The sequence below is a fragment of the Rana temporaria genome, chromosome 2, assembly GCF_905171775.1.
Source record: "Rana temporaria chromosome 2, aRanTem1.1, whole genome shotgun sequence".
NCBI lineage: Eukaryota > Metazoa > Chordata > Amphibia > Anura > Ranidae > Rana > Rana temporaria.
The window spans coordinates 210,248,636-210,536,993 of NC_053490.1; the positions used below are offsets into that span (position 1 = coordinate 210,248,636).

General features: G+C 42.9%; 2 protein-coding genes across 3 annotated transcripts; both read right to left on the reverse strand.

The window, feature by feature from the left end:
- Positions 1 to 363: 363 nt before the first annotated feature.
- Positions 364 to 134,824, reverse strand: MGAT4A (alpha-1,3-mannosyl-glycoprotein 4-beta-N-acetylglucosaminyltransferase A). Its single transcript, XM_040336338.1, has 16 exons — positions 134,655 to 134,824; positions 111,351 to 111,674; positions 77,452 to 77,619; positions 62,571 to 62,711; positions 60,085 to 60,218; positions 50,786 to 50,832; positions 35,156 to 35,269; positions 32,170 to 32,245; positions 27,294 to 27,408; positions 22,605 to 22,735; positions 17,377 to 17,484; positions 13,197 to 13,390; positions 8,998 to 9,076; positions 4,115 to 4,181; positions 1,597 to 1,709; positions 364 to 1,510 (listed from the first exon to the last, which is right to left on the reverse strand). Exons 2-16 carry the CDS (start codon positions 111,442 to 111,444, stop codon positions 1,481 to 1,483), a joined length of 1,611 nt encoding a protein of 536 aa, XP_040192272.1. The 5' UTR covers positions 111,445 to 111,674; positions 134,655 to 134,824; the 3' UTR covers positions 364 to 1,480.
- Positions 134,825 to 173,952: 39,128 nt separating this feature from the next.
- Positions 173,953 to 282,217, reverse strand: CRACDL (CRACD like). 2 transcript variants are annotated; one of them, XM_040336341.1, is made up of 12 exons: positions 281,915 to 282,217; positions 278,282 to 278,415; positions 221,740 to 221,811; positions 210,263 to 210,428; positions 204,895 to 205,030; positions 201,952 to 202,101; positions 199,549 to 199,617; positions 196,580 to 196,804; positions 193,670 to 195,095; positions 187,307 to 187,488; positions 176,260 to 176,395; positions 173,953 to 174,580 (listed from the first exon to the last, which is right to left on the reverse strand). In XM_040336341.1, the coding sequence occupies exons 3-12, from the start codon at positions 221,786 to 221,788 to the stop codon at positions 174,435 to 174,437; spliced, it is 2,685 nt and encodes an 894-aa protein (XP_040192275.1). In that variant the 5' UTR covers positions 221,789 to 221,811; positions 278,282 to 278,415; positions 281,915 to 282,217; the 3' UTR covers positions 173,953 to 174,434. The 2 variants fall into 2 exon arrangements, with proteins under 2 accessions (XP_040192275.1, XP_040192274.1); XM_040336340.1 differs by lacking the exon at positions 278,282 to 278,415.
- Between the last annotated feature and the right edge of the window lie 6,141 nt (positions 282,218 to 288,358).

The window sequence follows — 288,358 nt, forward strand, 5'->3', positions numbered from 1 at the left end:
GACCAGCAGCCTTGGAGCTTGCTATATACATACTGACATAAAGTAGGTCTATAGAAACCAGCAGCCATGACGCTTGATGCATTTCCAATGGCAAAAAGCATCTCTATCGAGGCCATCAGCCTTGGATCATGCTGATCGTGTACTGGCAGTACATTACGTCTTTACCGCCCCCTGCCCTTTTTTGTTTTTGAAGCAGAAGGGCCATAATTCAACTCACTATTGCAATGATGTCCAAACACTTTTTTTTTTTAATTAGGTAAATGTTTTACTTGTTTTTCTGGTTCTGTGACAAGACAATGGCTTGGGATAAAAATGTAAAAGTTAATTCTGATCTAATACTGCTAGAAAGTACTAAATTTTCCATTAGAATTATGAATTGGCATTGATTTGTATTTTCTCCCCAAAATAAGAAAATACAAAATAAAATGAGTAGCATCAATTGGCGTTAAAAAAGATGACTGTAAATAACATATTTCCCCCTATAGAATCAATGCTTACATCATATATACAAACAGATGTGACAACAGAATACATATGAAATCTATAATTAATAATTAAAACATTTTACAACACACAAATATGTTCTCTTAAATCTTAAATATATTAGCTCACTGTGTGTATTTATATAACTTTATAGATTTATTTCCCTGATTATCTACAAAATACAAATTAGTAAAACAAAAAATAGATTTTTTTTTCATTACATCCCACACATAATGCATCTTAGATGTTTCAGCTATGATATGTCTAGAGCACATCTTGCTAATTCATTCAGTAATTATTTATAATATACTACACCTGCTTATATAATGCCATGAGAGTGTATTGCAGGAAGGCGACCTGTGGCCTATCAGCTGTGGCCTTTGGCTGAGAAAGCATGCTGGGAAATGTAATAATGCCACAGCTGGAGGTCCCCAGATTACCTAGTGATTGACTGTGTCAGAGAGAAGGCCTTCCACCCACTTTGGTTACCATACATGAATGAACAGGTCAATGCCACTTGTGTCAGCACGGTGACGTTATACCACACATATACTAAGACTCTTTTGTCAAAGTTGACTACAGCAACCAATCAGGTCCACCCATTTATTCTATTATATAGAGAACAAAAGGGGAATCACGTCGGTTACATGAGCAACACAGACTTTGTCTAGCCATTAGACACATTGATAAACAAGGCCTACTGACTACCGATGGAATGTATATGAACTTATCTGTACTTTAACTGATTTAATGGCAATTGAAAAGCGTGGTGAAGACTATGGCTGCTACTGGTAGGTAAGTGTTGAGTGGATTTTTTTTTAAACGGATAGATACAATCTTTCAGCTACAGCAGGTTCCACAGAGGTAGAGTTGAAAAGAAACACACAAGAATGGAATTAAGGTGCATGCACGTGTCTCTATCAGGCAGTGATGATGAAGGGGTGGGAGGCCACCCATGACACTTCTTTGAATAAAGTCCTCTTCTGACATACAAGCATCAGTCAGTCTGAATCTTCTTTATGTGGATCTAGTATAAACAAAGAACATAGGCATTAACCACAAACAAATAGAAGGAGCTTGACAGTAAGTGGTAAACTTCATCTTGCCACTGACCTCATTGAGAATAATCCACACAGCTGAATTCTGCAGGACTGAAAGTCGGAATGCTGCAATTGGGTTTAGACTGGGATCCAATGGTCCTTCTGCAACTCCATCTTCAAATTTACCTAGTAATTACAGCAAACAGTGAGAAAAGGGTGTTTTGACATTTACACAAAACATTAGAAAAAAATTCTACCACATACAGTATATCTAAAGACAGTTATGATTTGAATCCTTGTCTATCTGTCTGTCATCTATCCGATTGGGCAGATTTCCCTTCGCTTCCTGTCCTGCAGACTAAAAAAGTAAACGTGAGGAAGTCTCCCCAAAGTGAGGTAAAATAGACTCTTATGCCGCGTACACACGACCGTTTTTCCTGTCATGCAAAAAAACAATGTTTTTCGCGACGTGATTCGTCGCGATTCCTCTCAAGCCTGCCTTGCATACACACGTTCATGAAAAAAAAAACATTCAAGCAAAGCGCGGTAACGTACAACACGTATGACGGCACTATAAAGGGGACGTTCCATTCAAATGGCACCACCCTTTGGGCTGCTTTTGCTGATCCTCGTGTTAGTAAAAGTTTGATGAAAGACGATCCGCCTTTTTTTTTTTAGCCTCATGCTTTTCAGTCCGTTACAGCGTGACGCATTTGCTATCCCCATTACGAACGCTATGTCTCATACTTGATTCTGAGCATGCATGTTATTTTTCCCCTCGGAAAAGCAAACACATCAGCGGTTTTCGTGACGACAAAAAATAGAGCAGGTTCTAATTTTTTTTGCAGGAAGTTTACTCGTCGAGAAAACTGCTATGGAGCATACACACGACTGGTTTTCACGACCAATCTAAAAAATGGCAGTTTTCTCGTCATGAAAAAACAGTCGTGTGTACGCGGCATTAGGCCCCTTTCACACATACGGACCAATTGTCAGTTTTTCATCCATCCTTTGATGGATGAAAAATGGACATCAATGAATGTAAACAGATGATCATCAATTTACATCAGTTTACATCTGCATCCATCAACATCCATTATTTTTTAACGGATCAAAGCGCTATTTCCGGACACCAACATGGCAGCAAACTAGTGATAGAGCTCCGCCTATTGACCACTCCCTCGGGACCACTAAATAGCATAAAAAAAGGCGTATTTAGTCACCTTCCAATTCTTCTTTTTTTCCCTCATACTTCAACGCACCAGTAAAGAGTAAGCAGTATTATGTCCCCACCTCTGCCTCAATGCAGTATCCGTCTGGGTTTAGCTTCTCCTAGAATGCAGTCACAGCACTCAGGCTGCTAAATGTGCTAATTAGCCTGGGAGCCCCTTCTGTGGGTATTGATGGGGCCTGCAGTGTTTCCTCACTGGGAACAAAATTGTCATCATGTGTTTGCAGTTTGGGGGGCCAGCTATTTCATTCCTTCTCTCTTTTGGTCCCTTGTACCACACAGGGTTGCCTTTCCCTTTATTTCTGTCTCCCCATATATGTGTTTTCCTTTTACCTTGTCCTTCATTCATTCGTTCATTCTTTCTTGGCTCCTTTTGTCTCCATTTTTAGATTTTTGTTTTGTCACCCTTTTGCTTGCATGGGCAGGGATCCTTCCTGCACGGTCTGGGGCATCCATGGCTTCGCTATAGGGAGAGAGCGGCCACCCAGTGCTTCTTTTATTTACCAAGGCTGCACATGTGTGTTGGAAGGCTGGGCACCATCTTGGTTTGCCATGCTTTTTTTGCCATCAGTGGATGGGGGAGTCCTGAGGTGTCTCTCGCTATCCCTGGACAATTCAAAAGGCTCAGACTGCCTTTGTTTTTTGGGCAATGTACAGCCTCCTTGATTTGGACCCTGGCTGTGACTACTTCCTGGTCTGAATCAGCAGGCTTCCCTCCACTGTTTTTTTCAAATATAGAACCCAAAAAAAAGTTTCCTTTTTTTGTCTAAAACCCACTCTCTGTTACTGTTTTCCCTTCAACTAGCTGTACTATTTTCCTCAACCATGAGTGAAGCTGGGTTCACTCTGGGTTTCCCCGCATCCAATTTGCATGTCAGAAAATTGTGAAAGGCTCTCTATGGAGCCGGTTCACACATCTCCGTTGCTCGCTGATCAGATCCAATGATCCGTGAGCTTTAGATCTGATTTTTTTTCTCAGGGGTTCCCTGAGATCTCAAACTTTTTGCCAATGGTTCCCCGAAGGCAAAAAGGTTGAGAAACACTGTTGTATACTATAATAATATATGACCATCCAGCTGTGCTTGGAGCTTACTACTTCCTTCTGCTGGTCAATAGTTTCTAGTAAACCTAATCAACATTTCCTTGACCACTGTTTTTATAAATGTATTTATCAAACGTATCTGCTATTTTGTGACAGGCTGTATTCAATACCAGAAGCCACATCCAAAAAGCTGACCATGCACAATTCGTTTTTTTTTTGTTTTTTTTCAGCCAGCGGGCTGGGAATGTGAATTGCAGCATTTCATTTTTTTATTTTCGTTGACAACAGAATTCTGTGTCAATGCATAACAAAACTCACCTATTCTGAGGAAACCATCTGACAGAAGCTTGTCTTTGGCATTCTTTCTTAAATCCAAAATTTCTTTCTAAAAACAATCATAAGCATCCATTAAACACTTTAACAACTTGACTATTGTTGAACTATGAGTTAGTTACTGAGATCCCTTTTCCATTCTGACAGGCGGTTCACGCAGGATTTGCACTGGAACGTGCTGCGTGTTCCTGCGCGATTCACATATGGTTCAGTGTGGTGTGTTTTGAGCCAATTCAGTTTAAATGGGATCAAAACACACTGTAACGAACCAAAAGTGGTTCATGCACTACTTTTGGAAGCTCACTGCAACCAGATCACATGGAAGTTCGATCCAGTGCAGGCAAATGCACTATGTTTGTGACCTGCTTTTGATGCGTCATTAACTTAACAGTGACATCCACTGCAGATTCCACCTTGAAAAATTATTTCATTAATTTAGCTTTATAACAGACTATTCATTTCAAATTTCTCCATACTATACTTTAGGTTGCGACTTTGAAACGCTCAGCAAAGTCAGGTTTAGAAATAGTGTAAATGTCAGCTTTGGCCAGTTGCTCATGTCCAGTGTTTATTGCTTAAAGCGGAGGTTCATACTGCTGACATCTGCAGTATGCTGTTTTTTTTTTTGTACTTATCGTTTTATCAGCCGTTGTTATCCGGCTCCGAGCGGGGATTCCTTCCGGGTATAGGCATTCCTAAGCCAAGCGGAGTTGATTGACGGGCTGCTAAAAGCGTCACGCCTTCCGAAAATACCCGAAGTGACACTCGGGTGTTTACGGCGCCTGCGCAGTCAGCTCTACACGGCAGGCGCAGGCGCCATAAAACACCCGAGTGTCACTTCGGTATTTTCGGAAGGCGTGACGGGCTTTAGCAGCCCGTCAATCAAATCCGCTTGGCTTAGGAACGCCTATTCCCCGCAGAAATCCCCGCTCGGAGCCGGATAACAACGGCTGATAAAACGATAAGTACACAAAAAAAAAAAAAACAGCATACTGCAGATGTCAGCAGTATGCTGGATCTAATGGCAGAAAGTTGATTTTTGGGTGAACCTCCGCTTTAAGATCAGTGGGTCAGTAGTTTCTCAGACTAAAATAATTACTGTGGTATGTGCAACAAAGAGTTGAATAAGTTATATAAAAAAATCTTTATTAAAGAGAATTAATTGGTAATCTTTAATACAGTTAGTTAGTTAATTAGTTAGCTAGTTAGGAATAGAGTGTAATAGTAAATTCTCAATTATAGTTGATTATGTCTATGCAGTTGTGTGTTTTTTTGCTGTATTCCTTGACCAAAGGGTTCATCTATTACAAAGAATGCAGGTCTGTGACCCTTTAGCTTGAAAAGGTCACTTCACAGTCTTTTTTAGCATACTATTTTATGTTTCTGTCAAAGTATTTTTCAGGTAATGTCAGCTAAAAACCATACATACAGTGGGTATGGAAAACAATCACCCCCCTTTAAAAAAATAAAATAAAATGTTGTTGCTTTGTAGCTTGAAATTAAGACAGACATAGTTTTTGTTTTATCCAGCTGTCTTTACTAGTGTAACTTACAACATCCAAGTGAAAGATATAACACCAACTTGTTAGAAAAACAAACAAACAGAATCACTGAATTGGAAAAAGGATCACCCCCTTGTCAGTATTTTGTTGAACCACCTTTTGCATTAGAATGTAAATAATATGAAGTGGAGTGGAATTTTAAATGTGCCTCAATGGAGTTAAAGAAAATGAATACATTTCACAGTAGCTTATTTAGAAAACATAGAAAAAGTTTTATTCGCTATCCTTGGATGGAGTTATTTAAAACAATAGATTGATCACAGTTGATTACAAATTACAATTTGTTACTGTTTCTTTGGTCCAGGGTGTGTGGATCCTGGGAGTATATCATAGATGAATGAGGCCTACGTGTTTCGCGGGTAACCCCGCTTCATCAGGGCCTTTAAACTGTCACACAAAGAGATTGATAAATGAGTAAATGGGTCAGTGTTTTAGAGAACATAGGAAAATGAAACCCCTATTTTAGGGGTTTCATTTTCCTGTGTTCTCCGGTTCGGACTGGAGAGGTTGTCCCCATGAGCTCCCCAGGCTCTTGTGTTCCTCCTGGATCGTCATACCAATTGCACAGTTTACAAGGTAAAACCGATATACATTTCATTCTTTAAATCAATACAGATACGGAATTATACCGCTTATTCTTTAAATGAGTCTTGAAATTATGAAACACAGCTGAGCACTATGTAAAACCTCCTGTAGTAATGCATGCGTTACTGTAATAAGTGATTGAATGTGCTTGCACTATTGTATATGCTTTATGCTAATTTCATTGTGCATTTTTATGCTGTAAAAGATGCAGCCTTTATTGGTATTGTATCCCCTGGTATTTTCTTTGTTTCAGGAACAAAATTGTTAATGTATGTTTAAAAATTGTTCTCTAAAACACTGACCCATTTACTCATTTATCAATCTCTTTGTGTGACAGTTTAAAGGCCCTGATGAAGCGGGGTTACCCGAGAAACACGTAGGCCTCATCTATGATATACTCCCAGGATCCACACACTCTGGACCAAAAAAACAGTAACAAATTGTAATTTGTAATCCACTGTGATCAATCTATTGTTTTAAATAACTCCATCCAAGGATAGCGCATACAACTTTTTCTATGTGTTTTAAATAAGCTACTGTGAAATGTATTAATTCATTCATTTAAATGTACCTCCATTATGGTACATTTAAAATCCCACTCCACTTTATATTATTTACATTCTTATATTTTGCATGGACGGTGCCTCCATGGAGTAATAGTTATCTCATGTGTGCCCCCATATATGACACCTTTTGCATTAATTACAGACTTTAGTCTGTTGGGATATGTCTCTACTAATTTTGCACATCTAGGACTTTGCAATATTTGCAGAAATGCTCAAGTTCAGTTAAATTTGATGGTGACTGTTTGTGGACTGCAGTCTTCAAGTAATTCCACAGATTTTCAATGGGGTCTAAATCTGGGTTCTGACTAGGTCATGCAAAGACATTCACCTTTTTCTCATTCAACCACTGTGTGGTAATTTTTGCTGTGTGCTTTGGGTCATTGTCATGTTGGAAAGGAAACCTTCCCACTGACAACTTTCTGGCAGAGGGCAGCAGATTTTCCTCAATAATTTAATGATATTTTGCCCCATCCATTTTTCCTTCTATCCTGACAAGTGCTTCAGTCCCTGCTGCAGGGAAACACCCCCATAACGGGATAATACCACTCCAAGCTTTACTGTAGGAATGGTGTTCTATGGATAGTGAGCTGTATTGGATTTCTGCCAGATCGTTTGGTGTTCATGCCAAATAATTACATTTTATCCTCATCTGACAACCTTAAACGCACCTTCTGAGACCACATGGAAAAGGGTGTTATGGTCAGATCACATCATAGCATATCATGAATGCATGCATATCCACCTTATTTTGCCACGTATAACTTTCACTACCAGCAACAAACGCAGCAAAAAAAATAAAAAATCATGCACCCTTTTAAGTTTTCAGCCTTTTTTAACTGCAAGCTTTTCCACACGGTTTTCCACATTTGGGGTGCCATTAACAATTTATTAACTGCTTGCCGACCAGCCGCCGGTTATACGGCGGCAGGTCGGCTCCCCTGCGCGAGAGCCCGTAGCTATATGCTGGCTCTCGCGCAGGCCACTACAGTTAAAACACACCCAGGGAACATACTTAACCCCTTCCCCGCCCCTACTGTTAACCCCTTCACTGCCAGTGGCATTTTTATAGTAATCCAATGTATTTTTATAGCACTGATCGCTATAAAAATGCCAATGGTCCCAAAACATTTTCAAAAGTGTCCGAAGTGTCTGCCATAATGTTGCAGTACCGAAAAAAAATCGCCATTACTAGTAAAAAAAACAATACTAATAAAAATGCCATAAAAATACCCCCTATTTTGTAAACGCTATAAGTTTTGCGCAAACTAATCAAACGCTTATTGCGATTTTTTTTAACGAAAAACATGTAGAAGAATGCGTATCGGCCTAAACTGAGGGAAACAATTTTTTTTTTATATATTTTTGGGGGATATTTATTATAGCAAAAAGTAAAAAATATTCATTTTTTTCAAAATTGTCGCTCTATTTTTGTTTATAGCGCAAAAACTAACAACCGCAGAGGTGATAAAATACCACCAAAAGAAAGCTCTATTTGTGGGGAAAAAAGGACTCCAATTTTGTTTGGGAGCTACGTCGCACGACCGTGCAATTGACTTGTTAAAGCAACGCTGTGCCGAATTGCAAAAAAGTGCTCTGGTCTTTGACCAGCAATATGGTCCAGGAGTTAAGTGGTTAATAATGAAAAATGCAGCAATAAAAAGGTTGACCGATGTTCTAACCCTTCCCCACACTATCAAAAAATTGTTCCATTAAAGCTGACGTTTAGGCATGAAGTTTATTGCATAGTTACATTGGTGCAGTTTGGAAAATGATAAATATGTATGTCTCATACCTGAGTGATCCCTGTGAAAGCTGCAAACCACAATAGTAGTCATTGATGCTAGTTGTCTTCCAAGCTCAGTGCCAAGTGGCTGCCCTTCTGCATAGTAACCACAAGGGGTTGCTTGCCCAGCACTGTCACCATTCACAGAACGCATTGTATTTTTAAAATCAATACAAAAAACATTCTCGGATTGGATGAGGTGCAGATCAAGATATCACAGCCCCGCATATACATACTTACACTGATCCAATGTACAGTAATAAAAATCATATCTAAACTTCAGCTTAAAAAGGGAAATAAAATAGTGGGTAGCCAAAATGATTTGCGCATCATTTAATGCCCACAATCAGCTGTACTTCAATATCATTCTACCTGGTAAGGTAGCACATCCACTGTTGTGTTCATCAGCAAGTCTCCAGGATGTTCAGGATTGCCACTCCGAAAAAGATACCTACAATCAAAAATAAAGGAACAGTCTGAAACACTGAAAGTAGATAAATGCAAACCTGTCTAATCAATTTACCGTTATATACAGTAAGTCCCCTACATACGAGCATTCAACTTGCGAACTTTCAAAGATGCAACACAAGTTTGCATGTCCAATAATGTAAAGCTGAGTCCACATACACACACACACACACACACACAGTTTTTCTTTTAGTTTAACACAGCGGGCTATACAGAAAAAAAAAAAAGCAATGTTGGTGCAGCAATCTCCCCTGCTGTGCTATTGTGTTTTGATAGGGGGACTCTCCCTTACAGAACACACTGATCAGCTCTCGCAGCCAATGTCTGTAATCGTTGATCTTTATTGGACTTGCAAACAAGTTGGACTTACACACAAGCTCCCGGAACAGAACTTGTTCGTAAGTAGGGTACTTACTGTATTCTGTACATCTACTGTATTGGACACTTCGTAGGAATAGATCTATAAAAACTTTGCATAGCTGTTCATGCATCGAAACTGCATGTAAAATTCTTATGTGGGACTGGGGCAAAATCAAATATTCCGAGGCTATACACTGATCAGTCATAACATTATGACGACAACCTACCTAATAATAATTCAAGGGGTTGTAAAGAGCCGAGAAGCTAGCGCGGGCTCAGATAAGTAAATGGGGGGCTGGGGGGGCCTGTAAGCATCGGATGTTTTTTCACCTTAATGCATAGGATGCATTAAGGTGAAAAAACGCGAAGCTTTACAACCACCTTTAAGTCCCCTTTCTGGTGACAGAACAGTCTTGACCCATCGAGGCGTGGACTTCACTAGACCTCTGAAGGTATGCTGTGGTATCTTCTGCCAACTTGCCTTTTTCCAGTGCATCCTGATGGCATCTCTTCCCCAGGTTAGCGACGCACATGCACCTGGCCATCCACATGCGGAATAAAAACGAATTCTTCCGACCAAGCCACCTTCCTCTTCCTCCATTGCTCCGTGGTCCAGTTCTGATGCCCACTGTAGGAGCTTTTAGCTGCGGACACGGGTCAGCACTGGCACCCTGACTGTTCTGCTGCCACACAGCCACATATGCAACAAACTGCGATTCACTATGTGTTCGGACACCTTTCTATTGGAATCCTTTTTCAGCAATTTGAGCTTCAGTAGCTCTTCTGTTGGATCGGACTACACATGCCAACCTTCGCTCCCCACATGCATTAATGAGCCTGGGCCATCCAAGACCCTACCACACCGGTTTTCCTTCTTTGGACCACTTTTGGTAGGTCCTGACCACTGCAGACCTGGAACATCCCACAAGAGCGGCAATTTTGGAGATGCTTTAAACCAGACATCTAGCCATTACCATTCGGCCCTTGTCAAAGTCTTAAATCCTTACATTTAGCCATTTTGTCTGTTTTCAATACATCAAGTTCAAGGACAACATATTCATTTGCTGCCTATTTCACACCCACTTTTGGGTGCCACTGTAACAAGATAATCAATGTTATTCACTTCACCTGTCAGTGGTCATAATGTTATGGGTGATTGGTGTATTCTCTGCAGTTCCAATATGTGAATGCAGCCACAGATAGAGCTGAAAAGCATACTTCTTTCCTATAATAGTCAGCGCCATAAATGTACATAGAAGAACCAGCACCACTGGAAATTTAGTCTTCAAATTTTATTGTTGTCGTATGACCATGATACAAAAGGCACACAGGCTCTTCTATGTACATTTGTGGTTTGTTTCTGGATGTGGGTGGGACATCCTGAGCCAGAGCACCTAGACTAGGTGTGCTACCGTCCATATCATTTGGCTTTTCTGTCCAGAGCGGTGTCATTTTGTGTTGCATCTAGTGGCCATAATTAGGTATTTTTTTCCTACTTGCACATTTGAACAGCAGAGAATATAGCCTGGGAATATTCACTTTTGCCCCATTTGCACAGACCAAATTTATATGTTGTTTTTGAAGGACAGACAGCTTTTTCATTTTTTATAATCGCACTCCACTTACTGTCCAGGTAAACATTGAGTACACGAGCCTAATAAAAAAAAGCATCATCAATTCCAACATCAGAAGAAGGCTAGGAGCTTCAACTTAGAAGAAAATATCAGATTCCTATGGTAAATTACATTGCAATGTGCACTCTCTTTATGAAATTACATTTGTTCTAACAATAAATACACATGATTAATTGCAGCTCTTTAAAAAAGGACCAACAATTCCATCATCAGAAGAGGGCTAGCCACTCCCACCAAAAAAACAAAAGTGCCTATGCTAATATACACAGCAATGTGAGCCATCTTTACGAAATTGAATTACATTTCTCTTCAATACTCTGTAGCTGATATTATTTCTACTCAGTATTAAACTAATGACAGTTGGTTTGTTTCAGAAAAAGAAATAAATAATCTGTGAGTGCTGTGTATTCTTCTGATCCGTGCAGCTGCTGGAGTAATTGCATATTTTAATCATATGAAATTATAGAGGGATCCATCTTGCTCTTTAATTTATATAAGCAGTCCAGATTGCATCACCCTGAACGTTAGCTATACTAAGCCACTTCAATTTATAATCCTGCATAACATTTGGTTTATGCAAACAAAGAATTTGTCTTTCACAGGAAGGAGAAACAAAAATATTAGATTACACATGGCCAGTCGGTGGGCCTTTAATCAATCTTCCTGGACTGTAGTATTGCCAATACATACTATGCACTTGTATATACGGGTTGTCAAGTAGACAAATAATATGCATGGAAAAAAAAAAACAAGCAATAATTCCAAGCAGTCCCTATTTTTCCATGATAACCCTATTAGGTAATGGAGAGTAATGATGGATTAAAGGTGTAACCCAATCAGACAGTGTGTATGTCCAACTGGCACAGGACCTATTTTGTCAGTGTCAGTCCACTCACAATTGATATAGCATTTTAGGATATATTGGCTAAAGCAATTGGGCAGAAATGAGATGCAGAGATCTTACCATTACAACCCAAAAGATATAAAAATATAGAAAGCGATTTTCTTTGTCAGCATTTATCCAAAACTGAAATATCCATTTTGGCTGGACTATGACCCTTAATCCAAAAATAATAGCAAGTAATGCCCCTAATACTTTGCTATACTATAGTATGAATCACAGATTTCATCATTTGGATGTTTTTCTCTGCATTTATAACAAATTAGGCACATCAACTTTTTTTTTTGGACCCCACATCTTAAAAAAAGAAATGCAGTACTACATACCTTAAATTCTGCGGTTTTCAGTCTGGTCATATATCAACACAGGCCACTTTCATCCTCTGGCAGTAGGCAGCTTCAGAATGCTGCAGAAAACATCACTAGATAATGACGTGACACTGCTCTCTGCAGCATTCTCCTGTGAGTTCAGAATGGTTTAACGATACACCTCCAGGTGTCAGGTCCTTGACACCTTGGGCTCACAGGAAGCGAGTTAAATGATGCTGGGCATCATTCAACTCAGAAGAGGACCAGTGCTATAGAGTGAGTATTTATTATTTTACCATGTGCCTGGTATTTCTTTATTTTATTTTTATTCAGAAAGCCGGAGTTAGACTATTTAAAATATAAGCCGACCAAAAACGCCTCCTGTGAAGTGACTCTTTATCTGTGCCATTATATGCTGCCTGATCTTTCTATACGCACACACTTGTTTGTGCTACTATAAGAGCACTTGGCTTTCCCTACACAATACATTTATACTGCAATTATACAGCTTCCATAGCTATTATGATCACATTATTTTCTACAAGATTATTTTTTCCATACACTGTATGTTAAAGAATTTACCATTTGCCAGCTAAGTGGATAATACCTACACTGACCACAAGGAGCCATCCCATTCAGACTCACACCAGTCATTTGTTTTCAGTCCTGTACAAAATGTCTCCAAAACTTAAACTCTTTATATAGTGGCTCTGGAACCTATTTAAGCAAGTAAATTTTTTTGTTGCAGAGGGGAGTTCCAACACGTTTACAAGTGTTAGCCCCTAGGTACAACGAGTGAATTTGTTTTGCTCAAACCTCCTTTATCTGAACTGGTAGGAGCAGTTCCCCTTGGTAATGTCAGCATTGGTATCCACTATAACACGTAGTAAAAGTACTAACCTTTCTACATGGACTGGTTTATCAAACTTGAACAAGACGTAGTCTCCAGCCATAGGAGTGATCGCCCAGAAGAAGTCCTCTCCCAAGTAGGTCTTTTCTAGAGTGTGGCCTTGGTACACTTTCAAAGAAGTGGAGACTTCAGCTGGTGGATTCACATGGATTTTATGAAGCAATGGTTTTAAGAAATCTTTATCCTAAGGAAGAGGCATAAAAAAAATGTTTTGGTATTAATAATAGTATTATTGCTGGACATCTCTGTAGCTGGAAAATGCCCCTCCGCCTTCCAATGATCTGAATAGTGTCCAAATTTATCCAAAGCCCAAATTTCACTTTATTGAACCCATAATAAGCAAAGAGACTCTAGTAGTGAGGCTTCCATCCAGCCTATCACACATGCATATGGATTAGTCAATTATTTATTTACATTTGACTGTGTGACCCCAACATCATTTGGATTTAATAATGGCCCTTCATGGTAATTTGTCAAAACTGGGAATTCTGGTGGGCATAAATTACCACTATAGCCATTAAGAAATATAGGCACTGTGACCTGCTAATGCTTGTAGTGCTGCTCTAGGCAAAGAAGGAGAGGGTATATAGTGCCACTGGTACTTAGGAATGGGGTGCTGGATGCAAATATCACCATTCTGTAGTGTGTAGCATACTTAGAAAAATTGCCACTCTACCCTATCCAGTCTATGCGGTTAACATGTGTACATGTTTCGCCCCTCCCACCGTTGCTTAGTTATAGAGGTCTATGACTAAGCCCTGGTGGGTGGGGTGAAATATGTCAGAGGGCGTGGCTTGTGGAGTGATGCAAAGCTGAGGCCATCTTACACATATTAACCACATAGACTAGATAGGGTTGAGTGGCAATTTTTCAAATTAAGAAGTATAGGAGACAAAATGTGTTCAGTAAAGTTGGCTTTAAAAGTAGGGATGAGCTAGGTTCAGATTTAAACTGGGTCTGAATCCTGTTCTCCTGAACCTGTGGGAAGCTGAAACACCATAGCATCCCTGATGGTCCAATGATGTGTAGATGGGAGAATCCCCACCCCCATTTGGTCAATGATGTTACGTGAATCTCAGCCCCATTGTATACAGCAGGCATGTCCAAAGTCAGGCCCGGGGGCCAGTTGCGGCCCCCGTTCCAGTTAAATGTGGTACCCCTGGTAATTTGGATATATACTGTATTTATCGGCGCTGCCTCGGACGGGACAGGAGAATCTCCTGTTTACTCGGTGGCATCTGTAATATGAAGTCCTGTCTCCTGGGCTGCCATTGGACGACTGGTCTGTCTATCATAGGAGGCAGTACATTGTATTAAAGAGGCTGCTGTGTAAACAGGAGATTCTCCTTCATGTAATCTGTTGGCGCTTGTCCAGCCCTCCAAGGCTGCAGATGGGCATCGATCAGGCTGCATTCATGGCATTGATTAGGCTGCATTCATGGGCAATGACCCTTATTTTGCTTCACAGTTCTTAATTTACTTTTTTTTCCCCCCTGAAACTTCCTTTCTAAAGTGAAGGTGCATGTTATACGCCGATAAATACGGTATATTCAAATAACACACCTGAGCTTCACCACAAACAGCCACATAGGCAAGAGAATTATTTTCGGGTGGTGCATTAGTGCTCGGACAAAGACACTAATTCCGCGTACAGTAAAAGACGATTCGCGCTTTTCTGTCTGTTACAGCGTGATGAATGTGCTTACTCCATTATGAACAGAAGTTTTACCAGAACGAGCGCTCCCGTCTCATAACTTGCTTCTGAGCATGCGCGGGTTTTTAACGTAGTTTTAGCCCAGACACGATCATTTTCTACAACCCGAAAAACGACATTGTTTAAAACGTCGTTAAAAAATGCAGCATGTTCGAATTTTTTTTCCCGGCGTTTTTCAGAACCTGAAAAATCATGTGAAGCCCACAAACGATCATTTTAAATGACATTTTTTAAAAACAAAGGCCCAGATTCTCAAAGGGCTTACGACGGCGCCACGCCATGTACGCCGTCGTAAGTCCTAATCTGGGCCGTCATATCTATGCGACCGATTCTTAGAATCAGTTACGCATAGATATCCATTAGATCCGACAGGCGTAAGGCTCTTACGCTGTCGGATCTAAAATGCATTTTTTTTTGCCGCTAGGTGTCGCCTCCGTCGTTTTCCCCGTCGAGTATGTAAATTAGCTAGATACGCAAATTCCCGAACGTACGCGCGGTCGATGCAGTGAAGTTACGACGTTTACGTAAGGTTTGCGCGGCATAAGGTTGCCCCTGCTATATGAGGGGAAACCAATGTTAAGTATGGCCGTCGTTCATGCGTCGAAATTAAAAAATTTACGTGGTTTGCGTAAGTCGTCCGTGAATGGGGCTGGACGCCATTTACGTTCACGTCGAAACCAATGACGTCCTTGTGACGTCATTTGGAGCAATGCACCCTGGGATATTTTCCGGACGGCGCATGCGCAGTACGTTCGGCGTGGGAACGCGCTTAATTTAAATGCTTCACGCCCCCTACCCGGCTAATTTGTATTAGGCGGGCTTGCGCCGGGTGATTTACGATACGCCGCCGCAACTTTACAGGTAAGTTCTTTGTGAATCAAGCACTTGCCTGTAAAACTTGCGGCGGCGTAACGTAAATGAAATACGTTACGCCGCCCATAGTTTTTTTCATGCAGAAAAATGATCATGTGTACGCGGCATTAAACCAAATTTTAATGGTTCAAAGAATGTCAGGCAAAATGGTCGGCCCTTACGCATGTTCACTTCATGAAATCTGGCCCTCTTTGAAAAAAGTTTGGGCACCCCCTGGTATACGGGCAGCTGCAGGGCAGGGAATCTCCCTCCCAAAACGTATTGGCCCAGCAATACAGCCAACTTCAGGTTTTGGACTAAAGCTCTTCCCTGCTTAAAAGTGTCAGTCTATGCTAAACTTGTATTTCAGCTTGTTGCCGACATTGTGAATTACTCACAAATTTGTTATGGTTCTGGATTTTAAAGCTGCCATAGATGCAGATTATACTTCCTGGAGCATAAGAAATCTCACTCCTCAAGCTGCATTCTTCATAATGTTTAATGAAAATACTAAGCAAATGAGTGACCCCCCCGCAACTCCTAATGCATTGACTGTGGCAGGTATGCCCACCTGGAACTGCAGAAATCATGCATTTAGTCTCTTGGATACAGAAAAACCAATGGGTGATTGAACTTAGCTAACCCATTAAACTAGTACCAGACAATTTCCACAACAATCATTAAAAATACTGGAAAGTATCTGTTGGATGTTGTGTTTATTGTCAAATGTAGGGCTTTTTTCTCAGAATAGGGGAAGAAACTCCTCCCTTCTGAGACACCCCTTGACTCTGTCCCCTACCTACCTCCGAGCACTGTTCCTTGTTTCCACCCCTTACCTACCTCCCAGTACCACCCATTTTAGAGAATACAGAACCAAGTATAAATTTTGTGGTACCAAGTATTTGGTAAGGAACTGGTTTCCAAAAAAGGCAGTAAAATAGATTTAGCAATCCCAGCTACAAGAGATCCACCCCAGCAACAATGGACTCCTAAAAGCCAGCATCAATAGACCCTCCAGCAGCCAGAAACATTAGACCCCCCCCTCAATAGTAGATCCCTCCCAGCAACGATTGGCCCCCTTCAACATAAGACTCACCCCCAGCAACAATAAAACACCCACCAGCAACAATAGACCTCCCCAGCAACATAAGACCCCAGCCAACGATAGAACCCCCCCACGTGCAACAGAAAACCACGTGCATAGACCTCCCCAGCAACAATAAACCCCCCCCTTCCGCCACAAAAATAGATCTTCTCCAGCAACAATAGATTCCCAAGTAGCCAGCAATGACCCTTCCTGCAACAGTAGATCCTTCACAACAACGATTGACCCCCCAGCAACACAACACTCAACCGCAGCACCCCTTGCCATTTAATACATTCAGTTCTGGAGGTGCCGAAACTGTGTTTCCCTGTGTTCCTGCTGAAAAAAAGCCCTGGTCAAATGTATGTCTAAACAGCATTTTCAGGAGCAATCTTTAATCTCCATGTGTGTTGCAATCAATTTACTTCCCTAATGTAATGTTAAACAAATAAATATATCTACAAGTATGTCCAGTTATAAGACTGTAAAGACTGTGTGTAAAATCCAAGCTACAACTTACTGTGAGTTTTTGTAGTTTCCCTGCCAAAGAAGAGTGCAGGCCGACATGCTGGAACAAAGATGGCCGGAAGCGGATTCGAAGATTTGATTTTTGCCTGTCACAATGTTTCTTAGGGGAAAAAGCAAAATACTTCAATTAATACAATTGAATTAACCCGTATACGTACAGAATACAAAAGTTAATTTACAACAACAAATAGCAGCACAAAGTTCTGGCACAAAACAACTTCTATCGAAGGACCAAGGTTCCAAAGGAAGATCAGATGATAAGCTTTTGTTGCCAGAGCAACAACAAATGTGGTGCCACAGAGTGGTGCCAGCAACAGGAAAGAAGAGATCTTCAGGTCAGTGTGAAGTAATACACTGGGCATAATAGTATAAGGCTTTTACATTGATGCGCTGTGGTTTACACACACTGTGGGTGCAGTGCAGTGTTACTGCAGTTTTCCTACAGGTTGTGTGCACTTTCCAAATGAAAGGAAAACCGCAGCACATCAGTGTAAAAGCAGCCTTATAGGGGGCTCTGAACAGTGAGCCCCTGTTCACACCAGTGCGACATGCAACTTACAAAACACACCTGAAGTCGCATCTAATGCCTTTCTTTCTACGGCACCATCTTAATAGGTGTGATTTCCAATAGCTCAATTTGAAAAATAGTTCCTACACTATTTTTCGCAATTTCATATGCGACTTGCATTGACATCTGTACTGAAAATCGTGCAGATGTCAGCAGGCCGCAGATGAAATTGCACTGTCATGTGGCTTTGAAAATCGCGCTGATTTCAAAGCCACATTCAGTGGTTGGAACAGGGGGCAAGGGTTCATTTACATATACAGTTTGGGGGTGGTAAAATAAAAAATAAAATGTTACAATGTCTTTATTACCCCCACCCATGTCACATGCGCAGCAGGAGTGATATGCCCTGTCATGGTTTGTGGGTGTAGCACCTGCCAAGCATGACCCATTCAAGTGAATGAGGTCACTCTGCAAGTGCCCTGCAACCTTGTGAAGTACAGCAAACAAGGAGTTAAAGCAGGTAGTGTTGTGTTGCTTTCTCAACACCTGCTTTAACCCTGCAGAAGCATGCAGTTGTGGGGCACTTGCAGAGTGACCCTATTTACTTGAATGGGCCGTGATTGGCAGGCAGTAGCACCCAGGGGGCTTAATTCCTGATGCGGTATCATGTGCACACCATTGGCTGCTGTCTTAGCAGCTAAAGGGGGTAGGAATTTTACCACCCCTCAACTTTACATGTGAGCAAGCCGTAAGGGCTCACTCACAAGTGCAGCAGGCACCTGTTTGACAGGTGGTAAGGAGGCAATATTTTGCCTCCTCACCACTAGATTTAAACCCATGATTGCCGTGAAATGCACATGATTGTAACACAAAGGGACGGATTTACCAAGCCTTTGCTCCATGATTCATGGAGCAAAGGCTGGAGCAACAGCCGTTTTGGCATTTACTAAAGGAATGCACTGCCAAAGCAGCACAATTCCTTATTTACTATAATGCCGAGTGCGCCCAGGAGGGGGCGCATGGTGCGCCCCTATGGACCTGGCGCACGGCATTTGGAAATGTAACGTGAAAGTGTTTGGGAGTGAGTTTATTAGAGGGGGGATGTGGGATGATGTGGGGAAGTGTAGTGACATGTGTTTGTTTAACATTTACGGGCCAAATTGAAAGTGAAAGTGACTTTTGTGAAAGCGAGTGGCTGCTAGTACATTTAAACCTGCGGGAGGTTTTATTTGCGTACTGCGCATGTGCGAGCGGCAAATTCAGACAATCACGCACGCCGGTAAAATATTGGTAAATATCAAGCGGCGTAGCGGCCTTTGCGTGGCTTGAAGCGGCGCACGTGAATGCCCAAATCGGTTTTAGCTTACGCTGATTATGAAGGGGAACTCCGCACCAAATAAAAAAAAAAAAACGACGTGGGTTCCCCTTCGGGAGCATATCAGGCCCTTAGGTTTGGTATGGAATGTAAGGGGGAACTCCTACGCCGAAAATCCATACCAAACCCTTATCCGAGCACGCCGCCTGGCCGGACAGGAATGGGGGTGGGGACGAGCGAGTGCCCCCCCCTCCTGAGCCACACCAGACCGCATGCTCTCAACATGGGGGGGTGGGTGCTTTGCACTGCACCCCCCACCCCAAAGCACTCTTGTCCCCCATGTCGATGGAGACAAGGGCCTCTTCCCGACTACCCTGGCCATTGGTTGTCGGGGTCTGCGGGCAGGGGCTTATCGGAATCTGGGAGCCCACTTTAATAAGGTGGCCCCCAGATGCTGGCCCCCCATCCTATGTGAATGAGTATGGGGTACATCGTACCCCTACCCATTCACCTGGGGGAAAAATGTTAAGTTAAAAAAACACACTACACACATTTTTTAAGTAATTTATTAGTCAGCTGGGGGGTCTTCTGCCGGACCCTCCCTTTCTTCTTTAAGCTCTTTTACAGGGGGGGGTAGGCCCAGACTTCACTGCCGCCTTCTGCCAGGGGGGGGAGTCGGTCTTCTCTGTTCTCTCTTCTGCCGGGCTCCACCGCGGGGGCCCGGTCTTCTCCTCCGTTGTCTTCTCTGTTCCCTCTTCTGCCGAGCTCCACTGCGTGGGCCCGGTCTTCTCTTCTAGCGATGTTGACACAACGAGCTCTCCCGCTGTAATGCCGTGTGAGCATTGCGCAAATACTTATATAGGCATGGGGCGCGGTCACCAGGTGATGCCACCCTTTGTTACATCAGATTCCCGGGGCATGATGGGAATGTGATGTAACAAGGGGTGGGGTCGCCGGGTGGCATCACCCGGTGACCACGCCCAATGCCTAAGTCGTTGCGTAACGCTCACACGGCATTACAGCGAGAGAGCTTGTTGTGTCAACATCGCTAGAAGATGGAACAAGACAGCGGAGAAGACCGGGCCCCCGTGGTGGAGCCCGGCAGAAGAGGGAAGAGAGAAGACAGCGGAGGAGAAGACCAGGCCCCCACGGTGGAGCCCGGCAGAAGAGGGAACAGAGAAGACAGCGGAGGAGAAGACCGGCTCCCCTCCGGCAGAAAACGACCAAGAAGACCGAGCGCAGCGCACCCCCCCCCCCCCATGTAAAAGAGCTTAAAGGGGAGGGGGCCGCGGCAGAAGGTGGCTGTGAAGTCCGGCTCCCCCCCCCCCGGCAGAAAACAACTGAGAAGATCGGGCGCACCCCCCCCCCCATGTAAAGGAGCTTAAAGGGGGAAGGGGGGTCCGGCAGAAGACCCCCCAGCTGACTAATAAATTACTTCAAAAATCAGTGTAGTGTGTTTTTTTAACTTAAAGGAGTTGTAAAGGAATTTTTTTTTTGCTGAAATGACAGGGTATAGAGACATAATAGTTAACTGATTTCTTTTAAAAATGATTAAAACTAGATAAAAATCAAATCATATAATGTACCTAGAGTTTCAGTTTCGTTTTTGTAAAACGAAACTGATTGGCGCTAAGGGGTTTTAGACACACAGTAATCACACCTCCTTGATTAGTGACCACAGAGAGAAAGCTCCCAGTACTGTGGTTATCAGGAAACAGACAACCAGGAAGTGTGGAGATCAGAGAAGAATTACAGCAACTTGAGATCAAAAACTAACAATGAGGACATGAAAACAGCACTGCATTAAGGTAAAGGAAGCTATTAGGATAAAAAAAAATCCTTTTTTCCTTTACAAACCCTTTAACATTTTCCCCCCAGGTGAATGGGTTGGGGTACGGATGTACCCCATACTTATTCACATAGGGTGGGGGACGGTATCTTATGGCTTTCCCCGTGGCGTCAGAGGGGGCGGGGTCACCGATGACGTTGCGTTCTCAGTAATAAAAGAACTGTCAGAAGAACAGGAGCATCACACGGCGGGAACTTCAATTGGAAGCAGGTCGTCCGGGGAAGAAGAAGCCGTGCAAGATGCGGACGAGAAGACCGAAGGAAGGAGAAGAAGACGGAGGAAGAAGCCGGTGCAAGATGCGGACGAGAAGACCCAAGAAAGAAGCAGAGGAAGAAGAAGATGGAGGAAGAAACCCGAATGAATGCAGAAAAGAAGAAGATGGGAGAAGAAGAAGCGCGGAAAGAAGACATTAATAAAGGAATTGTCAAAAACCGGCTATTGTCATTTTTTACACTTTTTTTGGGTGAAATGGTAGAGGTACAATGTATCCCATTACCATTTCACACAGGGGGAGGCCGGGATCTGGGGGCCCCTTTGTTAAAGGGGTCTTCCAGTATCCGATAAGCCCCCCGCCCGCAGACCCCCACAACCACCGGCCAGGGTTGTGGGGATGAGGCCCTTGTCGCCATCAACATGGGGACAAGGTGCTTTGGGGGGGGCCCAAAGCATCCTCCCCATGTTGAGGGCATGTGGCCTGGTACGGTTCAGGAGAGGGGGGGGGCGCCCTCTCGTCCCCCCCTCTTTTCTGCGGCCGGCCAGGTTGTGTGCTCGGATAAGGGATCTGGTGTGGATTTTTGGGGGAACTCCACGCCATTTATTTTTCAAAAATTTGGGGTGGAGTTCCCCTTTAAAATCCATACCAGACCTGAAGGGCCTTGTATGGATATTTGGGGGAACACCACGTTTTGTTTTTTATGAATGAATTTGTTCTGAATTGCTGGGAGCCGACAATCCATAATAGCCGCGAGTGATTTTAAATGACTTTTTTCCCTTCAGAATGTCATTTTGTGCAGAGACCGTTCTAACCACTGGAAACGCGCGCTCATTTACATGCATATTATACACCCCCCTAGGTACGAAGTTAAAAGGAATATTTCACTTTTATTGTTGCACTTTAAGCATTATTAAATTCACTGCTTCCAAAAAAACAGCCGTTTAAAAAAAAAAAAAATGCATTGATACATGTCCCCTGGGGCAGGACTCGGGTCCCCAAACACCTTTTAGGACAAAAACTAGCATATTAACCTTTAAAATGAACACTTGATTTCTCCAATAGACTTCTAAAGGGAGTTTGGCGGCTTTACATATTTATTATTGCATTGCGCCCTCTGCTGCACCGGTTTATGCGCCTAATTAAGGATTCATCTGGCGCACTAATTAAGCCATGAACCGGCGCAGCGCATTGTTAATAGTAAATCAGCCCCAATGTTTTAATCAGGTGTGAGAAGGCGACATTGTGCCCAGTGATATTTGACTTCTCCCATGTTTTGCAGGTAGATCTCCACCTCTTTAAGGTTGCCTACCCCTGACATAAAGAAATCAACTTACTGCATCTTTTTCTGGGTTGCAGACCTTGACCCATAAAATATGATCCAGGAGCCAATCAATGGGCTTCTCCTTATAGAACATAAAAATGAACTCAACAATGAGTGTCATATCAGGTGCTTGAAACATTTTCCCTGAAATGGAAACAGACAATGCAATGTCACAGAGCTAGAACACGTAATGCAAGTCAAATCTTATAGTGTGCTGTACCATTGTTTTACCCATGATTTGGGCAACATTTAACAGATAACCTCTGAACACCGAACTTGTTCATTCAGATTGCAATTTTTTAATTTCATTCCCCCACTGACTGCATTTTCAGAAAGCAGAGATAAATCAGCAACACTAGTTCTCAGCCTATTGCTACCTACATTTAGAAGATTTACTGCTATATGGCCTGCTAAATAACCACTAATCCTACCGCCTAGCATTACTGGTTTCTAGGTTACATGTAGTCCCTGCCACTTAGCATCCTTGGTTACTAGGACACAGGTGACTTCTGTCGCCTAGCACGCTTGGTTGCCAAGACACAATAGACCACTGCTGCCTTTTTGCTAGGATGCAGACAGACCATGTTGCCTAGCTTTCTTGGGATACAGGTGGTCTACAGCTCTCACACAACATTGTTTCAATGTTTACATGCATACAGTATCCAGCATACATGTACCCTATTGGTTGCTGAGACACAGGCAGCGCCTACCACCTAGCATGCTTAGTTGCTAGGATACAGGCAGTCGCTGCCATTTAGCATCTTTGCATCCTAAAATGCAGGCGGCCAACATTCATGATGTGGTGGCACATACACAAAATTACTTCTGCAGTCAGCCTCTGCCACCTAGCAGTCTAATGCCCTGTACACACGTTTGGTTCATCCGATGAAAACGGTCTGATGAATTTTTTCATCAGATATCCGATGAAGCTGACTTTCATCAGTCTTGCCTACACACCATCAGTTAAAAAAATGATCGTGTCAGAACGCGGTGACGTAAAACACAACGACGTGCTGAAAAAAATTAAGTTCAATGCTTCCGAGCATGCGTCAACTTGATTCGGAGCATGCGTTGATTTTTAACTGATGGATTTCCCCACAGACGATCGTTTTTTTTCTATCAGTTTTTTAACCATCAGATCATTTTAAAACAGGTTCTACAATCAGTGGTCCTCCCTATCAAAATACCTAAGTCCCTGGCAGATAGACTACAGTCAGCTTTCCCTTTTACATGGGCCAGTTCCTCCTTTAGATATTTGGGCATACAATTGACAGACCGTTTTGACACTCTATACACGGCCAATTACCCTCCCTTACTGGCCGCGATTAAAAAAAGATTTGGCCCAATGGACTAAGACTGCCTTCACCTGGCTAGGCCGCATCAACATCGTCAAAATGAACATATTACCGCGAATACTCTTCTTTCTCCAGATGCTGCCCATCCCCCTACCAAAAGTTTTCTTTACCCGAATTTCTAGCATGATCTCGGGGTTCGTGTGGAATGCATGTAAACCCCGCATTGCACTACGGATTCTGAAACGCCCTAAACAGGCTGGGGGCTTAGGGGTCCCAGATGTGGTCAGGTACTATAGGGCGATAGCCTTGCAGAGGATCCTCAACTGGCGCTTCCACACCCAATCCAAATTGTGGGTTTCTTTAGAAAAATGCTTAGCCGGGAGAAACTTATCATACGCACCTTGGCTGTCCCGGGAGTATAGAGGACTGTCTGATACTACTTCCCCGCTGACGGTACACGCCCTCTCAGTTTGGGACAAAATTAACAGGTCCCTGGGTCTTTCCCCTCCTGTGTCTCCACTGGCTCCACTGGGAGGGTTTCTCTGGTTCCCCCCGGGAGAGCAGATGGCCTTCTTTGGCTCGTGGGTAGACGATGGTGACGCCAGTTGCGGGAAGCTCATGAGTAACGGCAAACTCCTTAGCTATGAGTCCCTACAGGCCAGACAGACCGGTTCACAGTTGTCCTTTTGGAGATATAGGCAGCTTCACCATTTTTTCGAAGCACATGGGCATTCTATTAGAGATATTACCTCCCTCACACCTTTTGAACGCCTCTTCATAGAAACTGACCCCCCTCCCCATCTGGTGTCCGAAATGTACCGCTTACTTGGATCAGCCACACTCGACCCCAAACCGGCGTACGTGCGGGGTTGGGAGAGGGACTTACAGACCCAGTTCTCTGAAGCTCAGCTGGCTCACCTGTACCGGCTCACTCATTCCAGCTCGATGGAATCTAGAACCCAAGAAACGAATTACAAAGTTTTGACGCGCTGGTACAGGGTGCCAGCTGACTTGGCGCGAATTTATCCCTCCATTTCGGACCAATGTTGGCGAGCGTGCGGACACAGGGGTACACTCCTGCACATATGGTGGGACTGTCCCCGAATTCGTCCTTTCTGGGAGGACATTAGGAGCCAAATAAAAGAGGCCCTGGACCTTGACACCCCCCTCGACCCGACACATTTCCTCCTTCATGTACCTCAAATTCCAATCAGTAAGTATAAAAAAAGTGCACTGCCGCATCTCCTTAACGCGGCTAAACGTGTAATCCCCATCTATTGGAAACGTCCGCAGATTCCGACAAGGGAGGAATGGGTGGCCAAGGTAAACGACATCAGGGAAGCTGAACATTGGATAGCGACTTGTAGGGATACTCTAGACCGCTTTGAAGTAGTGTGGGCACTGTGGGTGGCACACTTAGCACGTACGAACGACCAAAGGGAACTGTCCTCGAGTTTAGACCTAGCCATACTAGAATTAGCTGAACCATCCCTTAGATCGCGGTTAGAGGGGAAACCCTGAAGCCTTGGGTTGGGGGAGAGACCCGGCCTCGGAATCGGCTCGCTCGATGCAGACCCGCAATATATCACCTGAACAACAGGTATGCTCCGATATCTCTCTCTTCTCCTCTTTCCCCCTCTTTTTTCTCTTCTTCTCTTTCCTTTTCCATCACTACTCTTTTTTCTGTTGCTCACTTCTAGTCTCTGCCCTCCACGAATTTTCTTGTTTTTTTGCATAAATGTATGGAGGTTGGGTTTAAGACAACGATATAGTTGCTGGTTTGCTCACTTCGGACCCATTACTGTAGTGTCCAGAGACTGTTGAGAGGGCTAGCACGGCTGTGCTGGCATCTCGGCCCCGCCCTGGCGTGACCTTTGCGCTGGGGTATGTTGCTCGCCGGAGGAGGAGCGGGTGGAGGTTAGTTGGAGGCTTACTTGGCCCCCCTCTGCTAGTTCCGGTGTCGGCGAGTGACAGGGTGAGGGGAATATCCAGTCGTGTTTGCTAATGATGGGCCCATGGGAGCACTTTTTTGTACACCATACAAGGATGCCAAGTTCTCAACTGTTCACGTGGAGTACAGATTCACTCTCTGTTTCTTTTGATTGATGTCCTGTGATTACTTTTATTGTCTTAATAAAAATATATTTTGCAAAAAAAAAACAGGTTCTACGTTTTTTCACCGATGGGGAAAAAAAACGATGGGGCCCACACAGGATCGGTTCTTCTGATTAAAACGGTCCATCAGACCGTTTTCATCAGACGAACCGATCGTGTGTACGTGGCATTAGTTGTTAAGAAGCAGTTAGCCAATGGCATCTACAGTAGTTTAAGCTAGGACACAGATGGCCCATTCATGAATGACTGAAGGCCAATCATTCTCTCTGCTCAGGGTGGCACACAACAAGGCTCAACTTTTAAACACAGGACTGAAAGGAGCTTATAGAAGTGAATGCTTCTAGATCACAGTTGAGGTGACTGTAGCTGTATTAGTGCAATTGTGACAGAGAAAATTGAGTACTGTCCGTGATATTTTTTTTATTTGCACTAATATATACCGTAATTATTGATGGACGAGCTTTCGGGGTGTGTTCCCTTCTTTAAGGTCCAAGCAGTACTGAGTACCAAGTCCTGTAATCCCTTTACTGCCTAAGGCCTCGTACACACGATCGGTTAAACAGAGGACAACGGTCTGATGGACAGTTTTCATCGGTCAAAACCGATCGTGTGTGGGCCCCATAGGTTATTTAACCATTGGTTAAAAAAAAGCCAACTTGCTTTAAATTTAACCGATGGATTCCTAACAGATAGGTCAAAACCAATCGTTAGTAGGCACAACCATCGGTTAAAAATCGAAGTGTCTGTAAAGCCTGAAGGATTTTTACCTAGATACATTTTATGCATTAAGATAAAAATAACCTTCTGTTTGCAGCTTCCCCTCCAGCCCCTCCTTATACTTACCTGAGCCCCATCTGGATCCAGCAATGTGCACAAGGGCAGCGGCTCTCCCGGGTCTCTCCATCCTCATTGGGTAAGGCTCAGCCAGTGAGGAAGTAGCGGCGGGCTGGGCCGAGCCATGCTCTGTGTGTGTTATGTGGCTTAGAGCAGCTTGCTATGGGGGCATTCTGAAAAACTGAGGGGCCAGGAGTGCTGGCAGGAGACCCGAGAAGAGGAGGATCGGGGCTGCTATGTGCAAGACTAAGGTAAGTGTGACATGTTTGTTATTTAGGAAAAAAAAAAAAAACATGATCCTTTAATATCACTTTAAGGTCAAGATCATGCAATGTCATGCAGATGTACAAAAATGAATTCCACAGAAACTATACATCTCTAACATGTTTGGCTATACTCAATGCTTAACTATTAACTACAGGTTAAATGCAGAAGTCTGCAAATCTCAACTTTCTTACCAATGAATCCTAACTGAGAAAATTCCAAAATCATCCAGTCTTCTGAAGATAACTGAAGTGCAAAATTCTTGATCGTACTGAAGTAATTCTGTTTGGCAACAATGTCATCTTCAAGCTGTAACAATAAAGAATAAAATATAATGAACTTTTTACCAAATCAATAACAGAGATGCTAATATACAGTATATAGATAGATAGATAGATAGATAGATAGATAGATAGATAGATAGATAGATAGATAGATAGATAGATAGATAGATAGATAGATAGATAGATACACACAGTGCCTTCATGAAGTATTCAGACCCCTTGAAATGTTCCACATTTTGTCATATTACAAACAAAAATGTAAATGTATTTTATTGGGATTGTATGTGATAGACCAACACAAAGTGGCACATAACTATGTAGTGGAAGGAAAATGATGAATGGTTTTCAAAATTCTTTACAAATAAATATATGAAAAGTGTGGCGTGCATTTGTATTCAGCCCCCCAAGTCAATACCTTTGTAGAACCAACTTTCACTGCAATTACAGCTGCAAGTCTTTTTATGGCTGTATCTACCTACTTTACACATCTAGAGAGTGAAATGTTTGCCCATTCTTCTTTCCAAAATAGCTCAAGCTCTGTCAGATTAGATGGAGAGCGTCTGTGAACAGCAAGTCTTGCCACAGATTCTCAGTTGGATTTAGGTCTGTACTTTGACTGGGCCATTCTAACACATGAATATGCTTTGATCTAAACCATTCCATTGTAGCTCTGGCTGTATTTTTAGGGGTGGTTGTCCTGCTGGAAGGTGAACCTCCACCCCAGTCTCAAGTCTTCTTCAGACTCTAACAGGTTTTCTTATGCCGCGTACACATGATCGTTTTTAATGTCATGGAAAAAAATTACGTTTTTCTCGACATGATTAGGCACACTGGTGTGTTTTTTGATGCGTTTAGTTGCACTCTGGTATGTTTTTGATGTCTTTAGATGCACTCTGGTGTGTTTCTAATGCATTTAGAGGCACTCTGGTGTGTTTTTGATGCGTTTGTACTACTGAGGGGGGGGGCTCTGTCTTTACTACTGGGGGGGTGTCTGCACTGAGGGAGGGTTACTGTCTGTAATACTGGGGGGTGTCTGCACTGAGGAGGGGGGTTACGGTCTGTAATACTGGGGGGTGTCTGCACTGAGGGGGGGGGGGCTTCTGTCTTTACTACTGGGGGGGGTGTCTGCACTGAGGGAGGGTTACTGTCTGTAATACTGGGGGGTGTCTGCACTGAGGGGGGGGGGGGGATTCTGTCTTTACTACTGGGGGGTGTCTGCACTAAGGCGTGTATGCACTGAGGGGGGGGGCAGGAGAAGCAAGCAGCATCTTTGGAGCGGTGAGAGAAGCGGTGTGTATACCACTCCTTCACCGCTCCTTCCCATTGAAAACAATGGGGCTCCGCGGTAATACCGCCGGAAATGCGCCTCTGCAGAGGCGCATTGCGGGCGGTATTAACTTTTTTTCGGCCGCTAGCGGGGGTTAATACCGCACCGCTAGTGGCCGACTACCGCAGCGATTCCGACGGAATAAAAATAGCAGCGCTATATAGAGGTAGACGGATATGGGTTTTTCTCTGGCCGATGCCGATATTTAGAAATTTGGAGCGGCCAATTGCCGATATATGATGCCGACTTTTGTGGCCGATTTAAAAAAACAAAAACAAAAACAAAAAAAAAACCTCACCCACTCCACTCCTTTTTGCTTACTCCTGTCACTCTAGCACACACTTTATGTCCTCAGTACAGATGGCACTGGCAGGTGGCACTGGTTTGGAACTGGCAGGTGGCACTGGTTTGGAACTGACAGATGGCACTGGTTTGGAACTGACAGATGGCACTGGTTTGGAACTGACAGATGGCACTGGTTTGGAACTGCCAGATGGCACTAGTTTGGGACAGATGGCACTGACAAGTGGCATTCACTGGCGGGTGCCACTGGCTGGCAGTGACAGGTGGCACTGATTGGCGGCACTGGCAGGTTTCACACTAAGCCGAGTGCAACTGTGTGAAACTAACAGAGAGGAGCTGTCAGCTTGATGTTAGGGGTGGGCTAAATTACACCAGCCAATGATTCAGCTGCTTTAGAAAGAAATACACATAGCGGCCTGCCCAGATACCATCCCATTGGCGGGTGTAATATAGCTGCTGGGTCCCACCCCCGACATCGAGCTGACAGTTCCTCTCTCTCTCCACTCTGTTACTTGTCAGTTTCACACTCAGCGCGGCCGATATATCGGTCTACCTCTATATACCAGCGTGCATCTAAATGCATCAAGTATACACCACAGTGCATCTAAACGCATCAAATATTCGCCACAGTGCATCTAAACGCATCACAAATAACCAGAGAGCATCTAAACGCATCAGAAATACACCAGAGAGCATATAAAAGCAGGGTTTGACAAATTTGTTCGGAATCTAGGAGCCAGCTAAAAATTTAGGAACCAGAAAACGCGCCCCGTCCCGCCAAGCATGCGCGCAGAAGCTAACGTATACGTGAGTAGCGCCGGCATATGAAAACGGTGTTTAAACCACACATGTGAGGTATTGCCGCGATCACGTAGAGAAAAATGCTCTGGAGCCTACACACAATCGTTTTTAATGACCAATTTAAAAAATTGCATTTTTCTCGTCATGAAAAGCGGTTGTGTGTACATTTCCCTGTATTTGACACCATCCATATTTCCATCTTCGCATCAACACTGACCAGCTTCCCTGTCCCTGCTGAAAAAAAGCATCCACACAACATGATTCTGCCACCACCGTGTTTCACAGTGGGGATGGTGTGTTCAGAGTGATGTGCACTGTTAGTGTTTTGCCACACGTAGCGTTTTGCCATTAGGCCAAAAAGTAAAATTTTGGTCACATCTGACCAGAGCACCTTCTTCGACAATGTTTGCTGTGTCCCCCACATGGCCTCTCACGAACCGCAAATGGGACTTCTTATGACTTTCTATCAGCGATGACTTTCTTCTTGCCACTCTTCCATAAAGCTCAGATTTGTGGAGTGCACGACTAATAGTTGTCCTGTGGACAGATTCTCCCACCTGAGCTGTGGATCTCTGCAGCTCCTCCAGAGTTACCATGGGCCTCTTGGCTGCCTCTCCGATTAATGCTTTCCTTGCCCGGCCTGTCAGTTTAGGTGGACGGCCATGTCTTGGTAGGTTTGCAGTTGTGCCATACTCTTTCCATAGTCGGATGATGGATAGAACAGTGCTCTGTGAGATTTTCAAAGCTTGGGATATTTTTAATAACCTAACTCTGCTTTAAACTTCTCCAAAACGTTATCCTTGTCCTGTCTAGCATGTTCTTTGGCCTTCATTATGTTGTTTGTTCACCAAGGTTCTCTAACAAACCTTTGAAGGAGAACGGCTGTATTTATAATGAGATTAAATTACATACAGGTGGACTCCATTTACTAAGTAGGTGACTTCTGAAGGCAATTGGGTTCACTAGAATTTAGTTAGTGATGGCTGTTACATGTCTGGAATTAAATGCTGGAGTATTGTGTGACACTCATTAAAAACTGAAGAAATGACTTCAATAAGCAATGAAACATTTTCAATATTACAGAACAAATCCAGTTGTATGTGACTAATTACTACTAGATATACTCTGGCCCAGATAGACAAGAACCTTCACAAACATCTAGATAATGTTATTTTTGGTGTTGACTGGGATTCCCACCAACAGAAAGTCCAGGCAGTTTCAGATTCTATATGTAAGGCCAAAAAATAAAATACATAAATAAATAAAATGTGCCAAGGGGCTAGAAAAGCCAGGTATTTGGGCTACAGCATTGGGTAGGGGGGGCATCATAAAACCTCCAATGGACAAGATTGAAGCAAATAAAGTTGGACCAAGGCAGTTGAGACAGCCTTGTTGAGAGCCTTTATAAGGCTTGTAGGATGCTACTAGGGTTTGAGCCTAACTTTGCAACTGTAGCAGCACCACTTACTGATCTCACCAAAGGGAGCATGTCCAGCATGGTGAAATGAAATGAACGAGAGAGAGCTTTACAAGAGCTGAAGCCAGTCTTGTCCTTTGGAAATTACCAGGAAGAACATCCAGTATTATACTTCAGCCAGACACTACCCCTGCAGAGAGGAACTCTCTCGGAGTATCTGGCCATAAACTGGAGTCTTTGTAGAACTTTGGCTGGGTGTGTTGACTTCCAGGTCCACTTTTTACCTGGCTGGTAGCCAGACTTTGTTATTAGTCTCTGCTGCACACTGGCCTTATTATATGTCAGCTCACTGTTGTTTTTTTTTCTTCTTCTTCTCTCTCTCTCTCTCCTTTGAAACTTTGCTGCCTGCTAAAAAGGCTGACTAAAACTAAAAGGCTGACAACTAAAAAGATAGAGCTGCCTGCTTCGGGGTACACTCTAATGCTTTGGGGAGGGGGTACCCTGTTAGTCAAGAATTGACCTGAGTTTAGTTAGATGCTCCAACAAGCATGTTTTTTTTTAATGCTATGGGACAAGCCGTCCTGCAACAAAACCAGGTTTGTTCACTGCCTTCATAAGAAAAAAAGTACTGGACAAACTTGCTTGGACTGTTCTTGGCTGTCCCTGTCTTGTGCAAGATTTACTACTACCACCATTACCAGGTGAACCCATCCCACTTACAAAATACACATTTATACACACACACACACAAACATATATACATATATAAACAGGTTTTAAATGTGGCTGCCAAAGTGACCTCAGCAAGAAGCTGAGCATTTCAGAATATTTACATGTGCTGCACACATACATACATAGTAAGATCAAAAGGCTACTTTTTGCACACTAAATTGCAGTTGTTACCAGTACATCGAATTATCTAAACAGAAAATAATTACCTGAATGTAATAAATACCCTTCCGCTGAGCATACATCATAAGAAAGCAATAGTCTAAATTCTGTTTGGTTCTCCATCTGTAAGAAGACAAAGAAACATTAGAAGACATTTTTATAATTCATTTTTTAAGTCCACATAAAATGTATACTTCAGTGCAAATACAAATTGACAAATGCCTAAACCTGAAACCAATTACAAAATATGGAAAAAAAACAAGCATGAAAGGAACATCAAACATTTATTTAAAGCGGAATTCCAGGCAAAGTAACAAAATAAAAACATATGGAATACATGCAAAGGAGAGGATTCACATGATAAAGAGTTTGTATTTCTGTCAATCCAGTCCTTAATTTACACAGCGCTGCCACACTGAACAGGCTTGTATGGCAATGCAGGAGACTTTGTTTCTCTGCTGCTCTTAACACCTACTGACTTTGTCCCACCCCCAGCCTGTGACTGGACAGTAAAGGGAAAGCAGAAGACTGATGAGTTCATCTCTCTCACTCTCTTCTTCCTTGCTATCAGCATGTTCTTGCACTTCAGCATAACTGTGCAGCTTCTCCCTCTTAAACTCTGAGCTTGGCTGTACAGGTACTGCACATCAAACTCATGTACTTACACTACATGTATTAAAAAAAAAAAAAAGAAATGTGTACCTTCTAAAATGCAGCCAGAAAGTATTCACAGCTCTTCACCTTTTCCACATTTTGTTTATAGCCTTATTCCAAAATTGATTAAATTCATTATTCTCCTCAAAATTCTACAAACAATTCCCCATAATGACAATGTGAAAGAAGTTTGTTTGCAATCTTTGCAAATTTATTAAAAAATAATAAAAAAATAAAATAAAAATCACATGTGCATAAGTATTCACAGCCTTTGCCTTGACCATCAGGGTACAATAATAAAAAATAAAATAAAAAATCACATGTACATAAGTATTCACAGCCTTTGCCTTGACTATCAGGGTGTATCCTGTTTCCACTGATCATCCTTGATATGTTTCTTCAACTTGATTGGAGTCCACCTGTGGCAAATTCAGTTGATTGGACAGGATTTGGAAAGGCACATAGTTCACAGTGCATGCACAGTTAACAGTGCATGTCAGGGCACAAACCAAGCCTTGAAGTCCAAGGAATTGTCTGTAGACCTCCAAGATAGGATTGTATTGAGGCACAGATCCAGGGAAGGATACAGAATTTTTTTTGCAGCATTGAAGGTCCCAAAGAGCACAGTGGCCTCCATCATCCATAAATGCAAGAAGTTTGTAAAGATCAGGACTCTTCCTAAAGTGGGCCGTCCGGGCAAACTAAGCAATTGGGGTAGAAGAGCCTTAGTCATGGAGGTGACAAAGAACCCAATGGTCACTCTGACAGAGCTCAGGGGTTCAAAAGAACAACCATCTCTGCAGCACTCCACCAATCAGGCCTGTACGGTCTGTAGTGGCCAGACGGAAGTCCCTCCTCAGTAAAAAGGCACATGACAGCCCACCTGGAGTTTGCCAAAGGGCACCTGAAGGACTCTCAGACCATGACCTGGTCTGATAAAACAAAGGTTAACTCTTTGACAAGAATTGCAAGTGTCATGTCTGAATGAAACCAGGCACCACTCATCACCTGGCCAATACCATCCCTACAGTGAAACATGGTGGTGGCAGCATCATGCTTTGGGGTTGTTTTTCAGCGACAGGGACTGGGAGACTAGTCAGGGACAAGGGAAAGATGAATGCAGCAATGTACAGAGACATCCTTGATGAAAATCTGCTTCAGAGCTTTCTGAACAATGATCCTAAGCACCCAGCCAAGATATCAAAAGAGGTGACTACGGGACAACTCTGAATGTCCTAGGGTCTGAAAATGGCTGCGCCCTGATGCTCCCCATCCAATCTGATGGAGCTTAAGAGGTCCTGCAAAGAAGAATGGGAGAAACTGCCCAAAAATAGGTGTGTCAAACTTGTAGCATCATACTCAAAAAGACTTGAGGCTGTAATTGGTGACAAAGGTGCAAATTGGTGACAAAGGCTGTGAATACTTATGTAAATGTGATTTTTTTTGTTTTTCATTTTTAATAAATTTGCAAAGATTTCAAACAATTTTCTTTCACGTTGTCATTATGGGGTATTGTTTGTAGAGTTTTGAGGAAAATAATTAACTTAATATATTTTGGAATAAGGCTGCAACATAACATAATGTGGAAAAAGTGAAGTTCTGTGAATACTTTTCAGGTGCACTGTATATCTATCTGGAGTTTGGTTTCAAAAGTAAGCACTGTACTTCTAACTCAAATATGTGCTGACTGGAAACACACCATACTTATCCATTTGCACTAAACAAAACGCCTTTATAATTTTTACAGATAGGAAGAACAAAAAAAAAAAAAAATGTAATGCAACAAACTTATTTTTTTCACATCTAAACTACAGTATACCGTGTAGGTCAAGGGTTTCCAAACCTTCTAATCAAAGGGCCAGTTTTTTTGTCCTTAAGACTCAAACTATGGGAATTGGGAGTTAAGCCTCGTACACACGACCGAGGAACTCGACGGGCAAAACACACCGTTTTCCTCGTCGAGCTCCTTGTTAGGCTGTCGAGGAACTCGACAAGGCAAGTTTCTCCATTCCCGTCGAGAAAAAAGAAGACATGCTCTCTTTTTGTCTCGACGGGATCCTCGACAGTTTCCTCGTCGAAAAATGTACATACGACCGGTTTCCTCGGCAAAAAAAAAAACCCAGCAAGTTTTTTGCCGAGAAACTCGGTCGTGTGTACGAGGCCTGAGAGTAAACCTTTGATATTAGGGTCAGCAATGGTGCCCCATTGTTGTTGCCAGTGGGAGAAATGGCATCCCAATGTTGATATCAGTTGCCAGAGTAGTGTCTAGTATCAGTGGGAGGAATAGTGCCCCAAGGGCCAAATAAAGGCAAGCAACGGGCCACATCTGGCCCCCCGGGACACAGTTTGGAGACCACTGGTGTATTTTCTTTGACATACCTGACTCTCTCCTTTGAATCTCCAAAGGTTTCCTTTAAATTTGTCAGATCTGGATAATAGGCAGCAGGAGGAGAGATTACTTCAATTAAACCAGAGCCGATTTCTTCGGAGAATCTAATTAAAAAGATAAAATCAAGTCAGCGACACAAAATATGGTGCAATAGGATCTAAATGCATAAACTCAATAGCAAAGAAAGAGGTAAACCCACAAAGCAAAGATCTCAGTTACACATGAAATCTATAATAGGATAATACTATTACCATTCAGCACTTCTTATTTGGAAAGATCAATTCTGCAATGGTTTATAAAGATTTACCTGGGTAGTCACAATTAGCATAGGGCATTTTAGAGGGTAACAGTCTGCAAACAATAAAGCTGGTCAAACACAGAGTGAATTTTGCTGGATCCCAATGAACCAACCGAAATTAGATGATGTTTACACCACTTCACCCAACATCCTTCAATTAAAAAAAAATAAAAATCAAAGGACACAGTCGGCTGAACATCCAATTAAATGTAGGCACTGTTTGGTTATTTTGAATGAATGAATGAATGAAAACTTATATAGCGCAGCACATGCGAACTTAATCGCCTCTGGGCGCTTTTGACAGCTGGTGGTGCATCTGCACTATTTAGCAAGGAGGGAGGAATCTGTTACATTTCTTTTGTTCAGCCTACAGCCCACATGGCCTGCTTAAAGCCCGACCACGGGCATTTTGTTTTCTTCTTCATGCAGTGTGGCCGTGCATGCACTGGATCAACCACTTGTTTTTTTCTAGGGGTGAGCACAAAGCTCATACTTCTGATCCTCCGATCCTCCAGAAAACCGCGCTCCCCCACGGTCCAGCAGTGAGTGCTGAACCGGTCTTGCTCAGGGAGGATCGGCAATCACAAGTATATTTCCACTGTCCTCTCCCCTAGAACAAAAACGAGCAGTTAACCCATACAGTGCGGGCACAGTCCCACTGAACAGGGGAAAAAAATTGGCTGAAGTACCGCTTTAAGTAATACAGATACTTCAAATGGAACGTTAGTCAGAAAATGAAGTCCTGCTAGATCACTTCAGGATGGCCCCTTTTGCTGGTATAACTATGTAAAACATTTAAAATAAGTGCCTATACTGTGCAACTACTGCCTAATCCAGTAATACATGGTCTCACCCTGCTCTGCTCATGCTCAGTTGCTCTTCATGTTTGGCATTGTGCTGAAAATCAGAGCCACTAGAGGCAGATCTGCTGACAGCCTAAAGATTTACTGCTGCTCAGGGGCTCTTGGCTTCAGAAAAATGGCAACCTCCAGCAAGCTGAAACAAGAGCAATGCTGTAGGCAATTTACAGCACACACTAATTTTAGTTGCATAAATTATTAATGTGCAACGTATGTTCTTGCTATGTATGTTTTTATCAAATTGTTATGCGTAAAGTTCTGCCTTAAAAGAGAATAAAACACAAAAAAAAAAGAGGACTTTGAGGAATATTTATTAAAGTGTGTAAGTTAAGAACTTTTCAGCATAAATTCAGGTGCAAGTATTCATTCTACTGAGATCTAAATCGAATTGGTTGCAATTAGGTCATTGGCAGCAGTGACACGATATCTGATATACAGTATATAACCCTATAAGACGATTGAAGTTCTCATTGGAATCACTTTAATCACAGGTACAAAACACATTAGAGGAGTATGGAAGGATGAATTGGCTGCAGTGGACAACAGGTCTTATTAGACATGTTAGCCGCACACACTTTGATAAATAATCAATTTATTTTCCAATCAATCTCTTCCGATTACGAATAATCAAGCAATATGCCACATACAGAGAAGTGGTGGAAATCCAGGCTATAACTATAATATTCGGGATGTAACATGTTACGGTTGCAGCAGCCCCCACAACCCCCCAATCCCCCACTGCGCACCCACTGTCACAATTAAAAAAAAATGTGGCCTTGCGGGGCTCCACCCACCCAGCCGCTTCATTTATTCACAGAGTTCTGTGAATGGAAGAACTACAAGTACCGACAGCCTTTGCATCTGATAGCTTGTAGTTCTCAATGAACTACAATAGCGTATGAGGTAAGAGCAGACAGATCCAGTCTGCAGGGGCCTGAGATTGCACCCATGATCTGCTGATTGTGGGTGCAATGCTCTGCAGGCTCCTAATAATAAATAATAATAATAAATGCACAGATTTACCTGCAAAAAGATGTGAATAATTTTTTTTACAAAGGTAAACCTATCCTTTAAATTTGCTCCCACCCCCTTCTAACCTCTATTCTAACTACCTTGTAGAAAGAAGATTCTTATACTTGCCTATTCTCAAGGCCGGTCCAGTTACGGGATCTCCCCAGGAGCCAGCTTCAGGGGAGAGGAAAGAGCGCCGACAACGGCTGGAATTATAGCCTGGAATTCCACTTTAGGATATGTTCATAACCTATGATAGTAAGTTAGCGACTGCATCTCTGTTTACATCATGTAACCTCATAAACTGATTGAACAAAATACAATTCAATTCCTGAACAGAGTATCACAGTGCTGCCAACTGATGAAAAATGCTTGATAATTTTCCTTTCTCAAATACGAGCTAAACTGAGACTAAAACAATCATTAGGGACATTGTGTATATTCTATAGTTTGTAAATTTGATTGTTTAAAGAGTAACTCCACTTTTGGCAAGAAAAAAACATTCCCTTCTAGGTGATCTATGTACATTGCAAGGATTTTAATAAACTTTGTTGCAGATTCCTACGTTTTAATATTCTGAAGGAATACCTGTGTGTTTGTCTGTGTCCATGTGGGAAGTGAGTCTAATGAGAGTGTTTTCATAATTACCAATCACCTGTGGGCACTAATGAGGAAAACTGCAGGGTCTGCATGCCTTTAGATGTGATTTCCCATTGAAAGTTTCTCAACAAAAATGTTTTTTTTTTTGCAGGGAATGTCTGAAATCTGACTTGTATCTTAGGGAAAATTGGTGAGCCAATCACACAAGCAGGAAATTTTGTTTCTGGGCAGCATCCTGTATACATTCTGTACACAGGTAGCCATATTGCATTGCATTTTCAGAAAATTACAGAGCTGCAGATTGAAAGGAAAGATCATTTTTCATAACATTCAATTCAAATATGGCTTGTGTCGCAGTTGTATAATCTATTTTATTTTTACTTTATTTTCAATTTTTTCCCCCCTGACAAAAGTGGAGTTACCCTTTAACCTCTTGCCGACCGCTCCCCGTACATATACTACTGTGCACAGAATCATGTACCCGATTCTGCTTTTGCGGGTTTAGGATGTGCGCGTGCGCCGCTGGCGACTTGCTTTCGACTGTAATTGGACACAGCGGGAGCCAATAAGAGGGCCTCGATGTCCGCTGGCACCCATCGATCATTCAGTACACAGGCAGAACAACAATCTGCCTATGTAAACAAGGCGTTCTGTGACAAGGGAAGGCAGTGATCTTGTGTTTCTGCTAAGCAGATACACGGATCTCTGCCTTCCCACAGTACAAGCACCCCTCACAGTTAGGAAGCACTCCCTAGGAACACATTTAACCCTTTGATCGGCCTTGATGTTAACCCCTTCCCTGCCAGTGTCATTTATACAGTGATAGTGCATTCTTTTAGCACTGATCACTGTAATAATGTCACTGGTCCCCAAAAAGTGTCACTTAATGTCCGATTTGTCCGTCGCAATGTTGCAGTCTTGCTATAATTTGCTGATCGCCGCTTAGTAAACTAGTTACTAGTAAAGACTAAAACAAAAAAAAAGAATAAAAACTCCATGAAGCTATCCTATAATTTGTAGACGTTCTAACTTTTGCACAAACCAAAATAAATATACGCTTATTGGGATTTTTTTTTACCAAAAATACTGGTATTTAGCAGAATACATATTGGCCTAACTCGATTAAGAGATTACATTTTTTTATTGGATATGTTTTATAGCATAATTGTTTTTTTTTCATTTATAGCAGGGGTGGCCAACCAGTGGCCCGAGGGCCACATGTGGCCCGCGGAGCCCTCTGATGTGGCCCGCGACCTCCTTCTCTGGAATGGTGGGTTGGCAAGCCCAGATCGCAGGTTTCCGACTCGCCATACCACAGAATCAGTGTTGTGAATGAAGCTGGTGGTAGAGGAAGAAAGTGGCTGCAAAACAGAGCCCCATAAGCCGATGCTTCCACTACAGCGCCGGCTTTTGCCACAGGTAGAGTCTATGGCAAATTCCTGCTAACCGGCAGGATAGACACAGGTGCATTAAGTTGCACCCGCGGTGTGGGTAAACCGCAGCACATCAGTGTGAAAGGAGTCTTGGGCCCTTTTCACACGATCAACCCAACCAAATGGGACCCTCAATTCGCCTCTATAGAGTGACAGAGGTCTGTTTACGCCCGCCTACCTCCAATCCAAAAAACAGAAAGGAGTTTGGCCCCTTTTATCTAGGCGAATCGGAGGGCCTATAGAGTATCCGTGACCTGTCATTCGCTCGCTCCGTTCATTGTGGCCCTCGACTGGTTACAAAGTTGCTTAAGTGGCCCTCGCTCTTCAAAAGGTTGGGCACCCCTGGTTTATAGCACATAAAAAATAAAAATAAACTGCAGAGGTGGTCAAATACCATCAAAAGAAAACTACTTGTGGGGAAAAAAAAGGAACATAAGTTTAATTTGGGTACAGCGTCACACGATCGCGCAATTGTCAGTTAAAGTAACATAGTATCACAAAAAATGGCCTGGTCATGGAGGGGGGGTAAACCTTCAGGAGCTGAAGTGGTTAAAAAGTAAAATAAAAAAATTGAGCGTGTGCTGCCGCTATTATACCAGAAGCACATAGGCCCACCTGACTACCCAAAACCGTCGCTGGCTAAATACATTTTGTATCTGTGTTAAGAAAGCAAGCAGCAAATGTCAGCGACTTAATTTGAGCTAGTTGGTGGTTACAGAGGGCATAGATTTTCCAGCAACAATATAAATGTCACAGCACACGAAGGAGGACTAGAAGCAATGCGATCGCATAGATGACTTCTTTCCCGTAAGCAACACTGTAACAAAGCTACTATAGCTACCAGCCAACTAAGACATAAGCACTGTGAAATACAGCCGTCTAAAAATAACCACAGAGGCTTCCAATGAGCTGAATGGCAACAATATATCTGCCATTTCCAGAAAGCACAATGGGGCAGAGCTGTGTTCCCCCGAGGACCATGAATTCTTCAGCAAGGCAACACAGAGTCTTAATATCCCTCAAATGACCTTTCACCTCAGGCCTATGTGAGGTACTCAGAATGAACACTCCAACAAAAGAGCACATTGATGTGGCCTGGAGCTGCTCTTTCCCTCTACCCATCTGAAGTCTGTCTCTCGGTCATGTCTTGAACACACAACAGTGGATGTGTTGTATTTTTCTCAAGATGACATTTCAGTAGATAAAAGGGGAAAAAGTCATTATGGGAGAGACATTAGTATTAGGCGGAGGTCTCCAGCCCGTTTTATCCTGTGAGCCACATTTAAATGCAGCACAGTGCTTGAGCCTGTTAGTAAAAAATAAACAAAAATCTGGTTTAGTAACAAGATACAAGTCTTAAAGTGGAATTAAACCTCTACAAAATAAATAAAAAATGGGCCCTGGGGGCTTTTAGCTATAGTGCACCACATAGTAGCACATTATGGCAGACTTATCTGGCAAGCAACACCCTTCAGCACTGCAATGTCAACGTTTTAGTCTGTCAGAATGCTTCCATCTTCTCTCGTCTTCAGACTCATGGGTAACTTGATTGGTCGGGACGCAATGACGTCACGCTACACCAGGGGTAGGCAACCTGGGGCTCTCCAGCTGTTGCAGAACTTCAAGTCCCATCATGCCTCTGGGAGTAATTGTAACTGGCAGCTTTGCAATTCCTCATGGGAAATGTAGTTCCACAACAGCTGGTGTCCCCCAGGTTGCCTCCCCCCGCGCTACACCTTTGCGGCATAGAAGAAGTGCAGTAAATGTACACCGAGTTGCACATGCCCAGCTCAGTATACACAAATGCTGACAAGCAGGGAGAAGAATTTATGACAGAAGGCACCAATAGGATCAGAACAATCCTACCCATCAGCAGTTTTTTACTTGTATGTTTAATTCCACTACAAGAAAGCTGTTGCAAGAATTTGAATATTAATTTTGAAAGGATATCTAAACTATTATATTGCAGCTTACAATCCTTAATCTGAGTACACACTAGTTTTTTTTTTTTTTAAATACAAGCAAGCAATGTTAGTGCAGTGATCTCCCCCGCTGTGCTATGGGGAACTACCCCTTCGCCAGGACACACTGATCAATGCTTGGCTGTCAGCGCTGATCGGATATCGGCATGTAGCGTAGACAGCTGTACACATGGGCCAAGGGTCAGATGGTTCCTGCCAAACTGACCGTTTTTGGGGATTGTCTTCAGTCATGGAACTGGGTGGTCTCCCTGTAAAACGAAGGAAGTCTCATTCTTTCTCCTTCCCCAGGGTTTTCCTCCTCCACTACTAGAAGTAGTCAGTTCGCCAGCAGAAGCAGGGGGGGCGTGGCTTCGGGCAGAAGTCTCGGAAGGGGTCAGAACCGGACAACCAGAGGGTCCCCTGGTGGTAGTTTCTCTGGCTCCAGGTCCTCTCGGTTTCAGAACACTGCAGCTGCAGGGACAGGATCAGCACACATCCACCCACAAGAACTCGGTCGGCAGTCTGCCAATGGAAGCAGCTCAAGCCAGCGCAGCAGCAGCTCTGGATCCAGGGAAATCGTTCCTGCTCCCAGCATCTCTACACCTTTAGAGGCACAGCATATTCCTGTTGTGTTCTCTCAGGTACCTGCTAACTCCGGTCCAGGTAATAATGAACTCTCTCAATTGCAAGTACTAACCTCTTTAACTGCTTCATTGTCTTCTTTAATAGATGGTATTAGATCCAACACTCGGGTTACCCAGAATGTTGTTAATTCTGCTACTGCATTGTGGGCTCCCCCTGCAGTGGCTCCTGACAATGCTAGGGTTAATACTCTATCCCAGGCGGTTCCCGGGCAGGTGCTTTCTTCACCTTCTGATTGTTTACCCAAAGACAGCCTGGCTAAGGTTCCGAAAATATGTGCCAGGGAGGCGTTGCCTTGTACATTATACCCTCTGGGTTTCCACTTGCCCTCATCCACAAAGGAGAAAATTATAAAAGGGGAGTTTGTGGATCGGTCATGTCTCCTTCCTTCAAGGAATTTTTGTTTAAAGACAAAAAAGAGGATAAAGGGGATTGGGAGGAGAATAGGCGCAGGCCGGTGGTTAGGAGTTTTAATAATTGGCTGCAGGCATTCTGCATATATTCCAGCATTATTTGCAAGAAATACCCAGGAAAGAGTGTGGGTTTATTGCAACATCTGGACATCATTCTGGAAGCGTACAAACATTTTGGTGGAATATCCTGGTTTGTATACGATGAGTCATTTCGCCAGAAACTATCTGTACATCCCAGTTTAAAGTGGGGGACTAAGGACATTGGACTGTGGCTGAATCTTTTTCTGCCCCAGCGGTCATTTAATGTCAAACCTCAGCCTTCTGTCTCGGCACCTGCCAGTGCTTACAGGAAGGGTATATGTTTCTCATTCAATGCAAATGGCCTGGATCATGCAGGTATCGGCACGAATGTGCATTTTGCAGGGGTACACACCCCGTTGCAAAATGCTTAAAAAAAATGTAAATTTCCACCCAACCACAGAATAGAGACTCTTTTTCAAAAGTCCCCATCTCCAGTGAAGTTTCAAAAAATGCTCACTTGGCTGCAATGTTACACAGACAAGCGGACGGCCCTTTTGCTGTTTGAAGGGTTTAACAAAGGTTTCTTACTTCCCCCCTTTTCAGGTCAGGGTTGTATGCGAACGAGAAACTTAAAATCAGCCTTGGAATTTCCTGACGTGGTTAGGAATTTTTTTTTAAAGAAATTAAGGAAGGGAGGGTTTCGGGCCCCCTTTTGCACCCCCCTTTCGTTAATTTTAGAATATCACCTTTAGGGGTCGTCCCAAAGAGGGAACATGGGTCCTTTAGGCTAATCTATCACTTGTCTTATCCGAAGGGAGAGTCCTTGAATGATCAGATTTGTGATGAGTAGCCTTGGTTCATTACTCTACGTTTGAGGATGCCTTGGCCAAGATATGCAAGTTGGGCCGAGGGGCACTTATGGCCAAGGCCGATGTTCAGTCGGCCTTTTGTTTGCTGCCCATCAATCCTTTGTCATTTAATTCATTAGGCTTTACATTTGATGACTGCTTCTTTTTCGATCGATGCCTCCCAATGGGATGCTTGCTCTCTTGCAATTATTTTGAAGCCTTTGTAACATTCCTTGAATGGGTGGTAAAGGTGCAATCTGGCTCGTCCTTTGTTTTACACTATTTGGACGATTTCCTTTTTTTGGGTAATTCCATTCCAGATTGTGCTATTGTCCTGAATGCATTTCTAAAGATTTGTGAGTTAACATTCCATTAGCTCATGAAAAGACTATTGGGCCAGATTCACATAGAACTGCGGCGGCGTAACGTATCGTAGATACGTTACACCGCCGCAAGTTTTCATCGCAAGTGCCTGGTCCACAAAGCACTTGCGATGAAAACTACACCAAGGCGGGCCAATTCAAATGGGCGTGTGCCATTTAAATTAGGCGCGCTCCCACGCCGGACCTACTGCGCATGCTCCGTTTCCTAACTCCCGCCGTGCTTTGCGCGCCGTGACATCATTTTTTCGAACGGCGACGCGCGTAGCGTACTTCCGTATTCCCCGACGTGTTATGCAAACGACGTTAAATTTTAAATTTCGACGCGGGAACGACGGCCATACTTTAGACAGCAATACGATTGCTGACTAAAGTTAGGGCAGGTCAAATAACGACTAAAATTGCGACGGGAAACTTGACTACGGACGACGTAGTGAACGCGAAAATCCATCTGGGATCCGCCGTAACTGCTAATTTGCATACCCGACGCTGGTTTACGACGCAAACTCCACCCAGCGGCGGCCGCGGTATTGCATCCTAAGATCCGACAGTGGAAAACAATTACACCTGTCGGATCTTATGGATATCTATGCGTAACATTCTATGAATCAGTCGCATAGAAACAGAGATACGACGGCGTATCAGGAGAAACGCCGTCGTATCTCTTTGGTGAATCTGGCCCATTATGCCAACATCTCGGTTAATTTTCCTGGGGATCACTATTGATACCGCAGCCATGGAATTTGAACTGCCGGCAGATAAGATTGAGCAATTGGCGGTTAATATTCATACAATAATTAGTAATTCTGATGGATGTGCAAAAATTACTTGGTCTTCTGGCTTTTGCAACTAGAGACCTTCCGGTAGGCCGGATATTTTCAAGACGTCTTTATCTAGCTATTTCTGGGTATAAATCGCCCACCTCCCATATCAGGATTACTTCAGAAATTAGAGAGGATCTGTTGGTTTGGGCCCAGTTTTTGGAAAAGTTCAATGGTAGAGCCAATTTTCAATCAGAATTTGTGACTGATCAGGATTTCTGCTTGTTCACAGATGCGGCAAGATCGGTGGGTTTTTCAGCTTTATGGAAAACCCACTGGTGCACTTCATTGTGGCATCCAGATTGGCGCAGGAAAGACCACCTTAAAAACATAGTGATTCTGGAACTATTTCCCATTTTAGTTGCATTGGAGATTTGGGAGTATTTTGTGAATAGACGCCTCCTTTTCAGTACCGACAATAAAGGGGTCCTCTTCGCAATAAATTGTCTGTCATCCAAATCACAGCCTGTCATTTCTTTAATTCGTTACCTTGTTTTTAAATGCCTAAGTCTGAATGTGTGGATCAAGGCTCGTTATTTACCTGGTAAATGAAATGACATTGCAGACTCTCTTTCACGTTTGCAGATGAAGAGATTCAGGTTGCTGTTTCCAGATGCAGACGAGGGAGGGATCCAGTGCCCTGCTCATCTTTGGGACTTGATTTAGATTTAGTTAGCCCAAATATAATAAGATCCATTGCTCCCTCTACTTTTGCAGAGTACTCATCAGCTTGGTTGCAGTGGCTGTCCCATTTACGTCTGTTGGGTGAACATCATTTGTCCTTTTCTAAAAAATGTAAGTTTGTCTTTTTTGAACAGCTTAATGTCCAAGGCCTTATCCTGGTCCCAGGTAAACAAAACTCTAGCGGGTATTTCCTTTTTTAGCAAGCTACACAATCACCCATCATGCTCTTCCTTCTTTTCAGTAAAACAGGCCCTTAAGGGTTATAGGAAAGGTTCAACCCATCCTGACACCAGAATGGTGATTACTCCAAACATTCTTACCAAATTGTGTTCGGCAGTAGAGCAGGTATGTATTTCACGTTATGAGGCTACTCTTTTTAAGGCTTTGTTTTGTTGTTATATTTTTCCCAGGGCATTCAGGATCTCTGAAGTAATTTCCCCTACTAAACATTCCAAGGCTGGTCTTCGATTGTCACAGGTTTTAGTAGATGACAATGGCATTAAACAATTTTTGTCAAAATCAAAATCGGATCAGTTCGACAAGGGTACCAGTCTCCAGTTGAATTCATTCCCAAATTCCCCCCATTTGCCCAGTTCAGTTGTTGAGCGATTTTTTACAGGTTAGAGGTTCGGGTGAGGAATTGCTGTTCATCCACGTTAATGGCCTTCCACTATCCATGTATCAGTTTAAGGCGGTCTTCCGCAAATGTCTAAAATTGTTGAACTTTGATGAACTATCACTGTCGTCTCATTCATTTCGCATAGGGGCCGCCAGGCTGGGGTTGGATGCGGGTAGTATTAAACGTATTGGTAGATGGCAGTCAGATGCATACAAATTATACATTCGTCCTAATTGTTTATTTTGATTTACAGGTCAGGCTCTGTCAGTCTGGATCTTATATTCTGGGCTGAAAGGAGAGCTTTGTGAAGAGTATATTCTGGAAGTTTGAATTTTAACCCTGCAATATTGTTTGGCATGGAAGGAGGGGTATGCTCTGGCATGCTTTGTTTGACGAGTTGGGTTTCATTTTCCAGAAGTTACCAATTCCTGATATATTAGTTTTACACATTGGAGGAAATGACATAGGGCGCATAAAGACCCTTATTTAATTTTCCAGATTAAATATGATCTCCTTCAGTTTCACTTGTCATTTCCTGGGATTATTCTGGTATTCTCAGAGATTGTGCCAAGGTTGGTGTGGTCTAACTCCCCTTTAGACAAGGTTAGAAAGAGGATCAATAGAACAATGGCAAAGTTCATGCCCACTATTGTTTTTTTTTCCTTTAGACACGTAGACCTAGAGGGAGGAGTATCGGGTCTCTTTAGAGTAGATGGAGTACACCTGTCAGTCATTGGTCTTGACATATTCAACAATGACCTGCAGAATGTAGTAGAGTTGGCCGCGAGGCGGGGTGGTTGGGCCAGTCTTGTTTTGTAAAAAAAACAAGTCTGGCTTGTGGGGTTATTTAATAAATAGTAGAAGTGTACCGACAGAGTCGTAGTGGCTGGGTTGGTTACTGTGTGTGGTTTTTAATTGTTTAAGTTATTTGTGTTTACAATTGGTGACTATGAATGGTATAAGTTGATGAAATAAAGTTGTTATATGGTAAATACCAATAATAAAGGCCTGCGGCCAAGTTTACCCCACCATATTGTGTTTGGTCATTCTTTATAAGTTGGCAATTTCTGTATACAATCCCATGGGAGTGAGGGGGGGCCATTTTGAGGCTCCTGAGCGCATGGGAACGTTACAGAAGGCAGGTTTCAAGGCCCCCTCCACACACCTGTTAGTTAATGAGGTTAAGTTAGCATGGGGGCGGGTACTTTATCCCTCACCTGTAAGGTTAATAGGGTCGTGAGGTAAGCCAGGGAACCAATGGTAGGTCAGAGGTTAGGTCACATGTCAGCAGGGAACATTCTAGAAAGGAGAAAGGTTATTTAGGTCAGTAAAAACAAGCCCGCTCTGACCAGTTTCCTCAAGACCCTACCTTGTGAGCTTCCCCTCCCCCCTCTCTTGTCGCGGCCTTATTTATTATGTGGTTACCAACCCCTTTGTGTTTTCTCTTCTAACAAAAGGGGGTCATTTAATAAATAGTATAAGTGTACCAACCTGAGTCGTAGTGGCTGGGTTGGTTACTGTGTGTGGTTTTTAAGTGATTAAGTTATTTGTGTTTACAATTGGTGACAAAGAATGTTATATGTTGATGAAATAAAGTTGTTATATGGAAAATACCAATAATAAAGGCCTGCAGCCAAGTTTACCCCACTATATTGTGTTTGGTCATTTTTATAAGTTGCCAATTTCTGTATACAGTTCCATAGGTTGCTGGCAGGATCACCAAATGAAAAAAAAAAAAAAAAAAAAAAAGACAACAAATGCAGCCAACACATCTAAGGATCGATAAGCTACAATGTATTACATTTTTGTACTTCTGTTTAAAAACACTTTAACCACTTCAGGACTGCAGCCTTATTGCAAATATATCATGCATCAAAAGGGAAATAATGTATAACTGCACGTTATTTTTATATATTTTTTTAAACACCCCCTGTCCCCAGTCTCATACTTACCTGTACTCAGACCAGCAAGATTTGAGCCATGTGGGTTTCTTGATGTCACAAAGCCATCTGCCAACATATCTTCTCTGCCAGGCCCACACACGTTTTGCAATTTCTATTTAATCCCATGGTGAGCTCATATTCTGTAACTTTGTCTGGAGTATGAGCTCTTTGTAGGATTAAATACAGATTCCAGATTCCATGCAAGGGCCAAGAGGGGAAGGTACTGACAAGTGGCTGCCAAGGAGACTGTATGCCCAAGATCTCGCTGGATTGGAGACAGATGATTATAATACTGAGGAGGGGGGCATGCGATAAGAGAAATAACTGTAAGGAGTTCTTCACACGCACAGCCAGGGGGCAGTTAAACCAGGCAGGCAATTAAGTCATGGCTTTACCGCCCCCCCAATGCCCCACGCTTGAACACTGACCAGCGGCCACTAAAAACTGTACACACGCCGCAGACACAGCGGCCATTCAACAACATCTCGGGTTCGGCAGACATTGCCACAGCCAAAGGAAACCCATGCAAGCCTCTGAGGGCATGGCAGAGTGCCATTTACAGGGTTAAATCAGATGGTGAGGAGGCAACACCTCAGCACTGCATGAAGAGCAATCTGAACATGGATCACTCATTAGAGGGACATAAGTGTGCTAAAATGCAGTTACATATTAAACAAACATGGAGGATTTTAAAATAATGCACCAATAGATTTTATTTTTTTATTTTTACATGGTACACATTATACAAAAGAGCACTTTGGGGGGTCGCCGTGTGTTCAAATATTGGCTGATAAAAAAGGTGAGAATGGACAGTCACAGAGCTGTATGAGAATGGGAAAGCATAGCTCCCACTGCTGCACCCAGGAAGGAAAGTAAGGAAAAGACAGAGTAAGAAGGGTGAAGGGGGGAGGAAGTAGAAAAAGATGTTGGAGGGAATCCAGTCAGGCGAGTCCCACTGCATCAGAATGCGCCCTCTTGAATCAAATCTGACAAAGGAGCAGGCTCCATGTTGCAACAAGTTTCTGATAGCAATCATGTAAATGAGCGCTTCGTTCCTCCATTAAATGATATGCAGAACAGTGGCCAATTTCCAGGGAAGCTGAGCAACTTTTAGTGCAACATATTCTAACTCAACACTCTGAAAAATGGCCATGTACACAGGGCAGAACTGGCTATCATTGTCACAAGACTCCCAAAGGGCATCAGAATCAATATGATGCCTGTGTGTCTGAGGCCCTCTTCTGCCTGCTAGCAATGTGTCTCCTAAAAGAACACTGAAATGCACATGTGCAACTCAGTCTACATTCCTGATGAACATGCAAGGGATTTACATCATCTTCGGCTGGCCAAACAAGACAGCGAAAGATGCCAAACTTTAACCAAGACAAATTGACAAGAGGAGGTGAGGAAAGTAGGTATAGCCGACTTTATTTTCATAGGTCATTTCATGTGGCCCTCGCACCTCTCCAGCCCTCCTCTGGTCCTCCTACAGACCCTGAATCCATCATCTTCCCAGCAGCAGCATAAGGTAAGGGGGGTGCACTGTCATTGTGATGCGGCCCACAATGAAATTGAGTTTGACATCCCTGCCATAGGTGAAGTACCTGGTCCCTAGGGCAGGAAATTACCACCCCTATAGAGGAAACTACCAGAGAGTATATACCACAGGATGCGCTATAAAGGCGTAAGCAGGCCTGTCGCTACAAGGCAGGCAAACCAAGCCATTGCTTGGGGCCCCGAGCTGGCCTGGGGCCCCAAGCAGTTCCCTTGCCATGCTTCCTATATGCTGCAGCTGCCTGAGCGCTCTATAGAGAGCCTGCAGCACTGCTGCCTCGAGTCGTCACTTCCCCTTCTCTGTAGCGTGGCCGAACTCCTCGTCCTTCCTCCTGTCAGTTTGGACTCGGGCCGGGTACCGCGCGGTACAGGAGATTCAGTTTCCTGTTCCCAGCCGGACTGACAGAAATGATGCAAAATGAAGGAAAAACGTTCTGGACAGCCGCACTCCAAAAATAAATTGCTTTTATTGTAAAATCAAAAAAACACACAAAAAGCATGCCACAGAAGACAGGGTAAAAAGATGACGCGTTTCACACCAAACTTTAGTGCTTTAGTGCTATTCATTTTTGTGTTTTTTTTTTTTTTTTTTTTTTACAATAAAAGCAATTTATTTTTGGAGTGCGGCTGTCCAGAATGTTTTTCCTTAATTTTGCATCATTCCATGCATTGCCAGCACCCTTGGCTTTGGATCAGGTGAGGAGACTTTCTGATTAGTATCTTAAGCGGTGCGGTGATTCCTCTTTTTCATTTCGGACTGAAAGGAAGTGTACACCGAGTGCTGACTTCCTGTCAGTTCGGCTGGGAACAGGAAACTGAATCTCCTGCCGCACAGTACGGACCCGGTAGGGAGGGGGGGGGGCGTAAAAAAAACATAGGAAGGGGGGGGAGGCCCGGGGGGGAGTAAAAAGAACATGGGGGGGGGGCTTTGCGTGCATGCATGTGGGGGGGGCCTCCATGTCCATTTTGCTTGGGGCCCCCAAATTCCTTCAAACGGCCCTGGGCGTAAGTAAGGTCCAACATTTAGAATGATCTCTTAAAATTTGATTTTTTGCCAAGGGTTAGGCTTTACATCTGTACACAGAGCAAGGATGCCATACAATAATGTGTAACCCATAGTAATGAAGACAAACTAGTGAAAAATGAATTCCTACCAATATGAAAAAAAGTCAATATAAAAAAAAAAAGTTTTGTTCATAACTGCGATATGATTGTCCTTGACAGATGTCATGCTTATGAGACATTTATAAAGCAGCAGGGGAAAGGATAGACAGGTATTTCATTGCTGAATAGCTGCTGTAAGCAACATCAGGAGGAAGCCAAAAGCCACATGTGGCCTTCACATTAAGTGGCTCAGATTCAGATAATGAACCATTACCACTGCAATGAAAAAATATTCTAAAAGTAGGAATAATTATGTCGGTAAGCATTACAAGGACTGTCATTAACATTCACTTACAATAATCACTGCACAAGTACAGAAAACAATAGTCTGGTTGACAATTCTCAAAGAAAAAAAAACACACACTTACTCTTTTTGCAAGCTTGCAACCACGCTGTGCACATAATCAAGGTCTGTCTGGGGAAATAAAATATACAGTACCAATAAATAAAATAGGTAATGTACTAAAACTGTGATTAACAAAAAAACAAGTGCATACTGTGTAACAGGCATCTCCTCTAAAAGCTTTCGGTCTACTAAAAATGAATAGGTCCACTTTTACTCTTTCCTACCTATGTCACGTAGTTCTATATATTCCCACGTAACCTTATTTTCGGAAAAAGTGTATGTAACCCCTAACAACGAACTTCTCCTTATTTCTCCTTATTTGCTCCCTTTTTTTCTCGTAAAGCCTAAGTTTACCAAAAAAAAAAAAACAAAAGGACACAAGGGACATTACTTGCAATCCATGCCATGCGTCCCTTGTGCTGCTGTCTTCTCCTCCGCCATCTTCCATTCATAGACTTTAAATATAAAATTAAAACATTTGCTATACGTGTTCAATAAGCACCAAAAATACATGCCGATCCTGCCATAAACCTTGCTAGCTCATAACCTTCTGTGCAGCACTTTTATCAGTTACATTGTTCTGAGGAGTACAGGACCCTTCCCATCTATGTTATAGACAAGAGGATAGGGGTAGGTTCCAGTAGTCCTGTCCTGTTTCTAACTTTAAGATATAAAAGGATGTGTGTGCATCATGATACTGTAGCATGTTACTGGTATCACTGAGTGAAAATAACGGGGAAGAAAACCCTCCCTATAACCTAGCTAACGTATGTAGTATGTTTCATGGAAGGAAAAAAAAAAAAAAAAAAGAGGACCCCCTTTCATTGGCAACAACCACACAGGCGTATATTAGAAAATATATTTATTGTTATACATATTGGGCCGGATTCTTAAAGCACTTACGCCGACGTATCTTTATATACGCCGCGTAAGTGCACTGATGCACCGTCGTATCTATGCGCCTGATTCCTAAAGCTAGATACGCCTGAATTGTGGCTTCATCCGACCGACGTAAGTTTCCTACGCCGTCGGAGCCTGGGCGCATATTTACGCTGGCCGCAAGGGGCACTTCCATTGATTTACGCGTCGAATATACAAATGACCGAGATACGCTGATTCACGAACGTACTTGCGCCCGTCGCTGTAATCTACGCCGTTTACGTAAGGCGTACGTCCGGCGTAAAGTTATTCCACATAAAGCAGGTGTAAGTCATGTTAGGGTATGGACCAGGGAACAGCCGTCGTATTTTACGTCGTTTACGTAAGTCGTACGTGAATGGGGCTGGGCGTAGGTTACGTTCACGCTGTAGGCATTGAGCCGTCGTATCTTAGGGAGTAAATTCAACGTGATTGTGAGCATGCGCGCACATGCGCCATTCGTTCGGCCCCTCATTTGCATGGGGTCAAGCTTCATTTAAATGGATCACGCCCACTTCCTTCCTACTTTGAAATAGGCGGGCTTACGCAAGACAATTTACATTACGCCGGCGCAACGTTGGGAGCGAGTGCTTTGTGAATACTGTTCTTGTCTCTCAATGTTACGTCGGCGTAGCGCATATGAGATGCGCTACGCCTGCACAAATATACACCGATCTACTTGAATCCGGGCCAAAATTTTGATCATTCAAGCATGAAATGATCATTAAAAAGACATATAAAAAAATAGACAAAAATAAATAAAAAAATGACTAGTAAGTATGAAGTAATATAAAAATACTCTCCGGTATTTGAGTAATATTTCCATAACCCAGCACGTTTCTGGTGAAAGCACCTTCATCAGGGGTATTAGACAAGAGTATGTGCAGTTGTAAATTTGTCTACATGTAATATGTTCTACTATGCAACGTGAAAAAAAGATGAAGCACTACCAACAGTGGTGTCGATGGGTGCCCAGCAACATCTCATATCATAGAATGATTTAAACAATAGAGAAAGCTTTTTGTTTGACGGGTGATCACAGGGGATCGTATGCAACAAAGAAGTTGTAGTCTACAATATTTATAGGTTGAGGAGTGAAGCTATCCGAAGCCTCATTATGGCTTCTTATCCATGTATAGCGCACTCTAGGTCACTTGTCAATATCTCTTCCGTTTTGAGATACATTTTATGTGTAAAGCCTCGTATACACGACCGAGGAACTCGACGGGCGAAACACATCGAGTTCCTCGTCGAGTTCCTTGTTAGGCTTGTCAAGGAACTCGACAAGCTTGCTTTGCGTACACACAGTCAAGACAAAATCTCCTCGTTCTCAAACGTGGTGACATACAACACATACAATGGCAGGGGAAGTTCGACTCCACTGGCTAAACTCTTGGGGCTGGTTTTGCTAATCTCATGTGTTTGCGTGTTAAGTAAAAGTTTGTTAAGAGACGATTTGCACTTTTCAGTCTGTTACAGCTTGAAAAATGTGTTATCTCCATTACAAACGCTACTTTTACTCCCGTCACATACTTTATTCTGAGCAAGCGCGGTTTCTTAGCACACAGACGCTCGAGTTTCTCGTCGGAAACCAGCCGACCAGGAACTCGACGAGCCAATTTGAGACTCCCGTCGAGGAAATAGAGAACTTTCTCTCTTTTTGGCTCGTCGAGTTTCTCGACAGTTTCCTCGACTAAAATGTACACACGACCAAAAACATTATCTCCCAGCAAGTTTCTTGCTGGTTTTTGCCGAGAAACTCGGTCGCTGGTACGAGGCCCAACAATAAATATATTTTCTAATCTACTCATATGTGGTTGTTGCCTATATAGTCCCAATGAAGAGGGGTCCTCTTTTTTCCTACACGATAGGGATGTGGCAAAAACACACTGTTCGGACATGGTGAAATCACATTTTGCTATATGTTTAATGGAAGGACAATTTCCAAGAGTTTTATCGCCATGCACCATTTGATATTATAGTGGATGAAACAAATTTTTAAGAAAACTATGCCTAGGTCCTTTATAGATACAGACTGCATACCAGTAGAGAAAGTATATAAAAAAAAAAAACAACACCATGAAAATGATAGAATACGATCAGTGCATAAAATTAATTTAAACAACTATCAGAATCCATTACACAGAGCCTTTAATCTCTGAACATTTCAACTGTACAGTACTGAAGTGCAGCCATACACCATGGTGGCTGCACTCTCACGTAAGAATATATTATCCAGGTTTTAATATTGGACTCATTAATCACTACACTAAAGGGTTGCCAACTGTCAGCACATATACCAACAGTTTGTAAAATCTGTCATTTTTGCATCTGTCCATGAATGTCCGTTACGCACATGCAGTCTGCAAAAATGACGGATTTGTAATTGTACTGACCATTGGCAACCCTGAAGGGTTGTATGGATTAGTAGAGTGACCGGTTCCTCATGTATAGATAAAAAGCCTTATTCAACAAAGTGCTTGAATACTGTGACAACTCCTAGATGCAGAAACTAATAGCACTCAATGAGAATTCAATAACAGATCTTCCAGGGTTTAGTGCCCTCAAGAGTAATGCCGCGTACACACGATCATTTTTCAGCATGTCGAAAAAAACGTAGTTTTCCCAACTTCATCATTAAAACGATGTTGCCTACACACCAACCTTTTAAAAAAAATGATCTAGCAAAGCGCGGTGACGTACAACACGTATGACGGCACTATAAAGGGGAAGTTCCATTCGCCTTTGGGCTGCTTTAGCCGATTCCGTGTTAGTAAAAGACGATTTGCGCTTTTTTGTTTGTTACAGCGTGATGAATGTGCTTACTCCATTATGAACGGTAGTTTTACCAGAACGAGCGCTCCCGTCTCATAGCTTGCTTCTGAGCATGCGCAGGTTTTTTACGTCGTTTTAGCCCACACACGATAATTTTTTACAACCCAAAAAACGACAGTTTAAAACAACGTTAAAAAATGCAGCATGTTCGAATTTTTTTTTTTGTCGTTTTTCAGAACCTGAAAAATTGTGTGAAGCCCACACACGATCATTTTAAATTACATTTTCGAAAAACAACGTTTTTTTCATGCTGAAAAATTATCGTGTGTACGCGGCATCACTCCTCTTTATTGAGTATGGCTCTTTACGTTGCTTCAAATTAAATCTGGCCTAAGAGATAAAACTGTTTGTCTATACATTTATTAGCCAGATAACCCTCCTGCATGGCAAAGCCTCTTTAACAGTCATGCCCCTTGCCCAATGTAAATGTCCTTAGGTCACCAAGGTTCTCTCATTGCACAGGGGAATGGTCTCAGCCCCTGGGAACTAGACACTAGCGTTAGAGAGGCACACAGGGGATTTTCTTCTGGCTAACATAGTAAATAGCGTTCATGTTGTACTGTACTTGTTCTTTGGCAAGACTTTCACTAACAGTGCAGAATGGCTGACAAATCAAGTTTTAGGCATTCCGAACAAGCTATTTCTAGAGATTATAATAAAAACAAAGTTGCAATATGTAACATCTTCCCGAATGAAAAAAAAAACCATACAAGAATAATCAGCATTCATTTCATTTTTGTGAAGGGCTTTAGGGTTACTTTTGGTTCCTTCACCATAACCTTACTGGTCATCCTGTATCATCACTCTCTAAACCCGGATACACAGAAAGCATGGTTTTACAGCTTTCTCTATTAAGAACAAACTCCAGGCCGCAGATGGATAAAAGTAGGATTTGCATGGCACTGTCCAAAATCCTTAAAGTGTAAGCGAGTTCTAATGCCGCGTACACACGGATGGAATTTCCGATGAAAAAAGTCAGACGGAATTTTTTCATCAGATATTCCGACGGTGTGAATGCCCCATCAGACTTTTTCCGTCGGAAATTCAGACGGATTTAGAAAAAGAGAACATGTTCAGAAATTCCGTTTGTCTGTATGGAATTCCGACGGAGAAAAAAACATGCAAGCTCGGAAGCAATTTGACGCATGCTCGGAAGCATTGAACTTTTTCTAGGCTTGTCGTAGTGTTCGTCACCGCGTTTTTGACGGTCGGAATTTGGTGTGTCCATGTGTATGCAAGACAGCTTGAGCGGAATTTCGTCGGAAAAACCTGGAGTTGATTCCGACGGAAAACCCGATCATATGTACGAGCAGGGCTGTGGAGTCGGTAGATAAATGTTTCGACAATCTAAATTTAGCAGGAGTCGGAGTTGGAGTCGGTGCATTGTTTGCCGACTCCGACTCCAGGTACCCAAAATTTCCTCCAACTCCGACTCCACAGCCCTGTGCACGAGGCATAAAAATTAAGCCCTCCATTTGCTCTCTTTTGATTTGTTTACTATACCATTGGAAGCATTTTGTTGTAACCATATTATAAGTGCAAAAAAACAAACAATAAAAAAAAAACTTGTTGATCTTGTCAGAAATTGTTAGTCCTCTGCACATTTACTCAATTATCTTAAAAAGCTCTTCCAGTAATTATCTTGAACTACAGAATAATAAGCCTTTATGTTTAAGACATCCGAGAGTGGGTGTAATTGAGTAGTTTAGCAAAAAGACACTGGACAGGGCTGACACCACCCAGTCCACAAAAATTCGGTGTTTTGTCAGTCCACAACAGGGGTTAAAGCCACCGTCTCATCTTTATATCATCCCCTCTGTCAGATAAAAAGCTGCATCCTAGTGCCTGTGCTTTAGATATATATATATATATAAATTAAAAAACACGAGTTCTACCTGTTTTAACAGCATCTCCCAGCGATAAAAGGACTCCAGGCTCTCAGCTCTCCCAATGTGATATCTGCAGTAGGCTGGGCCGAGATTTCCATGCGGACGTTAGCCAGAGAGGAGGGTAGGAGAAGAGCAGAGAGCCTGGAGTCATGTGATCGCTGGGAGACACTGTTAAAACAGGTAGAAATCTTTTTTTTTTTTTATAAAGCATAGACACTAGGACACAGCTTGTTATCCAACAGAGGGGATGATATACAGGATTAGTTAGTTTTGAAGCAGTGGGAAGAGGAGCAGATCATCAATAGTGAGAAATGACAGGCAGGGAGGGGAGGGGGAGGACAGAGGGAGGACAGAGGGAGACACAGGGAGAGCTGCAGATAGCAGCATATGACGGAAGCGGTGTCAGGGCTCAACAGCCAAGGGTAGAAACTGGCAGGATCAGACAGGTATTTCAGGTGATACAGGGGGTAAAAATACACAGCACAAGCACTGTGCTGTATAACATGCTTTAAAGGAACAGGTTCTTTATGCTTTATTTTTTGGGGTTAACAAACACTTTAAGAGCTGAATGCATTACACTTTAAAAGAAAAGTATGGACTTTAAAAAAAAAAAAAAACACATTTATACTCACCTAGGTGGATGCAGTTTTGATCTGATACTGCATCATTCCGTTGCCAGCCCTGCAGTGAGAACTGAGCGATCAAACACTGCTGATTGCTTATTTCTCCCCCCCCCCCCCCCTCCTCTGAGTAGAAAGCCATGATTGTCAGTCAGCGGCTCTCTGCTATGCCCGCTCCAGCGCTCCCTGAAGGGCCGGGCTGTGCAGGGGGTGGGAAGGGCTGGCTCAGGCTCTCAGCGGCCTTCTGAGAGGCTGAGCCAGGTGCTGATCCAGGCACCTGGGTGGAGCCCAACCATATGGTCAGGATCTTTTCAGAGCCTGGACCGGCTGAGTGATGTCAGCCGACAGCAGAACTAACTGTACTTCTGCGACCTACAGGAGACGTATAGCCAAAATAGCACTGGCAATACTTCTCCTTTAAATGAGACATAAATTATTCTTTGCCACCATTAGGAAACTCTCTCAGGGAAATGCCATGCAGCTATATCTAGAGTACATGTACAGTATATAGACAGGAAATGGTTGCAAACAGAATGCAGGTGATCATCACCATCCAGAAGCAACACAGGATGAATTGGAGAGGTGAAAACAAAAATTATATTTAAAAAAAATAAACAGTTTATGATACAGTGTTTTGCAAAGCAAATTTCTTTAACCTTATTACAAAATATAACTTTGCAATGTGTTGACATGCGGTGGTGGGTCCTGCAATGTGTAACAATGCATACATGCTGCATTTTCATGCTCCACACACCACTACTGTGTGAACGGGGAACATAGAGAACAATTTTATACTACAGTGCCTTGCTAAAGTATTCACCCCCCTTGGCATTTTTCATGTTTTGTTGCCACACAACCTAGAATGAACATGGATTGTTTGAGGATTTGCATCATTTTATTTACAGAACATGCCCACAACTTTGAAGATTTTTTTTTTTTATTAAGAAGCAAACAAATAGGACAACATAACAAACAGTCAATGTGCGCAACTTTTCACCCCCCTAAAGTCAATACTTTGTAGAGCCAACTTTTTCAGCCATCACAGCTCCAAGTCGCTTTGGATAAGTCTCTATTGCCGTGTACACATGATCGGTCCGTCTGAAAACGGTCCATCGGTCCGTTTTCATCGGACGAACCGATCGTGTGTGGGTCGCATCGTTTTTTTTCCCCCCATCGGTGAAAAAACTTAGAACCTGTTTTAAAATTATCTGATGGTTAAAAAAAACGATCATCTGTGGGCAAGTCCATCGGTTAAAAATCCAGGCATGTTCAGAATCAAGTTGACGCATGCTCGGAAGCACTGAACTTCATTTTTCTCAGCACGTCGTAGTGTTTTACATCACCGCATTCTGACACAAACTGATTTTTAACTGATAGTGTGTAGGCAAGACTGGTGAAAGTCAGCTTCATCGGATATCTGATGAAAAAATCCATCGGTCCATGTTCATCGGAAGAACCGATCGTGTGTACAGGGCAAATGAGCTTGCCACATCTTACCCCTGGGATTTTTGCCCATTCCTCCTTGCAAAACTGCTCCAGCTCTTTCAAGTGGGATGGTTTGTGCTTGTGAACAGCAATTTTTAAGTCTGACCACAGATTTTCTATTGGATTGAGGTCTGGGCTTTGACTAGGCCATTCCAACACAGTTACATGTTTCCACTTAAGTGTTGTTTTAGCAGTGTGTTTGGGGTCATTGTCCTGCTGGAAGGTGAACCTCCATTCTGGCCTCAAATCACACACAGAGTGGTACAGGTTCTGCTCAAGAATATCCCTGTATTTAGCACCATGCATCTTTCCCTCAACTCTGACCAGTTTCCCAATCCCGACTGCTGAAAAACATCCCCACAGCATGATGCTGCCACCACCATGTTTCACTATGGGGATGGGGTTCTTTGGGTGATTTGATGTTTTGGGTTTGCGATCAGACATAGAATTTTCTTTAAAGGCCAAAAAGTTAAATTTTAGTCTCAGACCAGAGCACCTTCCTCCATACATTTTGAGAGTCTCCCACATGCCTTTTCGCCTACTCAAAACGTGCCATTTTGTTTTTTGCTGAAAGTAATGGCTTTCTTCTGGTCATTCTGCCATAAAGCCCAACTCTATGGAGCGTACGGCTTATTGTCGTCCTATGTACAGAAACTCCAGTCTGCTGTTGAACTCTAAAGCTCCTCCAGGGTTACCTTAGGTCTCTGTACTGCCTCTCTGATTAATACCCTCCTTGCCCGGTCCATGAGTTTTGGCGTGAGACCATCTCTTGGCATGTTTGCTGTTGTGCCATGTTCTTTCCATTTGGTTATGATAGATTTGATAGTGCTCCTAGAGATCATCAAATATTTGAATATTTTTTTTATAACTTAACCCTGACTTTTACTTCTCAACAACATTGTCCCTTACTTGTTTGGAGAGTTCCTTGGTCTTCATGGCAGTGTTTGGTTAGTGGTGCCTCTTGCTTAGGTGTTGCAGCCTCTGGGGCCTTTCAAAAAAGGTGTGTATATGTAATGCCAGATCATGTGACACTTAGATTGCACACAGGTGGATCATTTCACCAATTAGGTGACTTCTGAAGGTAATTGGTTCACCAGAGCTTTTTATGGGCTTCATAACAAAGGGGGTGAACACATACGCACATGCCAATTATCAGTTTTTTTTTTTTTTTAACTGTTTTATCTATGTATTTTCCTAAATTTACTTCACCAACTTAGACTATTGTGTTCTTATCCATCACATATAATTCAGATAAAAAAAAAATTTAACTAAAAGGCTGTAATGTAACAAAATAGGCAAAAAGCCAAGGGGGTGAAAACTTTTGAAAGGTACTGTATATGCTTTTGTGTTGAGCCTGCAGATCAACACAGCTCAACGCCCCTCACGTGAACGGCGCCTAAGGGTTTGCATCTAAATGCTAATTCTACTATTACTTCTACTTAACCAAGCATGAATGTAATCATTTCTACACTATTTCAGAGAGTTCTAAAAAAGGGTTATTTAGCGACATATGCATCTTTTAATGCACCTTTTAGCTTCTGTTAAACAACACACATTAAACAACAAGTTCTTACCTCTCCAATGAAGACTATTATAACACAGTCAAGTTTTTCCTCTGGAGACAATTTATCAATCAGGGAATGTAGCGTCTCAGTCAAGTAAGACTTAACTTCCCTCTTTACAGTAGGGATGCCCATTACTATTGACACTAAAGCAAAACAAAAAATAGACATAGCTAAATATCAAACAGGTATAAAAAAAACATGCATTAATGAAGCCATGTATTCATTTGTGAATCATTTCATTTTTTTTTTTAATTAAATTAAATAAAATGGTGTAACCTGAATTTAACTTATCAGCTTTTGGTATGCCCTGAACAGCAGTAAACACACTGGGAGAGGGACTAGCAGCCAATCAGGTATTCTGCATGCAAATGTCCTGTATGACAGCAAGAGAGAACAGAGAGGTGAGCTCATCAGACTCCTGTTGCTCTTTCACTGTCCAGTCTGCAGGCTGTATTCCTTAAAGCGGAAATTTACCCATAGCAACTTGATAAAAAAAAATAGTGTGTTGTAGCAAGGAACATACATTCCACATTAATAGTTGTGCTACCAAAATTGGTGTGTGCTGTAATTGCCTCCAGCATTGCTCCCGTTTCTTCTTGCCGGAGGCTGCCATTTTGGTGAAGCCCAGAGCACCTGAAAAGCAGTAAATCATAAAGCGGAAACTAAACCCATCAATTTAACAGGTTTCAAAAACCTAATATCTCTAATAAATGAGATAATGCTGTGCAGACTCCAATCATCACTTTTAGCTTTCACTCATTCACTAAGTTTGGTCAAAACTCACTTTGCAAAGTAACATGCTCTACTCCTATAGTAAATCAACCCCGTTGTATTTTCTAATCGAGAAAACATTTTATTCAGATACATTTTTGATGCACGGGTTACACCCAGTTTACACAGAATGTGGCTTTAAAATCGTGCTATGTCGCGATTTCAAAGCCACCGATCAGTACGATTTTATGTGCGGCTTGCTGACATCTGTGCGACTTGTGCAAGCACCTTTTCAAAATCAGTGCAAGTCAGAGTCGCACCGATAAGAATGGTTCCATACCCATAAATAGAATGCGGCTTGTCATGCAACTTGTCATGCAAGGTACACTTTAAAATAACAAATGTGTTATACTTACCTGCACTGTGTAATGCTTTCTCACAGAGCAGCCCAGACCCTCCTCTTCCCGGGTCCTACGCCAGCGCTCAAGGCTTCTCCCTCCTGCTGGGTGCCCCCACAGCAAGCAGGTGCGCACCCGAGCCGCAGCTCTGTGTGTCCATTTACACATGTAGCCACGGCTCGGTGCCACCCCCTCTATCTCCTGGTTGGCTCACTTGCTATGACTGACAGCAGCCGGAACTGTTGCCAAAAGCCCATCAGGAGTGCGAGTCCCTGAATGTTCTCGTGGACATCGCTGGATCAAGAGGGGGCTCAGGTAAGAATTAAGGAGGGCTGAACATAAAATGTTTTTTACCTTTATGTATAGAATGCATAAAGGTAAAAAGCCATGTGCCTTTACAACCACTTGAAAGCTAAGCTCCCTAAAAGGGGAAGTTCTGCTTCATGCCCTCTTCCCTTCCTCCTCCTACATAAAAAATTGTTTATGGGAATTGAGTGTTACAAACTACCAACATCCTCCTCCTATACTACATTTGACACATTCAAATTCTTTTTGGGGAGAAGGTACCTAGTTTTAATATGTACCCGCTCCCATCTTTCTTTGCCTTCGCACATGTGCAGTGTAAAGCAGCCAGCTTCCCACAGTAAACATGTCGGGGACCCAAAGACTGGCGAAGAATCGGCCTGGGTAAGGACAGCGATGGATCCCTGGACAGGTAAGTATCCTTTTATTAAAAGTCAGAGTTCAGGCTCTCACACTGGGGCTGCAGAAGAGGCAGCTTACAGACGCTTTTCAGGCGCTATTTTTAGCACAAAAACGCCTGTAAAATTACTCAGTGTGAAAGTGGCCTAAGTGAAGAAGCCCAGGCATCAAAAGAGAGAAGAAAACACTGGCTGCCGGGGTGAGCAAGGGATACAGCAAGTAAAACTTTTTTTTTTTTTTTTATTTCACCTATAGACAACAAAAAAATTTAACCCTTGAAGTGGAGGTGGGACCCCAGTGCAAGGGTAGCTTTTATATTTTCCTGGAGTTGAGCTTTGAGTAAACCAAAACATTAACCTACATGGGTTAAAGGGCGATTCACCCAACAAGCATCTAGCTAAATCTAAAATATCTTTTCCGGACATACATTTTAAATTCATTGTTAAGGATGCCAGTAGGATGAGCACCATCATTTCTAAGCCTGACATTCATAATTACGGTTTATACTCTCAGCTGTTTCAAAAGTGAAAAATCACGGTAAAATAGTAAAAGTATGAAAAATATGACATAACAGATTTGAACGTACCAAGATTCAATCCATCACTTCCCCCATTATGGCAGGCTTGTAACTCACAGATGGATAGTGCTAGCAATGAGTTGTACATTTTATTTGGAAGTACCTACCTCCTGTTCTTCCAAGGCCAACCTGCACAGCAGGCTGAAGGCTTCCTTCATGGTTTAATAAATGAGGCATATGGTAGTAAATATTTGGCACTTGTAGTGATTTTCTATTAGTTAAATCTTTGAACAGTTTCTGAGCTTCATCTGAAATGAGAGAAAAAAAAGAAAAGAAAAAGAAAAAATTATTTATGCAATATATAGTATAACAAAAAAAAAATGGATGTTGCTATTGCCGACCCCTGTTTGAAAATGCTGGCTGCCTGGCAGTCAAAACAAATGTTCAGAAAAATAAGTAAGATCCCCTGATTTACAATTATTCCAGCTCCATGGATCAAAGTATTGAAGTCCCTGGATCAGGACAGCCAGGCCATAAGAAATTTCAGGACAGGTCAGTCAGAGCATTCTGTATATTTCCATTAGCACAATTCCCTTAGGTTTCGACTCCTTTCACACGGGGCGGATCCGTGTACGGAGCAATCTCCGCTGAGCAGACAGGTGACAGGTCTGTCTCTGCACACTGTGCAGGGACCGACCTGTCAGAGTGCCGCTCTCCCCTATGGGGGATCAGATAACGACAGACCGTAGAGTCCGTCGTCATCCGATCCGATAGGAGGATGGAAAAGTAGGGTTTTCCTCTGTCACACTTTGGAGGATCGGACCGGGTCGGATGTCAGCGGGCAGATCACCGCTGACATCCGTGGCTCCATAGAGGTGCACAGAGCGCCCGTTCTGACAGGTGGACCTAAACGGTCCACCCGTGTCAAAGGATCCTAAATCTGAATAGTGACAATGTTACCAGAAGTTCAAAATATGGCAGTAAGTATAAGTCATGATTCATATATATGAATCATGACTTATATGTTTTCTCAGGAGGATCAAATGGGCTAGACATAATGAGATTCAACTTTGATCACTTATGTATAGCCACACCTAGGCCTCATCAAAATAGCAGGAGGATCGGGCTTTGGGTAGCTCCCAACTCTAAAATGAATCTCAGATAACAACTAGTATGTATTCTATAGTGCTCGTTCTGCAGTAAGAGCAGCCAAGAAAACAGTGTAAATTGTAAGCGGAATTCTTTCCACCAGCCACCAATATAAAGGGGCATTCCTCACAATGGCCACCAATGTAAGATAGGAAATCATCATACTGGCCACCAATCTCAGGGGACATTTCTTACACTGGCCACCAATGTAAGATAGGAATTCCTCATACTGGCCACCAACCTATCTTACATTGGTGGCCAGTGTAAGAAATGTCCCCTTAGTTTGGTGGCCAGTATGAGGAATTCCTATCTTACATTGGTGGCCAGTGTAAGAAATGTCCCCTTAGATTGGTGGCCAGTATGAGGAATTCCTATCTTAACATTGGTGGCCAGTGTAAGAAATGTCCCCTTAGATTGGTGGCCAGTATGAGGAATTCCTAAGGGGACATTTCTTACACTGGCCACCAATGTAAGATAGGAATTCCTCATACTGGCCACCAATCTAAGGGGGCATTTCTTACACTGGCCACCAAAGTAAGAGAGCATTCCCCATACCAGTCACCACTGAAAGAGTACAGTCGAACAGGCATTTTGCCATGATGCGAATTCCAATGGCAGCAATTCAGCAATTGATGGCTGCAAGCTGCTAGCTGTGGCCACTGAGCACATTCAATGTAATGGCAGGCTATCGATGTCTGCAGCTATTCGTGGCTTTTTGCACGGCCAAGGGTAACGGGTCATGATCACAGCTGCATACACACAAAGTGCATCCACTGCAGGAAATCGCTGGCTCTGCAAACCGTCAATAATAGCTACAGCTGCCGACAGCAAGTTAATATAGTATAGGGGCTCGGCGGCCACAGCTAGCAGCTTAAAGCCAATTTGTACTGTGGCAATACACTCATGGGAATGTACCTTAAGTTAGCATTTTTTACACCAGCCACCAATCTAAGAGGGCATTCCTCACACCAGCTATCAATGTAGGAGAGAATTCTTCCCACCAACCACCAATGTAAGAGAGGTGGCCAATATATACGGTACTTGCTGAACTGCAGTTGAGAAAATCAGGTCACTGTTCTGGAAAGTGCTTTTTCAACATATATTTTGATAATATATAATTGTGTGTATGAGGTTAATTAAAAGAGGATTCCTCAAAATGTTGAAAAGAGTAAAGTTTTGTATTTGTCCTCAGTGGGGAGATTTCTCCTCACTTCCTATATGGTCCCATGGATAGTAAAAAGCAGAATGCCATCAAGTGCACTGCAGAAGAGTATGAGCCTTTAAGTGTTACTAAACCCACACAAGTAAAATAAGTCTGTATATGCAGTAAAGCATGCTTGTTATACTCAATGTGGAACCTGAGGGGGGTAATCCTCCACAATGTGTAATAAGGCTATTTGATCCTGTCTTCTCTGATCCTCCCCTTCTTCCACAGTCCATAATCCATCTCCTGATAGAACAAAGTCATGGGGGGCACTCTGCACATGCTCAATTTGGTGTGTATTACTAGAGAGTTTTTTTTTTTTTTGGGAGGATGCATGTGATGAGCAGAACAGAATGAAATATTTTCCTACAAGCTTAAACCAGACACTGATAGAAGTCACAAGACTGCTATATACTGCTGATGAGAAAAGGTATTTAGCAGTTTATATTTACTAAAATGATTGCATTTCCATGTACTGTGGGAGACCAAATATAGTGAATGCAGGGTCCTGGGTTCAGTAACACTTTAATGCTGCTTGGAGATTTCCCACACATTTTGTCAGCACATGGGAAAGGAAGCAAGATGAACTTTCCTCAGTGGGGACCCCAATACCAAATAAGAAAAAAATATGACTAGTGTTCTAAACCTTCCACATTCTATCCAAAAAGCAAAAAACACATGTAGCTGGAACTTTGAAAAACGGTAATATTTAAATAAAAAATGCGATTACCAGTGTGTGTCTTCTGAACTCATTTTATTTGTAGCAATAGCAAAAACATAAAGAGTGCATTGAACAGTCTACAGCAGGGGTAGGCAACCTTGGCACTCCAGATGTGGTAAAACTACAAATCCCATCGTGCTTCTGCCTCTAGGAGTCATATCTGTGATTGTCAGGGTCTTGCAATGTCTCATGGGACTTTTAGTGTCACCACAGCTGGAGGGCTGAAGTTGCCTACCCCTGGTCTACAGGGAGCCTCTCCTATATGTCACAACAAAATCGGTGGCCTGTATATAACATGACATCTGCAGAGACGTGCAGTCTCCAGCCAGCATACTCTACGGAGTCTGCAGGCACATAGCAGCCCAATTCTCTTTATCATGTCTAAACATCTCTCTTTCCCATTAACATACACAATAAAAACGTATAACACTGAAAGCAATACAAGACTGCACTGTACACTGGAAAGTAATGTATTCACTATATAAAAATGAGAAGTATGTATCTCTACAACATTTTGTTTCATTTTGTTTAAAAGGATGTATACTCTCTTCATCATTTATTTAGATATAACATAGAAATACAATTTCCCTTAAAGCGATTCTTCAGCCTTTGTACAAAAAATAAATAAAAGTCAGCAGCTACAAATACTGTAGCTGCTGAATTTTAATAAAAGGACCCCGCTCTGTGCTCACCCGAACCACTTCTTCCCTGGTCTTCGGAACCCTGACATGTTTACTGTTGGCAGCCGGCTGCGACTCCTTGCAGCTTCGTAGTCAGCTGTTCGCGCCCTGGCGCCCCCCACCTCAGGCCAAACGCGGCACTGCATACCGCTTTGGCCTGAATCCTGCTCGTTTTGCGAGACAACACTAGCAAACCGAGCTAGGATTTTTTTTAAATACACTGCTCGTATTGTGAAACGCTCATTAACCGTGTTACTCGCAATCCGAGGTTCCACTGTATGTTGCCTTTTCACAGTATTAAATAGACCCATATTAATGCTTGAATTAAAAAAAATATTTTAGCTGTCATATTAAAGCGGGAGTTCACCCGAAATTTTTTTTTAAGATTAGATTCATGCTCATTTTGTCAAGGGGAATCGGGTAGATTTTTTTAAAATGAAGCAGTACTTACCGTTTTAGAGAGCGATCTTCTCCGCCGCTTCCGGGTATGGTCTTCGACAGGCTTCGGTCGCATACATCGCGTCACGAGTAGCCGAAAGAAGTCGAACGTCGATGCGGCTCTATACGGCGCCTGCGCACCGACATTCGGCTACTTTCGGAAAATCGTGACGAGATAGATGCGACCGTCGGAAACCTGTCGAAAGACTGTCAATCAAATAGGAACGCCCAGTCCCGCAGCCCATACCCGGAAGCGGCGGAGAAGATCGCTTTCTAAAACGGTAAGTACTGCTTCGTTTTTAAAAAAACTACCCGATTCCCCTTGACAAAATGAGCCTCAATCTAATGTTCAAAAATTAACATTTCCGGGTGAACCTCCACTTTAATAACCCTAAAGAATTTTAGATTTGGTTTTCCTTTTTGATCAAAACACTTCACAATAAACTACAGCCAAGCTTAATGATTATTATTTATACCAACAAAACAGTGTATATCCATAGAGCTACAAGGCAGTGTTTTTCTGTCCTTCATCATTACTTGCCAAAATAATAAAATCCGTGGCCAAAATTCTGGGAGCATCCTACCTTATGCCGCATACACACCATCACTTTATGTGATAAAAAAAAACGACATTTTCTGTGAAGTAAAAAACGACGTTTTTGAAACTTCAATTTTCAAAGACGAAGTTGCCTACACACCATCGTTTTTTCACAATGCTCTAGCAAAGCGAGGTTACGTTCACCACGTTTTTCCATTGAAGCTTGCTTCATAACTAGCTTCTGGGCATGCGCGGGTGTAAAAACGTCGTTTTAAACGTCGTTTTTTGCTACACACGGTCAATTTCTGTGAAGTAAAAGTTGACGTTTTGAAAAACGACACATAAAATTGAAGCATGCTTCAATTTTTTTTTGTCGTTTTTTACAAGACATAAAACGATGTTTTCCCCCACACACGGTCAATGAAATTGACGTTTTTAAAAACGTCGTTTTTTTACATCGCATAAAACGACCGCCTGTACGCGGCATTAGAGAAAGCTTTAAAAGTAACAGAATAGAAGAACGGTGTCATTGTAGGAAGATGGCATGTTGATTTATCTAGCTTATCCCTTACAATCCCTTGGAAATACCCAATGTATTATTCAAGATTTGATGTGTACTCAGGTTCCAAAGTCAACTGAACAAAATATCTCCCATTTCTGCTGGAGATGGAATTCCTGAACTACTTTCCAGTATGCTTTCCATTGAAAATTGATTCTGAACCTAAAAAATTGGGCGTCGCAAGCCAGTACCAATTATTCCCATGTCTTGAATAAAAAAAAAAAAAAGTTACGTTTTGCATAGCGTGTGAACAGATTAGAGCCCCTATCAAATTGTTTTGCTATCTGTGTCCCTGCTAGATAGAATTACCTTTTCTATTTGTCCCGTTGACCACTTACAATTTTAGAGTTGTTACCAGAACAAGAGGGAAGGCTAAATGTTCTAATGTGGACGCCTGTTCAAGTGGCAGTTGTCTAAAAGGATACATTTTCTTCACTTTTAAAGATTTCCTTTCACTCCCTAATGTATCTTTGGGACACAGACAGCAAAAAACAAAAAAAATTGACTGTATTAACAACTAACAAAAAATTAAAATGTTGAGCTATGTATACACAATGATAGATTGTTATTCCACCCAAAAACATTTTCCTATTAAGATGTGGATAACAATATACAGAGGTTTTGTAATATACAAAAAAAGAATAGTAATCAAACGAATATCCCTCTTACTTTCCAAAGTGATACAAAACTTTTAGAAGATAACTTGTGTCCAAACAATCCGCCTTGGGAAATCCTACTTCAGCTGAGATCTTATAACATTCCAGAGGGAAAAATATGTGTGGAATGTGGCGTTCAATACATTCACTTGTTTTTTTAGTGCTACTAATTTTAAATCCTCTATTATTTTCTTGTGGGTATAAGTGGCATCCCACTTTGGTCAATTTAGAAAATAACAGACTCACTACAGGTCATGTGGTTTACTCATTGATTATATGAAAGTTCACTTTGTCTTTAATCCCCGGAATCCCTGTAGTAAAGCAGAAGGAATAATCTGGTTTAATACACTGTGGCAGTGTTGTGCCCTGTCACGGTGTAAAAAAAGTATATGGCCTAGGATTCCCATCTATGCCGATTAATGGGCTCCCGAGGGCTTGTGTCATTCATAAGAAACTGATTTTTCAGTTTCCTCATTGGTTGGTAAAACCGGGTTTGGGACCTGGAGCACAGAGATTTTGTAAAGATTTGGGAGTGATGAAATCTCAAATTCAGGGTCCGTGTTTTGTGAACAACTGGCACATTGATTGTGCAGGTGTGTGCTGGGCTTGGTTCTGGGCTACACCCCGGCAGACAGAGGAGATCTCTGAACAGAAGTAAGGAGGGCTCCCCCCTAAGAGACGGGTGGGAGGCAGAGAGCATCAAGGGGTTGCAGGTTGTGTGCAGAGAGCTCTCAAGAAGATTGTCTGGAGGACACAGGTAAAGGTCCTGAAGGGTAAGGCCAGAGTAGCAGCACTGCCATGTGTAAGCCAGAAGGCTGAATGTGTATTTTCTTTGCAAGAGACAGAGAAATGCTGAACGGAGAGGTAAAGCCCTAAATTGTGATTTCGGGAACTCTTTTAGCATAATATAGGGCAAGAAAAGCCCACAAAAGAAGAAAAGCGAGTTATTGTGTCCTTAAAAGCTCTAGCTTTGATGCTAGTTCCCACAATAGGTAAATTGATAGTATGACCCAATCTAAACGTTTAGCACTAGCACTGATACCTTTTACCACTCAGGCCACAGATTATAACCCAAAGGCATTACTGTAGATCAGATACGTTAAAACTCAAACCACACAGTGAGGTTGATTTACTAAAGACAAATAGACAGTGCACTTTGAAAATGTAGTTGCACTCATTTTCCCCAGAGGTTAGTAAATGTGGTAAAGCTCTTCTGATTTAGAGCATCCAATTGTGTGCAAGGAAAAATATGATTTTCTATTTTCCTTAACAAATAGGTCATACTTACCTTCACCGTGCAGTTTGTTTTGCACAGAGTGGCCCCGATCGTCCTCTTCTGGGGTCCCAATGCGGCTCACTCGGCTCCTCCCCGCAATAGATAACCCCTTCTAGGAAGCTCTCTCCAGAGGGGGTTACCTTGCGAGCGCGCTCCTGTGTCATACACTCAGCGTACATAGCGTCATTGGATTTGATTGACAGCAGCGGGAGCCAATGGCTGCGCTGCTATCAATCTATCCAATGAAGAGCCGAGAAGCCACGGGGAGAATGACGTGGGATCGCACCTACGGAAGTTCAGGGCTCAGGTAAGTAAAACAGGGGCTGGGGGCGGCCGGACAGAGCAAGGTGTTTTTTCACCTTAGTGCATAGGATGCATTAAAGGGGTTGTAAAGGAATTTTTTTCCCCCCCTAAATAGCTTCCTTTACCTTATAGGGCAGTCCTCCTTCACTTACCTCATCCTTCTATTTTGCTTTTAAATGTCCTTATTTCTTCTGAGAAATGCCCACTTCCTGTTCTTCTGTCTGTAACTCACCACCGTAATGCAAGGCTTTCTTCCTGGTGTGGAGAAAGCCTCTTGAGGGGGGAGGGGGCGAGCAGGCAAGTCAGGACACTCTCTACTTTGCAGATAAAGAAAGGAGCTGCGTGTTAGTGGGCGTCCTGACACTCCTGCTCGCCCCCTCAAGAGGCTTTCTCCACACCAGGAAAAAAGCCTCGCATTACGGTGGTGAGTTGCAGACAGAAGAACAATAAGTGAGCATTTCTCAGAAGAAATAAGGACATTAAAAAGCAAAATCGAAGGATGAGGTAAGTGAAGGAGGACTACACTAAGGTAAAGGAAGCTATTTAGGGGAAAAAAAAAAAAAAATTTCCTTTACAACCCCTTTAACCACTTAAGACCTGGACCAAAATGCAGCTAAAGGACGCGGCCAGGTTTTGCGATTCGGCACTGCGTCGCTTTAACAGACAATTGCGTGTCGTGCGATGTGGCTCCCAAACAAAATTGGCGTCCTTTTTTTCCCACAAATAGAGCTTTCTTTTGGTGGTATTTGATCACCTCTGCAGTTTTTATTTTTTGCGCTATAAACAAAAATAGAGCAACAATTAAAAAAAAAAATGCAATATTTTTTTACTTTTTGCTATAATAAATATCCCCCAAAAATATATAAAAAAACATTTTTTTCCTCAGTTTAGGCCGATACGTATTCTTCTACCTATTTTTGGTAAAAAAACAAAAAAAAGCAATAAGCGTTTATCGGTTGGTTTGCGCAAAATTTATAGCGTTTACAAAATAGGGCATAGTTTTATTGCATTTTTATAATTTTTTTTTTTTTTTTTACTACTAATGGCGGCGATCAGCGTTTTTTTTCGTGATTGCGACATTATGACGGACACTTCGGACAATTTTCACACATTTTTGGGACCATTGTCATTTTCACAGCAAAAAATGCATTTAAAATGCATTGTTTACTGTGAAAATGACAGTTGCAGTTTGGGAGTTAACCACAGGGGGCGCTGATGGGGTTATGTGTGACCTCATGTGTGTTTACAACTGTAGGGGGGTGTGGCTGTAGGTGTGACGTCATCGATTGTGTATCCCTATAAAAGGCATCACACGATCGATGCCACTGCCACCACAGTGAAGAACGGGGAAGCTGTGTTTACACACAGCTCTCCCCGTTCTTCAGCTCCGGGGACCGATCGCCGGACTCCAGCGGCGATCGGGTCCGCGGGTCTCGCTGCCCCGGAGCTTCGGACCGGGGCGCGCGCGACCAACGGCTGGGTACTAGCACAGGACGTACCTGTACGTGCATGTGCCCAGCCCTGCCATTCTGCTGATGTAAATGTGCAGGAGGCGGTCCTTAAGTGGTTAAGGTGAAAAAAAAACCTTTAACCTCCCTGGCGGTATTAATTAATTCAGATTTTAAGTGCTGAAAGCGGTACCATTATATTATAAAGCGGAGGTTCACCCATACCTTACACATTTTCCCCTTCGCTTTATGCTCGTTTTGTCTAGGGGAATCGGCTATTTGTTTTAAAATATGATCCGTACTTACCCGTTTACGAGATGCATCCTCTCCGCCACTTCCGGGTATGGGCTGCGGGAATGGGCGTTCCTTCTTGATTGACAGTCTTCCGAGAGGCTTCCGACGGTCGCATCCATCGCGTCACGATTTTCCGAAAGAAGCCGAACGTCGGTGCGCAGGCGCAGTATAGAGCCGCACCGACGTTCGGCTACGAGTGACGCGATGGATGCGACCGTCGGAAGCCTCTCGGAAGACTGTCAATCAAGAAGGAACGCCTGCTCCCGAAGACCCATACCCGGAAGCGACGGAAGAAGATGCATCTCGAAAACGGGTAAGTACGGATCATATTTTAAAACAAATAGCCAATTCCCCTAGACAAAACGAGCAGGAAGCTAAGGGGAAAAAAAAAAAAAAAGGAATTGGTTGAACTCCCGCTTTAAATCTGTCCAAACAAGAGTCTAGTAGACATCTCGGGTATGATAAAGTTTGAAACACAAAATTATAAATTATAATAAATATAAAATAATTATAACAAATAATAATGTAATTATAATAAAAATTATCCAATAATGTAATCAAAAACACTGAAATTTGCTAAGTTGCAGAATTGTCGCTGTTATTACTTTTATTTTTTTATGACGAATTTCCCCACAAATCGCTATCGCTCAATTCTGTAAGTGATTCTAATTAATTATCGCTGTTTTCTAGCAGCTCTAAAACCACTTTTGACATAAAGGGACACTTTTTGGTTGCTATGCTCCAGTTTCCAGGCAGAAGGAACAGTTTTTATTATATAAAAGTGCATGCAGGACACTGGGCAGACCACTAGGGACAAAGGGGGTGTGTGTTTTTTACATACAGTACTGTAATCTATAAGATTACAGTATACTGTATGTATTGTGTGTATTTACTTTTTTGAATTTGGTGCAGATCTCCGCCCCCGTGCATCGTAACGTCGCAGGGAACGGAGCTCGGCGGCACACAGGCACTGTGTGAATCGAGCGAAGAGGACACAGCTCGATCACACAGCGGGGAGGCATCGCAGGATCCAGGGACAAGGTAAGTAATTCCCTGCCTGCATACTGCAATGCGATCCTGAGTCTGGCTCTGGGTTACCGCATTTGGTTCTGAAATTCCACCCCGAGCCCGACTCGAGAATACCGATGAGTGGGTTAAAAGTGGTTGTAAAGGCAGTTTTTTAGTTTTTTTTTATCTTAGTGAATTCTATACATTAAAGAGGAAGTAAACCCTGATGGGCTTTGCTTCCTCTTTTTCCCCTGCAAAATAAAAGCTTACCCAATAGGTACAACTTCAGCATTGGGGGTATACAACCTCTTTAAAGAGGTTTTTAAACTCGAAAAAAAAACCTGGACGACAAAAGGCATAATGACCTTGTATGCATCGCATACAAGCTCATTATGAAATACTTACCTTAGGACGAAGCTCTCTCAGCAGTGTCTGCACACCGCTGAGACAGCTGACATTTTCCCCAGAGTTTCTTCTGGGTTCACGGACTCCAGTGCTGTGATTGGCCGGAGTCGTGATCATGTCACTACCATGTATGCGCGGGAGCCGCCGATTACAGCACATGGCCCTAAAGAAACGGCACGAGCGCCCGTTTCTTCAGAGCGCATGCACCAATGACGTCAGCGTATATATAGTAAATATCTCCTATACGGTGCAAGTTTAGGAGATATTTATAGTACCTACCGGTAAGCCCTTATTATAGGCTTACCGGGAGGTAGAATTAAAAAGGAAGACTTTAGTTCCTCTTTAAGATAAAAAACCTTCCATTCCCCCTAATACTTACCTAGGCCCCATCTCAATCCAGCAATGTTGCAGGTGTTTCTTCCTCATTGGCTGAGACAGCAGCGCAGCGCCATTGGCTCCTGCTGCTGTCAAAGTCAGTCAGTCAGTCAATGGAGGAGAGAAAGGGGTCGGGCCGGCTCTGTTCTGTATGGACACAGGGAGCCGTGGCTCTGCTCGGGTGCCCCCATAGCTAGCTGCTTGCTGTGGGGGCACGCAACAGGAGGGAGGGGCCAGGAGCACCGAAGAGGGACCCAAGAAGAGGAGGATCTGGGCTGCTCTGTGCAAAACCATTACACAGAGCAGGTAAGACCCGGTTCACACTGGGGCGACTCGTCAGCCGCCTGACAAGTCGCGTCCCATTCTAGTGAATAGAACCGTTCTAATAGAAGCGACGCAAGTCGCTCCGACATAGAAAAAGGTTCTTGTACTACTTCGGGGGCGACTCGGGGCGACCTGCATTGACTTTTATACAGAAGTCATTTTGCAAGTCGCCTTAGATGTCATCTTCATGTCGCCTGGCCGAGTCGCCCCCGAAGTCGTGCCGCCCCTGTGTGAACCAGCTCTAAGCATAACATGTTTGTTATTTTTAACTAAAAAACAAAACAAAACAAAAAACAAGACTTTACTATCACTTTAAAGAGGGAGTTCAACCAATTCCTTTTTTTTTCCCTTAGCTTCCTGCTCGTTTTGTCTAGGGGAATTGGCTATTTGTTTTAAAATATGATCCGTACTTACCCGTTTTCGAGATGCATCTTCTTCCGTCGCTTCCGGGTATGGGTCTTCGGGACCGGGAGTTCCTTCTTGATTGACAGTCTTCCGAGAGGCTTCCGACGGTCGCATCCATCGCGTCACTCGTAGCCGAAAGAAGCCGAACGTCGGTGCGGCTCTATACTGCGCCTGCGCACCGACGTTCGGCTTCTTTCGGAAAATCGTGACGCGATGGATGCGACCGTCGGAAGCCTTTCGGAAGACTGTCAATCAAGAAGGAACGCCCATTCCCGCATCCCATACCCGGAAGTGGCGGAGAGGATGCAACTCGTAAACGGGTAAGTACGGATCATATTTTAAAACAAATAGCCGATTCCCCTAGACAAAACGAGCATTCATCTAAGGGTAAAAAGTGTAAGGTATGGGTGAACCTCCGCTTTAAGTAAATCCAGTGAGTCGAAGTGAATGAATCTTCAGCTGCAAAATGATGTAAGAGTTTTATAGCATGCATATCAACTGGAGAACAGCTGGGTCATCATTCCATTTAAAGGACATCTTCAAAAAATGTATAAATAAATAACAAACAGTCCACCTTCCCTAGCCTCTAACCTATGAAACCCCCATCACTAAAAAGCTTGCTTTCCTCTCCATAAAGTTTACAGCCTTGGAGCAGAAATCTTCTGTGCTGCCTATGCCTGCTTAGAAACTCCCTATTGGCTAAAATGGCTCCATAATCCTAGTACCTTTACTTTTTTACTTTTTTAGAGGGTATCTGCACAAAAACTGAGATTTGTTACATAAATTATTTTGTTTCATATTTGTATGGGTTTTGTTGGCTTGCGCCAAATTTCTCTAAAAGTAAAAAAAAAATATTAAGTAGAGTCACGTGTTTCTACATACCATGGGTGTAATGTGTTTTTCTAAGACCAATGTGGGAACATCACACTCTATGCAACGTCATTAAGGACAGTGCAGGATCATTACTTCACAGTGACAGATGTCTCCCAAAAGGCTCTAGACGTTACATAGAGAATTCTCTAGGCGTTACATAGAGAATTCTCTAGGCACCGTCTATCCAAAACTCTGTTAGCATTTCTTTATAGATAAACACTGCTTTACAAAAATGATTTAGGTGCACCTGTAATCCTGGCCAATGGACAGTAAACTAATTCAATTTTTAAATTTCAGGGCCTGTTGCATTAGAAAACAGCCGCTGGTGTGCACTGCAGTGAGAGCAATGCTGCAGACTGACTCCAAGGTTTGGTTCCATCAGCAGATAGATTGGGGGCAGTAAAAGAAGGGCGGGATCAGAGAAGACAGGATCAAACATCCTTTTTACACAATGCAGAGGATTAATCCCTTAATGTGGAGTTCCACCCAAAAGTGGAACTTCCGCTCATTTGTCTCCTCTCCCCCCTCCGGTGCCACAATTGGCACCTTTCAGGGGGAGGGGGGGGGGGGGACAGGATACCTGTCTTTGACAGGTAGCCTGTTCCCACTTCTGGGAGTCTGCGCCGCAGCCCATGAGGTCACCACGGGGCTCCCTCCTCCTACTCCTGGCGCTGGGTCAGTAGGAGAGAGGAGCGGGGCATCACGCATGCGCGGTAGGGTTCCCATCGTAAAGCCATAAGGCTACACTGTCGGGTTCCCTCACCCGCAATGGCAGCGGCAGCACCCAACAAGCTGATGGAAACATCAACTGCGGTGCCGACATCGCTGGACTCCAGGACAGATAAGTGTCCCATTATTAAAACCCAGCAGCTGCAGTATGTGTAGCTGCTGGCTTTTAATTTTATTTTTGGGCGGACCTCCACTTTAACTTAGATTAACCCCTCCAGCTGTTGCAGAACTACAAGTCCCATGAGGCATTGCAAGGCTGACAGTTACAAGCATGACTCCCACAGGCAGAGATGGGACTTGTAGTTCCACAACAGCAGGAGGGCCATCAGTTTGACACCCCTGCTTTAATGTGTAGTTATTCCTTCTCTCTAAAGAAATTTCAATTGGTTTCTAACAGCTTAGAAACACCTGTTGGTTACTTACATTAGAAGGCCAGCAGCCTGCCAAGATCTCCTCACAGATTTTAACGACTGTGCTGTGAACTTTGAAAATGTATTTCTCTACAATGCTAATAGATACATAGATACATGAGGGCTTGATGTAAAGTGCCTTTATTGCTTGTTCAGAATATGTAAATGCTGTGGTGTACATGACCTGGGCACTTGTTTGCTTTAACTTAACAAAATGTAGGAATAGTTGAAAAAATATAATGCCTTCGAAATGTTTGGTCTTTTAGCCTGGTAAGATCATCATGGCTCCTCTTGTGCAGATAAATAGCTTGCAGCAATTAGACCCCATACACACTATCCAACTTTTGATGTTCGATTTCCTTTAGATTTACCAAAAAAGTGCAAGGGTCTGCCTGATTGCATACGAATTGAAACTCTAATGCCCTGTACACACGATCGGTCCATCCGATGAAAACGGTCTGATGGATTTTTTAAATCGGTTAACCGATGAAGCTGACTGATGATCAGTCGTGCCTACACACCATCAGTTAAAAAACTGATCGTGTCAGAACGCGGTGACGTAAAACACGATGTGCTGAAAAAAACCCAAAGTTCAATGCTTCCATGCATGAGTCGACTTGATTCTGAGCATGCGTGGATTTTTAAACGATGGACGTGCCTACAAACGATTGTTTTTTTCTATCGGTTAGGTATCCATCGGTTAAATTTAAAACAAGATTGCTTTTTTTTAACCTATGGATAAATAACCGATGGGGCCCACACACGATTGGTTTGGTCCGATGAAAACGGTCCATGAGACCGTTCTCATCGGTTTGACCGATCGTGTGTACGCGGCATTAAGGTTTGACTTCATATAATATTGTTTGGGTACATCTGAAGTAGAAAATTGTATAGTGTGTACCCAGCTTTATATAGATACTTAGGCCCCGTACACACGACCGAGTTTCTCGGCAGAATTCAGCCAGAAACTCGATCGGAGCTGAATTCTGCCGAGAAACCCGGCGTGTGTACACTTTCGGCCGAGGAAGCCGACGAGCCAAATAGAGAACATGTTCTCTATTTCCTCATTATTCAATGAGGAAAGTTGGCTCGCCGAGATCCTCGGCGGCTTCACGCAGAACTCGACGAGCAAAACGATGAGTTTTGCACGTCGAGTTCCTCGGACGTGTGTACGGGGCCTGACAGATATCATGGGACTTACAGGGACACTCTGAAAGCAGTGTAAAAATCCCCAAAATTTTTTTTTCTTTTACCTGAAAAGTGACTTAATGCATCTCTGCTTCCATTTGCCTCAGAAACTGCTTTCCGGAACTGTTCTAATATTGCATGTAGCTCAGATGAGCGTTGTAATGTTCGATGTTCAGCAATGCGCAGGCGTTCTTTTAAAGCATGAAATTCCCGCTGATAAGCAATCAATTTCTCTGCAAAAATAAAAATAAAAAATCAGCTGTGGAATATAGAGAGCCATTTAGTCATACATAACCAAAGCCTGGAATCAAAGTTATTAAACGCAATTCTTGAAGACAAAATGAAAGGCCCACTCATTAGGTCAGCTCTCTTTTCCTCAGGTAAAGAAATCACTGCATGGTGGTAGTGTGTACAAACTGAGACAAACACTGACAGGGCTGCTTAAAATGATCAGCTTTTATTCATTTGTGTAAAACATTTATCCCAAAAGGAAAAACATAAATAAAAAAAAAAACAGTTGTAACTGGAGTTCGGCTCGAATTTGTTTATCAAGTTTATCTAAATCTAGTACATATAACTTTAACCTCTCTCAAAATTGACAATGCTGCTCTCCAAATGTGTCTCTGTTGCTCATATATCCAGGAGACACCACAGGACAGGAAGTTTGTTACTAGCCAGATCACCAGGTAAAAAAAAAAAAAAAAAAAGCAAAAAACAAAACAAGATTCAGCCACTACAATTTAGCTCATCACACAGCTACTTTTTTGTGTTGTGCAAACTTTGAAGTGTACAAAACATACACTTCATTCATGGCGCTGTACAGCAGAGTGATGCGTTATGCTGTACAATGTCTGTCACCGCACGTTTGAATTGGCCCTTAATCTGAATTGAAGGGACTGGCTCATAATAACCAATTGCCAACCACAATATGTATATATACGTTGCAAGATATCATTGAATTGTATTGCAACTCTACTGTCTGTCCTCATGTTGTAAAGCGCTGTGCAAAATGTTGGCGCTATATAAATCCTGTATAACAACAATAACAACCCCCGGTATTGTTTTTTTCAGGCGGTTGAATTATTTCAGAAGCGGCAGAAGGGGGATGTTCGTTTGGCTCGCCCCAAGAAATGATCTGACTGTGCGGCCAGCTGGTCACAGAGGAGTTAAAAGACTAGATCGTCTCTATGGCCTTGGAGGACCAGAGCGACGTCATGACATCACTTTTGGCCCAGTGTGGAAGTAAAAAAATGGTCTTTTGATATTTCGCTTTTAGAAAGGTATAAGGAGGATCTTTTTGACCCCAGATCTCTCTATAAAGAGTAGACGTGCAATTTCGGCCACCAAAAATTATCGGCCGAAAATAGGCACTGGTGAGGCTGCTGGGACCTGGCAAGCTGCATATGATGGGCACAGGCAAGCTGCATATGATGGGCACAGGCAAGCTGCATATAACAGGCACTGGCAGGGCACTGGTGAGGCTACTGGGCACTGGCAGGCTGCAAATGACGGGCACTAGTGAGGCTGCAAATGACGGGCACTGGCGAGACTGCCTGGCATTGGTAGGCAGCATACAACGGGCACTGGAGAGGCTGTATTGATCTCCTGTATCCGGTCTAATGGATAATTCTGACAAAAGCCAAAAAGTACACAGTTTCCTGATGTAGTTTTACCAGCTGTAGAATACCTGCTATAAAATATATAGAAGATACAGATACATTATATATATATATATATATATATATATATATATATATATATATATATATATATATATATATATATATATATATATATACACACACACACACACATACACATACATATACATTCACATAGACCACCTTGACAGGGGTCATGGGACCTGGGACCCCAAGTTCCCTTACTACCAAAGTCATATTAAAAAAACAGTGTGCAAACAGTCTACTCAAATTAGGTATGAGGTTTTAGGTAGACAGACAGTTAAAACATTGAGAGTTTATTACTAAATAGTGCCACTTTTGGCGCTGCCCTTCTCATTGATACTCTTCTCTATTTATTATACAATACTGGATTAATAGAGTTGCACGATTAATCGTTAAGAATAGAGTTCTCTGGTCAAGCCGAGAGCTGTAAAAAAAAAAAAAAAAAAACAGGCAGTCTGCCAAGTTTCACAACATTTCTCAGCCGCTGAGCTAACTATAAACATTGTAACGTTTTGTTCTTTAGATCAACGGAATTAACTTCGGCCTGTAAAAGAGGGAAGTTTAACCACTTAAAGACTAAAGTTACTTAGAACCCCCAAACATTATATATATTATTTTAGCAGAGACCCTAGAGAAAAAAATGTCAGTTGTTGCAATATTTTCTGTCACACTGTATTTGCGCAGCAGTCTTTCAAATGCATTTTTGGGGGGGGGGGGGGGGGAAATACACAAATGAAAAGAAAAAAAAAATTGTAAAGTTAGCCCAATTTCTTTGTATAACGTGAAAGACGATGTTACGTCGCGAGAATCAGGATTCTCTTTATTCCAAGCAAAAAAATTGTGATTCTCATTTTATCCAGAATCGTGCAGCTCTACTGCATAGCAGTAAAATCCCACTTACTTGAAACTAGGAACGCTATCTAGGGTACTAGTAAATGATCCCCATTACAAAATCTAAAACAACAAGACATCATTATACACTATATTTGCTAACCAATATACTTGTTCATGATGTCAAGTTCTATTCTCGTCAAGCTGTCAGCATTTAGGCCAATTCACTCTATTATGTGATATGATCGAGATTAACAGACCTCAAGCTTTTGTCTTTGTGGTTTAGGTTATACACACAGTAAGCACATTCAAACAAAACGGACCATTGCATTGAAGATCTCCATGATTAGGCAATTGCTGATTAATGATTAAAATATGCAGAGCAGCATTAACTGTAGAATGTAGCTTTTCTCAGTATCTATGCATATATTTCTATCCATTTATCTTTTAGCAATATTGAGGATTACTTAGAGACCAACAGTCAGACATGAATATGTTGCATTTAAAGCAATCTCCAGGAAAAGCAAAATATTGTCTAAATAGGAGAGACGTGTATTCTTATTTACATCTTGGTGTGCTTTGTGTATTTCTTTCAGATCTGTGCAATTATACAGTGTGAGACTGTGTGCAGGAGACTCCTGTAATAAAGACCGGTCACTGCTGATCTCTTGACAACTACAGGATAACTGGTCTTGTATCCGCCCCCTCCTGTAGTTTTCTGCAGGTAGCCTGTAATGGGTGGAGCTCTTAGGTCCCTCCCACAGCTCAGCTCTCTGCACAGATTTTATTGCTACCTTTACAAGGTTGAAAAACAGATTTGTAAACGCATTTGGTTGGAAATATATTATTCGTGGCTATGGAGGCATATATTTCAATGAAAGGGTTTTGTGACCGGAGTTAAGCTTTAAACAGACTTAGGGAAAATAGCTTACCTAGGGATATCAAATACAAATAACCTTGGTACTTGCATTGTGTAGCTCACTGAAGCCCCACTTAAACACTAGAAACAATTTGCCAATTCTGTTTTTTTTTTTTTTTTTTACAAAAACAAAGAAAAGAAAAAGGAAAAACGTCCAATACAAACATGTTCAAAAGGAAAAAATTGTCACTGGAGATTTCAGCGCTTATTAAATATTTACTCTAATTTCCTTTCCGTATTAATGCAAACTGTAATGTAATTTCCATGCTTTATGTAAGCACAGTACATTACAATTAGGCTTTATGAATGTCAGTCGTAGATGTTCCATACACATCACTGCAGTGGGCCCGTAGGTCAATAGCTCTGACTGGTTTAAAGAAAAAAAAAAATGGATTGCACTAAAATGTTCAATACCCGCAGTCAGACAAGCTCTGGATTTCCTGCTAAAGTAATACAAATTCTAAAAGGAGCACACATACTTTGAAGGCATAGTCGCCAATTACTTATATAACTCCTCCAGGGATCAAACGGTTGAGATGTGAAGTCAGCATGACAGTAAGGCTTCTCATTGACAGTAGAAGACGGACGGATCCGACTGCCCTCAAGGCAACTAGGCTTCCAAGTGCTGCAGAGAATACCATCAACTTGCAAGGTCAACTCCGGCAAACTCGCACATTTAGGTCTTTAGGAATATATAAAAGGGGAAAGAGAAGAGCAGTGGGCACTGCCAGCACCCCATGTCTTGTTGGAGTATAAATGACAACTAAGAAAGATTTTATAATATATATATATATATATATATATATATATATATATATATATATATATATATATATATATATATATATATATAAATGGATGGGATCCAAGTGATTCTATAACAATACGCACTTCATCCCAAAGGTAAATGATAAAGGTACAGGAGGAAAGTGGAATTATAACGGTGCTGAGAACAATCTATTAAAAATAAGCAAGTATTATATAAAATGATGATTTCAGATTTTTATTAAGATAACCTATACATAATACAAAAAAAGGGGGTTCAATAAAACCAAGTATTGAAGCAGACATTGGAGTATGCCGGTCACTGGTGTTCCCAAATTGTATGAGGCAGTGGTCACATATCCCTATATATTTCGCCGTTTAGGCTTCCTCAGGGGATGAAAGATTTTATACTTTGCCCAATCAGTGTTCCCCCACAGATGTTTGCATTTAGAGCCATGAGATTGTCAGTCTATTTTTGGCAGGAACAGGCCTTTGCAGTCTCATGTCTATGGGTTTCTAAAAGCCTAGCGCACACAGGCCGAAATGACGGGCGACATCGGCCAGTTAAAAGAAAACAGCCGACATTCGGCCTGTGTGTATGGCAGACAGTCCAACAGAAGCTGGCCGTTTGGCCGACAAACTCATGATCAGCCCTCTCAGCCAATGGCTGAGAGGGCTGACCTTAGTGTTCTGGCGTGGGGGCTGTTCCCCTGTCAGAACACAATCATTCAGCAGGGGAGATTGCTGTACTAACATCGGATCAATAGTACAGCGGCTCCAACCTAAGCTGTCGGTTACTGAGAGAGTGTGTACTAGGCTTAAAAGTAGAAATATGGTCAGGGTCTTCAAGCTAAAAGACGACATTTATTTTTCTAAAAGCAACAACATGCAAATCTTCTTTTATCTGTGGGGTTGATTTACTAAAGGCAAATAGACTGTGCAGTTGCTCCAAAGCTTAGTAAATGAGCAGAAACTCTGCTGGCTTCCATCATCCAATCATGTGCAAGCATAATGCTGTTTTTTTATTCTCCTTGCATGTGATTGGATATTCTTTGCAAATTAAGCTTTACCTCATTTATGAAGTCCTGGATCAATTGAACTTGCAGAATGCAACTGCACAGTCTATTGCCTTTAGTAAATCATTCTCTGTGCGTTCATTTAGGCCTCATGCACAGAAGACGTTTTGCAAATTCTCCTAGAAGCCTTTTCTTCTGGCAGCACCGTTTTGGCAGCAATAAAGCCTGTTGCTTGTAAAAGCATCTAAAAGCAATGTGTTTTACAAGCATTTAGACGCATTTACAGGCGCCATGAATTTATTTAATTGTCCAGAATAATAATTTATTACTTAAGCGCTAAACTTGCCTAGTGTTAACATGCGTTTACAAGTGTCAAGCGTTTTTTCTGCCAAAATTCTGTTGCTCCTGGACACACTGGCAGAGTTTTTTTTTCCTGCCTCTAAAAGCCCTCGTCACTAAACACTGCTAAAAGCAGTTGATTTACTAAAGGGAAAAAGACTGTGCACTTTGCAAAGTGCAGTTGCACTCTACAAGCGCAGTTGCTCCAGAGCTTAGTAAATGAGCAGAAACTCAAGCTGACTTCATCGTCCAATCATGTGCAAGCAAAATCTATTTTTTTTTGCACACGATTGTGTATTCTTTGCAAGTGAAACTTTACCTCATTTACTAAGCTCTGGCGCAACTGCACTTGCAGAGGGCAACTGCCCTTTGCACAGTGCACAGTCTATTTGCCTTTAGTAAATCAACCCCTATGTGTGCATGGACACATAGGCCATCATGCAGGGGAGTTTAGAGGCTGGGAAAAAAAAAAAAAAAAAAAAAAGACGTTTCTAAAAGAAGCTGCAAAAACAACCAGTGTTTTCTCGACGTGATTCCTCTCAAGCCTGCCTTGCATACACACGATCGTAATAAAAAAAAAAAAAAAAACCTTAGTTAGACTTACCGGTGACGGTAATTCTACGAGCCTTTCAGGACAGCACCTTGGAGAGAGCATAGCTCCACCTCTTTACAGGAAACACTGCGTGACAACGCCCCTTTAAAAAGCAGCTGCTTTCACCATGCCTTCAGTTGTTACAGAGAAATCCTCCGACATGCTGGAAGATAAAAGCAGACAATTACCAAGTCCCACAAATTATATCTTACTTATGATAACCAAGGGAGGGAAGTAGGCTGCTGTCCTGAAAGGCTTGTAGAAATACCGTCACTGGTAAGTCTAACTAAGATTTTCTCCCTTTGCCTTTCAGGACAGCACCTTGGAGAGGATAACGGAGAAACTTATTTCAGGGTGGGACCACTGCCTGTAAAACCTTCCTACCACAGGACTGGTCCGAGGCTGACATCAGATCCAAGCAGTAGTGCCTTATGAAGGTTGAAAAACTGGACCAAGTGGCCGCCTTGCAGATTTGCTCAGGAGATGCCCCGGCATTTTTCTGCCCATGATGCTGCCACTGCTCTGGTAGAATGAGGTAAAATACCCACGAGAGATTCCAGTCGTAAAGAGATGTATGCCTTTAATGGCTTGCTTTAACCATCTTCCCAGGGTACTCTTGGAAGCCTTACTGCCCTTGTTAGCACCTTCTATCAGGATGAATAGAGAAGGAGACTTCCTGATATTCTGTTACTTCTAGATACTTTAGAAGACACCTCCTGATGTCCAAAGTGTGGTAGGCTTCTTCCCCCGGACCCAAAGGACAGGGGCAAAAAGGTAGGGAGAATTATCTCCTGTGTACGGTGAAATATTGATGATATTTTCGGCAGGAAAGCTGGGTCTGTCTTTAAGACTAGCCTATCTGGTAGACATCTCATAATAGGTTCTTTAATTGAAAGAGCTTGCAACTCACTTATTCTTCGAGCAGAAGTTACTGCTACCAGCAGAATAGTTTTGAGTGTCAGAAATTTTAACCTCCCTGGCGGTCTTCCCGTGTCTGACACGGGGTTAGATTTTCCTGCTACGATCGGTAACCCCGTGTCAGCCACGGGCTTGCCTCGCTAGATCCACAGGCACAAGTTACTTACCTTGTCCCTGGATCCAGCGATGCCACCGCGCTGTGTGAGCGAGCGGGACCTCGCTCGATTCACACAGTGCCTCCGTGTGACGCCGATCTCCGTTCCCTGCGACGTTACGACGCACGGGGACGGAGAACGGCGCCAAATTCAAAAAAGTAAACAAACACCTTACATACAGTATACTGTAATCTTATAGATTACAGTACTGTATGTAAAAAAAACACACCCCCCCTGTCCCTAGTGGTCTGTCCTGTGTCATGCATGTCATTTTATATAATAAAAACGTTTCTTTCTCCCTGCAAACTGTAGATTGTCCATAGCAACCAAAAGTGTCCCTTTATGTCAAAAATAGTTTTAGATCAGCTAAAAAACAGCGATAATAAATTATAATCACTTGCAGAATTGTGCGATAGCGATTTGTGGGGAAATTCGTCATAAAAAAAAAAAAATAATGACAGCAACAATTCTGCAACTGAGCAAATTTCAGTGATTTTGATTTGATTACATTATTGAATAATTTTTATTATAATTATATTATTATTTGTTATAATTATTTATAATTATTTATTATATTATAATTTATAATTTTGTTTTTAAAAAAATGTCATACCCGGGATGCCTATTAGAAGCTTGTTTGGTCAGATTTAAGCGAGTTATTTCTAAAAATTACAGACCTACAATATAAAACGCCAAATTTCCTTGCAAATAATGGTACCGCTTTTAGCATGTTTTTTCTGACAGAATCATACCGCCAGGGAGGTTAATGAAGACTCTATAGGTTCAAACGGAGACTTAAGCCCTATACACACTATCAGTTTTCCTGATGGTTTTCTCTTCAGTTTTACCAAAACCATCTAATATGAGGTCAAACCTTAAGCGTTTCAATTTGAATGCAATCAGGCAGGTCCTTGTACTACATGGTTTTGGTAAACCTGAAGAGAAAACCAGCAGGAAAACTGATAGTGTGTATGGGGCTTTAGTGAGTCCCTGAAGAACCAAAGACAAGTCCAATAGGTCTAGGCTTTACTTTTGCCATAGCCCCAAAGAATCCGATTATTAAAAGGTTCCCTTGACAGGGTTTTTTCCCAAAAAACTGATAAGGCAGTGCAACGGTCACCACCGTTTACGATATTCCCATTCCATCAGCCACACGGCAGCTTATCTGACACTCCAACAGACACGATCCATATGGATTTCCCCAGAATAAACGAGACAAGCTCCGTTCTCGGAGTCAAAATGTATGACATCCAGTTGAGCTAATCATTAGTCATCCCCCAGATGTCCCATCTCCGCATTTAGAGGGGTTAATTACTACAGCTATTCCTTTACTAAACATAATTGACATGCTAATTCCCTACCCCTGAAAGGAGACATCTGACCCTTAGACTGCTAACTCACAACACATATCTATCATCAATAGCATCTTCACACAAACTGTGTTATTAGCATACATAATGAAAGGTCTTGGAGCAGACCCAATTAACACCTCAAAAGCATGTGTCCTCACATTGAAGGAGACACTCTTATTGACTGGTTGGGGGTCAGAATGAAATCACCTGTAATATGTCCAGATCTCCTGCAATACATGAATTAACAGTAATGTCCCATCTCATGTAATTTATAATTAATATTTCCCAGTCACCCTATGCCCAAAAGGGGCACAGGGTGACCCTAGACCCAAGAGTCATTAGTGACGCTGGCACAGGAGTACCCCCCATCCTTCAAAAGTCTCTGGTTGTCACGGGTCATTCCGTTACAGGCAGCTACCTGAATCTTGAGGGTACTTGCTGGAAGGTTTATCAGGGTGGCAAACCAATGCCTCTTTGGCCAGTCAAGATTAGTTCTGTGGATTCTACTCTGAATTTTACCAATACCCTTGGTACCAGTTGGAAGGGGGGGAATGTGTAAGGCCCCATACACACGATAGAATCCATCCGCTGAAAAATCCCAGCAAATAGGTTTCAGCGGATAGATCCTATGGTGTGTACACTCCAGCGGATCTGTTTCCGCGGATATTTCTCCCCTGGGATGGATTCCAGCAGATCGAATATTTGCTGACATGCCAAACAAATCTATCTGCTGGAATCCATCCCAACGGATGGATCCGCTGGTCTGTATAGACTCACCAGATCCATCCGTCCGAAGGGATCCCCCGCATGCGTCGTAATGATTCAACGCATGCGTGGAATTCCTTATATGACAGCGTCGCGCACGTCGCCGTGTCATAATCGCGGCGACGGCGCGACACGTCATCGCCAGAGGATTTCGGCACGGATTTCAATGCGATGGTGTGTACACTCCATCGCATAGAAATCCGCGGAAATCCTCGAGAGGATTTATCCGTGGAAACGGTCCGCTGGACCGTATCCGCGGATAAATCCTTCCGTGTGTATGGGGCCTAAGACAAAGGGAAATCCCACTTGTTTTTTTTTCCCAAAATATTTTTTTGGTTTGACTTTTTCGCATCTATCCCAATAGCTTGATCCTGCCTCTAAAGAGAGAAGAAAGCCGGTGTCTTTGCATTTTCTTGCTTTGCAAAGATGTCCACCTGAGAAAACCCCCACTTTTCTGTGATTTTCTCGAATACCTCCTGGTTCAGAGACCACTCCGCTTCTCTTACTTCATTCCTGCTGAGGAGATCTGCTAGAGTGTTTTCCGTACCTTTCAGACGGACTGCAGATATAGAGGCCAAGTTGTTTTCTGCTTACTCGGAATTTCATGAGCTAGCTCCATCAATGTCCTTCTTCTTGTACCCCTTGTTTTGTTAAATATATTACCGCTGTCATGTTGTCCGATAATATTTGTACATGTTGTTTCTTTAGGGTTAGCTGAATAGAGAGAAGACTTAGCTGTATAGCCTTCAACTCCCTCCAATTCGAGGATCTCCTTGCCTCCGACTTTGACCAGACTCCTTGAGTCGTCTGTTCTTCCAGGAGGGCTCCCCACCCCCATGCAATCGCATCCGTTACTACTCAGTGAGTTACTGGAAGGTTCCAAAGAAGCCCCTTCGAGATGTTTCTTTGGTTTCTCCTCCACCAGAGTGATCTTTTTGTCTTTGGTCCTAGGAGGACGGGCATGAAATCTGGCCCACTGAACCGAAGGAATTGCCGCTGTCAAGAGAACGAGAGTGGACATAGCTTGCCTCACCGAGCTCTCTGAATCGCATTGAAGAGCTTTTAGAGCTGACTGCCTTTTTTTCTAACTTCTCTTGGGGGAGAAAAAATATCTGTTTTACTGAATATCTCGTAGCCCAAGAACCTCACCCTTTGGGATGGTAGAAGATTGGATTTTTGGAGGTTGAGAAGCCAATCCAAACCCTTTAGGTGTTCTTGGGTTATTTGCAGATTGACCTCCACCTGATCTCTTGAGTCTGCGAACAGCAGTAGATCGTCCAAGTAAGGTACTATTGGAATTCCCTTCAGCCTCAAGGGTCACAGAGCCTCTGTCATCACTTTTGTGAACACTCTGGGAGAAGAGGAAAGACCGAAAAGCAGGGCCCGAAATTGCAGGTGCCACACTTCTCCTCCCAGATTGACTGCTAGCCGCAGAAATTTTTGTGACTGGGGTGCTATTGGAACATGGAGATAAGCATCTCTCAGGTCGATCGATGCCATGTGACAACCAGGGGTGAGTAGATTACTCACAGAAAAAATCATGTCCATTCTGAATTTTTATATTTTATAGACAGGTTGAGAATCTTCAAATTGAGGATCAAGCGAAACTTCCCTGATGTTTTTTTTAACCAGAAAAATGTGGGAATAAAACCCCTTCCCCTGCTGATCCTTCTGTACTGTTGCATCAGTTCTTGCAAAAGAGACTTCATAGCCAGGGCTTTTTCCCGGTCCTTTGGTAGATTTGTGATGTAAAATCGATTTTGAGGAACCCGAGAACTCTAGTTGGTACCCCTGTCCGATTAGGCTCAGAACGAAAGGACTTCTTGTTTTTTTTTCCCAAGCTGGAAGGAAGTCCTGTAATCTTCCCCCTACTGGGAGAGGGTCATTGTTTTTTAGGAGTTTGTTCGGGAGGTCTAAAGAGCACCCCTCCCCTGCCTCTTCCTCTCTGAGGATTTCAGGACTTTTTCTGTGCTTGGACTCTTATTGGTTTGCTGAAAAAGGACGAAAATGTTTCCCTTTGCTGCACCGCTTTCTTCTTTTGTGGGAAAGCTTTTTTCTTATCTGCTGTCCTGTCAAGACTCTAGTTCTGGCCCAAACATCAGGTCTCCTGAAAAGGGAATTCCACATAAATTTTACTTTGAAGGCAGAGTCCCCTGACCAGGTTTTTAGCCAGATGGCTCTTCTCGCTGAGTTAACCAGCGCTGAGGATCTGGCCGGCATCCTGATGGATTCTGCTGAAGCGTCTGCCATATATTTGACCGTTTTTAGCAAAGTGGGAAAGGACTCCAATAGATCCTTCCTGGAAGTGCCTGCTATCAAATGGTTTTTAAGTTGCTCCAACCAACACTCCATGCACCTGGCAACAACCGTGGCAGCCATTGCGGGTTTTAGATTGGACAATACTGCGTCCCAAGCTTTCTTCAGTAGCCCATCTTCCCTTTTGTCCATAGCATCCTTAAGGATGCCCATAACCTAGAAAGCTAAAAATCGGTCCTTTTAGATACTTGGGAGAAGGCGGCGTCTATTTTTTTTTTTTTTTTTTTTTCCAAACCAACACTTCCTTTTCCTCAAAAGGAAACCGTCTGAGGGCTTTGGAGAAAAACTGTCCTTCCTGGATCCCTCCACTCTTTCTTATTAGTATCCGTTAGGATCTTATGAACTGGGAAGACTATGTTTAACTTCTTCCAGACCCTGATACATTTTGTCATGTACCGACAACTGGGATTTTTCCCGTCCATGCTTCTTAAAGCAATATTTTCTTGTTGTCATTTTTTTAAATCCTCTTTTTGACCCCAGATCTCATATTTAAGAGGACCGGTCATGCTTTTTTTTTTTTTTGTTACAAGGGATGTTTACATTCCTTGTAATAGGAATAAAAGTGACCCATTTTTTTATTTATTTTTTAGTGTAAAAATCAATAAAATAAATAAGAAAACAAAAAAAATAATGTTTTAAAGCGCCCCGTGCTGACGAGCTCGCGTGCAGAAGCGAACGCATACGTGAGTAGCGCCCGCATATGAAAACGGTGTTCAAACCACACAAGTAAGGTATCAGCGCGATCGGTAGAGCAATAACAATAATTCTAGCCCTAGACCTCCTCTGTAACTCAAAAGATGCAACCTATAGGATTTTTTAAACGTCGCCTATGGAGATTTTTAAGGGAAAAAGCTTGACGCCATTCCACGAGCAGGCGCAATTTTGAAGCGTGACATGTTGGGTATCATTTTACTCGACGTAACATTATCTTTCACAATGTAAAAAAAAAAATTCAAATTGGGCTAACTTTACTGTTGTCCTATTTTTTTATTAAAAAAAGTGAATTTTTTCCCCAAAAAAATGCCGCTGCGCAAATACGGTATGACAAAAAGTATTGCAATGACCGCCATTTTATTCTCTAGGGTGTTAGAAAAAAATATATATAATGTTTGGGGGTTTTAAGTAATTTTCTAGCAAAAAAAATAAAAAACTGTTTTAATCTTGTAAACACCAAATCTGAAAAACAGGCAAGGTCCTTAAGTGGTTAAAGTGTATGTAAAGCCAAAGCTGGTTTTAAGGTTTGAATAGACTGTGGAAGGGTTGGAACCTTAGTCAGGTTTTCATTGCTGTCTGTGTTTATGTGGGAGGGAGATTCACCCTATTTGACCTTGTGACTATTGTCTTCGGTACGCAAAATGATGTGAAATGCAAAATCGAGTTTTCATTGGGAGAGGAAGTGAGGGGAAATCTTCCAATGGGAAACCTGTTCTGGTGGTAACTACCTAAGAGGGGGCACCTCCTTGCTTTTATAGTGCAAGGTTTCGGTGACAGGAAATGAACAGAAATGTTTTCCAATGGGAGAAAGACAAAAAACCTGACAGGGGTTTAAATTTCCAATTGGCTTTAAAGCGGGAGTTCACCCGAAAAACTATTTTTAACATTAGATTGAGGCTCATTTTGTCAAGGGGAATCGGGTGTATTTTTTTTTAAATCGAAGCAGTACTTACCGTTTTAGAGATAGATCTTCTCCGCCGCTTCCGGGTATGGTCTTCGGGACTGGGCGTTCTTATTTGAATGACAGGCTTCCGACGGTCGCATACATCGCGTCATGAGTAGCCGAAAGAAGCCGAACGTCGGTGCGGCTCTATACGGCGCCTGCGCACCGACGTTCGGCTACTTTAGGAAAATCGTGACGCGATGTATGTGACCGTCGGAAGCCTGTCAATCAAATAAGAACGCCCAGTCCCGAAGACCATACCCGGAAGCGGCGGAGAAGATCTCTCTAAAACGGTAAGCACCGCTTCGATTTAAAAAAAAAAAAACACCCGATTTCCCTTCACAAAATGAGCCTCAATCTAATGTTAAAAATTGAGTTTTTGGATGAACCGCCACTTTAAATGCATGTTCAACCTTGCTGCTTCCCACCACCCTATCATTCCAATCCCTTCGGTGTCAAATGCCAATGCCATTCATGCATTTGAAAGCTCAATAATAAGAGCAAGGCTTTTAGTGCAATGCCAGGAGGGGGTAATGTTTTATCTTGACTTTGGCAGAAGTCAGGTCCCCATGCAGAGCCTGGGCCTTGGATTCAAGGGACCTCCACAGGGATTTATAACTACTTAAAAAGGATTTTTTCCCTTTTTTGGAGAGTTTTCACAATCGTCTGCTTCAATATAGTTTGAAAAGAATTTGTAAATTTTCCAGGAGTTGGTCATAAATACTTAGCAAAAACAGAGTTTTTGGCCCAACATCTCGGCATGTGCCTGCGCCCACAAACTCCTCACATGCTTCAGGTTGTTCCATGAAAAAAAAAAAGTTCTGTCCGAAAATCTACTCCTGTGGAGAGAAGCATGTGCTTCTTATTTTACTGCCATCTCTTAAATGCTGAACCAGAGAGCTGCCATAGATGGAGGTTGTGCTTTTGGAACATATCATTTTTGTCAAGAACTACAGTTTTCTTATAAAAACAGAAGCCTGAAAGGAATCTTTTATTCGGCTTACGTCAATAGACGGCTTCATTGGAAATTTTGCAATGTTTGCATTTCCAGTATGAGAAGACACACTTTTAGAGAAACGTGTTTACAGTAGGATGCAGTAAGCTTAACTATGCTGCGCTACAGAGTATCGCACACACACAAATCCCACAGCTGGACTTGTTAAACACCAGCTGGAATAAAGGCAGCCATTCTGCTCTCTCCCACACAAGCAAACGGGGAAAAAGTTCCGATAAGCAGTTTAAAAATACCATTTCAAGGGAGAACGGCGGCATATTTCATAAACTTCTACATTTCAAGTTCTACTTTTCAGCGTTTATTTCATAGAATTTTTTTTTATTAACAAAATGACCTTAAATAAACCATGCACAGAAAAAATATATTATAATATTATACTAGCACACAGTATATAGTGTTTGTGTGTGTAAACATATAGAAGTGTTAATATTTTATGTTTATCAATTGAAAAAATGTAAAGTAAACGAACAGAAGAGAAATACAAATCAAAATTTGGTATGACCACCCTTTTACCGCGTACCTATTATCGGAAATTCCATCAAGAAACGTTCGATGTGAGCTTTTGGTCGGAAATTCCAACCGTGTGTAGGCTCCACCTAACTTTTTCGGTCGGAGTCTCCGACAGCAAAAATTGGAGAGCTGGTTCTCAATTCCCCCCCCCCCCCCCCCCCGACAAGAAAAGTTCTTGCCGGAAATTCCGATTGTCTGTATGCAATTCCAAGGTGCAAAAAAACATGCATGCTCGGACTCAATTTGATGCATGCGCGGAATCATTGAACTTAATTTTTCTCGGCTCGTTGTAGTGTTGTACGTCACCACGTTCTTGACGGTCGGAATTTTGTGTGACCGTGTGTATGCAACACAAGTTTGAGCCAAGATTCCGTCGGAACAAAGTCCACGGTTTTCTTGTCGAAATTTCCAATCGTGTGTACGCGGCATTTGCCTTCAAAACAGCATCAATTCTTCTAGGTACACTTGCAGTTTTTGAAGGAACTCAACAGGTAGGATGTTCTAAAGATCTTGGAGAACTAATCACAGGTAGGCCCCTTTCACTCACACACACACACACACACATCCGTGTTTGGACTCCGCTATGCTCAGCAGGGATCGCTCCATCGTTCCCTGCTGAGCACAGCACGGCTTGTGTATGCGCAGTGGACAGCCAGCTTTGAAGCCACAAGCAGCACAGTCTACTGCCCACAGTTAAAGGGGTTTTCCACCTATTTTTTTAAGTTTATTAAAAGTCAGCAGCTACAAAAAGTGTAGCTGCTGGCTTTTAATAAACTGACACTTACCTGCTCCAGGGTTCCAGCGACGCGTCGGCCGGGGGTCCGCTCCTCTCCCCCCCCTCCCCGGCCGGCGGCTTCATTGTCACTGTGGGCAACTGGCCGTGACAGCTTTCGGCTTCACGGCCGGGCACCCACTGCGCATGCGCTGTTTGATTGGACAGGCGATCGCCTGGGACCTGTCACGTGTCCCAGGCGATCGCCTACAGGGAGGGGCTGCCAAAAGGCGATATGACGTATCGCCTTAGCAGCCCCTCGGCGGAAGGAGGAAGTGGGACAGGAAGTCCCCTTCTCCTGAAGCCCCACTCCCCCCCCAAAAAAATTACATGCCAAATGTGGCATGTAAGGGGGAGAGGAGTGGGTTAAGAGGAAGTTCCATTTTTGGGTGAAACTCCTCTTTAAAATGCCAGCACCATTAACCCAAAGGCTAGTGAAGAACTAGCCTGGGTGAGGACAGCACTGGATCCAAGGACAGATGAGATAAGTGTCCTGTCAGAAGCTATGGGATTTGTAGCAGTTGATTTTTTTTTTCCAGAGTAAAGAACCTACTTGGTTAAATTGGTTAATCATACACCTGACTAATCTTAAAAATGTCTGATTCTTTGCAAGTGTACAAAGTGTGCAAGTGTAAAAAATGATGCCAAAAGGGTAGTCACAACAAATATTGATTTGATGTAGATTTTTCCTCTGTTTCCTCAATGTTACATTTTGTACATTAATAAAAATAAACAATTACAATATATATTTTTCGGAGGCATTCCTACTTTACAGCATTTCTTCATACCTGCCTTAAACTTTTGCACAGTAGTGAATATACAGTATATATAGAGTTTTTTATAGATTGTATAGCTAGTAGCAGATGGTCACATTCACTTGTTCTGTGATACTGAAGACATTTCATTGCTTATCTAAATAGCTTCTAGTCCAGGTAAATGTGACTGACTACTACTAGCCAATATCAGTATAATAGTCTACTTCATTTATAAACACAAATCCATACACTGTAATTGAACAAAGTCCTTTTGGCAGGGTGATATTTTCTTCAAAGTCAAGAACTCATTTATACGACACAATGACTGATGTCACTGCAAATCAGAAGTGTCAAACCCTCGTTTTCTATTTCAAGGTTTTCTGAGCATCATATAGCCCATAACCTCAGGCTGTGCCTTTGCTTTAGCAATGTGCAGCAGAAATAGAAACATTTAAATAAAATCTCATTATATATATATATATATATATATATATATATATATATATATATATATATATATATAAAATTGCCAACTATGGTCCCATAAAGAACATTTTGGAGTTATAATCATACCTTGCTTCGGTTTAACAAAACAAAGAAAATATAGAATGTTACTAAAAAAAAGGTACACAATGCTACAGTGCACAAATGTAACAGGACCACACAAGTAATTCATGTTGACATGCGATCATGTTGTGTGCGCCCATAGTTACTGCTCCTTACATCAAAGCGTAAAGAACATGGGGCATTTTTAAGCCTGGAAAAACACCAATAAATCACACTTGCGTGAAAAAGGAAAATGCCCTTTTTAGATGGCTCTGTGGCATATAGAATTAGGTTAACAAAACAAGTGGAATATCTACAGGCAGGTATTTGTGTATCATAAATCGAGTTCCCCCGTGAACATAATTATCCAACAGCAGTTATAGGAACTTGCCAAGATAAATAGCACACTATTGCCAACATTTGCTGTCAAACTCAATAATATTCCTAGCATGGCTGTTTTAATACATCAACTAGCCATGTTCACCTTTTTGCTTTCTTGTTTTGCATGTAAAATGCAGCATCGATTTGCTTAATCTCTTTTAAAGTACCAATTGTTAAAAATTCCCACAGCTCCCCTCAATACAATAAACTATGACTCCCCCCCCCTGCCCAACTCCCCCAGGTCCTTATTTACCGCCTCCTACAGCTGTGGCCTCCTACGTTTTCTAGGTTGGTAAACATTAAATGCTGCACGCTGCGTGCATCTGCACACTAATGTCCTAATGCGCCTGCACACTACTGTAATGAATAAGGTGCTGCTCCTGCAGTATGAGTATTGAAGTACGAGTATGGCATGTTAGTAAGCCAACACACACAGACAGCGCAGAAGGCCTCACCCATCGAGGAAAGTATGTATGGACCTTCAGGAGGAGGGGGTTAGGGTTTAAATAGTTTGCTGTATTCAGAGGGTTAGGTAGGGGGGATAGTATGAGATTTACAATTAGGGAGTTATAGTGCATAGTTGGCACTCCTGACGCGTGACTATGACAGGTCCCTTGGCTCTAATAACCCACGCAGCACCTCAAAACTACGGCTACTGGGGTGAAGTGGTGGGGGGTTCAGAGTACTTTGGATTTCAAATAAAGCAGCTATCAGCCCAGGGGACACATAATAATAAGTTCTGCCCCTTGTGCAGATTTTTTTATTTTTTTTTATTGTTTGACTAAACAGCCTTTAACATGGAAAATGTATACAGTTGGGAAAATTATTATTTGATCCCTTGCAAGTTTTGTAAGTTTGCCCACTTACAAAAGAAATGAAGGGTCTATAATAATTTGTATCAAAAGTGTATTTTAAATTGTAGCGCCCTTTTGCTTTCAGCATGGGCACTACGCTAAAATTAGTGGGAATGGGAGAGTTACTTTGCTCCCATTCGTGGTTTGTCCAAACTTGGGACTTCTGTCATCCCAGAAACGTCCACTGGCTCAGTCTGTGGTCAAGGGGTGCAATACCACCCCTTGCCAGCAGTTGGCGCCAGAGGGGTTCTGGCAGAGCAAGTTTTCCCCAGCAGCCAATTAGAGGAGTTTTCCCTCGCGGGGCATGCTGGGGGAGAGTATATCTGTGACAGGGGTCATGTGTTGAGAAATCTTTGCGGGGTCCCCGTTCCAGGTGCGGTATCCACCTTCAGGGTACGCGCATCCATGGACCCCGCCAGCGCGGCCCACCGGGCCAAAGCTGCATCGAACCTCATCCTGAGGAGAAAAGGGACCCCAGTGTTTCGTTGGGTTCCATGACCTGTTGAGAGAATCCCAGTCTGGGATCGGGCGTCCGGACCACTGACAGGTATGCTTGCCGTCATCCAGGGGCCTATATAGGAAAAGTCAACTGGGAGGATTCGCTCTCTTTATTCACCCAAGTCCTTTATTGAAATTGGCCTGTGGCAGAGGCCCTAGAGCCGGGTCTGTGAGAGAGACCCGTTCCTCCCAGATAGTTCAGAGTGACACTTCGGCTTCCAGGCCTGTTATAGGGGTCTATCCGGAGGCACTTTACCCACTCCGAGTAGAGTGGCGACGAGTTACAAAATTGGTACTATACAGAGTAGTATTGACTGCTCCATTTAATATCCAGGCCTGATACCGCAAGGTTCTCTTCTCTTTCCTTCATCAACCTTGACCTTCCCAATACATGTTGATGTTGGCCATGTTTGGCCTGGACAATAAAGCATTGAAAACCCTTTTATTGGCTGTCTGGACCTTCGCTCTCTATTGCTGTTCTCACAACTACACCCCAGACACCGCCAGGGTAACTTAGTAGGCCGATCCCAAAATCAACCAGCGGCTCCTTCGGGGGTAGCGCTACAAAATGATAGAGACAGAATATCAACCAAAAAATCCAGAAAAAACACATGATATAAATATTATACATCGAGTTGTAGTTCAGTGAGTAAAATAAGTATTTGAATCCCAAGCAAAACATGACTTCGTACTTGGTGGAGAAACCCTTGTTGGCAAGCGCAGAGGTAAGATGTTTCTGGTAGTTGGTGACCAGGTTTGAACACATCTCAGGAGGGATTTTGGTCCTCTCTATTTTACAGATCTTCTCTAAATCCTTAAAGTTCTTGGCGGTCGCTTGGCAACCTCGAAGTTTCAGATCCCTCCATACATTTTATATAGGATTTAGGTCTGGAGACTGGCTAGGCCACTCCATGACCTTAATGTGCTTCTTCTTGAGCCACTCCTTTGTTGCCTTGGCAGTATGTTTTGGGTCATGGTTATGCTGGAAGAACCATCCACGACCCACCTTCAGTGTTCTGGCTGAGGGAAAAGGTTCTCATCCAGGATTTTACAAAAACATGTCACCGTCCATTGGCTCTTCAAATGCAGCAAAGTCAGCCTGTACCTATAGCAGAGAAACCACCCCAAAGCATGTTTCCACCTCTGTGCTTAAAAGGTAAGGATGGTGTTCTTAGTGTCATAGTCAGCCTTTTTCTTCCTCCAAACACAAGTCGAGTTTATGCCAAAGAGCTACATTTTGGTCTAATCTGACCACTTTCTTTCAATCCTTCTCCAAATCATTTAGATGCCAATTGGCAGACTTCAGACAGGCCCATACATGTGCCTTCTTGAGAATGGGGACCTTGCAGGTGCTGCAGAATTTCAATCCATAGCGGTGTATTGTGTTAACAATGGTTTGTTTGGTGACTGAGGTCCCAACTGCCTTGCGATAAACTCACAAGGTCCTCGTGCGTAGTTCTGGGCTGATCCCTCACGTTTATCATGATAAACCTTACCCCGTCCGTGTGTGTCTCTCTCTCTCTCTCTCTCTCTCTCTCTCTCTCTCTAAATCTGTGTTAGCACTTCTCCTGCCAGCTGCATGAGTGCTGCCGGTGATCTGCCAAGCTTGTTCCAGCTATGGTATTTGTTCCTCTTAACAGCTGATGATCAGCTGTTACGTTCGGCTATTTCCGTAGCCTGCTACTGCGCATGCCCGGAGTCTGCGCAGTCGGTTGTGGAACTTCTCAGATGGTCATCTTCTCCCTGGGGCCTCCCCCGCCCTGGGTGCTGGCTGACTGGTGCCCTGGATGGGCCGCTCTATTGTCAGTCAGTGAGCTCCTCCTGCTCCGTCAGCCCCATAGAGCCGCACACAGCCCCCCCCTCTCCGATGCCCAGGGATCCCGCATGCCGCGGACACCAAAATCGCCGGCTTAGTGGGGTCACGTCACCCTTCCTGCAAGATGTCAGACGGGGAAAGCATGTAGAAGGGGATGGTAGGTGTTGTGTAGGACGGCGGTGTGCTCAGTCCATACAGAGGGGGATCCTCTCTCCTCCCCCATCACACAACAGACTCCCCTTCTCTCTGCTCTGCATCCTGATCTGCCGAGCTGTGTTCCTCTTAACAGCTAACGATCAGCTGTTTCGTTCGGCTATTTCCGTAGCCTGCCCATAGCCTATTACTGCGCATGCCCGGAGTCTGCGCAGTTGGGTGTGGAATTTCCCATATGGTGGAACAAGGATGTTAAGTCACCGGCACTGGGGAGCTACAGTTCATTGAAGGAACAATGAATGCCAACATGTGACATATTGAAGCAGAGCATGATCCCCCTCCCTTTGGAGACTGGGCCACAGGGCAGTATTCCAACATGATAACAAACACACCTCCAAGACGACCACTTCCTTGCTAAACAAGCTGAGGGTAAAGGTGATGGACTGGCCAAACATGTTTCCACACCTAAACCCTATTGAGCATCTGTGGGGCATCCTCATAACGGAAGGTGGGGAAGCGCAAGGTCAACATCCACCAGCTCTGTGATGTCGTCATGGAAGAGAGGAAGAGGACTCCAGTGGCAACCTGTAAAGCTCAGGTGAACTCCATGCCCAAGAGGGTTAAGGCAGTGCTGCAAAATAATGTTTGAATCTAAACAATAATTATGTTTTGGAATCGAATCAAACCAGCCTGTGTTTGCTTAACTGTAGTGTGGCTGCAGGGATGTCCAAGGCCTGGCTTTGCTTTCCGTTGCAGGTGGGGTGCCTGAATCACAAGGCTAGCTGAACAGAATTAAAAGTCCTGGTAGAACAGCTCCTATATATGCATTTCTGTTTGCCTAAAGATCAGCCTTGATATTGTAGCTTGAGGAGTACATTTTCTCATGACTGCTGCAAGCACGTTTACACTGAGCAGTTAAGCATACAAAGCTAAAACAGCATCACCTGGTCCCAACATTCTCCTGTTTACCAGACATGCATGAAAAAGGATCTAGCAGCCCAGCTGACATCCAGGGGCACAAGCAAAATAATTAATCAGAGAATTTCATAAAGAAATAAATGCTTATCATGTACTACAGCTAAAAAATCTGTCTGGCAGGGCCATGCTCTCAGAACGAGGAAGACTCTCCTGCATGTAGCATCTTCTTCTCTTAAAGCGGTGGTTCACCCTAGAATGCAAGTTTCTACCATAAAATACAGCATAGTAGCGTGAGCTACAGTATGCCTTTATTTATTTATTTTGCGCCGTACTCACTGTTTAATCCCGGAGATACGTTTTAGACTCGCGGGGAATGGGCGTTCCTAGTCAGAGGGGACAATGATTGACGGCCAGCTATGGCGCGTCACGCTTCCCGAGTAGGACTCGTCTCTTCACGGCGCTTTACGGCACCTGCGCACAGACTAGGAGCTGACTGCGCAGGCGCCGTGAAGAGCCAAGTCCTTTTTCGGCTATTTCCGTGAAGCGTGACGCGCCATAGCCGGCCGTCAATCATGTTCCCTCTGCATAGGAACGCCTACTAGACTTAAACTTATCTCCGGGATTAAACAGTGAGTACGGCGCAAAAAAATAAAATAAAGGCATACTGTAGCTCGCGCTAGTATGCTAGATGTCATGTTAGAAATTTTTTTTTTTTTTTTTTTAGGGTGAACCCCAGCTTTAAGCCTCGTACACACGACCGATTTTCCCGGCAGGAAAACTGCCAGGAGAGCATTTGGCCGGGAATCCCGTCCGTGTGTATGCTCTCTAGCAGTTTTCCCATCAGGAAAACAGCCGGTAATCCAGACAGGAAAATAGAGAACCTGCTCTCTATTTTCCTGTCGGGATTCCCAACAGTGTTTCCTGCCGAGAAAACTGGTCCTTTCTATGCTTACCTGCAGGGTAGAAAAACCGTGCATGCTCAATAACACTTCGGCGCATGCGTGGTAGCATACAACGTTAGTCTGGGGTGTAGCAAGATGGCGGCGACGGAATCGAATGTGACGAGACACCAGCTTGTCGTAGTCGATGACGTCACCGCGTTCTTGCCATTCAAAAGAACGGCGGGATTTTGTGTGGCCGTTTGTATACACAGCTTTTCAGGGCAAGCCTGCCAGAAATCCGTCGGGAAAACCAACGTTTTTTTCCCCCGACGGGATTCCCGGTCATGTGTACATGGCTTTAGAATCTGTCAGCAATTTTTGAAACATGCCAGTGAATTTTATTGTTAAAAAAATGTAACAGCAACTGTTACAAAGCTGAACGCCCAGACAGATCGAGGACCTAGCAATATGTCTGGCAGAAGGGCCCAGATCACAAGACTGGCCAAGCAAATTTACAAATCATTTGGCAGGCAAGACAGCTCACACATATGGATGGTGTATTTAGCCATGTGCTGACATACTCAACTTTAAATGCTGCACTTAGATTCATTATCAGTATGAAATGCAATGATACCAGCCTACAGGTATGAGAAAAAAAAATGTTGTGAGCCATTGTCAGTACACCTATCAACAACCTTTTTTACTGCTGCCATAACTATTTTGTCAAGACAGGCAAAGTCTGAAAACACACAACAGACGCCATATGCTGCTTTCAAAATAGCAGTTACATTTTTTTCTCCATGTAGTAACAGTGTGATTTGAGTGGATGTAAAGCCGTTTATCCGATGGGACTGGTTTTTGTTTAATCAGTACAGTTGTCCTTCAAAAATACACTACAACACATTACATAACTTAAGATTTTTTGTCACTTTAGTAGCCTCTTCATTTTTGATATGAGACTAGCATGCAAAAAAAAAAACGGACGAGCATTCGTCCAATAATCACATGGTGTGTACCAGGCATTAGTGCCTGTGTAAATGAGGTGGAGGTAAAGGGAGGGAGAATTAAGCCTTAAAGAGGCAGTAAACTCCCCTGGTTTGTTTGTACCTATAGGTAATAATAATATAATAAGGCTTACCAATAGGTACTGTAAATATCTCCTAAACTAGCACCGTTTAGGAAATATTTACTGTATACGCCGTCGATGATGTCATCAGCGCATGCACTCTGAAGGAAGGTAAAAAAAACACACTGGGGATGATTTACAAAAGGCAAATAGACTGAAATCTGCAAGGGCAGTTGCACCAGAGCTTGGTAAATGAGATGCAACTTCACTGCAGAATACCCAATAACATGTAAGGAAAGTAAAATAAATAAATAATAATACTAATAATAAAAAAAAGCATTTCTGCTTTCAGAGGATTCAATGATAGAAGTCAGCAGAGCTTCCTCTCATTTCCTAAGCTCTGGGGCAACTGCACTAAATATTAAAATATATTATATAAATAAAAAATAAATGCACATAATCTTGCATTTTTTTTTTTTTTTAACATATGCATCCTTTGATTCATTGCACCCGCGATCAGCAGATCATGGGTGCACCGCCAGGATCTTGCAGACTCTGTCAGCTGGCTGTCCATATCTCCGATACAGGCAGACAGCTACTGAACTGCAGAATCAATGAAGTGCAAGAGCACTCACCAGTGCCCTTACATTTCATTGAGAAATACAAGCTGTCTGCCACGGAAGACAGCGGTACTTGCAGTTCACTTATTTGGAGGATCATGTGAATGAATGACGTGTCTGTGTGAGAGGAGCCCTGCACTACCGCCCCATTTTCAAAAAGTTACGGGAAGAAGATCCCGCTCACTGTCACAGCGTGGAAAACGTTGGTGGCTGGAGATGGGTATATAGCAGCATGTTACATGTTACACATGGGTTTAACATGTAACATGTTCCTAAAGGTGAACGTATCCTTCAACACTAGCAGGGGTGCTTCACATTATCAGCTTTTATTTATTTGTCCCAAAAGCAAAAAAATACTGTTGCTGTAACTGCTTATAAAGTATTATTGGAATTTGGCTTTGATTTGTTAGTGTATCTATATCTTCAAGTACATCCAACACTCCCCTCCCCCTAGACTGACAATGTTGCTGTCCAAAAGGTGCCTCCTGTGCTTCTTCATCCAGATTGGGGGCACTCTAATACAGGAGGTGTGTTACTGGCTAGATCACCAGGTGAAAAAAAAAAGCCTAAAAAAAAGAAACCTAATGCAGCCACCACATCCAGTGATTGGTAAGCTGTAATATACTACACTTTTTGGTTTTGGGTCTAATACCGCTTTAAGTATTTAATCACAATTTATGATGGAGACCATTGCATTGCTAAAATCTTATTAAGCCAATGTCCTGTAAAGTGAAAACAAGCATGGCCCAGCCAACAGTAAAAAAAACAAAAACAAATGAATACATTTCGGAGACTAGCATGTCCCCTGAGCCTTTCCCTTCTTCGTACGTGATAGATTAAGCAGGGTAGGATGAAAGCAGCTATAGACTCATCAATATGGATGGAGACCTAATTATGTTACAGCTGAGTCACACTGCTTAACATTTCCACCTCTTCCCATTTCCAATAAAACTACACCCAATACTGTCAAGTCAACATGTACAAATAATAGAAGCTCCTCAATCAATGTAAAACCAACACAGATGGTCCATAGAGGAAGGGCCAAGTGTTCAATACAACCAAAAACCAGCTAATCGGTTTTAGGCCTACCTCCCATATCTGGTGCTTATATCTGTATACCCGACTGCTGGTGCTTTCATAGACTGGAGTAGAATTACAGGAGATAAATGGAACCTTGATGAGCGTGCAGCATCCCTATTTGCAAATGCATGCAACCAAGACCTTTTTTAAAGTGGAACTTTAGTCAGAAAATTAAGTCCAGTTAGATCACGTCAGGCTGGCCCCTTTTGCAGGTACAGTGGAACCTCGGATTGCGAGTAACGCGGTTAACGAGCGCTTCGCAATACGAGCTGTATTTTCCTAAAATCCTAACTTGGTTTGCGAGTGTTGTCTCGCAAAACGAGCAGGATTCACGCCAAAGCGGTGTGCAGTACCGCATTTGGCCTGAGGTGGGAGGGCGCCGGAGCCGAATGGTGCCAATTGGAAACGGCCGGAAAGGCCCGAGGACAGTTCGGCTGACCTTGAAAAGGCTCGTTAATTGAGTCTTTCCGAGGCTTGCCAAGGTCAGCCGAACTGTCCTCGGGCCTTTCCTGCTGTTTGAGGCTCTCCGGCGCCCCCCACCTCTGGCCGCATGCGGTATTGCATGTCATTGAAGTCAATGCGGAACAAATTATTTTCATTTTCATTTTCATTGACTTTAATGGGAAAACTCGCCAATGCTGGAGGCAATTTACAGCATACACTAATTTTGGTAGAAAAAATATTAATGTGGAATAGATGTTCCTGAATAGAAACTTTGCATCTCCCTAGGAGGTCAAGGTGCAATGCTAGGGCAGTAGATAGAGTATCCCCCCACTCCCCGATTATTTTCTCCCCTACCTTTCTTTCTTCCTTTTTCCATTTCTTCTCTTTTTGACACCGCCCTTCCTATTCCTGTTACTATTCTTTCCTACCTTACTTTAAGTATTAAAAATGTAAAAGAGAATGATAGTACATCCTCCATACATAAACAAAGTAATAAAGTGATTCAGCGCTGGAAAATAAATAAAACTAAATTGCAAGCCAGCACTGCAGATATAATCCAAAAAAAATCTCAAAATGAATAAATAAATAAATAGTGCAGCGCAAGTACATAAATCTAAAAATACAAATTATAACACAATTGATCAAAATTAATACATAGAGTCCATAAAGTGCAAAGTGATAAAGGTGCTCCAAAAAACACAATAGTGATATATAGTGCAGAAATCTTCATCAGATCTGTGACCCATAGGACAGGATTATCCTCCACCAAGGCTAATGGATGGCCTCTCACCTCAGCGATTCGACCTGTGGCTAGGTCAAAAAGCAAATAGCATATCCTCCACAAAGTAAATGGCAAGCAGCTTTCATGGGCTCAACTCCAAACCGTCCACCAGATGGAACCAGCAAGCAATAAGCAAGTTAACACTCCCCCATAGATCATTCAATGGACCGGGAAAAAGTAAAAAGACACACTCTAAGTGCTCTCTGCTTAAAAGGTTTAATAATCAAAACAAAAAAGTTTAAAAACCACTCACATTATCAAGCACTCTAAACCGAGTGCAGAGATGACAGCTTGTACCGCAGCTCAAAAGCCCGGATCGATGCATACAGCGTGTGATGGTCTCTGTGAGGCTAACGCGGGTGATGTCAACGTAGCTCCTCCCCCTCGTACGCGTTACGTCCCAGTGTGGGCGGGACTTCATCAGCGTGGGGCCCCACGCTGATGAAGTCCCGCCCACACTGGGACGTAACGCGTACGAGGGGGAGGAACTACGTTGACGTCACCCGCGTTTGCCTCACAGAGACCATCACACGCTGTATGCATCGATCCGGGCTTTTGAGCTGCGGTACAAGCTGTCATCTCTGCACTCGGTTTAGAGTGCTTGATAATGTGAGTGGTTTTTAAACTTTTTTGTTTTGATTATTAAACCTTTTAAGCAGAGAGCACTTAGAGTGTGTCTTTTTACTTTTTCCCGGTCCATTGAATGATCTATGGGGGAGTGTTAACTTGCTTATTGCTTGCTGGTTCCATCTGGTGGACGGTTTGGAGTTGAGCCCATGAAAGCTGCTTGCCATTTACTTTGTGGAGGATATGCTATTTGCTTTTTGACCTAGCCACAGGTCGAATCGCTGAGGTGAGAGGCCATCCATTAGCCTTGGTGGAGGATAATCCTGTCCTATGGGTCACAGATCTGATGAAGATTTCTGCACTATATATATCACTATTGTGTTTTTTGGAGCACCTTTATCACTTTGCACTTTATGGACTCTATGTATTAATTTTGATCAATTGTGTTATAATTTGTATTTTTAGATTTATGTACTTGCGCTGCACTATTTATTTATTCATCCTCCATACATGGTATGCTGGCAACTACCCGTAGATCCAGGTGCTTGGTAAAAGAATGTACTATCACATCCAGACCTGGGCCAAGGCTAAAAATTTAGGAGGCCAACAATGGGATTCTTGGATACATGCATGCGAGATAAAGGCCCCTTTCACACGGACAGACCGTTAAGGTCCGCCTGTCAGTTTTGACGATAGACCTGAACGGCCACTCCATGCATCTCTATGGAGCGTTGGATGTCAGCGGAGACATGTCCGCTGACATCCGACCCAATCCGATCCGCTAAAAACAGACGTACGTCCCCATCCATCCATGGTGGATCGGGTAAGATCTGATGAAAAACGGACATGCTGTCCATTTTCATCAGATCGCTCCATAGGAAACAACGGCGCCCGACAAGCCCCTACCTGCTCAGTGAGCAGAGAGGAGCTTGTCATCCGTCGGCTCAGCGGAGATCTGCGGAGAGATCTCGCGCTGAGCTGGCGGACTCCGTAGCGACGGAGTCCGCCTAGTGTGAAAGGAGCCTTATTGTAAAAAACTTTATTCTGACGTTTGTCCACTGCCCACCATTTTGTCCTGCAACTTTGTAATTGTGACCGTCTGTTTTTATTGGTATTCATGATCATAATATATTATTAGTTCCACTGCAGGTATACCAGCCTGCCAACATATTCTTGATATATTACTGTATATCTACATCCTATTCTGTAACACATTCCATTGCTCAATTCACAAAAAATGCATTGTGGTATATGTACAATGATGAGAAGGGCGTCTGTTCTGCATTCTGTACACATCAATCTGTAGCTATTTCTGTATGTTTCAATGCTTCTTTTGTACTCTATGCTAGCTGGACTATGAGTAGTGGTCTGTATTTTACTTAAAGCGGTAGTTCACCCCCCCCCCCGACACGATTTTACCATCGAGACAGGCATTGTAGCACGAGCTACAGTATGCCTGTCCCGATTTTTTTAACCCCGGACTCACCTTGTAATCTGACATCGTAGATTTCGGCTCCCGCGGGGAATGGGCGTGCCTATGGAGAGGGAGGATGATTGACGGCCAGCCCTGGCACGTCACTCTCCCCGAAGACAGCCGGAGTAGGTCTCGGCTCTTCACGGCGCCTGCGCACAGGCTATGCGCACGCGTCGTGAAGAGCCAAGCCTATTTTTCGGCTATTTCCGGAGAAGCGTGACGCGCCAGAGCCGGCCGTCAATCATCCTCCGTCTCCATAGGCACGCCCATTCCCCGGTATCTTCGATCTACGCGTACAGGGTGAGTACGGGGGTAAAAAATTCGGGACAGGCATACTGTAGCTCGCGCTACAATGCCTGATTTTATGGTAAAAGAAAAAAAAAAATTTTTTTTTCCGTTGATAGGGTGAACCCCCGCTTTAAGGAATCATATAGAGAACCATTTCTCTTTTCACTGCCCAATATCACACGCGATTAATATACATTACAGTTATCGATATTCTTTATGTCGGAGAACAAAGATGTTACTTACTGTATATAGTTTCATTAGTCATCATCATTCATTATTTTCATACCAACAGTCTGGTTAAAGTGGATGTAAACCCCAATTTATTTTTTTGGATGTCACAGTGTAGAGAATAAGATTTCCTATCATCTGTGCCCAGTCTTGCGACACAGAGTTAATACAGCGCTGAGCAATCCTCTTTTTATTATTCAGTGAAATAAAACAGACTTCCAGATAAAGACCAAAGACCTTGCTTGAGTGACAGGTTATTTGCATATCTTGTGCACTAGCTTGCAGACATGCACGGCTTCTGTAAAGTGCACAATTCACATCCCCCTCTCCTCTCCTCCTCTCCTCCTCTCCTCTCCCATCCAGCACTCCCAGGATTGGCTGTCTTTCCTGTGTTTTGATTAAATGTTTTCAAAATATGGGGTGATCCACAGTTCAGTGTAAACAGCCATCAGAATATACATAGACAAGAAGCTATGCATGTCTGCAAGCTAGTGCACAATACAGTTGTATTCAAAATTATTCAACCCCCACTGAAATTGATTGTTTTGGCCAGTTTGACATTGATTTTGATCATTCAGTCATCCTGCTTACAATTAAATCAAAGAGGCACGTGTAGGTCAGACAAATATAACATAACATTTATAATGAAATAACCACAAATGTCTTTTCTGTGCTCACATCATTATCAGTTTTATTCAACCCCCAAGTGACATTCAATCTTAGTACTTAGTACAACATCCTTTTACAGTTAGAACAGCTTTTAAACTTGAAGCATAGCTTGACACAAGTGTCTTGCAGCGATCTACGGGTATCTTCGCCCATTCGTCATGGGCAAAAGCCTCCAGTTCAGTCACATTCTTAGGCTTGAGCACTGCAACTGCTTTCTTTAAGTCCCACCAGATGTTCTCAATCGGATTTAAGTCTGGTGACTGCGAAGGCCATTTCAAAATGTTCCAGCCTTTAATCTGCAACCATGCTCTAGTGGACTTGGAGGTATGCTTGGGATCATTGTCCTGTTGAAAGGTCCAACGTCTCCCAAGCCTCAGGTTTGTGACGGACTGCATCACATTGTCATCCAATATCTCCTGGTACTGAAGAGAATTCATGGTACCTTGCACACGCTGAAGCTTCCCTGTACCTGCAGAAGCAAAACCGCCCCAAAGCATGATTGACCCCCCGCCATGCTTCACAGTAGGCAAGGTGTTCTTTTCATCATAGGCCTTGTTCTTCCTCCTCCAAACATAGCGTTGATCCATGGGCCCAAACAGTTCTAATTTTGTTTCATCAGTCCACAGAACACAATCCCAAAACTTCTGTGGTTTGTCCACATGACTTTTGGCATACTGCAGTTGACTCTTCTTATTCTTTGGAGACAGCAAGGGGGTGCGCCTGGGAGTTCTGGCATGGAGGCCTTCATTACGCAGTGTGCGCCATATTGTCTGAGCAGAAACTTCAGTACCCACATCCGACAAATCTTTTCTCAGTTCCTCAGCAGTCACACGGGGACTTTTCACAACTCTACGCTTCAGGTAGCGCACAGCAGTCGAAGTCAGCATCTTCTTTCTGCCACGACCAGGTAGCGTTTCAACAGTGCCCTTTGCCTTGAATTTGCGAATGATGCTTCCTATGGTGTCTCTTGGTATGTTTAACATCTTTGCAATCTTCTTATAGCCATTGCCCTTCCTGTGAAGAGTAATCACCTCTTCTATTGTCTTCCTGGACCATTCCCTTGACTTCACCATGTTAGTAACCACACCAGTAAATGTCTAGAAGGAGCCGAGTATCAGTCATTTTAAAGCTGCCCGATTGGTGCTTATTAGGCTTTATTGCTGCTCCCTGACATCCACAGGTGTTTTCAATACCTGATTGAAAACACTTCAATGAACCTCTGTTCTTCAGAGAAGTAGTCTTCAAGGGGTTGAATAATTGTGTAAATGAAGAATTCACAAAATAAACATTTACTACTGTATTACAAAACCAATTGATGTCATTTTAGTTGCATATGGTTCTTTAAGAAGTCCTTGTAGGATTTCATTCTGAATACAATTACAAATGTACACTAAATTCCCTAAAACCCTTTACAGCATTGGGGGGTTGAATAATTTTGAACACAACTGTATATGTAAATAACCTGTCGCTCAAGCAAAGACTTTGGTCTTTATCTGGAAGTCTATTGTTCAGTGAAATAAAACAGACTTCCAGATAAAGACCAAAGTCTTTGCTTGAGCGACAGGTTATTTACATATATTGTGCACTAGCTTGCAGACATGCACAGCTTCTCGTCTATGTATATTCTGATGGCTGTTTACACTGAACTGTGGATCACCCCATATTTTGAAAACATTTAATCAAAACACAGGAAAGACAGCCAATCCTGGGAGTGCTGGATGGGAGAGGAGAGGGGGGATGTGAATTGTGCACTTTACAGAAGCTGTGCATGTCTGCAAGCTAGTGCACAAGATATGTAAATAACCTGTCACTTAAGCAAGGACTTTGGTCTTTATCTGGAAGTCTGTTTTATTTCACTGAATAATAAAAAGAGGATTGCTCAGCGCTGGATTAACTCTGTGTGGCAAGACTGGGCACAGATAATAGGAAATCGTATTCTCTACATTGTGACATCAAAAAAAATCCACTTTACATCCACTTTAACCCTTCATGGTAGACCCAGGACCATTTATTGCACCCTACTTCTGCCTAGGTATCTTGTAACTATGCAATCAATTGGAAGCCAGCTAGCCCAATAAATATAAAATACAAACAATGCCTTATTTTGTCCACTAAGCTTATAGTGAAATGAAAAACACGTTTTCACCGTCAACAAAACTTGAATTTGAATATAAAAACGGGGGGGAACTAATGCGCAAAACCAACCTAAACAAGGGCAAAACATGAATTTGAATATATTTTTTCAAACATAGTGCTCTTTTAGCCCTAACTCCCTTAGGATTAATGCGATTCTAAAGGCTGAAAGTTTTTTACCTTTATGCATTCTACCTAAGCTCCCTCCAAATCCAGCGATGTGCACAAGAGCATCGGCTCTTGAGGACTCTCCCTCCTCATTGGCTGAGACAGCAGAGGGAGACATTGGTTCCCGTTGCTTTTGATCACAGCCAGATAGCCAATGAGGAGAGCGAGGGGGTGGAGCCGTGCCGCAGCTCTGTATCTGAATGGACACGCAGAGCTTCTGCCATTGAAAGCTGCTTGATCTGGGGGCACTCGACGGGAGAAAGGGGGACTGGCGCTGGCGGGGGACCCAAGAAGAGGAGGATTAGGGCTGCTCTGTGCAAACCCACTACACAGAGCAGGCAAGTATGACATATTTGATTTTGTTTTTTATTGCCTTTAAAGCCTCACCCACCCCACTAGACTCTTTGAGTGTCATTACAGAGCTAATGTAAGGGAGTTAAGAGTTTTGTAGAGATTTTATGTCACTTAGGAGAATGTTACACTAGTGAGGCTATTGCTGCCAACATTGGCATTTGATAGCTGAACGTTGAATGACAGTATGAGGGGTTTTAAGAGAATCATGCGCAAAGTAAAGGTCCTTCCTACATACTAGATATCCTAATGCTGATGACAACTCACCAACAATGGAATCACTATACAGCAGGGATATGCAATTAGCGGACCTCCAGCTGTTGCAAAAATACAAGTCCCATCATGCCTCTGGCTCTGGGTGCCATGCTTGTGGCTGTCAGAGTCTTGCTATGCCTCATGGGAATTGTAGTTCTGCAACAGCTGGAGGTCCACTAATTGCATATCCCTGCTATACAGGGTTCAAAAAAGTAAAGAAATACCAGACAATTGAGCTTCCTCGTAACTAAGGATGAGCTCTGGCGTGTTCGCATAGAACACGTTCAGAGCCCGCCAGGAAGTGTGCACGGCGCTGTGCTAATCACAGCCATGGAGACATTGTCCCGATGCTCAGCTGCGGGGATCGTGAAATGTCTCCCTGGCTTTTATTAGCGCAGTGCCGTGCACACTTCCTGGCGGGCTCACGAACACGCCAGAGCTCATCCTTACTCGCAACATACATTCTGCAGCAATTGGATAATCAGAGCAGTAAAGCCACAGTCATCTGGTTTGCAAAGGGAGCAACACATGGAAGCAAGGAAGTATTGTTTCTGCAGTTTTGAGCCATTCTGTCACTGTCAATGATAACAGGATCAAATGTGTGACATCAGCCACAAGATGCCTGCTATCACCTTTATTGGTCCAAAATTGTCTTATGTGCCAGCGTCTGATAGAATTTCACTTAGTCAATGGGGCCTGACTTTTCCTGACTTGGCACATGTGATCGGACAATAGAATGACAGCTGGCGGGGCTTTGCCATGAAGTCAGAGGAAGTCAGGTACCAGTAACGAGGTGAAACCAAACAAGAACGGGGCATAGAAGATACATTTCTTAGGCCCCGTACACACGACCGAGTTTCTCGGCAGAATTCAGCCAGAAACTCGATCGGAGCTGAATTCTTCCGAGAAACCCGGCGTGTGTACACTTTTCACCGAGGAAGCCGACGAGGAACTCGTCGGGCCAAATAGAGAACATGTTCTCTATTTTCTCGTAGTTCAATGAGGAAAGTTGGCCCGCCGAGATCCTCGGCGGCTTCAACACAGAACTCGACGAGGAACTCGATGTGTTTGGCACGTCGAGTTCCTCGGACGTGTGTACGGGGCCTGAGTATTAAAGCAAAAGCAGGAATCAAGTGGGGTCTTCTATTGGGCAAATGATATATTCCAAAACTAGAGCTCAGGTTCACTTTAGCAGAAAGACCACCTGCACTTTCAGGAGACTGTATTTTTCTTTTTTTAAAGTGTGTCTCAACCAATCTGTTTTCTTAGCATACAGGTTAAATAATTACCATCTACCACAGAGACACATAATGGTAAGCATTATAAAATAGAACAATTGTAATTTTCTTGCGCCATAGAGACATAGCTATTATTATTATAATGGAACATGTTCTGCAAAAGAAATTGTAGCTAGTGACAGATAGGACCTACCTTTCCCATTTTGCCAGGCCGTGTACCAGGACAGGCTGAGAAAAGAAGTGATAAACACTAATGCGGTGGCCACAGTTCCATTTCGGAGCCTCATTTCATTGCACCATCACACTGGTTCTGTAGCGCCTACATTAACATTAAAGAACTTAAATATCCAAGTCTGTTTATGCACGGCTGGGAATACATCAACGGTCCTGCCTCATCTGGCGCTGGGAAAGACGTTCGGCTCTTCGGTTTATGCACAACATAATGATGTTCTTTCACATCTCCTGACCAGTCCTGGCACCTTCACCTTAATTCTCCTCTGTGGCTTTACGTTCCTCCCTATCAAAAGACAAACACAGAAAAGATGGAATCTTCAGTAAAATAACGCCTACAGAACTAAACTCTGAGATCACACGGATACATTAAAAGAATTCTATACAAATGGAATATTATTATAAGGGTTTTGTCTTGGAAGTGAAACAAAAGTACAATTTGATTAAAGGAAGAACATAAAGGTTACTTGGCAGCACAGAAGCACTTCAGCTCTCTTAGGGCCTAATATGATAAGCTTTGATGGCTAATAAAGTGTGATTTTGATACCAGATGCTTCTGAGATCATTCCAAACTCATTGCAGGCACAGTTGACGTCTTCAATCCGAGTTAGAATTTCCATGGACAACAAAAGCCCATTGGTACTGGCCCTAAAAGGCAATCCAGTGAAAAACTACAAAAGTGGTCTTCAAACTACAGCCCGAGGGCCAGATGTGGCCCTTTGCTTGCCCATAGATGACCCTCTGGGCACTATTCCTCCCACGGACACCAACAATAGGGCATAATTCCTGTCACTGATGCCAACAATAGGGCACTATTCCTCCCAGTGACACAATAAAGGGTCACCTCTTCTTCCACTGACACCGATGATGGAGCACCATTCCCTAATATTGACACCAATGATGGGGCTTTATTTCTCCCACCGACACCAATGGCAAGGCACTATTTTTCCCACTGACACCAATGATGGGGCACTGTTTACTACCATTGATGCCAAGGCATTGTCTACTCTCAATAGCCACAGTCCAGCCCCTCAAAGTCTGAAGGACAGTAAACTGGCCCTTTGTTTAGAAAATGTGGAGACCCCTGCTCTACAACATGCCCTAGGCTCAGTCAGGCTCTCTTATGATAAGACTCGCTTCTCCAAGCTCACAAGTTATGTTTCTAAAACAGCCTCTCTCAAAAAGGGTTGCTATGAGGTCACTGAGCAGTGATTGATTCATCTTCTGATTGATGGTGCCCACATAAGCACCAACACCACTCAGCAGAACCACTGGAATGGGACCAGTGGAACTTCTCCTCCAGTTTCTCAGGGAAGCAACCACTCGCACAAATAATCAAGTTCACTGTCTGTAAGGGGAAGATTCTCCTCACCACTCTCCTCAAATGTAATCCTTTACTGGCCCCCACTGACATGGGCATTTTTCTTACGAACAACCAGTATAACAAGGCATTCTTTCCACTGAAAACCAGTGCAAGAAAACCATTTTCTCACTGACCACTGCTGTTGAGTAGCATATGACCAGCTTAAAGCGGAAGTAAACCCATCCAGTAAAATGTTTTATTTCTGGCACTTGCTGAAAATGTAATGCTCCCATTGGTTGTGCCCTCAACCAACCAGTCAAACCATCCAATGTCTGGTGTCATAACTGATCACATGTGCAGCATCATAGATTAAATGGAGGCAAAGATGGCAGCTTCCTTGGCTGAAAAAGATAGGGGGGTTTACTTACACTTTAAGAATATATCTTTCCCTCTATATCTATTCAAGGATTTTCATATTCAAGGATTTTCATATCTGGGCCAGCAAATGAACCGGCTGAACCAGTTCATGCATTTCAGCATGGTAATGAACTGAGTTCCTCTTAGCAGTGTAAGGTAGTGCAACTCTGCAGAACAATATATAAAACACATTAGGCTCCATGTACATGGGATGTTGTTAAACCTCTCCTGAACGATTTAACTTGACAGCTAGAAACCAGCATCCAAATGTCCATTTAGCCATATTTACATGCTGCGTTTAAAGTGTTTTTTTTTTTTATAAAAAACTACTGTAAACGAAACGCTGCAAAACGTGAGTTAACGCGTTTAGCAACAGTTACAAGCTGTTAAAAGGCTTTTGGCATTTCAAATGCCTCTGAACCCATTTTTTCCGTTCCAAAAAAGGCTTCTAAACTCAACTGACTAGAAAGGACCCTGTGTACATGTACTAATAAGATAACAGAGGAGAGTTCAGGGTAGGGTTGCTACCTCATCCCTTTAAAACAGAACACATGAATTACACAGGTTCTGAGGCTAATTACGGTGATAATTAGACTCATTTGGTGCCTTACCTGCATTAAATTAGCCTCAGAACCTGTGTAATTCATATGTGTTCTGTTTTAAAGGGATGAGGTGGCAACCCTAGTTCAGGGGCAGCTGAAAAAAAATGCCCAACTGCTCCTAAACGCCCGTTTACCAGCAGCAGTGTACACAAGGTCTTACAAACAAAAAGTATTTTCTCCTTAAACCATTTGGGTGTGCAGATCATATTTGTGATTTGTTACTTTTATTAAAATTATACTAGATCATTGAAAGCTGTATTCACCAGAAAAGTACCAATACTTTTTTTTTGTTAATCTTGCTGTGTTATACATCAATGCTAATTAAATATGCATATCAAATAATAATTTGTGGCAAAAAAGGTGACTTTTATTAAAATGCAACAAGCACGTGTTTATCATTGTGCCTAGTTAAAAATCAGATTTAATTTCAGCCTATGCTGGGCAGACTAATGAAGATTGGATGATCTGGCTGGCACAACAGTGCCCTTTACACACATTTCTACATAAATCTAAAAAAAAATTCTAAAAGGTTTTCCCTTTTTTTTAGGATGGTGTGAATTAGGAAGTTAACTGCTACAAGACGTTTTAGTTAAATTACCCAATTGGTAATTCAACATAACATAAAAACGTTAACATTAATTCTCAATATTTTGGATACTATCAGAATACAGGATTTGGAGAAATTATTTTTAAGAGGCTATGCTGAGCTTTCTAGTAAGAGAGAAACTCTCAAATTCCCAGGAAATAATACAGTCAAGTATAAATAGTAAAGCCTAAAATAGCCATGTACAAATGTAGGACTAGAGGTCACACTTGGAAATGTCCTTTGCACATAATTTTCCATGAAAATATCCCAATGCTCTCAAGACAATATAATATATAACTGGTGATTTATCGTGCTTCTCCCTGCAAAATATTTTAGTTAGAAAAAAAAAAAATATATATATATATATATATATATATATATATATATATATTATATATAAAAATTTAACAGAATGACGTCCCCCACAACCCAACTTCTAAACATTCCAGTCAAAAAGAAAAAGTATGTAAAGACCTTTACACATGCCACAACAGCCACACTCTAGTCAAGATTTTTCTTCTGTTCGTTTGATCATTGAGCCTAGGTTCACACTGCTGCAAATTCAAAATCGCGGTAAAATGCGCGATTTTACCGCGATTTCGTGGCCGCGATTTTGCCGCGATTTTGGCCGCAATTTAATGTAAATCGCGGCCCAAAATCGCAAAAAGTAGTACAGGAACTACTTTTTGAAATCGCAGACGCGGCGTCGCACTGATTAGGACAGTGCCATTGCCGACAATTTGAGATGCGATTTGACATGTCAAATCGCATCTCAAATCGTTCCAAATCGTACCCAGTGTGAACCAGGGCTGAGATTATAAAAACAGAGACTTCCGTTTTCTGATTCTGCCATTTTTCCTAAGGTGTCACAACTCTGCTGCTAAAGCTGGCCATACGCTAGTAACATTTTGTTCAAAAATTTTTGTTTTAGGAATATAGGTTTGATTTTCTAATCGACATTGGTTTGCAAATGCAGTAATAAGAAAATTCGAACAGGCAAGATGAAACAATTTTCTTCAACAAACAAGTTTCCAACTGTGAATGTAGTTTTCATTTGGGAAAGACCATTCAATCCAAAATCAAACGTTAAAAGCCAACACAATTTTGAAGTACCTTTGAACAACATTCGCAAGTCATTGAATGTACTGAGACTTCTTTAATAAATAAATAAATAAATAAATAAATAAATAAAATAAATAAGAGACAACAGACCACTGTTGGATTTTAAAGGCCGCGGTTATTTAAGATTGGTTTCAAAATATTGTGATAAATATTATCAACAACATATAAATAAATAAGCATAAATGTAAAGCATTAAAGCTAACCTAGCCACTACGTCTCAGGCTGCCAACACAATTACCCAGCTAGAACACTAGTACCCAACTTCATAACAGATAACTTTCATAATATAATAAATAAACTTGAGCATAGCTAGTCCCCCTTTGCTTGTTAAAACCTTCTTTTCTCCAATTTTTTTTTTTTTTGCAAAGGTGACACTACCACATAAAAATAACCGCGACAAGGTATCTTCTGAAAATAAGGGGAGGGTGGGAGGGGAAGAACACCACAGCTCCAAGTCTTCTGAGGCGAATGAGCCTGGGCTGGACAGAACCCGCTTTAAATAGCCCAGAGAAGGGCTAAAACCCACTGGTTCTGACTAGTTTGAACTGACTCTTCCCGGGCTTTATGTCCAGAAGCCCAGGAAGGGTCACCCAAAGTTCAAAGAGCCCGCCAAAATTCCCTCAGAAAGGTCACCTGGGGGTCAAATGACTAAATTTGAACTGACCTTTCCCGGGCAATCTATTCAGGCCCAGGAAAGGTCACCCAAAGGCTACTAAACCATTTTCTACACAGGAGGAGGGGGGGGGACAAACCCCCCCCTTCCCAAGAGAAAACTACTGTCCCCCGTCGCTCTCCCATGAGGAAAAGGGGGGTAAAATTGCCCCTTTTCCTGTCATTCAAACACTTGTTCAAAAATCTTCTAGTATATGGCAAGCTTAACTCATGTGCACTCAGTTCAATTGCATGAATCCTGAAGGCTTGTCCTGCTGGCCGCCAGGACACATAAAAAGGATATTATGAAAACTGCCTTAAAGTGAAACTTCCTTAATTTTTTCAACTTTCCATCTATTAAATATTCTGCCCTTGTGTTTTTAACTTTGAATAGTAAAAAAAAAAAAAAATTCTGCCAGTAAATATGTTATACCAGGGGTCGTCAACCACCGGAACGCGGCCCACTATCGGGCCGTGACCTTTCTGCAGTCGGGCCACGGGTGCGGGCGGCTGGCATTAGACACTTGAGCGGGCGGCATGAAAGAGCCGGGCTGCTGGCATAAGAGTCGGGTGGATGGAAGAAGCGGCGGGCAAGCAGAGATGACAAAATCTCTCTCCACCCCCTGCATCACCGCTCTTCTGCCCTGACAGCTGGTGTTATGTCAGCCTCAATGTCGGAGGTGCGGTGGGGAGCAGAGAGATGACATCATCTCTCACTGCCCGCCCCAACACTCTCCTGCCTTCATTGGAAACCCACCACCAAGTGCTAAATGGACCAGTGCTGCCACCAATGCAGTGGTGGCAGGCAGCGTGGTAAGTGACATTCCACATCTGGTGACAGGCAACATGGCAAGTGACAATCCACTTCTCGTGGCAGGTGACATGGCAAGTGACAATCCACTTCTCGTGGCAGGCAGCGTGGCAAGTGACATTCCGCATCTGGTGACAGGCAACGTGGCAAGTGACAATCCACATCTGGTGGCAGGCAGCGTGGCAAGTGAAAATCCACATCTAGTGGCAGGCAACATGGCAAGTGTCATTCTGTTTCTGGTGGCAGGGCTCCCACTGATTCTACATTATGGTGAGTTGAACCATTTAATTTATTAACACAATGTAAGAATAGTAGTAATGTGCTTCAATCACCCTGACACCATTGCCCACGAAAAACCTTTAACCCGCGCGCGTCGCCCCCCGTAGCCGGTCCCCAATGGCAAAAAGTTTGGGGGACGTTGCCTTATACAGCCCACATCCTGTTCCTTGTCTGGAAAAAGCTCTCTCTCACTCTGCCAGGAAGAGAGTTACCCCGCGTGCGTGTCCCCCCTGCCCCGGTCACGCAGCCAGTCCCCAATGCCAAAAAGGTTGCAGACTGTTGCCTTATACAACGCACTTCCTGTTTCTTGTCTGGAAAAAGCTCTCTCTCACTCTGCCAGGAAGGAAGGGGGGGGGGGGGATCAGTCCTAAGAGGACTGGGAGTGGTCGGCTCGGGCTCCCAGCAGCTCGCTGAGAGGCTGAGCCGGGTGTCAGTCCAGGGATGTGGGCGGATCCAGACCATATAGTCAAGATCTTTTCAGAGCCTGGATTGGCTCTGTGACGTCAGCTAAATTCTGCCTGCTGTCAGCTGGAAACGGGTCACAGGAGTGCGGAGTGCAGAACAAACTGCATTCCTGTGATTAAAAGATGAAGCATGACAAAACAAGCTTCGGTTGCACTTCTCCTTTAAGAAAGATGGTGGCTACATATCATTCACCCTTGCCCTGTCGTCTCTTTCTCATTTCAAAAGCCGGTGCTGGCACTCCCATTGCCAGCCTGATAAGAAATTTCAAAGCGTGTGGAGGATGAGGAGAGCTTAATATAAATAAACATTACAGATAATTACTCACAGCACAGATTAAAAATAATTGTGCCAGCTGCCTAATAAGAAATTGCAGTTCTTGAAAAGTGCGTAGAAGTCTTTACCACACAGGTAAGGTAGACACTTACTTCACTGCTAGACATTGCTTTTGGCCATTTATCCACATCGCACACAAGTAAATTATGTATGATTTAATAGAGGATAAGAGCTTTTTAGAAAATATATCCAATCCAGATCATGTTCTGAGATGCTCTGGAAATGCTGGGCCCTGGGCAATGATTCAAACATTTGTCAATGCTAGAGTGTATTGTTAGTAGTACATAATACGATTGGGCTCCAACGCCGAGGCTTCTGCCTTTCTTCTCTCTGAGTCAAGTAAGGAAAGCATCATTCACTAAACATGCCTGTACTGGATGGAATAACCTCCTTATCTGATATCAGGCTCCAGCTAACAATGAAAACATTTACCACTTACACATATCCGATTCTTTTTGGATCAGTTAGAAAACAAGACATCCGATTACTACTGAGCAATCCCAAAACTCTGCAGCTCTTGAAATCATAAGAATTTTTATTTTTTTACCTTGATATACGGAATGTACTAAGGTAAAAAATGTTTTAACCTTAGAACCATTTTTAGCCTAACTTAAACGGATTGTAAAAGCAAGTTTCTATGCAGTAAGACAAAAAAAACAAAAAACTTCTGTGTGCAGCAGCCCCCCCTCAGCCCCCCTAATACTTACCTTAAACGTGATCTTCCTCCAGCGATGTGCACAAGTGCCTCAGCTGTCTGATTGGCTGAGACACAGCAGTGATACTATTGGCTCCTGCTGCTGTCAGTTAACCAATCAGGAGAGAGAGGGCGGGGCCGAACAGCAGCTCCATGTCTGAATGGACACACAGAGGCTCAGGTGCCCCCATAGCAAACTACTTGCTGTGGGGGCACGGGACAGGAGGGAGGGGCCAAAAGAGTTGGCTAGGGACCCGAGAAGAGGAGGATCCAGGCTGCTCTGTGCAAACCCACTGCACAGAGAAGTTTAGTATAAAGGAAAAAAAAAAAGGAGACTTTAGTATCACTTTATTGCCTCATCCTATCACCAAAACTAAACCCCCTAAACAACCTGACCCTCAAGCTAGGCTGTATCTGTAGTTTCCTACAGTGTAGTTGTGTAGTTTCCTACACATAGTACATTCCTCTCCATGGCAAGTCTACATTCCATAAAGCTAAACAAAAATGGCAGCTGACGCAAATTTACAACTTGCTTTTAAAGTAATATGCACGTGGAAGGGGTTTGCACAGAGCAAAGAATATTTTTTTTCCCCCAGCACCCTCAGCAGCTAATTAGCAAAAATAAAATTAGAATTAAAACCAAAATTACACGAATGATTTGCGTTAAAAGCAGGGTTTTTTGTTGCCTGAGAGTTGCAAATATATGTAGAAGTTGCACTGCCTTGCCAAGACTCCTCTGTATGGTGTGGCCCTAAATCTAACCTATGAGAGCCTCCATGCAGAGAGTATATAGGAATGGATACATTGAGGGCAGGTATACCTAAGGGGAGTCCATTCTTTCATAAAGGTGCAGGAACACGCCAGAAGCACAGCACAGTGCAATGGCAGCTGAAGGTCAATGAACCAGCTCCAACAAGCTAAACAAAATGGCAACTGTTCCAAGCCTACATTCCATAGCAAGCCCAGATGTGATGACTCTCTTTGGGGAAACAATGTGCCTTAGAGAGAAATGTATCAGAATGTTATTCCTGGACTGCTAGTTATAAAGAACAAATGTTGGTGGTATTCCAGTATGCAGAATTTCTTTATATACAAAGTACGGAACTAACATAAGCCCTAAACCAAGGATCCTCAAACTACGGCCCTCCAGCTGTTGCGGAACTACACATCCCATGAGGCATTATAAAACTCTGAGGCCCCGTACACACGTCCGAGAAACTCGACGGGCGAAACACATCGTTTTGCTCGTCGAGTTCCTTGTGAAGCCGCCAGGGATCTTGGCGAGCCAACTTTTCCCATTGCCGTCGGGGAAAAAGACGACATGCTTTCTTTTTGGCCCAACGAGATCCTCTGCGGTTTCCTTGTTGAAAAGTGTACACACGACCGGTTTCCTCGTTGAAAAGTGTACACACGACCGGTTTCCTCGTTGAAAAGTGTACACACGACCGGTTTCCTCAGCAAAAAAAAAAACCAGCAAGCTTCTTGCTGGTTTTTGCCGAGAAACTCGGCCGTGTGTACGAGGCCTGACATTCACAGACATGACTAGGCATGATGGGAATTGTAGTTCCTGAACAACTGGCGGGCCATAGTTTGAAGACCCCTGCCCTAAATGTTACTCTGTACCAAATGAAGACATGTCCAAGATTCACACCCAAATGGCAGCACCAGGAGTAGGGTTGCCACCTCATCACTTTAATCCCAAACACATACTAATTACATAGCTTCTGAGGCTAATTTAATGCAGATAAGGCACAGAGTTTAATTACTACACTAATCAGCCACAGAACCTGTGTAACGATTACATGTTCGGGTTTAAAGGCCTGAGGTGGCAACCCTCGCTAGAAGGCCAGCACAGTGAACTAATGATACATTCAGCATTAAAGTCCTTTTGTTATAAATAGAGTTTCTTCACTCTGTGCGCGCACATTTCTATGAGGTGAAGCTGTGACTGACATTGGAATCTACAATAACACCTCGCTGTGCACAATCCAGGCTATCATAGCTGTCATACTTGGCATAGCTGGTGCGGTTCACAGACATTAGAGGTGAAGATAAGCAACAATGTTACAAGAGGTAGCCATACATGGCTGAAATGATTTTCCCATTCACACATTCGAGGTGGATGGTAGAATCCTTCTCGCTGTGTGTTTGTATTGTAACAGCAGGACTTCCCCACCATCAGAATACGCTGAGCAGCACTGCTGCCAATTGGCTGCATGCACTGATCAAGTAAATGTTTACCAACAAGTCTGCTCAGGAAAAGTTTGATAGATTGACATCTCAAGAACAAGAACCGTCATACACTGATCAAAATAAGGCTGGTTCCTTCTGAACCAGACGAATTTCAATCCATACATGGCCAGCTTAAAGTGGGTTTTTAATCTTAATGCATTCTATGTGTGAAGATCAGAGCTTTTTTTCTCAGAAAATAGGTGCAGGAACTCAACCACGACCCTGTTCAGATTTCAAAAACAGTAGAAGGGTCTTAAAGGGGCATTAAATAACAGGATTGCATTACATACAGAGTGCAGAGTTCAGGGGGGTTACACACAGAGTGCATAGCTGTCACTTGTAAACACAGTAACCAGACTTCTGTGTTTACAAGTGATTGTAGTGAGCAGGCACCAAAGGGTCTGAGCCAAAGGTGGTGGAACTGAGTTCCCCCAAGTTCCCCCAGAAAAAAAGCCCTGGTGAAGATAAAAAAAAAAACTTCTGTTTGCAGCAGCCCCCCTAATACTTACCTGAGCCCCATCAAGATCCAGCAATGTCCACGAATGCCTTAGCTGTTCAGGACTCTCCCTACTGATTGGCTGAGACACAGCAGCTGCGCCATTGGCTCCCGCTGCTGTCAGAGTCAATTAGCCAATGGGGAAGGGGCAGAACTTCAGCTCTGTGTCTGAATGGATACATGGAGCTGCGGTTCTGCTTGGGAGCCCCCATAGAAAGCTGCTTGCTGTGGGAATACGCAACAGGAGGTAGGGGCCATGAGCACCAAATAGGGACCCGAGAAGAGGAGGTTCTGGGCTGCCCTGTGCAAAATTATTTCACAGAGCAGATAAGTATGAAATGCTTGTTATTTTTATAGAAAAAAACAAGACTTCACAATCACTTTAAGTGCCGGTTCACACTGGGGCAGCACGACTTGCAGCGCGACTCTGCAAGGTGATCTGCACACGACTTCAGAGGCGACTTGCAAAATGACTTCTGTATTGAAGTTAATGCAAGTCGCCCTGAAGTCGTCCCAAAGTCATACAGGAACCTTTTTGAGTCGCTCCTATTAGAAAGGTTCCATAGTACAGAACGGAGAGCGACTTGTCATGCGGCTAAGATGCCTGACAAGTCGCCCCTGTGTGAACCGGCACTAAGAATGTCACTATCTTAAAGAAGGTGTAAACTAAAGCTGGCCACAAGCAAGGTGGATGGAGGAATCCCCCCATCAGGACATTGAATTCTGTGAGCGGGACTTGTCGCAATCAGAATACACTGATCAGCAGCTTCTGCCTCCTAAGTGATAGCACTGGGCAGATGACAGGTCCTCTTTATGGAGACATCTATTATGCTCCCAATCTCTCCACACTTTAACCAATTAAACCCAAACGTATTAGTTGTGGTCCCGGGCTCCCAGAAAGAGGGGGGTGGGTGGCAGGTGGAACGTCACAACACCGCCACCATATACAGCCACCCAGATCCCTTCTACATTAGCCAGGAGCTGGCTGAAGAAAACAGATCCAAGCTCATGGATGCTACTGCATTCTGGAGCTTGTGTTAAATGCTTCAGACTCTTGACATACGTAATGCAATACTAAGACAGCCCATAGATTTGTGCACTTGATTCCCCCATCCACACACTTGATTTGGATGGGAGGGGGGCTCATCCCTGTTGAGCTATTGTATTCTGACAGTCGGGACTCGGGATACTTCCCCACCATCAAAATACATGGATCAACACTGCAATTTAGCTACCATTATAGCCGGTGGTGCTGATCAAGCAGGGAAAATCCGACAGGCCTGTTGTACATAAGTCGATCGGTAGAACCTCCCTACCCGTACATAGATTAAAATTCAGCTGATCCCCGATTAACTAGGAACATTTTGATCCATGTCAGCCCAGCATTACCCTATTCCCTGTTCCAGCAGGCACCAGCTAAATGGGCAGTCACTCGCCATCACCATAATCATCACATAGAGTACGGTGATATTAATCCTGCACATGGAGGAGACAAGCACGCGACTGCGGCTGAGAGCGCTGGACCAGTCGCATGGATAGAGGAAGCCTGACAGAGCCAGGAATAAAGTTAGTATTATAGTTTATCTCTGTACCCCTAGACTAAACAAGCATGAGCATTTACTCATGGGGTGGGGCTCATCGTAAGGGTATGTAGCGCCCTGCTTATTTTGTCTAATTACCGGAGTGCAGCTTTAAGTTAGCATACTTTCCGCAGTGTATTATCTACATACTGATGGATAATTTAGGCCTGAAGCAAGACTGCATTAAAGATTCAGCATGAGATTAGAATAGAATGGAGAAAGTTCTACAGAGTAATTGGTAAAGAAAAAAAAAAAAAAAAGGAAAGAAAAAAAGTATTGTTTTTTTTTGTTTTGTTTTTTCACATGATAGCTGGGGTCACTTAAATTGATGAAAAAATTATAAACACATATGGCTTCCTTGTAAATCCAATAAATTGGGTGAAATATTCTTAAAGCGGGGGTTCACCCTATTAATAAAAAAAATTTTTTTCCTCTAGCATAAAATGAGGCATAGTAGCGCAAGCTACAGTATGCCTGTCTATTTTTTTTATCCCCGTACTTACTGTGCAATCGTAGAGACAAGATTACGACTCCCCGCGGGGAATGGGCGTTCCTATGGAGAGAGAAGGTGATTGATGGCCGGCTCTGGCACGTCACGCTTCTCCGGAAATAGCCGAAATAGGACTTGGCGCTTCACGGCAGAGCCGAGACCTGTTTTGGCTGTCTTCGGGGAGCGTGAAGTGCAAGAGCCGGCCGTCAATCACCTTCCCTCTCCATAGGAACGCCCATTCCCCGCGGGGAGTCGTAATCTTGTCTCTACAAGTGCACTGTGAGTACGGGGATAAAAAAATAAAGACAGGCATACTGTAGCTCGCGCTACTATGCCTCATTTTATGCTAAAAAGTTGTTATGGAGGGTGAACCACCGCTTTAAATGCCAATGTAAATTGTGTCCATCAGTTTCATGCTTATAAAAAAAAAAAAAACTTTAAAGTAAGTACATTTTTTGGCTATAGAACATATCTAGTCTAGGGGCCAGATTCAGGTAGGATATACGACGGCGTATCTCCAGATACGCCGTCGTATCTCTGAGTGTGAGGCGTTGTATCTTGGTGCCTGATTCAAAGAATCAGATACGCCAGAATTTGTCTAAGATACAACCAGCGCAAGTCTCCTACGCCGTCGTATCTTAACTGCATATTTACGCTGGCCGCTAGGGGCGTGTATGCTGATTTACGCCTAGAATATGTAAATCAGCTAGATACGCCTATTCACGAACGTACGCCCGGCCGTCGCAGTACAGATACGCCGTTTACGTAAGGCTTTTTTCGGCGTAAAGTTACCCCTGCTGTATGAGGCGCAGCCAATGTTAAGTATGGACGTCAGACCAGCATCAAATTTTCCGTAGATTACGTCATTTGCGTAAGTCGTTCGCGAATAGGGCTGTGCCAATAGGGCTGTGCGAAAGCATTGGCTTTTTGCGGGTTAATTTGGAACATGCACACTGGGATACTTTCACGGACGGCGCATGCGCCGTTCGTAAAAAGCGTCATTTACGTGGGGTCACAATAAATGAACATAAATGAACATAAAACACGCCCACATGTGAATACTGCACTTGCCTGTCAAAGTTGCGAGGCGTAGCGTAAATAGCATATGTTACGCCCGCACACAAATACGCGTTCCCTACCTGAATCTACCCCTAGATCTCTAAACATTATGCAGATCAGTCTAAACTGATGCATTATATTCCCAGCAGGAGCCTCTGCTTGCTGACAGTACAAACAACAGTGCCATGTTAAAGGGGTTGCAAAGGTTATTTTTTTAATAGGTTCCGTTAAGCTAGTGCATTGTTGGTTCGCTTACCTTTTCCTTCGATTTCCCTTTTAAATGTTTTTTTTTCCCCCTTGTCTGAATTTCTCACTTCCTGTTTCTCCTCAGTAAGCTTTCCACCATCATCCAAGTTGTTCTGGCTGTGGGTTAGTCAGCGTGCCCGCCCCCTCCCTTGGGACTACATCCCTGCGGGGAGACGTTGTGTTCACACCCAGCCAGAACAGCTCGGATGATGGTGGAAAACTTACTGAGGAGAAACAGGAAGTGAGAAATGCAGACAAAAGAAAAAAAACATTTAGAAGGGAAATCGAAAGAAAAGGTAAGTGAACCAACAATGCACTAGCTTAAAAGGAACCAATTTAGAAAATAAAAAACAAACCTTTACAACCCCTTTAAGTACACAAGTGGAATTTGCCATAACAGTTACGTATCGCATTGCTGCCCACTTCTTACCAAGGCAACTGTCATATTAAAGGCCAATGCTGTCCATATATTTCAGTAAAAAAATAAAATAAAAATATTTTAAGAACGTCAGCTCGATTTTTTTCATTATTAGTTGGGTCACATAGATGGAAAAATGTTTTTTTGGCAAATTTCTATGGGCTCGTTCATAGTTGCGATTCAGAGGTGGTAAAAACCTGTGGTTGAGCTGCATTTTTACTGTACCTTCAACCACTCCCCTGTTGCTGCTTAGGCTGGCGTGGAGCGTGCTTCAGAATGTAAAGTCTTTTAGGCTTGGTTCATACCTAAATTGGCCGCTGATCGCCCTGTTCTCGGTTTCAGGGTCGAATCAGGGCAGAATCTTTGCCTGAATTCGTCTCTGAAACGGAGGGAAAGACGCACAGCGTTTCTGTGCCGTGTGCTCCGCAGCTACCCCAACAGTCGGTCACATTCTCCTGCTATGCAAATTGGATGCGGAAAAAACATCCAAATCGCATAGGCGTGAACCCAGCCTTAAAGTCTAAATGAGACCTAAGAGCCGGTTCACACAACGGGGGCGACTCGTCAGGCGACTCAGCCGCCTGACAAGTCGCGTCCCATTCTATTCACCAGAACCGTTCTAATAGGAGCGACGCAAGAAGGCCACCCGTGCTGTCCCTTCCAAGCCCTGTGCTGTAAACGTCCATGTGGCTTAGTCACATAGCCGGAGCCTGTGAACCCGGAAGCGACTGCAGTACTGACATCGCAGCGCTGGAACAGCTTTGTTCTAAGGTAGGTTTCTAACGTACTAGCACATTATAAGTAAGATTGTTGATCTTGTCATTGTATTACAACATATTATGGATTGCTAAAACTGCACCATTTATACACCAAGGTAAAATAATAAAACTGGCAGTCGGTTTCTTTGCCTGCAGGGCACATGCAGCTCAGCTAGCACTACTTGTACAGTACACTGAATTCTACAACCAGCACATAGGTATGTCTACAATGACATTACACATACCAATACAAATCCTACACACTGACTGACAGTTAGCTCTGCTGCATAGAGTCCAAGCAGACAGACTGCTGTGGAGGAAGCAACTAAGTACATGAGCCTTGTGACACTAAATGACATTCTTATTCTCCAAAAATAATCCACATACATCCACTACTTAATGGCAAAATAATCTGTTTTTCATTAAAGTGATACTAAAGCTCTGTTTTTTATTTATTTTTTACAACAAACATGTCATATTTACCTCCACTGTGCAGCTCGTTTTGCACAGAGTGGCCCCGAACATCCTCTTCTGGGGTCCCTCGACAGCTCCTCCCCGCATTAGATAACCCCCTAGGAGAAGCGCTCTCCCGAGGGGGGTTACCTTGCAAGCGTGCTCCTGAGTCATTCATTTGGCATCCATAGACGCTGAGTGTATGACTCGGTCCCGCCCCCCTGAGCCCACGTCATTGGATTTGATTGACAGCAGCGGGAGTCAATGGCTGCGCTGCTATCAATCTATCCAATCAAAGCCGGGACTCCATGGAGAGGAGGACGGCAAGGACACGCCGAGGAGATAAAGGGGCTCAGCTAAGTAAAACGGGGGGGCTGGGGGGGCCGGTGACTGCCAGGTGTTTTTCACCTTAATGCATAGGATGCCTTAAGGTGAAAAAACACGGGCCTTTACAACCCCTTTAACCACTTAAGGACCGGACCAATATGCAGCTAAATGACCCAAGGGGTTTTTACAATTCTGCACTGCGTCGCTTTAACTGACAATTGCGCGGTCGTGCGACGTGGCTCCCAAACAAAATTGGTGTCCTTTTTTTCCCACAAATAGAGCTTTCTTTTGGTGGTATTTGATCACCTCTGCGGTTTTTATTTTTTGCGCTATAAACAAAAATAGAGCGACAATTTTGAAAAAAATTCAATATTTTTTACTTGTTGCTATAATAAATATCCCCCAAATATATATATAAAAAAAACGTTTTTTTTTCCTCAGTTTAGGCCGATACGTATTCGTTTACCTATTTTTGGAGAAAAAAAACGCAATAAGCGTTTATCGATTGGTTTGCGCAAAATTTATAGCGTTTACAAAATAGGGGATAGTTTTATTGCATTTTTATTAATAATTTTTTTTTTTTTACTACTAATGGCGGCGATCAGCGATTTTTTTCGTGACTGCGACATTATGGCGGACACTTCGGACAATTTTGACACATTTTTGGGACCACTGTAATTTTCACAGCAAAAAATGCATTTAAATTGCATTGTTTATTGTGAAAATGACAGTTGCAATTTGGGAGTTAACCACAGGGGGCGCTGTAGGAGTTAGTGTTCACTTTGTGTGTGTTTACAACTGTGGGGGGGTGGGGCTGTAGGACTGACGTCATCGATCGAGTCTCCCTTATATAAGGGATCACTCAATCGATACGCCGCCACAGTGAAGCACGGGGAAGCCGTGTTTACATACGGCTCTCCCCGTTCTTCAGCTCCAGGGAGCGATCGCGCCGTCGTCCCGGATCGCTCCCCGAGGGGATCCGACCGCCGCATGTAGCGGGGGGGGGGGGTCCCGATCGGACCCCCGACCCACGTCTAGGCAGGCACGTACAGGTACGTTGATGTGCCTGTCCGTGCCATTCTGCCGACGTATATCTACATGAGGCAGTCGGGAAGTGGTTAAATAGTTTCTGTGTTTTTCTACCTCAATGTAAAATCCTCATTGAGCTCCCAAACATTATTTTCCTGCTCACTTGCCACTGATTGTAACAAGCAGTGCACCTTAGTTGTAGTCATATGCACATGCAGTATCTCACAAAAGTGAGTACACCCCCTCACATTTCTGTAAATATTTTATTATAACTTTTCATGTGACAACACTGAAGAAATGACACTTTGCTACAATGTAAAGTAGTGAGTGTACAGCTTGTATAACACTGTACATTCGCTGTCCCCTCAAAAAGTATCAATATTTTGTGTGGCCACCATTATTTTCCAGCACTGCCTTAACCCTTTTGGGCATGGAGTTCACCGGAGCTTCACAGGTTGCCACTGGAGTCCTCTTCCTCTCCTCCATGATGACATCACAGAGCTGGTGGATGTTAGAGACCTTGCGCTCCTCCACCTTCCGTTTTAGGATGCCCCACAGATGCTCAATAGTATTTAGGTCTGGAGACATGCTTGGCCAATCCAGCTTCACCCTCAGCTTCTTTAGCAAGGCAGTGGTCATCTTGGAGGTGTGTTTGGGGTCATTACCATGTTGGAATACTGCCCTGCGGCCCAATTTCTGAAGGCAGGGGATCATGCTCTGCATCAGTATGTCACAGTACATGTTGGCACACATGGTTCCATGAACTGTAGCACTCATGCAGCCCCAGACCATGACACTCCCACCCAGGGCTGGTGCAAGGAATTTTGACACCCTAGGCGAAACCTAATTTTGCTGCCCCCTTGGCCCCACCCCTGACTCCACACCCTTTGCCCTGCCCATGTATACCCCACCTTTTTAATGAAGTGCCCATCAAATGCAGTCTCACCAGCACCCATCAAATGCAGCCTCGCCCGCACCCATCAAATGCAGCCTCGCCCGCACCCATCAAATGCAGCCTCGCCGTCAAATGCAGCCTACCGGGGGGGGGGGGGGCTCCCAGCCGGGCGTCCTAGGCAGAAGTGCGCCCTAGGCTGCTGCCTTGAGGTAGCACCGGCCCTGCTCCCACCACCATGCTTGACTGTAGGCAAGACACACTTTTCCTTGTACTCCTCACCTGGTTGCCACCACACACACTTGACACCATCTGAACCAAATAAGTTTATCTTGGTCTCATCAGACCATAGGACATGGCTCCAGTAATCCATGTCCTTAGAATGCTGGTCTTCAGCAAACTATTTGCGGGCTTTCTTGTACATCAAATTTAGAAGAGGCTTCCTTCTGGGACGTATGGTCTAAGCGCTGACAGGCTGACCCCCCTACCCCTTCAACCTCTGCAGCAATGCTGGCAGCACTCATACGCCTATTTCCCAAAGACAATCTCTGGATATGACTCTAAGCACATGCACTCAACTTCTTTGGTCGACCCCATTCACACCTGATACCTTGTAACACTAATGAGTCCCATGACACTGGCGAGAGAAAATTACTAATTGGGCCCAATTTGGACATTTTCACTTAGGGGTGTACTCACAGCGGTTTAGACAATAATGGCTGTGTGTTGAGTTATTTTGAGGGGGTAACAAATTTACAGTGTTATACAAGCTGTACACTCACTACATTGCATTGTAGCAAAGTGTCATTTCTTCAGTGTTGTCCCCTATGTGATGGAGAAATAAAAGTTAAGAATTTTATTTATTTATTTTAATTGTAAAAATTTAAAAGTTTCTCACAAGCACATAAAATCCCACTCCCACATATACACACAGGCTAGGTTCACACTGCTGCTATTTCAAAATCGCGATAATTTTACCGCAATTTCACGGCTGCGGTTTTGCCGCGATTTAAGAATCATCTGTGCAGGGTTCAATGTAAATCGCGGCCCAAAATCGCAAAAAGTAGTACAGGAACTACTTTTTGAAATCGGTGCAGCGCCGCAGATGCAGCGTCACAAACCGATTAGGACGGTGCCATTGCCGACAATTGCCGGCAAATGCCGCCGATTTGAGATGCGATTTGACATGTGAAATCGCATCTCAAATCGTACCCAGTGTGAACCTGAAGTGAGGCACCTACACCTGAAAATGCCAATTGTGATCCACGTTACAAATCGAGGCGCAGGCTGGAGTGAGAGCAATATAATTCTAGCACCAGACCTCCTTCGTAATGCTGAACTATAGGGGGCTTTTAAAGTGTCACCTATGGAAAATATAGGGTACTAATATGTTTAAGCATTGATATGTTGGGTATCTATTTACTCAATGCAACCTCTGCTTTTATATTTTACCCAAAAATTGGGTAATTTATTGTGTTTTTGTGCCCCCTAAAATTAACTTTTAATGTTTTTTTTGTTTTTTTTATCTGAAATCTTGTGTTTCCTAGACCTTGGCGGCAATATCGTGCAACATAAAAAATTGCAACTGCCACCATTTTATTCTCTAGGGTGTCTTCTCTCAGAAAATATATAATGTTTGGGGGATTTTATGTAATCTTCATGCCTAATTTTTTTTTTTTTTTAATCGCCAAAAAAATAAAAAAGGACGCGGAAGTGAAAGGGTTAAAGGCCAAGTTCACCTTTGGGGACATGTTAAATATACTTATTTAGGTGGCCTGGTTTAACAGATATTTCTACCCCTGCAGTCAAATATAAGAAACCCCCACTATATGTTCCCATTCACACAGCATACATTAAAAAAATATATATATTTCTTAACTTTTAGATGTTTCTAAGGAGAAGGTGTCATGGCTGATTCTGGGAATTTCTGGACAGGCTCACATTGTTTTATTTGTCCCTACACAGACCAAGCTATGCAGGACGTGGTTTCTACATTTTTAACCCTTGCTTAGGTAAGAGTGTTCAAATCTAGTTTATAGCTGATTACGTAGACGTACAGTTCAGACGGGGTTAATTGTGTTAAAACATTATTCCACAAAAAAACATTACAAATCAGGAAAAGCTTGTAAAGATTTTTCAGCAAGTAAAAAGCACTTATAAAAAGTAACCAGCAATTTTTAAAGAGTAACTCCTTGGCATGACCTCTGTACATTGCAAGGATTTTAGCAAACTTTGTTGCAGAGTCCTACCTTTTGTTATTCTGAAGAAATAGCGGTTTGTTTGTCTGTGTCCCTGTGCAATGTGGGTCTGTATGGGAGTGGTTTCCTAATTATTAATCTGCTGCTGCACTTGCAGGCTTCTAATGAGGAATGTTGCAGGGTCTGCAGCCCTTTAGACGAGTATTTCAGCAAAATGACATTTTCATTGCAGGGGATGCCCAAAATCTGACTTGTATCTTAGTGCAGACTTCTGGGAAAATCAGTTTGCCAATCACACATTTCTGGGGGGGGGGGGGCGGCGTTCCATACACTATCTGTGAACAGAATACCTCCAGGTAGCCATATTGCATTTTACAGAAAATTACAGTGCCACAGATTAAAAAGGAAAAGTCATTTTTGATAACATTCAATTACAATGACATCTGATAGCAATTCTATACGCTATATTATTATTTTTTTATTTGCTATTTTTTCCCCGTAAAAAAGTGGGGGTTACCCTTTAAATATTTTTTTCACGTTACACTATGTTAATGGGAGCACGTTACAAATATAAAGTAGTTGTTGTAAAAATACAGATGCAAAAGTGTAAATGTGCTTTAAAAATTATAGTGAGTAAATAAATAATATATATATATTTTTTTTATTAATTAAAGCGGGGGTTCCGCAGGATTTCTTTTTTTAATTTTTTATGTGCATCTGCTGCTTGGTATATCATTAATAGTTTACTCGCGTGTCCGATTTTACTAGCCCTCCGCCTTGTCATTCTGCAGTAAAAAGTAATTTATAAAATTCTTTCCTGAGCGGGTCCATCTTGCTTGTGGGCACTGTGAAGCCCACAAGCAAATCCTTCCGGGATATGGTGAATGCTGATGTCCCAGCATTTACCGCCCTATCCCGCGCATGTGCAGTGTTGACGGCGAGCGGCGCTGTCAACACTACACAGTTGCCATCACAATGGCCGGCGTCCTGAAAAGGACACGCCCCGTTGTGACGACATATGCGAGAGTGCCTGTGGTGGGCTAGAACATCGTCTCCTGGGCAGCGCCACGCTGGGTTCCCAGGAATCACTGGGGCGATCGCAGACAAAGCGACACGCCCACTCCCAAGGGAGCTAAACCAGGAAGTGCCTGGTTTAGCTCAGAGAAACAAGGTATGGAATTAATTTAAATTTTTTTTAAAGGCAAACTTTCAATATAGACACTCAGCCCGTGTGTTTAACAATTACTTGAAAATTAGGGTGAACCTCCGCTTTAAATTAATAAATATTTTTTTTTTTTTTATTATTTTCTATTATAAAAAAAAAAGTTTTACTTTATTATTCAAACATTAGTTTATATATTACGGATGTTTGTAAGGAGTGCTTTTCATGTGTTTTCTTCGCATTGTAATACTTTAAATCTTGCGGCGAGACTGGGCGATGTCATATGACGTTGGCCCAGAACAAGAGAGCATCCTGCCCACTGGCATATGTCTATATGGCGGGCGGGAGGTGGTTAAATACAAGAATGCATACATAAATATATATATATATATATATATATATATATATATATATATATATATATATATATATATATATATATATATATATATAAATAAAAAAATAAAAAATAGTAAGTCCCGCAGTTTCCATGACTTCTCACATAAGGTTGTGAAGATCATCTTTATTCTATGTTGGAGTGGTCATCGCCTCTACATGTTTCTGTGTGAGCACACTTAAAAAAAAAAGAAAAGAAACAGAAGGCAGACTGCAGTGTCTAGTCCTCTTCTACCATGCTGGGTCCCCTGGCCCTGGGGCACACATATGGTTTAGGTGACTCCACCCACAAATGTGACAAGGAGAAATAGAAGAGCTGACAGCTCCGGGAGTATAACCATTGCACAATGTACTTCTCTGTCCCCGAGGAGCTCTGTTTATTGGTAAAGATGAGTGAAGAAAGCGAATCTCATCCTCTCTGACATTTCCATCATTTGCAATGCACCTGAAATGTCTATGTACTTCTGGCCAATGCAGATGATTCTATGTGTCCAAGGCTTGTCCTCCTATTGGTATAGTTATATGAAGATAGGAGATCTACTTTGCAGAGTACATGTGACCAATCCAGAACACTCCCCTGGAACGGACTGAACATCAGATCCCACACCTTTACCACTTATATTTACTTAAAGGGCTCATTCTCATGCTTTCCAAAACACACAGCGCACACACACACACACATTTAACTACAGTGCTATGCACTTTGTACACAGTTAATGATAATTCTGTAACATTTTGCTGCTTTAGATAGAATAGAACCTTGCACAATGTGTGCAATATGCAAGTACATGAATTCCCATGCTTCAAACAATGCTTTCCTTTATTTCTGTAGAAGCTGAAATATTAGTACAATGCAGCATGCTGTATACTGTCACAAGGTACGGCTCGGTGAGAATGATGGAGACGTCTCTCTGTTCTGGTGATGTATACAGGGGGGGCTCAAGTGCAGCCCCCTGACATCAACAAACGGACACACATATTAACTAGTGAAAGCAATGCTATAGAGGGCGGTCAGAAACTGCAGTCATGCAATAGGAGATGGTCAGAGACTAGGCATGTGCTACAATAGATGGTAAGAGGCTGCAGATATGCTACAAGAGATAATCAGAGACTGGGGACATGCTTCAGAGGATGGTAGGAGGCTGGGAACATGTTGCAAGAGATGGCCAGAGACTGGGGGGCACGCTACAAGAGATGGCCAGAGACTGGGGGGCACGCTACAAGAGATGGCCAGAGACTGGGGGGCACGCTACAAGAGATGGCCGGAGACTGGGGGGCACGCTACAAGAGATGGCCAGAGACTGGGGGGCACGCTACAAGAGATGGCCAGAGACTGGGGGGCACGCTACAAGAGATGGCCAGAGACTGGGGGGCACGCTACAAGAGATGGCCAGAGACTGGGGGGCACGCTACAAGAGATGGCCAGAGACTGGGGGGCACGCTACAAGAGATGGCCAGAGACTGGGGGGCACGCTACAAGAGATGGTCAGAGACTGGGGGGCACGCTACAAGAGATGGTCAGAGACTGGGGGGCATGCTATAATATATAGTCAGGGAGTAGGTGCATGCTACAAGGAATGGTCAGAGACTATAGACATGCTACAAGAGATGGTCAGAGACAACAAAAATGCTACAAGAGCTGGTCAGAGATTAGGAAACGTACTGCATGAGATGGTCAGAAAGAAAAGAGATCTCACAAAAGCTGGTCAGACTGAACAGACATGCTACAGAAGCTGGTCAGAGAGTGTGAAGACAGAGGACATACCCCCCCCCCTCCCAGCCCCCATGATATGACTTGTAGTACATTAGATTTCTCCATGTAAGATCCAATATAAGAGAAACATAAAACGATGAATGGGATGGCCAGCAGTAAAAATAGTAAGATAAATAGAAGAAAAGAATGCAGCAAAACATGTCACTATTCTACCCAATCAGAAGAAGAAAAGGTTTCTTTCACTTGTCTGGTGAACCATGTAAGAAATAAGGGGCCACACAATAAGTGTGAAAGGGCCACATGTGGACACCAGGACCCCCAGATTTAGGGGTAAACAAGGGGTGGATGTGTATATAATATAGATGGAGTTGGCACAGAGGTCCCCTTGGAGGGTGGTGGATCCTGTGCCCTCTATGACACCAACCCCCTTGACTCCTATGTGTAGGACTATTGTAGGACAAGTGACAGCACAGGGTGCCTGATCCTGCCAGGTGACCCCCCTGATCATCACACACAGCACACTGCCCTCCCTCTCCTCTGCCACCCATCTCACCTCGGTCACTACACTGCCATACTCCCAGCGATGAGCGGAGTGCGGGCACACTGCAGCGTCAGTCCGATCTCCGGGCACCCCATGCCGTGACTTCCATGCCGTCCCCGTACGCTGTCACCCCGGATCCGCTCTTCGATGCCGCCCCCGTCTACACCTACACCGAAAGCACCGGCGCCTCCCACTCTCCGCCCATCGGACTAACGCGGCCAACCACAGACAAGAGGGGGAGGAGCCGGCTTCTGTCATCTGTGGAGTCGGCGCGTTGGAGTGTCAGAGAAACCCCGCCCCCTCCCCGGCCGTGTTGGCGTGGTTGGGGCAGATGGCAGAGGGAGGGATGCTGATGTGAAGGGCTATTGTGGTACCCGGATTAGGACAATGCCTGCTACAAGTACCAGGAGCAGTCATTGATCTATAACAGTAGTGTGACCCCTACATGGGAAGTCATTGATCTATAACAGTAGTGTGACCCCCACATGAGCAGTCATTGATCTATAACAGTAGTGTGACCCCCACATGGGAAGTCATTGATCTATAACAGTAGTGTGACCCCCACATGAGCAGTCATTGATCTATAACAGTAGTGTGACCCCCACATGAGCAGTCATTGATCTATAACAGTAGTGTGACCCCCACATGAGCAGTCATTGATCTATAACAGTAGTGTGACCCCCACATGAGCAGTCATTGATCTATAACAGTAGTGTGACCCCCACATGAGCAGTCATTGATCTATAACAGTAGTGACCCCCACATGGGAAGTCATTGATCTATAACAGTAGTGACCCCCACATGAGCAGTCATTGATCTATAACAGTAGTGTGACCCCCACATGAGCAGTCATTGATCTATAACAGTAGTGTGACCCCCACATGAGCAGTCATTGATCTATAACAGTAGTGACCCCCACATGGGAAGTCATTGATCTATAACAGTAGTGACCCCCACATGAGCAGTCATTGATCTATAACAGTAGTGACCCCCACATGGGCAGTCATTGATCTATAACAGTAGTGACCCCCACATGAGCAGTCATTGATCTATAACAGTAGTGACCCCCACATGGGAAGTCATTGATCTATAACAGTAGTGACCCCCACATGGGAAGTCATTGATCTATAACAGTAGTGACCCCCACATGAGCAGTCATTGATCTATAACAGTAGTGACCCCCACATGGGCAGTCATTGATCTATAACAGTAGTGACCCCCACATGGGAAGTCATTGATCTATAACAGTAGTGACCCCCACATGGGAAGTCATTGATCTATAACAGTAGTGACCCCCACATGAGCAGTCATTGATCTATAACAGCAGTAACCCAACATGGGCAGTCATTGATCTATAACAGTAGTGACCCCCACATGGGAAGTCATTGATCTATAACAGTAGTGACCCCCACATGAGCAGTCATTGATCTATAACAGTAGTGACCCCCACATGGGCAGTCATTGATCTATAACAGTAGTGACCCCCACATGAGCAGTCATTGATCTATAACAGTAGTGACCCCCACATGGGAAGTCATTGATCTATAACAGTAGTGACCCCCACATGGGAAGTCATTGATCTATAACAGTAGTGACCCCCACATGAGCAGTCATTGATCTATAACAGTAGTGACCCCCACATGGGCAGTCATTGATCTATAACAGTAGTGACCCCCACATGGGAAGTCATTGATCTATAACAGTAGTGACCCCCACATGGGAAGTCATTGATCTATAACAGTAGTGACCCCCACATGAGCAGTCATTGATCTATAACAGCAGTAACCCAACATGGGCAGTCATTGATCTATAACAGTAGTGACCCCCACATGGGAAGTCATTGATCTATAACAGTAGTGACCCCCACATGAGCAGTCATTGATCTATAACAGTAGTGACCCCCACATGGGAAGTCATTGATCTATAACAGTAGTGACCCCCACATGGGAAGTCATTGATCTATAACAGTAGTGACCCCCACATGAGCAGTCATTGATCTATAACAGCAGTAACCCAACATGGGCAGTCATTGGTCTATGACAATAGTGACCCCCACATGGGCAGTCATTGGTCTATGACAATAGTGACCCCCACATGGGCAGTCATTGGTCTATGACAATAGTGACCCCCACATGGGCAGTCATTGGTCTATGACAATAGTGACCCCCATGGATCTGAGTTATTTATGTGATCATAAAGGATCAGAAATAAGAAGACATCAGGTGACAACCCCTAGTTAGTTCCACCTGTGATTGAGATCTTAGTGTGCTACACAGTGATTTACATACAAATAGCAGGAGATTATTGAGTGTGCAGTCTCTGTATACAAAGATAGTGCCGGTGTTCTGTCAAGAAGTGCCCCCTATCGAAAAAATGCCTGGCCGGAACTGCGCATGCGCCGAACGAATAGCCAACATGCTCTAAATTTTCACATTGTTTTTCACATTATCCTTTTTATTGTCGTAAAAAATGGTTGTGTGTACGCGGCATAAGAGAGGGTTATAACAGCTGTCAGCTTCTTTTTTTTTTGCCATCTGTGTCCAATAAGGCTGGATTTACACCTATGCATTTTTTATTGCTTTTTGCATTTTGCAGATCAGCTCTACAGAACGTGTTCCATAGGAAACCATGTTAAATGGACTGAAGGGGAAAAATGCAAAATGCAAAAAGCACTAAAACTGCATAGGTGTGAATCCAGCCTAAGGGAGATTTCTCTTCACTGCCTGTCCCGAGCCAAAACAGGAAGTTAGAGTGAATTACTCCAAAGTGGTTGTCTTAGTGTCTCCATTGGATGCTTCCCCCTTTATTCTTGTTTTGGCGACAACCCAATTTTTGTGATTTTCTTTTACTTTCACTTTCAGTAATAATAGCAAACATGACACAGAGAATGTAAATCTCTCTATCAGGGGCACAGACAGCAATAAAAAAAAACGTCAGGTTTTTGCCTTTTAGGTATCCTTTAAGAAGACGTTTTACATTTTTTTAAATTATTCTAAACATTGTTGATTTTTTTTTTTAAATGAACTCTTGTGAAATATTGTGCAGGTTGCTGTTTATTCCTTTTGAAAATCAGTCCCACATAGCTCCCAACTGTCCCTGATTTCGAGGGACTGTCCCTGATTTGGAGCAATGTCCCTCTGTCCCTCTTTCCCCCTCATTTGTCCCTAAATTTTGGTCCGATCTATATAAATGTATATAAAATGCACTTTTTATCTGTCAAAAAGTGTTCCCCAGCGCTAAACCTTTTTTCTGATTTCTAAATTGCTGCATTTGTTAATTCCAAAAGAGAGTATAAAGGAATAGTAGTAGTAAAACACTTTTTAAAAGATAAAAAGTACATTTTATATACAACTATATACAGTAGATCAGACCAAAATGGGGGACAAATGAGGAGGAATGAGGGACAGAGGGATATTGCTCCAAATCAGGGACAGCCCCTCGAAATCAGGGACAGTTGGGAGCTATGTGAGCAGACTCCTAGTTCTGCATTGGAGGAAAACATGGTAAAGTATAAGTAATAAAGAGCAGTAAGCACAGCCTATGTATGTAAAGGCCATATACTAAGGTGACCAGATTTTTTAAATGAAATCCGGGGACATATTTTTTTTTTTTTTACTAGTAATGGCGGCAATCACAGACTCTCTGTCCATCGCTGCCACTGCCTCAAAGCCTGTCAAATCTTACTCTCTGGGCCCCGGCTACTACTGGGTGGGGAGCAGAGGAAGATCACTCTGCCAGCAAAGGCAAGGAGATAGGTAGGCGGCTGGCCGGGACTTGAGACAATGCAGAAGAACATGCGAACGGAGCTGAATGGGCATACACCCGAAACTGAAAAAATACTCCACCCGCTCCGACCAGCACATGATCATCAGAAAGGGGCACAGATAATGCCCCCCCCCTAAGCTTGTAGGAGTGGCAGAGCAGGGGAGTGTGATTCAGATTTTTTTTTTTTCTTATTCTGCGCTGACTGTCTTTGAAATTGCCCCAGCCCCTGTTAAAATCCAATCTGGGGACAAAACTGGGGACAGACTTGGTCCAGGGACAGTGTCCTCAATCCGGGGACTGTCCCCTGAAACCGGGGATGTCTGGTCACCCTACCATATACTGTACATAGATGTCTCATATACAGCACATAGGTAGTCCAAAGCTGTAAACAAAAGCAAGGTTTTTAACCAATTTAAGACGTTCTGCATACAAGGTATGTCCAAAAAAACATCAGACAAGTACCTAGGGCAGGGGTGCCCAACCAGTGGCCCTCGGAGCTCTCTGATGTGGCCCACGACCTCCTGCTCTCGGATGGAATAGAATAGAATACTGTTATTTAAAGGTTTGTAGTTCGTATTTCCCTGGTTAGTGTGGTTTTGCACATCAGTTTCCCCCATTTACATGTTATTTAAAGGTAAGTTTATTACTAAAATCACAGTGTACATATGGGCATATCTGTTGTGCAGTGGTTACTGGGCTGCTTTCAAACTGATCCGCAGGTGCAGAGAAGTGCACCTGCGGGTTACCTGCACTGAGCCGATAGGTCTCTTTCACACGGTCAGTCCGACCCGATTGGACCCTCCATTCACCTCTAAGGAGTAGCAGATGTAAATGAACTTGTGTCTGTTTACAAATGCCTACCTCCAATCCGATCCACAAAAGGTTGGCCCTGACCTAGGGCTTTCTCCTCTGCCAAGGCCCATCTGCTCTGAAGTTGTCAAAGCCATTGTAGGTCTGTGCTTAAATGTGCTGACAGCGGCCCTGTAAGAATGAAGTCTTGCAAACAGTAGCTAACTTTCAGGCTTTATTCATAATTACTGTACTGTATAAACATACAGTATATAGCAATATAATTGTTTCAGCAGTGTGTTTATGTACATTCAAAGGAGTTTCCTTTGATTTGCACATATTATTATTATTTTTAATTAAAATCATAAATATTTATTAACTTATTAAACCTTAATGAGCCCAACAGTAATTTCTTACCTTCTCCTTTTAGTTTCTTTTTCTTGGTTGTTGTTTTTTTGTGGGGGGGGGGGGGGGGGGCATTTTAGCATTTGATTTATTAATTTTGCAAAGCACTGCACAAACTGTTGATGCTATATAAATCCTGTATTATAATAATAATATTAATAACAATTAATGTTTCTCCCATGAGTCACCTAGCTTTCACCTATGTATCACACATTTTCTGATTACATCCTATGTGCAAAATGTAAGACTATATGGGTTAAATACACTGGGGACCACTGTTAAAGCCTATGTAATAGCAAAATAAAAGTAATATATATAGTACATCTTTGCAATACATGCACAATTCCCTGATTTATATCCATTTAAAGACCCTGTAAGTAGAGAGAAATACCCATTGATCTGCCAGAAACACACTTAGCTCCAAACTTCCTGTTGTAGCCGTTCAACATAAACATGACCAAAGTGTTTCCTGTCTCAACAGCTGCTGCTTGCTGAGGACCGAACCTGGGTTCTGATCTTTTTAAAGCAGTGGTTCACCCTAAAATGCAAGTTTCTACCATGAAATCCAGCATAGTAGCGTGAGCTACAGTATGACTTATTTATTTATTTTTGCGCCGTACTCACTGTTTAATTCCGGAGATAAGTTTCAGACTCCCCGCGGGGAATGGGCGTTCCTATGCAGAGGGGACAATGATTGACGTCCAGCTATGGCGTGTCACGCTTCCCGAGTAGGACTCGGCTCTTCACGGCGCTTTACGGCGTCTGCGCACAGACTAGGAGCTGACTGCGCAGGTGCCGTGAAGAGCCAAGTCCTATTTCGGCTATTTCCGTGAAGCGTGACGCGCCATAGCCGGCGTCAATCATGTTCCCCTCTGCATATGTACGCCTACTAGACTGAAACTTAACTACGGGATTAAACAGTGAGTACGGCGCAAAAAAATAAAATAAAGGCATACTGTAGCTCACGCTAGTATGCTAGATGGCATGTTAGAATTTTTTTTTTTAGGGTGAACCCCCGCTTTAATGGTAGGCTCAAACAGGGTCTATTTATAAAAAAGCACTCACACAGCCACCATGAATAATCACCATGTTGTGTCCAATACTCGTCAGCTACATCTAGTGGCCATAATGCAATATTTTCCTAACAAAATACCACATTATGGCCATTAGTTGGAGCTGACAGTCATAGGAAATAAACATATTAAGCTGGCCATAAATTATACAAGTTTCTTGTTCAATTTCCTTTAGATTTACCTTCAACTATATTCAGGGCCTCCCTGATTGCATACAAAATTGAAAGTGTTTAGGTGTGACCTCATATTATATATTTTGGTAAATCTAAAGGAAAGTTGTCGCAAAGGTGTACTTGGGGGGGGGGGGGGGGGCACTGCAGAAAATGTGAAAGGATCCTACTGCAGGACCGTAGTAAAGGGTCCTGCAACGGGAGTAAAGGGTTCTAGTTACGCCTCTACTCTGATTGGTAGTTCTGCCATTAGGTGGTGGTGTTATTTCCTTTTTCTGTGTTCCTGTTTTTCCAATAGAACAATAAGGGCTCAGCCATGTGTCAAGCACCATTTGACTGGTAACAGTCATATCTGCAGCAGCCAAACCTGTACAAATTAGATATGTTGGTCCGGTGCCCTTAAAGTAGAACTTAAAGTGGTTGTAAGCCTTCATGTTTTTTCATTCGTCCTATACATTAAGGTGAAAAAACAATTTGCAGTGTCCGGCCCTCCCCGAGCCCCCATTTTATTTACCTGAGACCCGAATTTCAGTGGGCGCGATGCCGCGTTGCTCTCGCCACTGCTTCTCGGCTCTTCATTTGATACATTTATAGCAGCACAGCCATTGACTGGGGGTCATCTATTGAGGAGAGGAGCTGAAAAAGCCGCCATGGGACCCCAGAAGAGGACGATCGGGGCCACTCTGTGCAAAACGAATTGCACAGTGGAGGTAAGTATGACATGTTTGTTATTTTTTTTTTAAAAGTTAACTTTTAGTGTCACTTTAGGGCAAAAGATTTTTTCATTTTGGATAGAGTAAGTGAAGTTTATAACTCCTCTCAGTCCCACTGGGGAGCTTTCCCTTCCCTTTCTGCATTAAAGTCAATCCAGGAAGTGAGAGGATATCCCTCCAAAGTGAAGGAATCCCTGGTTTTCACCAGAACTAGTGTTCCCATTGGAAGAATATCCCCCTATTCCTCTTCTGGTGACAAGCCACAACCTGGAGTTTTCTTTTACATTTACTCTGGATAATAAGGGTAAACAGGGCAAGTAGAGAGTGTGAATCTCCCTAAGGGGGCCCAGACAGCAATAAAAGCCTGACAGTGGTTCTAACCTCTCTCAATTCTATCCAAAACCCCCAAAAATGTATAAAAATTATTCTTAAAGTGGAAATGTTAATAAATTCAGAGATTAATCAACGTGGACCGGCATATCCAAGCTGTTTGCCTTCTATTCAGACCTGCGGTCACAATGTAGCCTTCCAGTAGCTACTTCTTTTGTGACTCTGAGATGTTTTGAGAATGCAGGGAGACAGAAAGGAGGTCAGCAGGGCCGCCATCAGGGGGTACAGGCAGTGCACCTATAAGGGGCCCGGAGGTCCCCAGGGCCCCAGATGGCAACTCCCCTTTTTTTTATTTATTTTTTATAAAAAATATATATATATATTTATTTTTTGGGGGGTACGGAGGCCCACAGGGCCCCAGATGGCAACTCCCCTTTTTTTTATTTATTTTTTATAAAAAAAAAAAAAAAAATTCGAATATATTTTTATTTTATTTTTTATTAATGGGACAATTTTTTTTAAGGGGTACGGGAGGCCCGGAGATCCCCAGGGCCCCAGATGACAACCCCCCTTTTTTTATAAACATTTTTTTTTTATATATTTTTTATTTAGTATATATATATATATATATATATATTTATTATTATTATTATTAAAGAGCCCAGAGGTCCCCAGGGCCCCGGGTGGCAAACCCTCTTTTTTTATAAAAAAATATTTTTTTTTATATTATTTTTTTTTTATTTTTTTTATTTTTTATATATATATATATATTTTTTATTAAAGGGCCCAGAGGTCCCCAGGGCCCCGGATGGCTGCCCCCCTTTTTAAATATATTTTTCTTTATTTCTTTTTTTTTGTAAAGGCCTCCCAACCCCGCTTCTCAATTTGCGGCAGCCCCCCCGCTTCTCAATTTCAGACGGCAGCACCCCCCCCCCCCCGGTTCTCTGCTCCAGGGGGCCCATGCCTGGAGCTGTGTAAGGGGCCCCATAATTCGGCTGCCCTGGAGGTCAGTGCTGGAAAAATGAAAGACTGTGAAATATATTGTGTTCATTTGTGTTAAAAGAAGCGTAATGAAAGTGAATCTTTGTGATGTGGGCATGGTACTTCATATCACTTTCACAGAGCAGCAATCATCTTGTTCAGCTCATAAACTGCTTCTTCAATTACAATTCATTCTTTACAATACCTGTTTTGTTGCATATATGTGTGAAAAGGTGTGCCACAATAAACCATGTTCTCTACGACAACACCCACCTTTTACTATGACTGACAATCGCTGCAGCACGCTTTGTGTGGTGCACCATCCTTAGGCCACAGGAAGCTGTCCCAACTATAAAAGGGTTAGTTGTGTTCCAAGTCTTTGTCTGAAATGATCTGTCTTTAAAGCCGAACTACACCTATAATTTAAAAAAAAATTCAAGCAGCAAGCTCTTTATTGCAGAAGACATGCTATGCCTCCTCTGTAATAAAGCTGCCCATACGCTTTATTTTTCATATTTTCATTCAGCCAGGGGGTTCCACCTTCCACACAAACAAAGTAGATGGAGGAATCCTCCCCAGTAGGGTGTTGTATTCTGAGAAAACTACATCCGTCACTATCAGAACACACTGCAGCTGCAAAAAAATTCCACCTGTCCCATACATTCCAAAAGAATTTTCCTACAAAAATCATAACTAAAAATATTCTCTCGAATTTCTCACCATTAGTGGGCTGATTTTCGTTCGGCCATCAAATTTGAGTGATCGGGCATGTTGCAAAAAAAATTAAATTGCAAGTCTTTCCACCGATTCTCAATAGTATTTAGGTCTGGACTTTGACTGGCCCATTCTAACACATGAATATGCTTTCATAAAAACCATTCCATTGTAGCTCTGACTTTATGTTTAGGGTTGTTTTACTGCTGGAAGGTGAACCTCTACCCCAGTCTCAAGTCTGTTGCACACTCTACCATATTGCCCTGTATTGGCTCCATCCATCTTCCTATCAATTCTGACCAGCTTCCCTGTCCCTGCTGAAGAAAAGCATCCCCACAACATGATGCTGCCTTCACCATGTTTCACAGTGGGGATGGTGTCTTCGGGGGGATGTGCAGTGTTAGTTTTCCGCCACACATAGGCCCGGATTCAGGTAACACTTACACCGACGTATGTGTAGATACGCAGCGTAAGTGCACAGATGCGCCGTCTTATCTATGCGCCTGATTCTTAATACAAGATACGCCTGAAATTCGGCTTTATCCGATGTAAGTCGGAGCCTGGGAGCATATTTACACTGGCCACAAGGGGCGCTTCCATTGATTTACGCGTCGAATATGCAAATGACCGAGATGCGCCGATTCACGAACATACTTGCGCCCGTCGCAGTAGTATACGCCGTTTACGTAAGGCGTACGTCCAGCGTAAAGTTATTCCACCTATAGGAGGCACATCCCATGCAAAGGTATGGACGACGGAACAGCGGTCGTATTTTACGTCGTTTACGTAGTAGTACGTGAATGGGGCTGGGCGTAGGTTACGTTAACGTCGTAGGCATTGAGCCGTCGTATCTTAGGGAGTATCTTCGAAGTGATTCTGAGCATGCGCACGCATGCGCCGTTTGTTCGGACCATCATTTGCATGGGGTCACGGTTCATTTAAATGGATCACGCCCACCGTCCACCTACTTTGAATTAGGCGGGCTTACACCGAATGATTTACGTTACACTGGTGCAACGTAGGGAGCGAGTGCTTTGTGAATACTCTGCTTGCCTCTCTGGGATACGTCGGCGTAGCGCATATGAGATGCGCTACGCCGGAACAAAGATGCGCCGATCTACCTGAATCTGGCCCATAGTGTTTTACTTTTAGGGAAAAAGTTAAATTTTGATCTGACCAGAGCACCTTCTTCCACATGTTTGCTGTGTCCCCTCGCAATTTGATAACGGGACTTCATATGGCTTTCTTTCAATTGTTGGCTTTCTTCTTGCCACTCTTCCACAAAGGCCAGATTTGTGGAGTGCACTACTAATAATTGTCCTGTGGACAGATTCTCCTACCTGAGCCATGGATCTCTGCAGCTCCTCCAGAGTTACCATGAGCCTCTTCTCTGATTAATGCTCTCCTTGCCCAGCCTATCAGTTTAGGTGGACGGCCATGTCTTGGTAGATTTGCAGTGCCATACTCTTTCCCTTTACAGATGATGGATTGAACAGTGCTTCGTGAGATGTTTAAATCTTGGGATCTTTATTATAACCTGACCCTGCTTTAAACTTCTCCTCAACTTTATCCCTGACTTGTCTGGTGTGTTCCTTGGCCTTTATGATGCTGTTTGTTCACTAAGGCCCCATACACACGGGAGGATTTATCCGCGGATACGGTCCAGCGGACCGTTCCCACGGATAAATCCTCTGGAGGATTTCCGCAGATTTCTATGTGATGGAGTGTACTCACCATCGCATTGAAATCCGCGCCGAAATCCTCTGGCGATGACGTGTCGCGCCGTCGCCGCGATTATGACGCGGCGACTTTGCGCAACGCTGTCATATAAGGAATTCCACGCATGCGTCGAATCATTACGACGCATGCGGGGGATCCCTTCGGACGGATGGATCCGGTGAGTCTATACAGACCAGCGGATCCATCCGTTGGGATGGATTCCAGCAGATAGATTTGTTTGGCATGTCAGCAAATATTCGATCTGCTGGAATCCATCCCAGGGGAGAAATATCCGCGGAAACAGATCCGCTGGAGTGTACACACCATAGGATCTATCCGCTGAAACCCATTTGCTGGGATTTTTCAGCGGATGGATTCTATCGTGTGTATGGGGCCTTAGAGAACCTAACAAACCTCTGAGGGCTTCACAGAACAGCTGTATTTATACTGAGATTAAATTACATAAAGGGGACTTTAGTTAGGGGTATAAAAAAAAATTGAAAACCATTCAGGCCGCGTACACATGGTCGGTCCAAACCGATGAAAACGGCCTGAAGTCCAGTTTCATTAGTCCAAACCGATCGTGTGTACGGCCCATCGGTCCGTTGTCCTTCGGTCAAAATTTTTAGAAACTTGCTTTAAAATCGAAACCGATGGACCGCTGCCCGATAGGTCCAAACCGATGGTTAGTACACAAAAGCATTGATTCAAAACCCGCGCATGCTCAGAATGAAGTCGATGCATGCTTGGAAGCATTGAACTTCGTTTTTTTCAGCACTTTGTGTGTTTTACGTCACCGCGTTCTGTCCCGATCGGTTTTTGAACTGATGGTGTGTACGCACATCAGACCATCAGGCCACTTCAGCGGTGAACCGATGAAAACGGTCCCTCGGACCATTCTCATGGGTTTGGACCGACCGTGTGTACGCGGCCTTATAATTTTCCTTCCACTTCACAATTATGTGCCACTTTGTGTTGGTCTATCACATAAAAGCCCAATAAAATACATTTACGTCTTCGGTTGTAACATGAAAAAACATGGAACATTTCAAAGGGTGTGAATACCCTTTCAAGGCACTGTATATGTTGGTCTATGGATGGGGAAGAGTGTCTGGTCTGTGGATGGGGAGGATGTCTGGTCTGAAAACTGTTTTGAAGCATGATAAATGACACTTTGAGTTAGGAGCACTTTATTTATTTTTCACTAATAAATATATTTTATGTATATGTATTGGAAATATTATGTGCACAGTATACAATTGGTGTAGCATATTGTATACTGTATGTCCACTATTTGGCAGAGGTTATTGTTTTTTTTATGACTTATGTAGGAACGCTGCACCTATTTTTCCAATAATTGGACAGCAATACTATTATCCATAATTGGGTGATAGTTAGATATCCACCAGCTGTTTAAAATTTACGTATTTTCTCTCACCATAAGCTCAGAGCACCCTATGGCAGCAGTGTGTACGGTATGTCATCCCCACCAGCCAATCAAGAGCAGGCCTGGATTTCGCACAAGGCCACCGAGGCCAGGCCTTGGGGCGGCAGCAGGGCTGGACTGGGAGAAAAATGTGGCCCTGGACTTCATCCAGACTGGCCCACTTTGACAGGTCTCTCGCATGGCGGCCGGACAAATCCTGCACCCCTGGCCACCCAAGCCCCCTCTCCCCCTTCACTAGCCAGTAGCCGTTCTACTTTATTAGAGTAGAACGGCTGGTACTGGTATTTTTTTAGGCAGTACCAGTGGGGAAACTAGACATTATTTCACCCGGGGAAAGGAATCAGTTCGGTGCCCCCCCCCCCTTATGGGACAAGATTAGGCAGAAGTGAGAAACTCCCAGGCCATAGTTGTTGAGTCAGCTGTCTGTCCCCTCCCCCATGCTCCTCTGGTCCTCCCCCTGCTTCTCTGTTCCCCCCAGGTGAGTGCTGCGGGGAGGGAGAGGAGGTGAGCGCTGTGGGAAGGGAGAGACAGAGGAGCGGAGGCGGCAGCGGTCCGCTGTCACTGAAGCCGGCCCACTGAGCCATCGGCCCACCGGGAAACTCCCTGTAGTCCCAATGGCCAGTCCAACCCTGGGCGGCAGGGTGCTGAGGGGCGGCAGCGGCATGGAGTCCCTCAACTCCCAGAACATACAGTTAAGGGCGGTAAGTTGCTTTCTAGCAGGACTAAATGTAGTGTGGGGGAATTCGCTTGTTAACAAGTGATTGCGGGGATGTCGCCAAAATCACTTGTAAAATGTGTGCTGCGGCACCGTCCTCCCCTCCCACACCCCCCCACCCACATACCTCTCTCTGCTGGCTCTGTCTTCGGACTCCGTCCTCCCCCCGGCTGCCGAGTCTGTCTCCTGTCCCTGCCTCCGATGTACACAGTGAGAGGGGTGAGCTGTGCTCTTCCCATCTCAGCTGTGACAGGAGTTCTAGCACAGTGCTAGGACTCCTGTTTTGGAGGTGACAGGGTCAATAAAGAGAACCTGTCACCTTCAATTGCTATCACGCAGGGGATTGTTTTCTCCTGTGTGATAGCAATAAAGTTAAGTGAAAAAAATTGATAAAAATAAAAAATAATAATAAATAATAATTAAATTAATAAAATAAAAAAGCAAAGAATAAGAAAAATAATATTAAATATAAAAAGAAACATATACAAAAAAAAAAACCGACAATCTACAAAAAAAATAAAGTGATAAAAAAAAGTAAAAAAAATAAGAAACAAAAAATAACCGTACTGCCCCTGCCATCCGGTTGCCATTCTCCGTTGATTGGGGGGGGGGGGGGGGTGGTTCAGTTGGCGTGGAGGGGGTGCATTGCAAAACCTGGCCTTGGGGCGGCAGGGAGAGAAAATCTGTCCCTGATCAACAGGCCAAAAACATGGCACCTGGAAATAGCCCTTGGAGAAGATGACAGCAGCCATTGAGGGATGTAATTATTGCCTCACTGGAAAGTGGAAGTAAGTATTTTGGAAATGTTAGTTCTGCTTTAAAGCACACCATACACTATGTGAATTTTGTCCAGTTCCCGATGAACCTGCAGAAATTCAGTCTGTAGGTGGTGCTGTCACCACCCTCTCTCCACCCCACATCCACGGAAAAATCAAATGAGTCAGACAGAAAATTGTTGACCGCACTGCAGTTGCATACAGTCAGATGCAGCCTTCTGGTGCCAGCTGTCAGAATACAATAGCTCCAGCGGGAGATTCTTCCATCCATGCTGTATAGTATAGATAGAGGAATTCGTTTCAGCCCATAGACCGATCGAAGAAAATTTAGCAGTGCATGGCCAACTTTAGCCAAGTACTGTCAGTGTCTATTGACCAATGTTATCTAGCCTAACTAAGAAATGTTGTGTTTTTTTCCCCTGAAACTGTTTAACCAATATATATTTGTAGCACCACCTTACTTTCAGTAAAGGCGCTACGCTAAAGTTAGTGGGGGAATGAGAGAGATAATTCGCTCTCATTCCAAATTATGTCAAATTTGGCTGTCGCCAAATCTGGATTGTTCTGTGTGCTAGACTGCGTTCTAGGGATGCGGTACCATCCCTGGGCGGCAGGTGGCGCCAGAGAAATCCAGGCGGAGCCGCTTTTTCCTAGCAGCCAATTAGAGGAGTTTTCCCTCGCATGGCATGCTGGGGAGGAGTATTTCTGTGGCGGAAGCCGTTGTTCTTGGTTCTTCGTGGTTCCTGGTTCCAGGTGCGGCACCCACCTTTAGGGTGTGCGCACATCGCGGGCCCCACCACTATGGCCTACCTGGCCTGGGGTCGCACGCAACGCAGAGTTTCTGACTCTGGGCCCTCATGGCCCGGAGCAACTGATGCTGGGTCCCCAATTCTACTGAAAAGATCCTAAGCTACGTGCTGTGCGGTGGGGGATTGGCTCAAGGAGAACCCGGAGGCAGGTTGTCTGAGAAGCTTGAACGAACCATCGGGGATCTGGGTGACCGAACACTGACAGATAACCTTAGCACTGTCAGTCGGTGACCCCAAGCACAATTTACTGGGAGGATAAGCTCAACTATTTAGCTCATCCAAGTTCTAGGCCTGTGGCAGAGGCCCCACTAGAGCCAGGCCTGTGGCAGAGGCCTGTGCCTCCCAGCAACCTTAAAGTGACACTTGGGCTGCCAGGCTCTTGGCAGGAATCTGTCCGGAGGCACTTCACCCACTCTGGCTAGAGTGGCGACGAACTGTATCTACTACTACTGAGAGCAGAATTGCTTTCCTCTTATCCAGGCCAAAGTTCTCTTGCTTCATCAACCTTTCCTATCCACCTCAAGTTGATGTTGGTCGTGTTGGGCTGAGAAATAAAGCATTCAGAGAACCTTACTGGCTGATTGGACATTCGTTTACTGCTTTACTCACTACAATCACCCCTAGACAACGATTAGAGGTAACTTAATTCGCCGATCCCAAAACAACCAGCGGCTCCTGAGGGGGTAGCGCTACATTAATATATATATATATATATATATATATATATATATATATATATATATATATATATATATATATATATACTCTAAATGATAGTACTGAGTCCAAGGTGGAATTATTAAAAACGGAAGCATTATAATCAGAATCAGTTTTTATTTTTTTAAATTTGTGATTATCATTGAGAGAAAGCTCAGGCATTAGATGTATCCAGATGGAGAAGAAATTATACAGTAGATTCCACAATCTGTTTTCTAATGCTGTGTGCTCTGTTGGATGCCCTAATTTCATGTAATGTGAATCTCCATAATGTGTCTGAATCATGCGTCTTCTCCTCCAAACTAAGAAGGAAAATGTCCTTTGATTATATGGCGGTATACCCGTCAGGACACTACAGCTGTATTAAATACTAAAGGCTTACACCTCAGAACATGCAGAAACAGAACCTGGAAACCTTCATCGTACTCATAATTAAGAAGATCTGCTAATGATTTTTAGAGTGTACTTATTAAAAATGTTACATATCAGTATGTCTAGTGAAAGTGCAAGTACAATTGTTCTGTGTGAATGGGGTAAAAACAAATGTTTTTAGGCTACTCTATGTGCTAGTCTAATGTTCTTTATTGGTTTAAAATAGAAAATACTGCATTTGTCCACTAGATAGTGCTAAATATAGCAGAAAATCCTATGATACTTGGCACCATCTAGTGGCCAAATATGATATTTTCTATTATAGATCAATTAAAAACTTTTGACCAACACAGGACATATTCACTGGGCGAATTGCTATTAAAATTTTTATGAATATACCCCAAAATGTAACAAAATCCAGAACCTTCTTTTTTTTTTTTAATCGCATAATATTTACTTCATCCAGCACTCTCCACATTGCAAATGTATCTTAGAACTCACTGCCACCAAGAGACTAGAGTACAAATCCCCTATCAAACCACTTTTGAAACTATGGAAGGGGGCCACCATTTTAAGAACTACTAAAGGGTTTTAAACTATCGAGAATGAGAGCGATTGCTTATGTAAGGTATTGCAAAAATAACCTATGAACAAACTGGAATCGATCAAGAATTGATTGAAAAGACGTTAGCATATCCTTTTCATATAATTGATGAAGAAATATAATGCCCGCTTTCTTCCAGTGGTCAAACCCTCTAATTTACCTAATTGCAGATAGTTGGGATTGTTCCATATGAGCAAATACTGAGATTATGTCCTGGTCTTACCTTTCTGCAGGCCTCTTTCATCTGACATGTGCTGGCGGCCATATTGGTTTCTGGGCTTCTTATAACTTGCCACACCCTGCGGCTCCTCCTTCCCACTGGGAGGAGCTGGATGCCTTGCATATATATAGGAGGTCTGTTGCTTCATTTCCCTGCTTGGTCCTCTTGTATTCACATGCTCCTGAGATTGTGCTGCTTCTTTTGGTTACCGACCAGGCTTCCACGGACTATCCTTCTGGCTCCCGATCCCTGGCTTCGTTCGGACTACCCTTCTGGCTCCTGATCCCTGGCTTTGTTCGGACTATCCTTCTGGCTCCTGATCCCTGGCTCCGGTGGAAGACTCTGCACTGTTTGATCATCCGTTCGGACTTTAACCTTGCTGTTTGGTTTTCAATAAAGCCTTCCTATTTCATTTATCTGTTGTTGTACGTCTGATTCATGCTTCCGTGACAGATTATTCGGAATGTTCAGTCACAGCCTGCACTGCATTCCAAGTTTTATGTGTAGCGCCTGTGTACTTTCAGTACCGGTACTCTTTTAAATTTAAGGGGGATGAGAGAGTTAGTTAGCTCTCATCCAGTTGATTTGTCTAAATTGGGTCTCTGCTTCAGCTGGACTGTACTGTGGGCTCATTCTGTTGTTGGTGGGGTGCTATACCACCCCGGAGCGACAGGTGGCGCCAGCGGAGTCCAGGCTGGGGTGCCTCTTGCCAGCAGCCAATCAGGAGGGGTTTTCCCTCGCGGGGCATGCTGGGAGAGGGTACTTCTGGAGCAGACACCATTGGGCGGGGTCTTGTTCCTGGTGTGGCGCCCACCTTTAGGGTGACCACACATCGCGGCTCCCCGGCGAGATGGCCTACCAGCCCGGGGTGCGCGTGCCATGCGGTGTTCCTGGTTCCGGGACCATGTTGGCCCGGAACATTTAAAGCTGTGGTGGGGCTCCAGTGATCGACTGGGCCCCAACTCTGAGGAGATCCCAAGCAAGTGTAGCTGTTCGGTGGGGAGTCCTTCTGAGGAGCGCCAATGAGAGGCTGGTGGTCCAACAGGGCCTAGACAATCCACTGGGGATCGAGGTAACCGGACACTGAGGAGGTGGATGTTGGCCACCTGTCAGTCGGTGACCAAATTGAAACTACCTGAGAAAGATTTAGGCAAGAAGAAGTTTACTGATGAGAATAGTCTCCATAATCTAAGTTCTGAGGCCAGGTCTGTGGCAGAGACCTGTTCCTCTCAAAGTTCCGAGTGATACCCTGGATGTCAGGTTGGTGTGAGAGGCCTGTCCAGGTACACTATACCCACTCCGGCTGGAGTGGCGACGAAAGTAAAGTGTCGTTGGAAGCAGGACTGCTTCCATACTGTTGAGCCTGAATCTGTTACTTCTCCTCCTTTTACATCTCTGCTATCTACCTCGAGTTTATTGTTTACCGTGTTGGGTAAAATAAAGCACAAGAAAAGACACCTGCTGTTTGGACATTCCATCATTGCTGCTCTCATCATCTACCCCTAGACGCTCACAGAGGTAACACGCCATCCCAATCTATAACCAGCGGCTCCTTCGGGGGTGAGCGCTACATATGAATCAGTAGAAGGGTATCACTGTGTAGAATGAAAATGCCCATCTTCCAGAAGAGAGACTAGGGGGTCCAATGCCATTTGAGATCTGAGTATCCTCTGAACAGGATCTTGTACACGTAAAGTTTCCCACCCTGCAATCTGCTGGATTTGGGAGTCCAGAAAATTAACTCAGGGTTGGGAACTGCCAGACGGCCACCATCTTTTGGCAACTGAAGAGCTTTTAGGCATTCTTCCTTTCCAAATAAGATCCCTGAAGAGGATTACATTTTGCTCCAGATAGGGGAATTATGGAGGATAAATAGCAATTGCGACATCTACACCATTTTGATGAGGTTAACCCTACCTATAACAGGGAAGAGCAATTTACATTAACTTTACATTTTTCATTTGGTCAGAAGCAGGTCAATATTTAAAGTGACATAATGAGACAGTATGGGGGTGACATGGACCCCTAAGTATTTAAAGGAGAGGACCAAGGCTATCTGACTGGCTGCAGAGGGAAGAGTATCTGGGGGAGGAGCCAAGAGCATAAGAACTGATTCGTCCCAATTGATGGTGAGCCTGGAGACCCATAGGTGGAAATTAGGGACATGGTAGAAACTAGGGATTGGGAGGTGCCAACCAGAAATAACAAGGCATTGTCTGCGCATATTATAATGTTATCCCCCACTGTGGAAAGACACAAACCCACGATATCAGAAAATATACAGTGCCTTGATAAAGTATTCTATTTTTGATGTTTTGTTGCCTCACAACCTGGAATTAACATAGATTGTTTAAGAATTTGCATAATTTCATTTACAGAACATGCCCACAACTTTGAAGATGTTTTTTTTTTTTTTTTTATTGTGAAGCAAACAACAAATAGTACAAAATAGCAGAAAAAAGTCAATGTACAATGTACAATGTAATGTATAACTATTCAGCCCCCTAAAGTCAATACTTTGTAGAGCCACTTCTCTATGAGCTTGCCACATCTTACCACTAGTATTTTTACCCATTCCTCCTTGCAAAACTGCTCCAGCTCCTTCAAGTGGGATAGTTTGTGCTTGTGAACAGCAATTTTTAAGTCTGACCACAGATTTTCTATTGGATTGAGGTCTGGGCTTTGACTTGGCCATTCCAAAACAGTTACTTGTTTCCCCTTAAACCACTCAAGTGTTGCTTTAGCAGTGTGTTTGGGGTCATTGTCTGGTGGAAGGTGAACCTCTGTCCTAGCCTCAAATCACACACAGAGTGGTACAGGTTTTGCTATAGAATATCCCTGTATTTAGCACCATCTATCTTTCCCTCAACCCTGACCAGTTTCCCAGTCCTGACTGCTGAAAAACAGATGGTGTTCTTTGAGTGATGTAATGTGTTGGATTTGCGCCAGACATAGCGTTTTCTTTGATGGCCAAAAAGTAAAATTTTAGTCTCATCAGACCAGAGCACCTTCCTCCATACATTTTGGGAATCTCCCACGTGCCTTTTCGCAAACTCAAAACGTGCCATTTTGTTTTTTACTGAAAGTAATGGCTTTTTCTGACCACTCTGCCATAAAGCCCAACTCTATGAGCGTACGACTTATTGTCGTCCTATGTACAGATACTCCAGTCTCTGCTGTGGAACTATGCAGCTCCTCCAGGGTTACTTTAGCTCTCTGTGCTGCCTCTCTGATTAATACCCTCCCTGCCCAGTTTCTGAGTTTGGGTGTGAGGCCGTCTCTTGGCAGGTTTGCTGTTGTGCCATGTTCTTTCCATTTGGCTATGATAGATTTGATGGTGCTCCTAGGGATCATCAAATATTTGGCTATTTTTTATAACCTCACCCTGACTTGTACTTCACAACAACATTGTCCCTTACTTGTTTGGAGATTTCCTGGGTCTTCATAAGTGTTTGGTTAGTGGTGCCTCTTGCTTAGGTGTTGCAGCCTCTGGGGCCTTTCAAAAAGGTGTGTATATGTAATTACAGATCATGTGACACTTAGATTGCACACAGGTGGACATCGTTTCACTAACTTTATGACTTCTGAAGGTAATTGGTTGCACCAGAGCTTTTTTTGGGCTTCATAACAAAGGGGGTGAATACATACGCACATGCCAATTATCATTTATTTTTTATTGTTTTATGTATATATTTTTCTAATTTTACTTCACCAACTTAGACTATTGTGTTCTGATTCATCACATCTAATTCAGATAAAAAAACATTGAACTAAAGGCTGTAATGTAACAAAATAGGTAAAAAGCCAAGGGGGGTGAATACTTTTGCAAGGCACTGTACATTTATGAAAAGCCCCAACGAGTCGATTATTTGTAGAACCACCTTTTACTACAATTACAGCTGCAAGTCTTTATGGGGATATCTCTACCAGCTTTGCACATCTAGAGAATGACCTTTTTGCCCATTCTTCTTTGCAAAATAGCTCAAGCTCTGTCAGATTGGATGGAGAGCGTCTGTGAACAGCAATTTTCAAGTCTTGCCATAGATTCTCATTTGGATTTAGGTCTGGACTTTGACTGGGCCATTCTAACACATGAATATACTTTGATCTAAACCATTCCATTTTTGTGGCTCTGGCTGTATGTTTAGGGTCATTGTCCTGCTGGAAGGTGAACCTCCGCCCCAGTCTCAAATCTTTTGCAGACTCTAATGCCACGTACACACGATCGGTTCATCCGATGAAAACGGACCGATGGATTTTTTCATCAGATATCCGATGAAGCTGACATTCATCAGTCTTGCCTACACACCATCAGTTAAAAATCCGATTGTGTCCAACGCGGTGACGTAAAACACAACGACGTGCAGAGAAAAATTAAGTTCAATGCTTCCGAGCATGCGTCGACTTGATTCTGAGTATGCGTGGATTTTTGACCGATGGATTTCCCCACAGACGATCGTTTTTTTCTATTGGTTTTTTAACCATCAGAAAATTTTAAAACAGGTTCTATTTTTTTCACTGATGGGGAAAAAAACGATGGGGCCCACACACAATCGTTTCGTCCGATGAAAACGGTCCATCGGACCGTTTTCATCAGACGAACCGGTCGTGTGTACAGGGCATAACAGGTTTTCTTCTAAGATTGCCCTGTATTTGGCTCCATCCATCTTCCCATCAACTTGGACCAGCTTCCCTGTCCCTGCTGAAGAAAAGCATCCCCACAACATGATGCTGCCACCACCATGTTTCACGGTGGAGATGGTGATGTGCATTGTTAGTTTTCTGCCACAGATAGCATTTTGCTTTTAAGCCAAACAGTTTGATTTTGGTCTCATCTGAACAGAGCACCTTCTTCCACATGTTTGCTGTGTCCCCCACATGGCTTCTTTTGGCTTTCTTTCAACAATGGCTTTCTTCATGCCACTCTTCCATAAAGGCCAGATTTGTGGAGTGCACGACTAATAGTTGTCCTGTGGACATATTCCCCCACCTGAGCTGTGGATCTCTGCACCTTTTCCCAGAGTTACCATGGGCCTATTGGCTGCTTCTCTGAATATTGTTCTCCTTGCCCAGCCTGTCAGTTTAGGTGGATGGCCATGTCTTGGTAGGTTTTCAGTTGTGCCATACTCTTTCTATTTTTGGATGATGGATTGAACAGTGCTCCGTGAGATGTTCAACGCTTGGGATATTTTTTTTATAACCTAACTCTGCCTAACCCCACCTGTCTGGTGTGTTTTTTTGGCCCTCATGATGCTGTTTGTTCACTTTGGTTCTCTAACAAATATCTGAGGGCTTCACAGAACATATGCTTATACTGAAATTAAATTACACACAGGTGGACTCTATTTACTAATTAGGTGACTTTTGCAGGCAATTGGTTCCATTAAATTTTAGTTAGGGGTATCATAGTAAAGGGGGCTGAATACAAATGCATGCCACACTTTTCAGATATTTTTTTTTTTTTTAAATTGAAAAACATTTATCATTTTCCTTCAACTTTACAATTATGTGCCACTTTGTGTTGGTCTATCACATACAATTCCAATAAAATACATTTACATTTGTGCTTGTAACATAGTAAAATTTGGAAAATGTCAAGGTGTATGAATACTTTTTCAAGGCAATATATATATATATATATTTTCTTTTGTCCCATACTGTATATTTTATTCCCAACTTTAAATTGATACAGTCATTGCTTCATTGCTTACAATTTGCAGTACACTAAACTTGTTCAAAACCTATCCACACAGCAAAAAGATTAAAGCAGCTTGTGCCTGCCATAAGTACATGTAATGGAATTACCCTGATGACAATTAAAAGCAGATTTTTGGCAGGTGCATGCACGTAGGAATTTTATCACCCAGTCTGTGTATGTAGCCAGCTATATCTAACAGATTAGACAAAGGCTAGTACTGTAGTACAGCTCCCTGCCTGGTACTAAGTCCCTAAGAAACAGAGGTGACCTTTCCTATTGATTCGTCTTTTTTTCAGTATAAAATGTTTTTTTTTATACTTGGGCTTGTTTAATGAGTAAGTAAAGAAAACAAAAATAAATTCAAAGTGCAATAACATGTGGTGGTAATATTAAAAATTGGCAAATCCTTACCTTAATTTTCCTTTTCTGGTTACTCCTTATGAGTGCATACTGCTTTAATAAATTAGCCCCTATTGGTCATTTCGGCCCCCTTGACCCCATAGGACCATCTAACAAAAAGAAAGCAGCAACCCAAACCCAATGTTCAATCACTAGCCTTGCAAAAAGACACTGACAGGGAAAACATGCTGTCATGAGGAGTAGCTAGGACTTCTGTGCCTGTGGCATTGTATCTACTTCCAAAAGTGCTGATTGAAGCCAACTTGCTTCAAAAAGACTGAGTGTGCCTCTAAATACACAAAATATTAATGACTGTTAATGTGTATCTAAACACAGAAACACGTATGTAATATATTGAAGTTTACCGATCCTTACATATGTTGGTTGCATTCGTTTTCTATTTTCAGGCTAAGGCGTAAGCGCGCGCAATTTAAATGATCCCGTAGGGAGCAGGAATCATTTAAATTAGAGCGTAGGGCGCATGCTCCGTCGGGAAACTTTCCCGACGTGCATTGCGGCAAATGACGTCGCAAGGACGTAATTTGCTTCAAAGTGAACGTGAATGGCGTCCAGCGCCATTCACGAATCACTTACGCAAACGACGTAAAATTTAAACTTCGTGACGCGGGAACGATGGGTATACGTAACATTGGCTGCCCCTGCTATTAGAAGGAGCAGCCTTTACGCGAAACCCGACGGACGTAAACGACGTAAACTGCGTACGCAGGGCTCGCGTAACGTTGTGAATCGGCGTTAGTATGCAATTTGCATACTATACGCTGACCACAATGGGAACGCCCCCTAGCGGCCAACGTAAGAATGCAGCCTACGATATGACTGGCATAAGAGCCTTATGCTAGTCATATCTTAGGCTGCCGTCGGCGTAACAAGGTTCCTGAATCAGGAGCATTCGTAACGCCGGCGCAAGTAAGCAATTGCGCTGCGTAACTATGGTTACGCAGACGCAATTGCTTCTTGAATCTAGGCCAAAGAAAATAAGTAAAAAACGTACCAAATAAAAATATACCGTAAACAGTACATGTACACTCACAGTTTCCTGTTACTATCTGTCATTTGCATATTATTATACACAGCAAAATCAATTAGTAGAAATAAACATTAAAGCATCTATAGATATGTGTAGCATATAAAACATTGCTTGGATAGTGCTTTTACCCTGATAAAACTATAATAATGTTAGTAGTACACCGTTTAGCCCTGAAAAGGAAAAAAAAAAGGGGAGAGGGAAGGGAAGAAGAAAACATAAACCAGCTGCCAACCTACTTCATATTACCTCAAATATGCCTCACTAAATATCACATACCTCCTTGATCCGACAATCCACCAAAATGCCCAACCTGTATTTAACATTGTAAAGGCCTTAGTGATACTAAGGCCATTGGTGCCAGGCCTGGAGCCTGGTCCCATCATTTATCAAACTTGAGTTGACTCCCCCGAAGCTTAAATATTTGTTTTTAAGCCAACAAGAATTTTCTTGTGTGCACCAGTCTTCAAATTTGGGAGGCATGTGGGGCAATCCATTTCAGCAAGATACATTTGTAAACCAAAAACAGTAGTCAAGATACCGTCGTTCTTACAAGGGGTATGTATCACTCTTCATCCAAATATCCCAATATACAGATCAATGGGTCATTATTCAAATCCACTTGAAATGTCTGATTAATAGTAGTAATTATCCAATTCCAATACCGCACCAATTTAGGACATTTGCAAAACATGTGCAAAGCAGTGGCGTTGATTCTGGAGAGAATCAATATTTTTAAACCATTTCTGTGGTATCCATAACTGGTGAGTTGTGTACAACGTATAGCAATTGGGGGGGCCCGAATCATTTTAACCAGGTTTGTACGGTCTACCACAGAAAATGGAAGTTTACACCAGGTTTTAATTTTACATTTTACATTTTTCCATTAATGGTTGCCGGTTATATTGCAAGTAATCCTGTACCTTGGGATATACCCAAACACCCAGGTATTTAAATGCTGGTATAATCCTTATCTGTTGAGCACATATGGGAAGTCCAACTTATTGGGCATCCAGAGGAAGGTGTACCGATTTCTTCCATTTAATCACAAATCCAAAAAAGGATCCAAAGAGCTTAATAGTGGACATGAGAGAAGAAAGAGAGCACTCAGAGTCATCCGCATATAGTGCTAATTTGCTCTTTACCTGCCCCCTTCTGAAACCCACTACGGAAACATCTTGGCGAATTGAGGCTGCCAACGGTTCAATCGCCAGGGCAAACAGAGGGCACATTTCTAATGTTCAACCCATCCTGCTGCTTAGCTGAAATGCTAAGAAGCGTTCTGATGGTGGAGTGTTTTACGATGGGAATGAATGTTTCATCGCAATCTTCACCAAATTTCTGGGAGTGATGCTGCGTACACACAACTGTTTTTCGGGTTCTAAAAAATGAAGTTTTTTTTTAATGTCATTAAAAACGATCGTGTGTGGGCTTCAGAGCATTTTTCGGGTTCTAAAAAATGTGCTCTATTTTTTTTTCACAACGTTTTGAACGTTGTCGCTTTTAAGGTTGTAAAAAATGGTCGTGTGTGGGCTTTAACAACGTGAAAAATCTGCGCATGCTTAGAAGCAAGTTATGAGACGGGAGCCATTATTCTGGTAAACCTACTGTTCGTAATGGAGTAAGCACATTCATCACGCTGTAACAGACAGAAAAGCTTTTACTAACACGAAATCAGCTAAAGCAGCCCAAAGGGTGGCGTCATCCAAATGGAACTTCCCCTTTATAGTGCCGTTGTACGTGTTGTACGTCACCACGCTTTGCTAGAGCATTTTTTTTCATGATCGTGTGTAGGCAAGGCCGTTTTAATGATCGGGTTGAAAAGAACTTCGTTTTTTCTAGACCCTTAAAAACGTCATTTTTTACAACCTGAAAAACGGTCGTGTGTACGCGGCATAACCCTTGGCAACTAGTCTGTCTTTGTATTTGTGGAGATTCCCTTCTGTGTCTGAATTTACATTGAAAATCCACTTACTTCCTATGGTTTTGTGATTAGGAGGGAGCTCTGTGTGTCCAGGTTTTATTTTCTTAAAGTGACTTTAATTCTTCTCCTGCTGCCTTTCTCCATTTATTGGCTTCACTTTTTGGCAGCTTTATGTCTTCCCAGGATGTTGGTTCAAGTATGCTGTATGTTTTGACAGTGTATGTGGGGTGGTAACCCCTTTGTGGTATCCCCTTTGTAGTCAGAATGGATCTTCTGACTTCAGGTAGTTCTGCAGGATCTGCTGGGGAACTTGATTTAGGCGATGTGAGTTCCACCTCTTGTTCTGGTTCCTGTACAGGTTTGCTTTGGTTTACCTTTTCTTCTGGTTTACTTGGCATTTTCACTTTGCAGCTTTCAGTGATCGGTGTTTCTGGTGATGGGCTCAAATAAATACTGTTGCTTATTGTCACTTTGTCAGTCTTTGGGTGTAGGATTCTGTAACTCTTATGCCGCGTACACACCATCACTTTATGTGATGAAAAAAAATGACGTTTTAAAAAACGTCACTTTAATTGACTGTGTGTGGGGGAAAACGTCGTTTTATGTCTTGTAAAAAACGACCAAAAAAAATTGAAGCATGCTTCAATTTTATGTGTCGTTTTTCAAAAGTGCACTTTTTACTTCACAGAAATTGACCGTGTGTAGCAAAAAACGTCGTTTTCTAAGACGTTTTTTCATCCACGCATGCCCAGAAGCTACTTATGAAGCAAGCTTCAATGGTAAAACGTGGTGGAACGTAACCTCACTTTGCAAGATCATTGTGAGAAAACGATGGTGTGTAGGCAACTTCGTCTTTGAAAATTGAAGTTTCAAAAACGTAATTTTTTACTTCACAGAAAGTGTCGTTTTTTTTCATCACATAAAGTGATGGTGTGTACGCGGCATTAGGCCCCGTACACACGATAGAATCCATCCGCAGATAAATCCCAGCAAATGGGTTTCAGCGGATAGATCCTATGGTGTGTACACGCCAGCGGATCTGTTTCCGCGGATATATCTCCCCTGGGATGGATTCCAGCAGATCGAATATTTGCTGACATGCAGAACATATCCATCTGCTGGAGTCCATCCCAACGGATGGATCCGCTGGTCTGTACAGACTCACCGGATCCATCCGTCCGAAGGGATCCCCCGCATGCGTCGTAATGATTCGACGCATGCGTGGAATTCCTTATATGACAGCGTCGCGCACGTCGCCGCGTCATAATCGCGGCGACGGCGCGACACGTCATCGCCAGAGGATTTTGGCGCGGATTTCAATGCGATGGTGTGTACACTCCATCGCATAGAAATCTTCTGAAATCCTCGAGAGGATTTATCCGCGGAAACGGTCCGCTGGACCGTATTCGCGGATAAATTCTATCGTGTGTATGGGGCCTTAGTTTGCTCACTGTAGCCTACTAGAATGCCCTCTATGGTTGTTTTCCAGCTTGGATTGCTTTTCACTTGGAATATAGGCATATGCTTTCCATCCAAACACTCTAATGTACCCTATGCTAGGCTTTGACCATTAGATATATAGTTGTGTACCTGGAATAATCATCAATGAATGTCAGTATATACTGTATCTGTTCCCGCCTGATGTGGGAGTTTTCATTGAACAATATAAAAAGCCGCGCCAGTTTTCATTGAACGTCTCTGTGTATGAGCTGCAGGGTGTGGGTGATTTTTCTTTGAGAAGCCTGTGGAAGGGGAGCACGTGTGGCTTTTGCTTCATTACAGCACTTGCATTTCAAGAGCACATGCAAGGCATTATTTTAAGATCTTCTGATAATTCTCTCTTTATAATGTCCTGTATAGCTTCTGGACTTTTGTGCTCCAGCTGCCTGTGCCATAAGTTAATACATTTGCTGTGTAGGTCATTACAGACTTGCTGGTCTGTGGTGATGAGCCATTATAGGTGATCATCCAGTTTTCCTCCAGTTTTCCTTTCTCGACAAATCGCTTATTATTGTGAATTGTGCATTCATCACCCTGGAACGTAACTGTGAGACCGTTGTTTGCAAGGCTTTTCACTGATAGAAGGCTGCCTTCTAGTTTTGGAACATACAGCACTTTCTTTAAAAGGATACTCTGCTTGCCTTGTGGTATGATGCAGTTCAGGAAGCCCTGGCCTTTACCTGCTGCAGTGATGCTTTTCCTGTTTGCTAGGAAAACTTTGTCTTTTGCATTGTAACCAATGTTTGTGAAGAAGGTCTCATCGCTAGTCATGTGGCCTGTCATTCCGAGTCTATGCACCAGCCATGTGGCTTGCCGCTCTGTGTCACTTCAAAGGTGCCACTCCATGATGTGTCTTCAAGTTCCTTGTGGCTGCTTTGACTCTTTCTTTTGTGGATAGCTTTAGCTTTCGCTGCTCGGCTTTAAGGATAGAACAGTCCTTTTTTAAGTGACCGATCCTTTTACAGCAAAAACAGGCTCTGCTTTCTTTGTTGTGCTTTGTGCCTTTGTACATCTTAAGAGCTTTGTCATCATGGTGCATATTTTTTTTTCTTCTGTCATATTCATCAATTAATGTGCCTTTCACATACTCCAGTGCCAGCTCCTGCTTGGGTCTGGTTTTTAAAGCAATAATAAGAGCAGTATATGTCTCTGGAAGGCTGCAGAGGAGCAGGGCAAAAATATGGTAATCTTTGATGTCCTCTCCGATGGCACATAGCTACTCTATGATCTCTAGCATAGCTTTCACCTGGTTACACATTTGCTGGCCTTCTTCTAGTCTCATATTATATAGCTTTCTTAGAAAAAACAGCTTGATGTTTAGACTTGAACACTCATGCAGTTTTTGTAATGAAGTCCACATACCTTTGGCCGTTTTCTCTGTTCTTATGTGGATGAGCTGGTCATCTTCCACTAACAAGCTTATAGTCGCTTTTGCCTGTCTATCCTTCCTGTCCCAGTCCTCTGTCTCTCCATTTGTGGGTCTGTCTGTATTCAGCACTTGCCACAAGTCATCCTTGCTGAGAAGCATTTGTAATTTGAACTTCCACAGCTGGTAATTGGCATTGTTCAGCTTTGCTAATGCAAACTTCACATCTGAACCACTTCCTGTCTTTCAATAGCTTTTATATAATACTCACTGAGTTGTAGAGTTCTCTTTCCAGTGCCTGGGTGCTGCTGGGGTATCCCCTCCAATGCCTCTGTACGGTGGGTGCGCTGGGGTCCATAACCTTTTGTTCAGAGTATTAAAATCATGCACTGGAAGCTTCTTGGAAGATTCTTGTTTGCCTAAAAAGACCTAGGTTTTCGATACAGGATTTGTATAGTGTGGACAGTCTGTGCAGTGCTTTACAAAAAAAATCAGGGTGTGGAGTAATCTGTTTTGTTCTTGTTAGATACTGAATATATACTGATGCAGCGACACATTTCTTGTGTCCTTTCTGCAGATATCAAGAACTGAAACATTACATTGTTAGAAGTAGGAATTTAACCCATTACTGTATATGGTGAACAGCAGCTGGTACTGTAACAGGTCAGTGTATCAGTGTATACCCTTAATCTATAATGTTACTTGTTATAGTGTCACCTAGGGTTCACAAACAGATGTTACAGGCTGAACTGGAGACCTATTACATGCCATTAGAAAGTGTACATGTGTTATGCTTATGACACTGAAAACGTCTCACACCCAATTTGGAAACAGAGATCATATTACACCATATATTAGAAAAGGCATAAAATTGAAAAAAAGTCATTCAAAATGAAATGATGGCTGATATTACTGATAAAACTGCATTCCCTCCTTCAGAGGCTTGCAAAATCAATATCTATTAAAAGAAATACTTACTTTCATCACAGCTGTGTAGAGGCTTTTAAAAATGTTGTGCAGAATTGTAAGTAACAATATGACCTTAGCTGTGACCTGATCGTATAATAATGACTCATTTGTCCCTACATACTGAAGAAAAAAGTCAATGCTAATACCTACTGTAAGTTAGAACCTTTGCCAAATAGCTGAGAACTGCAGCATAAATGTGAACTGTTTCACCTACCAAAATGTGTAGTTGTGTTCAAACGGTCTTATGTTGCACAAATCCTTACCAGACTGCAGTGGTGTACCTGTTGTGAAGGGTTTGAACCAGGTAGAGCCAAGTTGGGGTGCTGTAGGACTGCACCCCCTGCTGCAGGCACATTGGTCTGTAAGCTTTGCAGGACCATTCCTGGCAGCTTTGTCAGACCTTACATACAGGGGCGACACAAAGCCAAGCTCTCCTAAGATCCTCCTCAGTTCCAATGTGTTAAATGACACCATTGAGGGGAACTTAAGAGGGACTTCTCTCACTCTGCCAAGCACCACTGTATCTGAGATCTATTGAAAGGAGGGGATCTGCTGAGAAAAGGGAAATAGTTTGCGGTTTGGGGGTTTTGCTTGGCAGGGGGAGTTGATGGTGGGAGGGTTTGCTGGGGAGGAGCTTTTGCTTTTGGGGGGGGGGGGTTGATAGGGAAGGGGTTGAAATCTCTGGTGGGTGTTGTTGTAGGGTCAGGGGGAATTATTGCTGGGGTGGAAGCCATTTTTATGCAAATTTTTATGTCACACAATATTAGCACAACTGTTCATCAAACCCATATTTTTGACAAGAAATACACGCAAATTATTTTAGTGCATACAAACATCATAAATTACTAATTTGTTTTTTGCAAAATATAAAAGTATGATGTTGAGTAGAGTATAAGCAGATAAATGCAGGATTTTCTTTCCTGCATTTTCCAAAAACTTGTGACAAAAAAAAACTACATTTTCAAAGAACTCACTATGCCTTTGAGAAAATACCTAGGAATATTTGCTTTCCAAAATGCGGTCGTTTTGTGGGTGATTTTCCTGTTCTGGCACTTCAGGGAATAAAAAAATATGGTATGTAATCAGGAATTTAGTTGCATAGTTTATGCTCCTTGAAAGCCCAAAGATGCGTCTTAAATTTTAAAACCCCTCTATGTGTATAGGTTGTCTTACACATGTGGTATCCCCATAAAAAAGTAGCAGAATTGTAACTAAATGTATGCCGGCGCTGTGTGTGAGAAATAACTTGTTAAAATTACAACTTTGTGAGAATTTTTTTGGGGATTTGTTAATTTTCCAGAAATTTGTGACAAAAAAATCACAACTTCAAAAAACTCGTCAAGCCTCTTACTAAATACCTTGGACTGTCTACTTTCCAAAAAAGGATAATTTGGGGGTTTTTGTACTGCCCTGGAATAAGCAAAGTAGGGCTCTGTCCTTTCTTTCTCCATCTAATTATCCCCCTATTTTACCCCAACTCACCAATAGTGAGACCAGTGGTGGTGCGTCCATTAGGGCGCACGGGCGCCGCCCCTTTCTCTCCAGCCACCCCCTCTATGACCAATGGATAGATTTGTGCATTGCATGAATGAATATTCGCTTTCCTAACACTGAACCACCTCTCCACCAATCAGGTGCTCGGGTCTGTTACCCATCACCTGATTGGCTAAAACTACAGGCGCTGTGATTAGACGTCTGACAGGAGGAGAGGACAAGAGGAGAGGACGGGAGGAGACACATAGAGGACACCGCTCGCCGACATCCCCCGCTGCCCCACCAAGACAGGGTAAGTGCCGGGCAAACGGCGAGCTGGCGGGGGGGTCACAGTGGCGGCATTCAAAGGGGATAGTGGCAGTATTCGATGGGCACAGTGGCAGCATTCAATGGGCACAGTGGCAGAATTTGACAGGCACAGTGGCAGCATTTGATGGCACAGTGGCAGCATTTGATGGGCACAGTGGCAGCATTTGATGGACACAGTGGCTACGTTTGATGGACACAGTGGCTGCAATTGATGGGCACAGTGGCAGAATGTGATGGGCACAGTAGCTGTAACTGATGAACACAGTGGCTGCATTTGATGGCACAGTGGCTGCAATTGATGTTTTTTTTTTCAGTATTTTTCAGTTTGTTTTCGCCCCCCCCTTCTCCTGTACTATATTGTTAAAAATACCCAGGCCCATATATCAAAGATGTGCACACCATCTTCAAAGAAACAACCAATTGCCACATTCCCTTCTCTCCTAGACCTCTCTATTGCTGTAATAGATGCTTCTCTCCAACTTGACCTTCTGGTGACTCTGCTGACTCTGGACCGGAATCATTTTCATGCCCAGCTACCTCTTTATGTCAGATATCAGGTCCACCAAATTCCTGCTCCAAAGGTCATTACTACCAGTCTGGGTCAAGCCCACTAATTTTCCCCATTCTAAACCCCTTTTGCTGAGCCAGTGAATTTGCAAGCTATTTTGCTCCAACCCCAGATGCGTGGTGTAACTTTTTTCCTTACCCCCTGTAGTGCCCAATAAAACGGGTGGCCCAGAATTCAAATGCTTCCCTTTCTTTAGGACCTAAAATGAGAGATCAGTACACACGATCGGTCCAAATCGATGAAAACGGACTGAAGGACCTTTTCATCGGTCCAAACCGATCGTGTGTGGGCCCCATCGGTCAGTTAACCTTCGGTCAAAAAAATTAGAACTTGCTTTAAAATTTAACCGATGGACGCCTAACCGATAGGTCAAAACCGAACGTTCGTATGCAAAAGCATCGGTTAAAAACCTGCGCATGCTCAGAATCAAGTCGACGCATGCTTGGAAGCATTGAACTTCGTTTTTTTCAGCACGTCGTTATGTTTTACGTCATCGCGTTCTGACACGATCGGTTATTTAACCTATGGTGTGTAGGCACATCAGACCATCAGTCAGCTTCATCGGTTAATCGATGAGAACGGTCCTTTGGACCGTTCTCATCGGATGGACTGATGGTGTGTACGCGGCTTTAGACATCCAAGCTCAAAGCATAACTTCTTTGGCTCCCAAAGAACTACTCTTACTCCAGTAAAAAGTCCATCAATCAAGCATCTGCATTCCCTGCCCTATGTTTCCTGGCTGTTCTAATGTCCTCCACTGACCTTCTACTGGTCGATAGAGAAGGTACAGCCCCAATTTTAAATAGGTGTGTGCCAAAGAGGTTGGGATTCAAATATACCTCATCATTGTGTCTACGTTACTGAAAACCCCCTCCACACTTGATATCAAAATATTGCTTTACCACTTTGACCGGGCAAAAGGCTTAAAGTATAACTAGAGGCAAAACATTTTTTTAGTTTGGGATAGAGTAGAGATGGATTAGAACCCCTGTCAGTTTTGTATTTCTGCCTGTGTCCGCGTTAGGGAGATTCACCCTCTCTATTTGGCCTGTTTACCATTATCATTGAAAGTAAAAGAAAATCACTAATTTTGGGTTGTCCTCAGAAAAATAATAGAGGGGATATCTTGGAGACACTAGTTCTGATGGCCTGGGGGTCTCCAAGAAATTCCCCTAGTTTGCAGGGATTTACTATCACTTCCTGTTTGGACATGGGACAAGAAGTGAGGTGAAATCTCTGCAATGGGACAGAGATGGCAACAAAAATTATCTGATAGGGGTTATAACCCTCCCTTACTCTATCCAAAAAAAAAAAAAGTTTTGCCAATAGTTCTCCTTTAACCTCTTCTGCTGAATACTAGTCATGCCCCTTTGCTTGTTCGGTCACATCCAGTGATATGGACACGTCACTATCCTGTGATGCTGTGAGCCAAAAGCCTGCCAACTCTACTACCCCAAGCAAATGCCATTAGGAAAACAACATAAAAAAATCCCCATCTCCTCATGGCCCATAAATACGCATGGTAATACCATCTCTCTTTACGGTCCCAAAGTGCTGTGGAAGTTGAGCATCTTACTCCATTCTGTAAGTTGTCCTCGTATTCAGTGCCAAGGACTACTCCCAGTTCTTTCAGGACGAGGCCATGAGCCTCTAAATACAATCCAGACATTTTAGGCCATGCCTGTGTATAGCTGTGGCCAAAAGTTTTGAGAATTACACAGATATTAATTTTCACAAAGTCTGCTGCCTCAGATTTTATGATGCAATTTGCATATACTCCAGAATGTAATGAAGAGTGATCGGATGAATTGCAATTAATTGCAAAGTCCCTCTTTGCCATGAAAATGAACTTAACCCATAAAAATACATTTCCACTGCATTTGTGAAGAAGGCTTCAAGGCGACTAAGAAACTTCAGCAAGCACCAGGTCCGTCTCCTACAGTTGATTCAGCTGAGGGATCAGGGCACCACCAGTGAAGGGCTTGCTCAGGAATGACATCAGGCAGGTGTGATTACATCTGCATGCACAGTGAGGAGAAGACTTATGGAGGATGGCCTTGTGTCAAGAAGGGCAGCAAAGAAGGCTTCTCTCCAGGAAAAACATCAGGGACAGGCTGATATTCTGCAAAAGGTACAAGGATTGGACTGCTGAGGTCTGGGGTAAAGTCATTTTCTCTGATGAATGCCCTTTCCAATTGTTTGGCGCATCTGGAAAAAGCCTTGTCTGGAGAAGAAAAAGTGAGCACTACTATCAGTCCTGTGTCATGCCAACAGTAAAGTATCCTGAGACCATTCATGTGATTGCTTCTCAGTCAAGGCAGTGGGCTCACTCACAGCCATGAATGAAGAATGGTACAAAACCATCTTCCTAGAGAAAATTCTCTCAACCATGCAAGAACAGTTTGGTGGGGAACAATGCCTTTTCCAGCATGATGGAGGACCTTGCCATAAGGCAAAAGTGATAACTAGGTGGCTTGGGGAACAAAACATTTAAATTCTGGGTCCATAACCAGGAAACTCACCAGACTTTAATCCTTTTGAGAACATGTGGTCAATCCTCAAGAGGCGGGTGAAAAAAAAACCACATAGGCCCGGATTCAGATAGGAGTTACGACGGCGTATCTCCGGATACGCCCTCGTAACTCTGAGTTGCGGGGTAGTATCTATGCGACTGATTCATAGAATCAGTTATGCATAGATTTCCCTAAGATCCGACCGGCGTAAGTCTCTTAGTCTCTCCGTCGGACCAGTTTCAGCAGACATGTTCGGTCGTGTGTAGGGCCGGCCGGACAATTTTCCGGCCGACCGGACAGGTTTCCAGCGGACAAATGTTTCTTAGCATGCTAAGAAACATGTTCGCTGGAAGCCTGTCCGCCGGACATGTCCGATGGTCAGTACGACTCATCGGACATGTCCGCTGGCCCGAGAACCCGCGCATGACGTCGTGATTCGACGCATGCGTGGAAGCATTGAACTTCCGGGTTCGCGCACGTCGCCGCGTCATCGTCACCGCGTCGTCTGTCAGCGGGGAATTTGGTCTGATGGTGTGTACAGCCATCAGACCAAATGATCCCAGCGGACATGTCCGATGAAAAAGGTCCGCGGACCGTTTTCATCGGACATGTCCGCTCGTCTGTACGAGGCCTTACACCGTCGTATCTTAGGCTGCATATTTACGCTGGCCGCTAGGTGGCGCTTCCGTAGATTTACGCAAGGAATATGCAAATTAGGTAGATACGCCGATTCAGAAAGGTACGTCCGCCCGGAGCATTTTTTTATGTCGTTTACGTTAGGCTTTTTCCGGCGTAAAGTTACCCCTGCTATATGAGGGGTATCCTATGTTAAGTATGGACGTCGGGCCAGCATAGTGTTTTCCGTCGATTACGTTGTTTGCGTAAGTTGTTCGCGAATAGGGCTGGGTGTAATTTACGTTCACGTCAAAAGCATTGGCTTTTTGCGGGTTAATTTGGAGCATGCGCACTGGGATACGTTCACGGACGGCGCATGCGCCGTTAGCCAAAAACATAATTTACGTGGGGTCAGCCATCATTACCATACAACATGCCCACTGCATGGAGAATTTGAATTCCGCGGGCTTACGCTGGACCACATACGTTACGCCGCCTTAACTTAGGGCGCAAGTTCTTTCTGAATACGGAACTTGCGCCCTGCCCGCCGATAGATACACTATTGTATCTGAATCCGGGCCATATTCTGTTGATTGACAGCATGCCAGGGCGAATTGCAGAGGTCTTGAAAAAGAAGGGTCAACATTGCAAATATTGACACTTATGAAATGCTTGTAATTATACTTCTTATATCATAGTAACATCTGACAAAAAGATCTAAAAACACTGAAGCAGCAGAATTTTTGGCCACGGCTGTACATTGTGAACTAGCTTTTAACAGCTTAAGGACCGCTGCACACTTGTGTCTCTCATGCCTTTAACACACCGTACAAAGGAGTAGAGGAAATCCCTATTTTTGGTCCAGCTTTGCATGTAACTTTTAGCCTGCTCATTGGACAATGTTTATAGTGTAAGCAGGAAAGGTGACTTAGCAAGCTGTTAAGCTCAATAAGGAAATAGATAGTAGAGTCATCTACCTGGTTGTGCAGTATAGCAGGTGTATTAATCACTAGGCTGGCTGAACAGCCATTTGGCAGGTAAAACAGCGCGAATATGAAAAGTTTAACTGTTTTAAAATTTATATATATGAGCTGTTGGCTTGTTCTGCATTAATCAAATTTTCTGCAAAATGTACTTATGAATGCAGAAAGGTATATTTAAACTGGTTAGGGTCATTATAGAAATGTATTGCTCTACAGGCCTCTAAAACAGTATTGTGGTAATAAAATCCTTCAGCCAAAAATTAGCATGGTACATTGATTTAAAATGTTGGCAACTATGGAATGATAAAGTTAAAAAACATGGCATGTGGGTACTAGAATGTACACGTAATGAACACTGTTGTCTAATAATTTCTTTTATTACTTTCTTGTATAAAACAAGTTGATTGATACAATAGATCAGGGCAAACTAATATACACTTATGACACTATAAAACCTGACTCATATTTTATCAAATATTTACATCTATATTGTACATCAGTAATCTGTACAGCATTAGATAACACCAAATTTGATCCCTTTTTGTCAGGGGTCAAGTCCTGGGGAAAAAAGTGTGGGAACTCCCACCCAAATTCCACTCCCCCACCAAAAAAGAAAAAAATTATACGCTCATATGCATAATTACTAAACCGAGTTTTTTATTTTTTTATCTACTGTACCTTAGTAATCCTTTATGTTACTGGCCGCTTCCTGCATATGGATTCATCGGGTAGTGTGCAGGTATTTCGTCACTTTCTCGATGCCGCGATGTCTCCTGGGAGCTTTTGTCATTGTTCTCAGGAGACATTGCGGAGGTCTGGCACGAGTTATCGCGGGATTTAGAAAGAACTTTAAGTTCTTTCTAAATCCCACGATAACTCGGTATAGACTTTCCCACGCGTTCCCGTAGGACTTGAGCCCTGCTTTTTGTAGATTAAATACATACAATACTAAGCTATTAACATGGTACTGAGGTATAGACTTAGCTACTGTATATGAAGGTACACCTTGGCCTTTTCTTTGCTTTGCAATTCTAAAATCTGTGGTTTCCAAATGTAATTGTATTGCTGTGACATCTAAAAAAAAACTTGGTAATACAGTGTACAAAAATGTACAATCGAATGTAGGATCGACTTCCTGGTTATGTCATTAAAAATATAAGCATAGCCACTGCTCTCTTACTTTATTAGGGACAGTGATATCAGCAAATCAGGATCCACACAGTAAAGCCTGGTACACACGATCAGATTTTCGAACGACCACTCGTCCATTTTTTGTTGCATGCTAGTCTCATGTCGAAAGTGAAGAGGTTCAACTTCAGAACTGATGTCATGTGTTGAATAGTTTTGTATGTATTCTTTCGTTTCTGAGCATGCGTAGTCTTGCTCTTACGTTTTTTCCATACGAAAATCGGACGTTGATCCGAAAATCGGCAGATCGTTAGTCAGACGAAATTTAACTTCCGATTTTAGTATGATGTGTACGGGCCTTTAGCCTTTAGGCTTGGTTTCCACTTGTGCGACTTGGGACTGAGAAGTCGCATGACAAGTGGTACCCCATGATTTCCAATGAGTACCATTCATATCTGTGTGACTTCAAGTCGTAGCGACTTCAAAGTAGTCCCTGCACTACTTTGATCCCACTTTGATGTGACTTGAGGTCCATAGACCTCAAGAATACACAGGCATTGCTTCAAGTCACGGCAAAAAATTTCGGTAAAATCGCTGCAAAAAAATGTTGGGGTTGCAATAGTGAAAACAGAGCCTTATGACGCGTACACACGACTGTTTTTCATGCCGAGAAAAATGCAATTTTTTAAATTAGTCATTAAAAACGATTGTGTGTGGGCTCCAGAGCATTTTTCTCGCCGTGAAAAATGGCCATTAAAAATGTAGAACCTGCTTTATTTTTCTCCACCTTTTTTTACATCGTCGTTTTTCTCGTCGTGAAAAATGGTCTTTAATGGGCTTTAATGTCAGGGAAAAAACGTGCATGCTCAGAAGCGATTATGAGAAGGGACATTTGCATAATGAAGCCCAAAGGGTGGCGCCATCCGAATGGAACTTCCCCTTTATAAACTAAAAATACTAACTCAAAAACACTTTCTTGTTTTTCGCCCAATGTATGTAAAGAAACGGCACTATTGTTCTTCACCATAAGCCCATGGTCACTAAGGATAATACAAGCATTGAGTTAACAACTTGAGTCACAGTGGCTGAAACTTCAACTAGGCCTCAAGCATACAATGGCCTCACAGTATGACCCCCAGCAGCTGACAGCTATCAGATTGCTGCTTACTTTCGGGGGTCGGTTGTTGAACTAGCCAGTCTAGAAATGTAACCTTTCCGGGGTGTTGCAACAGTAACACAGAGGGATATTTTCAGCAAGTAACACAATTTCTTTTGCATGAGGGCTGTAGTACATGGGTTACCCTCAATGTAACTATACAGAGGAGGCTGTGGGAGATTGGACCCCCTCCATGTTACGATACTGATTTCCCAATTAGGAGTTTTCATTCTTCCTAAAAATCGTCTCTACACCTACCAGAGATTCCATTGATGGACACCGGTGAATCCCAACATATGACACATAAATGTAGAAATATTTATTTTTTTGTTTTCCAACCACACCTGTGCAGGGGTTGAAGAGCTCGCTCCAGTGCTCCGAGCAGAGTGTCTTAGCAACATTCCAGCAACAAGGCCGGATGGGATGATGTCATCTCTTGAAGTTTTTTTGCCAGGCTTTGGGAGGTATGTAAATGGCCTACACCTATAGCAAGGGCATTATCCAACTTTAGCCAAGGCTGCATGGTTTTATTTTATCTACAGGTGCCCATTACCTGCAAAGGTAAAGATGCCAGGTTTGCAGTCGCCGCTCTAATTAATTCCAAAGGTGCTCTGTCGGGTTGAGGTCAGACCAGTCAAGTTCCTCCACCCCAAACTCGCTCATCCTTGTCTTGTGTGTGCACTGGTCCGCAGTCATGTTGGAACAGGAAGGGGCCATCCCAAAAACTGTTTTCCACAAATGTGAGGAGCATGAAATTGGAAGCATACCATGTCTTGGAATGCTGAGGCCCTAAAAGCTCCCTTCACGGGAACTAAGGGGCCAAGCCCAACGTCTGAAAAACCAGCCCACACCATAATCCCCCCTCAGCCAAATGATTTAGACCAGTGCACAAAGCAAGGTCCATAAAGACATGGATGAGTGAGTTTAGGGTGGAGGAACTTGACCACAAAACAAAAACAAGCTTGTGTGATGTCTTCAGACAACCTCCATGAACGAAGTGCTCCCATCACCTCATGCAATGCTCGCTCATCTCATAGAACCCTTTGGGATGAATTAGAGCAGAGACTTCAAGCCAGGCCTTCTTGTCCAACATCAGTGCCTGACCTTTAAAATGTGCTTCTAGAAAAATGGTCAAACATTTCCATACACACACTTCTAAACCTTGTGGACAGCCTTCCAAGCTGTTATAGCTGCTAAGGGTGGGCCAACTCAATATTGAACCCTACAGACTAAGACTGGGATGCCATTAAAGTTCATGTGCATGTAAAAGCAGGCGTCCCAATACTTTTGGTAATGTAGTGTATAGGTATTATATGTATTTTTCTTTTTAAATAAGAGTGAGATTTAAAACTTGTTTTTGGGTGGGTCCTGCATACCCTAGTCTAGCACAGGGTGGTTTGTGTACTGGCAGGAATACAACACAGAAAAGTGAAGAGGGGCAGTGTGTAAAAAAATTGCAGTGGGAACACACGTAACATTGACATTCTCATGCACAGCAGGGAAAACAGCCTAAAGCCACACATGATCTTTTGCAAAATCCAAAAAATGAGTCCAATGTTAAAAAAAAGTTTAGGGCAAGGTAAAACCATTTTTACTTTCTAAACATACACCTTCAGAAACAAATGTACAAATAGAAGCTCCTACACTTCATGGATCTATAATTTAACAAATTCTTTACACCTTCAGTAACAGCACTGATTGGTAAAACTCCCGGAGGTTCCTTGATCAGTTGTACTTGTGCTTATACAAGGTCTGCTGGCAGCTAGTCAACTGTGTGTAATAATGGAGAAAGAGCACTGCGCTCTCCTATTTAATGATCTGCGGCATGTCACTCCAGGCCTGGGATTTCTTCTTAGCCAGCTCCATCCATGATGGTTCCTCAGACACAGAAAGGGTTGGGCGCTTGCATATAACCTTTTCTTCTTTTTCTGTTAGCAAGGACAGCTGTGTACCTGTGAAGGACATAGAAATGAAAAGCGACAGCTGTTTTATGTGCTGCATGTATTTATTCTCTAAAAACCTCAATCCATATTAGACAGAGCTATTTCTATTCAACACAATTAGGCCCCTTTCACACTGACACGTTTTTCAGGCAGTTTAGCACTAAAAATAGCGCCTAAATACCGACTGAAAAAATCCTGCCCTGCAGTCTTCAGTGTGAAAGCCTGAAGGCTTTCAAACTGAAGAGGTGCGCTATCAGGACCGCTCCAAAAGTCCTGCTAGCCGCATCTTTGGAGTGGTGAGAGGAGTGGTGTGTTTACCGCTCCTTCCCATTGAAAGCAATGGGAAACGGCGGTAATACCTCTGCAGAGGCGCCTTGCCGGCGGTATTAAAGGGGTTGTAAAGGAAATATTTTTTTCCCTAAATAGCTTCCTTTACCTCAGTGCAGTCCTCATTCACTTACCTCATCCTTCAATTTTGCTTTTAAATGTCCTTATTTCTTCTGAGAAATCCTCACTTCCTGTTCTTCTGTCTGTAACTACACACAGTAATGGGAGGCTTTCTCCCTGGTGTGGAGTGTCGTGCGCGCCCCCTCTCCCTTGTACTACAGGAGAGTCAGGACGCCCACTAACACACAGCTCCTTTCTTTATCTGCAATGTAGAGAGCGTCCTGACTCTCCCTTAGTCCAAGGGAGGGGGCGAGCACAACACTCCACACCAGGGAGAAAGCCTTGCATTACTGTGTGGAGTTACAGACAGAAGAACAGGAAGTGAGGATTTCTCAGAAGAAATAAGGACATTTAAAAGCAAAATGGAAGGATGAGGTAAGTGAAGGAGGACTGCACTAAGGTAAAGGAAGCTATTTAGGGAAACATTTTTTTTTCCTTTACAACCCCTTTAACCCTTTTTCGGCCGCTAGCGGGGGTTAAAACGCACCACTAGCGGCCGAATAATGCGGTAAAAACATCGGCATATCGGCGCTATACCACCAGCGCACCACCTGCGCCCAGTGTGAAAGGGTCCTTACCATGACTGCATATGGCTAGTAGAAGTCACATTCAACTGAATATGTTTTGTAACATTTTGCAGTTTATCCAAGCCTCTTCCAACAGGTCGGAGAGGACAACTGGTTGATGAGAAGTGTGAAACAGTCCCTAAACCAGGGTGGAGTCCTTCAACACCATCTGTTTTTCACATAAACTGTTGCATTCTCTGCATTAAGGCAACTTGCACGTGTCCTTCCCAAACTTACCTGAGACCTATACTGATCCAGTGCTGTGCCGATATTGGTTTCTGCTGCTGTCAATCAAATACAGTGAGCAGGGAGGTGGGGCTAAGACACGCTGTCTTCAGCCCGCTGTCTGCTGAAAACGGGTCACAGGAGTGCAAAACGAACTGCACTCCTGTGATCCATAAGAAGAGTACAATCAAATGAGCTTTGGCTGGATTTCTCCTTTAAATAAGCAAATGCTAATGTGTAAAGTGTGATTACCCATGGCCATCACCATCCTACATTGATCTGACTTCTCTGTCTGAATGAAAAGTTAGATCTGATTGGTCATTATGAGTTACTTCTCTATGCACTATCATCTCAGCACTCTGCACTGTGAGTCTGCCAACGAGCAGAATATTTATGTGTTCTCTGAATGAAAAGAAAGGAGGACGCATCCAGTAACAGCTACCATCTTACCAGGAGCAGGATACGGCAACGTGTTTGCTCTCCGTCTTGGCTCATTTGTGTCTGTTTTTGTTTCCTCGGGAACAACGGCAACTGCTGTGATTGTAGTTTTGTTCTGGATTTGGTCAACTTGTTGCTTTAAATTAACCTTAAATGGAGAAAAAAACAGAACATTTTGTACTAACACGAGTTGTTTAACCACTTCCTTACTGGGCACTTAAACCCCCCTCCTGCCCGGACCAATTTTCAGCTTTCAGAGCTGACGCACTTTGAATGACAATTGTGCGGTCATACAACACTGTACCTATATGACATTTTTATCATTTTTTTCACACAAATAGAGCTTTCTTTTGGTGGTATTTAATCACCGCTGGGGTTTTTATCTTTTGCTAAACAAACAAAAAAATATGGAAACATTTAGAAAAAAAAAATCATGTTTCATAGTTTGTTATAATTTTTTTTGCAAACATATGTGCTGATGAGGCGGCACTGTTGGGCACTGATAGTCTGCACTGATGGGCACTGATAGTCTGCACTGATGGACACTGATAGGCACAGATAGGGCGACACTGATAGGCACAGATAAGGCAGCACTGATGGGGACAGATAAGGCGGCACTGATGGGCACGGATAAGGTGGCACTGATGGGCACTGACAGGTGGCACTGATGGGCACTGGTAGGTTAAACTGATGGGCACTGGTAGGTGACACTGATTGGTGACACTAATAGGTGGCAATGTGGGCTCTGATGAGTGGCACTGTAGGCACTGATGGGTGGCACTGTGGGCACTGATGGGTGGCACTGTGGGCACTGATGGGTGGCACTGTGGGCGGAACTGTAGGCACTGATATGTGGCGCTGGTGGGCACTTGTAGGAAGCACTGGTATGCACTAGCAGGTGGTACAGATGAGCAGGCGGCTGCTCTCATTCATTGGGACCGATGCAGGGGCGGACTGACCATTGAGTCACTCGGGCACTGCCCGAGGGCCCCATGCCACTAGGGGGCCCCATCCGGGTTGCCAGGCTCAGTAAAACCAGGGACAGTATGTAAAAATCTGTGTTTTTTTTAGATCTGTCCCTGATATGTCCGAAAATGACATGCTTTTAATGTGAATATCCCAAGATTTTAGCTGCCCGCCTCTGCACTACCTCCTGGCGTGGTGGCCATCTGTAAGCCAGAGGGGCCCCATAATCTTCTATTGCCCGGGGGCCCCATGAGTTGTCAGTCCGCCCCTGGACCGATGTCCCCATTTTTTTTTCTCCTCACGCTATTAGCGTGAGGAGAAAAAAAAGCCAATTACCGGCTCTGTTTACATCACATGATCAGCTGTCATTGGCTGACAGCTGATCACGTGGCAAGGGGTCGGGATCGATCCCTTACTCCGATCTGTAATCAGCCGAGTCACATTGACTCGCTGATCACAGAGCGGGCCGCGCGCACCCTGAAGGGGCAAATTAGATTCGTGCTGTAGCCCTCTTTCGGCTGTAGCGCTGATCTGAAGTATTTAAAAGCATTTTCAAGAAAGACAAGTTAAAGCCTAGATATTTGAATTGGAGCAAACATTTTAGGAGCGATCGTCTGATACTCTGATAAGAGGGGGGAACCAATGCGCAAGTCACCCTAATCAAGGATAGTTTTAAATTAAAAAACTAAAACTAAAATTAAAAAATAGCAGCCACGACGAAAAGTGTTCACACACTCAAAGCAGATAATATAATGTTAGGTGTAATGGCGCTAAAACACTAAAAAACTTAAAAAGACTTTAAAACAATAATCTCATCACTAGGCCCATTAATAAATAAGGAAATGTGTAAGTAGTAGATCCTCCAATATATGTGAATAAATGTGTTCCACTCTGGGTAAAATCCTGGAATACCATCCGTCATTCACAAAAATGTGGAGGGTATTTATAGTGGTAAATAATAATACGTAACCAATAATGCGTGAACAACTGTGCCAAAACACTGCACAATGTTGCAACAATGTAATCAAAAGTGGATAGTGAAAACAAATCCAATAATATTATAACACCAAAACCACTAATCTAATTAAAGTGCAGCGTGCAATGATTAAAGTGCAAAAATATTAGTTTAAGTGATCCATAATACAAATAGATGACATGCAAACTGCAGCATGAAAATAAATAAATGTCCAGTGAGGTAATAAAATATTACCAATGTCTCTAATAGTCCACCAATTGAAGTAGGAGTAGAGACAAAGTGACAATGATAAAGTGTTCCAGTGCATAGAATAATAAAAATACAAATTCATGGATGAATGTTCAGTGAAAAAATTGTGCTCCAAATCACAGGTCCTTATATCAACAGCGTTCAGTGATCAAATGCTGGATATGCATGCATGTTAAAACTTCCACCATCAGGCTTCCCAGAAGTGTCGGACAGACTAGGTGTTCCAGCCCCTTACCTCAAAGCGGCTTGTAATCAAGCCTAAATAGATATCTCCCAGGCAGTCTGCTGTTCATCAAACACCTCAAATCCACGATTCAAACACGGCTGCTTGAAGTCTCTCAGAGGGAATACAAAGCAAGGGGAGCCTCCATAGTGCAGTATTATTAAAACATTTATTGAAAAAAACAAGTAAACACTCACAGTAAGGTAATGAAAAAGTCGGCGTGTACAATCTAAGTGTCAACCCGCTTTGCGGCCGCGAGCGGGTGACGTCACCAGCAGCTCCTCCACGTCCTCACGCGTATCGCAACTGTTACACGTTGCTTACTCATAGGATGGAGAGCGGCTGGCACGGAGGTGACTTATATAGCGCCAAATGGCGTCCTAATAATTCCAAGCTTGAACAGTTTAATACTTAAATTCTGATGTGCAGTGCAGGTACTTCTGAAATGTTTAATACAGTTAAGCAGGATTAAAAATAGAAAAATAAAAAATGCATAATAATAGAGACACGCTCAGAGTGCTCCCTCTGGTGGTCAATATACGATAATGTGACATACAATCAACAAAGACAGAGGGTGTATAGACACCTTTTGATTAGGCTGGAGATTAGCAATTCACATATGTAGCATCTACTGAAGACAATAAAAGAGAGGAATAGTGGGTATAAACAATCAATCCAAATAACCCCAGGAGCATTTTAACCAATCCGATCCAAGTCAGTCAGAGCAATGACCACATAACATAGTCACTGAAATTTATGCTTGTAGACCAACATATCAGCGCAATGAAAAGGATAAATATACTCATATAGAGAATAAAAGCCAGATATTACAAACGTAAAAATGGGGTTCAGGGTCATGTACTGCCAAATTAAATAGCAATTACTTCATTAAAATCATTAGAATCATTAAAAACGTTAAAATGTTAAAAAGGGTCTAAAAAGCAGGAGAAAAAATTCTAATAATTGGATATAAAGCAATTCAAGTCGAATTCCACATTGTGTCCATGAGGGGTTAAAGTGCATAGTTCGTGTATCCAGCGTGATTCTGCCTGGCTGATTTTTTGCACTTTATTATCTCCTCTCCAGTGTGGTTTATATTTCTCAATGCCCCATACCATTAATGAGGAGGGGTCTTTATTATGGTAACGTTCATAATGGCGGGACAAACTATGTTTGGGGTACCCATTTTTTATATTTTGAGTATGTTCACGTAGTCTTTTCCATAGATTTCTTTTTGTTCTGCCAACATACTGTATTTTACATGGACATTCAAGGAGGTACACTACCCCTTCCGTATCACAGGAAATAAAATCTTTAATTTTATATTCTTTGCCTGTGACACTGGATTTGAAGCCTTCCTTTTTCTTTTTACTCTCTTTCGTGTGTTTGCATGTAAAACATCTCTTACAAGGATAATATCCTTTTTCATTAAAAAATGAGAAGCTCTTTTTTTCCGGAGGATCCAGTACATTCTTGGCTATTATATCCCTTAGAGTAGGGGCCCTTCTGTATGTGAATATTGGTTTTTCTGGTAAGACTGATGACAAATGACGATCCGCTTTCACAATATGCCAATATTTTTTACAAATTGCTTCCAATTGTTTGTGCTGGACACTATAGTCCATTATCAGTGGTACTTTTCCAGCAAAGGCATTGTTCTTTACGGAGTCCTGGATAAGTGTAACTCTGTCTAGAGCGGCAACATCTTTAATTTTTTTCTCAATATAGTCTTCTTTATAACCCTTTTCAATAAATCTTTTACCAATAAAATCAGCTTGTTCCAAAAATACATCAGTCTTTGTGCAGTTTCTCCTTAATCTTAAAAACTGCCCCTTGGGAATGTTCTCCAACCAGGGAGTGTGGTGACAGCTATCCAAGGGTAAGTAGCTATTTCTGTCCACGGTTTTGAAATGCGTTTTAGTTACTAACTTACTCCCTTCTCTGGCAATTTCCAAATCCAGAAAGCTAATTTTCTCGTCACTAATCTCCCAGGTTAGTTTAATATTTTTTTCATTGGAATTCAAATAAAAACCAAAATCTAAAAGGCTCTCCCTGTCTCCTGACCAAATAATTAAAATATCATCAATAAAACGCCGGTATAAAAGTAGTTGTTGTGGTTTTCTATTATATAAAACTTCAGCTTCCCATTCGGCCATATACAGGTTTGCCACACTGGGAGCATACTTGGCTCCCATCGCTATCCCGCAAGTTTGTTTAAAATAATCATCACAATACCAAAAATAATTGTGGTCAAGACTGTATTCCAAGCACTTCAGTAAAAAACTCTTTTGTGTGTTTTTTAGATCACTAAGACCATTTAGCGCCCAATTCGTGGCTTGGATTGCTTCTTCATGGTTGATGATGGTGTACAGAGATGAAACATCGGCTGTAGCCATATAAATAGAGCTTCCGTCAACAGAGATAGTATCAAGTAGTTGGATCAGGTGTTTTGTATCTCTCAGGTACGATTCCGTTTTCTTCACTAGGGGTTGTAGAAACCAGTCTATATATTCACCTATTCTCGCACCCACGGAGTTTATGCCATTAACAATCGGCCTACCCGGTGGGTCTTCTCTAGACTTGTGAATTTTAGGAAGTGTATATAGAACTGGGATTTTACATCCTACTGGTTGTAGATATTTTGCTTCTTTTTTGTTTAGAAGTCCTTTTTTCGTACCCCTCTTGACCAGGCTTGCTAGATCTTCCTTATAGCGTACAATGGGATTTCCTAGAAGTTTTAGGTAAGTGGTGGTGTCATTTAGTTGGCGCTCAATTTCCTTCATATAGGCAGCTTTCGATTGAATGACAATGGCCCCTCCCTTATCAGCTTGCCTAACCACCACATCTTTCCTTTCTTCTAGTTTGCGTATCCCATTCTTAAAATCTCCTGGATCAGATATTTTCTTTATTTTAAGGTCATGTAGATCTTTCAGTACCATTCGCCTGAACGCTTCAATGTGTCCATCATTACTAATAGGTGGATTGAACACCGATTTGTTTCTTAGATTACTATATACAATGTCATTCTCTTCAGTAGTTATTCTTGTTGTCCCATCTCCTGGTTTGTTCATCATATACTTCTTGATATGTAGGTTCCTAGCAAATTTGTTGATATCAACATATGCATCGAATTTATTAAAGTTCTTCTTTGGAGCATATTTTAGGCCTTTATCCAGTACTTTAATTTCCTCTTTGGTAAGTTCTACTCCGCTGATGTTGATAATTCCTTCTCCCACTGGTTTCATCTTCTTCTGCTTCTTCTTTCCCGCTCTGCATCCTCTCCTTGGTTTCCGTGCCTTCCAGATTGATTTTCCTGGGTTCTTTGTGGTGTTCTCCTCGTTTTCTCCTCTCTGTTCCGATTCTTCTGGATATCCTGATTCCTGGGATCTCCTTTCCTCATTTCCCATGATCTCGGTTCTGGACTCCAATTCCTGGATCTCTGTACCCCATTCTCTCGGTGACGCCTCGGGGATTCTTGGCGTCTCTGCTCTAAAAAACGCCGGGGGGAAGCATTTCTATTTTCTCTCCCATAGGAGAAATGCCGATTAGGTGATCTCCTATTTTCATACTGTCTTGGAGTTCTTCCTCCTCCCCCATCATCTCTTCTGAGCTGGTCATAATAATTTTGAACAGGTACATTATATGAGTAATCATATCCTCTTCTGTCATCATATTGGTAATAGTTTCCTTCCCGTCTCTGGTTTCCATAATAGTTTCCATCTTGATGTACTTGATTTCTCCATGGGGGTGTCCGTGATCTTCCCCTATTTGGTAAATGTTGGAACGGTCTTGGGGCATTATAGGCGTTATGATTATGCCCATTCTTCTTCCAGAAGGGTTTCCAACCATTATTCCCATTTTTTTGGGGTTTTTGGTTCGGGGTGTTGGTCCCTTGATTTATCTCCACGGTTTTAACCTTCTGGTTAGTTTCTTTTATAATGTTTGGATTCTCTCCTGTATCCTGATCAGGTGTACTTCTATTTGAGACAGTCCCAGATTCATCCAATTTATTTTGCCATTTGAATACTAGGTCGTCTTCATAGTCTTTCATGTCCCTTTGGTATTTTCTTTTTTTCCTAGCTACTGTCTCCTTATCTTTTTGTTCCATGTCGCGCTGAAGTTGTTTTGACAGAGCTATAAATTCTGGTTTTTCCTCGCTACCCTTTAAATTATTTTTTATCTCAAGTAGCGTACGGTCTATTGCTCTGATTTTGCGCTGTTTTCTTTTTATCAATAATCCTAATAACTCAAGCCCTTTATCATTAAAAAACTTAAACCACTCATCAGTGGCTTCTTTATCTGTTAGGCCATCATTGATGGGTACATCCCACCTGAGTCTCCTAGGGATCAATCTATCCTTAATATACTTTTCGTGGGTAGCAATATCCCACCAGGCATTGATCTTTTTCTCCATTAGATGTCCCATTTTTCTGAAAGAATGTTCAATATTCCCAATTGGATTCTCTTCTGGTTTCTCAAAAATATTTTCTAAATTAATTTCTCTATCCTCAAGATAGCTAAAAACCTCCATGATATGCTGCACAGGTAATGTAGATCTAGAGACAAATATGATAAGAGGGGGGAACCAATGCGCAAGTCACCCTAATCAAGGATAGTTTTAAATTAAAAAACTAAAACTAAAATTAAAAAATAGCAGCCACGACGAAAAGTGTTCACACACTCAAAGCAGATAATATAATGTTAGGTGTAATGGCGCTAAAACACTAAAAAACTTAAAAAGACTTTAAAACAATAATCTCATCACTAGGCCCATTAATAAATAAGGAAATGTGTAAGTAGTAGATCCTCCAATATATGTGAATAAATGTGTTCCACTCTGGGTAAAATCCTGGAATACCATCCGTCATTCACAAAAATGTGGAGGGTATTTATAGTGGTAAATAATAATACGTAACCAATAATGCGTGAACAACTGTGCCAAAACACTGCACAATGTTGCAACAATGTAATCAAAAGTGGATAGTGAAAACAAATCCAATAATATTATAACACCAAAACCACTAATCTAATTAAAGTGCAGCGTGCAATGATTAAAGTGCAAAAATATTAGTTTAAGTGATCCATAATACAAATAGATGACATGCAAACTGCAGCATGAAAATAAATAAATGTCCAGTGAGGTAATAAAATATTACCAATGTCTCTAATAGTCCACCAATTGAAGTAGGAGTAGAGACAAAGTGACAATGATAAAGTGTTCCAGTGCATAGAATAATAAAAATACAAATTCATGGATGAATGTTCAGTGAAAAAATTGTGCTCCAAATCACAGGTCCTTATATCAACAGCGTTCAGTGATCAAATGCTGGATATGCATGCATGTTAAAACTTCCACCATCAGGCTTCCCAGAAGTGTCGGACAGACTAGGTGTTCCAGCCCCTTACCTCAAAGCGGCTTGTAATCAAGCCTAAATAGATATCTCCCAGGCAGTCTGCTGTTCATCAAACACCTCAAATCCACGATTCAAACACGGCTGCTTGAAGTCTCTCAGAGGGAATACAAAGCAAGGGGAGCCTCCATAGTGCAGTATTATTAAAACATTTATTGAAAAAAACAAGTAAACACTCACAGTAAGGTAATGAAAAAGTCGGCGTGTACAATCTAAGTGTCAACCCGCTTTGCGGCCGCGAGCGGGTGACGTCACCAGCAGCTCCTCCACGTCCTCACGCGTATCGCAACTGTTACACGTTGCTTACTCATAGGATGGAGAGCGGCTGCTGCTTTTTAGACCCTTTTTAACATTTTAACGTTTTTAATGATTCTAATGATTTTAATGAAGTAATTGCTATTTAATTTGGCAGTACATGACCCTGAACCCCATTTTTACGTTTGTAATATCTGGCTTTTATTCTCTATATGAGTATATTTATCCTTTTCATTGCGCTGATATGTTGGTCTACAAGCATAAATTTCAGTGACTATGTTATGTGGTCATTGCTCTGACTGACTTGGATCGGATTGGTTAAAATGCTCCTGGGGTTATTTGGATTGATTGTTTATACCCACTATTCCTCTCTTTTATTGTCTTCAGTAGATGCTACATATGTGAATTGCTAATCTCCAGCCTAATCAAAAGGTGTCTATACACCCTCTGTCTTTGTTGATTGTATGTCACATTATCGTATATTGACCACCAGAGGGAGCACTCTGAGCGTGTCTCTATTATTATGCATTTTTTATTTTTCTATTTTTAATCCTGCTTAACTGTATTAAACATTTCAGAAGTACCTGCACTGCACATCAGAATTTAAGTATTAAACTGTTCAAGCTTGGAATTATTAGGACGCCATTTGGCGCTATATAAGTCACCTCCGTGCCAGCCGCTCTCCATCCTATGAGTAAGCAACGTGTAACAGTTGCGATATGCGTGAGGACGTGGAGGAGCTGCTGGTGACGTCACCCGCTCGCGGCCGCAAAGCGGGTTGACACTTAGATTGTACACGCCGACTTTTTCATTACCTTACTGTGAGTGTTTACTTGTTTTTTTCAATAAATGTTTTAATAATACTGCACTATGGAGGCTCCCCTTGCTTTGTATTCCCTCTGAGAGACTTCAAGCAGCCGTGTTTGAATCGTGGATTTGAGGTGTTTGATGAACAGCAGACTGCCTGGGAGATATCTATTTAGGCTTGATTACAAGCCGCTTTGAGGTAAGGGGCTGGAACACCTAGTCTGTCCGACACTTCTGGGAAGCCTGATGGTGGAAGTTTTAACATGCATGCATATCCAGCATTTGATCACTGAACGCTGTTGATATAAGGACCTGTGATTTGGAGCACAATTTTTTCACTGAACATTCATCCATGAATTTGTATTTTTATTATTCTATGCACTGGAACACTTTATCATTGTCACTTTGTCTCTACTCCTACTTCAATTGGTGGACTATTAGAGACATTGGTAATATTTTATTACCTCACTGGACATTTATTTATTTTCATGCTGCAGTTTGCATGTCATCTATTTGTATTATGGATCACTTAAACTAATATTTTTGCACTTTAATCATTGCACGCTGCACTTTAATTAGATTAGTGGTTTTGGTGTTATAATATTATTGGATTTGTTTTCACTATCCACTTTTGATTACATTGTTGCAACATTGTGCAGTGTTTTGGCACAGTTGTTCACGCATTATTGGTTACGTATTATTATTTACCACTATAAATACCCTCCACATTTTTGTGAATGACGGATGGTATTCCAGGATTTTACCCAGAGTGGAACACATTTATTCACATATATTGGAGGATCTACTACTTACACATTTCCTTATTTATTAATGGGCCTAGTGATGAGATTATTGTTTTAAAGTCTTTTTAAGTTTTTTAGTGTTTTAGCGCCATTACACCTAACATTATATCGTCTGATACTCTGATCGTTAGCTTTTGAGAGACGATCAGGACCATTTATCTGAAATTATGCGAATGGACAAACAAGGACATTTTTCTTGTAAAGTAGCAGAATAAAAGTTTTTCGCTTAATCAATACAATATTCGTCTGTAAAAAATTGAGTGACCAAGACCGTGCATGCTCAAATACAAAATAATACATTACAAAACATTACAATACATTACATCATCACAGAAAGTTGTATTTTGTCTAACGAGAATTTTCGTAACTCTAGGAACCTATTCGTTTTCACAATGAGATTAGCATGCAAAAAAAAAGGATGATATTCTCATTGTGTGTACCAGTCTTTAAGTGTTACTAAACCCAGGACCCTGCATTCACTATACTGTATCTCAGGGATAAGCAATTAGCGGACCTCCAGCTGTTGCCAAACTACAAGTCCCATCATGCCTCTGCCTCTGGGTGTCATGCTTGATGCTGTCAGAGTCTCGCTATGCCTCATGGGACTTGTAGTTTGGCAACATCTGGAGGTCCGCTAATTGCTTATCCCTGCGTGTATCTGGTCTCCCACAGAACATGGAAATGCAATTATTTTCCTAAATATAAACTGCTAAATTCCTCTTCTCATCTGCAGTATATAGCAGCCTTATGACTTCTATCAGTGTCTGGTTAAAGCTTGTAAGAGGAGTTTTCATTCTCCTCTGGCTTTCCTATGAGGCTGCAGGACCCCTGAGGCCTCGTACACACGACAGAGTTTCTCGGCAGAATTCAGCGAGTGTCGTGTGTACACTTTCGGCCCGATGGAGCCGCCGAGGAACTCGTCGAGAAAATAGAGAACATGTTCTCTATTTTCTCGTTGTTCTATGGGAGAACTCGGCCCGCCGAGCTCCTCGGCGGCTTCAGGGCTGAACTCGCCGAGGAACTCGATGTGTTTGGCACGTCGAGTTCCTCGGCCGTGTGTACGAGGCCTGACACTTTTCCTACGCGAGTGCATGACATGAGATATTCAACAAATTGATTCAAAGAGAAATGATATACAATAAGTGTTAAACGCAGTTTACCGGACAGTCAACTCACTACCCTTCAGAAGTTTACTGACAGGGGAATTTCTCTTAAATGATTGAAACTTTTCCTAGCATTCCTGTGTCTATAATAAAGGCTAAGCTGTGATGAATAAGGAAATATCTTTCACACAGAGACCCAAACAACAGTTTTCACCCAACGGTTAGGGTTCCATTGCTCAATGCAGAATGAATGGTAAGGAAATCACCTCGGTCCTTTCTTTATTCTGTTTGTCAGCCTCTTGGTTTGCAGTCCTTTGTTTGCAGATGGGGTGTTCATCCTTAAAGCTGAGCTGTTTCTGTTTTGCCATGGACATCCAAGAAGGCTGATTCACTTTGTTCTCACCTCCTTTACCAGGTTCTGCTGGCACGACAGCAGGAGGGGTGTTATCTGGTAACATACAATCAGAAAGCCAGCATATTAAAGCATTTCAGTATAAAAATCAATCAAACCATCAGAAATGTATTAATTCTCCAAGTTCCTATTTAAAGCAGAAAACACTCAGAAATCTCCTTTGATTGACTACAATGGGGGACCTTGGCTCGGTGCTTGGAGAATGAAGCTCTGCTCAAAGTGTGGATAATGAAGCTCTGCTCAAAGTGTGTAGAGGATTAGTACACATTCCTCTACCCAATTATAAGCCTTGGAAGAAGATAAACAAACCTTGTCTCCTTTAGCTATGACTGGGTACAGCAAGTGTGCAGCTCTCTGGGCTGAACACAATCTTACACACCCTGGGCCAGATCCACGTACATGCGCCTATCTTTAGGCGGGCGTAGCGTATCTCAGAAACGCTACGCCGCCGTAACTTAGAAAGGCGAGTACTGTATTCACAAAGAAGTTACGCCTTTAGTTACGGCGGCGTATCGGGCGGTGTAAGCCCGCCTAATTCAAAAGAGGCTGGTTGGGGGCGTGTTCTATGCTAACTAACGTATTTGACGTTTTTACGAACGACGCATGCCCCGTCCGTGAAAAAATCCCAGTGCGCATGCTCCAAATTACGCCGCAAATCGTCAATGCTTTAGACGTGAACGTAACTTACGCACAGCCCTATTCGCGAACGACTTACGCAAACGACGTAAAACGTAAAAAATTTGACGGTGGCCCGACGTCCATACTTAACATTGCGTACGCCTCATATAGCAGGGGTAACTTTACGCCGGAAAAAGCCTTACATAAACGACGTAAAAAAATGCGCCGGGCGGACGTACGTTTGTGAATCGGCGTATCTACCTAATTTGCATATTCCTTACGTAAATCTACGGAAGCGCCACCTAGCGGCCAGCGTAAATATGCAACTAAGATACGACGACGTAAGAGGCTTACGCCAGTCGGATCTTAGCAAAATTTTGGCGTATCTTGTTTTCTGAATACAGAAAAAAGATACGCCGGAGCATCCTAGAAGTTATGCGGTGTATTAATAGATACGCCAGCGTAACTTCTTTGTGGATCTGGCCCCCTGTGTGCTTAGCTGCATTGTAGAAATCTTCACATGGCTAAGAACACATAAGGGGTTGATTTACTAAAACTGGGGAGTGCAAAATATGGTGCAGCTCTGCATAGACACCAATCAGCTTCCAGCTTAATCGAACAAGCTAAAGTTAAAAGCTGATTGGCTACCATGCACAGCAGCAGATTTTGCACTCCTTAGTTTTAGTAAATCAACCCCAAGGTGACATAACTGTCAACCTAAATGCATACCCATAAAGACGCCCGTATTAGCTTAGGAGCCTTAGTCTCATTGTATACGGCCTTCTTTACCTTGCCACAAATAAAAATATTAATAATAAAGCAATTCCAAGAGTCGTGTTCATCGCCTTGGAAACTTCCCAGCATGCATTGCTGACTTGCTTTGAATAGTCACATACAGTTTAGTGTAAATATGTTGCCATGGCATTCTTACATGAGGAAATTGCTAATGGAGCCATGGAGATACACTGCTCAAAAAAAATTAAAGGAACACTTTGAAAACATATCAGATCTCAACGGGCAAAAATCTCATGCTGGATATCTATACAGATATGGACTGGGTAATGTGTTAAGAATGAAAGGATGGCACATCATTTGATGGAAATGAAAATTATCCACCTACAGAGGGCTGAATTCAAAGACACCCCAAAAATCAAAGTGAAAAAATTATGCAGCAAGCTAGTCCATTTAGCTGAAATTTCATTGCAAACAACTCAAAATGGTCCTCAGTAGTTTGTATGGCCCCCAAGTGCTTGTATGCATGCCTGATGACATCAGGGCATGGTTTCTAATGAGACGATGGATGGTGTCCTGGGGTATTTCCTCCCAGATCTGGACCAGAGCATCACTGAGCTCCTGAACAGACTGAGGTGCAACCTGGCGGCACCAGATGGACCAAAACATAATGTCCCAGAGGTGTTCTCTTGGATTTAGGTCAGGTGAGCGTGGGGGACATTCAATGGTATCAATTTCTTCATCCTCCAGGAACTGGCTGCATGCTCTCGCCACATGAGGTCGGGCATTGTCGTGCACCAGGAGGAACCCAGGACCCACTACACCAGCGTGGGGTCTGACAATGGGTGCAAGGATTTCAATCATGATATCTAATAGCAGTCAGGGTGCCATTGTGTAGCCTGTAGACGTCTGTGTGTCCCTCCATGGATATGCCTCCCCAGACCATCACTGACCCACCACCAAACCGGTCATGCTGAACGATGTTACAGGCAGCATAACGTTTTCTGCGGCTTCTCCAGACCCTTTCACGTCTGTCACATTAGCTCAGAGTGAACCTGCTCTCATCTGTGAAAAGCATGGGGCACCAGTGGCGGACCTGCCAATTCTGGTGTTCAATGGAAAATGCCAATCGAGCTCCACAGTGTCCGGCAGTGAGCACAGAGCACACTAGAGGACGTCGGGCCCTCAGGCCACCCCCATGAAGTCTGTTTCTGATTGTTTGGTCAGAGACATTCACACCAGTGGCCTGCTGGTGGTAATTTTGTAGGGCTCTGGCAGTGCTCATCCTGTTGCTCCTTGCACAAAGGAGCAGATATCGGTCCTGCTGATGGGTTAAGGACCTTCTACGGCTCTGTCCAGCTCTCCTAGAGTAACTGCCTGTCTCCTGGAATCTCCTCCATGCTCTTGAGACTGTGCTGGGGGACACGGCAAACCTTCTGGCAATGCCACGTACTGATGTACCATCCTGGAGGAGTTGGACTGCCTGTGCAACCTTTATAGGGTCCAAGTATCGCCTCGTGCTACCAGTAGTGACACTGACCCTAGCCAAATGCAAAACTAGTGAAAAACAGTCAGACACCTCCACCTGAAAAAAACATTCCTGTTTTGGAGGTCGTCTCATTGTTGCCCATCTAGTGTACCTGTTGTTAATTTCAATTAACAGCAAAGCAGCTGAATCTGATTAACAACCCCCTCTGTATACACCCCTCCCCCTCTGCTACTTAACTGACCAGATCAATATCCCAGGAGTTCTGATTCAAAAGTGTTCCTTAAATTTTTTTTGGAGCAGTGTATATTACAACCCCTAGCATTGGCTCTAACATTTCAGTTTTTATGCAAACTTAAACTGACTACACACACTAACCATTGCACTCATCAATTTAACATCTATGCAGTGTGATAGCCTGCCTGACTAGACATTCATTCAATTGTATTTTTAGGCCCCTATATATAGTTGTTGGTAAAACTGCAGGGATTAGTACAGAAATCCAACAATCAGATTGTAATCTGTGTGTACATCTTTCTTGTTTTAAGTCCATTCAAGTGAAATTAAACATCCTAATGCAGCTCAGACAATAGAGGTGTCTGCAAAAATGTTTATAAGAAGTGTATTTTATTACAAATGTATTCTATCAACCTACAATGCCTAATTTATATTCACTACCATTACTGGTTACAAATTGCTAAAATAATTTAAAGGGAATGAGACAGTCAGCAGGGTGTTTGTTGTTCATGAATTCTAAAATTATATTGACATTTTTGTAAAACCTTTATGGAAATGTGCACCTTCTGTTAAGTGTGACTAATTGTACCATTTGCATACCTGTCAGCCCAGGATTTGTGATCTATAATCACATTACAATGAGCAATATGGCAAACACTGGACTGCTAACTTAGCTGTCTTTTTCAAAACATATGTACCAAACAATTCTCATTTTACAGAATATTATTACTCTCTTTTGTATTAAAAAGAAGTAATAATATGATTAAAATATGAAACTCTAGGCAGCTGCAAAAGCCTTAAATCAGAGGAAGGGGGTACTTGAACACCAATGGCATTGGAACAGATGTGCCATATGTCACAGCCATAGGCGTGCGCACAGGGTGTGCCAGGTGTGTCTGGGCACACCCTAATCACCCCATGTGCATTAGCATTATCAAGGGACAGCACCAGGTGGGTGGTTGGGGATGCCAGTGGCCAGTGAAAATGCCCCCATTATATTAAAGGCTAGGTTCAACAGTAGGAACACGTTACACCCGTATTTAGGGTGTAACGTAATATGCTCCCAATCAACTATCTCCCACCACCAGAGCCTCCTTTCTACGACAGCAGGCGGCATTCATTTGTGTTTGAGATTTGGGGTGCACACCCTAATGCAATAGGCTGCGCACACCTATGGTCACATCTGTCACCATACTCTACATGTCTACGAAGCTCATACACCAGTCTTCACCCAATACTGTCAACTCCGATCCACTGCAGTGATGCAGCAAAATATAGCTTTGATCATAAACATGAAAGCTTGGCTCAGCTGAAAATTCATACTAGAGCAAATAGAGAAGGGATGAGAGGTGAGGGAGTAGTCTATATTGGGCTAGCTATTTCATGTGTATTAAAAGGATTTTCATTATTGTTTCTAGGGACTTTGACAAAGTTTATTATTTGCTTTTTTCTACTGGGTAAATAAATGGGTGCTGTATTTTTGACAATGGCAGACAGATTGCTAAAGGTCATTTCATTTCCTATTAAATCTGACTCACCCACCACTAAATTAGACACACTGATCTCCTCTCCCAGGGCTACAATTGGTGCACTTAGAATATCTTCAGACTGTATTCTGAGTGTAGCTGTAAAAATCTTTAGCCGTAATTGCAAAAAAAGACACTCTATAGGTGCCCAACACCAACAAGGACAGGCTGACATACAGTACTTGCATGATCCACTGCAGGTTGTGAACCAGGAGATAGATGTGGTCATAAACATGAAAGCTTGGCTCAGCTGAAAGTTTAATGAGATATGAACTAGCGATGAATTAATCAACAATCCTTATTGTACAAATTTTCGATCGTGCAAGGCTGTAACAGCAACCACATGTACAGCTTACCGGTCCTTAGATATTGTGTCTCCATAAGTTACATTTTTCAGGCTAAAAACATTTTCAGCAAATATAAAAAATGGCAAAAAAAAAGATAAGGCCCTAAAATGGAACCAATGTGTGGTCAGCAAAGACATTAAACAACAAGTGGATTCTTCAGGAAGATTGGTATTTATTGACCATAACAACAGGTTAAAATACCATCAATTGGTTACACGGCTGTTTATTGGTCACTTTGCCAGGAAAAGGTGAACTACAACATGCATTGATGGTGCTTGAACCTGTTTTAATGATCAATAAATACCAACCTTCCTAAAGAATCCAATTGGAAGTATGTTTTTATTTAACGTTGCCTTTGCTTACCACACTGGTTCCATTTTGAGGCATTATCCTTTTTATCATTGTTCATCAGATCTGATTGCAACGTAGCGCATTGGAATTTTTTTGGGGAAAACCCTGAGGGGCAGTGAGTGCAATCGCCCTTACTTTGTGTGGAGTCATATTCTCTATCTTACTACACTTTTTGCCATACTTTTCGCATAAGTATGCGAAAATACAACTTTTATGCCCCGTACACACGATCAGGCTTTAGCCATTGGAAATTCCAACCGTGTGTATGCCCCATCTGACTTTTTTCTGAGGAATTCCATCAGAATTTACATAGAGAACATGTTCTCTTTTACTCCGATGGAATTCTTTGAGTTTGGCCGGGCTAAAGCCCGATCGTGTGTACGGGGCATAAGACCATCTCTCTCATGCCTTTTTAATCCTCTTTTTCTCCCTGTTGCTGCTCATCTTGAGCACCACTAACTCAAGAATAGAAAATGCCTACTGACTTTGCCAGGAATTCAGTGTTCTTGGCACTTCCTGTGAGATGAACAGAAAGCAGTAAGAACCTTTTTTTGTGTCTGGATTGTACTCTCCATGTCATACCACCATACCTGCAGTATTATTTTGAAATGTTCTCTTTGTCATATCACTCAATAACATTTTATTATTAAAAAAAATAACCTTTTGTTTGGTGTACACTACTAGTCCCATTAATCCACTATAATATGGAGATGAACCAAGAAATTTTTGAAGTGCAACCTGTGTGACTATCATGACTCCCTCCATAGACACAGGGGAGAAGAAAGCGTAAAAAAGTGTAGAAATAATGGAACTGGAAGTATGTGATTTCAGAATAACTAGGTGAAACAAGGTGGGACATTTTTGGGTTTACATATGCTCAGAATCAGAGACATATACTGTATGTTTAAGGTAGAACTTACCAATACTTTTCTGCAAACTCGGTCTTCTCTCTGACATTTTTCTTTCATTCATCACCTCAGGTGATTTTGACTTTTTCTCTTGACTGGACTCCTTTTCTGCCATTTCTTTATTTGTGTTATTGTCTGCAACTGTAATGTTCTGCAGTACAGGTTTTTTAGGTAGTGGTGGTTTAGTCTGTGCCACTTCAATGGCATCTTCTTTAATCTCGGTTTTAGAGCCGGCAGTGGGGTCTACATGCCCAGCTTCTTGTACTTCATCTTTGGACAATGATACAAATCCTGTTTTTTCCTGTTTAAGTTCCGCACTGTGTCTTTTCACAGTGGTAGTGACTGGGCTCTTGCCTTCCCTGTATCTTAAGGATAGTGATGTGGGTCTTAACTTAAAAAAAGGGTTCTTGTCCTCAGTAGCTGTCTGCATGTCTAGTGCCAAAGACAAGTCACTGGTAGCTGGCACTGTGTTCTGGACTGAGGTAATGTTACCAGAGAAAGGCTTGTCTGAAGGCGCGGCCTCAGGGTCAGCCATGGTCTCCTTGTTTCTACCTGTGAGCTTGTTTTCAGTTTGGGGAGTAGCAGCAGTTTTGTCATCTTCTTTCATATTCTCAGTTTTAGACAAACCAGGCTTTGGAAGAGACAATTTCATTGCTTTTTCAGCATCACCCTCAGAATTGGCTTTCAGATTAAAACTATTAGTCCGAGGCCTTTCCCAAGCAGATGATACAGAGAATTTTCTCTGATTACCTGCCTCTGTAGGGGATCTTTCTGCCTTTTTATCCAAATTGCCAAGCTTGTTATTGTTTTCCTTATCCGATAAGAGTTGCTCTGAGGTATTCTGACTCCTTTCGGAAAGTGAATGTCGGAAAACGCTTCTCCTAATCTCCAGAGACTCTTCGAAGTAAGCTGAGGGAGAAGTCTTTACTGGGCCAGTTAATTCCTGTGTATTAGATTGGTTTTCATTGTTGTCGCCAGGGCCTTTGACAGTTTTTATTGATTGTTTTTTGCTACTAGGTAGCGGGGATATGGTTGATGCATTTTTCCAAATGGCAGACAGGTTGCTAGAGGTGATTTCCTTTGCCTTTAAATCTGGCCCAACCGCTAAATCATCGGACACTTTGATCTGCTCTCCCAGTGCTACAGTTGGTGCACTTTGAATATTTTCAGATTGTAATCTGAGTTTAGCCTCTGGGTCCTGCATTTTTTCTTGGAGAGTTTGTGATTCACTGACTGCTGTAATCTTAGCAGCCACTTCTTTCTTTTCTTCTACATTCAGTAATGTGGAATTTACACTTGGACTGCTATCATTGTCACAATCATCTCTATTAGGAGTCAAGATGTCTGCAGTAGAGCTGTCAGTTTTTTCTGGACTAGGTTCTGTAACATCTTCCTCTTCCATAGAGTTCAAACCAGCAAAAGATTCTTCTAGCAGCCCCTGAGGAAAAGAAAACCAAAGCTGTTACTATTTTTAAACCTTAACTTTACAAAAAAAAAACACTACATCGCTATTGGTAGCAAGTAAAAAAGTATGCTGCATGTTGCACTGAGGCAGGGCCATTATTTACCCAGCTATAGATTTTTGTTATTGACAGTTTTTTTTTTTTAATTAACAAAATCATCATGCCTACTTCTGCACCAAGGACATTTTTTATTTTTGGGTGTAGCATTGAATATGACATACATAAATAATTATAATTATTTGAAAAAATAGCAAAAAGTACCTATAGGCCCAGATTCTCGTAGATGGGCATAAAACTGCGGCGGCGTAACGTATGTCATTTACGTTACGCCGCCGCAAGTTTTACAGGCAAGTGCTTTATTCACAAAGAACTTGCTTGGAAAGTTGCGACGGCGTAGCGTAAATCCCCCAGGGCAAGCCCGCCTAATTCAAATGAGCCGGGTAGGGGGCGTGGAGCATTTAAATTAGGCGCGTTCCCGCGCCAAATGTACTGCGCATGCAGCGTCCATAAAATTTCCCGACGTGCATTGCGCTAAATGACGTCGCAAGGACGTCATTGGTTTAGACGTGACCGTAAATGGCGTCCAGCCCCATTCACGGACGACTTACGCAAACAACGTACATTTTTAAATTTCGACGCGGGAACGACGGCTATACTTAACATTGGTTGCCCCTCATATAGCAGGGGCAACTTTACGCGTCGCAAATCTAACGTAAACGTCGTAACTTCACTGCGTCGACCGCGCGTACGTTCGGGAATTTGCTTGTTTTGCTAATTTGCATACTCGACGGGGAAAACGACGGAGGCGACACCTAGCGGCGAAAAAAAAAATTGCATTTAAGATCCAACAGCGTAAGAGCCTTACGCCTGTCGCATTTAATGGTTATCTATGCGTAACTGATTCTAAGAATCACTCGCATAGATACGACGGCCCAGATTAGGACTTACGTTTGCGTACATTGCGTTGCGCCGTCGTAAGCCCTTTGAGAATCTGGGCCATAATGATTATAATGTGTGCAGTGTCAGGTTGACTTGTTGCCTGGGCAAATAAAACATTTCCTTCTCATTCAATCCCAAGAGAAAACAGCCATTAAGAACATTCAAGCATAAGCCTCCATTCACACCGGTGCGACTTGTAATGTGATTTGACAGATCAAAGTCACAACCTATTTCTGGCTATGGAACTGCTCAAATCCGTACAACTCCAACTTGCACCAACTTTGAAAAGGTTCCTGTACTATTTTTGGTGATTTCAGGTGTGACTTTCATTGACATCTGTGCATGAAGTCTCACAGATGTCAACAAGCCACACCAGAAATCGCACTGACCGGCAGCTTTAAAATTTGCGCTGAAGTAGCACAATTTCGAAGCTACATTTGCTGTGAACCATGGCTAAGAGTGCAATTACAATTACACAACCCAATAATATTATTGGAAAGCTTGTAATTTATGTGATTACCGCAGAAGGCCTCCTTGTTTTGCTTAACCTTTGATTTCTAGGCTTCACTGACAGCCTATGTCTAGCAGCAGAGTTGTCTAGAAAGGAAGAAAACTGAGGTGGATTGGTGAAATCTGCAGATGGAGAGAGTATGGCGCTGTCTCTTCTTTCAACTGAGCTTTTAGGTATATCCTTTGGTGTATTTTCTTCTGGAGAGAGAGGTCTTGAGGATGTCTCAGATGAATTCTAAAGTGGTCAAAAAAAAGATACATTCAAATTTAGTCTCTTATAGAACGTTACTGAAATTTCAACTAGACCGAAAACCTTTTAGCCTATGGGCATTCATAAGAGAAATCAAACAACTCAACTCCTGCAAACTAAACTTAGGCTGTTCCTATGTCTGTGGCTTTACATCATATCTGCTAAAGTGCTAGCATTACATCTGGGTTTTTACCCCTAATAAATAAACACAAATTTATGTTTTTTTAAATACGTTTTAAATTATTCAATACCAAGGTACCACTGCACTTAGGCACCAATAAGCACCAATAAGCAAAATAAATCCTGACACCCCCCCAAAGTGCAGTATTTATAATAATGTGCTGTCACATTTTGTTTCCAAAGTAATGTCAGCAATAATCATGACACCCCCCCCACCGCTATCCTTGCACAGCCATTCACTGTGGAGATCAGTGTACTGCTGTTTCTCCACCTCCACCTCTTTGAGCTCTTATGCAGCTAAGAACAGATTATGTGATCACTTATAAAAAATAAAAAAAAATAGATGATATCTTTAATTTCTATATACACAAATGTTAGCCCTTGATTTCTTTTTTAAGCTGAATAGGTTGTTTTACAATGTAAGGGTTCACATATACATTAAGGGCTAGATTCAGCGTTGATTTACGCCGGCGTATCTATAGATACGCCGCATAAATTCAAAGCTGCGCCCCCTCATACTCATTTGAATTAGGCGCGCTTACGCCGGCCCCATTTACGCTACGCCGCCGTAACTTAGGAGGCAAGTGCTTTGTGAATACAGCACTTGCCTCTCTGATTTACGGCGGCGTAGCGTAAATACGATATGCTACACCGCCGTAACAATGCGCCCGGCTACCTGAATCTAGCCCTAACTTTCTATCCCATAGCCAAAACAGGAAGTGATAGGAAATCCCTCCAAAGTATAGGACTCCCTAGTTTGTCACCAAGGTCACCTGAACTAGTGTCCCCATTGGAAGATTTCCAATATATTACTGTTCTGGGGACATCATAAATTGAGATTTTCTTTCTTAGTGTCAGTACAGCCAAATATTACTTACTGGGTTTTCTACCTCACCCAATGTGTGCACATGATTCACAGAAAGATTTTCGTTAATGTTTCTTTCTTACTAAATTACATGCCCCCTTTCAGAAGCTAGTCTGTATGAAATATTTTTTGGTGTGAGTGGGCTATCTTATCTCAATTACCCCTTGACATTTATCAGTACAGACTTGTGCATATAACAAGTGTTTTTAAACTGTCACTGGCATTTTGAAGCTTTTAAAAATTCTTCTTGAGATCTGAATCATTCATATAATGTATAAATCCACACTGTCACTGGAAATCTATTCTACTTTAATAAGCAGAATCACACCTTGGCGGAACGTCATACTCCATGCTATGTAACAAAGAGCTGTTCACAATATACTGTATAGTATACTAAACATACTTTCTTCAACTCTTGACAAAAGAACAAGATTTAAAGTGGTTCTAAAGCCTTATGCCCTGTACACACGACCGGTTTTCCTGACATGCCAAATCCCGATGTTTTTCCCGACGTGATTCCTCACAAGTCTGCCTTGCATACACACGTTCAGTCAAAAAAAACGCTCGACCAAAGCGCGGTGACGTCCAACACGTACGACGGTTGTTCGGTTGTACGGCGGACGTTCCATTCAAATGGCGCCACCCTTTGGCCTGCTTTTACTGATCCTCGTGTTAGTAAAAGTTTGGTGAGAGACGATTCGTGATTTTTAGCCTTGTGCTTTTCAGTCTGTTACAGCGTGACGAATGTGCCATCTCCATTACAAACGCTAGTTTTATCAGAACGAGCGCTCTCGTCTCATACTTGATTTTGAGCATGCACGTTTTTTCCCCTTGGAAAAGAATACACACGAGTGGTTTTCGCGACGAGAAAAAGACTGACGGGAAACACGACGGAAAAGAATAGAACAGGTTCTAATTATTTTGCGGGCAGTTTTCTCATCGGGAAAACTGCTATGGAGCGTACACACGACCGGTTTTCCCGACTAATCTAAAAAAATTGCAGTTTTCTCGCCAGGAAACCGATCGTGTGTATGGGGCATTAAGGTTTTTCTGCATTATGGTAAAAAAAAATTGTGTGTCCAGGATCCCACCCCCCAGCCCCCCTTATACTTAGTAAATGGTGCTACACAGCTCGGCTGTGAGATTCAGTAACATGCACAACCCAGAATATTGCTGCACTTCTTGGTATCTTTATTGAAGCATTACATTTACTAAAAGGTGATATGTTTCACGCTAAACTAAGCGGTTACTGAAACGCAGCAATATTTCGGACTTGTGCACGTTACTTACCCCCTTATACTTACCTGAGCCCGATCTCGATCCAGGGCTGTGCCCAAGAGCAGCGACTATTTCTGCTCTCTCCCTTCTCACAAGAAAGATTGATAGCAGCAGGAGCCAAGCAAATCCTGTGATGAGGGAACAGGGGGCAGGGCCGAGCCCTGCAGTCTGTGTCTATGGACGCAGGGAATGGGGATCAGGATTGATACTTGCACAAATGCCCTCATAGGAAGCGGTTTCCTATAGAGCCACTCACCAATGAGGAGCTAGGAGCACTGGAAGGGGACCACAGAAGAGGAGGATCAAAGCTACTCTGTGCAAAAGCATTGCACAGCGCAGGTGATTATAACATGTTAAATTAAATAAAATGTATTACAATATATTGAGGACCATAAAGATATACTACCTGTTCATCTTCTTCACTGCCCGTTCCACCTAAGCTCAGAGAACTGTGATGTCTATTGATGTCAGAAAACTAAAGCAATGAATACAAAATATATTATTATTTATCATATTATGTAAATATCAACTACAAGACAGAGAGGTTTCACATTTAAAACCAGAAACTCTATTTGGTTTATTTTATTGAGAAATAAATTACAATTCTTACTTCATTATTAAGCATAATAATATTATAGAAAAGTATGCACATTAAAATATTTTTGTACACTAGAATATAACAAAAAACTGTTCTGTGACACCAGTGTCATATGTACTCATCAATAAAGGAGTCTATTTATAAATATTTTCTATTTTTTTTAACACTGGGTGAAAGTTGTGCAAATCTTGTGTGGAAAAATATATTACATAAATAGCAAATAATGAAATAATGAGATATGCCAGTGCTCTGGGAATCCTTTGCCACACATTTAAATGTTTATTTGTAAAACAAAGTCTGAATACATATACTGTAGTTACCAAGACAAATACTGTACATTGTTTTCTCTCTCTCTCTCCTCGCCATCTTCCTCCCTCTTCCCCCCCCCCCCCCATTTCCCAACTCCGTTATATCTTTTGACCTTTCCTTATTTCTATTTTCAAATTGTTTCCCTTCCATTCCAGCATGACTGGCAGGTATGCCTAATATTAGGCACACTGTAGTTAGAAAGTTATTGTACACATGTAAGGATTTTCTGTGCTGATACAGTGCCTTCAAAAACTATCCATACCCTTTGAAAAAAACTTTTTGTCATATTACAACCATAAACGTAAATATATTTTATTGGGATTTTTATGTGATAGACCAACACAAAGTGGCACATAATTGTGAAGTGGAAGGATAATGATAAATTGTTTTCCAATTTTTTTACAAATAAATATCTGAAAAGTGTGGCGTGCATTTGTATTCCGCCCCCTTTACTCCAAAACCCCTAACTAAAATTGAGTTGATCCAATTTCCTTCAGAAGTCACCTAATTAGTAAATAGAGTCCACTTGTGTGTAATTTAATCACAGTATAAATAAAGCTGTTCTGTGAGGCCCTTATAGGTTTGTTAAAGAACCTTAGTGAATAAACAGCATCATAAAGGCCAATGTACACACCAGACGGGTCAGAGATTAAAGTTGTGAAGAAGTTTAAAGCAGGGTTAGATTATGAAAAAATATCCCAAGCTTTGAACGTCTCACAGAGCACTGTTCAATCCATCATCCAAAAATGGAGTATGGCACAACTGCAAACCACACGTCTGTCCACCTAAACTGACAGGCTGGGCAAGGAGAGCATTAATCAGAAAAGCAGCCAAGAGGCCCATGGTAACTCTGGAGGAGCTGCAGAGATCCACAGCTCAGGTGGGAGAATCTGTCCACAGGACAACGATTAATTGTGCACTCCACAAATCTGGCCTTTATGGAAGAGTGGCATCTGGCCTTGTTGAAAGAAAGCCATAAGAAGTCCCGTTTGCAGTTTGCAAAAAAAAAAACATGCGGGGGACACAGCAAACATGTGGAAGAAGGTGCTCTGGTCAGATGAGACAAAAATTGAACTTTTTGGCCTAAAAGCAAAACGCTATGTGCTATGCAAAACTAAATCACAGCACCATGAACACGCCATCCCCACTGTGAAACATGGTGGTGGCAGCATCATGTTGTGGGGATGCTTTTCTTCAGCAGGGACAGGGAATTTGGTCAGAGTTTATGGGAAGATGCATAGGACCAAATACAGGGCAATCATAGTAGAAAACCTGGTATTCCTCGTACACACGATCATTTTTCTCGACGGGAAAACTGCAAGGAGAGCTTTTGGCCGGGAATCCCGGCCGTGTGTATGCTCCTCGCAGTTTTTTCAACAGGAAAACTTCCCAAAAAACGACGGACAAAACAAGAGAACCTGCCGGGAAAACCGGGGGACTTTTGCCTGCCGGTCTTTGGCAGTTTTCCTGTGGGAAAAACTACGATGGAGTATACACACGGCCGGGATTCCTGGCCAAAGCTCCATCGCAGTTTTCCTATTGGGAAAACTGGCCGTTTGTAGGGGAAAGACTGAACTGAGTAGGTTCTCGGATTTCCTCTCAGAAATCCTGCACGTGTGTACGGGGCATAAGAGTCTCCAAAAGACTGGGACGGAAGTTCACCTTCCAGCAGGACAACCACCCTAAACATACAGCCAGAGCTACAATGGAATGGTTTAGATCAAAGCATATTCATGTGTTAGAATGGCCCAGTCATAGTCCAGACCTAAATCCAATTGAGAATCTCTGGCAAGACTTGAAAAATATACATAAAATTTACATTCCTTTAACAACCAACAACATAGCTATAACAGACCAATCAATTATTAGTAGATCTTCTAAGCTGATTTGACTTCTACTTACCCTAGTTTTGATGGACCCATGTATAAGAGACATTTCAGGAGGGCTTCTTGGTAATCCATCATCTTCAGAACTAGTTCCAGGATCTTCAGTACGTTTACTCAAAAAGCCAAAAGGGGGTGGTCCAATTTTTATATTGGATTGAAGCTTTAACTGTGAGATACAGATACGTTTACAGCCACTGAATTCTAATAGTATAAGGATAAAGAAATAAAGTCAAGGGCCTAACAAAATGCCATCAGGTATTGGTAGGGTTGGCTGGATCAGCAAGATAACTTGGATTAATCAAATCCCTGCCCACTAAAAGTTGTAACAAGTAGCTCTGAGGCCCCATACACACGACCGAGTTTCTCGGCAGAATTCAGCCAGAAACTCGATCGGAGCCGTATTCTGCCGAGAAACCCGGTCGTGTGTACACTTTTGGCCGAGGAAACCGACGAGGAACTCGTCGAGCCAAATAGAGAACATGTTCTCTATTTCCTCGTTAGTCAATGAGGAAACTTGGCTCGCCGAGATCCTCGGCGGCTTCACAAGGAACTCGACGAGCAAAACGATATGTTTTGCCTGTCGAGTTTCTCGAACGTGTGTACGGGGCCTGAGTGTGTGCTTGTTCAAGAAACCAGTCCAAATAATAATTAAATTTCCACTATGAAGTCCACACATAACATTTCCCCTTTTGCATGTCCTGATGAAGGGGGCAAGGCCTAGCCCCTAAATATGGTTACTGTGTGTACAGTTTTCAACTAATATTATATTAATATCATGGTGTGCCACTTTAATGTTAGAAATCACATTATCCAGTAACAACTCAAGGTGACTGTAAAAGCCATTTGCTGTAAAAGCTGATAGTCCAGTGTCCAGACACTGGCGTACACCCAAATGATCTTAAACCTACTGCAAGGGTGTCAAACTGGCGTCCCCCCAGCTGTTGCGGAACTACAAGTCTCATGATGCCTCTGCCTGAGGGAGTCATGCTTGTAATGCCTCATGGAACTTATAGTTCCAAAACAGCTGGAGGACTGCCAGTTTGACACCTGTGCCCTACTGTGAAGAAATAATAAGCATTTTAGGGAATCTAGCTAACCACTTCCTCAAGCATGCCCGCTGAAGAATGCATTCTGGAGCTTTTACATACAGTCTGAACTGCTGCAAGACTTGAATTATAAATTCTAATCTATCTAATGAAACCATTATTCTTTGTAATGTACTGTGGCACCAAAATATAACACACATCAACTTGCAGGCCTACTTTTTCTACAATGGCTTGTGAGAAACCCAACCCACACACGATTGTACACTCCCTTCTAGTACAAGGAGAATAGCAAAATAAAAAAATCACCTGTCAGCTGGGAGCAGTCGATGATAAAAAAAACAATGAAAAACATTAAAAATAAGTGCATCTACTGTTTAAAATTTAGTAATGCATTGGGATTTATTTACCAAAACTGTAGAGTGTAAAATCTGGTGCAGCTGTGCATGGTAGCCAATCAACTTCTAACTTCAGCTTGTTCAATTAAGCTTTGACAAAAAAAAAGAAGAAAAAAACTGGAAGCTGGCTTCTATGCAAAGTTGCACTAGATTTTGCACTCTCCAGTTTTAGTAAACCAACCCCCATGGTCTCACCCTGCTCTGCACATGCTCAGTTCCTTTCTATTTTTTGGCACTGTGCCGGAAAATCTGACCACTAGAGGCCAATCTGCTGACAGCCTAATTTTCTGCTGCTCAGGGGCTCTGGGCTTCAGCAAAATGGCAGCGTCCAGCAGGAAGAAACAGGAGCAATGCTGGAGGCAATTTACAGCACACAAAAAAAATTGGTAGAATAATTATTAATGAGAAATGTATGTTCCTTGCTAAAGAATATTATTATATTTTAATCAAGTTGTTATAGGTAAAGTTCCTCTTTAAAAAAAAGGGGAGAAGCGGCGCCTTCTAAGCTTAGTATTTGGAATTTATTAAAAACATAAAGCATAGGAATAACACTCACAAAGGAGCTAAAGATTAGGGGCTTCATCTTAGAGCCTGATGAAGAAGCACGCATGCTTCGGACGCGTGCACCTCCCCGCTGACTCGGAACCCGGAAGTGACGCCAGCAACGCCATCCACGGCTGTGCTCTACGGAACGCTGTCCTCCTTCTCCATACAGAGAGAGTGTGTGGTTCCCGCTGCCAATAGAGGCAAGGAGCCACTTGGATTCCGCCGTTTAACATCACAGGCAGAAACAGCATCCACCGTACCCGGGGACCAAGCGGACAACAAACTCTACAGATAAGCCCCTAATCTTTAGCTCCTTTGTGAGTGTTATTCCTATGCTTTATGTTTTTAATAAATTCCTAATACTACGCTTAGAAGGCGCTCCTGCTTCTCCCCCATTTTTTTACTATTTCAGATCTCTCTTCTATCTGTGAGCCGGCAGCCAACTCTGTACTACAATAGTGGTGTTTTTCTACACATGGACACTCTTTATGGACTAATGGACTGATACATACAGTTCCCCTTGAACATCCTATCCATCCCCCTTCCCATTTGGAATAGCTTTTACAACAATATCCGGAGTGCGCTCAATTAACCCTTCGTTTTTCAAAGTTCCTCTTCAGCCTGGGTTCACATTAGCGTGATCTCACAGATTGCATGTGATTCGCACCCGAACCGCAGGTGCCAGTCACATGCGATCTCTGAGCAATGCAAGTTCAGCCATACAGTTGTATGGCTGAACTCGTATTCGATTGGCACAGAAAATAGTGCAGGGACTTATTTTTCCCCGAACTAGAATCGGATCGCATGGGTGTTCTCACCTATGCGATTCGATTCCTATGCGAGGTCGAACTGCGATCTGTGAACTAAAGTGAAGAAAGCCTACAACTAGTCTCTCTGACCCAACTGAAATGAAAATAATGTGTCAGCTTTCTGTAACTAGGAAGAGTGAAAGTATATTGTAGTGTGACATACCTGCAAAGCTTTGATATGGTCAGACACATTCTCCTGGGAGAAAACACGCACTGGTCGGGTAGTCTCTTGTACTATCTCTGGAATGAAGATGCTGTCATGTGACACAGCTCTGCTCCCCAGCACTCCAGCTGCAGTTCTGGAATTATATGACCTGCCATGTTACTTTAACTAATGAAACTCTCAAACTCATTACAGGAACCTAACATGTCACAAAATATTTTTATAGTGACTTGAGCTAAGAAAAATCAGGCAGATTGCACAACAATAGTTTTATATCTCCGAGCATCTTTAGGCTTGGAAAAAAAATTTTTGTTAGTTTGAGGTGTATGCCTTTCACCAGACTATACACTATATTACCAAAAGTATTGGGACTGCCTTTAAACGCACATGAACTTTAATGGCATCCCAGTCTTAGTCCGTTGGGTTCAATATTGAGTTGGCCCACCCATTGCAGCTATAACAGCTTCAACTCTTGTGAGGTCAGGCACTGATGTGGACGAGAAGGCCTGGCTCACAGTCTGTGCTCTAATTCATCCCAAAGGTATTCTATTGGATTGAGATCAGGACTCTGTGCAGGCCAGTCAAGTTCCTCCACCCCAAATTCGCTAATCCATGTCTTTATGGACCTTGTGCTCCCACAAAGTTGGGAGCATGATATTGTCCAAAATGTCTTGGTATGCTGACACCTTCAGAGTTTCCTTCACTGGAAAAAAGGGACCAAGCCCAACCCCTAAAAAACAACCCCACACCATAACCCCCCTCATCCACCAAATGATTTGGACCAGTGCACAAAGCAAGGTTTACTGAATAAAGAAATACTATTTTTTTAGATGTCACCCTGAGTGCCATCCCTTTCCTTATTCTGTGCAGGCCAGTCAAGTTCCTCCACCTCAAACTCGCTCATCCATGTCTATATGGACCTTGCTTTGTGCACTGGTCCAAATCATTTGGTGGATGGGGGGGGGGGGGGGATTATGGTGTGGGGTTGTTTGTCAGGGGTTGGGCTTGGCCCCTTGGTTCCAGTGAAGGGAACTCTTAAGGCATCAGCATACCAAGACATTTTGGACCGTTTCACGCTACTATCTTTGTGGGAAAAGTTTAGGGATGGCCCCTTCCTGTTCCAACATGACTGCTCACCAGTGCAAAAGGTCCATAAAGGCATGGATTAGCAAGTTTGGGGGAACTTGACTGGCCTGCACAGAGTCCAGACCTCAACCCGATAGAGCTTATTTGGGGTGAATTAGAACGGAGACTACGAGCTAAGCTTTCTTGACCACATTAGTGCCTGACCTCACAAAAGGGGCTTCTGGAAGAATGGTCGAACATTCCCATAAACACACCCCTAAACCTTGTGGACAGCCTTCCCAGAATAGTTAAAGCTGTTATATCTCCAAAGGGTGGGCCAATTCAATATTGAACCCTATGAACTAAGACTGGGATGCCATTAAAATTCATGTGTGTTTAAGGGCAGGTATCCCAATACTTTTGGTAATATAGTGTATATTGAAGCTAATATTTTATTTGGTCAAATTGATCTACATAAAAAAAGATTGAATCAACAGCTTACAGTTTATTTTATCATTTATGTAGAGTATGTGCCCATCTTTCTATCTATTAATCTTTCCATTCATCACACTCATTGGTCAGAAAAACGTGAACCCTTAGCTCCTTACCTGAGAAACGTCACAGTTCTCTGAGCTCCCGTCTGCTTACTACTTTGTGTCTGACTACCGCGGTACTGATCCCGGCTTCAGCAAGCATAGACAGTAGACGAAGCTGGGAAATCTGCAGGCTAGGCCTTGACACATAAAAAAAAAACATAGAAAAAAACTCTGGCCCAGATTCAGGTAGGGGCGCGCACTGATACGGTAGCGCATCGTATCGTTTTTACGCTACGCCTCCGTAAATTACTGGAGCTACGCTGCATTCACGAAGCATTTGCTCCGTAATTTGCAGCAGCGTATCGTAAAAGGGGCCGGCGTAAGCGCGCGTAATTTAAATGATCCCGTAGGGGGCGTGGATCATTTAAATTAGGCGCGTTCCCGCGCCGAACGTACGGCGCATAGGACGTCATTGGCTTCGACGTGAACGTAAATGGCGTCCAGCGGCATTCACGAACGAGTTACACAAACGACGCAAAATTTGAAAATCGCGACGCGGGAACGACGTCCATACTTACCATTGGCTGCAGGAGCAGCCTTACGGCGAAAACGACGAACGCAAACGACGTAAAAAACGAGAGCCGGCCGCGCGTACGTTTGTGAATCGGCGTAAGTATGCAATTTGCATACTCTATGCTGACAACTACGGGTGCGCCACCTAGCGGCCAGCGTCAGAATGCACCCTAAGATACGACGGCATAAGAGACTTATGCCAGTCGTATCTTAGGCTACAGTCGGCGTATCTATCTTTCTGAATACAGAAAGTAGATACGCCGGCGCTACTTAGCAATTACGCTGCGTATCTATGGATACGCAGGCGTAATTGCTCTCTGAATCTACCCCTCTATTTTTGCTTGCATATGATTGGATGGAAATCAGCAAAGCTTCACTTTCACCTTTCCTTTGAAAAGTGAACAGAATGTTTGCTTTCAGTAAATCAAATAGATGTTTGGTTTACATATACTTTAAGGCTCCTTTAAGACTTGTGCGACTTGTACGGCCCCACATAGAACATGTGAAATTCATTTTTTTCTATATGAGTTATTCCTACTGACACTACAGAAGTCGTTGCGACTTGAGAAAAGGTCCATGCAGGACTTTGGTCTGACTTTTGATGCAACTTTGGTCCAGAGACTGTAATGTCAGATCAAAGTTGCACCAAAAATCATATCACAGTCATGCTCCAGTGTCGCAATAGAAATTGTGCGACTTTGGAGACGCCCTAATGTAAAAGAAGCCTAATTGCTAAGAAGCTTAAAATGTACCCTTTGCTGGCAAAGTTCATGCTTGCAGCAAATTAAATAAATATGTTCGAGGTGTCTGCCAACAAGATCTGAAATTTAAGCTACCAAGCAATTATAAATTCTCCTTTGTAGTGTAAGCTGAATACACAGACTCCTACTTCAGACAAATACCTATATACTCTATTAGACGAAAATTCTTGAGAGTTTATTGTTATTCCATGACAGCAAAACACTATTACAAATACACCAGGGCTTTTTTTTTTTCGCGTGAACGCAGTTCCGGCACCTCCTGGACTGACTGGCCCAGATTCAGGTAGAATCGCGCAATATTTGCATGGGCAAAGAGCAAAAAATTTTCTCTGTGCCCACGCAAATATTGCGCTTTGCCCGCGATTCACGGAGCAGTTGCTCCGTAAATTGCGCGGGCGATATGCTAAATAGCCCTGCGTAAGGGCGCCTAATGTAAATGATCCCGCCGGGGGCGGGAATCATTTAAATTAGGCGCGCTCCCGCGCCGAGCGAACAGCGCATGCTCCGTCGGGAAACTTTCCCGACGTGCATTGCGGCAAATGACGTCGCAAGGACGTCATTTGCTTCTAAGTGAACGTGAATGGCGTCCAGCGCCATTCACGGTTCACTTACGTAAACGACGTAAAATTTGAACGTCGCGAGCGGGAAGCGCAGCTATACTTTAGCATTGGTTGCGCCTGCTATTAGCAGGAGCAGCCTTATGCTAAAGTGGCCGTAGGGAAACTCCGTACCTTGCGTGCGCAGGGCCCGCGCAACTTTTGTGAATCGGTGGTAGTATGCAATTTGCATACTATACGCCGATCACAATGGCCGCGCCCCCTAGCGGCCAACGCAAGAATGCAGCCTGGGATGTGAAGGCATAAGGAGGCTTATGTCTGTCACATCCTAGGCTGCAGTCGGTGTAACGAGGTTCCTGAATCAGGAGCACTCGTTACACCGGAGCAAGTAAGCCCTTGCGCCGCGCAACCTATGGTTGCGCGGGCGCAAGTGCTTCTTGAATCTGGGCCACTGTATGTAATGGCAAGGGGTGCTGGGGTGGGCTGCAGGGTATAAATGCTCACTGCTGGGAATCTATTTTTGCAGGGGAGGTCTATTTTTGCTGGGGGGGTTTTATGTTGCAGGGGGGGTCAGTTGTTGCTGAAAGAGATCTACTGTTGGGAGAGGGGTCTATTGTTGATGGCAGCCAGAGAGTCTATTATTGCTCTTGTTGCTGCCGGTAGTCTATTGTTGCTGGGGTGGGGGAATTTTGTTGTGGGTGGTCCATTGTTAGGGGGATCTATTGTTGCTGGTTGCAGGGGATCTATGTTACTGTTTTTCTTGATATCATTACCAAATTCCATACAAATTACTTAGGGCCAGATCCACAAAGAAGTTACATCGGCGTATCTATTGATACACTGTGTAACTTCTAGGATGCTCTGCCGTATCTTTGTTTTGTATCCACAAAACAAGATACGCCTGAATGGGGGCTAGATCCGACTGGCGTACGTCTTAGTACACCGTCGGATCTAAGGTGCATATTTACGCTGGCCGATAGGTGGCGCTTCCGTTGATTTCCGCATAGAGCATGCAAATTAGCTAGATACGCCAATCCTCAAATGTACATCCGCCCGGCGCATTTTTTTACGTCGTTTCCGTAAGGCTTTTTTCGGCGTAACGTTACCCCTGCTATATGAGGTGTACGCAATGTTAAGTATGGACGTCGGCCAGCGTCAAATTTTCCGTAGTTTACTTAAAACGTTCGCGAATAGGGCTTTGCGTAAATTATGTTCACGTCGAAAGCATTGACTATTTGCCACGTGATTTTGAGCATGCGCACTGGGATACCCCCACGGACGGCGCATGCGCCGTTAAAAAAAAAACGTCATTTACGTGGGGTCAAGTAGAATTAACATAAAACACGCCCACATCTTATCCATTTGAATTGCGCGCCCTTACGCCGACACATTTACGCTACGCCGCCGTAACTTTAGACGCAAGTGCTTTGAGAATACAGCACTTGCCTCTCAAAGGCGGCGTAGCGTAACTACGATATGCTACGCCTGCTTAAAATTACGCCGATCTACGTGGATCTGGCCCTTAGCAGTTAGCGCAACACAACTATACATGGTTCTATATTGTCTCAAAGGGGAGGTACTGGGAGGTGGGTAGGGGCGGAGAAAAGGGGTGACTTGGAAAGGGGGAGTTCCTGCACCGATTGTCTGAGAAAAAAAGGCTTGAAATACACATACTAGAACATTATTCTCTAGCATCTGGCATAGAACTGATCTGCTATGCATTCATCGTGGAATAGAATTATGGGACAATACTGGTGAAAAAGAAGAGAGAAGCAACAGACGTCAAAAAGATATTGATTTTTTTTAAAAAGGACCAAAAGCAGGATGAAAAGCTGACATATCTGTACACATCAGTAGGTTGATCAATAAGACTTACTCAAGGTCATCCTCAGAATCATAATCAGTGTTCCCAGAGTCAGGGACTGTGACATCGCCTGCAGACTGGCTCTTCAGCCCACTACTACCCAAAGAAGGCAGCGTCTCTTTCCTCTTCTTTAGTCCAAAGAATTTTTTAAAAGACTTGAATTTAAACTTCTTTTTGGCTGGAAACAGAATCAAACAGGGCAAGCAATGAGTTATCAACAAATGCATATGTTAACTTCCATCCAAATGAAGATTTTAAGTACACTTATTTGCATGTGTCTGGATTTTTCTTTTTAGTGTGCATCCTGGCAGTTCTTCCCCTATTTCAGCCTGACGTCTCTATGAGCATTTCCCTTAAAGTGGTTGTTAAGCCAACGGTTTAAAAACCTCCCATCCCCTCTGTACCATAACGTTATGTGCCCGTGTCTGTTTTATGTGATAAATATGCCAATTTGTACCTATATCAGAGCGTCTCCCAGTACTCACGTGACTCATCGGCTCTCTTCTCTGCTGACAGATATAGCAGGCGGTGCCGAGCACTCCCACTGACGTCAGCCATGGAGGAGAGAGAACTGAGGAACCTTGCTTGGACTTTGAAAGGACATTTTTTGACTGTGACTGTGACTTTAATGCCGCGTACACACGACGTGATTCTTGTCAAGCCTGCCTTGCATACACACGACGGCACTATAAAGGGGAAGTTCCATTCGGATGGCACCACCCTTTGGGCTGCTTTTGCTGATTTTGTGTTAGTAAAATTTTGGTGATAAACGATTTGCGCTTTCTAAGGCCCCGTACACACGATCGAACATGTCTGCTGAAACTGGTCCGCGGACCAGTTTCAGCAGACATGTTCGGTCGTGTGTACGGCCGATCGGGCAGGATTCCAGCGTACATTTGCCCGCCAGACCGTTTTCGAGCGGGCAAATGTTTCTAAACTTGCTTAGAAACATGCCCGCTGGAATCCTGCCCGTCAGACATGTTCGGTCGTCTGTACAGACTTACCGTACATGTCCGAGCGGCCGCCATCCCTCGCATGCGTCGAATGACTTAGACGCATGCATGGAAGCATTGAACTTCCAGGGCCGCGCACGTCGCCGCGTCATCGTCGCGGCGACGGCGCGGCCTCGTCACCGCATATCGTGTACGCGCGGATTTCTGTATGATGGTGTGTACAGCCATCATACAGAAATCTCCGGGCGGGCATGTAAGCTGAAAACGGTCCGGCGGACCATTTTCATCGTACATGTTTGCCCGTGTGTACAAGGCCTTAGTCTTCGTGCTTTTCAGTCAATTACAGCGTGACGAATGTGCCATCTCCATTACGAACGCTAGTTTTACCAGAACGAGCGCTCCCATCTCATAACTTGCTTCTGAGCATGCAAGCTATGAGTAAGCATCACATGATGTGAAACATGTCAGCCACCTTTTTCCTGTTGTTCACTTCATTTTGACTGTATCGCTTTGGTTGTTTTTTGGATTTTATTTGTACAATAAAAACATCGTTTTAAGGAGTGCGGCAGTCCAGGATCTTCTTCTATCCATTGCTTCTGAGCATGCATGTTTTTTTCCATCAAACGATGAGAAAAATTAGAGCATGTTCTAAATTTTTAATGCCCATTGTTCACGTTGAGAAAAATGCTCTGGAGCCTACAAACGGTCGTTTTGAATGACTAATTAAAAAAATTTGCATTTTTCTCGTCATGAAAAATGGTCGTGTGTACGCCGCATTAGAGTACATTTAGTTTGATAATAGTGAACGCTGATTTTATTTATATATTGTGTATAATTGACTGGAACGGTCATGCTGCCCATACAGATTGGGTAAGCAATCTCCCCTGCTTGGAGACACAATGCAGGGCCTCCTACTTTCTTTTGGAATACCACAGATTTTCCACCTGGCAACACTAGACCTTTTTCATCTAACTGGAACTTCAAATTCCATCCCCTTGCCAAAGGTTTTGTCACCCAAAAGAAGGTTCTGCAGAGAACTGTAATCAAAATCTCATTTATCTGCAATCCCCAATTGTTCTAACTTCAATAAGAGACTACATAACCAACAACCCTCAAAAAAAATAAAAAAAATTCAGGGCACCAGTTTCAGTTATAAAAATACATGATGTGATGGCTACCCTCTACGCATTACAATATCTGTCCTACACAATCTTCTAGGGACTGCATCCACCGAATGATACCACAATTTAGGACAAAATCCAAGACAAGAACAAGACAATGGTCCGGATTCAGAGAGATCGGCGTATCTTTAGAGCAGCGTAGCGCATCTGATATGCGCTACGCCGACGTAACAGAGAGGCTCGTACTGTATTCACAAACCACTTGCTCCCTTTCTTGCGCCGGCGTAACGTAAAATGGCCGGCGTAAGCCCGTCTAATTCATAGTAGCAAGGCAGTGGGCGTGTTGTATTAAAATTAACCGTGACCCCATGTAAATGCATGGCCCAACGAACGGCGCATGCGCGCGAATGCTCAGAATCATGGCGCATATACTCCCTAACATACGCCGGCTCAATGCCTGTGACGTGAACGTAACCTACGCCCAGCCCTATTCACGTATGACTTACGTAAACAACGTAAAATACAACGGCTGTTCCGATGTTTCCGACGTCCATACCTTAACATGGTTTATGAGGGGTAAACTTACGCCAGACGTACGCCTTACGTAAACGGCGTAGCTTACTGGGACGGGCGCAAGTACGTTCGTGAATCAACGGAAGCGCCCCTAGCGGCCAGCGTAAATATGCACCCAAGATACGACGGCGTAGGAGACTTACGTCGGTTGGATCAAGCCGAAATTCTGGCGTATCTGGTTTCGAGAATACGGTACATAGATACGACGGCGCATCCTAGAACTTACGCGGTGTATCAACAGATACGTCTGCGTAAAATGTCTGTGAATCCGGGCCATTGATTTTAGGTTCAATCATGACCAATGGAGTAAATTCTGCTCACTAGCTCCATTAACACAAAGTTTCCTTAAAATCCTGTCAAGGTGGTACAGAACCTCCCAAAACATCACAGCTGTTTCTTGGAGGTGTCAGATAGATGTTGCCATAGTGGCATTGGTCTATAATCCTTATTTGGTGAGACTGACCTAATATTCAGCCCTACTGCGAAGATACACATTATTCAATTTCCTGCAAGGCTTTGAACTTCCCCTAGATTATATACCTCCTCCATTGGCTACTCAGCATGCACCCCCCCATCTTGCACCTGCAGACTGTGAACAAAGCTTGGCGCACTCGTTGCACTGCAGGTTGCAATAGCAGCGGCAGAGGAAGTTCCCGCCCCGTTGTTATGGCAACCTGTCAATCAATATAGAAAAGCGAGCATACCACCGGTAAGATGAATATTAATCTTAATTTCCTTTATACTTCGCTGCCTGTTGGCTCCTGGGATATACGTGTCATCAATCCCAGGAGCCAATGGGCAGAGAGGTACAAAGGAAATTACGATTTATGTTTATCTTACCACCGGTAATATGCTGGAAAAAAAAATCCAAATATTCATTGTAATGCGATCAGCAACACGGTCGGCCAAAAATCAACAATAGGGTGGAACTCCGCTTTAAGAAATATCTCTAGCTTTTTTTGCTAGTGTATTAATAGAGCTTATTTACAGATTGTTTTACTTGGATTGCAAAATGTATCCACTTCTCTTGTTTTCATGATTCTGTTTTTTATTTGTACACTTCTGCAAAAATTTTATAAGTAAAGATTGGAAGAAAAAAAGCAATATCATAGCCTCTTGTTGTGTAACTGTATTTAGCGAGGTCATGTTTCTCTTGCCCTAATTAGATATTACACTCTGTACTGTATTGCAGATTATAGGCAAATTCTAGGTCACAGAGGAATTCCATGACCATGTAAGGAAAAGGCTGCTAGACTTAATGTCTATATAGGTATTTGAACTCTGAAACTTAGGCGTGTTTTCCTGTGACTTATTCTAGTGTAATAGGTGGACATGGGTGTGTGCAATAGATGTTTGTTGCTAAGGACACAAACATCTGTATTGCAACTACCTATATTCCAGCTGTCATTTTCTAAATACACTTTAAGAAATTATAGGTTAGACTTGACTGCTAAGGCCAATCAGGTACATGTTTTTATTCAGTTTAAGAAAATAAATTGACACTTCAGGCTGAACAAACTCAAAACATCAGTAATTGCACTTATGTGTTGATTTGAATATCAATTGAAACATTTGTTCACACACCTACCATGTTTCCCCAAAAATAAGCCTGGGTCTTATATTATTTTTTGAAACCAAAAACGCACTAGGGCTTATTTTCAGGGTAGGGTTTTGCAATTTAATCCCCAGTGTGCACAGCGTAATGCGAAGGGTATGTGTCTCTGCAAACCAGGGCACCCCTTACACAGCTTTAGGCAGGGCCCCCCTGGAGCAGAGAACTGGGGGGGGGGGGTGCTGACGAAAAAAACAAATGTAATCTCTTCTCTCCTTCCTGGCGCAAGATAATAAGCAGAGGGGGTCCCTGGGAACCATGTGGGGCACCCTTACAGGTGTATTGCACAAAAAACGGGAGGGGGGCCGTTTATTTAACCCCCCAAAGAACCAAGTGCATATAGCACTAGTGCCTGTTCAAATTTGTCCCTTAGGCCCCGTACACACGGTCGGACCGAACCGATGAGAATGAACCGAAGTTCAGTTTCATCGGACCAAACCGACCGTGTGTATAGGCCATCGGTCTGTTTTCCTTCGGTCCAAAATTTTAAAACATGCTTCAAAACCGAACCGATGGACTGCTGCCCGATCGGACCAAACCGATGGTTAGTACAGAAAAGCTCAAAACCCGTGCATGCTCAGAATCAAGTCGACGCATGCTTGGAAGCATTGAACGTCGTTTTTTTCAGCACGTTGTGTGTTTTACGTCACCGCGTTCTGACCCGATCGGATTTTGAACTGATGGTGTGTACACACATCAGACCATCAGGCCACTTTAGCGGTGAACCGATGAAAATGGTCCGTCGGACCATTCTCATCGGTTTTGTCCGACCGTGTGTACGGGGCCTTAAACTGGCCATAGACGAGTCAGTTGTTTTCATTCAACTACTAGTGGATGGAATGAAAAAACTGACCCAATTCCCCCATCCCACACATTCAAGGTGGATGGAAGAATACTCCTGCTGTGTCATTTTATTCTGACAGCGGGGAGGCTTCTCAGTCGACAGAATACACCGATTAGTGTTGTCCGCTATAGCCTGCAGTGCTGATCGAGAGATTTTTTTTTAGCAGGGCAGTTGTACAGAAGTCGATTTGTAGAGTGCCCATACGTGGATCAAAATGTGACTAGTCCCTGTTGAACTGGCTAAACTTTGATCCATCCATTGGCAGCTTTAGGTTCTAAGTAGCACAGTTAGCAAGCTCCCCCCCCCCACCCATGTGTCTGACAATGCCACTAGAAAGGAAATAGATTTGGGATTGACAGTTCTGGTATCTGACAGCAGGGGGCACTCTGGAGACCAGTGCTACCATTCAAGAAATATCACACAGCCTGGAGCACTGTGTGTCTATCAGGTACATAGTTACATAGTATTAGTAGATGAGGTTGAAAAAATACTAGGGCTGCGGAAATTAACGATTAATTGGTCGATTAATCGTTAATTTATTTGGTCGATTAAAATTATTTTGATCGAGGACGATCCGCGGAGTGAGCTCCGCGGTCTCGCCCATAGGAAAGGCCGCGGCTTCGGCCTAGCTCCGGAGCCGTGGCCATTTTGGTCCACCCGGCGGCAGCCGAGTAGCGGCGCGCTGACGTCATCATCACCTGCCCGCCTGCTTGTATCTTCTTCCCTTGCGCACGTGTGTCCATCAGCTACTCTGCAGATGGGTCTGCCTGCCTGATAGTCAGGTAAGAAAGAACAACCATCTGTGTGTGGTAACATTATGGGGCAGATGTATATATTCCTGGAGTATGGGGACAGATGTGTATATTAAAGCATGGGGGCAGATGTGTATATTACAGCATGGGGGCAGATGCTGTAATGTACACATCTGCCCCCATGCTGTAATGTACACATCTGCCCCCATGCTGTAATGTACACATCTGCCCTTATGCTGTAATGTACACATCTGCCCCCATACTGCAAGAATATACACATCTGCCCCCATGCTGTAATGTACACATGGGGGCAGATGTGTATATTCTTGCAGTATGGGAGGCAGATGTGTATATTACAGCATGGGGGCAGATGTGTATATTACAGCATGGGGGCAGATGCTGTAATATACACATCTGCCCCCATACTGCAAGAATATACACATCTGCCCCCATGCTGTAATGTACACATGGGGGCAGATGTGTATATTCTTGCAGTATGGGAGGCAGATGTGTATATTAAAGCATGGAGGCAGATGTGTATATTACAGCATGGGGGCAGATGCTGTAATATACACATCTGCCCCCATACTGCAAGAATATACACATCTGCCCCATGCTGTAATGTACACATCTGCCACACAACTACTTTTAGCTGATCTCCTTGCATTGCAACTCTGCATCAGCCACTGGTAAATGTGGTGGGGGCAGTATGGGGGGCAGATGTGTATATTCTTGCAGTATGGGGGCAGATGTGTATATTCTTGCAGTATGGGGGCAGATGTGTATATTACAGCATCTGCCCCCATGCTGTAATATACACATCTGACCCCATGCTGTAATATACACATCTGCCCCCATACTGCAAGAATATACACATCTGCCCCCATACTGCAAGAATATACACATCTGCCCCCATACTGCAAGAATATACACATCTGCCCCCATGCTGTAATGTACACATGGGGGCAGATGTGTATATTCTTGCAGTATGGGAGGCAGATGTGTATATTACAGCATGGGGGCAGATGTGTATATTACAGCATGGGGGCAGATGCTGTAATATACACATCTGCCCCCAAACTGCAAGAATATACACATCTGCCTCCCATACTGCAAGAATATACACATCTGCCCCCATACTGCCCCCACCACATTTACCAGTGGCTAATGCAGAGTTGCAATGCAAGGAGATCAGCTAAAAGTAGTTGTATCTGTATGTGTGTTAATTAATCGAAATTAGTCGATTAATCGATTAAAAAAAAAAAACGATTAATCGAACACAAAAATTTTAATCAGTCACAGCCCTAAAAAATACATAAGTCTATGAAGTCCAACCTGTGTGTGTGATTATATGTCAGCATTACATTGTATATCCCTGTATGTTGTGATCGTTCAGGTGCTTATCTTATAGTTTCTTGAAACCATTGATGCCCCCTCCACTTAGACCACTGCCTGTGGTAGGGAATTTCACATCCTTGCCACGCTAAAGCCTCGTGCACACGATCGGATATCTGATGGAATCTAATCCGATGGATTTTTTCGTCGGATATCCGATGAAGCTGACTTTCATCAGTCTTGCCTATACACCATCAGTCAAAAACATGACCGTGCAAAAACGCGGTGACGTAAAACACTACGACGTGCTGAAAAAAAGGAAGTTCAATGCTTCCGAGCATGAGTCGACTTGATTCTGAGCATGCGTGGATTTTTGACCGATAGACTTCCACACAGACGATCGTTTTTTTCTATCGTTTTTTTTATCCATAGGAAAAATTTAAAACATGTTCTATTTTTTTTCACCATGGGAAAACAAACCGATGGGGCCCACACACGATCGGTTTGTCCGATGAAAACAGTCCATCGGTCTGTTTTCATCAGACAAACTGATCATGTGTACAGGGCATTACAGTTAAGAATCCTCTACGTAGTTTAGGGTTAAACCTCTTTTCTTCTAATTTTAATGAGTGGCCACGTGTCTTATTAAACTCCCTTCTGCAAAAAAGTTTTATCCCTATTGTGGGGTCACCAGTATGGTATTTGTAAATTGAAATCATATCCCCTCTCAAGCATCTCTGAGAGAATAAGTTCAGTGCTCGCAACCTTTCCTCATAACCAACATCTTCCAGACCCTTTATTAGCTTCATTGCCCTTCTTTGTACTCGCTCCATTTCCAGTACATCCTTGCTGAGGAGTGGACTGGTGTCCAGAACTGGACAGCATACCCCAGGTGCGGCCGTACCAGAGTTGCTGCATCTAAACATGCCCAGCCTGGCTAATTGATCACAGAGTGCTACACTGTTGAGTGACCTTTCAGTTTTATGAATGAGCAATCAGTGATGTCAGACTGTGTCATAAACGACACTAGTCTTAAGGTTGCTGATGTTTCATTTAGAAAAGAGAAAGCTGGACTGTGTATGTGTGACAACAGCCGTTAATAGACCCACAGTGTCACAGCTCTGAGTGATCTGATTCTGTCACTATTATGATCAGTGCTTCTTGTTCATTCATATTAGTGGGGTGACTTTCCTGTAAATATTGGAATAATGTATTCAGCAGTTGAAGTAGCCATAAGAGCATTTAACAGTTTCCTAAAAAGTCCACAAGTAAACACTATCAAACAACCAAGGTTTTATCTTGAGAACACTGACAAAATATGTCAGGCATTTAACTCTCAATCATATCCTATGCTGGAAGAAAACAATCTCAGCCTGTGCCAATGAAGCCCAGTAATGGCGCTTTAATACATACTTGTAGCCGCAGATGGCAGCCTGTCTTTTTGCAGCAGGACTTTTTCATCATGTTTTGTAGCTAAGAATAATAAATTGCGGTCATAGGGATTATAGCAAATCCAGTGATTTCTTTGCTCACTGGCTCAGAAATTCTCTAGGGGTGTTTCAGGCTAGGAACTATAATTGATAGCTTTAGACTTCACTCATCCAGTGTACCTGCTGATGCAGAAATCTATCACACAAGCCAACTAAGCAGCTGACCATTGCTAAAGTGACACAAACTCTGGTTAAAAAAAGTATGTATTCCTAACTCAAAAAAGATCCCTTCTATTCATTTCAGCCTCTGCAAAATCTCCAATTTTTTTTATTTTTTTGCTACTGTGATCCGACTTCCTGTTAGATGATGACTACGTTCATTCTCCATAGTCCGTCTGTATGTAGGAATGTAGCCACCATCATTTGCTCACTCCCAGTGTTGCCAACCTACCAGATTGAAATTTACTGGCACTACACCCGAAATTTACTGGCGCAGCCACGTTTTTACTGGCATTTCACAAAAGTTACTAAATTACATTTTTAGGTGCAAATTTGCCACCAACAACCCCTGTCTCCATCCCCCACCCTCTGTGGTGCCACCGTCCCCCTCTGCGGTGCCACCATCACTCCCTGCCACTAACACCCCCTGCCTCCATCCCCCTCTGCAGTGCCACCATATCCATCATCACCCCCTGCCTCCAATCTCCATGCGCAGTTCCAAGCTGAACCGATCTCGGTTATTTTTACTGGCACATTCCCGCAACCCTGGACATTTACGAACGGGGGGAAAAAGTGCCCATTTTTACGAACTGTCCGTAAAAATACGGACGGTTGGCAATACTGCTCACTCCTGAGATGGACTAGGGACTATGGGCCATGGACTATGGGATTTGCATTGAGCAGTGCACATGATCATAACTAACGTATATTCTAAAATAATGGAAGTGGGGGGTAAAAATTGATGTTTAGTAGCTCATGGAGGAGGTTCAATTTCATAAAAAAAATAGATTACACAGCCATAAGGTAGTCGGTACGTATAAAACAGTAAAAGAACTTCATAGAGCAAGCAAAAATAATCTATGATCTGCCAATGCCAATAAAACCCTGGGACCACTACATCAGTTTACTTTCTCTATTATCTTCAACTTCAGATAAAACTTTTGTTTTATAGTGTGAAAGGGAAAAAAAAAACGGTTATTCCCTTAGCCAGGTTTTGCTATCTGAGTTCCTGTTATGGAGATTTCGACTCCCAGAGACCACTGTTACTTGGACTGGAATTGAGGGGGATCTCAAAAACTGGGACGCAGATGGCAAAAAAAAAAAAGCCTGGATACAAAAGGGTGTTTTTATTGCTGTCTGTCCCTAAGGTTGCGTTCACACTGGGGTGCAGGTGGTGTCGGTGGTAAAGCGCCGCTATTTTTAAACCCATATTTTTTTCACAATAGAAAAGTTATCAACTGTTTAAACAGAGAAAATTTACAATTTTAAGAAAACAATAAGGCAATTTTGAAATTGATGGCAGCAACACGTCTCAAAAAAGTTGGGACAGGCAATGGAACAACAATCTGCTTCCAAAACTCTGGCAACTGGTCTCTTCAATTCCCAGGTGTTTATACAGTGTTGTCTAAAGAAGAGGGGATACTAGACTGTGGTAAACATGGCCCTGTCCCAACTTTGAGATGTGTTGCTGCCATCAATATCAAAATGATCTTTTTTTCGTAAAATTGTACATTTTCTCAGTTTAAACATTTAGGGGCAGATCCACAGAGTAAGTACGCCGGCGTATCTACTGATACGCCGGCGTACTTTCAAATTACCCACGTCGTATCTTTGGTTTGAATCCTCAAACCAAGATGCGACGGCATCTGGGTTAGATCCGACAGGTGTACGTCCTCGTACGCCTTCGGATCTAAGATGCAATACTTCGGCGTCCGCTGGGTGGCGTTCACGTCGTTTTCCGCGTCGGGTATGCAAATTAGCTAATTCCGACGATCCACGAACGTACGAGCGGCCGGCGCATTTTTTTACGGCGTCTCTAGTCGGCTTTTTCCGGCGTATAGTTAAAGCTGAGATTTTGCAGCGTATAGATAGACTTGCCATGTTAAGTATGGCCGTCGTTCCCACGTTTATTTTGAATATTTTTTTTTTTTGCGTAAGTCGTCCGTGAATAGGGATGGACGTAAATCACGTCTAAGTTAAAAAAAATGACGTTGTTGCAACGTCATTTAGCGCAATGCACGGCGGGAAATTTAGAAACGGAGCATGCGCAGTTCATTCAGCGCGGGGACACGCTTCATTTAAATGAAACACGCCCCCTAATCGCCGATTTGAATTCCGCCGCCAGAGATACACTACGCCGCCGTAACTTACGGCGCGAATTCTTTGGGGATTCTAACCGGCCAAAAGTAAGTTACAGCGGCGTAGCGTATCTCACATACGCTGCGCCCATCTATTTCTATGTGGATCTGCCCCTTAATGTTTTCTATTGTGAATAATTTTTTGGGGAATTGGGGTTGGATGTTCATTGAAGCCCTGAACAGACAGCTGTTTGCCGTTGTTTTCTAGACCTGTAAAGCTAAACTTACAATGTTAGTTTGGGCTTATGATGTAAAGCTAATAATATATATATATATATATATATATATATATATATATATATATATATATATATATATATATATATATATATATATATTTAGTTGAGTCTCTGAAATGTGAATAAAAAAATAAGCATATTATTTGAGATACTGATTAATGTAGTTTTGTGCTGCCACCTTGTGTCCATATGACAGAACACATGACAGTCAAAGAACTAGAGAGAATTACAGCATAGAGAGGCTCTAATAAATTCAAACAGAAACTCGCTTACCTGAATTATCATCTACAAGGCTATCCCCTTCTCTTACTTTAGAATCCATAATTAATAGTTTAACAAAATGACCTGAAAAATAAAATATATTGCGTTAACATACAACATCTACTTTTATGATGCCCAAGAATCATGAATATATAACTATTACAGCTCATAAAACAATAAAAGCTTTACCTTGAAGACTTGCACACTGAACTATTTGATACGGTGTCCTTAAACAGTGGAGTAATAGCTTTTTTTTTTAAAGGTAGGAGTAATAGCTTTAACGCTGATTTCATCATCCCAAAATTGAGTTTTTAGTTGTAAGAGAATACTGGTGGCTTTTCCACCCACTGAAATATAAGCTTTGGGTGGACTCAAATTCCCAAAAGGGATAGCAGGACACCCTAGTGGTAGAAAAGTCTGCTTTTTAATTGATAACTTCAGGTAAGCTAATTATAAGGCTTACCTGGGGGTACAGTAAATATCACAGTTTGGAAGATGTTTACTTTAGTAGCAGTGGGTGATGTCACCAGCGCGTGCCATCCATTCAGAGCTCTGTGCCACGGTCGTGACATCACTGTGGCTTGGCTACTCAAATGGCTGAAGCCTGTGAACCAGGAAGAAACACTGGGTGAATATAGAAGCCCTGGAAGCGGTGAAAGAGTGCTGCTGGAGGACTTTGTTTTAAGGCAAGTCTGTCATAATGTGCTAGTAGGCAGTGCCTACTAGCACATTATGACATTATCCGACGGAGGCCCATTTTTTTTTTTACTACCACATTAATAAAGAGATCTCTCCACCAGTACATATCTTCAAAAGAGATTGAGTACCTGGGATTATTCGTGCTTCTCACAAAATATACCCAATTCCCTAAGAAATTACTTATAATGTTGTTGTGACAATCTATGAAGTGACAGTCCTTCCCAGCTTTACATCAGCCATGCCACCTGTGTCACAGCTGTTTATATGTCGTGTCATGCTGACTGTGCTGTTACTATGATATCGTCTGCTTCCCTGCACAGAGGAACATTTCTTTCCTTTCTTATAAATCATGAATAACCATTGCCAAGTAACACCTGGATTACATCCATAGAGATTACCATGACCTTGACACGTCGGCTACGCACCAGGCTAACCAAAGACATATTTATATAATGCAACGTGTTAAAACAAAGCAATAATACAGTGACATTGTGGGTGCAATAACAGTGACATTGTGGGTGCTGCATTGAACTGGCATACAAAGAGAAGCACATCAGCCTATTGTTCCCTTATTGTGTATTATTTGCTCAAAGGGAAATGGCGCTGCTATCTTGGTACTAGGCTGAATCGCACTAAATTATGGCAAGTGATTATTCAAATTAGATATATGGTGTTGGGTTCCTCCCTGTGGTTAAGCTCATGTATATAGCCACCAATAGGATAAAAGGTCCCCCTTTTTATTGATATGCGGTAAGGGTCCGCCAAAATGTCCTATTTTATATGATGGTCCTATATTGCCTTCAGAGGTCAGTAATTACTATTTGTTGAGGGGAACCGAGAAGGGAAAAAATAAAAATAAAAAATGACAAAATAAAAGTCCAATATATGTGAGGAACAGGTTAATACTTCTGCGTCCTTATGACAGTTCAAATTTAGGAGTATCACCTGGGTAAGGATCTATCCCCCGTATTCACAATTCCCCAATGATGTGAGCTGTAAAAGTGTAACCCCTCATGTGGTAGGAGAGAGTGTGATTAGTACACATAAAGTGTTAAATCTAGTAGAATATGTATCGATGGCTCAAAGATAGATGTGGTGTGTTTTTAGCTATACTGCTTTAGGCTTAAATAAGAATAGTATTGCTCACCAGCCGTGATAAATGATATACCTTCAAACAATGTGACAAAAATAAATATATAAAAATTCATCAACCAGTTAGTTAAAGTGCTATGTGCTAATGCCTCCTATTTGTGAAGTATGTGCCTGCTGAGTAAACCTCAGGTAGCAAAAATAAAAAATAAGATTGAAAGTGAAAATCCAAAAAAGTAAAAATATTAGAACAGTCCCGTGACTTGTGAGTTCCTCAATTGGTGAGTGTATTCAAATGTTTCGAAAACCAGTTCAAACAAAAATATTTTGAGAATTAACTCTGGCCATCTCTTGTAGAAATTCAAAACAAAACAAAACAAAACAAGAGACAATAATCAATGTCTATAGAAGCCGTGCAGACCTCTCTTCAGGTGGATTGCTTGCTACAATTCCCAGCTGATGTACCAAAAAACAGTTCAAACGCAAAGTGTAAATTATTATAATAAAGGTTATCTCTGGCCGTATCTTGTAAGGATTCAAGATGAACACAAGACACTATCTCAAGAAGCCGTGCAGTTCTCAATTCAAATTAGTTATACCATACATTCCCCAGCTGGTGCATACGGTAAAAATATTTAGAACTGTTGCAAATCACTTTCCCGTGTTATCTCTCTGGTATAGCTGACGATTTTCCCCCCCAATGTGTCCCCACTCACCGGACAGACGTCCCCTCGAGGGGGTGTAGAGCTTGTCTGAATTAGCTTCAGTTGGCTATCAGATGGTTACCTCTCTTGTCGGTCTGATCCGGGGCAGCGTTTTCTTCATATGTAATATGTTGTTTCTCTTGGGGTAGTAGTTGTATAGAAAAACAAAAAAATATATATCCACATGGGAAAGTACGTTTGTAACTGCTGATCGTTTGTATCTCAAAAGGAAGTCAGCTCAAATGTACTATTAAATAAAAAACCTTAAAAATGCATTTAGAAAAAATAAAAAATATAAATGAAATGCCGTTTAAGGTGGTGGTGGTTATAAACCAAATTCCAATGACCCTCCTAGCCAAATTCCAATGACCCTCCTATGCGTGTGCGCTCGGATACCGCCTCTAGAGGCGGTATCCGAGCGCACACGCATAGCCACGCACTTCCGGTCTCACTGGTTGATGGACAACTAGCGGTGGAACGCACGCTAGTGGACCAGGACGCGGCCATCTCTTATCTTGTCTTACTATCCCCACCACCTACAGCCACAGTGCCGGGAACGGGCACCAGCAACAGTAAGAGGCCATTTGGCATTGTAATTTTAACTTTTGTATATTAAATGGTTTTACACTATGGTGGTATCTCTTCTCCTTTCTTGGTACACCATTTGCTGCAATCGCTGACATTGGAATCCAATGAGACCCTGCTGATCCTCATTTAAGACAAGCCTGATCGACCATATTTTAAGTAATCTGGTCAACACCGTGTGGTAAGGAGCCATCCATTATTATTCTGGTGACCTATAGGTGAAGGCGGATCACTTCTATCTCGCACTTTGGCTATTTTGAAGATTCACAAGCACTTTAGCATTTGCACTTTTCCCTGCGATTTGGGATTGGATTATTTGCATTTTGCACCTGGACTTGATACAACACTGGATCCATTTTGCACTTAACTATTTATTTGCTGGACATTCTTTTAATTTTTTTTTTTTTTTTTTTTTTTTATATATTTTATTTATTTTCCACAGCATTTGGCACTATTGTACTTATAGAGTTTAGACTATAATCTGTTTGGTTTTTCACATAGATTTGGGTACACAGTTACACTGTGTACTACTCAAACGCACATTGTGACACGCATCCACTATTTTGATATAGCGCCCCTCACCTCACTATACAAAGTATTCCTCCACTGACACCAATGATGAAGCACTATTCCTCCACTGACACCAATGGTGAATCACTATTCCTCCACTGACACCAATGGTGAAGCACTATTATTCCACTGACACCAATGATGAATCGCTATTCCTGCACTGACACCAATGGTGAAGCACTATTCGTCCACTGACACCAATGGTGAAGCACTATTCCTCCACCGACACCAATGATGAATCGCTATTCCTCCACTGACACCAATGGTGAAGCACTATTCGTCCACTGACACCAATGGTGAAGCACTATTCTTCCACTGACACCAATGATGAATCGCTATTCCTGCACTGACACCAATGGTGAAGCACTATTCGTCCACTGACACCAATGGTGAAGCACTATTCTTCCACTGACACCAATGATGAATCGCTATTCCTGCACTGACACCAATGGTGAAGCACTATTCGTCCACTGACACCAATGGTGAAGCACTATTCCTCCACTGACACCAATGATGAATCGCTATTCCTCCACTGACACCAATGGTGAAGCACTATTCCTCCACTGACACCAATGATGAATCGCTATTCGTCCACTGACACCAATGGTGAAGCACTATTCGTCCACTGACACCAATGATGAATCGCTATTCCTCCACTGACACCAATGATGAATCACTATTCCTCCACTGACACCAATGATGAATCACTATTCCTCCACTGACACCAATGGTGAAGCACTATTCCTCCACTGACACCAATGGTGAAGCACTATTCGTCCACTGACACCAATGGTGAAGCACTATTCCTCCACTGACACCAATGATGAATCGCTATTCCTCCACTGACACCAATGATGAATCACTATTCCTCCACTGACACCAATGGTGAAGCACTATTCGCCCACTGACACCAATGGTGAAGCACTATTCGCCCACTGACACCAATGGTGAAGCACTATTCGCCCACTGACACCAATGGTGAAGCACTATTCGCCCACTGACACCAATGGTGAAGCACTATTCGCCCACTGACACCAATGGTGAAGCACTATTCCTCCACTGACACCAATGGTGAAGCACTATTCGCCCACTGACACCAATGATGAAGCACTATTCCTCCACTGACACCAATGATGAAGCACTATTCCTCCACTGACACCAATGATGAAGCATTATTCCTCCACTGACACCAATGATGAAGCACTATTCGCCCACTGACACCAATGGTGAAGCACTATTCGCCCACTGACACCAATGGTAAGGCACTATTCGCCCACTGACACCAAAGATGGGGCACTAGTCTTCTTACCGACACCATCGATGGGCATTATTCTTTTCACTGATAGCAATTTCTACTCAAAATCCCCCCTAAAGGGCAGTAAACTGGCCCTTTGTTTAGAAAGTTTGAAGACCCCTGCTCTAGGGCCAGATTACATGCAGCCTGTTCATTCTGAGTTCTCCTCTTTAGAGCTTACTTCAGAAAGATGAGTTATCTGTTGTCTGGAAAAGCCAGTTAACATCCCTTTCTCTCTAATGCTTAGTACTCACTGCTAGTTTTTCTTCATTCAACCCAGTGGGCTGAATGAAAAAAAACGGACAGCTCAGGTTGGAGCCGCTGTACTAACAATCTGATGTTAGTACTGTGATCTCCCCTGCTATTCTATTATGTTCTGACAGGGGGATGCCCCTCCAGTCAGTTGCTAAGTGTGCTGATCAGGAGCTGGTCGGCAGATTTTTTTTAATCATGCCCCTTCAAAAGAATAAATAAATACATGCATAACATTTTTGATTTTTACAGGCTTAGGTGGGAGTACAAACGATTGGGTTCTTCTTCCATCACACTAGGATTTTGATCGAATGTTTTCGGATCCTGACTATATTTTTGAGATCCACCTGGATGTCTGGTCAGCAGCTGACTCAGCCTCTCAGGATGTGGCTGAGACCTTGGGACAGCTGCTCCCGCCCCCTCTCAAGCCCAAGCAATGAATGCTGTAGGGGCAGAGCAAGAGCACTGACTGACAGTCACCACTTTCATCTCCAAGCAGACCCAAGAACTGAGCAATCACTCACACTTGACTGATGCCGCTGCACGGAAGTGAGTATAGATGTTTGTCCATACTTCTACAACACCAGCTTTATTAAAAGAGATGTATGGGTTTTTCTTTTTTAGTATCATACTTACCTAGGTGGATGCAGCATTGGTCCGAAACTGCATCTGTCCCCTGACGCCTCTGAAGCCTCGTACACACAACCGAGGAACGCGACGGGCTAAACACATCGTTTTCCTTGTCGAGTTCCTTGTTAGGCTGTCGAGGAACTCGACAAGGCAAGTTTCTCCATTCCCGTCGAGGAAATCGAGAACTTGCTCTCTTTTTGGCTCGTCGAGTTTCTCGACAGTTTCCTCGACGAAAATGTACACACGACCGGTTTCCTCGACAAAAAAATATCTCCCAGCAAGTTTCTTGCTGGTTTTTGCCGAGAAACTCGGTCGTGTGTACGAGGCCTGACACTGGAAACCGAGCAATTGAACATCGCCGATCGCTTGGTTCTCACAGCTTCCTTAGCAGAGAGCTGAAGACTGTCAGTCAGCAGCTCTCTGCTCTGCCCCCCCTAGCTCATTGGAGCACTGGCTTGTGAAGGGGGCAGGAGTGGCCAGCTCAGGCTCTTAGCGGCTAAAGCAGGGATGCCGGTTCAGGGATATGAGCGGATCCCGACTCTATGGTCGTTATGACGCCCGAGCCTGGAAAGACTCTGACGTCAGCATAGAGCAGACTTCAGCCCACTGTCAGCTGAAAATGGGTCACAGGAGTGCAAAAGGAACTGCACTCCTGTTAATATCACTATATATCATCACAAGCACCTCTGCCCTATTAGCATTTGATGGCTTTTTGTAGGGTTGTCCCGATACCGATACCAGTATCGGTATCGGGACCGATACCGAGTATTTGCGGGAGTACTTGTACTCCCGCAAATACCCCCGATACCTAAATAGAATACTTGCCCATACCCACCAACCCCCCCCCCGCCGCAACGAATGCCGCCGCCGACCCCGTTGCATACCGCAACGCCGCATGGGTTAAACAGCGTGCGGGGAATATCACAGCTTTCATTTGAATAGCTGTAGTATTTCGCGCCGCGCATAGACATTCCCCCTTGCTCGGGATCTGTCCAATCCCGAGCAAGGGGGAGTGTCTATACGCGGCGCAGCGGGGAATACTACAGCTATTCAAATGAAAGCTGTGATGTTCCCCGCACGCTGTTTAACCCATGCGGCGGCGGCATCTAGGTATGGGGGGAAATGGCTGGATATAGGGGGGACATGGCTGCATATAGGGGGGACATGGCTGCATATAGGGGGGACATGGCTGCATATGTGGGGGGACATGGCTGCATATATGGAGGACATGGCTGCATATGTGGGGGGACATTGCTGCATATGTGGGGGGACATGGCTGCATTTGGGGACACATTTAAAAAAAAGTATCGGTATTCGGTATCGGCGAGTACTTGAAAAAAAGTATCGGTACTTGTACTCGGTCCTAAAAAAGTGGTATCGGGACAACCCTAGCTTTTTGTGTGGAGACTGGGTTTTCTCCACACACCTATCTGGATTTTAGGTAGTGTTTCTCATGATACTTGGTTATTTGCAACCAAACCAAATGTAGGTTACATCTCTTTATCGTTCTGGATATATATTATTACATATCATTGCTGTGGAATTACTGTACCATATAGGCTTTCTCCCTTCTTTTCCGATTATATTTTCCTTCTAACTTGCTACCTTAAAGTGGAACTACACTGCATCTGAGCAGCACAAACCAACAACACAATTTAATTCATTTGTAATATGAAAAGCAATCTCTCCCATCCATCCATGTCTCTATACTTTAGTTTGTTGAGAAATCCCTTTGAAAAACACTCTAGTATTTCTGGTCATGGCCATCTTGAGTAAGGGCAGATGATTCATGTAGCATTTACTTCCTGGACTTCATCTGCCCTTACCTTAGGGATGCAGGCGGGAGGATGTGCTTAGCTAAGAAACCCCTCCTCCCCTTCTGAAGACTCCTGGGATGTACTGTATAACATAATTTGCCCAGACAAGAAACCAGGAAGTAACTGAATAAATTAAACAAGTAAAAATAATATACCTTCACATCTATTTACTAATGCTAGCAGCATAACGATAAAAAATAGTCAATGCTGATTGAAAGAGTGAAGTTCCACTTTTAACCCCTTAACGCCCACCGCACGACTATTTACATCCGCACAATGGCACGGACAGGCAGAAGGGCGTATATATACGTCCTTGCCTTCTAGCGGGTGGGGGGTCCGATCGGGTCCCCCTCGCTGCGTGCGGATCCCCTCGGGGAGCGATTCGGGACGACGGCGCGGCTATTCGTTTATAGCCGCTCCGTGGCGATCGGTCCCCGGAGCTGAAGCACGGGGAGAGCCGTATGTAAACACGGCTTCCCCGTGCTTCACTGTGGCGGCGTATCGATCAAGTCATCCCTTATATAAGGGAGACTCGATCGATGACGTCAGTCCTACAGCCACACCCCCCTACAGTTGTAAACACACACAAAGTGAACACTAACTCCTACAGCGCCCCCTGTGTTTAACTCCCAAACTGCAACTGTCATTTTCACAATAAACAATGCAATTTAAATGCATTTTTTGGTGTGAAAATGACAATGGTCCCAAAAATGTGTCAAAATTGTCTGAAGTGTCCGCCATAATGTCGCAGTCACGAAAAAAATCGCTGATCGCCGCCAATAGTAGTAAAAAAAAAAAATTAATAAAAATGCAATAAAACTATCCCCTATTTTGTAAACGCTATAAATTTTGCGCAAACCAATCGATAAACGCTTATTGCGATTTTTTTTACCAAAAATAGGTAGAAGAATACGTATCGGCCTAAACTGAGAAAAACAATTTTTTTATATATGTTTTTGGAGGATATTTATTATGGCAAAAAGTAAAAAATATTGCATTTTTTTCAAAATTGTTGCTCTATTTTTGTTTATAGCGCAAAAAATAAAAACCGCAGAGGTGATCAAATACCACCAAAAGAAAGCTCTATTTGTGGGGAAAAAAGGACGGCAATTTTGTTTGGGAGCCACGTCGCACGACCGCGCAATTGTCTGTTAAAGCGATGCAGTGCCGAATCGCAAAACCTGGCCTGGGCATTTAGCTGCAAAATGGTCCGGGGCTTAAGTGGTTAAAGACCACAAATCAACAGACACTTAAAAATGTTGTGGTTGTGTCCATACCTTCCACTATACTATGCTAAATGTACACATATGTGCAGCCCATATATACTTTGTACAGTTTGTAGATGGAAGCCTTGAAACTTATCGTGCTTCTTTCTTATAAAGGGTTGTCGTTTTTCTAAATTAATCATGAGCTTATATTATGTTATAAGATCCTTTTAGATATAAGCGTGGCTTTGCTGAAGTCTGTATTAGTGTATTAGGAGCAAATAGCATGGGCACTGTAAAAAAAAGTATTCAAGAAAGAGGTATTGCACGCTGTCCAACAATTGTCCTCTATGGTCATTATAAACGCTGATTTACTGAGTAAAGATTATTATCAGAACAATAGAATGCTGTGCTATGTTCCTGGCCTGACACACAGACCCATAGACAAACATGAAGAATGCTGCCAAGCAACATAAGCAATGGAAAAGTAACTGATATGCCCTGCCAGGCTGACATTAGAGGAGAAAGGAAGAAAGATAAAAAAAAAGAACAAATGCTATGAAACAAAAGCTTGCCCTCGGTTCTCAGAATACTGTTTACTCGGAGCAAGAATAAATTGCCCTATATAATAAACATCTATTATAAAGAAGACAAAGTGTCTTATAAAATTGTAATTTGATTAATTGAAAACAAGAGTGTATTTTTTTATTTATTAACCTGTGTACCCATAGGTGATTTCATGCAGCTTTGTGCCATTATCAGCAGGTCTAGCAGGGTATGGACCTTGTACTCTATTCAATCCTGTGTGGATCGGCCATGGAAGGCTTCAGGGGACTATGAAGGAAATATAGCTTGTCTTGCTATTGAACAAGTAGGTGCACGCCACATACTGTATATACTTGAGTATAAGCCGACCCGAGTATAAGCCGAGGCCCTAATTTTACCACAAAAAAAAGTGGAAAAAAGTATTGACTCGAGTAAAAGCCTAGGGTGAGAATGCAGCAGCTACTGTAAGCGGAAAAGAGGGTCAACAATGCCCATTTGCAGCCTCACTGTGCCCATTTGCAATCTCACTGTGCCCATTGCAGACATTCATGTATGAGATTTTTATAAATAAACCAAACGTGGTTTGACCTGCACCATTAGGAGCATCTCTTTCTATTCCCTTTTTTCATACCCTGATATTCATCTGTCAGTGAGTGTGAACTCTATACCTCAGCCTGCTGAACCACCATTTCTATGATTCAGGCCTCTGGAGACCACAAGGATCCATCTAACACTGATCCAAACTGTAAGGGGTTAAGGTTCTGAAGCTAGGGTCCTTCCTTAACTGTTACATATGGTTGAAAGGGGTTAAGGGTTTCAGAGTGAATATTATTTCACAAATTTTAGTAGAATTCTAAAAGGCCTTGCACACATAGGGGTAGATTCAGGTAAGAGATACGACGGCGTATCTCCAGATACGCCGTCGTATCTCTGAGTGTGCGGCGTCGTATCTATGCGCCTGATTCATAGAATCAGTTACGCATAGATTTGACTAAGATCCGACCGGCGTAAGTCTCTTACGCCGTCGTATCTTAGTTGCAATTTTACGCTGGCCGCTAGGTGGCGCTTCCGTATATTTACGTGTTGAATATGCAAATTAGGTAGATATGCCGATTCAGAAACGTACGTTTGCCCGGCGCATTTTTTTACGTCGTTTACGTTAGGCTTTTTCCGGCGTATAGTTACCCCTGCTATATGAGGCGTATCCTATGTTAAGTATAGACATCGTTCCCGCGTCGAGTTTTGAAAATGTTATTGTCGTTTGCGTATAAGGCTGGACGTAATTTACGTTCACGTCGAAAGCAATGACGATTTGCGGCTGAATTTCGAGCACGTGCACTGGGATTTTTTCACGAAAGGCGCATGCGCCGTTCGTAAAAAACGTCAAGTACACGGGGTCACAGTTAATATACATAAAACACGCCCACATCATCCCCATTTGAATTAGGTGGGCTTACGCCGGACAACATACGTTACGCCGCCGTAACTAAGGGCGCAAGTTCTTTCTGAATACGGAACTTGCGCCCTAATTTACGGCGGCGTAACGTATCTGAGATACGTTACGCCCCGCCTAAAGATACTCCAAAGTATCTGAATCTACCCCATAATCTCTTGTAAGTTTTTATCTCTGAACAAAAGATTATACATGCGGAACATTCTTTACTAATTATTAGAGATGTATCTTTCCTTGTTCTCACAGGTGTTGTTTTTATATAGTATATTACATGTGAGACATTCCTTATTAATTACTAGAACTGAATTATATATTTTTATCTATAACATGCATCTCTATCTTGTACTAGGAACGCTCCCTCCCTTTTCAATTATTTTAGGCAGCTGTTGTTTTACTTACTAAGCTTTTTTAATGAATAAGAAGTCTGTTTTTAACTAGTTATCTTTACAAGAACACATAGTATTTGTATTAACCAATCACATATTGCCAGCATAATATTTCTTTGTTCACTACCCAAATTAATGTATTACGGCCCCTCCCTTTTTGTAACGCATATAATTGTCTTACCATTATTAGTAAAGTCAGAGAATGATTTCAGATACACTGTGTTTCTGTGTCTTACTATTCCTGTACTGAATTCTCTCTCAACGGGTGGCCACCCGAACAAACAAACTGGGACTGCCTAAAGTCAATCAGCGCCAGTCTGCAACCCCTACACAGAACATCTGTTGTATAAAGCCTCGTACTCACGACCGAGTTTCTTGGCAAAAACCAGCAAGAAACTTGCTGGGAGATATTTTTTTGCAGAGGAAACCGGTCGTGTGTACATTTTCGTTGAGGAAACTGTCGAGAAACTCGACGAGCCAAAAAGAGAGCAAGTTCTCTATTTCCTTGACGGGAATGGAGAAAATTGGCTTGTCAAGTTCCTCGACAGCCTAACAAGGAACTTGGCGAGGAAAACTATGTGTTTCGCCCGTCGAGTTCCTCGGTCGTGTGTACGAGGCTTCACAGATGTGTCCACCCTATTTGGTAAGAGTACCTACCCTGCTCATGTTTTGAAGACTTTGAGAGCAACTGCAGACAACTTGTTTTCCTCTCACTCTGAGCCACCCAATGGGAAGAATTTTCCTTCATTGTGTTTTACTCACATGGACATCACTGTCATCATTGTTATTTGAAGCCTACCCGCTTCTCTGAACTTTCATTATTAGTTTATATTACTCACATCTTTGTTCATATTTCACTATTCACATTGTGTTAGTTTCAGTGTGCACTCTCTATATTGTTGATCAAATAGAAGTTTACAATTAGTGTTCTGGAAACTGGTGTATAACAAATTCCAGGCATTCCTAGGCTTCTGGAACACAACAGCACAGTGGTACTACCATTTTTTTCACAGTATGAAGTCCCCTTTAATTTTTGCATCATGTGCAAAATCCAACTGATTTTATAAAGCATTACAAAGTGAAGTACGTAATCCACTGCAACCAATCAGAAATCAATTACACAGATTTATTTACAGCAGCCTAAAATAAGCTAGGTGCTATGGATTATAGCATTTATCATATTGTTATCACTCTTTGCACTGCCTTAGAATATCAAATGTCATATATAAATGATTACACACTTACATAAGTGATAAATAGAGGTGTGGAGCCACTGCCATTATTACATTGCTAGGTAACAAGAAGACTGTGACCTGAATTCTCAGCAGACTGGGGTTGTTCAGGAAAAGTTTGTTGGCTGTCAAGTCCCAACTGAGATACACAAAAGACAGACTCAACAAACGCAGCAATGGTTTTAGTTGGCCAATGGCCAGCGATGCCTCTTTGCCAGTTTGTAAATCAAAGCTTCCAAATAGGTTTTCTGGTTGAAAGGTGAGATGTTATTTACAACTGTTGTGTACGTTCTGTGATCCCATCTTAAGTAGTAATCTTACAGCCAATTTTAAAATGGACCATGTGATGTGAGTAGATAGGATAACTAGTACTCTTTTGCATGGTCCTGTTTCCTTGATCAGTTTTCTGCAAGCCCTGATCTCATCCACAACTAGGGCCTACAGTAAGTCCAGTATTAGCACATTTCCAAACCTAAGTATCGACCTATGCAAGTAGCAGGGGCGTAGGTGTGCACAGCCTATTACTATAGGGTGTGCACCCCAAAGCTCAAACACACACTACCGATCACTCACCATGTTCATTCAGAAAGTGAAGGGGCAGATAAATACATTATTTACCAGCCCCTTCCCTCACTCATCCTAAAACATCCCCACAGCAACAGCCGGCAGGAGAGGAAAGGTGCTGCAGAGGGAAGGAAGGGCTTTCCAGGGCCGTAGGGGGAATCTGTGCTGAACAGGGTGTGCCTGGGCACACCCGGCACACCCTGTGCGCACGCCTATGAGCAGGGGAATGCTATGCTATCTGGAGACTCAAATGTTATGATACTATGTTAGTGTAAGGATGTTCCAGAATGACAATGAGAATAAAATTGGTACCATAACCTTCGTCGCTCCAACATTTTTTTTTTTTCTATTCAAGTGTAAAATTATCTCAGAGAAGAAGCAATTGGCAGAGCTGTATACACAATTAAAGCCCAACTTCAGAATACATGTAACCCCCCTCCCAGCCCAATCTCCCACCCTCCTTTAGCTGATCATTGGGTTAGAATGATAGATGGATCGAAATTCAGTCTGTCCCTGCTGAATGGGCCTAATTTCAATCCATATAAAGCCAGATTATATTTATCCAGGAGTCCCACTAGATTTGACCATACAGTTTCTATTAATATACTGTATATGACTTTTTCATATGGAACTATCTGGTTAACTCAAAAGAGTGTCACCTTAACCACTTAAGACCCGGACCAAAATGCAGCTAAAGGACCTTGCCCCTTTTTGTGATTCGGCACTGCGTCTCTTTAACTGACAATTTCGCGGTCGTGCGATGTGGCTCCCAAACAAAATTGGCGTCCTTTTTTCCCACAAATAGAGCTTTCTTTTGGTGGTATTTGATCACCTCTGCGGTTTTTATTTTTTGCGCTATAAACAAAAAATAGAGCGACAATTTTAAAAAAAAATCAATATTTTTTACTTTTTGCTATAATCAATATCCCCCAAAAATATATATATATATAAAAAAAAAAATCCTCGGTTTAGGCCGATACGTATTCTTCTACATATTTTTGGTAAAAAAAATCCATCCCTCAAATTTCTGTAAATATTTTATTATATCTTTTCATGTGACAACACTGAAGAAATAACAATTTGCTACAATGTAAAGGAGTGAGTGTACAGCTTGTATAACAGTGTAAATTTGCTGTCCCCTCAAAATAACGCACACACAGCCATTAATGTCTAAACCGCTGAAAACAAAAGTGAGTACACCCCCAATGAAAATGTCCAAATAGGACCCAATTAGCCATTTTCCCTCTCCGGTGTCATGTGACTTGTAAGTGTTATAAGGTCTCAGGTGTAAATAGGGAACAGGTGTGTTAAATTTGGTGTTATCGCTCTCACTCTCTCATACTGGTTACTGGATGTTCAACATGGCACCTCATAGCAAAGAACTCTTTGAGGATCTGCAAAAATTATTGTTGCTCTACATAAAGATGGCCTAGGCTATAAGAAGAGTGCCAAGGCAACCATGTGAGGAGTGCAAAGACAAGTGTGTCTTGCCTACAGTCAAGCATGGTGGTGGGAGTGTCATGGTCTGGGTCTGAATGAGTGGGGAGCTACAGCACATTGAGGCAACCATGAATGCCAACATGAACTATGACCTCTCCTTTAGAGACTGGACCGCAGAGCACTATTCCAACATGATAACAACCCCAAACACACCTCCAAGACAATGACTACCATGCTAAAGAAGCTGAAGGTAAAGGTGATGGACTGGCCAAGCATGTCTCCAGACCTAAACCCCTATTGAGGATCCTCAAATGGAAGGTGGAGGAGCACAAGGTCTCTAACACCCACCAGTTGCATGATGTCCTCATGGAGGAGTGGAAGAGGACTCCAGTGGCAACCTGTGAAGCTCTGGTGAACTCCATGCCCGAGATAGTTAAGGCAGTGCTGGAAAATAATGGTGACCACATAAAATATTGACACTTTGGGCCCAATTTGGACATTTTCACTTAAGGGCATACTCACTTTTGTTGGTTTAGACATTAATGACTGTGTGTTGAGTTATTTTGAGGGGACAGCAAATTTACACTGTTATACAAGCTGTACATTCACTACTTTACATTGTAGCAAAGTGTAATTTCTTCAGTGTTGTCACATGAAAAGATATAATAAAATATGTGCAAAAATATGAGGAGTGTACTCACTTTTGTGAGATACTGTGCATAAGGAGGCCACATCATCTAGAACATCATCATCTAGAACACTGAACGTGATAATACGTCTGTCACTTGGGACCAAAACGTTCAGAGTACAGGGCATGACCATAGCCGGTATCTGTTGGCTATTTCTCACACTCGGTCTGTATATGGATGGTAAGCTCTGTTGAAAAGGAGTCTGTTAACCTCCTTAATTATTTTTGTATGGAAACTGTGAATAATTTTGCAAATACAGGATTGGAAGAATCCCCAACCTACAGTAAATGTGAAAGTGACCCTTTAGCCGCTTTCATCGTTATTCACTGTAGCTTTAATAGTTCTGTCTAGGATCATGTAACATGTAGTAACCCTTTGACTTGGCTAACAAAAGGAAATTGGAATGTACAGTAGCATCTGGGATGTCAGCCAAAGTATGGACATTCAAAGATTTAAAATGAGCTGGGCCTCAATTCATCACTAATCCTGGCCCAGTTTTCCCAAACCTCAGCAAAAGAGGCTTAGCAAGGCACAATCTCAGCTGACTGGAGAGTCAAAGAAAAAAAAAATGGTTTCAAAAGGGCTGTGAAGACTACACACAGAAGTCATTCATGTTTCAACCTAGTTTTTCCATCTATTGCAATAACACAAAACGTAAAATTAATTAAATTAAATAGATGTACAGTAAATCCTAACTGAATGGCATTTAGTTTGCCAAAGACAAGGGCATTACATTTTTTTCCACGTTTAAAAAAAAATACTGTCTTCACCTTTTTTCTTGGCTGCGAATCTCCTGGAGCTTCTTTACCACTACTACCTGTCTACAAGAACCCCTGTGATAACTGCATCGGGTTCCACAACAACAGTGGACCATGCCTGCCTAATCTGTAATGAACTGGCCACTTGTATCCTCTATTACAGGGGTGTCCAAACTTTTTTCAAAGAGGGCCAGATTTGATGAAGTGAACATGCGTGAGGGCCGACCATTTTTCCCGACATTCTTTGAACCATTAAAATTCGGTCTTAGTGTGTTCGACCACTAATACACTGCCCAACAAGAATTCTCTTGCCTTTGTGGCTGTGTGTAGTGAAGAGATGAGCTTGGGGGTGTTATTTGGGGGTGTTATTTGGATACACTGTATATATCTCTTGTGTGGCCCCAACGAATCCCAGAGCGTTGCTCAGGACTAAGAATGAGCTTGGGTATGTTATTTGGATATACTGTATTTATCGGCATATAACACGCACAGCCTCACCATTGCCTGATTGATGCCCATCTGCAGCCTCAGAGGGAACAGGGAGGGGAGGGATGAGTGCTAGATTACAATGTGATAGATTACAAACAGGAGAATCTGTTTACTCTGTTACCTCTTTAATACAAAGTCCTGCCTCCTATGATAGACAGAACAGTCATTCAATGGCATCCCAGGAGACTGGACTTTCTATTACAGACGCCACTGAGTAAACAGGAGATTCTCTTCATGTAATCTGATGGAACTTGTTCCGCCCCCTCCCTGTCCCCTACGAGGCAGCGCTGATAAATACGGTATATATCTTTTAAACTCTATATATATACTGTACAGGACGCCATGGCTGGGTCCTGGAAGGACGTTATATTTCCCCTCTGTTTGGACTGTGGTGCCTTTAAGGGAATGGAAAGGGTTAACGCACCTGTGTAAGGAAGTAGTTGAAAGCAGACAGGAAGTGCAGGTGAGAGTGAAGGAGTGTAGGAGAGTCCAATGCATGGTGAATGGTGGACAAGGAAAGCTGTGGAAGCTATGAAAAGCTATGAAAAGCTGTGAAAGGACTTGGCAGTGTCCTGCCTAAAAACCTGCTACTGAAGGACTTACCTGGAAGGACTGTTTAACTGCGATAGCAGTTCTGAGCTGTACAAGTCGGTGAGACTGTTATTTCTTTTGTTTTTGCTGCTGCTAAGCCATTTAAGTTTAATAAACCATAGTTTTGATTTAAGAAGCCTGTGTCCTGCGATCAAGCTGGTCCCCCAAACATTACACTGGTGCTCGAATGCGGGCAGGACTGAATAACAGGCATAAGAAGAGGGAAAAAAAAAAAACGTTTTTTTTTTTCCTGTTGCATTGGACTTTATATTGAACTAACATTTAAAGGGACAGTACATTGAATTTATGTCCTGGGTTAAAGCTGCACAAACATTGAAAGTTGAAGCAATGGAGGAGCTAATTAAACAGCTGACCCTGGCTAACATACAAGCGCAAACTTACCACAAAGAGGCGCTGGCTCTGCAGCAAGAAAATACTCGCCTGTTGGTGGCCCAGTTAGCAGCCCAGCAAGGGGTTATGCAGGCTCAGGTGACTGCCTTAAAGGAAGCGGTGCAACAGCTGTCTCAGGTTCAGGAGCCAGCGGCTGTTGCCCCTGGCAACCAGGTGACTGTGAGGGCAAGCCATTTTCTACAGAAGCTGTCCCTGAGCGATGATGTAGAGGCATTTCTTGCTACGTTTGAGAGGACAGCGGAGAGAGAAGGATGGTCTCAGGACCAATGGGCCGGCCTCATTGCTCCTTTTCTCACTGGAGATCCTCAAAAAGCCTACTTTGACCTGCCACCAGATGATGCTAAAGACTATCAAAAGCTAAAGGCAGAAATTCTGGCTCGTCTGGGGGTGACTACGGCCGTTCGGGCCCAACGTGTACACCAATGGAAATATCGTCCAGATCGGCCACCCCGGTCTCAAATGCATGACCTGGTGCAACTAGTAAAAAAATGGCTGCAGCCTGAGGTGTTGTCTGGCCCCCAAATTGTGGAACGGGTCATGCTGGACCGATACCTGAGGTCCCTGCCAGATGACCTCCAACGGTGGGTCAGCCATGGAGACCCCAAAACAGCAAACCTCCTTGTTGAGATGGTGGAACGATATACAGTGGTGGAGGACCTGCTCGGACCTACCAAGCGCATAGGGCCTAGTCTGCCACGGCCTGTTCGACCAACTGCTGCCCTTCGAAAGGATGTTCCAAGGAGCCCTGGGACAAACACCCCGGAAGGCCAAGAGACACTCCCGGTACCTTCGCAGCGTTCTGTTCCTGTTCGGAGAGGAGGGGATGTACAATGTTGGCGATGTCATTCCTGGGGTCATACCCGGGCACACTGCCCACTGCAAGAGGAGCCCATGGAATGCGGGGTTCTTCGGAGGGGGTCTTTTTGTGCCCACAAAGTGTGCACCACACACCTCGACCTGGATGAGAAAAAGTTTGAGTGTGAAGTCCAAGTGAACCACCTCCCTGCCCGGGCTTTGTTGGACTCTGGAAGCATGGTAACCCTGGTTCATCCTAGAGTGATTGGGAAGATCGGTCCGGTAAGAAAAACTTTACGGGTGGTATGCATTCACGGGGACACTAGAGAGTACCCGCTCATCACGTTGTCTATCTCCTCAGCATGTGGCACTGTTACTCAAGAGGTGGGGGTGATAAAGAACTTGGTGCATGATGTTATAATAGGACGAGACTGTCCATTGTTTACAAAACTGTGGGAACAAGGAGAACAGTTCAGAGACTGGGGAGAAACTAGCCCCCCTGTTCCTGCTGCTGAGAGGGATAACCCTGAACTGCCAAACGTTAATGTGGACCCAGATGGGGAAAATGCTAATGATTGGGTTAATGGTGATGAAAGTAGTGTTGATACTATTGAGGATGTCAAGATATGTGGTCCACAGACCTACCAAAACACTAAGGGGGAGGAGCCTTTCCCACTTCAGGTAATGCTGGGGGAAGAGGATGAGGAAGTGGCCTCTACCCCTGCGCTGCCGGATTTGGGTGTTCCCCATGGGGCATTTGGGACTGCTCAGATGCAGGACCCCACTTTGGCCCATGCACGGGAACAAGTGGTAGTAGTAAATGGGGTTCCCCAAGAGCCAGGTGCGAATGAGAGGTGGCCACACTTTGCAATATATAATGAATTGCTGTATCGGGTTACCAAGGAGAGAGAAAATGTGGTAGAGCAATTGTTGGTACCCCAACAATATAGACGAAAGGTTCTGGACCTGGCCCATAACGATGTGTTAGGGGGACACCTGGGAGTTGAAAAAACGGAGGCACGGATCACCGACCGGTTTTACTGGCCAGGTCTGAAAGCAGAGGTAAAGAGATACTGTGCCTCTTGTCCGACCTGTCAGTTGACCGCTCCGGTGACTCATTTTCGGAGCCCTTTGGTCCCTCTGCCCATAATTGAGGTCCCATTCGAGAGGATAGCCATGGATATAGTGGGTCCCTTGGTAAAGTCAGCTCGAGGTCACTCCTACATATTGGTGATTCTTGACTATGCCACCCGATATCCTGAGGCGCTACCCCTGCGGAATACCTCCTCAAAGGCCATTGCCCGGGAATTATTCCAGATGTTTACACGGACTGGTTTCCCCAAGGAAATACTCACAGACCAGGGTACCCCGTTTATGTCAAAGGTTATGGCCGATGTGTGTAAGCTGTTCCGGATTAAACAGCTACGCACATCGGTCTACCATCCCCAAACGGACGGGTTGGTGGAACGCTTTAATAAGACCCTTAAATCTATGCTCAAGAAAGTGGTACAAAGGGATGGGAAAGATTGGGACTGCCTGTTACCAGCTCTCCTGTTTGCTATCCGGGAAGTGCCCCAGGCCTCCACGGGTTTTTCGCCCTTTGAGTTGGTGTATGGGCGGAGACCTCGCGGACTTCTTGACGTGGTTAAAGAGGAGTGGGAAAGTGAACCTGTTCAGCATAAGAGTGTCCTGGAAAATGTCTCCCAAATGCAGGAAAGGATCCAAACCGTGATGCCGCTAGTCAAAGAGCATTTGCAAAAAGCCCAGGAGGCTCAACGACGGGTCTATAACAGGGCTGCTAAAATAAGGCACTTCCAAGTGGGGGATCGAGTAGCGGTGCTAATTCCCACTGTGGAAAGTAAGTTCTTAGCCAGGTGGCAAGGACCCTTTGAAGTTGTGGAAAAAGTGGGAGAGGTCAATTATCCACTTAAGCCCCGGACCAATATGCAGCCTAAAGACCCAAGGTGTTTTTACAGTTCGGGACTGCGTCGCTTTAACAGACAATTGCGCGGTCGTGCGACGTGGCTCCCAAACAAAATTGGCGTCCTTTTTTCCCCACAAATAGAGCTTTCTTTTGGTGGTATTTGATCACATCTGCGGTTTTTAGTTTTTGCGCTATAAACAAAAATAGAGCGACAATTTTGAAAAAAAAGCAATATTTTTTACTTTTTGCTGTAATAAATATCCCCCAAAAACATATATAAAAACATTTTTTTTCCTCAGTTTAGGCCGATACGTATTCTTCTACCTATTTTTAGTAAAAAAAATCGCAATAAGCGTTTATCGATTGTTTTGCGCAAAATTTATAGGGTTTACAAAATAGGGGATAGTTTTATTGCATTTTTATTTTTTATTTTATTTTTACTACTAATGGCGGCGATCAGCAATTTTTTTCATGACTGCGACATTATGGCGGACACTTCGGACAATTTTGACACATTTTTGGGACCATTGTCATTTTCACAGCAAAAAATGCATTTAAATTGCATTCTTTATTGTGAAAATGACAGTTGCAGTTTGGGAGTTAACCACAGGTGGCGCTGTAGGAGTTAGGGTGCACCTAGTATGTGTTTACAACTGTTTGGGGGTGTGGCTGTAGGAATGACGTCATCGATCGTGTCTTCCCTATAAAGGGAATGACGCGATCGATGCGCCGCCATAGTGAAGGACGGGGAAGCCGTGTTTACACACGGCTCTCCCCGTTCTTCAGCTCCGGGGAGCGATCGCGACGGAGCGGCTATAAACAAATAACCGCGCCGTGGTCCCGGATCGCTCCCCGAGCGGACCCGACCTCCGCATGTAGCGGGGGGGGTCCCGATCAGACCCCCCACCCGCTAATAGGCGAGGACGTACGTGTACGCCCATGTGCCTGTACGTGCCATATTGTGGACGTATATGTACATGCGGGGGTCGGGAACTGGTTATAGAGTCCACCAGCCAGGCAAGAGGAAACCGTATCAGATATATCATGTCAACTTGTTAAAGCCCTGGACAGACAGGGAACCGGTGACCTCCCTGGCTAGTGCAAGGCTTGAGCCACAGGTTGGGGTGGAGAGTGTCCAAGTAGCAAATACCCTATCTAAATACCAAAGTCAGCAGGCAAAGGAGTTCTTGCAGAGAAATAAAGAGAAGTTTTCAGACTTGCCGGGGCTAACTAGTATCATAGAGCATGATATTATCACGGAACCTGGAGTCAAAGTTTTTGTCAGGCCCTACCGCATCCCAGAGGCTCAAAGGAAGGCCGTTTCAGAGGAAGTAAAGAAGATGCTGGACCTGGAGATCATTGAGGAATCGCAGAGTGAGTGGTCGAGCCCGATTGTGTTGGTACCAAAGCCCAACGGGACTCTGCGATTCTGCAATGATTTCCGGAAGCTTAATGAAGTTTCACGGTTTGATGCCTACCCCATGCCCCGGGTAGATGAACTTATTGAGAGACTAGGTCCAGCTAGGTATATCACAACATTAGACCTTACCAAGGGGTATTGGCAAATCCCATTAACTAAGGCTGCTAAAAAGAAAACTGCTTTTTCTACTCCAGAGGGGAGTTTTCAGTACAAAAGAATGCCTTTTGGACTGCAAACTGCTCCAGCCACGTTCCAGCGAGCAATGGATAGGATTTTACGACCTCATCGGGAGTATGCCTCAGTGTACTTGGACGACATAGTCATTTTTAGCAGAGACTGGGAGTCACACTTGCCCAAAGTCCAGGCAGTACTGGACTCTCTCTGGAAAGAGGGGTTTACAATAAACCCTGAAAAATGTGCTTTGGGAATGGAGGAGGTGAAATACCTGGGCTATATTGTGGGTAGAGGGGTGGTGAAACCTCAGGTCAGCAAGGTAGAGGCTATAAAGAGTTGGCCCTGCCCCCTCACAAAAAAGCAGGTACGTGCATTCCTGGGCATGGTGGGATACTACAGGAGGTTCGTACCCAACTTTGCCACATTGGCGGCTCCATTGACCGATCTGACTAAGGGTCGGAAATCGGTCATGGTGGAGTGGAATGCAGACGCTGAGAAGGCTTTTTTGGTGCTCAAGTCAGCACTGTGCCAACACCCTGTCTTGATAGCGCCCAATTTTTCAGAAGAGTTTGTTGTCCAAACTGATGCTTCCGATGTAGGATTGGGAGCTGTGTTGTCACAGGTTGTTTGTGGTGAGGAACACCCAGTAGTCTTCCTCAGTAGAAAGTTGACACCAGCGGAGAAAAACTACGCTATTATTGAAAGAGAGTGTCTGGCCATTAAGTGGGCTCTGGATTCCCTCAGGTATTACCTCTTGGGGAGGAAGTTTAGGCTCATTTCTGATCATGCCCCTTTAACATGGATGAGGCAGGGTAAAGGGACTAATGCCAGGATTACACGTTGGTTCCTGGCGCTCCAAGAATTTAAGTTTGTAGTGGAGCATAGGCCCGGGAGACTGCATCAAAATGCAGATGCCCTCTCCCGAGTCCATTGTTTGAGCTCCACTGTTGCCTCCACCTCCTTGGCGTTGGGGCACAGGGGGGGGGATATGTACAGGACGCCATGGCTGGGTCCTGGAAGGACGTTATATTTCCCCTCTGTTTGGACTGTGGTGCCTTTAAGGGAATGGAAAGGGTTAACGCACCTGTGTAAGGAAGTAGTTGAAAGCAGACAGGAAGTGCAGGTGAGAGTGAAGGAGTGTAGGAGAGTCCAATGCATGGTGAATGGTGGACAAGGAAAGCTGTGGAAGCTATGAAAAGCTATGAAAAGCTGTGAAAGGACTTGGCAGTGTCCTGCCTAAAAACCTGCTACTGAAGGACTTACCTGGAAGGACTGTTTAACTGCGATAGCAGTTCTGAGCTGTACAAGTCGGTGAGACTGTTATTTCTTTTGTTTTTGCTGCTGCTAAGCCATTTAAGTTTAATAAACCATAGTTTTGATTTAAGAAGCCTGTGTCCTGCGATCAAGCTGGTCCCCCAAACATTACAATACATATATATATATGTATTCAAATCCACAGGGGGCCGTATTAAATCACCAGGGGGGCCACAATTGGCCCACGGGCCGGACTTTGGACATGCCTGCTCTATTAGAAGCCTGAGTGATATGGTGGCAACACAATGGCACAACTGGGAGACTGAGATAAAGTCCTGTAGCAAGGAATGCCTAAACAAGGCCTTCAATGCAGGATCCTAAGGTATTATTTAACCACTTGCCGCCCTATAACAAAAAGACGTTGGCAAAGTGGTAATTGTCATTCAAAGTGCAACAGCACTGAAAGCTGAAAATTGGTCTGGGCAGGAAAGTGTATAGGTGCCCTGTATGGAAGTGGTTAATTGAAAGCTGCAGTTATAAATATATTCAAAATGACTTTTAAAATGACATTAACATGTTAAAGCTTACATAATATTTTGGTGACTGGTATTAACAATTTGCAATCCATCTACTAAAAATTCTCAGTGTTTACTGAAATGGAGAGGCCTATGGTCACATTTGTTTTCCAGTCGACATTCTGCTTTTATGGAATGCCCACCATGTTTTTCTGCATATTATTCTTGGTAGGGTAATTCCCGTCTAGACTGTTATAACATCTATTTGGATAAAATGTGTTAATTGTTAAGGGAAAGCCCACACTAAAAATGGTTCTTATATGTCACCTTTTACCAACAGTGTGACGCCAAGTTCTGTAATAGAGCTACCGGTAGTTGCAGCTGGCATTTCATCTTATTCCAGGAAGTTAGTATTTTCTTTTTAGAAATAAGTCCTCTGTGTATCAGTCATGCAACTTGCATTTACCATGTATAACCTATTCTCTTGTGAGTTTTCATTACTAGTCACATCAAGGTAAATAAAGGAACATACACTGTGTGTCCTTGGTAATGAACCCCTTGGAGGACTTACTATTAGAAACCCGCGTTGCTCTTCTTCTTCAAGATCTATGCTATTGCTGTTCCCTTGCCAAGAAAAAGTCAGTTGCTTAATGACAGTAGAGACTGATACTGACCCCTCCAAGGAGAAACAGTCACCAACATCACAGGCCTAAAGAACATTACTGTAGTGTGCCAAGCTTAGTTCTCTTCACATTGCTATTTCTAATGCGGCGTACACACGATCGGAAATTCCGACATGAAAATCGTGGATTTTCTTCCGACTGAGTTTTGGCTCAAACTTGTGTTGCATACACACGGTCACACAAAATTTCGACCGTCAAGAGAGCGGTGACGTACAAAACAACACAAAGACGAGCCGAGAAAAATTAAGTTCAATGCTTCCAAATGCGTTGAATTGATTCCAAGCATGTGTGTTTTTTGCGCGTCGGAATTGCATACAGACAATCAGAATTTCCGACAAGAATTTTTCCCGTCCGAAAATTTGAGGACCAGCTCTCAAATTTTTCTTGGTGAAAATTACGACAGAAAAATTCCAATGTAGCCTACACACCAAAAGCTCACATCGAACTTTTCTTTTCGGAATTTTCCGATCGCATAAAGCTTGTTGCACACGGGAGTAAAAATACTGGGCTAGATTCAGAGAGACTTACGACGGCGTATCAGTAGATACGCCGTCGTAAGTCCGAATGAGCGCCGTCGTATCTTTGCGCGCATTCTTTAAATGAGTTACACTGTTGCCAAGATACGGCCGACGTATATCTCCTATGCCGTCGTATCTTGGCTGCATATTTACGCTGGCCGCTAGGGGCGTTTACGTTGATTTACAAGTCGAATATGTAAATGAGCAAGATACGCCGATTCACGAACGTACGTACGCCCGTCGCAGTAAGCTACGCCGTTTACGTAAGACATACGCCGGCGTAAAGATAAAACACCTCTCTAGGTGGCGCAGCCCATGCAAAGTATGGACGTCGGAACTGCCGTCAGATTTTACGTCGTTTACGTAAGTCATACGTGAATGGGGCTGTGAGTAAGTTAGGTTCACGTCGTATGCATTGAGCCGTTGTATCGTAGGGAGTATTTGCGACGTGATTCTGAGCATGTGCGCACATGCGCCGTACCAACGACCATTCATTTACATGGGGTCACGGTTACTTTACATGTAACACGCCCACTACCTGCCTAATTTGAATTAGGCGGGCTTACGCCGGCCCATTTTCGCTACGCCGACATAACTTAGGGAGCAAGTGCTTTGTGAATACTGGCCTTGCCTCACTATGTTACGTCAGCGTAGTGCAAATGGGATGCGCTACGCCGGCCAAAAGATGCGCCCAGGTACGTGAATCTAGCCCATTGTGTTTTTTCACTGATCTAAAATTAGATGCATTGTTGTCTATGGGCATTGCACACAGCTGAGTAAAGATCAGTAAAAGAAAACAGAATTCTTTAATTTGGGTGCAGTGATTTACTTGCATGTTTACTCATTTGGGCCCCTTGCACACGGGCATCAGAAGTATAAAGGAGAATAATACAATACTGGCAATGAAGAAGAATTTTACTTGCCTATACTCATCTATACGCTTACTCGCCTTACTTCGCATACTGAACATATACTACATTAGGTCTTTACACACAATTTTTTTTCTAAAGAACCCTCAAACATTATATATGTTTTTTTTTAGCAGAGACCCTAGGGAATAAAATGGCGGTCATTGCAACTTTTTATGTCACAAGGTATTTGAGCAGCGATTTTTCAAACGCCTTTAAAAAAAAAAAAAAACTGTTTCATGAATTAAAAAAAAAAACCCAGTAAGCCCAATTTTTCTGTATAATGTGAAAGATTATGTTACACCGAGTAAATAGACACCTAACATGTCACACTTTATAATTGCACACACTCGTGGAATGACGCCAAACTTTGCTACTTAAAAATCTTCATAGGCAACGCTTAAATGTTTTTTACAGGTTACCTGTTTAGAGTAACAGAGGAGGTCTTGGGCTAGAATTATTGCTCTTGCTATATTGCACGTGATGATACCTCAAATGTGTTATTTGAATGCTGTTTACATGTGTGGGCGTGACTTACGTATGCGTTCGCTTCTGTGCACGAGCACGCGGGGACGGAGGCACTTTAAATTGTATTTTGTATTCTTTGTCTTACTTATTTTACTTTAATCACTTTTATTCGTATCACAGGGAATGTAAACATCCCTTGTAATAGGAATAGTGTGTGACAGGTCCTCTTTACGGAGAGATGTGGGGTCAATAAGACCTCACATCTCTCCTCCAGGCTGGAAAGGCTAAGATAAAAAAAAAATAACCTCACCCTGCCTTTCCAGCCGCTTCTCCTGCTTTTTTTTTTACAAATCTGCCGGCCCGAACATGACGTCATAAAATCTATCAAGCCAGGAGATGTCCCCTCCCGCCGCCTGTAAAAACGATCAAGCGGCTGAACTGCAGCTATGATTGTTCTTACAGTGCACACAATTGCAGGGTGAAAAGATGATATCTGGATGATGCCTGTAGATGCAGACATCATTCAGCTACCCCACTCAAAGTCGAGGACGTCATATGATGGCTTATGGGCGGGAAGTGGTTAAACGACTCCATGTTAACCACTTAAGCCCCGGACCTTTAGGCAGCTAAATGCCCAAGCCAGTTTTTGCGATTCGGCACTGCTTTGCTTTAATTGACAATTGACTCCCAAACAAAATTGGCGTCCTTTTCCCCCCACAAATAGAGCTTTCTTTTGGTGGTATTTGATCACCTCTGCGGTTTTTATTTTTTGTGATATAAACAAAAATAGAGCGACAATTTTAAAAAAAATGAAATATTTTTTACTTTTTGCTATAATAAATATCCCCCAAAAACATATATAAATTTTTTTTTTTCCTCAGTTTAGGCCGATACGTATTCTTCTACCTATTTTTGGTTAAAAAAAAATCGTAATAAGCGTTTATCGATTGGTTTGCGCAAAATTTATAGCGTTAACAAAATAGGGGATCGTTTTATTGCATTTTTATTATTTTTTACTACTAATGGCGGCGATCAGCGATTTTTTTCGTGACTGCGACATTATGGCGGACACTTTGGACAATTTTGACACATTTTTGGGACCATTGTCATTTTCACAGCAAAAAATGCATTTAAATTGCATTGTTTATTGTGAAAATGACAGTTGCAGTTTGGGAGTTAACCACAGGGGGCGCTGTAGGAGTTAGGGTTCACCTAGTGTGTGTTTACAACTGTAGGGGGGTGTGGCTGTAGGTCTGATGTCATCGATTGTGTCTCTCTATAAAAGGGATGATGCGATCGATGCAGCCGCCACAGTGAAGAACGTGGAAGCCATGTTTACATACGGCTCTCCCCGTTCTTCAGCTCCGGGTAGCGATCGCGAGGGGGCGGCTATAAACGAATAGCCGCGCCCTCGTCCCGGATTGCTCCCCGACGATTTCCGACCGCCGCATGTAGCGGGGGGAGGGGGTCCCGATCGGACCCCCGACCCGAGGAAAGGTGGGGACGTACGGGTACGCCCTTATGCCTGTACGTGCCATTCTGTGGACGTACATATACATGCGGCGGTCGTTAAGCGGTTAAACATAAGCCAGTTTTAATGGCTGGTATTTTTTTTTTAAAGTTATAAACCCCATATGAAAAAGAGAATTAAAGTTGGCCAAATTGTTCTCACCCAGAAAAACAGAGCATTGTGTGATCTTAGGCCTCCTGCACACAAGCGTCATACGTTACTGATGTTTACTCAGGAACTTGTGACGCCTGTGTGCAAGGGGCCAAAAACTGTGTGTAAAGACCTGAGTAATGTTTGAGTATAAGCGAGTACATGTGTTCAAGCCTATAGACGAGTAAAATTCTTCTTCCCTCCAACTAGTTTCCATATTATTTTATATATACAGTACTGTGATTCTGTACTTGCCAAATATGCTGCAGAAATCTCCCTCCACTGAGTCTGGATGCAGTCATTTTAACTGTTGGCAGCTGAAGCTGCTGCCTGTTCACTTCCTGGATTTACAAGACACCCTCCTATGACTCATCCCCCCCTCCCTTCCTGGCAAACTCTCACAAGAGTGAGTGAGAGAGCTGTGCATGATGTCATAAGCCTAGGCTAATGACCAGACAACAAACAGGAAGTGGGCTGTACAAGGTATTTACTGGCAGAAAAAAAAAGTTTTACTATCCAAAGTTAAAACAACAAGGGCAGAAGATTTAATAGATGGAAAGTTGAAAAAATGACTGCAGGTTTGCTTTAATGTCTCACGTTTTAAATACGTGTCTGGAAATTTGTAAAAAAAAAAAAAAAAAAAGACTGGGTGTATATTATTGGAAAGGTGATAAAAGAGCCCAGCATAGTCCTAGCACAATTTCTCTGATGTGGTAAAAAATAAACAAACAAAAGACAGAGGTCAACCAAGGCAGCTGAATACAGACCAGCGCCAGTTCTACTCCAAGCTAAAGTCTGTGGGATGTGTGAAGCAGAAAGGAATGTCTGGCTTATTGTTTTACTCTTACACTGGAGTCTATAAATGGGCCCAAACATCCAGCCAGCATTAATGCACATCCTTTATGCAGCTTCCATCACATCATTACAATTTCCACTAAACTACTCACTATTATTTATTCCCTGTGCTCATACAGCCCTGGCATAGTATGTAAAGAATATTGGGGGGACCTCTGATGTGAAGGGGGCTTCTGATGTGAAGGTAAAAGAGAGATATGTTATATTCACCTAGATGGAAGAAGCAGCAATCGGATGCTTCATCTGTCCCTCACCGTCTCTGCACTGAGAACTGAGCGATGAAACACCACTGATCGCTCAGTTCGCCCCCTCGTTCTGAGCAGAGTGGTGACTGTCAGTCACCGGCTCTTTGCTCTGCCCCTCCAGAGCTCACTGGAGGGCTGGGCTGTGGAGGGGGTGGGAGGGGCTAGCTCATGCTCTCAGAAGATTGTTATTTTTATATTTTTTTCATACAATTAGAGATTTCTTTTGATGGTATTTAATCACCTCTAGGTTTTTTATTTTTTGTTAAACAAATGAAAATGGACTGAAATTTTTTAAAAACAAAAACATTTTGTTGGTTGGTTAGAAAATGTTGCAAACCCATGATTTCTTTCCTTCTCTGATGTGCGCTGATGAGGCTACACTGATAGGTTGCACTGATGGACACTGATGAGTTGGCACTGATGGGCACTGATGAGAAGTTACTGGTGGGCACTGATGAGGAGTCACACCTGCACCCACCACTTTCTGAATACACAGCTGCTCATCAAAAAAATCTCTAGAATGTTCCTTTGATAGAGGTTGATCAAACTATCAACTTCCTTTAAATATGGATAACCACACACATGAATGGCCAGCTTAGGGGCTCATTTACACTAGCAGCAAAAGTAATTGGCAGGCGATCAGAGGCGCTTGCCAGATGTGATAGAAGCGATATGTCCCCTCCTCAACACCTGTTTTAACTCTCTACATGCTGCACTACTGCGGTTTTGGGACAGTTTCAATACGGCCCTATTTTCGTAAATGGGTGTTGTTCAGTAGGCCATAGTGCCCACTGAATGAGACAGGGTTTTATTCCTACCATGGCATGTGCACACCCTGCCTTTGCAGCTTAAGGGAAAGCAGTTGGGGGACAGTAATGATGCTGCTCAACAACGATTCTACTGCCTCCCAACTGCAAGTGTAAATAAGGCTTTGGTGTTACATTAATACATTACTTAGCATGCATGCCAATGTTGAGTACAATTTATGGATCAAACCCATCCACTAGGTCATCTCTGCAACTTCAGTGATCTAAGGTGTATCTAAAGTGTATCTCACTCTACCCATATGCAGAAAAAAAAAAGAAACAGAACCCAGCATCAAAGTTTAAAAACTAGGTTAGCTTTAACGTAGCATTCACTGAAAGTGACACCTTCGTACAAAAGAATGGATATCAAAACCTATCAGTGACTGAGGTCCGCACCCACTATGTAATTACAGCTCACACTAAACGACGCACATTGTCACCTTAACACCTGCATGTTATAAATCTGTAACCTGCCCTTACCAATCCTATACTGAACCAAGAAAAGAGAGGGGAAGTGAAAATGCTAGGCTTACCATAGGTGTTGTACTTCCACCAACAATAAGATGGATTTATACAAAAAAGGAATTCCCCTGAACGGACTTTAAAGGCATTGCTCTATAAAAGATGTATTGCGCAGTATTGTAACCAAGAATATTTATGTAAACAACGAGGATTAAAAGCATATTCATTGATCAATGATTGGAATGTATACAAATCTGTATGGAGACACCTAAACAATAAAGCCTTGTACACAGGACCGAGGAACTCGACGGCGAAACACATCGTTTTCCTCGTCGAGTTCCTTGTTAGGCTGTCGAGGAACTCGACAAGGCAAGTTTCTCCATTCCCGTCGAGGAAGAGTAGAAGGACTACTCTTTTACAAACCTGCTGTTCACCAGGTCTAGAAGGTAAATGAGGCTTTCCAACCTGACTCCTAAGAATGCTCATCAGTACGTGCCCTGTGCCCAACCTTTTGAAGAGCGAGGGCAACTTAAGAGATTTGGTAAGCGGTCGCAGGCCACAATAAAATTAAATGGTTCCAAATTAAAAAATGTTTTATTTTAAATAACATAATGAACATTTTTCTCCTGCAGCCGCTGAATGCCTGCTGGAGGGAGAGGAGGAGAAGCTGGCTTTTAGCAGTTGCATGAGAACAATAGAGGGGACTAGTTCCCGTACATGCACCAATCTCATAAATTTAAATTGCCCGTCGCTCAGTGTGAGCCAGTGGATTGCCACTCGATGCACTGATAAAAATTAGTGCATAAAGTAATTTTTTTCAGTGCACACCACAGCAACACAGTAATGTGAATTGGCAGATAAAGGGACAAGGCATTTTGCCACATCATCTGGTGGGACTGCGCTTGAATAGCACTGCATCTAGTGTGAATGTACCCTTATATCTGGGGTTAAAAGGCATTTCACTTCTTTATTATGTTATATGCTATATCAGTGGGTAGTCACATTCTAAACCAGTGGTCTTCAAACTGCGGCCTGAGGGCCGAATGTGGCCCTTTGCTTGCCTTTATCTGGCCCTTGGGGCAATATATAATTGACTGACACCAATGCCGGGGCACCATTCCATCTACTACTACTGACACCATCAATGAAGTACTAATCCCCTCATTGATATCAAGAATGGGTCACTATTTCTCTTTTTAAAACCAATGATGGGGCACTGATGCCGGGGCATTTTCTACTCTCACTGGGCACAGTCCAGCCCCCCTAAAGCCTGAAGGACAGTAAACTGGCCCTTTGCTTGGAAAGTTTGGAGACCCCTGTTCTAGACCCGCTTTTATAAATACTATGGCCCGGATTCACAAACAGCGACACATATTTATGCCACCGTAGCGTATCTTCTTTATGCTACGCCGACGCAGCGCATAGAGGTAAGCACTGGATTCACAAAGCCAGTGCTGCCAAATCTGCGCTGGGTTTCCAAGTCGTAAGTCGGCGTAAGTGGAAGTGGGTGTGAGCCATGCTAATGAGACGTGACCCCATGCAAAGGATGGGCCTGAGCGATAGACAGATACGAATCGCCAACTGCGCATGTGCCGGGACGTGGACGCATCCTTCTGCGCATGCTCAGAATCACGTCGGAACAACTGCCTAAGATACAACGGATCACTGCCTACAGCGTGAACGTAACCTACGCCCAGCCATATTCACGTCCAACGTAAACAACGTAAAATATGACGGCTTGTGTTCCCTGGTCCATACCTTTGCATGGGTTGCGCCTCAAATATTGGGAATAACTTTACGCCGGACGTACGACTTATGCAAATCGTGTATATTATGCGCCGGGCGCAAGTACGTTCGTGAATCGGCGTATCTCCCTCATTTGCATATGTGCATAGAAAATCAATGGGAGCGGCAAATGCACCCAGCGTAAATATGCGCCCACGATACGATGGCATAGGCAAGTTACGTCGGTCGTAGGAAGCCTATTTTTAGGCTATCTTAGTATGTGGGTCGGCTCATAGATATGACGGTGCACATTTGTACTTACGTCGGCATATCTTGAGATACGTCGGCGCAAGTGCTTTGTGAATCCGGGCCTATTTCTTTATGTATTATTCTGTTATTAGCAATAGAAGTCCTACAATCAAAATATTCTTATATGCCAATGCTTTTCCAAGGTGTAAAACACATCAAATAACCTCAAGTCTCCACTCCACATCAGTTCCATTTCACATTAAGGAATTGTAATAAGTTCACAAGACACAAATACTCCCACAGGCATAGTATAACTGGGTTACTTCTATGCAAGGTCTCTGGAGGAAACCAGAACATAATGTAAACTGTATCTAGCCTGTAAGTAATTGTAAAAGGGTACTATTGTTGCTTTTATCATTTTAGATTACAGCGATTCCCGACGGATTTTCGCGTTCGCTACGTCGCTGCTACTCTAGTTTCCCGTCGCAAAGTTAGTCGTCGTTTGACCTGCTCTAACTTTACTCAGCAATCGTAATGTTGTTTAAAGTATGGCCGTCGTTCCCGCGTCAAAATTTATAATTTAACGTCGTTTGCGTAACACATCCGGGAATACAGAAGTACGCTACGCGCGTTGCCGTTCGAAAAAATGACGTCATGGCGCGCAAAGCACAACGGGAATTGCGAAACTGAGCATGCGCAATAGGTCTGGCGCGGGAGCGCGCCTAATTTAAATGGCACACGCCCATTTGAATCGGCCTGCCTTGCGCCGGAGGCTGCCAGCGTAGCTTTCATCGCAAGTGCTTTGTGAATCAGGCACTTGCGATGAAAACTTGCGGCGGTGTAACGTATCTACGATACGTTACGCCGCCGCAGTTCTATGTGAATCTGGCCCATAGTACTTCAGTTTTTTTAAATGTTTATTATATGGTTTTACATTGTTATCGTACAGTAATAAGAGATTTGTTTTTGTACTTGTATATGTCGGTTCTATGAGCGCATCGAGGCCTTTGGGTAATGACTGCGCTCCCAATAAGCATTTTTATAAATAAATAAATAAATAAATTGTCATGCAAAGTGCCACAGCGCTGAAAATTGTTCTGGGCGGGAAGGGATGAAAGTGCCTGGTACTGAAGTGGTTAAATACAGTAAAACCTTAAATTGTGAGCACAATTCATTCCAGAAACATGCTTGTAATCCAAAGCACTTGTATATCAAAGTGAATTTTCCCATAAGAAATCTACACTACAAAGGAAGTGTTGCGATCTCATCATAGTTTCCTCTGTACACATGGAGTCACCGTCTCAGCGTTGCCGCGTAGCAATGGCTCAACGCGCTCCGTTATTTCTGACTTCGTCACAGGGGGTGGCGTGGCTATGAGGAGATCGCAACACTGAGTCTCCTGGCACGTTTGGAATTTTAACAAGGCGTTTTTGAATCTTTTATGATGTAAGTGCTTTACTTTTAATAAGCCGATTACCTTAAAGTGTTGGAGGCTCTGTCTCAATTTCTATCCCCACATGTGAAGAGTGTCGTTATTAATCAGGGTGAAGATTGGCGTGTAAAATGTCTCTTCAATAACATCTTCTAAGGTGATATTTGCCAGACACGAGAGTGAATGGCAACAGCATCTGGTGAGCTTTATTCTTATGGGAGTGGAATTGGCATACATCACTTTGCTGAACGATTTTAGTGGATCAACGAGATTTTGTTTCACTATCTTTTCATCACTTTAAGTTGGACTGTATTACCATATTGATTTGCATATGTTAGAGCATATATATTTTTTGGTTATGCTATATGGACACTTTTCATTATGTATGGGTATTGTATATTGATCATTTAACAATGTTAATATTTATGAGTTTTGTAGATTGATTCAGTGCGCTACTGTGTGATTATTTGTCTCTCTCTCTTTTTTACATTGATATTTGTTTCACCTCATTTGCATAACTAACAGTACTACTGTCTGAAACCTACTATCTCCCATTATGCTTTCTGATAATGGTATTTCAGTTATCTATTTGTGAGTCTTGGGTTGTGTATTTTTGTTGTCCATTTTACCATATTCTAATGGAGATGTATTTCACAATTTGTGTATTCTTTATACTTTGTGTCACTGTAACTTTAGCAGTACAAACGTTTCAAAAAGTAAGATTGAAATAAACAAAAAACAACAACAAAAAAATACAATGGCATGATATAGAGTATATGCTTAATGTAAATTAATTATTGGAATTTATACTTCTTTGTTTAGTATCAGTTTAAACACAATAAAACATGATAACATGCACATATACAGAAAATAACTGTCAAGCGCAATTGTGACCTCTGCTCTGCCTTACACTCATCACAACAGATGGCAATCCAGTTATAAGATAGGTGCACTCATACAAAAGAGCTGGAATTAAACGTGCTAAGTAAATATTGTGTAAGGCTTTATCAGGAGAATAATAAATGCCAGTTTGGAACCAGACAATTTGGAGTATTCTCAACCCTTAGCAACAGGCAGCAGCTCCAGTTTCCTCACCCAACCCATGTCACGGATGGAGGATCCTTTCCCACCAGGAACAGACTGGCTGAAAGGACATGGTAGTAGCTGCAAGGCACAGTGGAAACTCGATACCAGAAGGCATTGATGAGATTGGTGTCAGCATGTCCGCTCTTTTAGCAAAGGTGCAATCCCTTAGAAGGGTCTAAGAAGCCACCTGGTCTTCACCAGAGCACCTTGCAAGGGGGGGATGGGTTTTGCTGCTGACAACTCCCATGTTGTGGCGCCTGGACTCACCCAAGCGGGCAGAAACTAAGTAAAGATATACTGGGATGAGTTTCTTGCAGTACTGATGTGCCAGCCCCACTAAGAATAATAGTAATAGGATACTGGGCTCAGAGGACAAGTGTAATGCAAGTGTAATAAAGTGTAATGCAAGTGGTACTGAAAGCAGCAGTAGCAATGTGTCGGCATCTGTACCTTGTTCTTCATTCCGGTCAGGGGTTTGGTTGCTAACATGATAAAGTGACAGAACAAAAGCCAACAACACCATGTGATAATTTAACCACTTCCATATCGGACCTATTCTGGCACTCCTCTCCTACATGTAAAAATCATCATTTTTTTTGTTAGAAAATTACTCATAACCCCCAAACTTTATATATGTTTTTTTAGCAGACACACTGGGGAATAAAATGGCGTGCCACCTTTGTATATTACACAAATTAAAAAATAATAAAAGTGTAAAGATAGCCCAATTCTTTCATATAATGTGAAAAATTATGTTATGCTGAGTAAAGAGATACCTAACATGTCACTTTTCATTAAATTTCCATAGATGAAGATTTAAATTGTTTTACAGGTTACCAGTTTAGGGTTACAGAGGAGATCCAGTGCTAGAATTGTTGCTCTCGCTCTAATGCATGTGGCGATACCTCACATGCGTGATTTAAATGGCGTTTGCATATGCGTGCGCAACTTAATAGTGCATTCGCTTCTGTGCATGAGCGCACGGAGACAGGGGTGCTATAATTTTTTTTTGTTATTGTTTTACTTTCATTTTTTTTTTTTTACCCTTTCTCTTAAAATGTATTTATTTTTGATCACTTTTATTCCTATTACAAAGAATGGAAACATCCCTTGTAATAAGAATGTTGTGTAACAGGTCCTCTTTATGGAGAGATGTGGGGTCTACAAGACCCCACATCTCTCTTTCAGGCTGGAAAGATTGAGATAAAAAAAATAAAATGACAATCTCTTTCTTTCCAGCCGAGATCTCGGCTTTGTTTACTTCCACCAGCTGGACGTGACATCATAACGTCGCGCCAGGCCTCCGACTGTCATAGAGATGACTAAAGACCAACTGGTCACCAGAAATCTCTATGATCATCGTCCGGCGGCGGCGGATTCTTTCTCTGGGTCGCCGATCGTATAGGCGAGCCCTGAGAGGCAGGGGGGTGTCCCATCCCGCCGTCTGTAAGAACGATCAAGCCGCTGAACTGCCGCCATGATTGTTTATATTGTGCACAGAATCGCCAGCTCTAAAAGATGATATCTGAATGATGCATCATTCAGATATCCCCACTGAAAGTCAAAGATGTCATATGAAGTCCCTGGGCTGGAAGTGGATAATCAAGGAGATGTCTAGAAGATTTTAAGAGGTGAGGGAACAGAGACAAATTCAAAATAAGAAAATAAAGACTCAAGCAAAGTGTCAGTAAAAAACTCAAAAACTGTAGTCTGAGGGCCTTTTCCTTATACCACATGCATTGGGTCTACATACCTTCCAACTTTCTGAAATGGGAATGAGGGACACCTATAAGCAAACAGATACAAGCATAAGATACATCCCCTGCCACGCCCCCCTTAAAGGAGAATTGTACAAAAAAATGATTGGTTAAACCAGCAAGTGCTTTTTTACCTCTACTATTTTGTTATATTTGCTTTTGGAATTTGCAAATGCAGCAATTTAGAAATTGAATAAAAGATTTAGCACTGGAAAACAGTTTTTGATAGATAAGTAGTGCATTTTATATACAACTATATAGATCAGACCAAAATGAGGGACAAATGAGGAGGAATGAGGGAGAGAGGGACTTTGATCCAAAATTAGGGACAGTTGGGAGATATGGATCTGCAATGGGCCCAATGCAGTCCCAACACAAGACACAGCATTGATATCACAGCTGGGATAACTGGCTAATCCATTAACACCCTGATGATAATGAACATCTAGAAAAGTTAAAAACACAGCACTCATTTTCCCCCAAAGAAACAATCATATACATGAATGCCCCCATAGCAAGTGGCTTGATCCCGAGTCATGCTCTATTTGTCCATAGACACACACAGTGCAGATCGGCCCTGCCCCCACTTTTACAGGCTGTGATGATTAGGGTGTGCACCCCAGTGTACAAACACACATGCGTGTATATTAGCAGAGCAGTGAACAGCATCAGTAGAGTAGAGATTGGTGTCAGTAGGGAAGTGGGCAGTGTTTTTATCTTTATTCTCTCTTTATAATTTTTTCAATTTCATTTTTTTTTAAATATTTTTTACAATATTATTTTGTATTATTTTTTTTACAATGTTTTTAGGATCCCTGTTGGGGGGCTTTGGTGAAATACTAAGGGTCTAAATAGACCCCTGATGTCTCACTTTTACGACAAAGAACGGGACTGAGGAAAGAGATTCCCCAGTTCTTTTCTTTGCAGCCTCAGCTGCACTGGACACTGAACAAATGAGAAGTGCTCAGTGCTGAGCGGCTTCCTGTTCATTCACAAACTGAAGCATAGTAAACATAAGTTAAAAATTAACACAGGAGCAATCAGTACTTACATTCAGAAAAGGAAGGGACCAGTAAATTAAATATTTACCATCCCCTGCTCCCACTCTACATCTTAAAACATCCCCTGCAGCAGCTTATGGGAGAGGGGAGAAGCTGGCAGCACTGCAGGGGGGAGACAGGGGGTGCCAGGAAGCAGGGGGAATTGGCACCGCACAGGGTGTTTAGGGTGAGAAGGTTTTTTACCTTAATGCAGAGAATGCATAAAAGTGAAAAAAATAACTTCTAACTTTACAACCACTTTAAGTGATAATGATGCAGAAAATATGCACCCGTACATTAACAATCCTGTGGATGAACTGAGCAAATGTAATCTGTTTAGCACTAAACAAATGACTTGTATTAGGGACATTTTTAGATGGCAAAGAGAAAGGCCTTTGCTTTAAAGTGCTTGAAAAGGAATAAAAAACAAAAACAAATATGTGAGGCCCCGTACACACGTCCAAGGAACTCGACAGGCAAAACTCATCGTTTTGCTCGTCGAGTTCTGTGTGAAGCCGCCGAGGATCTCGGCGAGCCAACTTTTCTCATTGAACAACGAGGAAATAGAAAACATGCTCTCTATTTGGCTCGACGAGGAACTCGTCGGCTTCCTTGGCCGAAAGTGTACACACGCCGGGTTTCTCGTCAGAATTCAGCTCCGATCGAGTTTCTGGCTGAATTCTGCCGAGAAACTCGGTCGTGTGTACGGGGCCTCATACTTAATGACAATTCAATTGCACAGACTGGCCCTGAACCTCCTCTTCTTGGGTCCCCAAGCTGATGCTCTACGCTTCCCCTCTTCTCAGTGTGCCATCATGGCACACCTGCAGGCTCGACCCGAGCCGCACTGCTTGCATCCATAGATGCTCTATCCTGCCCTCCGCTCCCTCATCACAGCAATGCAAAGCTTGTAAGAGTGGGGGAGAAGACAGGCACATCACTGGATCGAGTGAGGACTCTGGTAAGTATAAGGGGTCAATACTGCTACCTTAACATTTTTTTATCTTAATGCAGGGAATGCATTAAGGTAAAAAAACATTTAGGTTTTACAATCACTGTAAAGCTAACACAGTTTAAAGTACAAGTACAGCATATATTGCCACTGACATTTTTCTTACCATAAAGTGTGTGTTACGCCTCTTTAATCATCAAACGATCAATATGACTAACAGACAAGAAGGCAGGTGACAACTACTCTGTATACTGGTCAGTAATATAGAATAGTTGTGCGAGTGACTAATGTTTCCTCTGTTTGTTTCAGCATGCACTGTTTTGTATACAGTACATTACCTGTCCACTTTTAAGACAATGGCTTATCAAGAGGCAGATTTCTGCCAAACATTTTATAACGAAACACCCTTATTTGCTGATCAAAGAAATATAACATTATAGATGCAGAATGAACTGCAATAGCAACAGTAACAAATGCACTAGAAGTGTCATGAGAAAGGGTTTGTGTAATAAAATGTGCAGAGGCGGAAACGTCACTTGTCACAGCATGGGCTTGAGAGAATGTTACTGAACCTCAGAGAAAGTTTCAACCTGAAAAACTGCCACCTTGTGAAGTTACATAGTTACATAGTTAGTCCGGCTGAAAAAAGACACAAGTCCAACTAGTAGCTCAACCAATAGAGGAAAAAAATGTACTTTAATGTGGTTCTAAAGCTTTACTTTTTTTGGGATTAAAATAACAAACAAATCTAATAACATTTTGCACAATGCAGCCCCGATCCTCTTCTTCTGGGGTCCCCTGGCAACGCTTCAGGCCCCTCCTCTTCATCCGGTGCCCCCACGGAAAGCCGCTTTCCATGGAGGCAAACGTGAGGGGATCGCGAGCGAGCCCCGCTGCTACATCCATTGACACAGACAGCGGGACTTGGCCCTGCCCCCCGCTCCCATGTCGCAGGATTTGATTGACAGCAGCAGGAGCCAAATCAGACACCTAACTGACACTTTTTTGGGAACCAGTGACATTATTACAGTGATCAGTGCTAAAAATATGTGTATGCCAATTGCTTGGACATGTACTAACCTGTTATGCCGCGTACACACGATTGGTCAAACCGATGGGAACGGTCTGATGGACCGTTTTCATCGGACCAAACCGATCGTGTGTAGGCCCCATCGGTTATTTATCCATAGGTTAAAAAAAAGCAATCTTGTTTTAAATTTAACCGATGGATACCTAACCGATAGAAAAAAAATGATCATTTGTAGGCACGTCCATCGGTTAAAAATCCACGCATGCTCAGAATCAAGTCTACGCATGCTTGGAAGCATTGAACTTGTTTTTTTCAGCACGTCGTTGTGTTTTACGTCACCGCGTTCTGACACGATCGTTTTTTTAACTGATGGTGTGTAGGCACAACTGACCATCAGTCAGCTTCATCGGTTAACCGATGAAAACGGTCCATCAGACCGTTCTCATCGGATGGACCGATCGTGTGTACAGGGCTTTACTGTACTAATGACACTGGCAGTGAAAGGGTTAACACCCCTTCACTGCTGTGGGGACACTCAACAGGAGGGAGGGGCCAGGAGTGCCGAAGGGGGACCCGAAAAGAGGAGGCTCTGGGCTGCTCTGTGCAAAACCATTTCACAGAGAAGGTAAGTATAACATGTTTGTTATTTTTATTAGAAAAAAAAAGGAACCTTTAGAATCACTTTAAAGTAAAACTAAAGGTAAGGGAGGGTTATAACCCCTTTAAGACTTATTTTTTTCCCCTGTGTCCCAATGGGGAGATTTCCTTTCACTTCCTGTCGCATAGCCTAACAGGAAGTGAGAGGAAATCCCCCCTGCAAATTAGGAGAATCTCTTGGGGCCCCTAGGGCCACCAGGACTAGCACCCCCGTAGAAAGATTTTCCCTCTATTACCTTTCTGGGGACAAGCCAGAATTTTGGATTTTCTTTTGGTTTCACTTTCAATGATAATGGTAAACAGGACAAATAGAAAGGGTAAATCTCCCTGATGGGGACACAGACAGGAAAAACAACTGACAGATGTTGTATTTAAAACAAAAAAAAAAACTTTTGCCTTTCGTTATACTTTAGGGTAAAAAAACTTTTCAATGTCAGCTACTCCCTAGCCCTCTTTAAATACTTACTTGAGCCCGAACTTGATCCAATGCTGTCCCCCAGGGGGACATTCAAGGAAAATAAAAAACAGCATTTTAGCTTACACATGGTTGGATGATAAAATCAGCAGAGCTTCCCCTCATTTCAGATCTACCCCCCAGATTTACAGAAACTGCACTTTCAGTGCAATTTCAAGTGCACTTTGCACTTGTAGTTTGCACTTGTAGGGCAAAGTAAATTTGCCTTTCGTAAATAACCCTCAGTATCTGTACAAAGTCCTTTAGGTTTTCCTAAACCATGACTGTTTAAAGTCACCCATAGAGCCATCGCAGGCCCTCCAATGTCCGCTGTCAAAATGCAGACAAAAAATGAATGGGTAAAATCTCATCACCACATGTAATCATTAAGGTGGGAGATTCAGGAAGTCTTGGCTTTACTGGCTGGACTTTACCTTCTCCTAGGATTATGGGAATACCATTTTCAATTGATAAGAAGTTCTTCAGTGGAAATTTATGAGTCAAGTCCTTAATCCCTACATGTATAAAGGAAAGGCTCTCCCACCCCACTACCCCAGCTCCCACAATTTCTTCCCAACCCTTCCCTCGTGTCCCATGCCCCTCTTCTACCCCATGATGTCCATTCCTGGCACACCACTCCTTTTTTATTTTTGGGACCCCTAAAAACCCTTACCCCCCTGGAACTCAGGCAAGACCCTGACCCCTCCCCTTTTTTGCCCAATATTTAAGAGAAATCAAACTTTTCTTGAAAAGTTTAAAACCTTCGGAGGCAGTAAAATGTACAACATTAGCAATGATTATAATGCCTAGGCCATAGATTGATTCTCAACAGATGACAATGACCTGTAATGCTGTAATATACTATATACATATAGTTAAACAAAATGTTTGTTATATATCTATGTATGCATACATGAAAACTATGCTGCAGGTGCATTTATATTATTATTATAGATTTATATTATTGTACCATTCTGCCTTTCTCTTGAACAAAAAAAAAAAAAAATGGGCATGGACGTCCATCCTGTTCATCTCCAAGGGAACTGCTCGTGGATTCCCTGCAGGAACTGAGCGGACATGTGAAAGGACCCTTAAGCCTCGTACACGCGATACGATTGTTGGCCAACCGAGCGTCTGATTTTTGTCCAAAGGGCGTGTGCCTGAATTTTGTCTTGCACACTTAGGCCCCGTACACACGGTCGGACAAAACCCATGAGAATGGACCGAGGTTCAGTTTCATCGGTCCAAACCGACGGTGTGTATAGCCCATCGGTCTGTTGTCCTTCGGTCCAAAATTTTAAAACATGCTTCAAAACCGAACCGATGGACCGCTGCCCGATCGGGCCAAACCGATGGTTAGTACAGGTAAGCATCGGTTCAAAACCTGCACATGCTCAGAATCAAGTCGACGCATGCTTGGAAGCATTGAACTTCGTTTTTTTCAGCACGTCGTGTGTTTTACGTCACCGCGTTCTGACCCGATCGGATTTTGAACTGATGGTGTGTACACACATCAGACCATCAGGCCACTTCAGCGGTGAACCGATGAAAACGGTCCGTCGGACCATTCTCATCGGTTTTGTCCGACCGTGTGTACAGGGCCTAACGGTACACAATTGTCAGGCCAACAAACACGAGCGTAGTGATGTCCTACGAGGAGTTTAAGCTCTTGAGCGCCACCCTTTGGGCCCCTTCTGCTAATTTTGTGTTAGGTGAGCATTGATTCCAAGCATGCGTGTTTGTACTTTCTACTTTTCTATGATGGATTTGTGTACTGGCGATAATCAGAATCAACCATTTGTTGGCTGAAAGTTGGACAATTGTCAAAAGGAGCGTACTAATGGTCATATTTTAGGACAACAGTCTGTCAACAGACAATTCCCTGCCAACAATCGGATTGTGTGTACAAGGCTTAAAGCGGGAGTTCACCCGAAAAAAAAAATTAACATTAGATTGAGGCTTGTTTTGTCAAGGGGAATCGGGTGTTTTTTTTAAAATCGAAGTAGTACTTACCGTTTTAGAGATAGATCTTCTCCGCCGCTTCCGGGTATGGTCTTCGGGACTGGGCATTCCTATTTGATTGACAGGCTTCCGACGGTTGCATACATCGCGTCACGAGTAGCCGAACGTCGGTGCGGCTCTATACGGCGCCTGCGCACTGACGTTCGGCTACTTTCGGAAAATCATGACGCGATGTATGCGACCGTCGGAAGCCTGTCAATCAAATAGGAACGCCTAGTCCCGCAGCCCATACCCGGAAGCGGCGGAGAAGATGTATCTATAAAACGGTAAGTACTGCTTTGATTGTAAAAAAAACACCCGATTTCCCTTCACAAACTGAGCCTCAATCTAATGTTAAAAAAAAGGTTTTTGGGTGAACCTCCACTTTAAGTGACTGGTCCTCATGGATAGATGTATTTTTGCTGGGAAGTAAATTTTAGAAAATAAAAGCAGGTGGATTTGGTCTTTGCATGAAGCAAGGTCTTTGACCCAGAATCTATTTTTATCATATTTAGCAGGTCACACAACATTCCACTGGTTTGGGAAAAGTATCAATGGCCCTGTTTGAACTGAATGACTTTACACATTACCCACAAACTCTACCCCATGTTATTTGTAATTCATGAAAAAAGACAGGACACAATAGCTTCAGATGATACAAGCACAAAGGAGTTGGTTAAATATTTAATATCGGACTCTCTGAATTTTCCACGGTGACAGATGAAATCCTTAGAGTTATTTCTGAAGTCAGTTCACATTTCTGTAGTGAATGGGAACCCAAAGTGTATCAGCCGTAAGCTGATCGGACAACCGTGGAACTATTTTAATCCCTGTATAAAAGAAGTGCTTGGGGATCCAGCCTGGGAGAGATCAGTGGGAAAGCGGGGCTCTCTAGGCAAGCCTTCATAGTTTAGCACTCATTAATAAACCTGACTCCATGACATTTCATGTTTAAATCTTAGCTATCACATTGGAAAACTTCAAGTAAAAATTGCCCTAGTTTAATCATAGGAAGGTAATCATAGGAAGGTAATCAAAAATGCAGTTTTATAATAAGGTCCTAATGGGACCTTATTATAAAACTGCATTTTTGAGGCATGCCTATATAAAATAGCAAGTTTCTTGCCAGTACCCTCAGATATTACACACTCACCTTCTATCGCACAGTAATCTTTCAGGCTAGAAATTTTTGGCTAATAGGCAATTTATCAGTACAGAGCTAAATGATATAATGTGGTATATTCAGAGGCGTATCTAGGGTATGGCAGCCATGGCAAATGCCATGGGCTCCATATGAAGGGGGCACTGTTGAGTGGCTGGGCAGCAAGGCACTTACCAGGGTCTGAGGGTCTCTTCTTCCCTCCTCCCGAGCATAGACAGGATCTCCTTTTCAGCACCTTTGCTAATGGACAATGGCAGCGCTATCCCTGCTGCGTTCAGCCACAGCCCTCCCCTGTTCTCCCAGGCTCTCCCATTCCATCTGGCCGGATTGGCAGCGCACAAAGAAGGAGGAACATCAGTTTCTCCCTCTCCTCTGTGAAAACTGAGGCCTTAAGTGATGAAGATTTCATCACTTTCAGTATTGGTTCTGCATTTGCCTTGGAGGGCAGAGGAGGGATCAGGGGTCTAATAAACCCCAGATTTCTCCATAAAGAGGATATGTCTCTACCCAAGGTATTACAAGGGATGATAAATATCACTATTTTTGTTAGCTGTTTTTTTTTGTTATGGTTATCTGAAAGATGGGTTAAAATTTTTTTTTTCGACAGGGGCGCAGTTTCAGTGTTTGCCATAGGCGCTATTTTCACTAGATACGCCTCTGGGTATATTGAGCATACACACTCAAATATGTGTAAAGCTCAAAGATTTCAACCATGTATAGGCAGGCTGAATGGACCTATATTGATTGATCAATCAACTTGGGTACAACCAGCCTGCATGACTTTACTTGCGATTATTGCTTGCTGCTATCTCTCTATTCATTATAATGCATTGGCTTCCACTGTGCAGGCTCTCAAAAATGTATAGAGTTAGGACTGCAGATAATACTGGGTGCCATGAAGTGGCTCTGCAGCTTATGCATGTATTTGCAAATGTGTGCTAACTGAACACCTGTTTTTAACGCAAACTGTTAGACAAGATAATTTGGTTACTTGCTGGTTAGTAAGTTGAACTGGGAATTTTCTTTGGTATTTCTAGTGGCTGTCATAGCCACAGCAATAATAACTGTGTTCCTCTGGGAGAACACAATGGCTTACACTGTCTGGTACAACTTGGTACATTCAGTCTGCCCATACATGGTTCGAATGCTGAACCGGCTGAGATTTAAACCTATGGCCGGTTTACCTGTCCTCTCTTTCGGAACCTCGTCTACTTAGGGAGAAATAAACTCAGATTGTGAGGTTCTAAGCTGGCCATGCTTAGAAACCTCCCTTGCTTAGGGAGAAATAAACTCATATTGTGAGATTCTAAGCTGGCCATGCTTAGAAACCTCCCTTGCTTAGGGAGAAATAAACTCATATTGTGAGATTCTAAGCTGGACATGCTTAGGAACCTCCCCTGCTTAGGGAGAAATACGCTCAGGTTGTGAGATTCTAAGCTGGCCATACATAGGAACCTCCCCTGCTTAGGGAGAAATAAACTCAGATTGTGAGATTCTAAGCTGGACATGCTTAGGAACCTCCCTTGCTTAGGGAGAAATAAACTCATATTGTGAGATTCTAAGCTGGACATGCTTAGGAACCTCCCCTGCTAAGGGAGAAATAAGCTCAGGTTGTGAGATTCTAAGCTGGCCATACATAGGAACCTCCCTTGCTTAGGGAGAAATAAACTCAGATTGTGAGATTCTAAGCAGGTCATGCACCGGTACGATTTCATTTGAACTTTGTCCTTATGGATTCTCAAAGCTGCTTGCACTTTTATTAATAAAATATTACTAAGGCTGGCCATACACTAACTATACAATTTTCTCACACAACTTTCCTTTGGATTTACCAAAACCACATAATTTAAGGTCACACCTAAACTCTTTCAATTTATATGCAATCAGGCAGGCCCTTGCACTACATTATTGAAGGTGAATCCAAAGGAAATTGAGATTGGGTCAACACTAATGCGTTTTGGATGGAGGGTTACACCGCACCCAATTTGCATGACAGGAGCCTGTGATCGGCTCCTAATGGAGGCGGTTCACACAGCTCCGGGGCGGCCACGGAGTAGATGGCACAAGGGTCCTGTGTGTCTTTGGCCCCGTTATAGGTTCCGAATTCAGGCAAAAATGTGGGATTGCTTCACCCCTGAAACAGGGAACAAGGACGCACTGGATTCCTGCTTCGAGCCACGGCTGAACAGTGTGAACCCAGCCTACATAAGAAAATTGTATAATGTATGGCCAGCTTAAAAAGTGTACTCCAGCGTTCGTATATATTCATTGTTGCTGGAACTCTAAAGCTGGGCCATACACCAGTAGAATTTAATTGCAGAAAATATTTGAAATTCTAAAAACCTTTTGTCTGAGCATTAGATCTTGCCTTTATTGAGACAACTAATTTTGTTTAAAAGCCCTTAAAATTTGATGAAGGCCTGCTACTTGAATGTAACCCAGGTCTATTTTGTGCCTTTTACATATAATATAAATAAAAATTTTCCCCAAACATAAATCACATTCACAGATAGAATTTTGCATGTTCACATCAGAAACTAGAACATTTTCCATCCTGCTCCTTCTCATGTTCTCATCACTATGGTCAAAAGAAATCATTGGTTTTCCCCCACTATTAGAAAATTGAATTATTGTTCTGAAAACATAGATTTTCTAACAAAATTCAACTGGTGTATGGTCTGCTTGAGCATCACAGATAATTATTTATACAGCTAGCAGAAGCTGATTGTTCACAGTCTGAATTCCACTGTCACCGTGACCAAGTTCCATAGCCAGCAGTGCAGAAAAATACTGCAGCCAACCCTTTCAGGCCAAGGGTTCTGATACAAAGAGAACTTTCTTCCACTGTTATTTGAGATACCCTAGCCTTTCAATTGGCTGCAGCACTTTTTTTTTTATGCCAGAACTGGCCCCCCCAGGACGGGGAATCTCACATAGTGAACAATCTGCTAAATCGAAAAACAATAGTTTTGGAACTATCCCAGCAGCACTGTTTAGATGTAACCTACTTTATACCTGTGAACAGTTTTCACATTTTATTCATTAACTTCCCATTCTGTGTTGTTGATGTTTTTCTTGCTTTATAATGTTAGTATGAAGATTAAGAGTGGGGTTTTAAGGACATACACATGAATAGATTTACGTGATGTATTTTTGTACCCTGTTGTGATCCTTGTGTCGGCATTGTGGGGAGACCCAAGTTAGTAAACTGTGACCATTTTTGAAAGAATATCACTAAACATATTAATGGTTTAACTTGGGGGTGTCCAAACTTTTTCAAAGAGGGCCACATTTGATGAAGTGAACATGCGTGAGGGCCGACCATTTTGCCTGACATTCTTTGAACCATTAAAATGTGGTTTAAGTGTGTTCCTTCGAGCACTAATACACAATGCCCAACAATAATTCTCTTGCCTTTGTGGCTGTGTGCGGTGAAGAGATGAGCTTAGACATGTTATTTGGATATACCGTATATATCTCTTTTGTGGCCCCAACGAATCCCAGAGCGCTGCTCAGGACTAAGGTTGAGCTTGGGCTTGTTATTTGGATATACCCTATTTATTGGCATATAACACACACAAAAAACAAATGTCACTGCCCCTACCTATGACTGGTCTATACAGTAAGGAGCACTGGAAAAGGTGCATATACATACAAAAACAACATAGAATATCCAAGTTCTAACTTACTGACCAATCCGCAACCAACCAAATTCACCTGGTCGGTAAGTATAACACACACAGGCTTACCATTGCCATGAATGCAGCCTCACTATTGCTATGAATGCAGCCTCACCATTGCTATGAATGCAGCCTCACCATTGCCATGAATGCAGCCTTACTATTGCAATCAATGCAGCCTCACATGTGCCCTGAATGCAGCCTTACCATTGCCATCAGTGCAGCCTGATCGATGCTCATATGCAGCCTCGGAGGGGACAGGGAGGGGGAGGGACAAGTGCCGTCAGATTACAAACAGGAGAATTTCTTGTTTAATCGTGGCCTCTTTAGGACAAAGTCCCGCCTCCTATGATAAACAAAACAGTCATCCAATGGCATCCCAGGAAATGGGACTTCCTATTACAGACGGTGCCGAGTAAACAGGAGATTTTCTTCATGCAATCTGATGGAGCACGTCCTCGCACCTCCGAGGCAGTACCGATAAATACGGTATATATCTTTTGTGGCCCCCGGGGCACAGGGCACATGTGAGGCTGCATTGATTATATATATCCAAATTCCTAGGGGGGCCATATTAAATCACCAGGGGGGCCCATATTAAATCACCAGGGGGGCCGCAATTGGCCCGCAGGCTGAACTTTGAACATGCCTGGTTTAACAGAAGCTGACTTTCACCCTCCCTATCCATTTCTCTAATTCCCCTTTAACCTCCTCCTTTCACAAAATTTGAAATTTAAGATTTTATTTTTATTTTTTTATTACCAGTACCTTTTCAGGAAATCTATTCCCTTACTTCCTAGCTTCTCGCCTAGGTGAGTATGATGTATTCATTGCCTGCAACCTCCTAGGATTCCTGTGTCACACATCTGTGGAGGACAAGGAGTAATCTCCTGTGCAGGCCCCACGTCATCAGGGGGGGGGGGCAGCTGTCTCTTTCCAGCTATTGCAGCTGTGGCATGTCATTATGGGGGGTCAACTGCAAGAACCTGAAAGAGACAGGCAGCCCTACGATGACATTAGAAGAAGATGGCAGTGCAGGACCAGGTGTGGTGGTGCACAGAATCCCTACAGAATGGCAATGGATCGCTGGGTGTGAGTATGTTTTTTGTGCAGAACCCAGCTATAGATGTAAGGGGGTAAACTGGAAGTGGCACAGAGTGGAAGAATGAGAAGAAAGGTCAAGGTTACACCTTGCATTTTGGCTGACAGTGTCTATCCAATCCAAGATCATTGAACAAACATGCATATTTGTCGCAGGTAAATATGCATATTTGGCCAATAGACAATTCGATACTTGTGTATTGGCTTAAAGTGATTGTAAAGATATTATTATTATTTTTGTTCATTAAAATAAAAAAGTTGTTATACTTAACTGCTCTGTGCACTGGCATTGCACAGAGTAGTCCCTTACCTTCTCTTCTGCAGTCCCCCACTGACATTGTCTGCTTCTCCTTCCTCCGGATGCCCCCTTAGCCAGCAAAGTGTTTAGGGAGAATCCGTGCAGGCGTGCTCTTGATTCGGACCGTGTGCATCCATAGACACACACAGTCCCGGTAAGCCTCACCCCCTCTCAGTCTTAACAGGAGCTTGACTGGCAGCAGCGGGAGCCTATGGCAGTAGGACTGCATTGGGCGGCAATTATAGCGCAGCCCCACAACAATACTAGGCAAAATGCCATGTCTCCTACCTGGCCACAACGCAGTGGTATGTGCTGAAAAACAGTACAGCAGGTCATACTTTTGTCCAGTGCAGCGCAGAGTGAGACAGTCACTGTGCTGTGGCTGACTGAACTTAATGTGATATTCTAATTAAGCTTGTTAAAGTGAACAATGTGATGCACCGAGATCGTCGTAAATGCAGCAGCTGGCGTGAATAGACCCTTAAGGCTCTTTCACACATGCAGACCGTATGTCCACTTTTTCATCCATCCGTGGACGGATGAAAAAGGGACATACATTGATCCCTATGAGATTGCGGGTGTCAGCGGATGAACATCCGCTGACACCCGATCTCGCCCGGTTCCGCAATCCTCCGATTCTGCAGACGGAGGAAAATCCTACTTTTCCATCCGTCTGCGGATCGGATGAACACGGACAGACGGTCCGTGTTCATCCGATCACCCCATAGGGGAGAGCGGAGATCTGACAGGGCGGTCCCTGCACAGTATGCGGGGACCACCCTGTCATCTGCCGGATCAGCAGAGCGATCCCCGCTGAGCAAGCGGAGGTTCACACGGGGCGGATCATCACGGATCCATCCCGTGTGAAAGAGACCTTAGTGACAGACCACACTAACAAGGACAACAGATAATAAAGTGCCAAAGGAGTAGATCAATCAGATGACCAGATGAGGTAAAACATGATTTATATAAAGTCAATATCTTATTTTATGGGATTGGCCCCTGAAATGTACTGGCCACGGAATTGTAGTAAAATATATTTTTGGTACAACTGATCATCCAACTGATCTATTCCATTGACACTGAGGCCGCGTACACACGGCCGAGAAACTTGACGGGCAAAACACATTGTTTTGCTCGTCGAGTTCCTTGTGAAGCCGCCGAGGATCTCGGCGAGCCAAATTTTCCCATTGCCGTCGAGGAAATAGAGAACATGCTCTCTTTTTGGCCCGACGAGATCCTCATCGGTTTCCTCGTCTAAAAGTGTACACACGACCGGTTTCCTCGGCAAAAAAAACAACCCAGCAAGCTTCTTGCTGGTTTTTGCCGAGAAACTCGGTCGTGTGTACGAGGCCTTACAAACTGTCATTGACTTTTACTAAAATTTGTTTTCACTTCATTTGATTGTTTAACTCAGTGGTCTCCAAACGTTCTAAACAAAGGGACAATTACCTGTCCTTCAGGCTTTGTGGGGACCAGACTGTGCCAACTGGGGGTAGAAAATGTCCTAGCATCAGCGGGAGTGAACCATCATTGGTTTTAGTGGAAGGTATAGTGTACCATTGTGGTGTCAGTGGGAGGACTAATGCCCCATCATTGGTGTCAGTGGGAGGAATGGTGGCCAAACATTGACTTCAGTGATAGGCATAGTGCCCCATCATTGGTGTCAGTGGGAGGAATGGTGGCCCAACATTGACTTCAGTGATAGGCATAGTGCCCCATCATTGGAGTCAGAGAAAATAATTGTGCCCCATTATTGGTGTCAGTGGGAGGAATAGTGCCCCATCATTGGTGTTATTGGCAGAAATAATGCCCCACTGTTGGTGGGAAGAATGGTGCCCCGAGGGACAGATAAAGGCAAGCAAAAGCCCACAATTTGATACTATATATGTGGTGCCTGATGGCACATTATTCACTTTTTGTATGTCATAATTAGTGCAGACTGCAAGTCAAGTTGGGGTCCATGCTTGATATATGTAAAGTAATGATGTTTTAGACTTAGTTAAAAGACAGTTCTTTGGGTCATATGTATTTCCCCACCCCTCCACCCACAGCCTAAAGAGCTGTCTACTAAAGCACACTAGTGTTACAAGTCTGAAACATTACTTTGCATAGATCAAGCACAGCTCCCAACTTGGCATGCAATCCACACTAATATGACATAGGAAATGTGAGTAATGCACCTGATTTGCTTTTATGGAAACAGACTTTCGCCATCACTTCTAGTACTGCATCTTGTAGTCCTGAATCCTGTTTAAAGTAAATGAATTACAATTGCATTCTTTCTTGCTCAGTGAACGGAAATGTAGTGTTAAAGTTTCCTAGATGTGTAGCCTGAGATTTCTTCCGCTGGCCATACACTGTTAAGCTTCGTACACACGATCAGATTTTCTGCAGACTAACCATAGGACTTTTGTTCGAAGGGAGTTAGCCATGAACTTGTCTTGTATACCAACGGCAAAGAATTCTCGGCCAACAAACACGAAACTTCTTGTTCTTTAGCGCCATCCTTTGGGCAACTTCTGCTAATGTTGTGTTATGGTTAGCATTGCTTCTTATGCCACGTACACACGATCGGCATTTCCGATGAAATTATTCCTATCGTGTATAGCCCCACCTGAGTTTTTTCATCGGAAATGTCCGATGAATTCCATTGGAGTTTGGATATAGAACATGTTCTATTTTTCTCCGATGGAATTCTGATGTGATTTGGCCGGGCAGAAGCCTGATTGTGTGTACGCGGCATGAGCATGCACGTTTGTACCTTGGAGTTTTGTCCGAAGGACTTGTGTACACACTATCAGATAATCCGACAACACACATTTGTTGTCGGAAAATTTTTAAAGCATGCTATCCAACTTGTTGGTGGAAAATCCGACAACAACTGTCCGATGGAGCATACAAACAGCCCGCCATCACACAATTCACATCGAAAAATCCGATCGTGTGTATGAGGCTTTAGATTATTTTTTTTTCGTTCAGCCAGCTGGCTGATTGACAAAAAGAAATGTATTCCTCTGTCCACACAAATGGGTGGATGGAGGAACCTTCCTTGCCAGGACATGGTATTCTGACAGCGGGACCCATCGCTGTCAGACCACACTGATCAGAGGCTCCAGCTGATGATCGGGAAGTGTTTTCCAAAACATACCTTTGACAGAAGTCAATCAAATGACTCCAGCAGGTACTGCCACACACTGATCAAAATGTGGCCAGTCCCTGCTGAAGCAGCTGAATTTTGATCAGTGTGTGTATGGCCAACTTTGCTTGTGTTGTCTCCAGAGCACAAAATGCAGATGTTGATGTTGTGCTGTTTGTACTGTATCTGCTCAATCCTTCCTTCCCTATGTTATCTTACAGAAAGGAGAAAGTACATTCACTGGAACAAGGAGCAAGTTACATTACAGGTTATGTCACAACTCATCATCTCTCACTCGATGAATATCTGTTGGCACCTCACCTAACGTAGCATTATATAAACTGTTATTACTTCTCATGTAGAAAACAAACAGTAAAATGTGTTGCTTTATAACTAATAATTACTAGCACTGGATATGGATAGAACGTATTCTGCACAGATTCACCTTAAAGGAATGCAAATTAACACGGGATCATTAAGTTTCTGGACTTTGAGACACAGACCCAAGTCCTTCCTCTGTTTATAAGTTGACGATTTCTAGTAGTAGTCTCATGCAATTCATATTTTAAAACGAGAGAGCAAAGGGCTGACATTTCACTTTAAACACTGTTAAGAGATTTAGGCCTCATGCACATTGGACGTTTTTAATGCTGCTCCTAGGGGTGTCTGGATTTTTTCCCCAGCCTCTAACTGCCCTTGTATGTTAACCTGTGTGGCCATGCAAACATAGGGCTTGATTTACTAAAACTGGAGAGTGCAAAATCTGGTGCAGCCCTACCATAGGTGTGCGCAGGGTGTGCACCCCAAAGCTCAAACACATGGTACCAATCACTGTGTTCATTCAGAAAGGTAAGGGGCTGGTAAATGACATTACCACTTCACCCACTTATCCTGAAACATCATGTGTGTGCCCGCAGCAGCAGATGGCCGGAGAGGAGGGAAGCCGGTAGCGCTGCAGGAGGGGGTACTGAGCTGCATAGGGTGATTAGGGTGTGCCTGGGCAAACCTGGCACACCCTGTGCGCACGCCTATGAGCCCTGCATAGAAACCAATCAGCTTCCAGGTTTTATTGCTAAAGCTTAAATGAACAAGCTGAAATTAGAAGCTGATTGGCCATCATGCAAAGCTGCACCACATTCAGCTCCAGTTTTAGTAAATCTCCTCCAGAGGCATTTAAAAGAGTTTAAAGACGGGGGCATTTAGAGGCAGGAAAACACCCCACTGCCAGCACTTCCAGGAGCAGCGGCATTCGGCAGAAAAAAACATTTGAAGGCGTGTAAACACGCGTTAAAACTAGGCGCGTTTAACACTTATAGGTTAATTAATTTCAATGGCTAGAATAAATTATTATTATGGCCAATTAAATGAAATAATACCCCAGCGCTAGATGCAAACGCGTTTGCAAGCGCCAGGCTCTTTTTTCTGCCAAAACGCTGCTGCCAGGAGGAAAGACATCTAGGGGAGTTGGGAAAACGCCCAGTGTGTATGAAGCCTTATCATTTATTCATTTTAGATGATTTTAAGGCTCAGTTTATGTCATAGACATAGATGATTATGTTGAAAGAAATTAGTTTTTCCTCTTGACACACTGGGCTGTGGACTTTCACAAACACCAATGATCACTAACCATTTCTTAAATATCTAGGATTAAAAGTTAAGTATGGTATATAAAGCCATAGTCTGCTTAAAGTATATGTAAATCAAACCAAAAATTGTATATATTGCAGCTTACTAGTCCATGGTGTGGTGGCTGTATTGGTTTTACTTTATTGCAAATGAACACACTTCCTGTCCTTAGGTGGCTACGTCATTCCTCCACTGTATCTAAGGAAGGAGAAGTGGCTGTCACCCTAGGCTGACCTCCTGATATGCACTACAATTGGTGGATTACAGAAGATAAGTAGGAAATAGGAATGAAGATATTCTTCTATGCAGCTCACGGGATGTTACAAGCAAACTGCATTTCTGTCAAGATCAACATATTTTCTGAATTTGCTGAAAATTTGCTGAAAATTTCATAGCGCCTGCATATGAAAACGGTGTTCAAACCACACATGTGAGATATCACCACGATTGTTAGAACAAGAGCAATAATTATAGCCTTAGATCTCCTCTGTAGCTCAAAAGATGCAACCTATAGAATTTTTTAAATGTCGCCTATGGAGATTTTTAAGGGTAAAAGTTTGACGCCAATTTTGAAGCGTGACATGTTGGGTATCATTTTACTCGGCGTAACATTATCTTTAACAATATATAAAAAAATTGGGCTAACTTTACTGTTGTCTTATTTGTTACTACAAAAAAGTGATTTTTTTCCCAAAAAAGTGCGCTTGTAAGACCGCTGCGCAAATACGGTGTGACAAAAAGTATTGCAATGACCGCCATTTTATTCCCTAGGGTGTTAGAAAAAAATATATAATGTTTGGGGGTTTTAAGTAATTTTCTAGCAAAAAAAAAAATGTTTTAATCTTGTAAACAACAAATCTGAAAAACAGGCTTGGTCCTTAAGTGGTTAAAGCAATCATACCACTAATACTTAGCCAGTGTTCGGCTGTGTCCAATAACAGACGGTCACATGTAAACACGGAAGTGCCGGTAATCGGCTCTCATCGCCTCACATTGACAGAGTGTGTGGGGAGGAGAGCCGATCAGCGGCATCTCCTCACAGGGGACAGCAAGGGAGGTAATCAGGGCACTGTTTATGAGTGCCCTGATTATATTAAAATGCCACCAGTGCCAGCAATCAGTGCCCACCAGTGCCACCAATCATGCCAGTCAGTGCTGGCTTTCAGTGCCCATCAGTGATGCCCATCAGTTCTGTATATCAGTGCCACCCATCAATGCCCATCAGTGCCGCCTTTCCGTGCCGCCTATTAGTGCCCACTAGAGTCACCTATCAGTGCCCACCAGTGCCACACATTAGTGCCGCCTATCAATGTTCATCAGTGCCACATATCAGTGCCACCTATCAGTACCAATAAGTGTGACAAGTTAGTGCCGCCTCATCAGTGCCCATAAGTGCTGCCTTATCAGTGTCCATAAGTGCCACCTCATCAGTGCTCATTAGTGCAGCCTCATCAGTGCACATTAGTGAAGGAGAAAAATTACTTATTTACACAATTTACTGACAGAAACTAAGGGGTAGATTCATGTAGGAAGCGCGTAACTCTGTGCGGGCGTAACGTATCCTATTTACGCTACGCCTCTGCAACTTTGACAGGCAAGTGCAGTATTCACAAAGCTGCGGCGTAGCGTAAATAGGCCGGCGTAAGCCCGCCTAATTTAAATGTGGAAGATGTGGGCGTGTTTTATGTTAATTTATTGTGACCCCACGTAAATGACGCTTTTTCCGAATGGTGCATGCGCCGTCCGTGAAAGTATCCCAGTGCGGATGCTCCAAATTAACCCGCAAAAAGCCAATGCTTTCGACGTGAACGTAAATGACGCACAGCCATATTCGCGAACGACTTACGCAAACAACGTAATCGACAGAAAATTTGACGCGGTCCCGACGTCCATACTTAACATTGGCTGCGCCTCATATAGCAGGGGTAACTTTACGCCGGAAAAAGCGTTACGTAAACGGCGGATCTGTACTGCGACGGCCGGGCGTATGTTCGTGAATAGACGTATCTAGCTGATTTACATATTCTAGGCGTAAATCAGCGTACACGCCCCTAGCGGCCAGCGTAAATATGCAGTTAAGATACGACGGCGTAGGAGACTTACGCTGGTCGTATCTTAGAGAAATTCTGGCGTATCTGATTCTTTGAATCAGGCGCCAAGATACGACGCCTCAGACTCATTTTAGAATGCGCTGAAAAAAATAAAAAACAGAATCTGGATGATCAGCATGCTGGCTTCTGGAAAGGCCTGCTAAAGATGTTGCCACTACTTCCATGAACAGTAACAATGTACAAAGTGTAGTAAATGAATCAATGACAATCAGCTTGTTTTTGACACATAAGTAAGAATATACAATTTCCCATACTGACACCTCACTGCACTAGCTCAATAAATAAAGTTTTTTAAGACTTCAAATATTTTTTATATCAGTTTTTTTTATTGAATAAATGTTTTGTTTACAAACTATTTTTATTATTGTAAAAGGTCAAAAAGTACAAATGTGTAACCAAGACATTTATTGAATAAACGTTAACCCATAATTTGATGCTACCTGCTTATTAGTGCTGCACTACATAATTAAATACAATTATTTGGGCATTTTTTTTTTCATATCAGAATTTTATTGAATAAAATAATAACCCATAATTGGATGCTACCTACTTATTAGTATGGCATGTTTAAAATGTGTTATATTCGAGATGTCTTATAAACAATACAGGAGCAATATGACACTATAGTTAAATTCCTTTTAAATGATACCACAGCTTTTTCTATTTAAATGATATAATTAAAGCAAATGTCAAATGAACTCCATGGTAATACATAGGACTCAAGTGGAACATGCAGATAATCCCAAAATAACTAAATGTGATATGTATTTGCGGAACAGCCTACCTACTGTAGCCATAAACATCAACAGAAACCAGCAGATTGTGCAACAGGCATGTGCAAACAGCTAGAAAGCTCAAAAAGAACTTCTCGTTAATTGGAAATGCGGGACTTGTGACAAATTCTCAAGATTTACAAACAATGACCGTGGTCTCCAATGAAACCCAGACACTATTGAGACTTACGTCAAAGGTTTATTGTTTGCTGCTTGGCTCGAGCCTGATCTCACATAATGCACAAGTTCGGTAGTTCAAACAGGTTAATCCTAAATCAATAATGATGACATGCAGGAAATCTGTCTCACAGAAGTGAAAAATGTCTGAAGGAACAAAGGCGTATGTTATTTGAATTGTAACCATAAGCAAGTGTGAGGGAATAGAGACGTGGATTACAGGTATACAGGCCTACACATCTGCATACACAAAACACTGTTTACTGAAAAGACAATGGGGTAGATTTACTAAAACTGGTGCACTTAGAATCTGGTGTAGCTGTGCATGGTAGCCAATCAGATTCCAAGTTTAGTCTGTGAAATGAAGCTTTCACTTTAAAACCTGGAAGCTGATTGGTTTCTATGCAGAGCTGTACCAGATATTGCACACTCCAGTTTTAGTAAACAACCCCTACAGGGTATATTTTTCTATTCCAGAATGGCCACGTTTGTAGAACACTGCAATATAAGATATACATTATACAGTAGGTGTTTGTAAAACATTACAATCTATGTCCTCTGGACCATCTACTGTATGTAGAATACTGTGATATAAACTGTGCTGACCACATTTGTACAACACTGCAATAGAAGCCCAATGGACCCCCTTTGTAGAACATTGTGATATAAGGCCTACACACCACTGTTGTGGAACACTGCGATCAAAGCCCTACAGACCCATTTGTAGACCACTGTCATATAATCCCTACAGACCACTGTGCTATAAGCCCTACAGACCTCCTTTGTAGACCACTGTCATATAATCCCTACAGACCACTGTGCTATAAGCCCTACAGACCACCTTTGTATACCACTGTGCCATAAGCCCTACAGACCACCTTTGTATACCACTGTGCTATAAGCCCTACAGACCACCTTTGTATACCACTGTGCCATAAGCCCTACAGACCACCATTGTAGACCACTGTGCTATAAGCCCTACAGACCACCTTTGTAGACCACTGTGCTATAAGCCCTACAGACCGCCTTTGTAGACCACTGTGCTATAAGCCCGACAGACTGCCTTGTAGACCACGGTGATATAAGTCCTACAGACCACCTTTGTAGACCACTGTGCTATAAGCTCTACAGACCAACTTTGTAGCCCACTGTGATATAATCCCTACAGACCATTGTGCCATAAGCCCTACAGACCACCTTTGTAGCCCACTGTGATATAATCCCCACAGACCACTGTGCCATAAGCCCTACAGACCACCTTTGTAGACCACTGTTATATAAGCCCTACAGACCTCCTTTGTAGACCACAGGCATATAATCCCTACATACCACTGTGCTATAAGCCCTACAGACCGCCTTTGTAGACCACTGTGCTATAAGCCCGACAGACTGCCTTGTAGACCACTGTGATATAAGTCCTACAGACCACCTTTGTAGACCACTGTGCTATAAGCTATACAGACCAACTTTGTAGTCCACTGTGATATAATCCCTACAGACCATTGTGCCATAAGCCCTACAGACCACCTTTGTAGCCCACTGTGATATAATCCCCACAGACCACTGTGCCATAAGCCCTACAGACTGCCTTGTAGACCACTGGGATATAATCCCCACAGACCACCTTTGTAGACCACTGTCCTTTAAACTCTACAGATCAACTTTGTAGACCACTGTGATATATGCCCAACAGACCATCTTTGTAGACAACTGTAATATACGCCCTACAGACCACCTTTGTAGACCACTGGGCTATAAGCTATGCAGACCAAGGGCCAGATCCATCTATTGATACGCCGCGTAACTGCTAGTTTGCGCCGGCATATCTTTGTTTTGTATCCACAAAACAAGATACGCCTGAAGCTAGGCTAGATCCGACTGGCGTACGTCTTAGTACGCCGTCGGATCTAAGGTGCATATTTACGCTGGCCGCTAGGTGGCGTTTCCGTCGATTTCCGCGTTGAGTATGCAAATTAGCTAGATACGCCGATTCACAAACGTACGTTCCGGCCGGCGCATTTTTTTACGTAAGGCTTTTTTCGGCGTATAGTTACCCCTGCTATATGAGGCGTATCCTATGTTAAGTATGGACGTCGTTCCCGCCTCAAAATTTTGAAAATTTTACGTCGTTTGCGTAAGTCGTTCGCGAATAGGGCTGGACGTAATTTACGTTCCCGTCGAAAGCAATGATGATTTGCGGCGGAATTTCGAGCATGCGCACTGTAATTTTTTCACTAACGGCGCATGCACCGTTCGTAAAATACGTGGGGTCACAGTAAATTTAAATAAAACACGCCCACACCATCCACATTTGAATTACGCAGGCTTACGCCGGACCACATACGTTACGCCGCCGTAACATAGGGCGCAAGTTCTTTCTGAATACGGAACTTGCGCCCTAAATTACGGCGGCGTAATGTATCTGAGATACGTTACGCCGCGCGGATAGATACCCCAATGTATCTGAATCTACCCCTCAATGTCATCCCCCTCTGCTCTGTGTCTAGTCAGGTCTGCCCAAAGCACAGCAGCATATATAGAGACTTTATGAGGATGGTAACCCTGTACAGAGTAGGCATCTATGGGTAGGATAATGCCATTTGTAAGTGTGGCTCAATGTGTAAATGTATTTAATTAATAATGACATATAGATTGTTTGTTACACTGGGGCAAAGTCTGGTAACAATGGATAATTGTTCTTTTTTTTTTTTTAAATCAGATCCTTTTTTTATTTTTATATGCAAATGACATTGAGACAATACAGACAAATTATACAAACAAAATCACATTAAACAAAACACAACCCAAGAAACGAAAATAAATAAATAAACAAAATAAAAGGAACCCCAAACCACCCAAACTGAACAAAAAACCCAAGTGCAGTCCAAAATGCCACTATATAAAATTGGAATATATGAATAATAGACGTGTAGAAAACTTCCAGCCCACAAAGTGAACACATTTTGGACAAAAGGTGGAAAACGCACATGCTGCTGAGGACACACTGATTGAAAAATAAGCCTCAGTCCACGCTTGTCTATCTGCATTTTGCGTACATTTCTGATACATTTTCATGTGTTCATTAATTTGTTTTAGTTAATGACAAGCAATTTCTCTTGTCTGTCTAGCGGAACTCTGTGGTTATTGCAAAAAAAAAGTTAGAAACGCATCGAAAACCATTGTACTTGCATTTTGGGTACAATTTTATCAAAGTTTATGGTGCCAAAATCGCATGAAGTTGCAAAAAAAAAAAAGGGACATGCAGCATTTTTAAAAATGGAAAAGTGAAATGGCATGTGCACAGACCCCATGGGAAAAGATGGGGTTCCTCTTCTTTTTGTGTGATGTCATAATGGAACATATGGAAAACTGCAGGGATGGAGCAGGGGGTGAAAGTGTAATGTCATGGTGCCTGGGGTGAATATTATGAATATTATGTATATAGCACCAAGAGTTTCTAAATGTGATATACTGGGAGAATGTAAACACACAATATAGAAGACACCTGGGTTTCCTGTTCTCCACATTTGTTCTTTCTTCCTTTATGATGACACAGCACACAATCTAAGCAATAACATGCAGTAATAAATAGGCAGCTCCTTGAAGACAGCATGGAGGGAAGAGTGTCAGTTCCATAGCTTCTTACCTGAGTCCTGGCTGAGCTGTGGAGATGAGGTGAGTGGAGGAGAAGGGTAATCCTGGCTCAGTGGGCAGGGGGGCTCCTCACATTTAATACAGAGACATGGACAGGCTGGAGCTGTACGTCCTCCGGGGATGCTCCCTGTCCGGCAGGGAGTTGTGTAGAGCCCTGGTACAGGAGAGCGCGGCTGACAGATCACAGTCCGGTGTACTACACTCCTTCCTGGACAATCTACATCACCAGTGGATGGAGACTGGGAGCACGGGGAACCCTGCTGGGCGACAGGGGAAGTGCACTCTGCATGACCCTACACCTGATGCCTCCTCCTCCTGGATGTGAAGTGCATGCCCAGGACACACCGCTGCCTCCAACCCAACGTTCTGCTATTTACTAACCCGACAACACCTGGCTGCAGGGACATGAGGAATCCGCCTATTTATCCGCACACACGCGTGTAGTATTGGAATGGGAGCCATATATAGGAATGTACACATCACACTGAACTCTGACAGCTCCCAACTCTCCATGGCTTGGAATACACTCCTTATCTATCAATCCGTCCGTTTATCTATCGATCTATCTGTTAATCTATTATCTATCTACAGGATCTATTAATCTACTATCTATCCACTATATTGTATTCTATATATCTATTACCTAGTATCTATCTATGTGCTAGTCTATGATCTATCTACAGTATATAATAATATATTATCGATCGATCTATCTATCTATCTATCTATCTATCTATCTATCTATCTATCCACTATATTTTATTCTATATATCTATTACCTAGTATCTATCTATATGCTAGTCTATGAGCTATCTCTACAGTATATAATAATATATTATCTATCTATCTATCTATCTATCTATCTATCTATCTATCTATCTATCTATCTATCTATCTATCTATCTATCTGTCTATCTGTCTGTCTGTCTATCTATCTATCTATTATCTATCTATCCACTATATTTTATTCTATATATCTATTACCTAGTATCTATCTATTAGCTGGTCTATGATCTATCTACAGTATATAATAATATATTATCTATCTATCTATCTATCTATCTATCCACTGTATTTTATTCTATATATATATTACCTATCTACAAGTATCTATCTATATGCTAGTCTATGATCTATCTACAGTATATAATAATATATTATCTATCTATCTATCTATCTATCTATCTATCTATCTATCTATCTATCTATCTATCTATCTTTCAATCTATTATCTATCTATCATTCTATCTATCTATCTATCTTTCTATCTATCTATCTATCTTTCAATCTATTATCTATCTATCATTCTACCTATCTTTCTATCTATCTATCTTTCAATCTATTATCTATCTATATATTTATCTATCTATCTTTCTTTATCTTTACATTACCTATCTACAAGTATCTATCTATATGCTAGTCTGATCTATCTACAATATATAATAATATATTATCTATCTATCTATCTACTATATTTTATTCTATCTATCTATTACCTATCTACAAGTATCTATCTATATGCTAGTCTATGATCTATCTACACAGTATATAATAATATATTATTTATCTATCTATCTTTCTTTCAATCTATTATCTATCTATCTATTTGTTAAGCCACTATCTATCTATCTATCTATCTATCTATCTATCTATCTATCTATCTATTAATCTATTATCTATCTATCTATCTATTAATCTATTATCTATCTATCTATCTATCTATCTATCTATCTATCTATCTATCTATCTATCTATCTATCTATTAATCTATTATCTATCTATCCTTTAGATTGTAAACTTCATGAGCAGGGCCCCCCTATTCCTTCTGTATTGAAATATATTGTAATTGTACTGTCCCCCTTTTTATTGTAAAGTTCTGCGTAACTGTTGGCGCTTTATAAATCCTGTATAATAACAACTATCTCTTTTTTCCCAATCTATTATGTATCTATCTATCTATCTATCTATCTATCTATCTATCTATCTATCTATCTATCTATCTATTTGTTAAGCTATTATCTATCTATCTATCTATCTATCTATCTATCTATCTATCTATCTATCTATCTATCTATCTATCTATCTATCTATCTATCTATTTGTTAAGCTATTATCTATCTATCTATCTATTTATTTATCTATCTATCTATCTATCTGTCTGTTAATCTATTATCTAAATATCTATCTACTATGGGGCAGATCCACAAAGATCTGCCCCGGCGCAGCGTATCTGAGATACGCTACGCCGCCGTGACTTGCTTGTCCTCGGTTCGAATCCTGAAAGAATTTGCGCCGTAAGTCACGGCGGCGTAGTCTATCTCTGGCGGCGTAACGGCGTGTAATTCAAATCAGCGAGTAGGGGGCGTGTTTCATTTAAATGAAGCGCGTCCCCGCGCCGAATGAACTGCGCATGCGCCGTCCCTAAATTTCCCGCCGTGCATTGCGCTAAATGACGTCGCAAGGACGTAATTTTTTTAACATGGATGTGAATTACGTCCATCCCGATTCACGGACGACTTATGCAAAAAAAAAAAAAATTCAAAATAAACGCTGGGGAACGACGGCCATACTTAACATGGCAAGTCTAACTATACGCGTCGAAATACCAGCTTTAACTATACGCCGGAAAAAGCCGACTAGAGACGATGTAAGAGAATGCGACGGCCGCGCGTACGTTCGTGGATCGTCGGAAATAGCTAATTTGCTTACCCGACGCGGAAAACGACGTGAACGCCACCCAGCGGATGCCGAAGTATTGCATCTAAGATCCGAAGGCGTACGCAGCCGTACGCCTGTCGGATCTAACCCAGTTGCCGTCGTATCTTGGTTTGAGGATTCAAACCAAAAGATACGACGCGGCAAATTTGAAAGTACGCCGGCGTATCAGTAGATACGCCGGCGTATTTCCTTTGTGGATCTGCCCCTATATATTTATCCATTAACTCTCTGCACTGATTATAGCAAACAAATCTATTCAAGCATGTATTCCTAACTCATGTTAGTGTATTCTCAACTCATGCTAACCTGTAGGGGGTGGCATAACAGCACTGTGTGTATCCATGGATGCACACAGCCCGGACCAGGACCCGACACTCGCACATATGGTAAGTGTTACAACTTTTTTTTAGTTAGAAAAGAAAAGAGGTTTTTAGTATCACTTTAACCCCTTCATGCCACCACCTACTTGCCCTTTAAGTTGATCTAAATGCTGGGAGACGGAGGCGGGCATTCCGATCATGTGACCACTGTAATTTGCAAAGGTTCCCCCAAAATGCATAGCAGACTCTTGATCTGAGCATGCAGCTTGGCGGGCTGGGGCAGGGGGCGGAGGTGAGCAGGCAGAGAGCAGCTCCCCACTCCTGAACTATACCAGGCCACATACCTTCAACATAAGGGGTGTCCTGCCCGGCACAGTGGTGGTGGTGGGGGGGGGGGGGCATAGCACCTAGTCCCCATGTTGATGTAGGTCAATTAATTTCATATTATTTCTTTTTGCATTAAATACATTTGTCCCCATGCCACTAGTGCCCTGCGCATGCATTGTCCATGGTGGTGACACAGGGGATAGAAGGTGAACAGCTGAAGGCAGAGAAGTTAGCTTGTAAACTTAAAGGGGCACTATCTGCTAAACTACCCAAAGACCCACAAGGATTATCAGCCACCCTCCCATCTCGTGCTGAAGACTTCTCTGAGGGCTTAGCAGGTTTCTTGCATCCAGCCTTGTAGGGTTGCTGGAGATCCAGGTTTAGTGGGTCCAGCTGTGCCCACTCCAGGAGTACGAGAAAGATGGGACTCAGTCAGCCTCTCCTTAGGCTTCTTATACTGAGGCAAGAGAACGCTCTGACCTCAAGTGATATGCTTGATGATGATGTCAACAGTAGGTCTGAAGAGACAGTGTCCCTCAAAGACCAAGCAGGTCAGGCGCTCATTGAACAAATCAACTGCCATTCAGCCACTTAACCAGAGCACTCTGTGCATCTGTATGGACAACAACCCCTCAATGGACAACTACATACATCCAATGTTATTTAACCCAGGACCCTGAAATCACTATATCTGGTCTCCTGCAGTACACAGAACATAGATTTTTTTTTTAGTATAAACTGCTAAATACCTTTTCTTATCACCAGTATATAGAAGTCTTGTGACTTCTATCAGTGTCTGGTTAAAGCTTGTAGGAGGAGTATTCATTCTACTTTTACGGTCCTATGAGGCTGCAAGACCCCTGACCCTCTGCCCGGACAGTGCTAATTGGCCCTGCACTGATCACATGCACCCTCCCAAGAAAAAAATAAAACTCTCTAGCAATACACATCTAACTGTGCATGCAGAGTGCCCCCCCCCCCCCAAGGCATCAGGAGATAGATTGGGGACTAAGGAAAAAGGGGAGGATCAGAGAAGATAGGATCAAACAACCTTTTTACACAGAGGATTAACAGTGAGTATGCTTTACAGACTGATTTTACTGTTGTGGGTTTAGTAACACCTTAAGTTTACAAGCTAACCCCTCTGCCTTCAGCTGTTCACCTTCTATCCCCTGTGTAGGTTCTCCCAAGGGGCATCGGTGTCATGTCTCCCATGCCGAACATGTGACATCATCCCTTGGTGTCCTCATGGTGGCACATGGTTATTCCAATCAGCGTTCAGTGCATGGGGGAGTTTTTTTAGCGCTCTCACCTGGGCGGCACACTGCCCGGGTGGGGGCATCACCTCCACCTCCCCGGTGTGAATGCTTGCGTGACCCTGGGAGGCAACTGTGATTATGCAGATGGCATATATACGGCTCCCTTTTGTACATCACATCCTCGCTTGTTTACTTTCACACTGCTCTGGGATGTCTTGCACCTACTTCGGAACATGGATTTGCTATGATAACCAGGTACCTTGATTGGGTTGTGTTACTTACCTTTTTTCCCTCATTTTGGCACCATTCTTTATTCGTTTCTATTGGGAAACCCCTATTTTGGTTTTCCATTTTCCCTACCTCACACACTGACTCGAGCTGATGTATGAGTAAACTAGGGAAGGGTATTTAGCTGGGTGAACTTTTGTTCCTCTTCCCCCCTTCCCCTTTTCACCATCTAATTTTTACACTCTATTTTTAATCATCAAAATTTTTCTCCATATAGTGACGCTTATTGCACCTGCTCCTGATGAAGTGGAAATTACTCCACGAAACGTGTCAAGGTTTTTAGGATGTAAATAAGACAACAATGGGTTCACATACATGTTCAAGATTGTCTATATATGAATTCCTTACCAACCATGAAATTGTTATGCTGTATTCATTTATCCACACCATCAGCTCTTAACCTCATATCTACATGTTCTAATGTGTTATTATTGTATTGTAATAGTTATTAATGTTCTATTGTATGTACAATGATTGTAATCATGGAGTTATTTTACATTGTATTTATCAGGATGTGTAATAAAATGTGCTCCTAATACTACTACTTATATGTACTAGCATGATTCTACTAACATACATAAACAAAGTATTTGTTTATTAGTGTGTTCCTATATAATACCATCCTTTCACTATTTTGTTTGCACGTCATTTAAAGTCCCAACTTATTCCTTTTGTCTCCTGTGTCACCACCATGGACCATGCAAACGCAGTGCACTAGTGGCACGGGTACAAATGCATTTAATGCATGTGCTGGAAATGCAGAGATGGGCATTAATAAACGCTCCCAACAGCTATGCTGGGAAGGTGAGGGATTATCTTGGGATGACTACACATTTTTTGTCCAATCCTCATGTAGGCAGCATTATAACCGGACAATAGATGACTTCATGTGTTCCTCGACGGATGAGAAAATATAAGGCTGGTCATACATTACTCGATTCCCCCGTACACGTACTCGATGTGGATGGGGGAATCCCTCCATCTGTGCTATTCTGACAGAGGGATGATTTCCCTGCCATCAGAATACACTAATCATCACTGCTGGCTATAGTCACCAACGCTGATGAAGAGAACATTTTACAGCAGGCCGTTGTATACAAGTCAATTGATAGATCAACTTGTGTACAACCAGCATTTCTATACATGGTTTAAAATTGTCCAGTCCCTGCGGAACTAGCCAAATTTTGATCCATGTAGGGTCGACCTAAAGTGATTGTAACGGAAAAAAATGTAACAAACATGTTAGACTTACCTTCTCTGTGCAGTGCTTTTGCACAGAGCAGCCCGATCCTCTTATTTTCTGGTCCCTCACTGCGTTCTGGGTCATCCCCCTTGCCGAGTGCCCCCCAAAGCAAGCTGCTTGCTATGGGGTCACTTGTGCATGCTCCCAAGCCGCCTCTCTGCATTTGTAAGGCCTCTTTCACACTCGGGTGGGAGGTGCAGTGGCGGTAAAGCACTGCTATTTTTAGCGGCGCTTTACCGTCAGAATTGCGGTGGTATTCGGCCGCTAGCGGTGTGGTTTTA

What these genes read in the sequence shown, in the direction of transcription:
- MGAT4A (XM_040336338.1), bottom strand. Translation starts at nt 111,444, where the DNA reads ATGAGGCTCCGAAATGGAACTGTGGCCACCGCATTAGTGTTTATCACT. An exon ending in TTCTCAGTTAGGATTCATTG is followed by an intron (nt 22,736 to 27,293) that starts GTAAGAAAGTTG and finishes TTTCCATTTCAG; the next exon opens with GGAAAATGTTTCAAGCACCT. An exon ending in GCAACCCAGAAAAAGATGCA is followed by an intron (nt 17,485 to 22,604) that starts GTAAGTTGATTT and finishes TTTTCCCCTAAG; the next exon opens with AAACATTGTGACAGGCAAAA.
- CRACDL (XM_040336340.1), bottom strand. Translation starts at nt 221,788, where the DNA reads ATGGATTCTAAAGTAAGAGAAGGGGATAGCCTTGTAGATGATAATTCA. An exon ending in AAACAAGGAGGCCTTCTGCG is followed by an intron (nt 195,096 to 196,579) that starts GTAATCACATAA and finishes TCTTTTCCTCAG; the next exon opens with GGGCTGCTAGAAGAATCTTT. An exon ending in GTTGCCGTATCCTGCTCCTG is followed by an intron (nt 174,581 to 176,259) that starts GTAAGATGGTAG and finishes TGTCCTTCACAG; the next exon opens with GTACACAGCTGTCCTTGCTA.